This window comes from Chamaea fasciata, unplaced genomic scaffold (assembly GCF_029207755.1).
Source record: "Chamaea fasciata isolate MVZ Bird 193981 ecotype frontalis unplaced genomic scaffold, bChaFas1.0.hap1 SCAF_2, whole genome shotgun sequence".
In the NCBI taxonomy this organism is placed as follows: domain Eukaryota; kingdom Metazoa; phylum Chordata; class Aves; order Passeriformes; family Sylviidae; genus Chamaea; species Chamaea fasciata.
In genome coordinates, this window is record NW_027094087.1 from 95,316,340 (window position 1) to 95,604,697 (window position 288,358).

The 288,358-nt window shown below is 37.9% G+C and overlaps 1 protein-coding gene across 1 annotated transcript; it reads right to left on the reverse strand.

The window, feature by feature from the left end:
* Nucleotides 1–51,558: 51,558 nt before the first annotated feature.
* ANOS1 (anosmin 1) lies at nucleotides 51,559–187,904 on the reverse strand. Its single transcript, XM_066176795.1, has 14 exons — nucleotides 187,505–187,904; nucleotides 162,751–162,798; nucleotides 114,732–114,794; nucleotides 111,329–111,551; nucleotides 106,562–106,746; nucleotides 99,501–99,630; nucleotides 89,968–90,170; nucleotides 87,286–87,433; nucleotides 82,372–82,521; nucleotides 63,898–63,992; nucleotides 61,650–61,821; nucleotides 60,246–60,466; nucleotides 58,095–58,236; nucleotides 51,559–57,062 (listed from the first exon to the last, which is right to left on the reverse strand). The coding sequence occupies exons 1-14, from the start codon at nucleotides 187,694–187,696 to the stop codon at nucleotides 57,004–57,006; spliced, it is 2,031 nt and encodes a 676-aa protein (XP_066032892.1). The 5' UTR covers nucleotides 187,697–187,904; the 3' UTR covers nucleotides 51,559–57,003.
* Between the last annotated feature and the right edge of the window lie 100,454 nt (nucleotides 187,905–288,358).

A 288,358-nucleotide genomic window follows, 5' to 3' on the forward strand; every position in this document is an offset into this window, starting at 1 on the left:
AGAGAAGTGATTATTAGATAGGACAAGACATGAGCTGAATTACTGAAATGTGTGATAAAGAAATCTAAGCCTCTACAATTTGCCTGTCAAAAATGAAGCTTTTAATCAATTTAATCAGTGTAACAATATATTAGCTCAGCAGCCTGCCATCTCAGCATGCAATTTTAACTATAAAGAACATTCTACAAACACTATAAAGCTCCAAAGTGCTCTTTAAAAAGTCTCTAAAACATAAACAAGATTTTTAATAGCCTGTGTCAGCAGGACTAGAACAAATCACAGGAATGTAATGAAAAAGATTTTTCTATTTCCCTTAAAAAAGGATTCTACAGCCCTTGTTAGATAATTTGACTACACCCTCATTCTTCTGAGGCGGCAAAATATAACCTTGATTTGTCATCTTCTCTCTAAAATCTCACTATTTTCATGCCTCATGGAAGTACTTATACTAATCTTCATTAGTTCTTTCAGGGTACTGAAATCATTCATTCCTAATTTCAACAGTATCCTGGCATATGTACTAAAACACAAAGGAATGTTATAAAACAGTATTAAGGGCAGTAAAAAAAATTCACCTTCCAACTGCGCTGAAGTGCAGAATAAAATTTCATAGGAAAGAATTACTGTGTATTATCCATAAGCTGAAAGAACATGAAATCATCATTTATATTATTTTGTTGTTTTAAAACATTTCAGTGATGTAATTACTGTAATTAACTTTCCTTCATGTTTTCAGTTTGCCAGTGTCTCACTTGAAAAATGCCTCCCCAAGCCTCCCACATGCACACTAGTCACCATGTATTTGAAAGTGAAGAAAGCTAAAGGATCAGACACGTATACAAGATGGCTTGAGACAATAAATGGCATATATAAACACATTTTTCTGTGTGACAGAAGAAAGCTTGCAGTAGTATTTTAATGCCCTATGGTCTGCAAAATGACCTTTGGGTTCATTTGCGTATCATAAATACACAGTTTTCTGTGTCCAGGAGACTGTACAAACTATTTTCTGTTCTTCCACCTTCCAATACAATTTTCTTACCCACAATTATGGGAAAGGATGTCTTTGGCTTTAAACTTGCGTGGTGACTTCTCTCTTTTGGAAGTTAAACAAGGGAGAAGTAACAGAACCTTCCACAGGAATGGAAAAGTGTTCTGAGAATTGCTCTTCTATCAAGTTGAGTGTGAGAAGAGCCTGATGAAAACCAGGCCCCAAAGAAAAGTATTTGTATCTTTGTTCTGTAAAAGGAGAAAATTAATTCTCAGTTCCCAAAGAAGGAGACAGCATGTGCAAAAGGGCAGCAGCTGCACCATCACATTTAAACCTTAGAATTTCATCCAACAGGAAAAACAGATGTGAATTTGGAGTAAATGTAAGGACACTTCCTCCTCAGTGCACTAGTAATAGGGACAAAAGGAAGCAGTGGATTAAATCCCAGGACTGCCACTTGTGCTTAGGCAGAGCATATATGTGAACTACCACATTAAAAAAGAAGCACTGCACACCCCTGTGAATCAGTGCAAGCAGCAACAGATTTCCTCCCAAATCAGTAGTTTTCAAGTCTAATAGAAATGTTCCCAAAATAAAAATGAGTTCATGTAGATAAAGCACACAGGACTGTATATCATGGTCAGTGCACACATTATTTTGAAAAAGTACTCTGCTATCAAGATGTAGCAACTTCTCTGCCTGCAAAGTGCAGTGGGATCCTGGCATGTTTACTGCTTCATATTTATTGTGCAAGTCAGTAAGTTGCTTTGCAAAACCTCTGATCTTGTCATTGATTTTATAAAATGGGTTTTTCTGGGGTTCCATGAATCCCTGAAGTTTGCTGCTCACTTGCAAGCAGCTACTAAGAAGTATGGGTTTCATTCTGTTCATTGTTTAATATTTAGCTCTTATCACATGAGTACAAGTAAGAACATCTGTCAACATCAGTGAAAACAGCCAGAGTGCATTTGCTTCCATTATATATATAACCCTTTTAGAGCAACTCACATGTGGATATTTCATAAATTTTAACAAGGTTGTTTAACCTTGAGCATAATTCACTTCAAGGAGTTTTCATGGTCTACTCTTGTTTCAGAGCTTTGCATTGTAAAGCAATAAACACACGAGTAAAATTCTGATAATAGCCCTTATTACACAACTGAAATGGGTAATCAAACCCAACAAAATATTTCCTATTTACATGTTGTATTGATTTGATTGACCATAAACAACGTGTCAAAATAGATCCCACAGCATCAAAAACCACATCTGGTGGGGAATTCTAACATTCTAGGCACTATATCTCTTATAAAATAATCCTTCAATATATCTATCAACAGCTGATTGTTTTAGACAGCTAATCAATTCAATTATTAGCCAAATATTTCAAATCCTTGGCTTAGTAAATCTTCATTTTCTCTAACATGGAGTGCAGTTACACAATGTGTTCTTTCTGGAAGATGAGTTAGTTAAAGAAGTCCATTTCCACCTCCCTATTTTGGCATTCATTCTCACATTAAAGCTACATTCATCATCCTTAATACAATCACTTATGAGGCCACAATATAAAGCAGGTCGCTTCGATTATTTTGAGTTCAAAAGGAAACAGCAAAAAACATTATTGCATTTCTGCTTATAGTGCAGAACAAGTGAAAATAAAAAAGATTTTGGTGGAGGGCAAGAAAGCATTCAGAAAAAAAAGCCCTTCTAGATCCTGGACTGCAAACAGTCTAAGAATTTTGAAATATACGTGGCTCATTTCCCAGGAGAATGTTTTTATTACCTGCATACAAAACATCTGGAAGGAGCTAGAAGTCAACCTGGTAAACCATTAGACAAGAGCAGAGTGCCAACCTGTTTGGCAGTGGCAGTTTAGTTCTCTGATAGGTACTCTGTCCTAAACTGACACAGATTTTTTCCACTTTTTCATTCCAGTCACAAAATATAAACAAAGCCAAACTTGGCAACACAGGACTTAAAACACAAATCTTTTTGTTTAACTCAGTGTCTAGTCATGAAAGAGTGGGCTTGCATTTATCTTATCCTTTAGAGTTCTTTTCTTTCTTCTGGTGCCTCATGGATGTCCAGAACAACAAACACACATTTGGGTTTGATGTTCCCTATCAATAGTAATGGCTTCCTACTCATGATCGAATTTTTGAGAAACTTCCTATCTGGGGAAAAAAATATCTCTATATCTGATCAGGCCTTAGACTAAGTTTCCACTGGACACTTTTCTAGGGCCAGGTGAGTAACTTTCAGATATTTTCTGTTCAAACATCTGAGTTGCCTCCCTGGTTTTTGCTCAAATCCTGTGATCTTTGAACAGCTAAAGTGGAATGAGGTCTAGAAAGAAAGGCCTGAGAGATCTGTTGTCCCGTGAATCGTCCTTCTGGCCATTCTTGTAGGTGGGAATCACATTTACTAACCTCAGACAACTGGAACCTTACCAGTTTGCCAAGACTGATGATAAATGATGGAAAGCAGCTCTGTGAGAACTTCCACCAACTCCCTCAGTATACTTGGGTGAATCACATCTGGCCTCATAGACTTGTGTGAATCTAAATATATTATTTGACCCTTTTTTTACTGACTGTGGAGACGTTCTAGAAAACAAGCTCAGATGTGCAGGTAAATGAGACTTTTACCTGGTCAAATGAAACCTGTCATGATTTAGCGTCTATGCCATGTACATTCTTTGTTTGCTTGGTTATGCCTTCTATTTTAAAGCAACTATTGAGGAGCTACATGACAATTAACCTTGTAAAATTTGTTTGACAGGAACAAATGAAAGAAAACAAACCTATTTTTCACTTTATACTTGACTAGATTCTTCATTCTGAACTCATAAAGAGTTCAACATTCTATGCCAACTCTTAACACATATGTATTTGAAGAACTATATGTCTTTATATGGAGAGGGCTAGACAGATTAGATATGTTTTGATATTATATGCCCTTAAAATACTACATTTTTAAATGCACAAAATCCTATGTATAACCTATTGAGGTCTGTAAGACATTTCAAATTGCACTACACTGTAGCAAAAAAATAAACCTGTATTAGGCTGATTTGTTTCCTTTTTTTTTAAAGAAGGACCTAAATTCTAATAGACTGAAGGAAAGATTGTCAATCAATATTCTTTAGCCATTCAGCATTTCAACCTTTACACATTCTAAACATCTTTATAGCTTTTTTCCTGCTGGTATTCATGGGAATACTAATACAAAAGATACTATAAGCTAAATAGGAGCGTGGTGATTATTGTGCAGATGCTATAATCACTGAACTTTAATTCTTTAGAAATTACAGCTACAGACAAATATGATATGACTAACATGTCAGGGGCATCATATATAAACAAAAACATGAAACTAAGAATCAGAACAATAGTATTCTAAAAGCTGGTAGCTTTTCATAGGTTCTTATTATCCATTCGTATCTGTTTAAAATATGGCTTTGGTTTCAGTCCATCATATGCAAAGCAAACAGGCAGATTCTTAGTTTTATGCATGAAAAGGCAGAAGTAAGAGAAAAACTATTACTTTGTCTTAAAAGCTGCTATTTATCACAGCTTCTGCAGCCCTGCCATTTAATGCTGTTCCTACAACTTCTCACTATTTTATGATATGATTTTATTCTGTCTTCCATTCTATTGAGGCCTTTGAGCAGAGATCCCTTCTCCTCACTGGAATGTGGAGACATCTGTTTTCTAGGGTCCTGCAAAACATTACACAGAACTCTCCATGGATCTCTGACTCTATCAAAGTAGCCTGACATTCACTCTCTGACCACAAGTCTTCAGATCATTTATAACTGTTCTTTCAGTTCAAGACTTCCTTCTCATGTCAAATCTTTCCTTAGTATAATCTGTCAAAGATGATTCTTGATTAACAGTTTTGATGAATGTACCAATTATGTATACTTTAATGTAATAACAAAAATTGAAGGCTTTCTGTTATGGGGTAAGAAAAACCTAAATGCAGAAAACCCACCATGTCTAGACATTCTTGTTTATTTTTCTTGTAGAAACTACAAATAGTGATGGCTGAACAGCATCTCAGTTAGGGTCCTGCTTCAGAATCAGCAATGCACTGAAAATGCCATTCTCATTTTATAATAGAAATTAAATTTAGCTTCATGTTCATTCATACAGTAACAGATCGAAAGCATGTTCAAACATACTCTGATAATTAATGAAGTCCTATTTCTACTGATATAGTCACTAATGTTTTCATTGACTGATTTAGGAGAAAAGGAAGGAAAGCTTCACAAAAAAAGAAACAAAATAATGCAACATATGGAACATTCCAGCCCCTGGCCTCCCTCCTCCTGGCTGGGCTGGGATGAGACCTGGCTGACAGGCCCTGCCCTGGTGCCCTCCATGGAGGGTCCCATGAGCCCTGAGGTGTCCTGGAAAATTAAATTAACATGCAAAGAAATGTATCATACTTCTTGGACTTAAAGTTTTCTGGTAAATCTTGTTAATATAAGTGATTAAATCTCAATATATTTCTTCTTGGGTTTGGGGGGGTGTTGTTTCATTTGTTTCTTTGTTGTTGTTTGTTTGTGGGGTTTGTTGTCATTTTGGGGATTTTTGGGTTGTTTTGTTTTGTTTTGGAGTTTTGTGGGGGGTTTTTTGTTTGTTTTAATTTTTGTTTTATATAGCAATAAAGCAGAGGAGGTTGTATTGAGGGTTGTTTTTTTCCCAGTCTGGAAATATTTGAGTCCTTTCCTAACAAACTACTTTTACACATTGCTTTATATACTCATGGACATAATGGACTATATAATGTATCCATAAATTGAAAAAGATACATTTAAAATAATCAAATAATGTTTGTTACAGATTTCCATTAAACTGTAAAGTGCATTAAAAAAAATTGTTTAAGGATTTTAACTAGAATGAAACCATGAAAATTTCAGAACAAATGAAATATTCTTGCCAGAATAATAATCATAGAAAGTAAAAGAGCGTTTACCATCACATATAAATTGAGCTAAGGATAATGAAAAAGCCTGTAATAGACAGAACTATAATTAAAGCAGCCAAAATGATAAATAAAATTATGCTAATATGAATTTTCAATAGACTAATCAAAAGACAACGAAGATATACAATCCAATCTGCAACTTGGTGTTTCAGTACAGAGAAAAAAAATATTATTCAAGCTGGTGTTCATGTGGTGATTCCCAGCCAGCATTATAAAAAATGTAGTTAGTTAAATATGGATATAAATATACTCAAAGATGAGTATAATTCACTATTTTAGACTTTGTCTTAATGTTTGTTAAATAGAATATCATTATATTTGAGAAAGGATAAGCTCAGTCAAAAAATCATAAGCTCATTCAAAATCCAGAGTGAGGTTTCTCTTCTGGGTTTCCTTTTTAACAGCAACCTAAACATGTCATGTTAAGTAGAAGCATATACAACTCAAATTTATCTTTAATTAATATCAAAAATTATTCTCAAGCCACCATTCATCACCATCATAAACCACAGACATACATTCTCATCTTAGTTATACATGTGGTCCAAATGTTTTGAGAGGACTCAGAATAAGGACTCCTGTGGCTCTAGGAGAAACTGGCATGACTGTTCAAAAGTGAGCGTCTTCTAAAACAACGATGGGCACAGGTATTACCCAGGACACCCCTGCAGAGCAGTAACAGCTCTAAACATGTTACACACAGAGAAAAAATGTAAAAAGTGGTCCTTCCTTTTTGGCCCCAGCACACCAATAAAGAAGCAATAAACCATGTAAAACTTCCACACCCTCTGTCTTTTCTGACTTATTTTGCTCAGACAGACCCATCTCCTCTGTGAAGCCATCCACAGTTCTAATGCAAAGCCTAGGGTGGTATTCGTATTCAATCCAGTTTACAGAACTTATTTCCAAGGGAAAAACAAAAAACATTTGCTTACTTTTTTGTTGTAACATATACAGATTTACTTTCCGTATTGGATTATCCAAATCCATATGAGAAAGCAGTTAATATGGTTCATAATATGCTAACAGGAGTTTAGTCAATACACCATGTAATAACAGAGGCATTTACTTTCCTCATGTCTCAGTTATTGTAAACTGATTCTGCTGGAAAATAGATTTAAGAGAATTCTGTTATATTTTTTTCAGTATAAATCAAAAGAAACCTGATGAGATGAAATTATTTTTGCTGATGTGAAATGGGTGTGAGTGGACATACAGAAATGAAAACCAAAGGTCTACCGTAAGCAAAAAACCTTTCTTCAGTGCACGTGTATATATGTGTCTCCAAACATGTATGTATATTATTCGGAGATAAATAGATAGATAGTTAGCTAGTTGGTTAGATAGACAGATAGACAAAGAGATATAAAGATATGAATATGTATGAGATTTTTTACATATACGTATGCACATGCACATGTACTGATAGATGAAATTTTGGTCCAGACTTCTTGCTGGCCAGCTGCTTCAGGTTCCATTTGAAGAAGCTGAACAACTGAGGATCAAAGATGCTTTTAAGAAAATAAAACCTCCAGGTCAAATGGGCCCACTTGGAGAACAAAGAATGTTAACAAAAAGAGAACATATGAAGAACTGCTTGTTTTCAGTCTAATGCCTGACAAAGCCAAAAGCTCACCAACCAATCCAAACAATGGTTATTGGGAGTAATATTTATATATATATTTATTGTTTCATCTTTCCATATGTATACAGAGCATGTAAAGATATAAAGTTCATTGTGGGTTAAAATTACTACCAATTGGCACATGCAATTATATTTGCCAGACTTCAAAGAAGAGAGAATACTCTAGAAGTAGAACTATAATTTTAGGCATACTTAATGTACATATTGCAGCAATTATTATTAATACACCAGTACAATATTAAAATGAATTCCATCAGGCTCTAATAGAGAAATCCCATTGTAACAAAATGGCCATTAAGTTTCAAGGGTTTACACACACTCTGAGTGTACAGCCCTCACACTTGAGGCCAATCATTGAGCAGAAAGGCAGTAGTCAGTCTCTGCAACAGATAGATCTGGAAAAGTCTGATACATGTTCAAATGCTATAGACTTTTCCTTGGAGAAATGCATGGATAACATGTGGAACAATGTAATTAAAAAATAAAACTTAAGTGCTATGGATAACGAAACACAACATGTTCTGAACTATTCAGATAAATGTACTCTGTAGGTTGTTGTAGTCATCTACTAATGGAACCTAAAGGGAAAATTATGGAGAGAGGCAACCTGAAAATAAATCTTTCAGGTAGACAGAATTGAGATGAGTTCTATTCTGAGACAGGAGCTCTGCATCAAGTATGTGTCACATAAAACTGCTAAAGAAAGCACTAGCTGGTATGTTTCTCATTAACATAAACTTAATAGGAAACAGATAGTTACTGTTAGTTCATTTCAGTAACAGTCATTGAAAAGCTACAGATTGTAATTACTTTGAACAACCTATTCTTTCAGTTGAGACCTGTAAAACTGACTAGACCTCTATGGATTTAAAATTGCAATGAACATCTAAGTCACTCGTTTTTCGTGATGATTCCTCTGTCTTTAGAACCCACTGAGGGAAAAAATGTTGCAACATTTAGGCTGATTTCTGAAAAAGAACAATTCATATCTAGTTGATTGGCCCACTCTTAGTTACTAATGTTTGGCAATACTCAAAGAGTTACATTAAAATAAACATTTTGATAAGTGCTAAGAGGCAGTCATGAAACTTCTTCCAAACTTCGTATCTGGTGCACACATCTGGCTATGAAAAGAGCATTATGTAGGGATGGTTTTGTAAACATTTTACATCTACATGTAACAGTGTCTGACAGATGATATAGGTAAAGCTGTTCAAACACTTTAAACATGGCCCAGCTGCAGCTGCTGTCTCTGTGAAACCTGAAAAAGGCCTGATCAAAATACAGGGGCAAGTCAGCAGCAGCTGAGAAGAAAGAGTTTAAAAGACAGCGGAGATATACTTGCAGCCCACAAAGCCAATCATGTCCCAGGCTGCATCAAAAAAACCATAAACAGCAAGTTGAGGGTGGTGTTGTTCTCCCTCCACTAAATTCCCATGAGACCCCACCTGGAGTCCTGCATCCTGTTCAGGAGCTCCCAACACAGGAAAATCATGGAGTGAGTTCAGAGGAGGAACACAAAAATGATCAAAGGACGGGAGACCCTCTGCTATAAGGACAGGCTGAACTGAGATTGTTCAGACTGAGGAAGAGAAGGCTCTGAGGAGACCTTATTGCAGCTTTTCAGTACTTTCTCACAACTTATGAGAATGATGGGGACAAAATTTTTAGCAAGGTCTATTGCAATAGGACAAGGAATGATGGATTTTAACCAAAGAGTTGATTTAGACAAGAAATATGAAATTTTTTTTTACAATAAGGGAACTAAAGGTTGCCCAGGAAAATAGTAGATACTCCATCCCTGGAAACAGTCAGGGTCAAGTTGGATGAGGCTTTGTGATCTAGGGGAAAACGTCTACGCTCATTGCAGAACGCTTCAACTATAGATGACCTTTAAAGGTTTATCCCAGCTCAAATTGTTCTATGATTCTATGATGAAAATTATTTAGTTTACCCCATGGATCAAGAGTTTCCTCGGGGAAAAGCCAGTTTCCAAGTCTTGCAACCTCCAATATGTTCCACCAAGAGGTACTTACAATGTGACACAGAAAATGAAGAGAGTATCAAGGGAAAAGCTATTTAATTTCAGCAGTTCCAGGCTCTGGAATTTGATCTGTACTGTCAAATAAGCAGAATCTCTGGTATGTCCTGTGTATATTTTAGGCCTTCACATTTTACTCCCAAACCATTCCGAGGGCTAGACAAGAGTTGACATGGGCTAGGAGCCATCAACAACAAAGTTTGGGTGTAACCTCCTACTTTTGCAGGACAAGGTTGAATGTAACAAAGATGGTCTATTCCACATTAGCTGTACACTCCTCAGCCCACAAGTACCACCTCCAACACATTTAGTGTGCAAGAGAAAAAGACTATATGCAACAGACACATCTTGCTGCAGGGAGATTTTGATTAGATAAAGGGAAATTTTTTATGGTGACAATGGTAAAACACTGGCCCAGGTTGCTTAGAGAAGCTATGGGATCTACGTCCTTGGAAGTTTTCAAGATTTGAAAAAGCCCTCATCAACTGGATCTGCTTCAAGAGGGGAGTCAAATTAAATGGTATCAGGAGGTCTCTTACAACATAAATTATTCTTTGGTTTTGTGATTCATGTTCTGTTTCAAAATCCACATTAGTCTGTGCACACAGGTAAGAATAATTTCATCCAAAAAACCCATGCTGGCATGATACATCAGATGGATGAATTTTAAATTCTTTTTATGAGAGTAACTCACATACTTTGAGTGCTAAACAAGACCACTATCGAAAGATGAAATGACCATTATTATGTTGCATAAGGTAAACAATAAAAGTTTGTGTATTAACTTTACAGACATATCCAAACACCAAATGAATTGCATCTGGCAAAAATGTGTGAAGAAATACGAAAAAACATCAAGTTCAAAGTGCAGCTGAAAGGGATCTGAATAGCCCTCCATAACGGCCAACTAACAACATCTCTAACACTAGAAAAGAGACTTGCACAGACAGGATCTTGGTCATGCGTGCAATTTGGTATGTACAGTTTTATTCTTTTAAAATAGTGATTTCAATTAGATTGATATCTTGGAGTCCTCATTTTACTCAGCAGAGTTTTCAAAAGTCCTGAAACACCTCAGCAAAATATGACCAATTTTCAAATGTAACTAACCTAAGAAGTATTGCCCACTAGCATCAAAATGATCATTAATTTATACATTTTATGCAACACAATTATATGTGTGTGTCTGTGTATTTTCCTACTATCAACTTCTTCACCATGAAGCTGTACAAAAAGATTATGTATGTACTACTTTTGATGGTAAAAACATTGATTTGGATTGTAAAGATATAAAACCAAACAGTCATTGCCAAATTCTTTCAAGACTTAAACAAGTATTATGAAAAAGACAGATAATGTCTTGCAAGCGTGTCTCGAAAAAAATATTCATGTAGATTTTACTGTTATTTTTCCATGACATCACATGATTAAAAAACAGAGAAACATTCAAGTGAAAGTTGTATTTCTTATATTAAATGTATTGCCTAGACTTGAACCAAATCAAAATACAAGATAAATTGTCCTTACCCATGAATCATTTACAAAGATTACAAAAGTTTTAAATGTTTTTATCACTTCATGCTTACAGAGACCTTACATGGATCACTGGGAAAATAAACTACAACAGGAATTGTGTCAATCCATATATGACATCCTCTGCAAATGAACCAAGTCCACATACTGGTTACAAGAATGTTTTTCAACACTGACATGGTGATTATTATTAAAAAAAAAAAAAAAAGTTAATTAACATTAAGGAGTATTAACCTCAATGATTTCTCTTCTAATATAAAGACCATAGTAAATAAGATTTCACACAGAGGAGATTTTTAAGCTGAATAGTTAAAGAAATTTTTCTTTCCCACTTTAATCTAGGAGAAGGAGCATGCAATCAGCTAAAACAGACCGAAAGGCTGGGGTCTGGTAGGAACCACTTTGCTCTCTCCTGAAGCAATTCAATCCCGTTACCCCTGATCTCTCCTCTCAGAGCACCTTTGGTTTGACTTCACTCCAGCAGTCCCTTTCTGACCAATTTTTCCCCTACAATTTCTTCATTAATTTGCATACCTTTTTTCTCCTTTTTCTTTATCTAAGCACTTAGAGAATCACATCCTATAGTTTCCCTACCTGAAATTATTCTAGAATGGTGTTGTCTGCCTTAACACTAACTTTTTATTGTGTTTTACTTCTGGCTTTTTGCTCTTTCTTTCAGTATTTATTTGGACTGCAATAAGGTTAGGAGGGGCATTATAATGCCTAATGTAATGTGTCCCCATTCCTGAGAGTTTACAAGTCACCAGGAGTTAATAATAAAAACAGTGACCACTAATAAAAATGTATCAAATGTATTACTTTCAAGACAAGGAAGTAAAATCCTGGCTTTGAAAGGGCTGGCTTTGCCATACACGCCTACAGTCAGCTTGACACTGTTAGTCCTATAAAGCACAGCTTTTCAGGGGAAATATTGGAAAAGTTGTTTCACCAGAAGAAGAACGCTGGTAAAAAAAAAAAAAAATTCTTTGGGGAGAAATAAAAAAAATATAGAGGAAGAAAGAAAAATTACTGAATCACCAAATCTCAAAGAAATAGTGTATTTTTTTAATATATAAGAATATGAATAAGAAAAATGCATCTGCTAAATTATGTATGAAACATGTAGGTTTCATACAGAGGTCCAAATTCTAGTCTGTCTGTTAAAACTGATCATTTTCTTCCCCACCCTTTGATTGTGTGGCTTTAGAAATGTATTATGCTGCCAAAGAGGATTAAACTGGATTTGAGATCCACGATGGTCCTATTATTTCAAACATTTAGAAGCAGCCTTTTGTTTTCATTCAGCATTAAGCAAACTGACAACCTTCAACTTACCCTTCCTGCTGCGGTACACTGTGTAATGTCTGCAGTCTGCTTAGCTGGGACTGATTTTCATTTTCAACATTACAGAGAAAGACTATGAACATTCAGTTAAATCTTATGTAAAATATAGCTTAGTCTATCTAGCAATGTTAATCTTGGCCCCAATCCAGCAAAGCTCCTAATATTTCTTAATATTCTCATTACATTCAGCAGAAGAATTCAAAATCAAATCTATAACCAAGCATGGAGCCAGTTCAAGGTTTTCAATAAATTGTTTGTGGTAACATTGCAAACAGTAAAAAAACAAAATAAAATGAAACATTGTAAATCAGGAAGGACATGAGAAACATTTCTGATAATAGGTTAAAAAAAAAAAAAAAGAATACATGAGTTTCGCTTTTATTGTAATTGATATGAATTGGATATGGACTCTTAAGCTAGAACTAGTCATACACTGCTGATCCTGATCTCTGTTTGAAATGTCCTTCTCTCACCTGGAGAATCAGATGGCTTCCAGTGGATAATGCCAGGCTAAACTTTTCTCTGGATACCTCTGTACTGTATTAAAAAAAGGGCCAAACACTGAGGTCAGCACTGGACCGTATGACCCTTAATGCATAATTGCTAACAGCACTTCCTGGCTCCTTTTCCTTTTTGGAATACTCCAGCTTGCTCTCTCCAAGACAAATTTCTTGCAGAGGTGACTAGCCCTAAGCACAGTGGACCACAGCCAGCTGGCAGCAGTCAGTCTTTCAGCAAAAGATCAATCCCTGGACTTTTATTTAGCAATATAGATCGAACTTCAGCTTCCATGGTTGGGAAATAGCTCAGTAAATTAAGCTCCCTGTGCAAGGTGCCTTGCTAAAAGTCATTCCTTCCCCTCCTTTTTGTCTTCATGATCTTCCTTCTGTTGTAACGGTTATGAAATCTTTCTAGCTCAATACATGGATTTCTCAGCCTCTGTCTTTCTGCAGCAAAAATAGGCTGTCATTCCTCTGCCTCAGGTTTGATAGAACTCCTGAAAACATTGAAGAAAAAATTACTTTGAAAAGGACCAGTTTAGGTTTTAAGTAGCTCTTTCTCTAATTTAAAGGGATAGATAACCAAAGCACAAAATTAGAATCTTTATCGTGTCACCAAGTTCACAAGTTGTTTTCGTTCTTCCTGTCTTTTTCTTGACTGACTGCCAAAAGCAGAAATCAGATCATGAAACCAGACAAATGTTTCAGTCTGTTGAATATTTTGTTGCATTCTACACTCCCAGTTAAGTCTTATCTAATGGCTAATGACCAACAAAATTACAGTAAATTTTCACATTCTTGATTTGAAACACTTAAAACATGGCTAAACAATAAGAAGGAAGAAAAAATCCAAAACAAGAAGATAAACTTCCTTGGATGTCGTGATGAGGTGCAACATAATTTCCTTAAAGGTATTTCCAAAAATCATTTATTAGCTACCTCCACCTGTTAGGAATTTCCATATACACTTAGTTTGTGTCTTGCATAGAAAATAAAGCCACTCTCCACATCCAATTGTGCTCTAAGGTGTGTAGCTATGAAATTTGTGAATAAGTTTTGCTGTAGTTTTGGATACAAATTATTTTTGACTGCATGCAGGGAGCAAATATCCTCTTTGACTTATTATAATTTGCAAAATAGTTTTAAGGGCAGTGAGTCTACTGAGGAACAGCTGACAGGTGTCCAAAAAAAAAAAATAAATTAAAAAAAAAGCAATAAACCAAAAAACCCCAAACAAACAAAAAAAACCCCATAACCCAAATAAGTTATTGTTCTTGCAGAAGAAAATAAAAAGAAAACAAGGCCTTACTAAATAGGACTTGAACTGCAAGATATTAAATAAATAGAAAATATCTCAGTAAAAGGAGAACTCAGCTATTACTTCATTTTTCTGATTGTTTTCTGGGCAGAATAACATGCTTATCTTTCACTCACATCAAAGTGAGTAAAAAAAGGCAAATATAAATTCTTGCCATTCAAAATGACATAATGGTAACAGTGAAAATGTTACTGAAACATACAACTGGTAACTGAAAAATCATAAGAGATTATTCTTAAGCAATTGCTGGAAAGTGATGCATGTAATTATGGTAGGTTAAATAAAACATTAACACAAGAGGAGTTATTGGGTATCATATGTGGGTGATGGCATTAATTTTCCTTAATTTATTGAGGTTTATAAGATAACTTTTATTTCAGAAAAAGTATACCAGTCATGACTGATATAATATTGACTTTTTATATATCTATCAACAATTTTCAAGAAAACTATTATGTAGTACAACTAATGTACTTGGTAGACAAATATTATTGAAAAATTACAGCTAGAGAAATCAAAAGCTAAATATTCTCATTGCTATGAATTTTGCATGCCAGGAATCTAGCAAAAATAGCATTGTGCATATATACTTCAGGAATTCTTCATGAAGTATCCAAATGAAAGTTTATAGGAAAGGACATAGAATGTGAAATGTCAGTATGCCAGTCACATCACTGGGTATGTGTTTTTCCTTGCTTAACTGAGTGGACAAGCAGAAGCACTGCTTTCAGTTTCTGGTATTAGGCACAATTTGGTATGCTGCTAAGGAGCTTGGAATATGATATGCAATGTTCTGGACAGTAACTTCCACAGAAATATTTTATTTTTCCAAGGCACTAAGTCAAAAGGACATAAACACAGCTTATCTAACCTAGTGTCTCAAACTGAAAAGGCAAAGCAATTTAATTCAGTCCAGCTGATCAGATAGGAACTACAGTTCCTTCTGGAAGGAAGATCATCAGAGAAGTTTAAGGTCAGATACAGTGAGAAAGCCAAATTTCCCAAAAAAACCCAGAAGTTTCTAGGCAATGTAAGTGGATACTGATTAATCAAGCCACATAAACTCATGACTCAAAAAGTAATCGTACATATACTACCTCAAAGTAATAGATCACGAAATGTCTGGTATTCAGTCAGGAACAAACCATATACTTATCACTAGTCTTGGAACTCTACCAAAGCAGAAAATATATGACATAAGGAAGTTCAAAATGTTCCTTTAAAATGTTTCTACTCTCAATCAAGATGAAATGAAATGAAGACTCTATTTCAGCTCTGTAAGACAAATGTCATCTTGCAGAAAGAATACTGAATTTTTTCAGGAGTGCCTCTGTTGAGCCAAATGCAGTATCTTTTTTTTTTTTTTTTCAAAGCAATCAAGATGACAAAGAAAGATTCTGATGACAGCAAGAAAGCATGGATATTGCTGTGGTTGGTTTAACTCCTTCTGTGATATTCTGTAACAGACAGAATAACACCTACGCACATGGTGGGGGGCCAATACCATGCAGCTTCTATGTGTCAGAAAAAAATGCCCAGAAATCCAGATCTCAGATTATTGAAATAAAATATTTGCAGGTTTGTAAATTGCTCTTTTTACATATGAATTTTTAAGAGGTATTTTTCACCCATAGTGTACGCAACCGCTATAATAAAGGTGAACTGAACAAATTTCTCAAATCCTCTTATATATTACTATATTACTATTACTCCTGCTGGGGAGGGGGGAAAGTCAAAGTTTCCTTATCCATCCCACTCTAGCTGTATTTACCTTCCTGATCTAGTTGTCAGGCCACCACAAAACAAGAATAAACAGAGGGTGAGGATAGAATGAGAATGGAGCAGATGAAGATGTTTTACTTTATGAAGAAAAACCTAGGAAAGATAACCTAGGAAAGCAGATTATGACTTCCCAAGCTCATTTTAGCAAAGCAGATACATAATATAAATGTAGCAATGCATTTAAATTTAAATGCATTTGCCACATGTACAGATTCTCAGAGTTACTGCAGTTTCACATTTCAGAGTTACTGAAGTCACGTATTTCTCTTGTGAACAGAAATACCAAAATGGCTCTGCGCAGTTTGTACAGACAGGGGCTTTCTGTGACCCAAAGCATACAAACAAAACTTTTTACCCCCTTGAAGAGCTCTTTTTTCCTTTGGTTAGCTTTTTGGACATTTGACCTCTAACCCAAAGCTTGCTGCAGAAAAATGCCATGAAACCCATCCGGAGTTATGAAACAAAGATGCAAAAAAATTCTTTATTTAGATTCTGTTATACTTCATTCATCTTATCATTGTTTTCACTCTGCAAAGATATGTTAAGCTTTTGCCAAGGCCCCTAGGCAGCGCAACAGTATTACAATAACATTTGCTGAAAGGTCTCAGAAAGACCTCCTACACTGCAATTCCTAGTTGGCTGGCACATCCAGGAGTAAGTTCTTTTAAATCATGTGTCTCAGCAAGTTCTACACACACATTCATTCATAACAAGTGAGCTTGTTGGGTTTGGGGCTCGCTTTCTTTTATTACAGGTTGACATGTTGTTGAAATTAATCACAAGCTGTTTTCCCTAATGGCTTCTGCAGGGAAGCTGGGTATGTTGGAAATCCTATCGTGATTTGGTATAAAATATTAATGTCAATAGCAGCTGCTTTGTCTTATAATGATATGTAGAGTTAAATAGTACGGCAGTTAGTTACATTAGGAGGTTATCTGGCAGATTACCATATGATTTGTTATATTGTGATACACTCTATGGATGAGCCTTTATTATGATTTTATTTATCCTTAAAATGCAGTGTTTATTTCCATATACTTACTTGTTTTTCAGAACTAGCAACTATCTATGGCTCAAGGTTTCTTAAAGGTTCCTGTATCCATCCTCATGACCTCTATGTAACCTCATACCAGTAAATCAAACGCTGGCTGTTCTGAGCTGCATTCAGAGCAAGAACATTTACACTTCATGACAGATCACTGGACTACTCTGTGAACCAAACTAATAGTTTCTAATGTAAGAAACCTGAATTCTGTCCTTCAGCTGCAGATACACAGCAGCATAGAACTTCAAGCAGAAATCATCTGATGCTGTTTGTGTTCATTTACTTTGGTCCAGATGACTTGCTCATACTTGCTGAAAGCTATCTAATGTGGAGAGAGTCTAAGGGGAGTGTTAAGAGAGAAACCTAAAATTGTTGCATCTTTAGAATGTTGTCCTCATCAATGGCTTCCCTAAGCTACCAATGGTTTAAATGGAAAATAGATCATGCTCCAAGTGAATTAGGGATTCATTTGTTTCCTGGAAACTTGGCCAGGAATAATGGTCAGACAATGAATATCATAACTGATGAATATTTAAGATCTGGCTGGGACCAAGCTAAAGAGAAGAAAATAAGAATTATTACATAGACAAGGAGATGGAAGGTGAGCTGCTAACTTAGAAGGTGAAATTCATGTAAATAGGGCTTTGCACACATCAGAATTAATCTGCAGAACAGGGTGCTCTACAGACATGTTGCTGCTATTTGCAACACAGTAAGCACAGTCTATTATGGATCTCAAGCAATTAATAAAGCAGTTCTACCCTGAGAAAAAAACTGAAAAAAATCAATCACACTCTCATTTTCATAACAGTCAAGGACCAGATTCACCTGACAATATGTAAGAAGTCACCTATGCTGTATAAATTGGTTATACTTAAAATATTTTCCTCATTAAAAATTTCCTTTTTTTATGGTTTGGTTTGGGGGAGGGGGGCCTTTCTTTGTTTGGTTTTGGTTTGTTTGGGGTTTTTTGTGATTTGGTTTTTTGTGGTTTTTTTTTGGTGGGGGTTTTTTTATTTGTTTCTCTGTTTGCTTGTTTTGCTTGGTTGGGTTTTTGGGGAGGTTGCATTTATTTAGCAGGAAAAAAGCCTTATTTTAACATCCTATCTCAGCTGGGAAATCCTTTATCCTGTTTAGAAGTGAAGATTACAGAAATCCACCTGCAGAATTAGTAAAATAAAGTGGCACTGGGAATATTTTTTATTGTTGCATTGTATGACTGCATTTTCTTTTAAACAGGAAGAAGCACAATAGTGTTAAGGTAATGTACTAAAATCCCCAAATGATACTTCTATACATTGGGAAATTAGAAAAGCAGAAAGGTTCCTGATGCTTGAAATGCTGCATATTCTGGTTCAAATTAAAACAGCTGAGACAATAAAAAAAAAAATCTTTAAAACATTCAGATTCATAGTGCAAGTGATGAGAGACTTATATGTGGGCTTCTATATGTATGTCCTATTGTGAGACTCAAATCATTGAGCAATCTGATCAAAGTACACAGGATGGACAACGTGTAAAGATGTTCCCTAAAACAGACGTTATATGATCCACAGTAAAACATTAGCATCATAGTAACTATTATGAGCAGAGCCTAGCATGTTAACTGAAGAATTAGTGCTTTCAAATGTGTCCCACATGTCTAATTTTGGAATTGTGAACAAAATTTTCCTGCTTTACCTTTTAACATGATGAGTTAATACCTTGTTCTTTAATGCAAGGGATGGAAATGTGGTCTGTGTGTTAGCTCTCTCACCTTAGTGACAGTATGGTAGTGAGGTTTTTCAGTTGGAAAAGGAACTAAAATTGAGTTTCCCAAATCCCAGATGAATGCTACAAATAGAAATACAGTAAAAACAAAACAAAACAAAACCAAAAACAAACCACTAAACTCCTGTTCTCTATTCTTTTCTGAAAGCTTAAAAAAATGCCATCTATAAAATCCCCCAACACTTCTTAACTTTTAAAAGCGATCCCAGTTGGACAAGGTTCATTGTTATTAACTCAAAAGAGAGGTTATGAAAAGAAATAGGGTTAAAAAACATCTATTTTCAATGTTTGCTGCTGCTTCAGTTTAGATGGCCACTCATTCACCATGCTGCCAGCTCTGAATCCAGCTCTGCACCACATTGCCCTCGTACTCTACTTAGAGATAATAGGATTTTTTTCCTCCATCAGAGACTTTGCAGATAATGTTGAGCCTCATAGGGAGCCTTGTTGTCCTTTGGCAAATATGACTGTAGAAGTCTTGATAACCTTCAGCAGTACACTGTCTGATGGGCACAAAAATACTTCATACAGAACTGAATGAAACGCTGCTCAGTGTTGTTTTTCCATCAGGGCTTTGTGGTTGGCAGTAAGTCATAATTTATGAGAACAGAATACAGCTGCAGCAAATATTAAGTGTTCTAAAAAACATCATTGCAACTATAGAAACTCGGTTGTTTTCTTGCCAAATTTGCCAGCCAGCATCATTGGCGCTATTAAATGCCAGTTGAAAAAAGTTATCTCATTACTAGTACTCAAAATGGATTTCTGGATATGACCGTGTAGGCTCACTGGAAGACCTGTAATGTCCTTTCAAAAACCCATCATTCCATGATTCTAATGTTTATACCTGACTAATGTAACATGAACTGACCAAAACTTGTTTGCTGGAGGCTATTTCTAGCAAGAACAAAACACTTTTTTACCCGGGAAACCTACAGTGGTCTTCTAAAGCAGAAGGTTCTCTAATATGGGTGGTCCATTTTACGGGATTTCCAGCATACAGAAGAATCCATCTTTGCTCTTTCCATTTGGAAAGTTACAAAGCCAACATACAGGTGGTCAGGAAAGACTGGACTAACCTTTTCTAATTATGAACTAGCTGGGTCATTGGGAATGCCTGCTGACATACATTATATTATGCAAGACAACTGCTGGATGGTAATACAACACTGGCCATAGTCAATTTTTAAACACATGTGGATTTACATGAATCCCTAAGTATACGATAAAAACATACACTTTGTACCAGAACTGTGGACTATTGGAATCATGAATCATTCAGGTATCTCTGGTCTAATACTGATCATTTGGAGTTCCTGCATATTCTCAACAGGAACTACAGAGTAGCATTTTATATTTCTTCCAACAGCCACCATGTGTTTCCAATAAGAGAAGCAGTCTGCAGGTGCAGTTATCTTTTGCAGTACATAAATTTTAAGGAGACTGAATTCTTTTTCTCCCTGAACAAACACCTCTGAGACTTGCCATGCAGTTGAGACCTTGCCATTGAGGTGTCACCTCTGACCCGCAGTGCAACATGCCACAGAAGAAAGCAAACTCCCTGGTCTGCACAGAACACCTGCCTGAAACATCTGCAAGCAGCCAAGTCAGCAATTTAATGAACTGGACTCCTCACAGCCCTGTGATTGCAATCACTCTGCAAGGTTTCTTAAGAAAGCCAAAACTAAAAGTGCTCCGAACAGTATGATTTATAACACCAAAATGTTGACCTTTTGCATACTCAGTATGATCAAGCTTTATATTTCAGTTTGATGTAGCCTGTTAAAAACACCAGTACCTTTGCATGCTACATGCTAATGCTTTATGTGTTTAGTGGCTTAATTCTCCCATTTTCTTTATGGAATTGCACCATTCAAAATACCCAGTGGAGGAAAAGACCACTTTAAAATCTTGGATAGAAAACCTCAGATTTCCTATTTCTCCACTTGTGACAGTAATACCTCTATTTGCTTATATAGTGATTTGAGATCCCAGGATATAAGTGGGGTTTTTTTCTTAGTTTGCACAAACCAGGCCACTGTAAAGATGTTGTATGTAAGGCCCCATAATCCCACAGATCTCTGTTGTCTATCAAGCTTCCTAGGAACTCCACTGTGAATATTATCTTCAGGGGCTTTTTGGAAGGGGAAGAGTGTTGGTTTCCTGGGGAGGGGGATGGTTCCTGAAAGGTAAACAGTATGCAGTGACACACATTTTGACATTTCAGAAGCATAATTTTCTTGGGAAATTGTTCTGCTGTGGGAGCACACAAAGCTGCTTTGATATGCTTGTGGGTCACCTTTTCCTATGTACCAGGGCCTGTCAGTGTGCAGGATGAAGGAAATGGCACCTGTTCCACAGCCCTTTACGTCCCATCTGTGCTTTGTGACAATCTCGGCACAGATGAGCTCAGTAAGTATAGCAGTCATGCCACATTCTGAGCAGTCCATCTCCTTCTGAAGTTATTAGTTCTCACTTGCTAAGGACCTGAAGCCACACCTAAATCAAGGAACAATTCTGGTAAGCAAAAAAGACTACCCAGGATGAGGTCCAACACGCCTTTGCTGTAAACACAGCGTAATTATTCTTCCACTCATAAAACTCATAAAACAATTTTCTGCTGGGCCTTTGTCAAATTATAAATCTTCCTCAGTTATCTAAAGCATCCTAATTGAATCATTAGCTCTCCCCATTTATCTGATGGTTGAGAGGCTTATCTTTCCTATTTAAGCACAACTTTTTCTTTGCTTCTTTCTACTGCAAAAAGTGCATGACAGAGTCCATCCCTTTCAACATATCAAGACTGATAAACCTCTAAGGTTCCTAGGATTTTAAATGTGGCAAACTTGCCCTTTGTAAGCCTTAGTGTTCAGAGGTCAGCTTTTTTATATACTGCAAACTGCAATGTTACAGAGCATAAATTGAATGCCCAGCCTTATTTTTTTCAGATAAACAATTTTATCTGAATCTCTTAAATACTGGGATTTATTCAGTCATCCTCTATGGTAACACCTGCCATGTGGATAACCTGACTGTTCCAGACAAGCCAATCTGCTGAAGAAACTGATGTTCCTCTCTGTTAACTCTTGAAACTCAATCCAAGGAATTGAAGGCACAGGGGTGGCATAGCGCAGGTAGGAGGCTCAAGAGACAAGTTAATTTTAACACATTGCAATGTCATGGTAACACAGAAGATCACCATTTGTGATCTTTTGTCATACCATGACATTGGTTGGTTGCAGGTTCTCAAGATATCCCACTAAATATAATTTGAAAACAAAATTAGTTTTCATATTGAAAAACTCTTTAATATCATGGAAGGAGAAAAATTCATTTTAAAAAATCTTTCATTTACATTATCTGCAAAAGCTGCTTTCCAGCTCAGTTTTTAATGTACCAAACAGTCATAATTTCTTGTAAGTGCCCCTATATTTTTATTCCTATTGTTCTGTTGTAAGAATGATTCTAACTTAAGCAGAATCACTTACAGAATCACAGAGTTCTGTGTTGGAGCTTGCACAAACAGGACAGGACTTCTGGGATACATTCCTTGAGCCTTTATTGCAACATCAGCCTCATAAAAAGGTTTGACACAATTGAAAGATGGCAACAGCTCACGTCTTGTCAACAGCAGCCAAAGATCTCTTTGTTACAGGGCATTTTAAAAACTTTCCAGCCAATAGCATATTGCTAAAGCTTACAGGCAATTGTTTTAGCCATCACTAAAAGCACATGCACACCTGTTTCAAACAATGCTTGCTTGCGTGCTTTCTACTAACAACACACAATACTCCATTATTAAGCTTAAAACCTTCTACTATCTTGCTAAGCATATTTTTTCTGCAATCTTAAGGTCTATCTTAGCCAAACCTAAAAACTCAAACAATTGTTTCATGTCCTTGCTTGCTGTATCAATGTATCTTCTCTAATTTCAGGCTTTGCAGCTGCGGCTAGCTCTAAGTTCTCTGTTCCTTCTGTTTCTGCGGCCTGCTTTCACAGCTGCTGAGCGTCTTCTTACCTTTACTATTTCCCACAGAACTCCTTTACTCTGATGGAAAAGATGCGAGCATCTAGGTACAGAAATGTCTGAGAATGAACAGATTTACAGGTGCCCAGTTAACTCCATTTCAGGACAGTTCTCTGTTAATGCCTCTCTTTCCCACCCCAGTGTTGTGTCTGGTGAAAATTTTATCTGATAAGAATCCCTAAGAAAAATAACAGCAAGACTCTCTTTCTTAAGTGAATCTCTAGACTCACAGTCATTTACAAGAGTAAATAATTTTGACAGACTGCAGGACATGTATGCACTACAGATTAAATAAACATCAAGTACTTCAAAAGACTATGGAGTGTGGATAGAGTGTGGATAGAGTATGGACAAAGAGACTTTATCCATATCCATGTCAGATCCCATAAAGGATTTTTTTTTTCTTCCTTTGAATAGAAGAGTTGTCCATTTTCTAGGACTGAAAAATCCTAATCGTGTCATTAGGACTCTACCTCAGGGACCACTTCTGGCTCCCATAGCATCTCCATTAATGATCTGAATGATGGGACAGTGTGTCCCCACAGACAGCTTGCAGATGATACAAAGCTGGGAGGAGTGCTTCATACACAGATGGCTGTGCCATCATTTGGAGGAACCTCAAAAGGATGGAGAAAGGAACAGAGAAGAATGCACGAAGTTCAGCAAAGGGAACAGCAAAATCCTCCACCTGAGGAGGAATAAGCCCTCTACTTGTAAAGGCTGGTTGCAAAATGGCTTGAAAGATCTCTGACAAAGGAAGACCTTTGAATCCAGGTGGACAACATGTTGACCATGAATCTATAGTGTGTTCTTGTGGCAATGAAAGCCACTAAGAGCCCAGACTGCATTAAGCAAAACATTGCCAGCAGGTCCAAGAAAAGTGATCTCTGCTCAACACAGATGAGATTTATCTGGAGTGCCGGAATCATTTCTGGGCTTTTCATTAAAAAAAAAAAAATAATATATGTAGACATAGTGGGGTGAGTGCAGCAAAAGACCACAAGGGGGATTAAATGAATGGAATATCTTATACAGGAGGAGAGGCTGAAAGAGCTGGAGCTATTCAACCTGGAGAAGAAAAGCTTCAGGAAAGGTGCTATCCATGACTGTAAATATCCAATGGGGAAAATAAAGAGGAGTGAGACAGACATTTCTCAGTAGAATCCACTAAGAGGACAAGGGCATGAATAGGAATCTATGAACATCAGAAAATGTTTTACTGTAAGGGGGTTTCAGCACTGAAAAAGGCTGCCCAGGGAGCTGGTGGAGTCCCTGTCTTTGGAGATACTCAAAGCCTGACTGGACACAGCACAGAGCAACCTGCTGTAATGGACTCTGCTTGAGCAGGAAAACTGGACTAGACAATCCCAAGACAAACGCATCTATTCAGGGAAATTTTGAGTAATCCAACCTTTTTGTGTTAAAATTATATGTTAGTTCTGGGATGCATTTTCAGATTTCATGGGACAAATGGCCAAGATGGCTGAACTCATTATACTCTGACCTCAGTATTGAAACCACTGACTCAGAAGTGTTAATAGCAGTGTAATTTCTCTCTCTGTGTAATAAATTATCTGACTGCATGAAGCATAGCAGGTCAGATGGAGAAAACCTCTGTCAGGTTGCCACCTATCCATTCTGCTTCAAGTTGTACTGTAGGGAAATAGAGGAATCAGAATTGATTCTTTGGTTAGTCAAGTCTCATATAGAACCAAGGAGAAGTTTTTAATGGGGCTTTAATCTAAGAATTAAAAACTGAGCGAAAGTAGTTTAGTTTCTAGGACTCATATGACCAGAAACATGAGACCTTTTGAACAAGCACTGACATGATAAAGTAGTAAAGCTCTTCTTCCACTCCAGGCAGCCAGGAGACTAATTGTCTCCTTGAACATAAACTAAGGTGGAATAACTATGTCGGCTGTCCAAGGCAGTTCTGGATATACATGCAAGTTGCATATAAGCTTCCCAATCCTCAATTATCAAAAAAGAAACCCTTCTGCCCCTGCCACACCAATAAGTGAAGTGATGCTTCCTTTTGGTTTTATTTTAAAAATATATACTTGTTTATAAAAGTTCATCACATTTAGATTCTCCTTTTATCCCTTTAGAAAATTTACAGGTTTAAAGAGACATTTACTGATGGCAAAGGCTGTGTTTCATTAACCATTATTGTCATGATAAAATGAAACAAAACCCTTTCATAGGCTTCATTTCAACCACTTTACATTTCTCAGCTTGCAAGTCCTTCAGTTCTTTTAAAATTATACTACATAAAGCAGAAAGAAATAGCAATTTCAGACTAAAATGATAGGATTTCACTGTAAAAAAGTACAGAAATGAAAGACCATATTGTGAAACATGTTTGAAGTAATTAGCACATTGAGCTGTTCTGAAAGCTGCTGGCACTGTTTAAAGATTAAGTCAGTCTCTGGCACTGCTGATCATTATTATTTCAGAGTTGCACTTTTAAAGGAGGGTTTTAATGAAAGGCTATGGGATTAGTAGCTGGGGAAGAAAAAGTTTGTATTATGAAGCAGGTTTATAATGAAAGTCCGTGTTGTTTGCAGTGGCAACAAAAGCAACATAGCTCTGGTAATGCAAAATGTTACCTTTGCTTTATGCTGAGCTTTAACCTGAATGTACAGCCTTGAACAACAGCCAGTTCACTTGTGAATTGGAAAAATGAATCTTTTTCTTTGCAAAAGAACAGTACAAAATAATCCCAAAGCAGGTTCAAGATATAGCTCTGAGAAATTTGGCAATCTTCTCTTGAAAAGGAGTTTCGAAAGAATGTGTTGATTCCTGGAGATGTGTCTCAATATCTCAGTAAAACCCTGATTCTCCTGTATTTTTTTTTTCTCTTTGGATTTGAATGAATTGTTGACTTTCTTCTCACTGAAAATGGAATTTTTAATTTTTTCACTTTTTAGTTTAGACATATATGAATTATTTGGCAATCAGCAAGCCTGTTAAAGGTTGAGTTCTGAGTTTCCAGGTACAGACTTTTTCAGAACAATAGCCATTAATATTTGTGAAGCAATTCATGAGAACAATGTAAGCAAATCACAGTCAGAATCAACAAATTTTTCCTTCTGTTTTCTATGATTTTTTACGTTAACATTTTATGCAGCTGTCTAGACACAACACATACTAAAAAAAATAGATATTAAAAATAAATTAAACTTGTATAAACCTATTTATTAATTTAGATGGGATGCACTAATTCACAAGAGATGTATTGCTGTATATTCTCTGTATATCTAGGAAATACTAGGGAATCCCTAACTTAAGGATAATAAGAAAATCCAGCTCATCAGAAACTCGGGAATAAACACTAGAAAAAGATGTTTGTCATTGCCTCATTTCATCTGGTCATCCTAAAGCAAAAAAAGTTAGCTTTTGGAGCATTCCTATTTTCTTTTATAGGAAAGCATACAGATCCCTATCAACACAAAAAATCTCTTTCTATGTGAACAGAGTTAAATGTTGCTCAATTCTTGCTCTTTAAAGAATTCTCTCTTTGGTTTACTCTTCAGATTCCAATAGAGACCATTATAATATTTTGAAATAATGACGGATCTCAGTGTCACCTAATCAAATATTGCAAATGCAATGCAAATCAGCTTCCTTTGGGACAAGAAACATTCATTCTGGAGGTGTCTTGCAAAGAAATTATTTTCAGGATGCAAAATTAAAGATGAAAACAAAGCCTGTTTTTTCTCTATTTGATACGTTGCCCTAGGCAATCCTGTGAACCTTGATAATTTTGTAATATTTCTATCACTTCATTCTTATTCCTTTTATAAACTGGTGGGGAGTAAAGTAATTTGGAGTAATCAAATGTTTTCTGTTAGTTTCTTTATGACATCAGCACATAAAACCCCCAACCTTTTATTAGAGAACTTTATTTCCTATTCAGATGAAGTTAAGTCTGAGGTTTACAATTTTACGAAAGCATATCCTGTATTCTCTGCCAGAATGAAGCAACAATTTTATCTCTGAACATAAGGTGAGCAGTTCTTTAAAATGCAAATATATGTAAAGAAACACTTCATACAGATTTAAGCCATAAACAAAATTATTCCATTCATGACTTTATATTAAATCCTTATTAATATGGTAATGTCTTATTAGGTACAAATGCAGTGCTTAGAATCAAAGTAAAGATTAAATAAAAGTAAATTACTCTGTCACAGCCTCAATCTTTTATAGATACTTTCCAGGTGACTAGTATGCCTGAATGTTAAACAGGGCAAATTTGCACCATTTGGAACTACTTGGAAATCCTTTCATCATTTTCTCAAAAGAAATGTCCCCCAAATAGTTCAGCACATTATTCTCTGGAAACCATTTAGCTAATTTATAGAAACAAGACCACTGTTGAGAGTGTGGCCTGCATCTACCAGACATAATGATGCTGCCTTATGTTTTGTTCCTTCTGGAAACAATCAGTAACACACGTGCCAGAAAGAATATTTACTACATGTTCTAAAAGTACCCAAACACCAGAGACACATGCATCTCATTGACTAGGTGGGGAGTATATATATAAATCTACAACAAGAGAGAATCACATCCTGATATACATAAGATATTTTATTTCAGTGGCTGGCAGTTTCAGATAATTTTTATGTCTAATGCATCATGGTTCAAAAATACCATGGAGATAAAACATGTGAGAAAGAGAGGGCTGAGGTGAACTGAAAAGAAAAAGCTACAGAGAAAAATAAAAGACAAATGAAGAGTTTTCTGTGACAAATTTTCAGAGCTGCTAGAGATATCAAGCAGATATCAGTAAAAAATATGCCATTGCTACAAATTCAACATAATATGCAGCCAAATTATACCTGTTAGAAGGTAAAACCAGGCTATCTGATAAGCACAAATTACTTTCCTAGGACTACTCATTGGATTAAGTGTTGTACAATTTTGGGAAATTCAACAAAATCAATTCCATAACTTTTTTTTTCATAAATATTATTGACAAGACCTTGCTTCCCTCAAATCTCCAATAGGCATGTTAGAGAACCAGCCACTTTTTCTACCTACTTCTAAAGCTTTTTCATCTCAGTTAACAGAGGAAACTGGGGAACATTATTGTATACAAAAGAGAAAGAATACTGAAGGCTATATCAGCTGTCCCTGACTAGAAATATTTTGTTAGTGCCTTGTCAGTAGTTGTATGTTCCTGTGGAATACAAAATGTCCTTTGCTCTTTAATTTATTCTGCCTGTGAAGAATCTCAGCTCTTGTTGGAACCGGAAGATACTTTCCCTTTGCTGGTGATGGACAGGCACAACACACTATGTTATCGACAGCAGTCTCTTGTTCTCCTGTCTGGTTCACAAAGTGTTTATGGGAATACATCCTGCAGTGACAGGATTGGCAGCACAGTCTGCTTTTTAGCCCTCTGATGTAAGAAAGTACATCCCTTTAGTAACGTGATTTACTTCAGTACACATTCAGAATAACTTCACATAGGCCAATAGGTTGAAACAGATGCAAATCAGCATGTTTGAGTCAGATTTAGTAGGTGAATTAACCAGTAAAATGTACTTTTACATTGAGGAAATAGAAACCACAACTGACCAACTACAGGCAGGGAACAGAAGTTGCTGTCTGAGGGGCCCGTGGGTTGTCTTAGCATTAAAATCAATGAGGGTCCAGATTTGATCTCACCAGACGAAAGGATTAGTGCATCTGAGAAATGTCACAGGAAACAAGATTACAGTGCATGTGATACATAAAGAACTGAGGGTTAAGTATGCAGAGGGCCTCTGCCAGGTCAGTTTGCTGGATCTGCTCTTTGTCTCTGAAGGCAGAGTAACCTACTAGCAAATCTTCACTGAAAATGCACTAATAACTGCATGCATTATGATTCATCTTAGAAATATTATAAATGTTACATTGACAGCTGCATCTTTAAAGCGTGATTAATACAGAATTAGATGCAGGTAAGCTAACAGAGGACTGAATGGCTGTGATAAGACAAGCCCCACATGGACTAGGAGTGGTTGATCATCAGGATGACTGTACCTGGCTTCTCCTGGGACTGGAGGATACCACCAGCTCACCTGGGCTCCCCCACCTTTCCCAGGCCCCAGGCCCCCAGAGCAGACACAGGGAGGCTGACTCAGCCCTGCTGCTGAGACTCCATCACAGCACTTGTTCCCCCTGCTTCCTGCATTACTATTAACATTGTGTAATTTTTGTCCTAAACTCTGTGGAATAATGAGAGGGTTGTGCTGTAACCTGCTAGAGTGGTTTTACTGTAAAATGACTGGGGGAGAAGCGACGCTGCCTGAGCTGCCATGTGGAGGGGTGCTAGGGTAAGCCAGCAGGGGGACCTAAACGGTGTGGTTTAACAGAACACCCTCATTCCTTCCTGTCTCCACTGCCTCTGGAGAGCACTGTCAAGGGAAACTTATCCAAACTCTGGACTTTGTCACAGGCCTTGTTAGCTGGAGTGATCCTACCTAGGGTAAGAAATAAACCAACAATTAAGCAAGGTGGCTGGTCAACCATCTGGTACTGGAGCTTCCTGCATGGATGTCTTTCATACCCACGGAGGCAGCAAATGCATCTTAATTACAAAGCAACTGAGCCTATCCTGCCATAGAACTTCAGATGGTTTTCTTAACTCCATTTTACCACTTAACTCCACTTTACCACAGGATCACAGAATGGTTGGGGTTGGAAGGGTCCTCTGGAGATCATCTGGTCCAAGCCCCCTGCTCAAGTAGGACCATCAAGAGCTGTTCATGCAGACTGTGTGCAGAAAGCTTTTAAATATCTCCAAGGATGAAGATTGTGAAATCTCCCCAGCCAACCTGAGCAGTGCTTGGTCACTCTCACTGTAAAAAAGTGTTTTCTGATATTCAGGGGGAAATCTAGTTTAATAAGTTTGGGAGATGTAATGAAATACATATTTCCCTCCATTTACAACACAACATAAAATTCAAGAAGTATCTTAATCTTGCACCCTTCTAACAGGTGCATCAGTCACCAAGAACTGTTTGACATTTAAGAGGACTTAGTTTAATATATATTAACACTTGAATACTTTATGTCAGACAAATTCTTTTCTCAGAAACATTTGCAATACCATAAGAAACAATAAATTTTCTCTCACTTCATCTGGAAAATCTGCTTTGGTACCATATTTTAGCTACATACAAAAGTAAGACCATCTCCACCTTTCAATTTACATTCCTGTATTACTTTAAAAGAAAAATAATATTTAAAAATCAATTGCACAAATATTTAATATTTATATTTAGCTATTATTTTGCATATATATACACACCCCTATGGTATATGTGTGTACACACACACATAGATATAGATTAGATATAGATATAGATAGATACAGATATATGCACCTGCTGTTTCTAGACAAAGTAAGGCTTTATTAAGCAGAAGTTTTCAGAGAGAATCTCTGACCTGGGTCAAGCTGATGAGGCAAAACTGACAGGTCAAGAATGTCAAGACCTCTTTCAATTAACCCCACACCACATGAATGGTATTAGGTAATTACTGGTTTAGATGTGTCAGGGGGATTAATCGTCTCTCTATTAGCATTTAGACAACAAAGCAGTTATAAGTGAAACTTACAGTATACTACTACTGTCTATTACCTGTAACATGGTAAATACTAGTACTTGAAATATTTTTAACTACATAAATTTCAGCTTTCAGGTAATAAATTAGCATGATGGCAGAAATACTGTTATCAGTCATATGACGACGAAACCTTCAAGGCTTCAGAGTTAGGAGTAAGCACATTACCACTTAATTAAGAGACTAGCTACAGACCCTTCTCCAAAGAGAATGGAATGGATTGACAAGAATGTTAACTGATGAAAAAAAACATGTGTAGCCTTTAAAATTATTTACAGAAAATAAACTTTAAAGAAATGCATATTAATCACATACAAATTATAAATTTATTTTATCTAACACCGTGACTATTTTTTTAATGGCAAATTTGTCTACCTTTTCAAAATCCATCAGCATCCTGATTTCACTTGAGGCAACACTTAGTATTACCATTATTATCTGCTTTTATTTTGTTTCAACTATTAACCTGTTTTTATTTTCACCCACAAGTTCTATTTTCTTTTCTTCCATGATTCTCCTCCTTATCTCTTCAGTGTTGGGGATGGGGAAATGAGTTCACTTTAATGTGGCACGTAGCTGCCAGCTGGGGTTAAGCCACTAAATTGCTATAAGCAGATTCCTTTTGTATGACAGCTTTCTCCCAGTTATGATCTCTGAAAAGTAGACTTCAGCCTCTTCAGCTGCCCCTGCCTCTGCTCAGGATAAAGAAATCTGAAGCTCATCTCTCCCAGTGAGAAGGTTCCTGATCCAGAAGAAAGACCAGTTGTGGTATGACACAGCAGTCAGAAATATGCTGGGTTCTTTCACAGAAGATACATAAAGGAGAGCCCTGGTTACAAGGGGTAGCAAAAGTAACCTACTGATGGTTGTGTGCTTTGTTAACAGCAAAGGATTTATAGACTAAGACCTGGAAAACGAAAGGTGGGAAGAGAAAATTCAGAGCAGGTGAAAAGATGGTACCACTTGAAGAGAAGAGTAGTGGTTGTGTGTAGGTGCCCAGAAGAAATCTGAAGTTCAAAGCTCCATTAAGTTTTGGAGCATGTCTGCCCCTCTGAGCAGCATAGGGCAGTGGCCACAGTAAGGGCTCACATGTAAACTCCCATTTCTTTGAAAAAGAGAATGTAGTTTTTCATCAGTTTTACTGAAGTCACTGAAGTTACATCCATGACATTAGCATCCCTCAATAGATGTGTCCACAAGAAAGAGTATAGCAATGTTTGTAAGAGAAAAAGAGTGTACTTCAACTCGAGCAGACTTTATGCTTTGAATTTTCATAACACAGTAAATTATATGGAAAGGCTCGATTTTTCAGAGCACAAACACAAAGCTTCTGCTTGGATTAGCTCCCATTCAGTTTCTCATCTATATGCAAACACCTAGAGCAGAAAAAAATCTAAAGCAGAACCATGAAAAAGCCTCACAAAACACCTCCATATCCATCCCATTTTGTTTTTCTGGGTTTTTTTCTCCTGTACATCAGGGGGTCACTCTCAATGGGAATTCAGGGAATATATTTTGCCTAGAAAGAGCCCTCCACCTAACATTTCTGAACCTGAAAATATCAGTTAATGTGAACTATTTTTTTTCCCTCAGTTTGAATTTCTATGTATCTATCTATAATAAAAGTGTTTCTCAAAACCAGAATAGAATTGCCAGTAAGAGGAACAAGGATTTCATCAGAGAGCAGACTTACAGCTGGGTCTCCATCACTGCAAGGAGGTATTTGAACAATAGAATTTTACTTTTTATGGTCTGGATGCCTGCTTTTCTATGGCCAGATTTGTTTCCATGTAGAATAAAGTATGGAAGTTTTCCAAATAATCCTTACTTTTTCTGGGTAGAGGATTTGATAGAGTGAGAGAGAAATTGTGCTCCCAGTTTGAGCTGTGCTTTACCAGCTACAAGTAAAAAATAATCCCTTTCCCAAAACATATGAAGAGAAACAAAGTGGCTTATAACAATCCTTGCCAATGTTTTATTGCAAACACTAATGTGCAGGATTATTGACCTCTTTTGACCTTCTGACCTTGGTTAACTACATCTTTTAAAAATACCATTTGCTCCATGCATTTTTCTCCATTAATGCCAGTAATTTTTAACCTTGTGGTATTTGTTCAGCCTAGTTCAATCAGGAGTAAGAAGAAAATAAATGTAAGCATAGCTGGTGGGATTATGAATACTGAATTTTATCATTGAAAGAGATGTTTACAGATAGTATTTTCTTTCTTTTTTGAAACTTTGTATTATAGAAAAAATATTATTTTATCAGTTTGAAAATAAAGATTGTAATTTCTATTTTGAAATCATCACAATTTTCACACAAAATCGTAATCAGAAGTATCATTAAAGTATATGAACAATTAGCCTATGTTTTTTGTTAATCACCTAAAATAAAAACAGTACGTATGTCATTATGTATGTGACCTTTAGAAACACAATCTCTTCTTTCACCTAATGTACCAGTTTCTTGCTTAGGTGTTGGCTTTAGTGACACAAAACACTAATTTGATGACAGAATGAAAGGCTGAAAGCACCTAATTAATTAGAGCCATAAAAAGGTACCTATTTGTATTTGCACACTGTGCATATACTTATATATTAACTGAGACAGAATCAACACTTCCATTTATTTTTAGACACCAGAACTATTTTAGGAAGCAAATTTCCATTTCAAAGCTTTTCCTTTTTTCTTCTAAGAGTGTGTCACAAGGATATATTTTTCCCCGTCCTGTTCTTTACACTAACACTGACTTTCTCAACCTTTAATCACACAGGGGTCTGCCCCTTTATTCAAAGCCAGAGAAACAGTACTCCACTGCTTTGTACTGCTCCTCATGGAAATCCTTCTTTCACAGTAAAATATTCCATTCATCTTGGTCTTGATTTTTGCATGTAAATATGTTGTCTTTACAGTCTCAGAGTTAGAATATCCTGAAATCCAGAAGTGATAGAATATAGGCAGTGCTATAGGAACATCTCCATTCCAGCCCCTCGACTCACTGAGCTTAAAGGGGTGCTAAGTCCTCCAGGTACAAGATTAGTTACAGAAGATATTAAGGATAGAAGACACCAGTGTTTTATTCTAAGAGCAGTACCAACACAAGGTTCAGCTGCATTTGTGTAGACAGAAACCACAAATTTTCTGCTTTCATTACAGTACTGATAACGTCAGAGCTACTAGGGCCTATGAAGAGTAACATAGTTAATAGTTAAAGATTTTTTATCTGTAGCAAATTATGTACATGGCCCTAATAAAATGTACTGTTTTACAAATCGGAAATAAAAATCCATCAAACATTTCAGTGTGCAAAAAAGTCTCAGGTGATTTGAGATTTTGAGTCAATCTAATGGCACTCATGAGCTAAACAGCTATTTAACTGGGGGAAGGAGTTGAAGAAAGGATAACACCACTGGATTTGCAGGGGTTTTCAGTCAAAAAAAAAGTGAAAAAAATGTCTTCCAGTTGTAAAGCAAGATAGAAGATCCTGTATACTCTGCTACTGTAACAACTGATGGACCAAAACATTATTCAAACAATATCTACCTGATAAGACTGAGGCAGTTTTGGAAAAGTATTCAACTCTTCTGTAGATTAAAGTGCTTACTTTATCATGAATTAATATTAATTAAATTGTTTAGTGTCTCCAAAATCTCGGTTGCCTTTTCAAAACAGAAGGAAAAAAACACCAACACTCTTTTGCATTAATTATAATGTAATATGATTCAGCTGATGTTAATGAATTGTATTGAGCTGCAATGTGATCAATCCATTTCTTCCAGAAGTATTCCAAAACTCCACATTTCTATTCCTTGGATTAATAAATAATTTTGTAGGAAAAACAAGGGCAAAAAGGTAGACATTTGAGAAACTAAATTAATCAAAGTGGTTTCTTTTAAAATTAACTTGACTGTTCTATATCAGATCTTAAAAGACTTAACTCTACAGATGTACACCAGATGCTGTTTAGCTTTTTTACTGAAATACCAACAAGCAATACATGCAACCTTAGTAATTATAAAGTACAGTTCAGCAATTTCTTGTGCTGATTAATCTTGATTTATTGATGTGTCGCTCTTTCAATCCAGAGGTCATGCCTTGAAGTGAAATTCGGGTGGATTTCTTAACTTGTTTTCTGAAATACTGCAATGCAGAAATACTGAGATTTTGTAAAAAAATCTTAAGCTCTTTCAATGCCATTCAAATCATTAAATCCTAACCTCTTTATGGCCCTACTTTACCAGTTTGTGAAGTGGAACTAGACACCTTCATTAGCCTCTCAGCTAAGTATGCAAAACCTGAGTGTCAGCCAGTCCTCCCAGTACAGAGCACTCTTTATGAATAGCCTGGGAAATTTGAGAGAGAAAATGTGCCTTGCTCTCAAATCACTCCAAAAATCTTCTCCTGCATTATAAAACCCCTGGATTCCACCTCTGGCTGATGCAATTTAAAGGCTGTTCCAAGGATTCAGGGGAGAACACTAATTGATTACTGCTTTCTTCTTTTGTTTTATTTTCCTTTTGCCCCTCCCTTGGGTTATGCAAAGCAACAATTTGTAACAGAATCTGGATTAAACTGCTCTGGAAAATATCCAGTTCACAAAGTGCAATAGCTACGGAATAACATCATTTCATTAATGGCCAGAAATAGCTATGTTATATATTTCTTTTGAAATAGCAGCAGCAAGTTACATAAATGTTTCCTTACATCATTAATACACTAATCTATTATGTAATGAATGTCCATGCTCACACTCCAATAGTAAATGTCTTTACAGTAACCTGTAAAAGGCTATAACGTACAGTAATATAATTTAAGCATGCTTAACTGGTTATGTTACGGAAATATCCTGAAATGCTACTACACTCAATACTATGTAATTCTAGAATGATTTTTTGTGGTGAAAATACTGGTTTTTATTTGATCAGTATCATGAACAGGGGTTGTGATACTGCTCAAAGATAGCATCTGATGTTCTGCAAACATCTGTGTGGCATTTTGCAACCACCAGAATACCATTTTTATCATAGCAAAATTGACTTCCAGCCTCACTAGTTTGACTTGACCAGTGAGCACACCTTTAGCATTTAGCACGCATCTAATCTTTTGCTTAGATTTTGCTTAATAAACACTTGACAACAACTTTAACAGTAAGGGGATGTTTCTCACTTCTACAGTTAATTTGCCTACTGAAGGCAATTTTCTTATTATTTGTGAACAACACTGATTTAATATTCAGTGATGTGTATTTTTAAGCAAATTCAGTCAGTCTCTAGTCCACCAAAATCTTACAGAATACACACTTAGAAATCTTTAAGGGGGGTATTTTCACATGCCCGAAAGCTTACTTTAGATATCAGTAGTTCAAAGCATTTACATCAAAACCTGAAATTTTGCCATTTAACATTGTGGAGGTGAGTTTTGCAGACACAACATCTTCAATTCAAAGTCAAGGGCAAATGTATATATCTCTAGGCTTGTTCCATTCATGTTTTCATAAATTCCAAAAAAAAATTATTGCCTTAGGCCTACTTTATACTATAGATAATAGAAACACTTAAGCAGAAGTAAGAATTCTTTCAATGATCCACAGAATTATCTTAGAAAAGACAGAAAAATTTTGTGGCCCCCATTTTTCTATTAAAAAGCCCTTCAGCTTTCTCTTTCTCTTTTACAGGGAGAGCCATGCTGTCACTGGTAGAAGATAGCTTACTATTATGCTCAGGGGAGTTGATTGTACTAATTCTTCAAATTGTTCTGAGACAGGTGAAGGAGTTATGGAAATGAAAGGAGAAAACTGAGTGGGGATCAGGTGATTTAAAAAAGAAAGATATTTTTAGCATTTCCATGGCTCTAGACTACAGTGATTTTGTCAATAATTATAAAACTTTGATTTTTGAACCAGACACACCTACAGTGACTCATATGGCCCCCACTAACAGCAGTGGACTGTCAGCATCTCTGTTGGCTCCTCAGCTATATACGAGAAAGATAAAAAAAGAGACGGGCATATTTGTCGATGGGGTAATGCGGGAGTTGCAGTGCCAAATATAAATGAATTTAGAAAATAAGAAAAAAGAGCAGTGAAAAATAAGCTATATATAAACAGCTATTAGAATATTTGGGGTGACAATCTTAACTTCTTCAGGAGGAAAGGAAAATCATAGATTTAGACAGCCTTTTTTCATGTTTCTTATACACCATTTCTAGTCACAGCTAGAATACATCCTAACCATACCAAACTATGGTTCTGGTAGGGAGGTGACTCTAAAGGACCAAGAAGTAAGGAAAAAGGAAAGGAAAGTAAGAAAGGAAAAACCCTTTCCTGGGCTACCTTTAGGCTGAAAACCTTTACATTTGGGGTCCCAGATGATGTGGGTGCCAGCTATGGAGAATCATGCAGCATGAAACCAACTTTTCAGTAAAAATCCTCTTCCAAAACCCTAGCAGAGTTGGGAAATCTCCTTACCCAAAATATAAACAGAGTTGCTGTGAAATATTTTTAAAGGCAGCAGTCCCTCCAGCTGGAATGGGATCAACATGCAGTCACTTCAAAATGCCTGGAACACCGATGTGGTAATTACTATTAATGCTAATGCTACCATTTGCATGTGAACTCTGACTTACCTGGAGTCATCTGTGGTTGCAGAAGTTTTGTTAACTGGGTTTTCCCAAAGCTTGGCGTGTGCATGTATAATGTATCAATAAGTTTAACCAACTCGATTATTTATATCCCTACAAAACGTAGACAATCAGACAGATACTTTTCCTGCAACTTGAATGGAAAGATCACAGGGGAGCCAAATATTTCGGTTGTTCCATAAGCATTAAATTATCATTGGGGTTTCTCAAATTCCAAGGCCCTGTTTGCCTTTACTTAAGACTGCTCTATTTTGCACATACATGAATTCTCAAGGATAAAATCTCTGTGTATGCTCAGGGCAAAAAAGAAAATCTTGTTCATTTGTGGTGATATAGAAGCTTAGGCTGGAGTTTTTAAGCACACAGGACAATACTCTCAGTAGTATTGTTAACTACAGAAGTTACAACAGCAAAGAAGCAGCAACTCAGTGGGGTAATGTAAACACATGGTGGGGAAGTAAGGCACACTTTTAAGAAATGAAGGAAGTTAATATTTTTTGGTTAATGATAGTTTTCTGGAAATCCTTGGGAGGTCTAACTATATTCTGAGAGATCTTTGTTTTCTCATGACTGCAAAGCTTCTGAATCCTGCCTTCCACCCCCACCCCCACTCACCCAAACAAACAAACAAACAAACAAACAAAAAAGCTGGTGCTATTCACTATATAGTTGTGTGAAGAAGTGAAGCTCTCTGTAGGAATAGCTCACAATTTTCTCTGCATTCCAGTAAAACCAATGTAGGAATGACACTGAGGTCCTGGCATCTGTGTATTTGGTAGGTGGTTGGATGGAAAAAAAAGTCTTTTGGGAGGTTCTACCCAGAAGGCAGCTGTAGCCACAAAGGGATTATCACTGTCAGAGTTGTGCATTTGCCTCACCCCGCCCATGCATGTGTGTTAGTTTACAAATGGAATAAACTGATTATTTTTTAAAAGGTGTACTCATTCCTTGTTGTTTAAATAATCAAGGATCTGGAAAGCAGACTTTTTTATATGGTAGGATTTAGATTATCTGCCTTTATGCTCATGTTTCTTTTAATGCTCTCCCTTCTCAATATCCTATTAATCCACTGCTGTTTGAATCCCTCGCCTCCCCTGCCCTGCTTTTGGTGCTGTTCTGCCCCCATCTTTCACTACCCTTTGTTTGTTACAAATAAAACGTGATCATAGTTACACACCTGCTGTTCTCATTTCATGATAACATCAGAATACTACTTTCCCAGCAATGTGAAACCGACAGCAGGCAGAGCTTTTTGTTGCATTTTTCTTCTTCTTTTTTTGCACATCTTTTTGAATATTTGACAGTGAGCTAAAAGCAGTCTTTTAGTTTTACATTACTGCTGTTTTGAACGAGCAAGGTTTTCTATTTCTTTGTAGATAAGAACAAAAATTCTATTCTTTGGGCACATCTTTGCTATTTTGCTCTATAATGACAATATTGACTCTTCTCATGCCATTATACCATCTACCTTGAAGCCAGGGCAATAAAAATGCTTAATTTGCCTCTCACCTAACCTTGACATTTATTTTAAAATATGTGATGTGTTATGGGAGAAGCACATATACCACCATCACCTCCCTTCATTTCAGATTATCTAAAATGCACATTCCTGCTCACGCTACCTTCACCCCTCTTTTCAGTAAGTTATTTCAGAGTGGCTTCCTCTATTTAATTCCTGACTACTGGAAGTTAGTACTTTCTTTGCTTTTCGGTTTTGTTTTCTCAGCTCTATTCTAACTAATTCCTTGAGTATGGCCCATGACCATCCCCTTCACCTTGTTTGCACTGTTAACAGGGCCATCTCTCTATTTATTGCCCTTTCTTCAACCCATTTTTCCAATTGTTGCCATGTGTTTACTGTTGCCATCTGCTTGCTACAATTGCACCTCACTTAAAATACTCTGTGCGCAGGTGAGTTGCAGGTGGAGAGTTCTTATTGCTGGTTTGTTCATAAGTTTATTTACTGTCAATGAAAAAGGAAAAATTACCTGAAGTGATTACTTCCTCTTGGTCTGCATTTTGCAAGGTGGGAAAGGTAAATTAGTCTTGTGTAGAAAAATAGAATCAAGTAGGTTGTTGGTGCTAAACAACTTCCGCATGTGTATTTATTAACTTACACAGAGATATATATTTAAGTGCAACAACCATAAAAGATTTTCAGAGTTCCTTACTTTGCTTTGAATTAGGCTTTCGTGTTATCAGCTGCAGCATCTGAGTCAGAAGTTAATCTGTTGCAGCTTTTGGGAAACTGTATAATGCTAAGATGACAGGGAATGTTATTACCATTTGCATGCCCTTCAAATCAATTAAATAAATGAAGCCAATGAAACTACAAGCTAAGTAAAATATTATCATCACAGCAGATTTTAGTCATGATTACGTACATAAAAATCTGAAATACCACTGCTTGGACATTGATATCTTCTTAATTGCCTTTGAATTTGTATTGGTAAAACTCAAGTTGGAAATTAATTAATTCTCCTTGAAAGGAGAATTATATAATATCTGGGCAAACATGAGTGCTGTTTATAATAATTTTATGATTGAAAATTAATTCTATTGTGCATTCAGCAGATGTATTAGAAGATAAGACGGTTGAATATGTGATAACTTCAACACCACGTACTAGAATTATTGGATTATAAAATAGTTTTGAATATGGAGTCTTCAATACTGAGAGTATTTTCTACTATTTATATTGTAATGCTAAGTATGTACAAATTAATTTGAAAAATTAAAACTCTATATGATCACACTTTTACTACATATATATATATATATATATATATATATAATAATAAATATACATATCTTCAAGTCCAATATTGCACATTTTCTATAATTTCACCTTTCCTGAAAAGTTTAACCTTTTTTTTTTTAGATGAAAATTCTGGTGTAACTTACTTTGGTCCTAACCAGAGAGGAGTTTATGCCAAGAATCTGTAATGTGGAAATAATTCAGACCTGTATAAAGATAGATAAGAAGTTAAGTCTTTTCCATCATGTATCTATTGACTATAAAGAAAAAAATGGGAAATTCTGAATTATTATTTTTTGTCCTAACCATCTGTCAGCAAATTTCAATCTTTTTTTGTCCTGTGACCTAAGTTAGCTGTTTGCTCTGATGAAGCTGAGCTATTCTGGGACACTGAGAGGACTGAAATGAAAGAACATGAGGTAGTCAAAGGTTCTTGTTTAATAAACCTTCATTAACCTCCTTCACGTTCTTTCTCATTATGTTGATTTCAGTCTTAGGAAAAATTTAAAAATATATTCAGAGAAAGTGCCTGCTGTGGAAAAGTTTGGTTTGTCAGGAATGTGGTGGTATGCCAACTCTTTCAGCATGGAAAGAGAAAAACTAAGAATACTTACCAATTAAGGTAATGTAATTCAGCAAGTCAGAGCCAACTGCAAAATAGTCCTGCTAAGAGTGAAATAACATAACAGCAACATAGGAGTGCAATCGTAGCAAGGATTTGTGAGAATCAGTTCCTATTAAAAAACTTTACAATGAAATTAATTTGTGGCTGAAGACTTTCACCAAGGAAAGTAATACCTGGGAGGAAAAGAACTGCCTCACTCTTTATGGTGCGACCAGATAGCATAACCCAGTAGAGACTAAATAAAATATTATTAAAGTCACTATTGAGCAAGAGGATAATGGAGTCTTGCAAAAATACACTTTAATTGATAGCACCTTAGAGTCAAAATAGCTGTGTTGATTTACTGTAGCTGAGAACGTAGTCTTTTATCTTCAAAGAACTCCAGTTCAAGGAGCTTTGAATTATATAGGACTGAAGTAATATTATTTCCCTCAAGACGGTTTCTTAGTATAGGGACGTTGCTACAGGGTGAATTTATTGATTGCATCTTTGACGCTACTGGCTAAAAGGAAATGGCACTGTATTTTCTCATTGTAAGTTCAATTTTAAGGATTTTAACATCAGTGCTCTTGCCTTCTGGAATGAAAGATGAACTTGTTAACTTGCTCTTGACCTTGAGGGATAATTGTCATAAAAACATTGTTCCCCATATGTGGATTAATATTTCTCTTGTCTTTCTGATTTCTAATGAGAACACAAACTGTTTCCTCATCAGGTAATGGCAGGAAGGATGTTTCCTTTTCTACCTTTAGCATTCAGTTCAGCTATAGTTTTAGATGTTTAACCCAGGTATGCTTCCATTCCTCTTTGGCTGGACAGAAGCAACCCAGTCTGTGAGAAACTCTGATACAAAATACAGTTCTATCTCAATAACATCACTGTAGGTGACAGTGAATATTCTGAGCATGATTAATGGAAAGAATGTGTCTACAGAGACTCTGAGAAGCTGTAGTAGCTGTGAAGAGATTCATAAAACCCCTGGCATCCCAAACACTGAACTTCCACATCAAGCAGCAGAACTGAAAGAGTTGAAATATCTGTGACATGATGCAAAAGTTAAATGAGGACTCAGAGCAAAATTTGCAACTGGCCACATGTCTATTAAATTTCTGAATAAACAATGCTCCTCTTGTTTTTACTTTCTTGTTTCAAACACAGCTCTACCACATAAAAAGCTAATCAATCCAAGATCCTCAAACATGCTATGTTCTCTCTGTATTGATTTTCTAACTGTTTCCTGTTCAGAGAAAACAGCTTGGGACTGTACATTTGCTTCACATATGTATAATTTTGTGAGGACATCTACTTCTTTCTCCTCCTGAAGGTAGGCAACTGGGGAGGACACCAGCTGTACTATATCCATAATAGTAGGATTGGTAAAAAAACTTGGAAGAGGAATCAGTAAGCAGAAGAGAGAAAAGATGACCAAAAGGGAATAATTTATCATGTAGTATAGATTGCTTGTCCTAGCAGCAGACTTAAATTACCTTATTAAACTAATTAAATTTGGATTTTTAAAAATATCCAATAAAGACAAAAATTCTAGAGTACAGAATGAATATTTTTATTTTGAAATTCCCTGTCTTTACTTGTTTCCTACCGAAGAAACACCTAGGAGCTTGAGAACATATTTATTGATGCATTATAGGATTTTATTCATTTCTAGTCAGACAAATTTATTACCTAAATAATAACAAGAAACTGCTGTTATCTATATTTCAGTACGGCAAAAAATCAGGAAACAGCAAAATTCAGTGATTTATTTGCCAAAGTTAATACAGCAACTTTGATGCTTTGAATGAAGCCCAACTTCCTCTGCATCCAGCCCTCAGAAAGAGGTTATCTTTACCTGCTGACAGGGCTGGTGTCTGGCAGCACTTCTGTTCAATTCTCTGCAGTAGGACTGTACTGGACTCCAGCCCTTTGACTACACCCATTTCTGTGGTGCCCCCTAAAAGACACGGCACTGTGCAGCCAGGTGGTCGCTGCTTTTTCCATACAATAAGGAGCATTAAGGCAAATGTCATATACAGACCTGACAGAAATGGATTGCACAAAAGGGGTGAAGCATGGAGAATTATTTAGTAATAGTGGAAACTCCTAGTCAATACTGACCTTTCCTCAAGTGACAATATTTCTGGGTGATGAATAACTGCAAACATACAGTGCATATACATGTTACCGAATCTTTGACCTTCTATATGGATTTTGTCTATTTAACCAATACTTTTTCCTCTTCCACTGTATTTTTCTATTAAAAGGTACAAAATGAAAGCAGTCTAACTTTTTTCCCAAAGTTTTACTTAATTTACAAGAAATTTTATAACATTTATTTACATAAAGCAAATAATAATGTATGACCTCCTGCAACATCAGCTTTACATTCTGAGGTGATAAACAATTTCTAAAATACATCTGGTATTTTTCATCTCTCAGTCATAACTTTGCTTCAAAACCAGTGAAAATATACCATGACCAGCTTAGATAACATTCCTGCAAAAGTATGGTAAAAATCAGAGTTGACTAAGGCTAGGATTTACTAATTTATTAATAGGATTACTCATGGACATAAGAAACATGCCTAGATATTTGTATATTTAATATTATCTTTCGATGTAATGAAAAACACCAAAGAAGCTTTTAAGTCTTGTACTCCTGCACATCTGTTACACCAGTGCAATAATGATGCAGACAAAATTCAGTTTAAAAAAAGCTACCATACATAGGACAAGTATTTCTTGAGAACTCCATTTTGTACTATGAAGCATTTTTACATAAGTACTCTATATTCATTGAAGTCAAAGGAACTACTCTTAAAAGTAATGTGATCCTATGACCCTTTTCAATATTAACAGGCATCCTCTTAAAAAATAAGACCCTTTCTAAAGGCAATCAAAAGCAATCTTGCACCAGTAACAGTATTGTTAGAATTATATACCTATTTCCTGAGAAGTATAATACTGTATCCAGAGCTAGGAATTCAAGTCCAAAAAGAACAAAAATATAAGCAACTCATGTTGGAAGTCAGTAATTTTTGATTTAGCAGTAAGAGCTTCTTTGTTTCAAATAGTAATAAATATTGGAAAATTGAAGAGAATTATTGATTTTAATCTTTAAAGAAGGGTTAATTCTGCAGTTACCTTCATCTACTTTAAAAATATATGAGCTCTACTTTATCTCTCTGCATTTGATATTCATCCAAAAAATTTCAATTTTCAGAGTTTTTTTTATGTTTCATTCCGGCCCTACCCATGCTAATTTCAATATAAATTATCTATCACCATTTTGCATTAAATAATTGTCATCACTTCAAATTTGGCAAATTGTTCTTTCCAGCCTGCCATTTCTACTTCAAGTCGTTTGGGAACCAATGAGAATAACTTTGCAGTTTCTTGAAGGATGCACTAAAATGTTGCAGAAAAGATATGCAGGCATTTATGAGAAGAAGTGGGACAGCTTCTTTCAGGCAAGGGTATTAACCTGCTTTCACTTTTTTCTAAGTGAAGTAAACACAGAAATTTTCTTGAATAGTGGACTGACAAATGGTGCTCCACTGCCTGGAAACACCAGGTGCAATAGTTAATGGCAACACTCAGGCTTTAACTGGGAACTGGAACAGGTCTAGGATTGCCCAAGGAAAGTGAATTTGAACAGTGCGACAGATTCCTAAACTTTGAAACATGCAGCACAATGACTGAATGAAGAACAATGGACACACAAAGTGCATGTGAAACAATCACATAAAGTGTGTGCAACGGATAGCTTTGCTGCTTTACACTGAAAACCAAAATTGAATGTAAAATGAAAGTCACTGCTATAAGGTTAAACAAAAAATAGCGATGATTATTGTAATAAAAGAGCATTTTCATATTTTTGGAATGTCAACACATAGCAACCACTATGTGATTGTTAGGGAAACAGTAACAGACTGGCAAATTAAATGAGCTTGAAGGATCTGGAGGCACTTCTTGGGGACTTCCTCACTGTCCATTTCCTTTGCGCTGCATCTACCCAGATATCCACCTCTCCTGAAAACAAGTCTTTCAGGAATGAAGTAGGAGGCTAGTCCTCATATATTTAATGCTGGATGAGACTTTCTAACATTCCTTTTAACATTCACATTCCTGAGAAACAACTGGATAATGCTTAGGACTGCAATTTATTTCAGTGCCTCTTAAGCCCTGGAAACCACACAGAATCTCTTCAGGCCAGGTTCCCTAGTGCTTTTTTTTTCTCCACTAATATAAAATACTAATATTAAATACTTTAATTTGAATTCATTAGATATTCATCACCCTGCTTCTGCATTAGTCTTCTGCTTGCCTTTTTCTGAGCAAACTATTAATGCTGTGGCACGTCGATCATCCAAGAAGTTTTTAATCAACCAAATGTCACCTACAGCAAAATACTGCCCATGTAATAAAGCCTCTGCTTCCTCCTAGTTAAACCCTACACTGTAGAATATATTTGTTAACCAACCCACTGTTCTCTTTTTTGTCCCTTCTCTGATCTTATGGCAAATAGTTAGTTTTGTGCCAATATTTAGAATTTTTAAGGGAGGAATAGTTCACACCAAACTGGTGAGTTTTGTGAACCTGTCTCAATAAATCAGTAAATTAGTGTGAGAGAGGTGCAGTTCTTCTTTGTGTCATAGGGTTTATGGAACATTATTCCATGGTCAAGGCAGCTGACATTCTGCTGGCAGCACCATCTGTTCACAGACATATTTATCTCCATGTCACATCTGTCCCTAAGACTTGACCTTTGATCAGCAGAATTAACAAAAAAGCCACCTGAGCTCTTGACCCCTTCACCTCCCCATTCCAGATCTTACAGTAGCATCTAATCTGTGTAAATCCATTCCCAGTAGTGTTATAAACGCCCACATGGAACAGAAACATGGAGGAGTGTCCAGAGGGTTGGAGGAGCCTTGGCAATATTTCAGCATCACCAAGGATTTGGGTTCCTCAGGGCGAGCATGTGTCCTACAATGTCTAGCCATGTCAACAGATGGGTCCCATTGTCAGGCTCATCACCACTGCCATTGACAAATCTCATAATCTCAAAAGTGGTATTATTTGGTGTTCCTCATTCACCCTAGTCCTTTAAATTCTTAGCTGCGTGAGAATTTCAGTTTTCTCTTCCAACCTCTCTCCCTCCATTTCTCTCACTCTCTTAAAATTATAACTTTACTTTACAGGGAAATAAAGCCATAATGTTGATTATTATATTAAAATATAATATATTTTAAACCCATAAATATTGATTGTCAATAAACCAGAAGGTAAACGTAACTGAAGAAAAAAACTCAAGAAAAATGAAACTTCCTATTTTCTCTCTTTAGAAAAGTCTTGTACTTTTTAGATCATATATGAGTTTGGCAATTCCAGTCATTATTTTACCAATGACAATTAAAAGTACTGTAGCATAAAAGGATGCAAACTCATCTGTCCTTAGGGGTAAGAGGTTGAAAAGATAAACGTCTTTAGTTATAATCTTTTGCTTTAGCAAAACCTCTGGTTGAATTCCTGAAATACTTCCTGAAATAGATTCTTGTAAAAAGTCCAAGTTTACAGTGAAATGAACCCATAGACATGGAGTGCAGTGCCATAAACAGTATCATGCTTTGGAAACATTTTAAGGGAAACCTAGTAAATTATCAAATCAATCTTTTTGTGACATACTGATTAGCTGCTGTGAAAATGTTTATTTCTATAATTCCAGCATTAAAAAAATTGCTGAGTTGATGTATAAACAAGAAATTGAAAATTTTGAGACTAAAGTTTTGTAATTGGAATTTTAAAAAACATCTTGTAGTTGCCAATTGTATTTTGTCTTAAACGAGTAATGGAGAAGCATCACTGTCCAATTCAGGCAAAATTCAAGATATCCAATGAAAAAATAGGGGAAAGGCAGTCAACGAAAAGCAAAAGCAAGCTCCCTAAAGAAACAAGGAATCCATAAAAATGCTTTTTAGAAGTATGGACTTCCCATGGCAGAATTATGGCTCTTAGGGGCAAGGCAGAACACAGAAGAGAGGACAGAGGTTCAGACAACAGCAGCTGTCAACATCCAGGATGTGTAAATGAAAAGTCAGGATTGTCTCTCAGAAAGAAAGAATTAGAAAAATCACCAAATAAAGGGTAAGGGATTCATAGAACCAAGGATCTCTTTTCAAAGTCAACAATGGTAAGTAGGTTTGGTTTGTTGGTTTCAAATCTGGCAATGCTACTATTAAATTTAAAATGGATTTAAGGGCAGAGGTGACAGTGATTTGTAAAGAGACTTTGCAAGAGATGATCCCTGGAACCAGATGGAGTGGTTACAGATAGTGCTCAGTAGCCCTGGGGACATAGGAGTTTTCTTTCTTAGTGTAAAGTCTACCTCAGTGACACAGGGAAGGCCTGTGCCTTCAACAAACTTAGCACTAATAGGATTCCAGAAACTGAAACCCTTAACTAAATCACAGTCTTTGAGAAGGAGATTAAAAGCAATTGGAAGAAGCTTGGCCTAAATCTCGCAATAATGGCCTAAAATCATGAAACAAGGGATCTCTTTTCATGCCTTTTGCTTATGCATTCTATCATTCTTTCTGATCATCTGGCTAAAGAACAGGGAAACACCAAAGCAGCAGTCATTACTAAACTGACACTGTAATGGGCCTTTCAGAGCTGATGTTAGTCATCATTTAGCTAAGCCATACGCACATTTCTTAACAACGTTAAAATGTGCTAACAGTAATACAATGTTAATAAATGATTGCAGTATTCCAAAATGTCCAGCCTCACTGAAATGTTGCAACTAGATGCTTCCAAACATTGTACAAGGTTTTTTTTTTTGATCTCATGACACATTAGAAACATATTTCACAGACTGACAGTATAGAATTTGCAGAAATGTTCTCTCCAAGTTTCTGAAGATTGTGTCACTTCATTATGTATTTCTGTAATTTCATGATGTCTAAGTAATACGGAAAAGAAAAATAAGATACTTTGAATCATACTTTTTTCACTCTTTACCTCATTAAAATATTTCTTGTTCCCCTTTAAGTCATTTTAGTACAGGTTTCCCACAGGGACTTAAATGAACAGATTCATAGCTTGAGTAAAGATAATTTCTTAAGAGAAAGCTAAGTATTCCATGGGAGTATATACTTATTCCATATGTATACCATTGGAAAGTTTACTAGAATAATGATAGCAGCTTGACAGAGATCAGAAGCAGCTTTCTTTGTTCTTTACAGAGTGCTGTCCCATGTCAGTGGCACAGTTACTGTATTTGTGGGCAACCTGACTATACCTTGAGCAGTCCAAACGCACAGCGAAGAGATGTGCAAGGAGACCAAAATTCACACTCGTCTTCCTTTTACTTTAGTCCCATTTAGTGCCCCAGCCATGGTGATACTCTGCACCGAGGTCCCAGAATTGGAGGTCTGCATCTGCAGATATCTGGGCTAGTGACAAACAGGTATTTCAATGAATCTTCTGCAAACCAAAGTTTCATGGCAGAAGGTCTGCATGATTCCAATGTGATGGGATTTGTGCCAGTCTTCTTTGCACGGTGTCCACGCTCCCTCTCACCAAGTCTCCTCAGGAGGACAGTGTACTGGGTGTGAGTGGCTCCTCTCTGCCCCCGCTGTGGACATACTCTGCTTCAACAGCAGGGCCATCTCCCTGTGACCAGGATGGTTTCTACCACCTCTTTGCTCCTTTTGTCAAGGCTGTGCTCATGTAGTCATTACATCTCTCCCAGCTTGGGTCAGTGGGCACCTCTGTGCTGAAGCTTTCTTCTCACTCTATAGTTCTGCAGTGGGACAAGTGGCCTTTCCACAGCATTTTCACTGAAGGCACTCCTATCTCTCTGCTCTCAGTTACCCCCTGACTCCCTGACATCCCCAAGCTTTGGGGACACCTGTTGCACAAGCAGAGCCAACTGGGTACTCAGCACATTCTGTCACAGCCACAGCAACCTGACCCACTCACCTCAGCTCAGCTGAGCTGAGCCCTTGGTGGTCTCCTCAGAAGCTCATACCCTGCTAAGAGGAATGTGCTACCTGACCAAGGAGTACAGAAAATTTTGGTAGCTGCAGTTCCTCAACAACAACCACCAATAACGTGAGGCATATAAAAGAGGCAACACCAATGGGCCAATATCATCAATTTAACATTGGAAAACTCATTAAATGTTAAATTATGGTCAAATTCACGCAGTTTTGCACATTAAGCAACCAGTAAATTCTTTAGAAACATGGCTAATCAAGTTCTCATTTCTCAAGACTTGAGGGATAACTAATGTCCAACAAAATAAAAACATATTGAGAAGTCGCAGGTTTCATTTTGTTTTAGCTTTGCATTCCCAGGGGCAGTGTATGATGGGTTTAATCACAAAGCTACTGAGAATGAAAGAATAAGCTTTCACTTTAAAAGAATATTTTTCAATGTCTTTGACAGGCCCATAACACAACTGAAGTTGTTTATGCCATGTGGTTTTTTTTCCCCATACAATTTCCTTGATATTTAAGATGTCACTGCTTGCCTTACTGTTGTTTCACAAGTAATTAATAAGAGAGGATGCAGAATCCCCATTCTTCATTATCTCCAAAACATGAAAGGACAAGGCTCTGAGCAACTCATCATCTCTTGACAGAGATTTCTAGTGATTTTGAGGTTAGCTGAGATAAAAGAACAAGTCTCCTAGATAAAGTGTGGAGCTAATGAAAACACTGATTATGTTGTTTGACTCATAGTTTCCCAAAAACTGTATATAAAATTCTGAAATAAAAATTGCTGTTTGTTCCACGTATTTTTAAAAAGTTACTAACAAATGTTACAAAATTACCTACAAAACAAATATGGAATCACCTTAGGATTTTATCAAAGTTTTTCAGATGAACTGGGATCCATTTTACTCAGTGTGACATATTTAGTTAACCTGAACATTAATTATTCTTAATGGCATTTATCAATGCAAATATGAGTTATGTCTACTTATTTAATATTTAATTTTGTGTGCTCACCACAATTTCTTGTGGTTGATGTGTAGAAAGACAGGTTTTCTATTCTACAAAACTATACTGTGTACATAATAATTTAAATGAAATGCACCTGCAAAAATTCTTTATATCAAAAAACAAATATTGCATTCCTGACAAGGAAACTTTTACTGAAATCTGCTCTAAATACATTAATATATATTATCTTAATGGATTTCTTTTCTATTGGAAAGGTATCATAAACCTAAATCTTCATAGCATTAAGCAGTGAAGAGAAACATGCTTCCAGTGTCCACAACTAAGAACAGCAACAGACACAAGTCTTTCACAACAAAAGTAACGCACACAGATCCACTATAAAGCAAAACTAAAACTCCCTTCAAGTTTGGGTTAAAAGACAAGAGAAATGAATACTATCTTCAGACAAATAAAAAATTGCAGGGTTCATTCATGAGTGTAAATCTGCTGTAAGCCTCTGGTGACTCAGCCATTCATGAAGCACTTTCACCAATTAAATGCTATCCTTTGTGACAAGAGGTATTTCCCTCAAAGCACAGGAAAAATGTGTATGGATCTTCTTTTTCTACAGTATGATTCAATAAACCCAATTACTGTGTGTAAAATAAAAGCAAAAATAACAGTTGTCCATAACTGCTCTGAGGACAACTAGCATTCACTAGATTTTTTTTTTTTTTGTAAATTCCTGTTTTATGGTTACAGTCTAACAGATCTTGGCTTGCAGGCACATTCACTGAAAGTCTGAAATATTTATATTTCAAGCAAGTATTGCAGCATGTCTCAGAAAAAAAATTCATATTATTAATTTGACTGTTTGCAGATGATTACAAATACTTGAATTAAAACTAGCAATTGGATTTTGGCAAAGAAATTAATACATCAGGTGAGCAGATTCTTTCTGTGCTTTATGCTCCTCTGTTCCCAGTGCCTCCTCTGCCTTTCACTTACATAAAATAACAGCATGGAAATTCCAGCTTATGACTGTGCATCTACGAACAACTGTGCAGTCTGAACCATTTAAATCAGGCAACATTTTCCAAATAAAATATAAAAAACATGATTAAAATGTTAACCCATCATTACTAGTCAGCAAAACCAGAGTTACTTTCAAAGACTGAAAATTTTGGACCTATTGCCCACATACCAATACTGAACAGCTTGTGCAAAAGACAAGCAAGCTCTATTTGCTGTACAAATACTTTTGCACACAAATAGAAAGGGATATTTGTGTGCATGTATTTGCCTAACTCTCCTGAAAAATGACAATCCACTGTTTCCAAAGTTGATTTTCCATTGAGAAGAAAAAAGACCTGCTCAATACAGCCCATTATTAGGTAACATGAATAAATCACCAGTGCATGTAAGGAACTGGGTACAGAAAGCATTCATAAATTCTTTAGTTTCTGTGCCGCACAGCACTCTCAGTAAATGCCTACAGCAAGGCATCTATTAAATATTCATCTGTGCTCCTGCCAGCACCTTGGGCAGAAGCGAGAAGGAAATTAAGCACAATGCAAAGGGGACACAGCAATCCACTCCTTGCACATTGGCTCTGTTTCAAAGCTCACATTCTCACTATTCTCCCTGGTGCTTGTTTTACCCTCCCAGGTGCTGCACGGCCACCGAGGGGCTGACAGCCACTGTTTTGGCCCAAGGCTTTCCTCAAGGAGGCTGGCAGAGATTCAGACAATGACAATACAACACCTGTAATCAGAAAACAGAAATATGGAGGGTGGGTTCGTTTGGTTGGTTGATTTTGTACTGGAACAAGCTTTCATTGATTCATTTTTTTATGAATCTTTTGAGTGTATTCTGGTTTTAGGTGCACATAAGCCAGGTTGTACAGAAGCACAAGTGGCAAAACCCACTCCCAAAATGATGAAAACTATTCAATATATAGCAGATTTGCTTTATTTCATATGCTTTATTTAATCCAGTCACTATGTCCTTTAATCCAATGGAGAATAAAACACCTCTTTGAAGATATGGAAAGAAAAAATGAATGGCTATTCTGAATTACAGTGTATAGAACACTTCAGCCATTTATTCTGACAATTTACCCATTCACCTGTTCAGGTGATATATCATTCCTATCTGGGATTACTGAACCACAACAGCAAATATTATAGAAATAGTCCAACATGCAGAGAAATTTAACACTAGGAGTGTTACTAAAATATTATTTATTTATGTAAAAAGAAAACTGAAACCAGAAATGTAAGCACTTACTCTAATGAAAATACCAGGAAATTCTGGAGTTTGTGATCAAGTTAACCAAAAATAAACGCTTATTAGGTAAGTCAAGAGTTACCCAAAGGTGCATCTCCAAACTAAGGATATTGCACCTGAGAACAATAGTGCATCAATGAGAATTTGAAACAGTTAAATATTTGTACTCAGATATTTATATTTGTTAAAAATGCAGAATTTAAACCATGGGATACTGCACTTTAGAACAGAAAATACACCACATTTAGTGCATATACAGACTCACCATGAGTTTCAGTCATGAAAATCTCGGCTTGCAGAATCAGGCCACTGGCAAAGATGCAGCAACTTAATTAATTTAAGTTAGCATAACAAAAGGATCAACAAATCTTCACTGTGAACTATCCAGCTAGCATAGAGAAAGGGCAAGCTCTTATGCCTGACTTTTTACTTCCAGTATTGGTTTACTATGTAAATTACTCAAATTATATTTAAATTTATTTTCAGATTATTTTGATGACTATCTAAAGAAAAAAAATTATGTAGTAAAGAGAGGATAAAATGGTATGACTTCATACACAATGAAATTTAGATGAAGCAGAGGTACTTGGTGTGACACTGATTTTTCTTAGGTGTCTATCTCTTCAACTCAAGAAAAGCAAAATTCTAAATTCTGTATGGAGGAGATAATGGACCAGTATTTCGATGTAGGATAGTTTATTACATAAACAGTATGTACAAATTCTAAACATGAAAATAGTGAGTAAAAGAAATCAGACTCTATTTACATTTATATTTTTTTACAAAATGTTTTTACAAGAAGTGTATATTTTTTTCTCTAAATAACAGGACAAACACATAAGACCAATCTTTTTGTATTACATACATAAATAAATATTGACTTTAAATGACTGTTATAGGAACATAATTTCTACAGCCAATTTGGGTAACAGAGAAGCATTTGTTACCTCTACTACAATATAATTAAGTAAAAAGGAAAAATTTTACATATAGAGCTCTGTTAATTACTTTGTAAATTGTACCTTACTAATATATCAGTAGAGGTAATACAGTCGATACATTTCATGCCCACAACTGAACAATGAGTTTTGGCATGCAAACCCACATGTAATCATCAACATCTGCAGGTATCCACTTACATTTTTTTAAATAAAGGGTTTTCTTAATCATTGAAAACTACATGCAACAGCTTATTAGTAGCATATTCCTGGTTAAAATGCACAAGTTTTGCATAACATTATTTTTAGTAGTTGATGTTCACAGGTACTGATCAAAAGGGTAGGAGCATACTTGGCACATAGTATAAGAAAATGGATTAATAAATAAGTCAATATCACTATGACATTTACATATACACAAAAATAAAAAAAAATTATGGCATTTTACACAGAATTTAGAACTGTCTGGTTCCCCCACTTTGTTTTACAAGGCCCTGATTTACGACATTATTCAAAAAACCTCTGACATCCATGCTTGATTTGAAGCATCACTTAAGCTCATTCTTAACTGCACAGGTTTGCTTCCATCCCAGTGACTTCCTTTGTGCCAACCTTCCTGAATCAGGACCTGCTTATTGGAAACTCTCCCTGACTCCAGCTGGGAGCATGAAGATGAAAGTATTGTGAAATAAATTGATTCAGTATTAAGGTTTCTATACAGTTCTGCTAATATCAATCAGCAGAATTGCCGAATTCCCACTCACATTAGCAATGACTTTGTGTGTGACCACACCAAGTATCAATGGCAGTGTCAGCATTGCCACGCCATGCCCTCAGCTCCTTCTGAAGCCACTAAGTTGAGGATGTTCAGAATTCTTATTTATTGTCCGTGAGCTATATTCTTAATGAATATTCAAGTTGGTACACATGGATGATACAGCACAAGTTCTCTCTTATTTTCTCCTGCTCTCTAAACAACTCAAAAATGGTCAAAAAAAGATATAACGAGAACAAACCAGTTTCTTCTTATACAAAAATCACCAATGAACAAAAAAATCCACTTCACAAAGCAGTTACCAAAAATAGCATAATCTTATAATTCTCCTTTAAGAAATAAAGATAAACAAAATGAATCCCGAATTCAACTGACAAATTCATCAGAATCGTACACAGTAAATAATACATTAGTGTAAAGGTGCAGAGTATCTTAAAACATCCCAATATCTCTAAGACCACCCCAATATTAACTCTGAATTACACAACATCATTAGAGAAAATAGATCTTTAACTAGGGAATTAAGTAGCAAATTGCAATTCTATTCCAGAATTAAATGTTTAATGTGACTTAGTCTAGTGAATTACGACAACGCCCTGTGTGATTCAGCAAAAAAAGCTTTAGAATTAGGCACTAAACACTTCAAATCTGTACTGCTAAATTAAAAAAAAAAATGAGGAAATCACTCACAGCTGGGAATTTAACATCCATACATGAGCTTTGTTGACTTGGTATTTTTTATTTTTGATTTGGAGGGTGACTTGAAAGGTGAGTTGATAAGATCATTTGTAGAAGGAAAAGAATAATTTACATCTTAGTGGACTTTATATAATGCACTTGATCAATAGATTTCTACTTTATCATCTTTTGGTTTTGATCAATCTAGTTCAGAAGGGAAAACCTCTCAGTGTTCTTCAAAAGTACCTTGTTACTTTGAACAGAAGAATGCTTCAGAGAGAATGGCACCAGCAAACAGTAACCGTTTTTATTCTTCTCAGAAGGATGATTATATGAGGTTCCTGCTTGTCTCAATGAACTGGCACCACTGTAACAAAGACCAACATCTATGCTTACAGTTCTACTATAGTTCCATGCGTTACAGTGCCACTAGGATTTAAATGTAATTTTATTAACATTAATGAAGTCACTGCAGATTTGATCCAGCACAACTAGAACAGACTGTGATTGAAAGGTTTGGACAGAATTCTTCAGAGAAGCCTGAGGTAATTACTTTCCCTGATCCTGCTGATCCAGGAAACACCACAAAGATCACTTCTGGACTCATCCATGCTCCGTGCAATCCAAATGTGAAAGCAGACCAGTCCAATGCAAATTTTGTTTTCATTGTAAAAACATACAAATAAAACATTTCCATCCTAACAAAAATATCTCAGACTTTGGCATTCTGAAAAAACTGAAAATAGATCTGTTTACTACAGACTTTTGGAAGAAGAATTTGTCTGCTAATTTGCTAATGTATTTTGGAAAATAGAGGAAGGAATTAAAAGCACCATAGCCTTTATTATATTTTAAGCTATTGCTAAAGGCCCAAACCATGTAGCAATAGAAAGTGTCTGGGAAAATTCTTGGTCACTAAGTGAAGATCAAAAAAGACAACAAGCAAAACAGAAAAAGAATGGAAAAGAGCCCTTTAAAACTGAAAGTAAAATTGTAGAAAAATTATAATGAGCAAGTGATCAGAAATTTATGTGGTTTCCTTCTTCCCCCGTGGTATAAATGCTGCAAACTTCAGTATAGACAAGCTGAGTATTTCGTGAATATTTTACTGTGATAAACATAGCTCTGATCCTCAGTTTCAGACAGGTATTTCTTTGTATTTGCTTTTCCACAAAACAGTTTGTCATCAAGACAAGGGAAATACATGTATCACTAATGTCCTCTTACTGAATATCTGAGAGACATATGAAGCACAGATGAGTCTGTAGCATCTGCTGGTAGAAAAAGTGACCACTTTGTCCAGTTGGAGTCAAGTTTTGAGGTACATGAGTCTGATGTGATGATTCAAGAAGTAACAGAAACGGTGCCAAAGAATTCAGGAGCACTTCAAACACATCTGAGCATTAAGAGCTGATTATGGGTATTTGTATGGATGTTTATTGGCAGATACTTTCCACCCTCTCAATAATAAATCCAAGCAGTTTCTGTTTACTATTGAGACATGTGTCTCTGTGAGACAAATTACTCTAGACAGTTTATACTGCACAATAAGGCAATATGAATTCCCTTATGGTGAAAAAGGGCACCCTTCTGTCTAAATTTGAAAAATGAATTCAAATAAACTATAAGCCAATGTTTTCCAGATGCCAGAAAATTGTCACATAATTCTTTCTGTAAGCAGAACAGCAAAATAGAGCCAATACATCCATCCTTCTGTTCTAAAGATCCACAGGGAAAAGAAATATGTGCATCAAAATTCAAAGCCAAAAAGTAGCTACAGAGCTACTTGAATAGTAAACGTGCCTCAGAATTTCAGTTTCTAAAATTATAATGTTAACTATTCAGATTTATAACCAGAAAATCGGTGTTTCTATTCAAGATAATATTATACCTTGAAATAGTATGTATTAAAAATTGTAAGTAAGATTTAAAAAGTTATTCTTCTAGGACCTATCAATTAATTGCATTCATTGCCATCAATTTTAAACAATTCTATTAATTGCCATTTGTTTCTCTACAATGGTATTTCTACCCTGTATATCCTTTAACTATTGACTATATTAATAGAAGATCTACATGATAGAACATTACCACTTTAGACCAGATGGGTAATACATATGCATCATCATCCTCCCCCATGGTGACACTGCAATTATTAAAAAACTGGGTATTTCGGGGTTTCAGCTACTGGTATTTATTTTATTTATGTCCTTTTTTCAGACAAATGGAGATTTTCTTTAACAGCAAAATACACTAGGGCTTAAATTGGTGACAGGAGGGGCTTTAAGCAAAATAGATAATTTAAATCCACTGATGAGAACATGGCCTCTTTCAAAAGTATGCATACATCACAGGGCCCTACAAATAGTAACACTGAATTCAATAAGAGAACAAGCTGCATACACTGCACTATTTCAACCTACTTTAAAGACAGAATATGAAAAAATTGTAACGAACAATATAATGAACATTTTCTCACAGGTGTTGAGTTGGATGTGACCTTCAGCTTGTTGAATAGCGCTGGTACTGAAACGATACTTGGTGTATGATTCATCCCGGTCATGGTGCAAACATAATTCTTCATGGCTAAACTACAGAGAAGTAGATACAGATCATACAGGATGGTAACATCCATTGGAAAACTGGATTCGCTGCTCCAACAGATGTGCTGTTACCCAGCCCTCATTTGGGAGCTCAGTTTTTTTTCCCTCAGTTATTTGTATAATCTTCTGAAACAGTCTAATATTTCTCTGGGGATGGCTTGTAGTGATGTGGATGATGTTGCTTCAGATGAGGTCCTAAACAAAAGAAAAGGAAATTATGCACATATTAAATCCTGATGTGCAATGCCAACATTTATCCATACTGAAAAGGCTTTGTGAAACCTTCAGCTTGTAAGTGCTGAGTCTGTGTTGACAACAGTGTGTATGTCCAGTCCAGGCAACTTCAGTGGGCCTGTGAAAGGATAAAAATATTCAAGCAGATAAATTTTGAACTAATTGTTATGGGAACTGACAGTGGCCAGAAAACAGATTTTAAGCTCCAGGCAATGGCTTAAAGCCTGTGAGAAAGCTGGGCACCTAACATTCTCATTCTGGCCTGGGAAATCATGAGGAGGAACCCAAAACAACCCCTGTACATAGCCTCCTCCTGACACCTGGTGTTTTTCCAACTTGTTTACTGGTAAAGATGTTTACAAGAAAGTGGTGCTCTAAAGGACCAATCCTGTTCATTGTACCGAAACACTGTATAAAAAGAATCTGTCTTTCAGTAAACTTTGCTATAATGACCTCCGAAGAACTTGGAGTTCTATGTGTTGTTACATGAGCCATCCTGAATCGTAAGGATGAACTGTATTTTTTACTTGGCTTTGCAACATTGAGCTGTATTATTCAGAAACACATGAAATGCTGGAAATGGCCATTAAGAAGTTTGCATTGCTTTAGAAATATGTTTAAGTACTAGCCATGCTGGACTGAGTGAACCCAGAAAAATCTAATCTTGAAAGGTACGTAATCCTCAAGGTTGCACCTGGAGGACAGACCAACTTTGAAACCCATGTGCTATAGGCATAAGCCAAAGAGCTGTGGCTGCAAGGAATGGCAAATGTTAGACCACAGCAACTGAGTGACAGACTGGATTTGCTTCCACTGTTGCTGATTGACAATTATAGGGGAAAAAGACCAGTATTTTCACACATCTCAGGTTTGTGGAATGCCACTGGAATCAGTAAAAACTCTATGGCTTGAGAAAGCTTCCACTCCTTACATGTGGAAGACTGAAATTTTGTAACACATCACCAGCACAAGTCAGAACAGTATAGCGCTTACTGTGGGGCGCAAACGGAGGAAGGTCAGGTGTTCGGAAGGATTTGATTGTGGCTGGCCCTTCCCCACCAGTCGTCAGCACCTGAACTTCCAGGCGGTACAGCATCGAGGGCCTCAGGTTGGGCACGGTGAGTACGTAGTGATCCTAAAAATAAATACATCAATTTATCCGTTAAAAGGATTTAACGTATGCATCACTTTGCCGAGTGAGCATTGTAGTAAAGCATCCCCCACCCCTGAGTGAGCATCTCTCTATAAGGAAAGAGTTTCAGTTTACCTTTAGACATTTTAGGCAGTTTAACTAGAAAGTTCTGTGCCCTTCTCATCGTAATTGCCTCAGTGCCAAGAGAGAAGCAGCTGTTGGATCTTTCCGCTGTTCTTCAAATCCTGTGCCTCTCCCTGTTGGCAGCAAGCCAAACTGTCCCTCCTAAAACATTCAGTATTTAGGAAGCAGCACAAAGGAGCTAAGGAGATTTTTGGATTGTTTCTAGCAGGGTGTCAGAGATTTTCTCGGATACCTGTGCGCGACTTTTCTTTTGTTTTCTGTAACGTTTGTTATTTTTCATTGATTAAACCTTTTACTTCACAAAACACCTCTGAAGAGCAGTCTGGCCAAGATTATTTAAAAAAAACTGCACGGGCTGGACCCTGAGAGATTGACACATTTACACCTGGCTCATAACACTCCGGTCAGATGTTAAATTGTATCAGAGCATGTCTTGAATTTTTTGTTTCCCATTCCCTTTGAACAGACACATTTTCAATCATAATACTATGGTTTCACGTGTACGAGGACCAAGTTCTTACAGACTTTTATGGAAAGTGTGCTGATCACTTTAGTGATGTTCTCATCAATAAAAAGTGTACTAAAATGTATTTTCCTAACCATTCTTTTAAATGAACATAAATAAACATTCATTACATAAACTTATTTTTATTTTGGATTTGTAAGTGAATTCTACTAATTGGTAATTAAAGTAGTGGGTGGCCTGGGGCCACTTCTGCAGCGAGTGAAAAAAAAGGGTGACCACACTAATTTCAGATTTATCCCAGTTACATCATAAGAATTTGTCTTCTGCTCTTAAGGTCATTCATGGTGTGATGGACTCACTTTTCACTGCTCCATACCTTTTGTGGTCACTTAGACATGTGCTAAATAATTTCAAAGTAATTTTATAAAAACTTCCAGGTGGGAATACATCTGGCTAAAGACTGACAGATATTAAGGAACCAGATTCATCTAAATCAAAATCAAAACTATAAATCAAAGCATCATCTGCATTAAGTTGGAACAAATCACTCATTCCAAGCTGCAAAGGCCCAGTCCCAGGAAGGGGACAGCTGGAGCAGTGATGCTGGACAGCGTGGGCAACAGAGTGTTCCTGCCTCCAGCCAGGTTGGTCTGGCCAGGAATCCACAGGACAAGTTATTCTGGTTGGCACTGTATCCGCCCCATATGGGGAAAAAAAAGCATGCTGTGGGAGTAACTGCTTATTCCTGTGGGATACTTTGCTGGTACTGCCAGACCAGACAGTAAAAGTGAAAGGAGAGAGAAAAAGTGGGGGAAACATGTTTTCCTGGCAAATTAGGACATATTTTGAGATGGGACTGCCTTTAACAGACCTGGCTGAAGCTGTTCCATCTCATATAAAATCCTTCATGGGTAGGGCAGAGAGAGGAGTGCGTGCAATGCACTTGTACACTCACTCTGCTCATTCAGGTGCTCCTCCAGCAGTTGGGCCCTGTGCATTTCAGTCCTGGTTGTGTGAGTATTACATTTTTAGTGAGAGTGAATGGTCCTTGGCATAAAATACCCTAAATTCTGATGGTTTCTGAGAGACAGAAGATACTGTTTTGACTCAAATCAGAGCCTTCTGCAATTTAACCAGGTGCTATACATAGACAGATACATATAGTGATAGATAATTTCAGGCACCTCCAGGCTCTACAGTTTAAAATGTTTGCTGTATCATCAAGAAAAGTATTCAAAGCTATGCTTTGCATCTCGATCAAGGAGGAAAACTTAAGCACTCCTTGCTCCAACTTACCTGCAGAACCAGTGTTTGACATCTGCATACCACTAAACATTACAAATGAGCCACAGACACACAAACTGAGGGAGCCACTGGCAAAAGAAAGTAACAAACAACTTACTGCTGGCAGTATCTGTGACTGGGAAATGATGCTGTTGGGTAAACTGTTCTGCCGGCTCTCTGTGGTCACTTCTGCCCAAGTGACTTGGAACCCTGTCATGGGCTGGTGAAGGTCTGCCTTGGATATCTTCCAGGAAAAATGACCAGTGATGTTACCTTCCTGAACAATGAAAGACGCAGACAGATTCTCGGGTTTGGCCAACACTTTGGGTAGAACTGGCACTATAAATTTGGAAAGCAAAAAAAAAAAAAAGATAAGCTAAACTTTTAGAGAAAATCTTCAATAATACTCATTTAATTTCACTAATCAAGGTCAGGCAGGGCGGTATTTCTGGTGTTACACAAGATCCAGTCAGCTTTCCAACACCACATTTTCAGTGTTAACCAAAAACCTATGTTTGATATATTCCACTAACATTTTGGGCCAAACTCAAACTTCAGATAAAATGCTCTCAGCTGCAGGGACAGAAAAGAAAGCTATGGCATGTAAAGATCTAAGTGCCTCATTCACAGGGAGCCATTCTCCTCCTCCTCATATTTCAGAATACGTGAACTCAGACTGGAAGTTTTGGGACCACAGGAAAATGCACAGGGTAGTACAGAACTCCATAATTCAGCCAAAAAGTAAAATTCATGCACTAAAACTGTAGTACAAGTTAATAGGGGCACTCTGATTAGGGAAAAGTTATACCTGAGTTACAGTTGCCCAGGAAGGCTGTAATGCTGGAAACCGTCAGGACAGACATTAAGGGAAGTCCAGCAGAGTTCTGGGTAACTTACGGAGCATGGGGGCACCCTTGGGAACAGGAGGGACTCAACATGAGAGGGCTTCCCTCTTACCAGAGAGAGGTATCCACACTTGGCAGTGCAAAGCCATGGCTGACCTGACCCAGGACCAGCTGACCACAGAGGTCCTCTCTAACCAATACCTCCATAATTCTGCAACTTCCATAACCCTCTAGTTACACATTTTGACAATCCTGTAATGATATGAGGGCCATATCTCTTATTTGAGAGCAGAATTAACCCAAACAAAATCAAACTGGAATAGCAGCTTGCATCTGCAGCAAAACATTGAAAAGATGGGTCATGCCACCATAATCGTTTATAGTTATCAACCATCATAATAAATACAATGGGAAACCGTCCCTACTTACAAAAATACCCCAACCATGTCATTACAAATATGACTGTATGTCCACTACAATTACACTTAATTGACAAAACAGTAATAATATACTAGCCAAAATCGATGCTATTTCTGAAAATGTTCACATAAGCCTAAGTGATATTTTTATTTGTTTTGAATCTCTCATTTCCTGTTCTAGAACTGCTTTTAAAGACTCTCCTTTGGTGATTATAAATGCTTTTGGAACTATTTGGTAGTTCCCAGATCATGCCTTACCTCCTTCAGCAGGACAATTAATATGCTTGTGTTTCTTTTCTTTAAATGCAGAGCAAGGTGGGGTAACGAAGAAAGTACTCTCAGCCTTAAAACGTCCTTTAGATTTTGCGGGCAGAACAGTTACTTTGTATTTGCATGAAAATGACAAGTCCTTCAGAATAATGTAGTTTTCCTACAATAGGAAAAACAAAAAGATCACATGCTGCAAACAGAGCCCAAGGGAAAAAAAAAAGGGGAAAAAATGAACAAATTGAAAAATAAGCTCAGCAAAAGATGAATAGTTTTCTCAAAAAATTTCTTTTCCTGGATGCTTAACACATGTCAATGTGGTTTTAACTCAGAGAAGAAAGAGAAGAAACTCTAATATCACCAATGTTATGATTATTTTCAGTAGTAAAATATATTAGCATGGTATTTAAATATGTCCTTCAATTCTGCACAGTTCCTTCGACACACTGCATCAAAGCAACTGACTTCTAATATTTAAAACAGTCTCAATGAATTATGGCAGTGGGGATAGCAGTGTGAGGATATAAATGCTAATCAAATTAAATAACTGTAAGAAAGCTGAGTTAAGCTGCTGTAAATGACAGGCTTCATCTATGTTTAACTTTTTAGAAGCACATTTAAAGTTCAGCATAGCATTATGGATGAATATTTTTCCACTTGAGTACATAAAGTACTTCTACACTCTTATCAGGAAGAACTCCACAACTAATACAAAGCACAAGTCTCTATTTAAGGACAATGTGTGAAGAAGAAAACTTTACACAAAGTGTAAGTGTCCTGCTAAATTCTTACTGTTGTTTGAAGCACTTTTGAAAATTACAGTCTGAAAGCTTTAGCATAAATCATATATGGAAAAAAATGTTTGGTTGGCTGGTTTTTAGCCTGGAAAAATCTCTAATAATATATTACTGCCTGAGGTCAAAAGTCTTTCACTACCTTTTAGATCTTTAATGCCCTTCAGAATCACTAATTTCCCATGTTCTTTTGCATAACACTCTCTTTTTTCTAACTGCAAATTAGTCCAATCTTCACCTGGAAGGTCATTTTTGACGGGACATACAGATTGGGCTGAGAGTGGACTCCCTGCCTTCAACCTGCCGGGCGAGTGGTCCAACAGGTTTGATGTCTCCCTAAAATTGTGACAGGACTATTTTTATTTATCATGACAGATTGGATGAATTACCATAAAATGACTGGAAATAAGGAAAAAAGGAAATAAATTCATAATCCCACAATGCATTTGGGCAGATGTCCAAACAGTCTTTCCTGACCTCTAGTGGAAATGAACTTCTTCAGTGTTAAATTTCTCCTATTTCCAATGCGATATCTTGAAATAGTGCAAATGATCATAGCATTATGTCAAAATCATTTTTTAAACCTGCCTCTAATATGTGCTTTGCTGACCCTAAGAAGCACTAAATCCTACAAGCTAACACCATCCTGTGTGAGAAATCATGTCTTTTGACTTACTCTTTTACATGCCATTAACTCCCCTGAATTGATGGGGTAGTACAGATCAGGGTAAAAAAGGAAAAGAGAGTTGTGATTTTGTCCATTCTGAATAACATGCTAAATCAATTCTGATACACCAATCACATTACTTTGTTGTTCAAAAAATGTGTTACAGAGACAGAGATACTAGATTGCCAACAATTTGAGTACAAAGTACTGCCACTGCAGTATATATTTGGGCTGACACGTACTTACGTGGAGCTTTACTCCCCATCTGATATCTGCCCGACTTTCAGATTAAATATCTAGTATTTGTCACCTACAGTTCTTCTTTTCTTATCTATTATTCTCCTCAGCAAGAATAATCATCTGAAACTCACCTGCATGTCTAAAAGAAAACCTGGTTTATTAATTACTATTATTACTGTTCAGTATTTGAACTGTGCTAAAGTTCTACAGTATTAATTGCAGATAAAGCTGCGTGTTCTGTTTGCTGTAGAGATATGTAAGTACTTAGTTAAGAAATTTGTGCAGTCCCATTTTCTGAATAACAGCAAAAACAAATAGAAGATTTTAGTCTAGTGTAGATTTAGGAAATCCAAGCAACCCAAAAGCTGTTGAGATACCTGATTTTTATCTTTTGCCAGAGAGGAACATAAAAAAGAAAGCATCCTTACTGATCTATGAAACAGGGTATGACACATACTGTGTTATGTTACAGAACCATCCTTTCTCTTGCTGCCTAGGAACTACTCAGAGTCAAGCAGAGGGCTAAATGCAAACTTACATAAGTCAGCTCTGTTACTTTCCTAAGTCCTTTGGTGTCATTGTGTGCACAGGACTCCAGTAACCAGTGGACTTGGAATTGATTCATGCTGATATCTAAATGATATAAAAAGAGAGGAAAAGACATATGTTATAAATATGTTTTCACCAAAAGACGTATCTTTTCACCATTCCAATTCTTCTGGCTCCTCTGGATAAAAACAGAAGGACTTTTAAGTATTGTAGAGTTGGTAATTCCCCACTTTAAAATCTTTTAAAAAGTGAGCAATCTTTAAAAAAATGGAGAAAATACTATACACCAATGTAATTTAAACCTTGTATCAGCTAAAGGAAATAAAATAGTGAAATTTCATTTTCAGATATGTCACCATATACTGCTTACATTAAAAAAACAATTAAATTGAGCATTAAAAAAAATCTCAATGCTGCTACTTCTGATCATCCTGCAAATAACGGGACTAACTTGATGTCAATTGCCTGACTGTTTATATTGTTAGAGCATTGCAATACTGCTGCCTGGAACTGCTTGAGAAATCTGTGCCTGAAGATATGTGAAAATGCCTGTAAATCCCCAAGCTTTCTTCTTTCAGGATACACCATAAAACCTGTTCAATATCTGTCCAAATAAAATTCTAGTCTTGACTCTTATGACTAATACTGAAGGCTTAAGTTTACTCTCATTTAAATCAATGACAAAACTTGCTGCAGTATCAACACTATAAGCTTTCAACTTATTTCCAGGTCTTCTAGCTTTTTGTCTAATAATGCTTGAATAAAGAAACAAAACAAAGAGCAAAAAAGAACTGAGAAAAGAAGGAAAACTGATTAGGTAGTGCGAGTAGTTCCTGACATTTTTCTGAATTTCATTTTCTATACAGGGGATGCAAAATTACGTCTGTTATTATTAATTAGCTTGGTATGACAGAGCCACTAATGTGCCTGACTGCGGGTTTTGGGAGGGAAAACAATTATCTCTGACGCCTTAAGGGCTGATCTGGTACTAGACTGCTATGAGAACTTTGGATGCAGAAGAAAAGGATTGTAAACTAAAGGAAAAATGACTAGTGTAGGAAACTAGCTGAAATGGCCCCTTGAAATAAATTTTTGCAGTAGCTGGACTTTATAACAACATGTATGCTAATTATTTTTGCAATTTCTTTGGAAACAGTATTTCTTTGAAAGAGAAATGTATTAAAAATACATTTCCTGCTTTGTGATTGTTCCCTCTCATTTAAAATAAATTAAAAAATGGATGTGTTTTTGCTTGTCTCTTCAAGTTTTCCCACTTGATGTGCCTATTGGATGAACGCAAAAACTCACAGTGCTTTTTTAAGTAGGTTTCATCAGATTTCATCCCTCTCAGTTCACTGGAGAGTATCGAGTATCACCTGCTGGATGATCCTTAAGGGCTTTTCTGACTCAAACCATTCTATCATTCTCTGATTATTTAAAACTATCTTCATGGGTGGACTGCTCTTTGAAAATCTACAAAATGTGTATTTTCCCCTGTAATACTTTTCACTTGAAAACTACAAATAAATCATTCTACTTTGGATAAACGCTTATCCAAGCCAACTAAACCTTGTAATTATCCAGCAGTCAGGGATTGGATAAAACACATCCTTAAGGTAGGTCACAAAATACCACTACATGGGCAACTGGGAAAAGACAAATCCAAGAATCAAGACCTTACAACAGCTCAGCATTCATTAGTGTAGAGGTTTACTAGGCCTCTCTTCAGAAATGTATTCCAAGGTAGAACCATAGAACCATCAAAGGGTTTGGGTTGGAAGGGACTTTAGGGATCATTCAGCTCCAACCACCCTGGCATGGGCAGGGACACCTCCTGCTAGACCAGGTTGCTCAATGCCCCATACAACCCAGCCTTGTACACTGCCAGGGATGGGGGAAAAAAAAAAAAATTCCAGCTGTTGGAACACTGGAATCTTCTTTGTATTTTCAAGCAGGTCCACCTCCATTCACTATGTGAGCTACTACTCCCAGACTGTTCTTTTCTTCCTACTTCTTTTCTGCATTAGCAAACTCTTAGTAACCCATTTGTAAACACCTGCAGTTTCTGATAACCCTTCTATTTGAAGAAAATAGAAATAAGTTAAAGAAGAATGTAGAAAACTGGAAATACATTTAAAAAATCTATCAGCTTGTACTGTAAACATAGGGTGAAGGTTTTAATAAACATAACTTCCTAATTTTATCTGAGCTAATGAATCTTAAATTTGATAGTATTCTGATAACAACCTATAATGAAAATAGACCATTTTTTTCTTTTCAGTCAGTGTGTAATTATAGGTTATCTGAAAAGGGTTTTTGTATCACATCTACAAATACATCAACTGCTATAAACTGTTATAAACTGAAAATCATGACAGCTAGCAAGACTAAAACTTCTTCAATTCTCACCTTCATATTTATGATTGCTGCTATCTAAAAAAATCGAAGATACACAGGTTAAATGTCATGTGTTAAAAAAGAGAAATGTAAAAACAATTCATAACAAAACCACCCCAATTTTCTCCTTTTAAAAAATCTATCCTGTCAGTGTCTAAAGTCTGACTAATACCATGCAACAGAATAAAGTATGAAATACAATAAGGATGTAGCTCCTACTTGAGACAGGAACTTTTTTAAAAATAGGGAAAGGTGGGACCTTTTGTGATTAAATAAAGCTAGAAGCCTGAAAAACTCAAAATGTATATGCACGCATAAAGTATGCATACGGAAAGACAAGATTGTTTTAGAAATTACCTTTAATATTTTTAAAAGCAAAAGGATACAAAATTCCTAAAATCATCTAAAAAGCCCAATAAGAAACTGAGAAAAATTATAAAAATATGCCTTTGTCTTATAAAGTTGCTCATAAAGATCATTTCTCTAGAGTTTTATGAAACATTATACAGCTGATTTTGTGTTTACAATACATGCAAAACAAAAGCTTCTCCCAGCCCTCCTTTCAGCAATGCACACTATCTTAATGAGATCACTACCATAAATTTTACTAAAACTTTTGGATTTAGCTGTCCAATGCAAACTGAGGGATAGGTGAAAATCTGAGCAAACTGGATGAGCTTCTCAAGCTGCATCCAGCTGAATGTCAGCCACTGCCACCAGAGCCAAGGGTTCTGGACCAAGCTCACCTAAGGTTAATACACTGAGCCCACAGCCACAGCTTTTTCCAAAAAGTCATTTGAGTACTTAAGTATGAACAGATATTCATTACTTAATGGGGCTGATTTTGGACAGTTTTATCAGAAAACTCACCTATTCCTTCTAAAATAAGTGCAAAACACTGTCAAGAAATTGCCAGACTGCTTCAGTCTACTTCCATGGTATTTCAGATGTCACAGTCTCAATTTCCTTCTGAGTATCTAGAGTTTTCTTCATCCTAAATGTTCAATTATGAGTTTTTATAAAGCTTTTTAACTCCATTGTTCTCCTGGTTAGAACGTCCATCATTTGATACTAGAAAGAGTGATGCTTGCACAAACAGCAAGCATTCATATTTCCCAGAACTCAAAATATTTTTATGGAAACACTGAACTTGAAGGACATAATAAGTACTAGCACTCATCTGGGCAACTCAAAGCTCATGAAATTAGTCAACAAAATAGTCATGTAAGTATGAACACAGACAGCTTATTCAAATAATTACTTTTATTTTAAATTTACATAAAGAGGAAAAAAAAAAAAGGCAATCCAGGGCAATTACTTTAAAAATCTCTTAATGATACTGACATGGAAATTATCTCTAGATGCTTAAGCTAAAGACTTTTAGGTCTGTAAGACAAATGCACGTAACTAATCTTTTCAAATAAATTAATAGTTGATGTTAATTACTATGACTGGGATTTTTAAAGTAGGTTTTCTGAAGTATAAATTGAGTTTCTAGACTTAAGAAAAAATGTCAATATAGATACCACATGATCATGTTCTTAAAATCCCATGTACGCTTCGCTCTTTTGCTCAACAAAGGTATGCAGCCAACTCTGTTGGATAGAAATCTTACATCTCTAATTAGAAATGTATGGATCAGGGAGTGCTGTAAAGCATGGGTTTTTTCATTTACCCCAAACTGCCTTTATTTTCACGAGTATCTCCACAAAACTCTCTATCAATAGTGTCTAGAAAGATGTTCTTCACCAGATTTTTGTGATTTCTCCCCCTCCCCACCTTCAACTCTTTAGTTCCATTTTAATAAAAACAAATAAATATATTTCTGATTTTTCTGGATGGAAAATGTGCATTTATTCTATATCTTTGAGCTGTAAAAACAGCGCAAAATTCTACTAATGCCAATGCCATCTCCATGTGTTCGCCACTTGGAAAACTTCAGGTTCATATGCACAATTTAAGCACCTTAAATTGATAGACCTCAACATAGCCTAAGCTATGGCTCCCCAATGATTACTAGGAATACCCTGGGCTAAATCAACTCCCCGCAAAATTTCAAGCTCTGAGTATCATTCCAAAAAATAATCCAACAAAATGTCAGGTAATTCTGCAAGTTCTCCTAGATGGAACTTCTGGTTTAAATGGTTCTACAGCTTATTTAAAATAAACTAAATTTTTAAAGTTTTTTCTTTTGCTTTTCTCATCTTTTTCAACCTCTTCCACACTACTATTTTGTTCACATACATTACTGCCAACCCTATGAATAATTTGAATAATTGCATCTAATGTGATTTCTTTTTTTTTTTTACCATGCTACTGCAGACAGCTACTTTCTCTGCCTCAAATACTTTTTTCTCCTTTATATTACAGCTACTATTCCAGGAGGGTGCCAAATTGACTGTCATAAGGAACTGAAGTTTTGTAGCTGAGAAACTGGCATGGCATGGACATAACAGCAGTGAAATTTGCTCATGCAGCCCAACAGCATCAATATGGAGCTGCCCCAGGAAACCGGGTAAACACAGGTATTTATTTCTTTGTATCCTGTGGTCCACAGTAAGAAAATTGCAGCGGGCTGTTTTGAGAACTGGGGCGAATTCTGCCATTGGTTTGCTTGAGGTCTTTAGGTAAAGAACTTCATGGATCCTTATCTCTCGTCCACCCCTGTCAAATGGTGAAAATGATAAAGGAGAGTGCTGTAAAAGTATTTCAGCTCTTGCATGTTATTCTGATGTTGGTCTCTACTATTTGGTACAAAAATGCCAATTAGTACCAGCTGTGGCAGCACTATTATGCAGGCAACCAAATTACAAAAACTTATTAGAAAGAAAATCAAATGGGATTTGCTGGAAAACAAGGTTTCACAGCAGACACGTTCAACAACAGCAGCTCAAATTAAGGTTTAATTACAATAAAAATGTCTGGCATCAATAAACACGGTAACATCAAGTTGATTTCTTCGTCGTGACAGGATTAAAAGTAATTAACATGTAGTGTTTGATAGATTTTCCCATTAGAATAAAATACAGTACAAAAGTAAATATTATAAAAAAGACATATGAAAACCTTTACCTGCTAGCATAAAACTAGTAATTTAATACAAATTACTAGCAGCTATGAAACGAGTATTTCAGCAAAAACAGAAACAGTGTTCTGCATTTGTCAAGATACCTCAACAAATTGACTCCCTCCAAAATATATACCTATAATTAATATGCCAACTGTATGTCAAAAAGAGTTGTTATCAAAGCTTGGAAGATAATGAGCCATATGTAAACCTGCTGTCTTCATTCAAAGCTAACCTTTCCTCAAACAAAATGCTATAAGGAGGACGACATATCTCTGAAATTATTCAGTAAGAAAATTACTGAAATAATTTGTTCTGTGTGGCAGCTAAACCTTTAAATTTATTATATTTTGTTAGATCTGACATTTCATATAGCAAGCCACAATGGTTTTCTGCTTTTCTTTGCATACTGGGCGAGATTGTTCTTCCAAGCTTCTGAACACATGGGCCATTATTCAGCAACACACTTAGTCATATGAACAGTTCTGTTAACTTTAATAGTTAAGGGCAGCTAAAGGATCAAGCCAGAAAGTTTAGAACCTAGCAAGATCAAGACAATAATGACCATCAAAACTATAGCAAAGATGGTCTTGAACATGTGTTTGATGGTCTTAGACTAGTAGGAAGAAGAAAATATAAAAAAAGTTAGGTAATTTCCCTTCTGGATCATGTGTCTTGCAGCATTAATGCTCTAAAAATAGACTGGAGCAAGTGGAAAATATTTTGTATTTAATATCACAACACAGGGCAGAATCTGCTCAGGGCACATGAAGTACATGTCTCAGGATCTTACAAGCTTGATTAATTGATTCTACTGTAAAGTCATAGTATGATTTTTCAGAGCTCTGTATAAATCCTGTGTCAACGTACCGTCTGGGAAAAAAAATATTTACCTCCTTGTACTGAATGGCAAAGCTGTAGCACGGGTAAATGGTGAAATTAATGATGCCTTGCATAAAGTAAAAGATATTATCAGCTCTAAAGTGTTCTAAGATTTGTGCAAGTCAAAGGCCTCCTGGAGAAATTTTCCTGCTCTTTCCCCTCCCAGTATGTAACCCCCTTTACAGCTGGGCATCTACTACAACCCAGCACTGATTCAAACCCACCACCCCAGCAGAAAGATGAGTAGCAGTGTCTGCTCTGCAGCAGCACCTGCCTGCATTTCCACACCACAAACTAGAAAGCAAATATTTGAGACAGAATGCGATGAAGTGCTTGCTGCTCTCCCAGGCTCATGTTCATCTGTTTATTGGACATTGTTTGTCCATGTCTACACAGACATCTAATATATGCAGTTTTCCATCAGTGCTTTTTCTGATGAAATTCAGTTGCTGGAGAGGTCCTGAAAAATGTGCAGGGAAGGCTGAAATATGGGCAAAATCCAAGTGAAAAAATGAAGCAGTGTTATTTACTACTAGTTCCTTCAGTTTGGAAGACATGTGTAGTGTGATTCTTATGGCATTTATTGCATTTAAATAACAGCATGACAGAAGACCAGAAGACCATTTAAATAACAGCAAGACAGAAGTTCCCCCTTCAGAAGGGATACTTCACTGTACTGCAGAGAAGCAAATTATGATCTCAGTCAGTACTAGATCATAACACTTATTTATTTCTTAAGATACTGGTTCATGAGCCATTGTCTTACTCTGATTCATGGTGTCCAACATTTGCAGTCTGAAGCTAATGATAGGACAAGAAGTAATAATATAATAACAAGTGCTATTTTACTCATGGTAGTTTAGCAAATTCAAAATGAGGCAAACAATTTACCTTCTACTAATGTTAAAATGCTGCATTGGTGTGCTAATGCATTGCAAGTCTCTCTGCACCCCCCTTTTCCATGTAAAACACTACTTATTTTGTCACAGGCATTTTAGGTAAGTTTTCTTGAAAAAAAAAAAAATTGTAACAGCTCTGTCTCTTTTACTTCCTCTGCATTGATTCACCTGATGGTGTAAAAAAAAAATATCCAAAGTTTTGTTTGGTTATGAAATTCACGGTATTCATGACACCTCTTGAGAAAAAAAGCTTTTTAATAATCAACTATTCAGCCAGTATGTTTAACACTAAAACCTTCAGTTGACATTTAAACTTCACTCAACAAACAACTCTTAGCAAGACAAACTATACTGTTTCCTGCTCTTACATTGAATGTAAGCAGTTTTGATTAAATCACAGAGATATCATTTCTCCCATTATGCCATTTAAAACAAACTTTCTTTCTATAGACCACATTCTTTATATAATAGAACAGTAAGCCTTTCCAAAAATGATATTAACAATTACTGTGTAATTTCAAGAGAGGCCTGAGACACAGTATTTTTGTCCATATCTAGACCTAGGAAGCCTCAAGGTTTGAAGATGTTTATATTGAAGGATTTAAGCCTGGGATCATCTCTAAGCCGGATTACCTCTACCCTTCCTTATTTTCCCACACACAACATCCTATACAAAGTGAGTTCAACAGTATCTCATTCTGGTTTTCCATTACAAGGAAACTTGCCTCTTGTAAGCTCCAAGTCTCACAATAGCTGCTTGTAGCCTGAATAGAGGCTTTCTACATTACCCTCTCATAGCCAGATTTTCAAAGCTAGCTAAGCATCCCAGACCTGAATTTAATGAAAAAGAAAAAACCCAAACCAAAAAGTCCAAGGCTCACTAAGGTTATTCATACACTGAAAATGTCACCAGCTACTCTACCATTACCTTTACCCTTCTGTGTAACTTTGGAAAATGTCGACAATAATTTAGACAAGCAGACTATATTGAGGGTAACTTCACTATATTGAGGGTAAGTAATCTTGGAATCCCTCCCAGTTCCAGAGTCAAAGTACAGACTCATCTTGCCCCTAATTCCACAGTGGGAAGAGATGCAGGGATGCACCAGCTATCCCCTTCTCTCTCAGACCTCATGCAAAAGCCGTGTATTGCGTGGGTTTGTATACATGTACAGTGATCCATGGAATTCCAGAACTGGACCTTCCTGACATGCATTATGGAACACCATACTAGGACCTTGCTTTGCTGAACTGGTATTCAAAAAGTTTACAGCATTAATATGTAGCTTCTAAATCTGCAGTTAAAGATTGACGTGCCTACAAGAAATACAACAGAGCAAAACCAGGTTAAATATCTATAAAACCATGTGCATACAGACAAGGTAAACAGAGCAAGAATTAGGATTCATATAAATGTAGAAGAATTGGCTTCAAAACAAAACAAAACAAAACAAAACAAAACAAAACAAAACAAGCGGTTCTACATAGAACAAGCACTTAAAACTCCGAAATTCCATCGCTCAGCATGTTTGAGATGCCCTGAAACTTGGTGACCCTCATGGGACACTGGATATTATTGTGAAGATAAATATATCAGAAGTGAATAAATACAGTGCAATTACACTGGGCTCAGGAGTTTTGACTACCTAGAAGTTGTCTGAAGCTGGGACAATAATATGCAGAAACATTTTACACTCTTTCCCAATTCTTACGTTTGTTGGGATTTGCTTTTGGCCACTGCCAAGAGAACACCTACTGGGTAAGATCTTTGGTCTAGACTACTGTGGATATTTTTTTGCATCCAGTTTATGGTCACAGGAGCAAAAGAAACTGATACTAACAACACATTATACATCAGCTGCATATATGGATCATCTTAAAAATGAGATTATAATTTCAATTTCAGATACCTTTCTTTTTGTTTCCTTCCCTCCAGCTCTAGCTATTCCTTCACATAGTCCAGTTTCCTTCCCTTATTTGTAGTGTTTATGCAACTGGTTTTATGGCCACCTTATGAACCAGCTAATTGAAAATACAGATTAAAAAGAGGCACACGGAGGAAAATTGACCCAGTTTACAACAGGACACTCATTAGTTCAAACCACCTTCACCATAAGCATGATGACTCCCTGCTGACAGGTTAACCTCCCCTGGATCATAAGATTAATGCTTTATCCAGAACTTAGGCAGGCTAAGAGAGCACTCATGAGCAGTTATTAGCCCATAGTTCATGAGAAGCCTCTTGTAAACTGCTGAACCTCAGCACCTTTTACTCAGGGCAGGGATGGTAGGATTGCTCCAGGTATGATAGTGTAAGCCTGTGAGACAGAGCTTTGACTTAATATGACCTAGTGACACAGTCTGGGGAAAGGAGAGGAAGAGCTCAGCTGGTCAGAGCATGGTGCTACAGTGGCAAGGTTGTGGGTTTGATCCCCAAAAGAGCCATTCATTTAAGAGTTGGACTCCATGATTCTTCTGTATTCCTTCCAACTCAGAATATTCTGTGATTCCATACTGGGATGGTAAAAAGCTTGCCATTTTACCCTGCTGTTATTGAGACTGCCTCACATCAGACATTGCCATTGCCAAGTTTAGTGATACTACATACGCATGCATATAAATAAATAAATAAATAAATAAATAAATAAATAAATAAATAGTACTGTGTTTGTTGTTAAACTAATTAACTTTATACATTGTGGCAATACTCAGGGAATAATTAGAAATCCAGAAAATTGTACTAGTCAGACATAGACATATTGAAGGTACAAAAAGATGCTAGTTTTGAAAATGTATTTTTTCCTAAAGAAGTAAAAATCAGGCAAGAGTTTATTTATTAGTTGGCCAGTAAATTTTTTCAGTACCTTCAAGTAGATTAAGTCTTGATAAATCATTTTGCAATGGAATATTGAATGTGTATCTTACATGATGGTCTATCTGTGGATTGAACTCATAGACCAGGTAATTTATTACATTTCTATTTAAATTTTTAATGTAAGTTCAAAAGAAATCAAGCTTAAATTTCTATCACTTATGAAATTTAAAAATAAAAAGAAGACTTCTTTTAAATGCATAAATTAAGTCAAATTAAAAACACTTTCACAATGACTAAAGGTGTTCTGGAGTATGATTCAGGTCATATTGAGGACTTGCGCACAGCCCACACTACATAAATTTTAAAATTAAGCAATAAATGGTTTAAACGTACAAAGTATACAAATGTAGAAACCAGCCCAGTACAGCCTTCAGCAAACATCAGTGGGTGGCTGTTAAGTAAAATCAGTGTTCTGTGCTGTCTGTGCTCTGGGAACACAGTGGGTAGTTCTGATTTGACCTGTGATTATTTGATTTCCTGGCAGACTTTGAATCAATTCCAATTACATTCCTGAGACTAGCAGTTGAACAAACTTGCCTCTAAATCTCTCATACCAAAAGCTTTAACCACCTACCCCGAAAGGTATGGAGGTTTGGAAGCAAGTGCAAGGAAACAAGTAATGGTTTTCTGTTCTGCCTGTGAAATCATAAAGAAATGCAGTAAACTGTGCCTTTGAAAAGACTTTCCAATAGTCCCATTTGCAGGGAAGATGCCACTGAGGTTGCCACCATTGTAAATGTAATTTTAAAACTTTATAACTGACCCCACTAATCAACTGCAGACTGTTTGAGAATTTGAAAACCATCTGCTCTACCAAATTCTATTATTTGCGGTTGATGTTTTTCATGACTTCCACCAGTAACACTTTAAGTATTGCAAGCATTTCACATTTGGACAGAAACCAGAGTCTTATAGACACTTCATAAAGTAAAGCAAGCAAGATGGTCAGATGCTCCCCTCTACATCCTTTTAAAAAAGGCAAAGAGATTTTTTCCTGAAACAGCATTAAGACAAACTATAGGAGAAAGACAAAGTTAGGGAGGTTTAGGGACCACACAGATACTTCTGACAGGATATTCCTTTAACTCCAGAATAATTTTCCAGGATAATTAGTTTATAGCACTACCTATCTCCCCAGGCAGGATGCTGTGGAAGGCCATTATATACAGGCTTCTGAGTCAGGGGTAGCACATGTGGAAAAGCAAATTCTGTAATATCTGCCAGTGCATTTATAAAGAGGTGATCTAGTTGAAGACTCCTGTGCTTACAGCCAACGTTACTAATTAAATCCCTAAGTACTAATGCACACTATGCATACCCACACAATCAACCACTGCTGAGACAAAGTCTCTGTATTCCCATGGAAGTCTGAGGGCAATATATTAGTGTATACTTCACTATAATTAAAGTCACATCATTTTGTTGAAAGAACCATCTGGACCACAGTGATATCTTGAAGTATATCTTGAAGTATAAGTATTTTACTGCTTACATATATATATATCTCAATAACTAGAATATGGCCAGCTGCTCAAACACTAATCTGCCCAGTGCAACAGCTAGGAGCAAACTAAATAATGCTTTAGCGTTAAGCACGTAGTGTGGAATTCTTTAGAGTAAGAGCTGGAAACTCCAACTGCCAATGAAGGATTTCTTTACCATCAATGGCTCTACTTCCATGAGAAAGGACCATTTGATACGTGTTATCAATGGGAAAGCTTTCATTTCAAAACCTGCCATATGAAACACCTTATTACAAACAAAGAGTCAGCACACACAGTCACTTCATTTATGTCCCTGAACTAAGTGAAAGTTAATTTTGTTTTCCTAAGATCTGGGTTTAAAAGCATTTGTGTTAGCTCTCTATTTGCTTTGCCATGCCTTGCATTTTATTCTTCTCTGTAATTTAATTCATTATTCTTGTTTGGCTGATTTATCAGACTATGGAGGAATCTCTGCCTCTCCCTGCCTTAAGTATTCTTTTTTTCTTCTGCTTACAACTTACAGAAGCACAAAGAAAGAAGCTTGAAGCCAAGTCTTAATGCATTATAAATATTTGTCTTTTTAAGCAAAATCAAGAGGCAAATATATTGATTTTAAATATCTAGAAGTACTTAAAATGTTTAATTTGAACAGAGGGAAGTAAATGCACACTGACTTAATTCAAATAAAAGGAAACCAAAGCTTTCCTGAGCAAGGAGAGTTGTATTATACTCAAATAGCAGGCACCTAGAAAATGGTAGTGAAGGCAAAGTAATGCCTTAGAAATTTTGTTGTGACAAGTGCTTTGGAAAGAAATTACATTCTGATATTTTAGTGCATTATAATTATTGAAGTAAGTGATGAAAATTGATGCAGAGAGTTCATAAAAGGTGGAATTTTTTTCCTTCTGTTTGTGGGCAAAATTTTATTTTCATACACAGATTTGCAGCAACTTGGAAGCTTTGGAGAGCAACATTCAGCTCTCCAGTAGCCGAACCACAGAAAAACAGAGAAAACTTATGCATCTTTTTATTTTCACACTTTCGGTCTTGATTACTGCATAATAATATACTGAGGTTCTTAATCATCCTAAGTATCTATTCCCTTTAAACAGGGGTTTCAGAGTGCATCCATTTTTGGTAATGGATGGTACTCTGTGACCTCATCACCAAGGAGTTAAAAGTGATTTGTTTAATTTGATCCCACTACTTGACAATTTCTAATTTCACACATCAAGATGGCCAAAATATCTGGCCATGGAACACATTCTACTTTTCATTTACAAAAGGGGGATTCATGCTGTTTAAGGAATGTACTGTTTCTCTAATCCCAGGCCTAAATGAAAGGCAGCAAGGAAAAGACTTTTTTTTTTTTTTCCTTCAGAAAGAAGCTATTGTATTCATATGCAACATGCTTTTGGATGACTCTGTCTAGCACATCATGTGCATTTGCTAAGTACCTTGTACTGCTTGAAGTGTGGAGGTATTTTCACTAGCATACATCCTGAAGTGATTATTGTCATCATACCACAGTATGCAAACTGAGAGATTATTTCAGAAAGAGCTTTACTTCAATGTAAAGTCCAGATTCTAAATTCCAGTCATGCCTTATGCTTACTAAAGTTAACGGGACTTAAGAAAGGACACTTGAAGAAAAGGCCCAAAGAAGTCTTTCCTGCTTACCAAATTGTGGCACAATATGATGCATATATATGGAAATCCACCCTCTTACTCAGACTATTATTCAAACACTGTGCTCAGTTTCTGAGTACTGATATGCAGTCACTCCTTTGCTGTATAACAAAGTCATTTTGGTAATAGTTTGCAACACCCCCTCTAGCGCAGTTGTTGCACAGGACAGAGGTCTGATAAATTCTATTCAGAAGGATGATATAAAACCAAGAGCTTTGGCCCTGATGACATCACTGTGTTCTTTTCACTGCCTTCCTAGAGGCTCATCTGCAAAGTTCACTGAGGAATACATCTTCAGTCATGGAAGAACTATCTTTGAATAGTCAAAAGACATCACCATACCTTCAGTAAATCCTAAGGCACATTGCAATAAACTTAAATGGCCTCTGGAGGCTGGTATTGATGGAGGAAAAATTCCCTGTCATTGAAAAAACAGTGAAAATATCTGTAACAGGGCCTTACAGACAGAATGAAATAACTTGATTTAACTTCACAGTTAGTTTGACTTTGAGCAGATGGTTGGACCAGCTGACCTCCAGAAGTCCCTTCCTGCCCATTTAAATTCTTCTATGATTCTGACCTATATTTAGCTCTTTAGACTGAGTAAAATGATTTGAATTCAAAACCAAAATAGTTTCTCAGCTAAATTGGGACCAATGAAAATAAAGAAATAATCTAAAACAACTTTAGAAGCATGTTTGTGTTTCTTTACATGACATAAGCAATCCACCCAGGTCTTTCCTTCTGTTTCTGTAATCTGCAGTATGCTGTGAGGCTACAGTGTCGGGACACAGTAAAAAACTCTCCTAGGGAGCCATCTTAGTTTAGGAAGAAATTTAAAAAAAAAAAAAAAATTCTGGTCTGTATAGAACGATATGACCAATGAATTATGAATAACAAATTCTGAGCAGTTATTAATATAGAGAAGTAATAACTCTGTTCTTACTAAGAGAAAGACCGATGTTATTGCATGTTGCATGTTATTAACATTTTCATTACAGCTAAATAAACTGTTTCAACATAACAAGGGCAACTGTAGGGTCTAACAAAGTTCAGTAAATTTCTGCAAAGAAAGGCAGGGTCCTACACCTGGGGAAGAAAAACTCTCTGCACCAGTACAGGGCAGGGCCCAACCTGTAAAGGAGCTCTGTGGGGAAGGACCTGTGGGTCCTGGTGAACAACCATCTGTCCATGAGCCAGCAGTGTGCCCTGATGGCCAGGAAGGCCAGTGGGATCCTGGGGACCATTAGGAGGAGCATTGCCAGCAGGGAGGTGATCCTGCCCCTCTGCTCAACCCTGGTGAGGCCACATCTGGAGTGTTACATCTGGAGTGTCCTGTCCAGTTTTGGGCTCCTCAGGACAGGAGAGAAATGGAGCTCCTGGAGCGGGTCCAATGGAGGGCAACAAACATGACTGGAGCATTTCTCCCATGGGGAAAGGCTGAGGTAGCTGGGATTGTTCAGCCTTGAGAAGAGAGACTGAGAGAGGATGTTATCAATGCTTACAAATATCTTAAGGATGGGTATCAAGAAGATTGGGCCACAGTCTTCAGTTGAGCCCAGTGACAGGACGAGGGACAATGTACAGAAACTGAAACAGAGAAATTTCATCTAAATGAGGAAAAAGTCCTTTACTTAGAGGGTGAAAGAACACTATAACAGGATGCCCGGAAGGGTTGTGGAGTCTCTCTCTCTGGAGGTATTTGGAACCTGCCTGGATGTGATCCTGTTCAATCTACTCTAAGTGAACCTGCTTTACACCAGGGAGGCTGGACTAGATCATCTCCAGAGGCCCCTTCCAAACCCAGCCATTCTGTGATGACATCTGGTTTAAATCTTCATCTAACAAAAGCCCATCTAAAATCTAAATAACAGTCTTATTTCATCATCCCTGCAACCATCTCTTGTTCGTGTCATGAAGTCCATCACAGAAAGTTCAAAAAATACTTGAAAACCATTCTAGACAAAGCAAAGACTACTACAACCAACTGAAATTTGATCAATTTACAAATGTCCAACATGTTTAAGCTTGAGATGTTTATTTCTTGAATTATTTTTTTATCATGGTAACTGTTATGCTTATCAACCTACTTATTTCACATGGTTTCATGCTGGCCTCTTAATTTTTTTTCTGGTTTAAAGTTATACATTCTAATTTAGGACTTTAGAATGGCTGTGTTTCTCCACCAAAAAAAGGCATTGATTTTTAATAGCAAACTACACAGAAAATGAGAACATTAGTGCAATCAACAGGGACTTCTGTGCTCACCCACCATGTACGAGACAAACAGGTCATTTTTTTTTCAGGAACTATTTGAACTCTGATTGCCTACCTCCAATAAAAATAGATGCCGTGCCACTGAGCAGGCTCAGGTAAGGTCTCTCTCAGTATTTCCTATTATAGTTGCTGCACACTACTACCTCCTACAACTCCCTAAACATGATCTAGTGCAGTTCATAAAGGTGAAAGATGTGTGGGTACAGTTCCCAGCACAGCTGTCTCAGTAACTGCTGTTTTTCATGAAGACAATGTGATTTTCCTGCTGTGTTCCTTGCACAGACCTGTTCTGCAGTAAATTGTTACTAGTAAATTTACAGTACCTCATCCATGCACTACATAATCTCCAAACTCTTGCAAGAGCTTATAGAAGCTGCTGGCTTCTCAGAAGCAGGTAATTTGGCTATATTTTAGTTCCACACAAGGCAATGGTTCCTGCTGAGTTATTACATGTGCTGTCACTCAGAATACTGACATTTTCTTTTTAAAAAGGAAAAAAAAGGAGGCAAGCGTGATGAACTGCCATATTCTGCAGCTCTTCACACACCTTTGCTATCACTGCTTGTTCTGCAAGAAAAAGGAAAGCATCTTCCACTGCATGGCTGGGGCATTTACCTAAATACCCCAGTGTGCCTCACAGAACTTGCCCCCAGCCCAGGGCCAAAATGCGTTTCTGGGTGTCCCCTTACGTAACTGCATGCACAGAACTCAAAACAAGATGAGTCAGCTGTACAGTCAGAAACTCAGCAACTGAGCTAGCACACTCCTGGCACAAAGTGACAGCATGTAAATCCATGTCATTTTTGACAGGTCTGTGACATAGCTGTCTTTGACATTCTCCAGTTCTGGAAAATATACCACTTTGAAATCCTCTTATTTCCAAACTACGAGTTGCTATAAGGATTCTGACTACCTTATTTCTTTTTATAAACATTTATAGCCTTTAATACAAAGATTACCTCCAGGTATGTAGCAAACAGTGAGATTCAGCTCCAGTTTTAGGTGGAAACATTTAGATTTCTATGGTGCAATGCTTCTAAGTTATAATATCGCTATAAATAGTGGACACCTAGTTCAAGATACCTGTGTTCGAACAAGAATAATGCTGTTCTGCTAAGGGCTTTCCCTCCATTAAGTATAATGAACTTTGGCAAACTATTCACAAGGTGAATGTCAGTAGGGGTGCTGGCATTTTGGTCACAGGACACATGATTGTTCTTCTGGCAGCAGGCTGGGAGGAAAACAGCTGCAGCAGGATTGATTGTTCCACTGGGCTGAATCTTGCCTGCAGACTGTGAGTTGCACAACCCTGTCTGACGCCTGTGGGAGACATCATTGTCTCCTCATCTCTGAATCCTGTCCCTCATTTTTTTCAACACAGACTGCCAAGAATAGAACCTCAGCTCACAGAGACTTGTTAGGCATCTCCAAGCTTTCTACAAATGAGCTTTCTAGGCTCCCCTCTGTTCTCAGTAAAGAGGAGAGGCATCTCCAGAGAGCAATTCTGCTGCTGTGGGGGATGAATTGCTTCAGAAGTCACCCGCTTTTCTTTTCCAACAATAAAAGGAGCTTGGACAATGAGTTGACATCTCACTTGCAGAGGTTAAAGTTTAAGGTGATCAGTACTGACAAAGCTCAGAATATATAAATCTCACTTTAGATAACAAAACCCACATTTTTTGGTAAACTGAATATTCCCAATTAAAATCACTTCAACTTTTATTCAAACTTTGAATTGCTCTAGCTTTCCATGACGCAATCCAAAAATGAAATATAATGGAGAAAGCAAGAAAAAAAGAAAACTAGTATAGCCAAGACAGTGACAAATATTCAAGATGTGCATGTACTCAGCTGAACCAAAGCTTGCAGGTTTTAGGAGGAATAAAGATGGATTTGAAAGTAATTGGCATAGCAGGGCCTGGAAAGTAACCATTCAAAAAGGCAGGCAAAGGGTAAGAAGCAAAGAATACCTCTCACAATTCACAATATCCGGTGTGACATATTCGTGTGTTACATAGCATAATTAAACATTTATACGACCTGTCCTCATTCAGGTGTTGCCACATCCATCTAAACCCAAAAGCATTTAAATATTTCTGAAATTCTTGGAAAAATCAAGAAGAAAACATGACCATCCACTTTGTAGACCTTTATTTCAAGCACAAAAATGGAATGGATTTAATTTAGTGGTATTGATACACATGTAGATTGTGCCAAGCTAAAAAATGAACAGTGTGAGCACATTTTCAATAACAACATATGAACCTGTTAGAGCTAAACTGGAGCAACCTATTTGCTCTTAGATGACAAGAAAGGAAAATCCCTTTATTAATTTCTGAATATGAATAGACACTTTAAATTCATGTCATTATCCTTTTGACTGGCAGACTAAACCATAAAATAGTTGTTAAGATTTTTCTGAAAACCAGAAGGATGCAGCCTAGAAGAAAACTAACCAAGATGTGTTCTGGTTGTGACCAACTATCCATTCTGTTCTAAATCAAGGTGACTGATAAAGTTTAGCATAAAGCCAAACATTCTTATGTTCCTCAAAAATTTTGGGGGTAATGCCAAATTCTGCAATTTAAAACTTTACAGAGGTAATTCCTACCAAAATAAAAATTGTCTCAGTTCTGTGAAGATGCAGTGTCCCAATAGGACTGACTCTAATTTTTGGATAACTGACTCTCGTCATTTCCTTCTGTAAGACATATACACAGACATAACACAAAGAGGAGAGGCATTGTTTCCCTCTAAGGTGAAGATGAACGGATGAAAGGATGGGAGTAGGATGAAACTCTTAATTACTTATTAGATTGTGTTAATGTTCTGCAACTCTGAGATGGATGATGAGTCCTCCTTAGAGAAAACAGTAAAGAAAAATTTGACAAACCTGTCTTCTTCCAGTAGACTTTAACCTGAAGTTGATTTTCCTGATAGAAGGGAGTTCCAATTTTAAGAAAACGAGTGGTTTTCCTTCTCTGAAAGGTTGGGTAAGGATCTACCACTCCTTTGTGTGGTTTCCCAGCAGATGTCCGTTCCTCTGCAATACACAGAACAATCAGGAAACTATTTAGTTAACTACAGTGCTGCATAATGACTATGCTAGAGTTGCTGATATTCAGAAAATAATAGTATCTTTATTCCAAATGATCTTATTTTCGTTTCTTACCTAAATTAAATAAAGAATTAACTGTCCATAGTGCCTGAAAAATCACTCGTTTGAAATTTAGTTGAATTTAAAAAGTGACCAAAAAAGATAAATATATTTTTACAGGGAAATGCTCTGGAATTTTTCTTAAAAGTAATAAGGAAATGGATTGTATTTATACCCCCAAGAACAAGAAATGTTAACACAATGGTTGTTTAAACAGGCACAGTATCTACCAGTAGTTTTCTGTAATACTTCACAGTCTTTGTATTCATGCAGTGTTTGAATATGCACAAAATCCAAGGAGAGCATTGAATGTAACACAGAGACTGCCACATTTGGTTAACACATCACAGTAAATATGGTATGCTATATAAGAACACTGTGGTCAGAATAAAGATCTCTCTTGCCCACTTTCCCGTTCCAAATAGTGAATGGTGAATGCTCAGGAAGACTGCAAGAGTGGAATTTTCTTTCAGCAATTCCCTTGGTGCTGTATGCCTTGCTTCCAACAAGCAATTGCAATTGAAATTCATCAAGTCCTTCATCGAGCATTTCGTTTGATAAAAATGTATTAACATTTTGCAGGGCTGACAGTACTTATAGATACTTTCAGTTGAAAAGAAAGAAATGTTCATTCAAACTGCACTTTTCATGGCACACTTGCAAATGTATCTGATCCAATTAGGAGGATCAGATTATAAACAAACAAACAAAAAAGCTGTATCTAATTCAATATTACAACTAAATTAAAACTGAATAGTCAAATAATGAGGAAGTGGCAAATTATTAACTACATACTTGAGAGAAAGAGGGAAAGATTCAGGTTTCATTAACTGTCACAAGCAACATATGAAATTGAACATTTTGCCTTATGTGCAGCTTTGATTGAAACTCACTTGCTTTATGGCCAAATTTTACTTTCTCAGACCTTTGCTGAATCTGATACGATTTTTCATTTTGTTTTTTTTTTTTTTTTTAAATTAAACTACCAAACAAAATGAAATTCTTTCTTGAGATAACCATAATGTTACTACTACCTAAATGGAAATGAAAAAGTTACAGAGAGAATTACAAAGTAAAATCTATTAGGTATTCCTCAATTAAAGTTACTTTAATTTTATTAAATCTCTGCTTTGCTATTCTCTGTCTGCTCCACTTCCATGAAAACCAGGACACTAATTTAGAATATTTCTATATAAAGATCATCAAGGATCTTGCTACATTTCCCAGAAGTGAAGCACACAAATATAGTGAGGCAATGCATTTCTGAGTGTGGGGAAATGTAATGCCAGAGGGCTGAGGTATCAAAGGTCATAGAGGTGTGTAGGACTAAATTACTTCAGAGGGGTATGGGCTATCTCTGTTCTGACAATAGGACCAGACACCTAAAAACCAGAGCCTAATTCCACACAGAGCAGAGTATCTGACAGTGGGACTTCAGCAAAATTGGCATCTTGCTTCTGGAATTACTTCCCAAAGGTCATGGAAGTCCTAAAATAAAGACAAGCCATGAATGTCATGTCCTAGAAAATATTTCAGGCAATTTTTTTGCTTCTTTTTCATATTTCTCCATCTGCTTCTGAGTATTCTCAAAAGTGCAGTCCTCTCAAGCAGGACCAGCTCTTTATCTGAGTGAGATATAGATGAATTTGCATCTCCACCAGGAGTAGTTTTTACTTGTTTTTCTATGTAAGATTTAATCTAGCCAGTAAAAAAAAAGTCCAAAAAGGCCTAAATACACCTCTCAGCAGAGTGCTCTATCAATTAAAATGTATGGTATCAATGGTTTTGTTTCAAAGAATCTTGAATCCTTTACCTCTTGGCTTTAAGAGAAAGAAGGCTCAGATTTTTCTATAAACTTACTACTGAAATACTCTAAAACAAATATGTGGTTTATTTGGTACAGGAACTGATTTGCAGTTAAAAAGAAAATACTGCTCATTATATAAATGGATGCTCGTAATTTGAACAGTCAAAATACTTGGAGCAAATGAGATTACAAAAATATTGTTCTCAGTACAGTTTTACTCTGCTTCAAAACAAATACAACAATTAATGAACCTTTAAGTACCAAAAGGTCACCCCAGTAAAGCAAAATAGACCACAAGGCATTAGAAAGTCCGTACTAATTAGACACAAGTAGATAGTAGACTTTCACTTAAACTATGGAATGTCTGATTTTTGAAGCAAAACAACCAAGGAGAGGACAGGGTGGAAGGAATTTAAATCTAGCTGTGACAATGATAGGAAAGAAGTATCACTATAGAGTGGACAGAAAATGATAAACAGCCAAGTCACATGTGAGGTATAGCATGAATGAACTCCATTTGGAAGAGTAACTCAGATGTGACCTGCATTACATTCTGAAAACCCAGTGTTTTAAAGAGGGAAAACTGAAACAAAGATCTTCTCCCGGCATAAACCCAGGGGTGATATAGACCAAGAGAGTCAGAACAGTAGTGAGGCTACAGAGAACTAATACAGCCCTACCAGGGAGAAGACTCTCACAGTAAGTGTGCAACGGTACAATAGATGACATGGTCATATCTCAATTACTCAGCTTCAATTTAGAAGGCTTTTGTTATATGGAAAGTCTTTATTTACTATGATGTTTAAAGATTATGATGGTCTGACCTAATTTCAGGAGTACCAATAAAGCACGACGAAGATCAGTTGATTAATTATCCCTGCTCCCAAGATGGAAACATTAATAAAGCTACACTAACAATAAAATGAGACTAAAAAATTAAACAGTTTGCCCATTTTCTCTTTGGCAAGTTGCATATAATGGCATCTAGAATTTTCTCTCACGTAGTGGACACAGACCAACCTCAGACAACTAAAACCGCAGTACCACGATTATTTTATTTAATGTGAATTCAGCCGTGAGTTGAGCTCTTCCTTAAAGCTGTGATGTCATGCGGTGACATGACAGTCAAGATGACTGGACTGAAAACTAAATACCTTAAAATTTAGCACCGAGAGCCAGAACTTCACAGAAACTTTATCAAAAGGAGCAGGAAATTGGGTAGGGGGAGGGTGCAGAAAAAGATTTTTTGCTTGTTTATCTGGTGAACTTTGCGTGGGGGGATGAAAGAGAAGAAAAAAAGTAGCAAACCACACAAAAAATTCTTAGGAAAAGAATCAGCAGAATTTGAAATGAATGATAAACACCAATGATATGCTGCTAGTGGAACTCAATGGCTCAGTGTATGGAATTAAACGCCCAGTTCCCACAGTTATTTTTTCCTCTACTACATCTCCTGTGTACATATAGAAAAAGAAGGAGAACTTAATGTGGTAACTGTAAGATGATTTTGATAACATGTAGAGTCCTGCAAACTAGGCTACTTTCCTAGGGATGAAAAAAAAGCACAGGTACAATCTAGGAGGGCCAATAAGGAAAACGCAGAACTCCTATATTCATTTACATCGGGCTTCACTGAGGATTTAACTCAAACCTGCCTAATATACAGACTGTGGAGATTCAAGCTGATGTTCTGGTATAGATTTGAAGCAAAGACTCAGTGTATGGAAGAGACAAAAACTTAAACTTCTGCTTTCTCTCAAGATGGCCCCAAAAGATTAGCTTAATACGGGAAAAAGAAGGATACTTCAGCTTATTTTTTCTTCTGGGTACATTAATATGTGAAGCAACCAGAGACAAGAAGGTCTATTATAGCTAACAACCACATTACAATATTTTATGTATACCCAAACAGAATACAGCAACAATAGCAGTTGATTAGTGAGGCTAAAAGTAATTACAGTTCTCTTACGAAAATGGCTACAAGTTTAAACTCTGAGTGTACTTTAAAGAAAGAACGTAAATTAATAGAAAATTAAATGTAGTCAGGGCAGAATAATTAAAATCATATTCTTTAACATCTTATTATCAGAACTCTGCTGTATTAGTTAATCAGAGACCCATCAGCAACTGGGAAAGTAACTCAGTACTGTAATTGTATAAATAGCATTTAAGCAAGGCTAAGAATTGTGGTTTTCTGCCAGATTCAGATACAGTTTGCAATTATATTACTTAGCACATGAGGTTCTAAAGACTTTAACAATATGTAACCCAACATCTAAACATCTTGAGATTTTTAATTCGAATGTGGGTCCTATGTATGCAATATTTTGAGAATGCATGGCTGTCAGACAGGGAATGTTTTAGATTCCCTAAAAAAAGAGTCAATGTTTTATATATCAATTCATAGTAGACACAAGCTTTTGTGTTCCAAGAATCTGAATTAATGGGCCACTAAAAACAGTCAGGATTTTGAAAAACATTGCAGATTAATACTGTCTGGTTAAGACACACAAAAATGGTTTTATTCCATCCTTTTAGAAACACAGTCAGTATTTATACCTGTATTAAATCTAAAAAATATTAACTCTATAGTTATGCAAAGGCTTCCATTTTCTTTTAGGTGAGTAGTGTCTAAGTCAAAGAATTAGGCAAAAACTGTCATCAATTTTTAAATAAGAAATTTAACATGAAAAGGTTACTCGACCAAGAGATGATCATTGTGCTATGGAACAGTCTGCTTTAAGAAAATGATTTTTTGAAATTTCAGAAATCATTATATAAAACACTCAAATTCCAGATATAGGAGAGAGAAAGCATTCAGGTATTTGAATATGATTACTCACTATTAGTCCTGATGTCCTGAGTTGTGCTAAAATGAAGAGAAACCTTAGGACTTTTGAGGCGTATCTGACCCCAACGTGTTACTGCCTGCAGCTCTACATTGTAGTTGCTGTTGGGTTGGAGCCCCTCCAGGACCACATAATTTTGGGCCTATAATAGAATAAATATACAAAGCGGTAATAATATTGCTGAAACACAGGCCTTTATTAAAAGCAGGCTTGTTATCTTAGGCACACTACTTTTTTAAAGTTAGAAAACACATATATAAATTTCAGAGCAAAATTTCCTTTCTGTAAAAGATTCTTTAACTGGACTCCTTTTTTCTGTGTCATTTAAAAACTACTAACCTACATGATGCTTGCATAATTTTGGCAGTTTCTTGGCAATTGCAAATCTATTGTTTAGGCTAAACCTAAAGGGTTTTCTTCTATGCAACAAGGTCCTTCTCTTATGCCAAAATCATTTTAGCAAAAGGAATTTAAGCACTTTATTCCCCAGTTTCTGAGTAAGTAAAGCAATTGAAAACTTTTTTCTAGAGACAGCCAGTCTGAAGATAGTCAAAGTCCAACATTTCATACATTTTTCAATCCATTCTATTGGTTGCAACTCTTGAAAATAAAAAATTAAAAAACAAGCACCAACCAAAAATATCTTCTCATTGGAAGGAACACTTTTCCTGCGTAGAATGGAAAATAGAATAGAAAAAATACAGTTTCCAATGTCATGGAAGTGTATAAAATGGGGAAGCATCAGATAAGGTTTATCATTCTCCAGTCAAAAACCCATACATTATGGCAAGGTACTTGATATTGTAAGGAAGAGTCCAGCCTTCACAGTCTAAAATTTTATTTTGCTAGATTTAATTATAAAAAATATACTTCTAGTCCATATGCCATGTGGAAGATATTACTCCATGTTTTCATTAGAATTCCTTGTGCCTTTAAAGTTTGAGAGTCCAGAGAGAGTAAAAAAGATTATCATGTATCAAGGTAACCGTCCCACATTTAACACTTGGGATGTTAAAAAAAGGATTGCCAAAAATTATTTAGTATTAATATTTACTTGTTTAGTGCTGACATATTGACTACAACTTTTGATTAACAGTGTCAATATTGTAGTCAAACTAGTTCAATGTCTACCTGGAATGAATTCATATGAAAATCAGAATGAAATTGAGTTGGGCTACATCTAAAGGTAAAAACTGGACAAAAATAATCTTCAGGATTACATTAAGACTAACAATTAAGACTTTTCTACCTTTCCTTTTTTTTTGCTTTTTAAATGTTCATGCATTTGCCATTCTTTAGCCTAAGAGTTGCTACAATTTTCAAATGACCATTGGTTAGAAATAGCATCTGGAGTGTTCTGAATCTCCTAGCATTGCTGTGCAGTTTCAAGACATGCAGCAGAAGAAAAAGTACAAGTCAGGAGTAATATGATAGATACTGTAAGAGCCTGCCTTTTCTATAAAACACACCTTGTATTTCTCTATATTCAAGGTGAGAACTTGGTCTCAATTACTGTAATGTTCTAATGGACCTGTTTCAATATTATTTGTATGTAGGAAGACCCTATGGAAAGGTATTAAAGCTCTATTTAAAAGTTCTCTGGTGGTTTCTGATGTACAGACCTGCTTGTAGAGAGAAAGCTCCCTGTTATCTTTAGGCTGAAGCCTCTTTCCTGAAGGTTTTTCCAAATGTCAGGTTTCTTGAGGAACACAAACTTTTCTTTGTAGCACAGTCCAGCCCTACTTCTTTTTTGCGACAATTCTCGTTTTAAAGGACAATAAAGAACTAACCTCCTATTCTGTGCAAACTGACTTGCATGATTTCATCACCCAGCCTTCACTGCCTTTATTTCTGTCAGGGTTTGCTGACTGAGGGACAGAGGGGGAATTGTGACCCTCTGACTGTCACTCATCACAGTGCAATGGGCAGGCTGGAGCCAAAACACAGTGTTAACACAGACATGGGACCAAAATTCTCACTGTCAAAATCACTGAGAATCAAGTTATGCCAAACTGATTTCTGTTATTTCTATCTAATTATTTCTATTAATTGCTTTCAAACAATATGCAATATGCTTAAGGATATCATAACAAAAAGCTTTCCAATAAAGCAGTATTTAATACATTACTCAAGAAACTCACAGAGACTTGCTGCTAAGGAAATATTGCCAGATCTTTGACACAGTTTATATAAAGAGCATTGGGAGTGTTTTTCCCTCAGACCTATACTGACTATTTAACGATTGTTAACTGTTTGCTAATCGTTAACGATGTTAACAATTGTTGTGACTGTGTCACAAGTTTTACTTGTGTAATGAAAGAACAGTGTGACAAACAATGTCAGGCTTTTTAAACAAAATAAACACTTAAAGAAACGCTAATTGAATAAGCCTAAATTTAGAGGATTAACAGCATTTAACTTTTCATTCATCTTTCCTAAAAAATCTTATCATATTTACCTGTATTCTAGACCAGAAGTTTACTTCTCCCCTTGAGTTCAGTGTAAGAAAAGGATTGAGGTCAAAATTGTCTATGGGCTTTGTGATATTAAATATTAAGACCTCTACTTTACCAGGGGCTGAAATCATAGGAACTTATCACTCATTTTATGCTTACACTCTATTTTTTTGTCAAAGATAAACCATATTTCTGTCCCAGTTACTCATTTCTTTCTTACCCCATCGGTAATCTTCCTTCTCTTTTTTTTCGCTGGAATTACGTATTTGCTGTATGTCCAGCTCCAGAAGACTTTGTAGTGGTGCACTGGGATATCAGGCTCTTCTGGAAGATCCCAAGTAATCATTGCATTTACACTTCCATCATTATTTGCACTGATATTGGCAATCCTGATATTAGATGGAGCTGGTGGAGCGGATGGATCTAGAATTTAGAAAAAAATGAAAATATTCTCAGACAAAAATTACCTTCAGTAAGGTAAAGATTATCTTCACCTCAAGTATTTATGAGGCATTCACGAGCTGGATTAAACACTCTAAATATTGAGGAAAAATCAGGCAAAGACATCCCCTAACTGGTATGGCTTCTTAAAAATTCCAGAAATTCAAACTCTACTGAAATAAAAACTACAGATTACCACCTAGTTTGTCATTATTCTGCATTGTAGATAGCTGAGAAACATTACTGAAGCTTTATCAAAATCTACCAGACTATCAGTTTCTCTTCTGTCACTCACTACTTTAAATACACAGTGAGTGTAAAACACTCAGGTTCACTCTACAGTGAGTGTAAAACACTCAGGTCCTACAAGTGGCCTTGTAGAGTCACCACACAACTGGATGGCTGAAACATTAAATTTTTTTTGTTGCCAGATAATTCTCAGATGATGAAATTATGTTTTGACACATTGAATCCTTCTTCAAAATTCTAATATTGATATCCACCACCATGGGACATAAACATTTCCTTACAATAAATGTAATTAAAGCATAATGATATATTATGCCATGGTAGAAATCGATAGGGGGTTTTTTTAGAATGTCAAAAAGCAATTAGCTACCCCTTTGATTTATTTCACTATTCTGGTTCAATTCCTGAGCAATACCAACTGAGACAGTATTCCTTCAGTTGTCTTTGTGCTGACTCTAGAGTCAAGGACACATGACAGTCAGAGTTTGAATAAGATTCAACATTTAATCTTTTCCAATATTGAATTCAAGGTCCTCCTTGTGGACTCACTATATAATATCCTGGTCTCAAGTAATGTGAATCAATGAAGATTTTGCAACAAAGCTTCTGAAAGTCCAGTTTGCTGTTTACCAACTCCTACTTTTTAATCCCATTTTTTAATTTCTACCCTTTTTTAAATGTCTGTGGCAGCCAAAAATTGATGACAAAATACAAGGAAACTGCGAAACCAAAATTTACATAGAAATAAGTAGTGAGACTCAAAAAAAAAAAAAATTTAAAAGTACATCAGAAGAGTAAAGGAAATGCACAGTAATTAAGACACGTTACAAACTTACAGCCATATGAGATATCACTTATTTGCCAGAAATAAAACTGGAGGTGCGAGGAGGGGACATCAGACATTCATTTACTGTATGGTTCACCTGCATTATTTTATAATGGTAAATGAGCTGTTAAATAAACATTCCAGGCATACTTAATTCATCCGACAATCCCTATGACAAATGATCTTACTGAAAAAATCCATCATTTAGTTCATAAAAAAGACACATTCAGAATTAATAAAGACAGCATTCCCCTTTTAAAGATCAACAGATGTGAAATAATGACTTATTCCCGCTACTGAACAGGACTTTTGCTGAAATAACAATGGACACTCCTGTTTCCTCACACATTCCTTTTTAGTAAAATAGTAATGGATGTCCCTGTTTCCTCACACATATAATTCAACCTAACTTTTGGCCATAAAAGTTACAAAGCAGACTTAAGAATTCTGGAAATTTAACATAATTTTGAAATAGTAAGAATGTCTCACTTCTCTCTTGTGTTTTTTAATCCACCAGCAAGTCCGTTGTTTTCATTTTTTCTGGCTTTGGAGAAGCACTTCTGTTATGCTTATTTCCTTACCCGTGAGGTTGCCAACAACTCATCTTAAAGTATGCTAAACTATTTATTCCAGAATTTAAAAAAAAAAAAAAAAAAAAAAGCTAAATGGTTTGTACTATTTTCTCATACAATTTTTCATTTACTTCTATTATTTAATAAGTAGATATAAAATGTAATTTAGATAAATTAAATATAAACAGATTCATGATTCACACATCTAAGACATTTATTAAGCATTCATCTTCACTGATTTAAGATGTTAGGGGCTTTTTTATGTTATATGACATTATATTAGGGATATAAAACATTTATAACCTGAAGTGCAACATGATCATATTACTGTAGGTGAATTATTCAGGTTATCTCCCAGAAGTGCTATGCATCATGTATTATGTATGCAAAACATATGGGATAAAACTGAAGTGTTTCAGAGAATATATCTTCCCAAATGGTCAGACAAAAGCCAAAATGATTCAACCTATAAAACATGTTTGTCTTCATTCTGCGTCTACAAGAGATAGAGAGTCATTTAAAAAAAGATATAGAAGTTAAATTAAATAGCTCTTTTGAACAACGTGTATTACATGATTAAAATATTTCAAAGTTCTCTTCACCAATTTTTGTAGGTCTAAAAGAAAATGACCAAATTCGGATTCTTTCTTTTCAAATGTCTGTATTTCCATTCCAGCAAAAGAAAGCAGTAAGAAAGAACTATGTGTGTACTGAAACCAATAGATCAGTTCTTCTAAATTCTACAGCACCAGTGTATCACCCTGTACTTTTTATAATTGCAGTTTATTGAAAACATTACTTTATCAGTAGCATTTCTTCTATGCTTACTAGACACAGTCAGCAGACAAAACGCTGATCCATATTTGAAAGAAAATCTATTAGTGTTCATACTTTTCTGTCTGAAAATGCAAACATTGCATTAAAAATCATTGGGTAATTACAGCTAAAGATAGAAAGAATGTCTTCTTAGAGGGAATATACATGTGAAATAATACAGCAATAGCAGATTTTTTCCTGAGTGCCCTCTTTCTTCAAAGACTCTTTTGCAAGCCTCTCAAATGTCATCCACAAAAATGCCTTTGAACAAGAACAGGGGTGGTGGTAGAAGACAGAAAGGAGGAGATCTGCAGCTAACAGACATGAAAAGGTGAGACATTGCAATTAACACATTTTCATGAGAAAATCATACATCAGAGCTTTAGTAAAACTAGTAGAGAGATTAAGAAAATAATAAACTATAAAATATCACAGATAAACAAAACTTATCACAGTTTTGAATTTAATCAACTGAAAAAAGAATCCTGCCTGTTTGTATGGATACACCAGTAGAATATTTCGTGGATTTGGGATGTATTGCCTGAAATGTTAAAACACTCAGTGAGCATTTCATATCAGATTAGGATCCATTCCATATTAAGTATTTCAATATCATTATGAAATACTATAATTTATTCAACTATTTTGATATATTTCTGTGACACTCATCACTGTAACAAGTGACAGAATGATCATTTGGTAAGTTAAGAACCCAAGAATATTAATTGTTTCTTCATTTGAAATGATTTAGTTTCACCAGCAAAGCAGACAAGTGAGAAGGAATAGCAGGGTAAGATAACGTGATCTCTGTTAACAGGAAGAAAAACCAAACAAGCCAAACCCCACCTTCAAAGAAAGCACTCAAAAAAACTCCCTAGGCATCCCCCAAAAAAAAGGACCCAAAACAACAAAAAAACCTGTGACATGTTTACGAGCATGCTCCTCTACAATGTGTCCCAGTCAGTTACCACATAATAGACTGGTTGCCTTTTTTCTGCATTATTGAATGGAAAAGTCATGCTGCTACAAGGCGGTCTGTCATGCTTATGTCCATGTCGATATTAAAAGCACTCTACAACTTATGCTAAAATACTTCAAGGTCTAATAACTGGTACCAAATCATAAAGCTGACTACATAAGGTGTTTGTTAACCTAACTGTAAAGCTAAAGTGACGTTCTGCTGACTATAAAGCTAATAGCTATTCTACTGTTAGATTTCATATACCTGTGATCCCTTTGACTGACTGCCCACATGTATAATTCAGATACACAGATGTAAAATTATTGCAATGGAAACTGCTGCCAGCTTTTCAAATGCAAAGTACTGAAACTTTATAACAAGAATTTATCTGAGTGTTAAATCAAATTCTGCGGTGTGCAGAAAGAACAATGTAAGTTGCAGCTTTTCCTTTGCAGTTTATATGACAATGCAAATAAAATACAAGTCATTCTATATGTCCTAGAATTCGGCACTGACAGCTGTCCTCAACTCCAAAAAATTCTGGTCTCAGCAGCCTGACACGTAAATCGCATGTCACTGCTAGAAATGATAGCTTCATTAGGTCAAGGCTGAAGCTGCCGTTCCAGCACATGGGGTAAGTACTCCATTTGTCTGGATTGTGTTTGGCTTGAGTATACCCAAAGGACTTAAATTCCTGTCTTGCTGGCTACTCAGCCATCACAAGCAAAATTCTGACTCCAGTCCCCAAAAGGGAGGACTTCTTGCTGCAAATAAAGGAAAGAAAGAACGAAAACCCTCACATGATCACCATTTCAAAATTAACATCTTCCCACACTCATATTTGTGAACATAGTAATACTTCACATTTTTCAAAATTCTTTAAATCAATAGTATCTGGAAACACTTTTGCAAAACCTTAAAAAAACAGTATGTGCTAGCTATACAATAAATCACATCTTACACTGGTGCAGTGTATCCACTTTGTCTTTAAATGTGGCAACTGTAGTGAAAACAGTAAATGATTTGGAATAGGTGTCAGAGAGGGGAATAATGGCATTGGAATGAGAATTCTCATTCTGAGCAGTAAAAGTGAGAGCAAGTGTGATAATAATTTAAACTGCTTTATGGAGCGTTTTTCCTGACTTAAAATAGGTGTCCCATTGCTATCTTTCAAACACGAGACCTTCCAACTCTAAAAATCTGCTGAAGCTGCTCTACAGACAAGTTTCCAACCATTAAACAGTTCCACGGTGTAAGCAGGAGAACTGGCTCTGCCCGATGGAAATGGCACACATAAACCAGCTGTGCAACAGCATAAAAAAATCATTGGTCTCAAAGGAGCAACAGAAAGAATTTTATTGCCCTGAGTGGGTGTCTGTTCTGGTTTTTCTAACACTCAGTAATGTATGCATGAAATCACATCCAGCATGGTACTTATGTGCTGTGAAAACAATGTTGTCTGCTTCCTTTTGCTGGACAATCTATTCAGTGTATGCTGGCAACTGCCCTCATGGTGAAGATAAAAACCTCTAGCAGAGGTGGAAGGGTCAGATGGCTTGGGTTCATTGTGTTGATCGTCTTGTGTCTGGAAATGGCACAGTACCTACCTACAGACCAGTGAGATACTATATGATACAGAAATGCCTAACACTGAGTCCTAGAGTTAACTGAAGTCTCTGTCACTGAGAGTTAATTCTCATCACAAATTATAAAAAGCTAGGAAAAAAAATGAAGCAAATGCAACAAATTGAAAATTGTATTACTAGTGCCAAGCAGCTTCTGACCAGTTAGGTTAAGCTATCCAGTGCCTTCTTACTGGAAGAAAAACACAGGTAGTTTTCATCCAAGGAGACTAATTTATGGATTGTAGGAACAGTTCTCTCCTGCTTCCAGAAGAAAGGAAACAACTTGGAGAGAGCCAGTCTAAATATGAATAGAAGGATATTTGTATCTTCATGGATCAAAAATGTTGTGTCAGGTATTTAGTTACCTATATTTATTGCTGTTGTTGCAAATTGTTGCCACTCAATTAAAGATAAAAGGAAAGTACACAAAATTTAAAAACCCCGAAAAGAGAAGTGGAAACCGCTGCCAAAATAGCAGAAAATTTTGATCAATTTTAGCTGTATCAAAGTAAAAGTCCATGTGTACAGTCCCACTTATATGAAAGAATCCACTTTCTAGGTGTAGTATTCACTTAATTTTTCAGCCACTCCACCACAGACAAATAATCCAACCTGCGTTTCTTTTAATTTTGGAATCACATTTTGGCAAAACAAAGCATCATGTCATTCCCTGTGAAGGGTCATGTCAACCAAGTACATGCAAACCCTTAGTTTCCTTCATAAAAAAATAAATAAACAGCATTAAAAAAGGAGCTCTGCCTAAGCTTTGAATATTTCAAAAATTCTCAGCCATGTCATTTATTTGCTATTTACAAATTAATGCCAACAAACTAATGTTCATCCTAGATGAACACATGAGGCAGTGTAGAACAGCTAATAAACCTAATAAACCTCAAATGTTCATGGTATAGGAACATTCAAAGCTGCAGTAGATCAGACCTCAAAACACAACTAGATGAAGAATGGTGAGTTGAAATGCTTGATGAAATACTCTTGTTTTCCTGGTTTTGTCTTTTTCATGACTGAGAAATTAAATTAATTTGGAAAATGAGGATTTTTATTTAGTGATAAAAAAGTTAATGGAAATTACCTCAGAAGACTTAGCATCATTTTGAATAAAACAAAACCTTATTTTGATGTGTCTGCTTAGGGAGCATGTTTTATGCATTTTCAAAAACACAAAACAGTATAAAACAGTATTGTGGTAACCAGACAAAAATTCTCTCTCTGAGTAATTACAGCACGTTTTTGAATACTCCTCTCAACATCTTAAAATATTTAGTGACAGAGACTTTGTGGTGCCATACTTCTTCCTAGATTCAGATTAAATATCATATTTGTCCTCCTTTAAAGGGAAAAACAAACCCAAATAATTTTCTATTCATTATTACTTATGAGCAATTGGTAAAAGTTCAGTATCTTGCGTGAGAAACTGTCTTAGGAATTACTGTCATGTTTCCTGATCAAAGGGTTTATTTTTGAAGAAACCATCTGCTAAGTCTGACCAAGATAATAATCTTCTCTTGGTCTTGGCACAACAGGGTGAAGTGAAATACTGATGTGAATTTCTGTCCGCACTTCACACAAACGGAGCACAGAGAGGCAGCAAACTTCCAAAGGTGATGTGCCAAAATCCACTTTCCTTTTCCAAACTGGAGGTTAAATGTGCCTGTAGGAACACAGCAGGGGCCAGTAGATGCTGACACTCAAAAAAACAGGCACATCAGAGCAGCAGTTTCTTGCCTCTCTACCAGGCAGGGGCTGTCATTTCCCACTGAGCTCCAAAGTAGTAATTAAATGTTAGTGTTACACTATAACTTACTGCCTACCTGGGGACATCGAAGCTCAAAGACACCAACTGAGGCACCCCAGTATCATTCCCAGCAGTCTGCACCTAGCAGCCATCTTCATGTGAGTCACCTAGAGTGACTAAACATTTCATCTGGCAGCTTGACATCTTTATAACAACCACTGACAGTTCCACAGCCCCTAGAATGGCCAAATGAGCTGCCAGCATAGGCTGATTTGAGCTATGAAGCTGATAGCTAACTGAATTCCCTGCTGCTTGCCTGTCAATTCACAATCCTCTGCCAAGGGCTGGAGTTCAGATTTGGAAACAGTTATTTTGAGAGTTACAGAAGCCTTTTGAAGAATGCTGACTACATACTTGCTGCCATTATCAAAATTTTAGTTTATTAGGTAAGAGCATGAAGAGGTACTACTGACTCCCACTGCCCTTGTCACAAAGTGCTCTCCACCTCCACTAGACAACTGTGAGCAGTTCTCAAGGAGAGCAAGTGCTTCAGGGGTAGCTGCAGAGACCATAAAAGGACTCTGGTATTCATGTAATGATTTCAAAACCACAAGTTCCTGAAACCCAAATTACTGCCAGCTGGGAGACTATTCTGAAGAAATACCCCTGTGTGCTTATCCTGCTCTTACACTTTTATCCAGAAACCCACCTCTGGCTGGGGTCAGATTCTGGGCTAAAGAGACCTTCAGGATGACTTAACATGGGCATTCTTATATTCATTACCCAGGATGGTCTTTTGAGCATGGCTAGCAACTCAGTAGGGGACCAATTTGTTTGAAAGTTATACAAATCCTGCCTGAAAATGTCATGTTCAAGCCAAAACCTCAGTTCTACCATGATATACCTTTCTGTAATTGTAGTAATAGTTATTTCAAGCAGGATAGTTGGAAAATATTTACAAACTCAGTAGAGCAACTGTCAGTGATCTCAATTTAAAAGAAACTTAGTGCCAGATTCAGCAACAAACTGTTGCATCTGCTGATGCGCTGTTCAAGAAGAGTTTACTCTTCTCTACTTCTTAAACAGACTCTTCTGCTGAAGAGTTCTTACAGTAAACTCAACACAGCTTGAAGGAACTGTATTAGTTTATGTTTCTGAAATGGTACGCTACTGAAGTATCGTAAGTTCTTAAAATAATACTTCTATACATGAAAAGGTTTGTGGTCACACAAGTAATGGGACAGCCATGACAGCCAACCTTCCTACCACAAATATGGCTAGAGCACCAAAAAAGTTATTAAAGCTAACATAGTTATTCAGTAAGTGATCAAACCTTCCATACCAGCAGAAGTATTTATATGCCTCTATAAATGCAGCTCCAAAGAAGTTTTTTTTTTTTCTAGGACTGACTATGGCCAAACAGTAAGCTAAAAGCCAGCGCAGGAACCCAAAGATGGCACCTGCTTGTACTGCAAGATAATTCTGTCTGCAGAAAGGAGGAAATACATCCCTCAAAGTATCAGTGTAAAGGTTCTGTCACTACTAAAATAACAAGAAGTCTTTCTCTTAGAAACTGCTACTATTAGTAGAGCGAAGAGTACTGGATCTCATTCTTTGGCACTAAAGTCGACCAGCGTGGTCTGGATATGCCCAAATTATTGACTGCCTTTAAGAAAGGGTGACCACATCCAGATCATCTGTCTAATGGGAATAGTTTCTGGCCTGTGCTAACCCTTATGCTATGCCTAAGAGTCATTGGGGAAAATTCTTCTCCATGTTCGTCTAAAGCACACCAGGGAGAATGCCAGGAACCTCAGAGGATGGGAGAACGGCTTCTATCTCCTCCATCCCCCATGTACTATTTACTGGTACAGAAATAATTTTCAAAGTTATTTTATTACCCGAACATTTGCAAAACCAGAAATATCAACAAAAATTCCTACAATACTTTGTGGATCATCAGGCATGCCTTTCTAATGAACAGAAAAGCAGCATGTGCTACTTTTCATTTATGCTCTTTTTTATTCTTAAGCACTTACAATCAGTGCAAGCAAGGGGAAAGTTATATTAAGAGGGTCCAAAGTTCCATCAAAACAACGATACAATTATTTAGATACAGGCAACAAAATATTCCAATACTCTACTAAATATATGACAACAACATATTTCTCATAACTAAAAAGAAAAAAAAAATAAACCTCTCAGATTAACACACTGAAACCCAAGTTCTTTCATATTTCATGGTCAGGCCCATGTAGTTTGATATCAATCATATGAAAAATGTTTCAAAGGAGTTTTATTCATGGAGACCCTTACTGATAAAAGAATAATGACACTTCAACTTTTGTTTGCTGACTTCAAACAAACCTCACACCATTTCTAAAGTCAGTGGCAAAACTACTCAAAACCCACCTGTTACCAACCCTCTGCCACAAAAGCGGGCAGATCAGGCTGCGCTGCACGTGTGAGGAGAGGAGGGTGAGTGCCAGAGAACAGGAGGGAAAGCTCACCTCTGGAGGAGCGGAAGTGCTTGCTGGGTGCGGTGAAGCCCCTGGTCCCGTGCACATTCACGGCGGCCACGCGGAACTGGTACCACCGGCTGGCCCGGGTGTCTGGCAGCCGCACGCGCTCCTCTGTGGTCTGGTGGGGAAAACGGCACACTTAACCTGCTTGTTCTGACATGGTCATCTGTGCAACACCAGCCAGCCTGGCTGAGCACACACCAGCACCACAGGCTGTATGTAACCACCTCACCTGACTCCAGCCACCTCTCTGCGCTGCAAAGCATTTACAGCTGTGAACAAAATGACAGAACCATCCAATTTTACAGTGTATTGCAGGTCTCTTCAGGAAGAAAGTAGCCTTTAGAAAACAGGTGAAGTGTTAAATTCACAGAATTAGTTTTGCAGTTATCACAACCTTCACCAGTGTTTAGGGTCTCACTGTTCAGGTGTTGATGTTTCAGGGAACTCATTGCCCCAGGTGACAGGACTGATTTCTCCAATTTTCAATTTTCAGCGAATTAGCGGTCCAAAATAGCTCAGTGAAAACCAGTGCTGTGAGAACACACTTTTTCTAGCTCATAGGAAACACAAAACTCTCAGATAATGAATGTAAGCCTTCTTCACATCTTTGGCACTTATGTCAAAAAGACACTTACAGCCTTAACTCTTCCCTGAAGACCTTCCTCAGGTCATAGGAGCTGACCTCTTCTCCAACAACACCTACTGAGATTGCCAGTGTCATGAGTTCAATTTCCAAATCCTGTGGGGAGAACCACTGAAATATGACATAAGCATAGATACACTCTGAACCCTTTCAGTAAGAAGTGCTTTACATATTCTTATACTGAGCTCTGTTTTCTTCCATTTTTACCCCATTAAACTTTTGAAAAGCTATCTTTTACATTCTTTCTTTTTTTTTCCCTAAGGTACAAACACAGAACTGAACACAGCCTCCTGGTAACCACTGAATCACTCCCAACTACAGAAGATGTAGTAGTTTTGTAGAACTCATCAAAAACACATCCAATTGGAAACTTTACTTTTACATCCCCTCAATTACCCAGTTTTCAATTTATTTTAGTATGTCATGTTTACTACATTTTGATTCTTTAATCAAAGTAACCCGCAAACCTGAACCAGTTGTCATGTATATATGTCTAAATATATCATACAATCATTCCCGATTACCGTTACTGAACAAACATGCAAGCTCATTAAAAATGTGGTTACATTAATTTATTTTTACAAGCTCTGTTTTATGGAACTTCAAGAAGTCACCTTCCCTATATAGGATTCAACATCACTTGTAATGATACCAAGCAGCTGCCAAAAAAAGGCACAACGTAATTTTTGCTTTTTGCCCCCTTTCAAACCTGTGTAAGAAATCAGCAGCTGCTGGTGTAACTCAGATAACCAGAAACTGAGAACTTTGCTTGAGCTCCTCAGCACTGGCCTTTTCAGAGCCCTGACAAATAAAATTTGTGGTTATCCTGCACTTAGTCTCTTCGTTTGGTGACAAAAAAATTCAGGGAGACAGATATCTCATTTGTGTATGCACATAAGGAAAAGAGACCCTTTCTAAACCATATTATTGACTGCTCTCAGACTGTTAAGTGTTGCAGACTCTGAGTCCATCACATATTGCTGCAACTCAGAGACCCTCTCTATTCAGACCACTGTCTTCTCAGCTTAAGCAGGGGTAACAGTTCTGACACTGTCTGCCTCATCCCCTCTCCTTTTTTAATTTTTATGTTACCTGTAGAGTGAATTATCCAACGTTTGCCCCAGGGAAGAAAGAGCCTACCTGAATCAACTTTTGCAATTATTTTTATTTTATGGAGCACTCAAATGTCTAATTTTTTTTCCGACAGCGAGGTCCTCTACTGCTGCAACTGAAAACAGGTTCAGGACAAATATTTAATCGTAAATAACTAGTTACAGTCCTGTGGGCTTTTAAAAACATATTTGCTTAACTTTCTTACAAGGCAAGCATAATCTGAATAGACTTTAACCCAAATTCTTCAAAAGAATCTTGTTTGTCACTGGTATGAGCTCAAGCTATTCTGTTAATTAAAAGAAAGTATTTCAGTTGTGTCAGTTTCCCATGGCAACCAAGAAATACTGTAAAATCAAATAAACTGTCAATCCATAATGCCAAAATTATTTTAATTTATGAACATGCCTTGGACCTATTACTTTCATCATTCATTTTGTTGGCCAAGCTCCTGTTAAGCTCAATGGCATGAAGGAGACATACCTCCAACTATCATGATATAAACTACCTCGGCACCTCTAAGTATCCTTTACATAGAATTAATAAATTTCTAGAAAGAACTGAGTACTATTGAGATATCTTACAATACCTTAATGCTATATCTATTTTTTGTTGTTTAACTGCTTTAGTTTAGTTAGTTTTCACTACTTCAGTATGTTTGGAGCTGTAATCATAATATTCAGTCCCTTCAGTATCTTTCACATTAATTTAAACCCACTAAAAGCTATGCTGAGTGGTACTAAATGACTAATGGTTAAATTTCATTCTGTCTAAATATGAAAGAAAAAAACAAAAATTTTATAGAACTTTTGAGAATCATAAATAAAAGACAAAAAAAAAATCACCACTCAAGTCATTACAGAATCATAATTAGTATTAATTTGGCTGTGCATCATCTGTTTTCTTATTAGGTGAATGTTTGGAAGGTAGCTTCCAAATCTTAATAGGCATTTTATTTTGAATAAAATAATAAATTAGTCCTTAGACAAAATAACTGCCTGACATGACCACATGTATCATGCGATGTATCATCCGCACGTATCATGCGAAGTTCAATTAAGACAAGGAAAATCTCCATTAATTACCTTAGGATACAATGTCATATAAGGGCAGCACGTAATCTTAATGACATAAACTGGACAATACACGTAATAGCTTGAAATTCCTTCTCAAGAGTTTATTTAAGGTCTAAGGGACAACAGGCCACCTCCAGTGGCCAGAAAGCAGAAGGAGATTGGGCTTTTGTGTGAGAATTTGGCTGAGACTTACTTGCCCAGAGCTGCTCCCCTTAGGAAGCACTAACAATTCTACTCCTCTTCCAGCAGCTCTTAACTGTTTAAATACTCAGACTTTCCTGTTTGTCCCCTCATCCTGTCCCTCAGAAGGGGATTATCTGTTATTGTCTTCAACATGCCTACAGAAATCTCCCTCTGCTGCTCCTTCAACTGATTAATGATTAAGAGATTCCCAGAGCATGGACTATTTTCAATTACATCCTTTGTATGAGAGGCAAGGGGAAGATATTCCCTAGCACCTTGGATGTTGCAAGCTATTTAGAACTGTAACGTGTTATATGTTTACAAGCAAAACTGTTCCTTGGAGAAACAAAGGCTGAAAGTTAGAATTTCTTGTTTGTAAGGGAAAGATGGGATTTACTACAACTGGGAGGGAGAAGAAAGAGAATGTATAACCCAGCAGCATAGCAGTTTGACCACTCAGCTGGGATTCCCGGTGCAAAAAAGTCTTCACAGCAGACTTGTACAGAGGACTCTCCTCTATCCAAGGATTACAGTAATCAATGGACCATTTCACTGTGCTCATTCCCTGTTTTTCCCCACTATGAAACCTGGACTCCTCTCTAGCACAAACGTTTAATAGAGATAGGAGAGTACAGCCTTACAGCCTTATTTTTGAAAATAACACAGTGATAAAAGAATTGGCATTTCAGAGGGTGAAGGGATACCATCCAGAGTATCAGAAAAGATGAGTTTATGTCTCCTCTGACAGAAAAGAAATTCTGAGTGTTGTATCTACTACTCTACCAAAGGACAGTAGACCTGCCCTATTTCATGTGAATGCAATCCCACACAAGGGGGACACTCTCTAAGACTGCTACCAAAGCAAGCCCCTCCTGGGAGATGGAGAAAGAAACCTTTAGTGTACAGGACTGGTGGTTAGCTCCAGCAGGTATTTCTCACTGTCATGGGCTGAGAACTTTCTTGTGATCCTCAGAACCAGAACTCGAGTTGTTTCAGAAGCTTTATTTTTGAAACAGATTAGCTGTTGAGGCAATTGCAAGGTGAAGCACCAAGGTTTGTCACTATCAAGCTATCAGTAAATATTGTGCTTTATTTGTTTTAGTAAAGGACTAGACTAATAAATGTACTTCATTACTGCCTGCCCATAGGTATGTGTATATATATATATATATATATGTATATATATATATATATATATATATATATATATATATATATATACGTGTGTGTGTGTGTGTGTCTACACATGACATCCATTCACACAACACAGATGTGTTCTGAAAATAACTCTGTCTGAAAATAACTGATGTGGCATATTTTAATTAATTTTATTATATTATAGTAATATGAGTAAATACCTGAATTTCCAACGTAAAGAGTAATATTAGTGTTTTTAGAGAGAATTAGTACCAAATGGAATGGTAGGTTTGTTCACAAGACATACAGCATTTCTGTAGGATAATGCAGCAGTTCCTGCTCAGCTGGGTAAATCTTAAGTTACAGTACTGTAGGAAACTTCACATAACACATAGGACATTCTACACCATAGCAAACTAGTACCTTACCTACCATAGTTTTTATATTAACCAATGGAAATTAGTCAAATGGTTAATTATATCAAGTTTTCCCCAAAATATGCAGTAAAAATACTGTATTAAAAATCTCTTCCCCAGAAGTGAAAAATAACTAAAATTGTTTTCAATGTGTTTGTTTTCCTTATATAATTGGAGAGCAAAATAGTATGCTAATAGATTGACCCTTCTTCCTTAAAAAGAAAACATGAAGATGACACAACAAACATGGCACAATACAATAAGCAAACTTTTTCAAAATTATTGTTTCAATACAAAGTGAAAATTTCTGAGAAACATGAAAAATGTTTCAAATTAGTTCCTCTAAGGGCAAAAGAAAACAGCAAGCTTATTTTAGAAATTTAAACACCTTAAAGTTATTGAAAATTATAACCCCACTTGTTCTTGGACAGAAAACAAAAAAAAAATATTGTATGAGAAACTCTGATGAAATACTATGAAATTTCTAAGAAGAAGATGCAAACAATAACTTTGCATAATTATGCTGCATATGGGGATAAGCCTAGAGAAATTCAGATCCTCACCCACAGCTTTTTTGATCTTTAATTGCTCTTCACACAGTCTCTACCTAAAGTTGCAGAGTAAAGCAAGAGCCAGAATCATCTCCCCTGGACTGAGATGCTCTAGGACTTCTCAGCTAAATGGCTGAGGTCTTCTCAGCCTCTGCCTATAATTAAGGGCTCATACTTCAATGTTTTGGAATCATACAAGAAAAAAAATCTCAGTTATACAGACAAGAAAAGCCTGGAGGCTGCGCACACTATCACTTTAGTCAAACTGGATATCCATCCTTGCTGCTGATATTGCAAAATAAATTCTATCGCATTTGATTGCCTGGTGGGATGTCGAAAACTACAAACACCATGGAGGTACGCTACCATATAAAGACAGAAATTCTGATTACTGGCACCCCTCAAGGGTGCCCAGCCTGCACATCCCATAAGGTATACACAGTTCACAAAGCCAGTCAGGCATCCTGAAGCATGCTCTGAACTGACATTCCCAGTGGGGTCCCTCACACAATCAAATTCATATCTCCTGTGATGCAGAAGGGACAGTGAAGTTGTCAGAAAGATGTCAGTTGGAGGAGGCTTCTCCTGCCACAGTGATTAACTCAGCCCTTTCTGCCTGCACTCACCAGACCCCAGGAAAGGCAGCTGTCAGGCATCTTATTGCTCTTGCACAGGAACATATTTCTGAAACACTCTCCTGCAGATCCACTGCAAGGCAGGGGCTCATATATGTTCAGCTGCTGTGGAGCATATGTAGTGCATGTTTCCAGAAATGTGCATGAGGTCTGTTCCTGGGACGAGAAACAGCACAGCACTGTGCTCCCTTTGCAGCCTGGATTTACCAGCCACAACAGCTGAGCTTCTACAGTCTAGCACATACAGTGAGCTCAGTAACAGTGAGGAATAATTCAGATCTGGCACATTTTTGCTACTTGGTTTTTCCCTTGCAAAAAGGCAGGAGGTTGTTTCCTGGAATGGAGAATGCAGGTTCAAGACCTGCACCTCAACTGAGATACCATAAGTCATTGTGACTTGATCAGTTTTGGACAAGCTTCCTCGGGCTTGCACAAGCAAGGTTTCCTGCCAGGGTTTGCTGCAGGGGGCTTTTCTGAGCAAGACCACAACATAGTGACAGCTCCTTCTAGCACCACGCTGAAGCTAAGAAATGCACTTCTGAGTGTTCAGTCTCATAAGCTTGATGTTATTGTAAGATAGCATTTTCCTACACAATCTGAATTGAGAATGAACAAAAATCGTCACAGAATTTAAATCCCTTACTCTATTTTGTGGATGGTTCTACGTATTCTCTCTTTCCCTTTTTTGTCCTAGCCATAATGATATTTTGCAGATCTTTTCCAAAATCGGCATTTTACTTTTCATGTCAGCAGAGATGTGGGTGAAGCAGTAAGATAAACTACTGGAACTCTGCCATCCAGGTGGACTGTCAGCATGGTAAAAAACAGATTGAAACTGGGAAGGAACTAAGTGAAAATTTATGCTCTGTTGGCTGCTTCTCATTAAGAAACATTTGCTCATGCATCTTACATTTTCAGTCCGGATTGCACTGAGCGATAAGAGCATGACATCATAGACTTTTCTGAATTGCGAGGGTCACACCTGAAGAGAAGAACTTTACAAAGAATAAAGGTTTTAGTCCTTTTTTTCACTTTTTTTTTTTTTTTTTTTTTTTTTTTTTTTTTTTTTTTTTTTTTTTTTTTTTTAAGATAAATAGGCTTTTCACCAGCTGGATTTTTAAACTTTTGACAAGACTCAAGCCATGCCTTGGTAACTGTGCAATGAGTCCCACCAAACTCAGAAGGACTATGCCTCCAATGCACTTCTTTGAATGGATTTTGGTCTCTAATCCTACATTTTTCAAGAGATTTGTGATATTCTGAGACTGGAACCATATTGCTTACAAAGAACTGACCTGTGCCACAGTTTGCCAGTTTGTAGCATCATCTTCACTTGGATGGATTCCTTGATTCCATCTCCTCTGAACAACATAGATCACAGGCTCAATGGAAATATTGAATTTTGAAGACCATTTCACCTCCAGGTCTCCAGACTGATGTTCTATGAATTTTAATTCTTTCCGGGGTTTCAGTGGAACACCTGTAAGTAGGAACACACAGATAAAAATATATGAGTAATTTACAAGATATAATTAAGCCATTTGTAGATAAAGTTGTATAAAAAAACAATTTAAAAAAAGATTGATTGTCAGAGAAAAGGCCAAAAGGGGAGGAATGATAAGCATTGAAGATTCAGAAGTGTTCCTAGCTAATCCCTCTCTGCTAACAATAAAATTTGCTTTTAAAAAAAAACTTCAAAATTATTTATTTATTTCGTTAAAAACTGAAGGATGTGAAAGTAGTAAGCTAAAACTGACTTTACAGAAAACATTTGCCCAATACTACTGGAAGTAAGATCCGTTTGATCCCAAGCAGAATCAGCTATACCTGTCATTCAATTTTTCACCCAATTTATCTTTAAATACACCTAATAACAAAATTTCCATAGCATCACATAGTAGTCTGTTTCACTACTCTATCCTTTTTACAAGAAAGTTTTCTCACTGCCTTGTTTAGTCTCCTCAGTTGTATCATAAACTCGACTCTGGTCCAAGATATTCATGAAGCATGGGGAACAGATTTTTTCTTTTATCTATGGAGAAGCTTTTCATGTACCACAAGATGGTTATCATGCTCCTGAATCGTTTTTTCTCCAGTCTAATAGTCACAGTGCACTCCATTTCCCTTTAAAATCAGCATTCCCAGACTGCTGTTCACTCTTGCAGTTGCCTCTGGAGACTCTCCAGTTGCCCAACAGCCTTTCTCCAGAGTCAAGCCAAAAACTGGACACAGACTGTGTCGAAGCTCTTAGTAGTGCAGACCAGTGAAGTGTGATTATTTCATACATCTTACATTAGTCTGATGTACTTAAGAAAGCTGTTTGCTTCTCCATGGCTGCATGATCTTATTGACTCACAGGCTGCAGCTGTACTGCAGGATGTGTCACTCTCCACTCTTCCCCAAAGAACTAGGAAAGGTAATTCAAGATGTCTTTGAATAGATATGTTATATCTAATGTATATTGTCATATTGTTGCATATCAGAGAAAAACATACATTTCTAAAATATTACCGTAATTTCTCATTACACAGTGACACCAAAGGATGGTTATTTCTGTTATACTGCCAGTAATATTACCTTTTTGAAAACATCTGCAGTAGCTTGAAGGAAAAAACAACTCTTCAAATTTCACATCTTTTGATTAAATCAACAAATCAAGTATTAGATACATTTCTCTAGACAGACGTTAGGAACACTTATATTTGAGTGTGCAGCATTTTGTCACCTCAGGATATGTCACCAATAAGATCTCTGTGTTGACATATAAACATTCTTAGCAAGTTATTGTATGTACTGTATGTACTTGAGTTACTTTGTTGTTTCCGTGACTGTCCACATAAGGCCAGCTGTAGGTATTGGTTATTGTTTTCTACTCAGTCTGCCACAGATTACTTAGTACCAAAATTTCCTCATGTGAACAAACCCTTTTTATATTTTAAGAGGTGTTCTTATAAATCTGAGCATACAAGTAGCTACAAGTAAATGAACATGAACTTGAAGATCTTCAAGAAACCTAAAATTCACCTGAAAAAAAAATACAGTACCTAAATTTGGTTATCACAGCAGTTTAGACCCTGGATATCCTTCAACAGCCTAAAGTCTTAGTCTGACATAACAAACATGACTTGGGATTTCCACATTTGCAAATCTTTCTTCAGTTATGATACACAACAATCCTACAATTTACATGTTAAGAAAACTTCCATCTGCTTTGCATTAGGGGCAGTTGGATTCACTTGATTGCAAGTATCTCAGCCTCTCTGGTGTTACGTAATCGCGTGCAGATGGAGCAGAGCACAAGTGCACTTTAAAATACTTTTGTAGAACCAGCACCACCACTCTAATATCCAGATGTGAAGATCCAATTACTCTTCAATGTGCCTTTTATTATGTAAATGGTCAGCCCCTTTTTTCATGCTGGAACAAATCAGTCCTCAGTCTGCAGTGCTCCAAAGTCTGCATTAGTCCAAAGTCTGCAGTGCTTAACCAAAGAATTCAAATCACTGTTCATTGTATGCGTGCAATAGCAGAGTCCAAGAAAAATATTTCTAAAGGTGTCGTTCAAACATGCATCTCTGTGCCATGAAAAGTAAGTGCACATTGTTCTGTCATGAAAACCTGTATCTTAAAGATTGGTTCCACCAGAATTCAAAATGATCCCACAGAGGGCTTTATAAAGGGTACACCCATGGCATCAATAAAATTGTAAGGACAGTTCCGCAAGGACTCAGACAGAGACACCTTTAAAACTGTGCATTATATTTATAATACAAAACTATTTTTCTTTCAGCATGAAGAGTCATTAAATTCTGGGTGACCATCTGACCCCAGTTATCCTACTATGATCTCGCCACACCATCAGACCCTTTGAACGTCCTAATTTCCCTTCACAATTTACCTTTTTTTTTACACAGATCTGAAGAGACACTTTCTCAAGTCCTTCACTAGTTGAGACAGTGTAAAGAAGGGTGATGAAGCCAATGATAGAAGAGTAGAAGAGAACATTTGATATCTCCACTAAAGGGACATAAATGTGTGAAGACTACATAACCAATCAGTAACAACCCCAAAAGAGATGAAAAAATACTTGTTACATTAATCCAAAAACATTTGTAATGTATGTCTTTGGGGGCAGTGTAATTACATTAATATTTTTTAGGTTTAGGCTTCAGCACTCAGTACTAGAGGGCAAATTCAGTTTGATAATCCAGCAAATGAGATGTAGATTTTACGTCTACCGTTGTAACTAATCTCCAGCGCTTGATCAACAGTAAAACTACAGAAACTTCTGCAGACTCCTAGATTCAATCTGAGTTCATTTTCAAGCTGTGAGTGCTGTCAGAATGATAAGAATAAGTACTGAACTTATTCACTAGATCTTAGTCATGCTTGCAGAGTTTGCTCTTCCTTAGTGACAGGAAGGTCATTTACCCCTGGAGGAAATGAATAGCAAGCCTGCTCCACTTCTATTTGTCTTTTGTTGCAAAAAGACAGGTTGAAGAGGCTAATTAGCTGGATTCATCAGCTGAGCAGGCAGTAGGGTATTGAGCTTGCCCTTCCTCTGCAAGACATATATGCTCTTACAAGCCAGCACCTCCTGCAGATCGGTGATAAGATGTAAGGGAAGGTTAGTTCTGCTCCCATTTAATCAGGCCAAACAGAGGAGACCTTCAGTGTGTGGTTACAGAATGTATCATATCCTGTCGTATGCTGTGTCAGGTCCACAAGCATTTAATCTTGTTTTATTTATTTGTTTGTCTTTATCTTTTCCAGTTATTATATTTCCTGGAATGCTTTGCAGTTGTGGCATGGAGCTTGATTATGTAAATCATTACATATACAACATGAATGCCTGTTTACCACTCTGGTCATTTATCTCAAGACGACAAAAGAAATAAGTAAGTGATCCATTTTAATAACTTTCATTTTGAAAGGTGCTATGTATAGGTGTGTACTACTTCCTAATAGTTTCAAAGAGGCTCTAAAGAATCCTGCAAACAAGAGAGTTTCCCTTCTGCACACATCTAAAAAGATTTATTAACATTTTAGTTAAAATAATGAACTTAAAAATAAATTCACCATCTTCTTAACCTGTTTAATCATGTTTCCATCCACAGATGGAAATAAGCATGGATTCAGGCTTAGATTTCATGGAAATCCAAGCCTGGAGCCTAGATCAGAGTTCTGCTGATTAGGCTCCTACAGAGAACCCACATTATCTGATTGATAGGTGAATAACTGAATAATATTTATTTTTTAGCACTGACATGAGAAGAACTGATTCTTGTACAAAAACACCAACCGTGTGGAAAAAGAATATTCCTTTCTCAAATGCTTATTTCTTCTGTACTAGGAGAACATTTTTTAAATATTTCCATGTTTAAAGCTTTTTTACATTCTGGTAAATTAAAATCTGTTATTTGTCTATGCAAAAAAAATCTTAGCTTATGTGTTCTTTTCAAAGGATGTCAAAGAAAAGGTTTATTCACAGAATCTCAGGACTGAAATCTATTCTAAATTTTTGAGTAAGATGACCTTAGATTTATATAATTAATTAATATATATCTATATGCTGATATTATCATCTTTCATTATGTTGTTCTGTGTTGATTTTTTCTTTTATCAGATTATTTCACAGTTCCTACTTGGTAGTCTCATCTGCTTGGTTTGTAGACATAAATGTTATTTCTGATTAATAGGACCTGAACTGTTTATCGTGAAATATTTTCTGCTGCATTCTCTCTCATCCGCATCAAATTAAGTGAGATTTCACCTAAACTGAAAATGTTTCTTCTGCTTAAGATGACTCATAATAGCCACACATTTATATTCCACAGATTTCCAGACATGGGCTTCACAAGGGGGAAAAAAATTGGAAATTTAAGCAACATTTCTCCCTGGTTTTCCCTCCTTTCACTGTGCAGCCACAGCTCCACAAGGTACCCCTCATTTTTCTTCCTGTCCATACAAAGTCCCAGCAAATGGAAGTCGTGGTTTACTAGGAGACTCCACTATGGCCTGAAGTTATTAGCCCAGTATGAGTACATATTAATAATCTCTACCTTTGTACAGATTTTTTGGAATTTGGCACGTGTGACCACATCCATTGGAACAACATTTCTTCACTCCAGAACACTCAATATCAGCTTCACAGCTTTCAACACAGGCAGCTGCAAAACCACTGGCCTTCTCAGGTGCTGGGCAGTCCCCTTGCTTCACAGACAGGATGTACTTAAGGAATTCACAGCTAGTTAGGCATTCATAATTCTTCTTGGGAAAAAGAGGCTAAAAGGAAAACAGAAGAAGCTTATGTTTTCAACAGGAACAACGAAAAAAAAAAAACCAACCAAACCTCACCAAAGAAAAAATGTTATAAATTTTCCACGACCTCCTAAAGGATTATTCAGATTTTCAGCTTTTGCAAGACTATCCCTGAATATTTATATATTCAAGCCACTTCTAAAAAAGCATTCCAATACAGAATGATGAATTCCCTCAAGTAAGACCACCATATTTTCTGGAACAATGTTGTTTATATCTGCCAGCTTTCCCTTGTTTTCCTCACATTGACTGGCTATAAAGTTGCTCAATGACAGATTAAAAACATTCCAAAACAAAGGGGATGCAATGGTCAGACAGTCTGCTTTTTTTGGACTACCCCACATTCTTTCCTCTGTACTTTACAACACTTTCCCCACAATATCTGATGTAATGCCACTCTAGATAAATAAGGGAAATCTTGTTTCATTACACTGTTTGAACTAAGTTGGCTAGGAGAAGATTTTGCAGCATCTTTATGTTCTTGCCAGCATATTAGCAATTGTATAATTCTTCACAGAACTGAAACTGCGTTTGTGATAAAATGGTCAGCAGACCATACAAATTAAAATAAACTTTAAATATATTGATTAAAGATCAAAGTGAATGCTACTTACTTGAGAAAGCTAGTCCTAGATATTTAAAAAGATGTCTCAATGCATAGATATTTTACAGCATATGTAATACTCAGAGGTTTGCAAGGTCCACTTAAAACAGTATAGCTTCTACAACCCTGGGAGAACATTGTGTGTGACATGGAAATTACATCTCCTCTTAGTTTAGTTTGGTGCAGAACCAGCTAAAGTGATTCCCCCAGAATGACTGTGGAATGTAACTGGCATTGTCTGTAGCTGGCCTTTCCATACTAGTGCAACCAAAAACCTTCCACCCTGACAGATCTGATTTACAGGTTCCAAAGCCTACCCAGGAGTTATAACCCACTCTCTATATCCAACTAGCCATGTAATTTCTGAAACTTCTTCCATATTCACATGTTTTACCTTCTTGTTTTTACTGTTCTCATATCTCTGCCAAACTGAGGAAGACTTGGCTATTACAGAGGCCCAGGCGTTTCACAGACTATTTATTCTCTAAACCCACTGTGGCCCAAGAATGTACCTCTATATTACCCCTCCCATCTTTTCATACAAAACAGTCCAGAATTTTTAACCAAGCTTTCAGGCACGGATTTGGGAGTTACAGGCTTTAACCAGCCTAAATGCTGCAAAAAGGAGCAGTCTCTATGTCTCCTACTGATCCTGGTGACTCTTGGAAATGCACTCCTGCTGTTCTCCTGACTGGAATGCACCTGATGCCATGGTTAACCAGTTAACAAGCTAAACGAGCAGGAAACTAAAGTTAGAGGGGGAAGAAAAAAAAAACAAACAAAAAGAAAAAAAAAACAACAACAACAAAACAAAACAAAAAAATAACCAAGGAATCAGATTAACTGTCCCTCACACATAAGGCTACCTTTAACATTCAGTAGTACACTCATTTGGTAGACAAGAAGTAACACATGAAGCAGGGTCTTTGAGAAACACAAAGTTAAATTGTTGCTTCCAGATTTTTTACAAAATGCACAAAGATTGAAAACAGTCTCCCAGGAAAACAGCCTCCTTTAACTTGATCAATGTCTAAGCAGTACACATGAGTCTGAGAGAAAGGAAAGTCCCAGCTCTTGTGTTTGAAGCTAATTTCAAATCCTAAAACATCACAAATTTGCAGCTACTTAATTAAAAATGTTATAGTTCCCTGAGGCATAATACGTCCTCAAGGCTTCTCCTCCTCACCCTATTTCACAGCTCATTTTTCAGTTAGCTGCTAAATGTGCTGCTCCTCATTATGGGCCTTTGAAGTTCTAAATTTAGCTTTAACCACAAAACACTAATCAAAGAAGGATGCTCACTGTTTTTAACTACAATAGAACTGTGTTCTACAAATGTTTTCCTTTTAAACCAATTTTATACATATTTTCACCCATATCTGGAAACATACAGTCTGAGTGAAGAGCGATATACATTAACACAAATTAGATCCACTAAAACTGCTTTTTTACAGTACTCTAGAATTTTGTATATGAGAAAGTAGCAAACAATCTGGGTTAAAAAACTTACAAGGCCCGGTTTTCATGAGAAACCTTTATTTTGTCTTCTGCTGTAACGATATATATCAGTAATCCCTATTAACATGGTTGCATCTAAAATTTTTTTAGTTGAAATTACAGCTTTTCCTAATTATCTTCATGATGCTTGAAACATAGGGCATTCTCTTATACTAAAAAAAACCATGTCCACAGTAAAGAGGGAGGAGTTAAATCAGTGTACCAGTAAGATCAGTATATCAAGTAAGGTTACTCTATTTTTTTATAGCGACAGATTAAAATCTTCCTAAGAACTCACTTTCATAGACTTGAATATATTTGAGCCTTTTTTATAATAAGGCAACATTCTATTGAGACAATACCTCCATTTTGAAGTAAAGAACACTTAAGAACTGCCAACAGATCACTTCCACCACCTCAGAGCCGTTTCAAACCCTATAAAAAACAACTTCTTTGTTCTAGTTTGACTGATTCAGGTTTGATTCTTCACAGATTATTCTGATTGATGGTTCAAAAATAGTTTTCAAAATATTTGTTCTTGAATAATTACATATTTTGATATTAGTCTTCTGAACTTCAATCCAATTACTTCTGGGGAACTACTCTTTCATAAATCAGACTGACTTTCCCATAGAGAAAAGTCATCTGTTCTAGCTATCCTCCAGAAGGATTTTTCACACAATAACATTTTATCTTTTAAACAAAGATTGTCTTTTTCACACATGGCCAGAAAAGATAGAAGGGCAAGTGGTAGAAATATCATCTTAGAGGAGGGATGTAACAGCACCTTCTGACAGATGCCATGCAAGTGTGACTGGATCAGGTTTTTATAGTACAAGTCGAAATAAATCATCTGGTCAGAAAAAAAAAAAACCTTTTTAAACTCAGAATTAATATGGATACATTGTTAAATGTGTATACTTTCAAATGAAGGCAAATGCTGCAAAAATACCATGGCTTTCAGCTGTCTCATTGAAACTAATAATTTAAATTAAAGAGACTGCTAGAACAAAGTGAGAAAGGGTGCCCTTGGGCTGACCTACCTCACAGAAGCTTTGGCAATGGTTTTTCTTTAGGTCCCAGGACTCTTTGCAGGGCTCCAGGCACTAGAAAGAATCAGGAGGCAGAGAAGTGTCAGAAAGAGAAGGAAATAAACAACCACAAATAACCTTATTTCTTCTCCAGTTTTTCGGTCCACAGGAAGTTAATAATTCACTTCTCCTGGGGATAGAATTGTGTCATTGAGTCACGGTGTCAGAACAAGGTCATGATAAGTCATGGTTAGATTACAAGAAATATTTTCAATTTTTCTTACAGTACAAGGCAATTGATTCACTTGTTCCATTAAGATTATACCATCCTACTTTCCGACTTACTGGATGTAGGTCTTAATACCATTTAACACCATGTTCCTGGATCACAGAGACAATATCAAAAGCACTACTCTAAGCTACGGAAAGTGAAATCTTCTCCTCGCTGACCGGCCTAAAGATTAAACAGGCACATTACCTTCCCAAGCAAGAAACTATTTCATCAAGCTATGGAGTGAACTCAGCAGAGGTAAAAACACTGTTTCTGTATAAACAGATAATGTTCACTGGTCTGTTAGCAAAACCACTTTATTTCAAGTACCATATTACCATTACTTCACCTTCAACCTCTGCTGCAATGGTTATACGGAGAGCTGAGATATAGAGCTAAGCTTCACACAGCATAAAGAAAATCACACTGTTAAGAGCATTTACAACAGCTGAAACATAAATTCAGATTCACATCCAGAGACCTTTTATCTTCCTTTGCTAAAATGTTGGAAAATACCAACATTGTTGGGAGCTACTAATACCTACTTCTGCTGGTAATAGTGGAAAGATACTTATTGCAGCAAAAAGAAAGGCCTTTGACACGCAATGCATTATTTATGTAATTTCCTCTTATGCACAGTATTAGATTGGATCAACATACATTCATGCTATTCAAAATCAAACATGAATACATATAGGCTGCACCTCAGTGATCTGTATCATCAATGTAGTAAAAATAATAGTGTTTTAAAAATTAGGCATTTTTCTGACTAGCAACAAAGCCTAAAACTGTAATAAAACCTTTAATCACAGAGGTTGCATATTTCATGAAAAAAAATACCACTTAAGCCTTTTCATTATATATATTTCAGTTTCTAGCTCTTCAAAATTCACGTGTTCTACACAGATTAATTAGAAGGATACATTAAAAAATGTCACTGAAGGCGGTAAATTCAATTAATCCCAGTGTTGTTTCACCTGTGGTATAGATACTGCCCATTTGAGCTCGATTCCACTGTCATGTCATTTTACAACTCTCCCTTCAATGAATTTAATCCAGAAATCACTGAGGTATAAGTGGTTTAAAGACAAAATGAACAACATTTTGACCAATCTGCGACTTTTCCAGTGATGCCCAAGACTACCACGTTTCTTCAAGGTGTTTTTTCTCTCCAATGGAGGTAAGGCTCTAGCACCTGATGCCTCATCCAGCTGTCTCTGTTCCAAAAGTCACCCAGCACAGCCCAGGCTTTCACTGGGCCCCAGCACCTCCTGCCTCAGGGCAGGCAGAGACAGTGGGCATCTTCAAAGGGAAGACGGACAAAATGAACCAGGGCTGAGCAGAACCCTGCAGTCCAACTGCCCTCAGAATGTGTCAAGGGAAAGACATGATGGAGCCTGTCATAAGGTCTGCACAGGCTCTTACAGACTCTGATTAGGGTACACACCTAAACACTTAAACAACAACAAAAAAAAATCTCCCCACTCCCGCTGTATGAGGAGTCCTCAGAGCACTGGGCTGGCCTGGCACCACAGGCAGCTGCAAAGCTGACCTCCTGCCTTTAGTGGAGCTGTACCACTGTACCATGCTGCGTGAAGAGTAACTGCTAGCAGACAAAAATGCTGCCAGTAGAAGATCTGGAACTGTCTTGCTAAATTAATGGTTATTAACCTTGCACTAGCAAAGATGAGAACACCTCATAAACACAGGTCTGTGCATTTATTCTCTTGGGTAACCTGCTATGAGGTTTCCCTAAAGTGGTAAGCTGGAAACATTGAAAGCTTCGATCCAGGTCTCATCTTTGAGCCCTTGATTTAAAACGTAAATGAGCTGAGATCTCAGATCCCTCTCACTGTCTGGTGATCTGACGCAGGATAAGGAGGAACCTGGGCAAAGCAGCAGCTGCTTTGGGCTCTACTTTATCGAACAGAAAATACCTTGCAGACATAGCCACCTGTCCACAGGAGCTAAGCTGAGGCATGTAGATGGCAGATCTCCAGCAGGCAGCAGGGCACTGACACAGGGAGCATCCCAGCAGTCCACTTGGCAGGTGCCACTGGCCCCTTGGAGCCATCACTCACCCTGCCCTGGCACCATTTGGGCTCTGCACTGCTGAGACAGGATGAGATGTGAAACACAGCACTGAACATTATGGGACAGTGGCACCCATCAGAAAATGATGGGCGTCAATCACACTAGCCTTGATAACTCAAATTCTCCTTGAAAGCTTGTTTCATCAACCCCAGTGCTTAAATCTGGAAATTGGAGCCTTTTTTTCTTCGTCCAGACTCTTGCAGATTTATTATTCAGTACTAAGCAATTGTATCAAAAGCCAAAACAACTGTTAATAGAAAGCACCCCAGTTATTTGTCATCCCTCAAAATTTGGGAGATGGGAGGGTGTGTGTACATATGCACACTCTCATAGGTACAAATCTATGTATAATGTAATGCTACAGACCTGCTGATATTTAGATTGCATAAAATTAGAAACAAGAGCAAAACACAGTTTCACTCAAGGAAAAAGTGTTGCGATTGCTTTAAAATATTTTGGGTCGTGTTCTTTATTTCATCTATTTTAAAAAGTGCATTTAAGGGCCATGTTAGAGAATTCTTTTCTGTTCTAATTTTTAATCTATAAATAACGCACCCAGGAGATTAGCATATGATGCATGCCATTTACATTAGTTAGTAAAGGGGTTTTCAAAATAAGCCTAACACTTTTGCTTAGGAAATGATGCCTTTGACCTGAACAGAAGAGAATTACACCAACACAGCATTTTTCAGAATCTAATGAATTGCAAAACATCATTTAAGTACTGAAATACATATTTATTAAATTACTGTATATTTATTAAAATCTATTTAAATTTAATGGCTGCAAATGACATATTTTTAACTATTTAAACAGAAAAAAAAATTATTTCTGTCAGAGTAGAAGAGATTACCCACAATTTTTTTTGTCTAAAAAGGCTTTTTACTTCATCAGAGTGGAAACCAAGTCAAATGCAATGTCCTGGGTTTTGTAACCGAAAGAATGTTATTCTATTCCACCTGTTGAGGCCGAGTGGGTCAGTGTTACTTATCAGATGGTGGAGTGTTGCTTATCTCCCTTCATTGTTCCACTACCCCTAAGGGGATATCTTCTGCTAACAGACCATTAAAGCTCACCAATGACATGACACATTACATCTTACTACTGTAAGATGCTCCACACAGGAGGAGGAGGCAAACCATCTTCACATAGATAAAAAGGAGCCACAAGTGTCACCAGGTATCCAGTTTTCCACTGCATCTCTGGAGGAAGACCGGACCCATCTCACCATTACTGGATTCTCTTCTTCCACGGGACCATCTCTACTCCAACAGAACCACATCTGCCACTCCAGGAGGGCTTACTTTGGACAGCTTCCAACACCCTGACCAACAGGGCATCAGATTGTATTTCTGACTCTGCCAGGGTTTTCTAGGATTTCTTAGTTGTCTGCTTGCTTATTCTTCTGTACTATAACATTTGTATTTTTATATCCCTAGTAAAGAACTTCTATACCTATTTCCAAAATCTTTTCCTGACAGTCTTCAGTTGCAAATTAAAAAAATTTGGAAAAGGGGGGGGGGGGGGGGCGCTTACATTCCAAGGGAGACTCCAACCTTCCCTGGCAGATACCTGTCTATCTAAACAGAGACATGCAAACTGTTGTAAAAACAATGGTATCTAAGTGCTACAGCTGGAATATAATTACTCTTTCCATTATCATTCACCATTCCCAGTGCTCCCAACAGCAAGGTCAGAAATTAATGGCTTATGTTTACAATATATAGACAATACAAGTGCTTTGTTGTCCTATGAAACTAATAAAATGGAACTTAGAGGGTTGGGAGGAAAAAATAAAAGAAACAAAACACTTTTCATTGTACAATCTCCTACTAACTGGCCATGCATGAGAACGAGTAACTGAAAAATGCATTTCCTCACTATCAGACACTAAGTAGAGAACAGGGTCAGGAATTTACCCAGAATAAAAGAAGAATATCGTATTCATCAGTCCTAGAGTAAATGATTTTGTGATGGGTATGTTTATGATTGTGGCCAATAGAACCACGAGAAAAGTGATTTTGAATCTGGAAATCTCAGCACACTGACAGTAAACACAATGTAAAACAGAAACAGGCAGCAAGAGAGAAATACTATTTTGTTACTTTGGTTTTTTACACATCTTTAATGTTTTAAAGATGTTTTTTAAACATATTTCTGTTTCTCAAAAATCAGACTGTGAGATGTCTGAAGAACAGTAAATGCATGGCTGCACATTTACCTAGTTTAAACCAATGAATAGCATCCTAGCTTGGTGAAAAATATTAGGTCTCTGGCTGCCCCTTTGGGGAATGTACATATTTTTTGTCAATTCATTTTATAAAAGTCTATTTATACATTCATCTCTCCTGTGATTAATCATGTCCTCCTAAACTTTTAGATGGGTATAAGATTAACAGCAAATTACGTGCATTCTGTGTATCAAAATGAAAGAAGTGTTTGGTTCTGAAACTGAAGTTAGACACACTTTATTAAAGATCCCTGTTCTATTTTTTTTTAATCTCCAGTTTAAATCTCTTCCCCAAAACACACAGGTGTGGCTGAATTTTATAAAATTAAAAGCTCAGGTAAACAGGACTACATGCAATGAGAATTTTAAGAGTGAAGAATCCTACATGGGCAGGGAGGTGAATCTCATTTCCCCAGTGGATCATTCGCAATGCTCTCCAAAACCCACGCTGGATAGCTCAACTGATTCAAAGGCTTCACAAGAGCACTGCTCCATGTGAGTGGCTCATGGTTTCACATGGCATTGCACTCACCTTGTGGGCGAGCTTTCCTTGTGACTAAGTGCCAAAGATGAGACATTGCAGCACTGCAGGTATAAGCAATTTCAGGTATTCATACACCCTATCAGGTCAGCCATTCACTGAACACATCTGTCTTGTTTAAAATAAACTATTAGAAGTAAAGCTGACCTAAAAAATCAGTCAATTGCTCAGGCTGAAAAAAATCCATGAACCCAAAGAGAAGGGTTCAACTGCAGAATCAGTAGGTGTCATATTAGCTTGCAGGTTGATATATGCTGTTGAAGAAGCCTCTCAGCATTTTGTGAGATCTATTTCACACCAAGTCAGTCTCTTGCTTCTCCCATTTCCCTCTCCTCCCTCATTAGCAGAATGAATCATCAGAGCACTCATCATCAGCTTTCTAGAACTCAGTGTGACATTTTAGCTCTGTGCTGGTTTAAGCTGGGATAGAGCTAATTTTCTTCACAGTAGCTCATATGGGATATGCTTTGGATTTGTGCTGGAAGCAGTGTTGATAACAGGGGGATGTTTTTGTTACTGCTGAGAAGTGCTTACATGTGCTCACATACAGCATCAAGGCTTTTTCTGCTCCTCACCCCATCCCACCAGTGAGGGCTGGGGGTGCACAAGGAGTTGGGAGGGGACACAGCTGTGACAGATGATCCCAACTGACCCAAGGGATATCTATCCTATGCCATACGGCATGGTGCTGAGCACATAATGATGGGGGAAGAAGGAAGGGCAGGGCATTCAGAGTGATTCAGAGCCTTTGTCCTCCCAAGCCACTGTCATGTGTGATGGAGCCTGGCTTTCCTGAAGATGGCTGAACACCTGCCTGTTCACAGGACGCAGAGAATGAATTCATGGTTTTGCTTTGCCCAGATGCACAACTTTTACTTTACCTATAAAACTCTCTATCTCAAACCACAAGTACTATCACTTTTACTCTTCTGAATCTCTGCCTCCATCTCATCATGGGGGGAAGGAACTGACTGAGAAGCTGTGTGGGGCTTGTGGGGCTGAGTTGTCAGCTCGGTTCAAACCACAACCAACTCCTAAAATTCAGTTATAAAATGTAGACTGGGAGAGGTTTACGTATCTTCAAAACTTTGAAAGTCTAATAGAAACAACTGTGAAACATAATCTTTTTGTGTAAAATAGTAGTTTCATGAGGCTACCTGGAGCTACTCCTCTGTTTACGTTAAAGAGGTTCTCATGAGAATTACACTAGTAATATATTTCCTTTGTAACTGAATAAACAAAAGGGTTAAATGACAGAGAATGGTTCCCTGTCTGTGTTGCCTGTTTTCTCTCCCGTAGGTCAGTGAGCATCACGATTTGGTGAAAAGGAGTGATTTTGTATTCGAGGATGAAGTCTTAATTAAATTAGTTACAGTTGGGGTTATTCAGTGACATTATCATGTACACTGGGAACCCAGCTGATACTGTCTGAAAGTATTGCTAATTGTAGAGCTGGTTTTGAATGAAAGCCAAGTCTCAGGTTTTAAACAGTTAGGGGGTTTTAGATTTCTTGAAATGTGTTTTTTGGTGTTCTCTATCAAGGACATCCTGACATGGATTGTGGTAGGATAGATGATAAGGAACAGGCTGTTAATGTGGAATTTATCATCTGCATCTACTGCTTTAGTCTAACCAATAAATGTTATATATATAAATACATATATATATATATATATATATATATATATATAAAGAAAAAGAAAAATCATTTGTAGCCAACATTTAGACAGTGTAATCTCACGTTTTAGGGCTAATAATGATTGCTTTGTATTTTTTAGAAGTCTACTGCTCAGAACACGGAAACAACAAAATGGCTGGCACAGAAATGAATGGAATGGTGTCTCTGTTGAAGGTGCAGTTATAGCTACCTTTACAATTCTGAATCCTCAGCAATTATAAGGTAAAACAATGATGCACAAACCTCCAGGGTCCTACAGTAGCAATTAGGAACTGATAGGGACAAGGAACAGCAGCAACATGGCCACCATCACATGATATTGTAACACACCACACAGGGGTGCCCCTGCAGGTAGGGATTAATCTGAGATTAACACCCTAAGAGACTTTATTGGTTAATTCACATGGGACCTCATGCAAAGTAGCTTGACATTAAAAGTGCCAAGGGTTAGACTGTAGGACTACAGCATTTTGTCTTGAGTTCTAACATCAAAACATAAGAGGGAGCATAAGCTATTCAGCAGTAACCTTAGTCAAGAGGAATGAGAATTGTATTTCCTGGCAGATTTTGGTATATCCCTCAGGAAAAGAATAATGAAACTGTGTAACAGAGACACAAAACATATCATATATGCAACTGAGATTAATTTTTAATAATTCTTATCTAAGGAGAATGACATATATAACCTGCAGGTGAAATATGGAACTGAAGATATATCACTTACTTTAGATAAGAAATACTTTTTAAAATTAAACTTCTAAACCAGCATTAAAAGGTTTAACTTCTGGTTTCACATCCAAGAAATGTGCTTTAAATAAAGAGGAAATGTTTCTGCAGATGGGACAGTCAGTGTCTCAGCAGTCCACTACAACCTTCACTTCACCAAGCCATGCAGAACATACCTATAGTGTTTTCCAATTACAAAATTCTGAAGGACACAGGAAAAAAAAGTTCAAAATAATACTATCCAAACAAGTAAGAGAAGGAAAATGCACTGACACACTTCTTTGAAGCTCTATTTTGCTACTTTAGCAGAGATATGGTCAAAACCTTGAATATAGCTCTGCTCACTCAGCCTCATACAAAGCTTAGAAACATATCAGGTGAAGTGAACTACAGCAGTTTTAGGTGCAACTGTCTCCTATCTGTTACCAGCACTTTGGGGAGTGGTCTGGTCATTCAAATGGTTATTTCAGACAGAATGGAACACTTCTGAGAAATTCACCTGGGTGCAAAGTTGAGCAGTGTAGTTTTAACTGCTACAGCAAATAGCTGCATTTGGTGTGTGTTTATTTTACTTGGGTGTGGAGGGACTGAAAGCACACACACAGACAGGCATTACCACTCTCCACAGTTATGCAAATTCACTAGTATCAAATTAGGACTCAGAGTGAAGGAAATATTCCGAAGAGCCAATTGTTGGTTATCTAACAAAAACATGAGCTTGAAACATTTATTTTTCTTAACTGCCCAGCTCATTTCAGTACACAACATCAGGGTGCCAGTGGCACAATATTAACTGTTAGCAATTTCAGTTACTGAATACCTTCAATACCCTAAGCAAATAAAAGGAGCCTTATGACCTATAGGATCTGACTAGGCACAGTACCAGTATTTCCTGGAACAGAGATAGGGAAAGGGCTAGTCACAGTGTATCAGTTAAGTCTGTCAGACCTTTAAATATACAAAGTAGCATTACAGGCTCTGTTCCTAAAATTATGGCACCAGAAAGACCAAGATCATTGCCAAGAACTTCAGGTCAAATATTCTGGAAGTCCATGCAGCCTTTGTTGTTAATTCCCAAAATTAAACAGAAAGTAAAAGCTGCCAGAAAAATTGTACATGTATTGAAGGCAAGAATCACTGAAAGTGTTGAAAACGGAACTGTTTTGACATAAAATATTTGGGAAGTAAGTTACTTTAAAAAAAAAAAAAAAAAAAGAGGGGAAGTCATATCATCACACTTCAGCTCAAAGGTAGCAGTTTCAACCATAATCCTTTTAGAATGAAAACAACTTTCAACTCTTGACAGCTTGGTATCTAATCTGTATAGCTCAGTTGTCTGACATGTCAAATTTTGCCAGCAGAAGTGTTTGTTTGAAAGCACAGAATAAACCTAAAACCCTTTTCATGTTTCTATTCTTTGTTACCAAGTCAAAATCATGGCCATCGATGTCAACAGAAAATTGGCTCCCAAACATTAGTTCATTCCTGACCAGTTCTTGTCAAAATTTGTTTATAGGGTTTTGTACCAGCATATGAAACTGGGACACATACTTTCTTCTCTTTTTCTGCCTCATAGCCTAAAGTTTAACAGTCACCAAAGAACAAGTTGAGCTCATGTTTTGCCTGATTTTGAAACATGGAATTGAACTCAAATCTCCTACATTGAGGATGTATCTCCTAAACAAAGAATATGTGCTGGAGTCCTCTCTCCTATTGAAGTTGTTTCCTCTTGTATAAGCAATGAGTTCTTCACTAGAAAAAGCCTTAAATGTCAACCTTTCACCATGAAGGGGTATGCCCTAGAAGCACTTCTGATCCTCCTGGAGTTCTTTTGAAATGCTTATAATAGGTACAAATATATAGGCTCTTTCTCAGTGCCATAGCTGTTCCACCACCAGATCTTTGCTACAGAGATAATACTCTTTTACACTCTCTTCTTTTTTCACACTTTTAATTGATCTACCAACCACTACGGACTTAAAACTGTTCTTCTAATTATCCCCGTTCAAACTTGCCTAAAAGATCATTTCCCTATCCTCGTTACCTTGCTTCTATGTGTTGCACCAAAAGCCAATGAATTTGGGTTTTTTTCAAACCTCTTCCTAGCCCTTATTCTAAATTTCCATATTCTGAGTTTTCACCTGTCAAGATAAAAGGCACAGCATTGGCAAAATGCTATAAAGCAGCAAGTCAAGCCTGAAGCACAAGTGCACACACAAAATATATACTGCGACAAAGTGCATAAATTATTTTAAATCCAACTAAGAGTGATACACTTTAAAAACATTAAGAAGCTCTCTGTAATAGACTCTTTCTGATAGTGGTAATAGCTTTAATTTCTTAGTGCCTTCCTGCTTCTTTCTGCGCTATTTCTTACATACAGACTTCTTTGGCAGTGTAGCTACTGTATTAATGAAAAATGAAATAAGCTCCCTGAATTAAACAATATTAGCACTTTCGCTTCTGTGTTCAAACTTTCTTCAGGCTGGAGTCCTGCAGTGCAAATTACCAAAAAAACTGATTTTTCATGTTTGCATCTGTTCCACCAATCTGTCACAAATTACTCAACCTTTTCCTTTCTGCTTTTAAAGGTTTTTTAACTAATCTCCAAGATTGCATCTGGAACTTAGACAGTAAGCAATATAGTAAGAAAATTCCCACCCACATGTCCCTACTGTTTCCAGGCCACTGTTCCCTGCCACCACTTCCATGCAGATGGAACAAAAATAACAGTAATACTTACTGCTAACAACACAAGGCTGCAAAATGTAACAGCTTTTCCCTTCCAAATATTAGAATTGTGGATGGACTTCCACCAGTTTTTTCCAGCAGCAGTGATAGTGCTCAGCTCACTACTGTTGTGTAGGATAACTGTGGTTCCAGTTGATGACCTTACAGGTCTATTCCAACATAAATGATTCTGTAATTCTATAAAAAAGAAGCCCATCTTATGTACTAAAATGTTTCTCTAATAAACCGCCTTTTCATTTTCTAATAGTTGACCATTTGCTTTACTGATTACATAATACTTTTAAAGTAAAAGTGAGCATAAATATTTTGACATTTTATATATGTAAAGAATTTCCATTGAGAAAACATCATTCTTTTAATTTTAAACAGACAAGGGAAAGCCTCTTCAAGCTGGCACTTTCCCCTTCCAATCTGTTACAAGGCAGCTTCAGGAAACCACACACAGTCTTGTTATAAACACCATCTTGCTGTGCAACTTAAAGTGTCTGTCAAAGCAGCGCTGTTCCCTCCAAGCAAAGTCAAATTTTTTGTTGCTGTTTTATAAATGAGTTAAACTAGTGAACTCTTCTGATAACAGATGACTCGCCTTATACATCACCCTGCAAATTCACACATACATTTCTGAATGAGAGAGCCGCAACTAAATGTTCTTTTTGCTTGTATCCACCACAGTTCTATGGTTTTATAGACCACCGAACAATCAGAGACGACAAAAAGAAAAAACGGAGGCCCTCTTTGTCTAAATCGTTACTTTGTTTCTCTCCCCTGGCTTTCCATTTCCCTCCCAGCACTACCACCACCATCAGAAACGACATATTCCGCATTACTAAACAGCAAGAGCCATAGGGCTTTTCACTTCTAATTTCACGCCACAATAAAATGCAGTGGTTGTTTCACTGGGGGACCTGAAAAGCCTTCCTTTGTGAGGCTGCTCTGACAGTCAGGTTAAGCATCACACGCTGGCAGCGGGCATCTGTGCGTGCCTCTTCACGCAATTATGGCAAAAGGGGGAGGAAAAGGAACAGAAAAATAAAATAGGAGGTTGTCTTGAGAAAAAAAAATATTAATCTCCTACTCTGAAGCGTGCGATTTACATTCTGTTGCCTGGCTTAAATAGTTCTAAATATAGAGCAATCATTCTAGTAATAGTAACTCTAGAAAGTTTTCGTTGTACTCAGAAGTTATGCTTGTTGCTTTAATGGAAAATCTATTAACCTAGAGTAGACTGATGATACAAATATCTGAAAGGAAGGAAAAAAAATCTAAGGACAATAAATTAGGATATTTTCCCAATTTCAGAGTAAACCAGTGAAGATGATCAGCCATAACAAATATGGTGCTCCTGCAAGTACTTTTAGAATTGCATTCTCTTTATGTAATAGAAATATTGGTTAATTCTATAAAAGTAGAAGCTATAATTCCATTAATACCAAGTAGAACAGGAAGAAAAAGGCAAAAAGTTACAGGAAATTCTGTAAAGTTTTCAACATTTATCTTGGCTTTTTCAGATATATTCCCACTATACACTGAATGTTTTTGCGTCCCATATTTAGAAACCCTATTGTATTCATTGAATCTTTTGTGAAGAGACAGTGTGAATCCTCTCACAATAATCTCTTCATGTATCTTAACACAGTCTAATGAAACGTTAAATTACTAAAATCCTTTTAGTTTACATGATAATTCATAAACACTGGTTGGAAACACTTTAAAGTTTAGATAGTTTCACATATTAGTGGAGGAAAAAAATTAAACAAAGTAACCTAAAATAGCTATTTGTTTCAAATTATTTTCAAGTAATTTAAAAAATGCCTTCCCTCCTCTTATTTTTCAATGCATGCTACACATGAGCAAGGAAGACTACTACTAAAGCATCCATACTAAATTTCTTTATCTCTAATTGTTATGGATTTTTAGGTTATGGTTATGTGATGAGCATAAGGAAATCTAAACCCATAATGCCAGCAAAACAGGGGTAGTCCTGAACTGGGACAAGCTCCTGCTAGCCTACTCCTTTCAATGGTGCTAGAAGAGGCATTCTAGATGAAAAATGGACCAGTTTTTAGGTAAGCAAACTTTTGCATTCAGCTCACACAGTAGTCTCATAAGAATCAGATGTCTAGGTTAGGGACTTGGGCAAAAAGGAAAGAGAGAGGAGTCTGTAAACACCTCATTAATTGAGAGCCTGAACTTACAACAGCTTAAGCCAGCCATAAAACCACAGTCTAAAAACCAACCAATATCTGATTTTTCCTCCAAGGCTGAGTAATGAAGGTTAAAATTATGGTGCTGAGAGGTAAGCAGGACAAACTGCCAGTTGAGTTAATAAATAAATAGTTCCGATTAAACTGTCATAGAACATAAACTGTTAAATCAAGCTTCAGCCTTGTACTGGAAGAATCAAGCTGGATACATTTTCCCTGTCAATAGTCTGGGACAGACTACTGGGCATTCCTACTTCCATTTCTACTTCCAAGGCAGAAGGGAAGACACTTTGGCTGTCCAGACTGTCACAGACTGCACCAGAGGAGCACACTCTGCTTTCAGTGCACGTGAATGTTATGGTCCACCTCTGCAGCTCCAACAGGCATCACTACACTTCATCATTCTACAAATGCACATTGATAATTGGGTAAGCAAAATTCTTCCAAAGCTTATCTTAAATTTTAAATTTAGCTGACACATATCACACATCATTCCTAGAAGTACCCTAGAATTGGGACTCAAAACACGTTTTATTTTTTTAACTTTAACTTGTAAACTGTGTGTTTTAATTAATTATTCACCAATCTCAAATGTTATTCAAACACACTGATATTTTCCTGTCATGAACTGCAATACCTAAAGGCAAAGACTGAGAGTAATACACTTCCAGACATCCTAAAGTGGACCACCATAGTGTACAGATGTAAAGATGATGAAATGATCTTTAACACTTGAATTTGATGATCTTTCCAAACTAAATGATTCTACGACTCTTTGAAATGGAATATAATTGTGATAAAGGTGGTGCTGTAGCACAGCAAAAAAATGTTAAGTGGGCATTTGGGATATGTAATGCTTCACCTAGTTTACCACCATTCATCTTAACAGGACTTTTGAGCAAGTTCTCAAAGGAATCACAGAGTAAGATTATGGAAGCAAGCTGGCATTAAGCTCCCAGACAACAACTGTCTTGAAGCCAGCACATTGCATAGCACTGATGACAGATGAAATGGATAGCTTGCCTTTTTATGCAAATATATGCAAGGAAAGGCACACTAGTTAATGAACTACAGCCAAAGGATCTGAACCAGAAGTCATAATTCCAGATTAAATCAGCACAGATTGCAGGTGGCCACCAATCTCAGGAACTGACTCCCTCTGATTGCTCAGAGGCATCCTAAATCTCAGGGTAAGGCATGTGGAGATAAGGGTACCAGAATGCTCAATGTTGTAAAGAAAGCATGTAGCTGTGAGCTGGTCTACAGTTACTGTCATTGCAAACTGCGAAACTTGACAGTACTGAAAAATCTTTACTTGAGAGCTCTGGAGTTGCAGCAGCTCTAACTGGACAATATTTTTTACCACACATCTCAATAAAAACAGGGTTAGGTTGGGCAGGAGTGATAAGATGGCAGGTTGGAGGACTGCCTGCAACTGGAAGAAGGAAAACAATGACAACAATGGATGAGGGAAATAGAAAAGGGGGTGGGAAGGCAAAAAAACTATTTCTGTGTGAAGTCATCTGTAAGGACTGCAGTACATCCTTGAGGGTAAATTAATGTGTAAGCAAATACTGCAGCTTTTCACTCAGTCAGGATACTACCATTTTTTTTTTAAATTTTCTAAATGCTTTATTATCTCTATAGCTCTTTTAATGAAATCTTCTAGGGATTTTCTTTTATTAGTTAAATTCTCCTTTTGAAATCAAATATCAGGAAAGAAAGTACCAAGGACCATTGCCCATTAACATATACCCATATCCAATATAATGGCAACTAGCTTCCAGCTGCTACTCCTGAAAGCCAAACACTTTTTATTAGGCATCTCACACCTACCAGCCCCACACGGATGCCTCCACAACGCTAAAGAAGCTGGAACCAGGTGTTCACATGTAAAAAACAATATGGCCCTTCAGCAAGATTCAGTCTGAGATATCTAAGCTGCATGAGACAGGGAGACAGAGACTGAACTTGTTATTAGCTGATGGACTTCTCATCAATACAGTCAATGGCACATGAAGAACCGGTGGATGACATCCAGGTGTTTCCTACAGGGCAGGGTAATTATCAATCTGGAGGTTACTAACTTGATCCCTCTTGACAACAGTCTGGATATCTCCATCACATAACAACTGTACAGAATTCAAAATTCAGGTGTCTGAATCTCAAATCCTACCAGTGGTCAAAGTACTGTTAATTTGATTGGCATGGTGGAATTATAGTGTTGAGTAACCACTTCTTACCTAGCAACTTTAATATTCCAGATTATTCCTGAAAACAGAATACTTCTGTAACAACTATTTCAGGCAGACATTAATAATTTTGTAGCTGTATTCTGTTTCTTAAATATAAGAACACAGAAAAGTAGATAAAAAACTTCTCAGGAAGAGACTTCTCTACAAGACATAAAATTCAATCTGTTTCACCACCAGTCACGTGATTTTACACGCTACATGATTTTACTCATATTTATACCCTCAACCCAATTTGAATTTATAGAATTTTATATTTCCATAACATTTCAAATATGCTTAGGTCTACATATGGAACCATCAAGACACTAGTTTTTGCTTATTCAAGCAATTGTCCTTGTCTTTTTATTTTTTCCACAGTACTTCTTTGGGCAAATTGCTAAAGGTTCATATATAAGCACTTTAGGGTAATCATCCTATATTTGCCTAAATAAATGCATCAATTTAATGTTTAAATTAAAAATCTCTATTTTCACCAACCTCCACAAGGCAGTTAGATAAAAGTTTCCTACCACCATGAAAAGTTGTTACTGCCTAGAGACAAAACTACTAGTACACTGAAAATGTTTATAGAATTACTTGTAACATAAAAAAGATATTGTCTTTATTGTAAATGCCAATTTTTACAATTAAAATCAGGAAAAAACTACCTTTTTTAGGGAACAGCTCAAAAAGTTTTCATTAGAGGTTTTAGATACATGAGAATGAAGAATATTTCAGGATTTGACAATTAAAACATCTGAATAATGCCTGACTGAAGAAATATAATCCCTCTGTTCTGCATTTTACAATTGCCTAATGGAACACTATAAAAGTTTGCATGCATCTGACAAATGTGCTCTTCAAGTGTCCTAAAATTGCCTATGCATTTATATTAAAACAACATCAGTATCAGAGACCTAATTTTGTGCTTCAATTAAAATATGCAATCTTCATTAAAATTAGTAGAAGCCACCTAGGCAATCAAGGAGACAGATTTTGGCTCAAAGTATCTTAACTAATGTATTTGGCACAAATTCTGAAAAAACATTTAGGCCAAGCCACTTACATAAACAATCTTTCTAGTCATATTCTTACAAAAGGCAAAAGCAGTAACAGCTGTCACAGCTCATTGTCCAAATACATCTGTCTCTTTTTAATTTTAACCTCTTAGACTAATCTATATCTGAATTTTTAAGACACTCACTTCAAATAATGTCTTTTTTTAGTTTTCTTCTATGAATATAATTTTCCTCCAGATATGAAAAAGTAGCTTAAAGATTCCATTCTTCTAAATTGTGACCATTACAGTAGATTTACTTACTTCTTTCATGCATTTTCTTGCTCAGTGTAACTACTGCAGTCCTTTCCAGGCCTGAAGATGACCAACAAAGACGAACAAACCGATCAAGACATTTTCAACATAAGAGCTTTTTCAGCAAGGGAGCATCACTGTAGGCAAAGATGTACTTCATCTGTGTTAGAAAATCTAAACTTCTTGAGTATATCTCATGCTTTATTTTGGTTACAAAGACACATGATACATACAAAGTCATTCAAATCTGAGTGAATCTTACAATACCATAAAATGTGCTCTTAAAGACAGAGCCTATTACAGTTAAGTTGAAGCAGTCTGTGCCAGTAAAAGCTCTTTTATGCCATTGTAATAACATCCCTGTAAGTATTTTGATAGAAGAGTATTCAAAAGCTCTGTACTGCCAAAGGAGCTGCTGATAAAATTTTGTATTTCTCTCCTCTCCTGGACCTGACAACAATATGACAAAGGTACGGTGTTAAGGCCATTAAAGTGTTTTTTTAAGTAAAAGAATACTTCTAGCCAAAAACCATTACAGCTCAGTTCTTAAAAAATGTCACCATATCCCTTCAGGCACAAATCCAATCGAAGAAGTTGAAGAGAAAAAACATACCAGCCTCATCTGTAATGCATTTTAAGCTAATTTATTAGCACTAACTGTTCTCAAGTAACTGATTTGCACTGCAAATACTATAAGCGAAGGGTTTCTTTTAAGAGCTTTACTTTATTTCCTTCATGGATAATTTTGGCACATTTTGCTCTTTCCCACTGTAATAGTAGAACTAAATTTCATTTACTCTGCAAACTTCCATGTAATATCTCAGAAGAAAAAAATACTCTAAAGTTTGTTATGTGCCATACTAATAACTCAAACTGCTCCAGTTATTCCCAAGAAGGACAATCAATCATTACATTTCCTATATGAGTGTCCAAAAGCTATTTCCCCCATGACAGAATTTTACTGTTTTTTTTCTAAATGCAACTACCTTACAGCGAGTTTTCTTTAAAAATAATAAGCAGAAATGTAGCTTTAAAAGGATCACTTTGACTAATAGAATACATGGAATAGAAGATAGGGACATTTCATGCTTGAAAGTGTCTTCAAAAACATAGGAAAGCAGAAGCAGACTAAACAGTGGCATTTACTTTCCAGGTCTGCACAAGGAACACATCATCAGTCCAGAATACTTACCATCCTCCCCTATATATAAATATGGTTGAGAATGTGTATATGCTAAAGCTTTTCAGTGTTTTCTGTTTAGTTCCACACACACCACCACCACAATCATCACCACCACCCCCTCCAAATTATGCTAATGCCTTACAAAAGCTTTATTCAGCTTTATGCAGATCGCGCACAGTACAAGACCAGCAGTGGGCTTTACCTTCCAGAGTCTTGTTTCTTGCACAGCCATTCCAACCAAGTGCAAATCATGTGATACGAAAACAGAACAATAGTGTTTTCCAACTCATTTAATCAAGTTTGGGAATGAGAGATGGTGTCTTTACAAAGCAACCAGCGAAGGTTAAGTGAGAGGCATACACAAAAGTATTAGTCAAGATGAAGTCCAGAAATGGCATTCTCACCCCCAGTTGTTAAGTACTGCAAGGGAGACTCCAGTCCCATTGTCCTTTATAAGGAGAGTGAGCAAGCAGTTGGCAGAGACGAGCAGGTGTGGCTCCAAGAACAGCATGAACCAAAACAGCAGTGGGCACCAGCTCTGCTTCTGTCCTCCCGCTCTGTCTGGGCTGCCCATTGTGTTTGCTCTTTAGTACTTCAGTTTAAAAGGTAAACACGCTTTCAGGCTGGCAGTGCTGACAAGCCTCCAAGGTGTGAGCTGACCACCTTGCCCACTGCCAACTCAACATAAAGCACTGGGATGGGTCCAGGAGCTGAGGAAAGGGAAGACTTTCCTTTCACACATCAACTGATACAGAAATCAGCCTTATGGACAGCCAACCCCGAAACAAATCGTGTCTTGAAAATTTGCTTTTTTTCTCATTATTTTACTAAAGTGAAAAATAATTTGGGATTTCAAAGTGACCACTAAATAAATAAAGTATTAAGCACTAGTGCTTTTTTCTTCTGTATTTAGAAGATGTAAACGGCTGCCATAACCCTGAAAGGAGTACTGCATTCTAAAATAATAAAGCATGATTTGCCATATTTTTGCTCAAGTTCTCAAATACAGACACATAAATTTGAGCAATCTGAGAGTTAGAAAATGTACTCAAAAAGAAGACTCTAATGTCACCATGCTGCGTATAACTGGTCCAATAAACAAATTTTCACACAGAAATTAACATCTGTTCATTAAATCATTTTTATACTGTTTAAGTTGCTACTATTTCAGGCAAAAAGCCTTTACACTTTAAGGTTGGACAATAGCGTTTGCAATAATATATAGCATATATCTCAGTTTCTTATTTTATTTTAAACCGACACACATATTAAGGAGCAAAGTCAAGCTTCTTATTACATGTCCCCTCTGAAAGCAAGAAGTTATGGGAATTGGAGAATTTACCAGGTTACACTTCTGGCCTCGATGGTCTGCAGCAAGAATTTCCAAATCCCAGTCAAGCTGTGAACTGTCCTTGCCTTTTACCACTCTACAATATCTCATCCTCCATGCCAACTACACACTCTTTGCTCTGCCTCTTTACCAAGAGTTTGTGGTATATGCAACAGTTTTCAGAAATTGTCTTTTAAAAAAGCTCAGGAGTTTCTCAAGTGCTCCTCAGCAACATGAAGAAGCCAGGCAAAAGGAGAGATAAAAGTATCTCTTTCCAAAAGCTGGTATTTCGGTAGATGGCAAAAATACAAATGAACAGATATTTATCAAACCCTGCAAAGCTTAAAATGGAAGAAATGAAGATATACTACTGTCCAAATGAAAAACAATCAGAGGAAGGGCAAGGAATCGTATTCTGAAAACTCTATCATGAGAAATAAGATTTTAAAACTGAAAAAAAATAATCTTAAGTAGCCAATTAGGCTTAGAATCAAAGTCAACTGACATCAATGATATCTGCATTTACTTCAGCAGGCTTTCAATACTGCTCTAATTGCTTTAATTGAGTCTTGAAAGATAACTCCTGACCATACCATAACACATTATGATAACAGATAGTTGAAAACTGAGACTCTTAATCACAAAAGCTCTTTTCTCCCCATTTTTTACCATCTCTGTTGTTTGAATGAATTTTTTGCAAATATTTATCCAAGTTTGCATTTTTTCATCAGCATCTTCTAAAGTTTTACATTGACTGTCTTTATGCATTTGTTTACTCGAGGTGTGAAACAGCTTGCCGTATAAAGAAAAGTTGCAATTCTGTCCTACCATTTCTTTCCACTGCAATTAGTTTTACATTTCTTAGTGAAGAATTAGTAGATCATTTTTTCCACAGAGCACATTTTCAGCATAATGTCAAAAAATGAAACTTTAAAACTTTTATGCTAAAGTTCAGCAATTTTATAGCAATAAAAATTGCATGCCAGTGTTTATATTTTTATTGTAAAAATGTTCATAAAGTGGTGAGTTATTAATCTCATATCCTCATAGTTATTGTATAGCTCCTTCAACCAGTACCTAAATTATTGCACTGGATTTAACAGCGAACTTTATCCGCTGAAGCTTCTTAACAATACAGAATACATAAACTTCTACAACAACTTTGCAACTGTACCTGTTTCTAGACCTTTTTACCAGTTTCAAAAATATTGTATTTAATTACTAACATTGTCTGTTAAACTTGATAGTAACTTCATTAGCATAACTTCTAGGTGTTACATTCATGCATTTATAATAAAGAACTGTTCACAGAAAATGGGTCTAGCTCAAACTACAGTTCTTAATTGCTTAAGTAGATCCAAATTAGCATTCACAGGCTGCATTTCCCTAACAACAGGCTTTCAAGCTGAAAATAATTTGTAATTCAAAAAGGATTTTAGTCAATAGATTCTGAGCATACAAAACATGTTTGGCACTTAAAAATTCCAAGACCTGTTGAAAACTTAACTTATGAGTTTAGATTTTCTTGTTTCCTGTTACTTTTCTCTGAAATACTATAAAATGGTTGTATGACTCGATAAAAGTTGGAATTATTCCCACACATTCAATTTAGACTGGTTTATTGACAATATGTGATGAAATCCTATTCTATATTTACAACAGTTCCTTACTTTGACTCCAAATGATGTAACGTTATTATAGATTAATAAACAGGAAAAGATGTTGAGAAAAATAATCTTATGTAAATTTGAAACACACCAGCCTCCAATTCAAAACGTTTGTCCGTTTGTCTGTACATATGTACAGATTATAAGTATAGCTTCTGCAATATGCTTATTCCAGCAACAGATGCAGAAAAAATTCAGGTTGATACACTGATTAATTACATAGTTAAGTTGTGTCTAGTACTGAATGGGCGTAAATTACATGCAATTACATTTTTATGAGGATTTATGGTACATAGCAAGCCATGAGATTTTTAAAAATTTAACAGGACTTTCCTATTACAAAAATAGAAAAGCACATACACAATAGTTTTTATTTTTCCATGCCTGGTTGTCTTTGAAAGCCGGAAATATGTAGAGATGATTTGATGGATGAAATATGTGGCATTAGTACTTCTGCACTGCACCACACTTCTATAAAAGTGCTGAAGAAGCTCCTGAAACAGGTGTCAAAAAATTTAAAACCCTATAAAGTCTGTTTATGATTTGGGCAGTAGATGAATTTTCTTGATTTGCACAGAAAAAGAAGAAGAAAGAAGAAAGAAGAAGAAGAAAGAAGAAGAAAGAAGAGTGAAACAATAGACCTGTCAAATGACCATGCCAGAAGAGATGCCCACCAGCTTGGCCTTCACCTTAAGTCCTCTCTCCCTCCCTCCCTCTTTCCCCTCAAGCTTGAGGCCCTCACCCAACATTCCTGCACACTCATCAGCTTCTCCAACTGTATCTGGCCGGTTGGAAGTGCTAGGTAACAAGATTTCTGGGATGAAGGGAATCTGATGTTACATGGCAATAGAACCATCCTGCAAGAAGGAAATGTATGCCTGGATACAGACCTGCCTCTGTGTGTCTACAGAGAAACCATGTATTCTCAGGGAAGAGAGCTGACTCCACATGGGGAACAATACTCCAGAAGACTCTGCTGTCATGTGCCAGCTCCAGATGAAATATTTTGCTCTGAAGGGTAGAAGTGCATCAAATAATTTCCCAATCACATTGAAACAGATTCAAGCATTATCTCACCCATGAAAACAAATTAATGCAATGTCCTAGTCTGGGACTTAGGACACAGCAAAAAATTTCTCCCTGAAAGCTCAAAAGTGTCACTTTGTCACAGCTACAGTGCTTTTTGTGCATCACAAGGCACAAAAGTTTCATCTGTAATTTTGTATTTGTGATATTGCATATTTTTGTTTGGCAGGCAAACTGCTGTTGCGTTAATTCCGCTGAGTGAAAAAACAAGGAAAATCATGTAAAGAAGTTAAGTCAATTTTAGTAAAAATACTCTGATACTGAAACAACAATATATTAGCTTGACTCCGTATTTTCTGAGTCATACAATATGTTTTGCATATTGTCAGAATTTTAGGAGACATGCCATCTAGGAAAAGGCAAGATCCACAGATCAAAGACTTGGCAGACAACTTTGCAGATTATTTCATTATGTAACCACCCTTCTATGCTAACTCCAAAAGCAAAAGAGTTGCTACAGATGGTTTCTGATGTCAATTCTTTCCTCATCATAATTGTAAGACACATTAGAACAATTAACAGCTTAAATAATATCCAACCAGGCCAGACCTGTTTTGATTTCAAAGACAATTAGAAGTAAGATCATTATGGGCTTATCCAAATGTTTCCTTCATCCCCTCACCTTGCATGTTCAAAAAAGTTAGCTATGATTGTTTCCCACACTCAGCTGAAATACAGGATGCTTCAGTATTAAATTATTCAATCTGTACTCTAAATTAGATTTGTCTCAGACTCACTCTGTAGCTCCTCAGTCTCTTACAGCTGATTTAAATATGAAAACGAAAACCAGTTTTTTACTGAAGCTAAAAAAATACACAAGAGAAACATAAAATAGAGTAGAAGTTTTAGTTTCACAAGGAAGAGAAGTAAAGCATTCGATTTCCTATGAACCAGATTACTGTATCTTTTACATTTTGGATCATAATATAGGAAATAAACACTGGACTTTCAAAACATTTTACATCTCCATCATCAGCTTCAACCACCGTAAATAAAAAGATTAAGGTGATTTACACAGCAGCATGTGAGTTCTTCAGTCAGGATAGCAAGAACTTACATAGAGGTGCAAGTAGGAAAAATACTATGTAGGCCAGCAATCTACTAGCCATTTTCTAGCTCCATTATGCAAACAGTTATCAAAAGACATTACATCTATAAACTGCAAGAAGTTCACTGTCTATTCTCAGCCATGCAGGAGTTTATTACAACCAACACAGTAAATGTTAATGACAGACTGGTATATATCCTAAATTGAAATTAACTTATCAAGTGTTATTAAGAGGACATAAATTTAAAACAATCTATTGGAGGAGTTGATGATATATAAAAAGAAACAAACTCTTTATTTATCTACCTGAGAGCTGGAAACAGAAAAACAAACTATGGCAGAATTTTTTCACTCCTATCAGTTTATCATGGTGTCAGTTATCACCCAAAAGAAGGGAAAAAACCCAGCATTAATCCAAAATGCAAATCTAGACAAATGGAACATATCTTACATTGTAACACATTGAATATTCCATAAATATGCTAATAAAGTTTCCACTTTGGGAAAGCCATTTACACTACTATAGTGTAATCCTTTTCCTACTTAGCACAATAAAATGTAAGCAGAGATATAATTAGAAGAAACTGTGAAAAAGGTTCATGATTTTCTTGGTAGAGAGCATAATGAGTCCTTTTCATTGTTGTGTTATTTGCTCCACTTTCTTTCTTACTTGTACTAGACCAGATGCCATGAAAAATGATTATAGAATTCAGTGGCATTATCCAAGAAGGCACTAGTGACCAGCACACCACATGCTTGCATGTGTAGCCTTTCCTATCTTATTACTTGGGAAAAACCAAAAAGCGATATAAAACTAGGACTAACATTTGACAAGAAATTAAGCGTCCCTTCCACCAGAGTTGCCCTTGGCTACTATTCTGTTAATGTGTTGTGTACTCATATTTCTTTCTTTCCAGTCTCTCACTGCTGAATTACATAAATTCATGCCAGACTTGAGCTGCTGCAGACTCCTAACAAAGACACTGGACAGTGTAAGCTTCCTATGTTCACTGAAATACTTCATTCTACAAAGACTACACAGCAGGATACCAGTATTAATTTAACTTCCAACATCATCACAGCTTTCTCCTCATGACAAATTTCAATTCTTAAAAAAACCCAAGTATGTGAGGTCAACTGTATGTAATAGAATTCTTTTTCAGTACAACAGAAGACCTAGTGATATCTATACATTTCCAGTAAAGTCCACGGGAGGTATATATTATTCCATTTTACAGATCCAAGTTATAGAATACAGAGAGCACAGAACTTGTCAAGACAACTTAATTAGCACTAAGAATGTGCGTCTCTCAACTGCAGGTAAATCAAAAGAACCTTACTCCTACCTGAGTTACAGTCACCTATAAGCAACCCACCATTTAAAATAATTTTCTGTATGCGGGTGACAGCACAGATATCGCCAAGCCTAAAGTACTACCTTCAGATTTTGCTGTGGTGATCCCCATACCCCACCTCTGTCTTCTGTTTTGCTCTCTGCAGAACAGAATACTGCACCCCGAGATTTTCTCAGGCAGGTGGGTCTTTTGACATTTTCCAGTCAAAATTAGGCTGCTTATCAAAAACTGTAAATTTGACCAGACTAACTTCTTTTGACTGAAACAGCTTTAGATGTGCTCACTGGAGCAGCAGAGTGGGGAAGCAGTAATCATGGGGACAGTGCAGAGGGGGAAGAAATGATAAACAGCTGGGGGACAATAATCTGTTCAGTGGTACTGTAATAATCCCAGAAAGCATAGTGCACAAACCAGAATCTGTAGCCCAGCTGAAGGAAAGGTATGTATTGTGCTAGGAGGAGAATTTACCTGGTTAGCACTGCACTAACCTGAACCCTGAACAATTGCTAAGTGAATCCTCACCATGAGAAAGCCCAGCCAACTGAACTAGAAGAGTGCTAAGAGCACAGGTTGAAGGTCAATTACAAGTTTCAAAGGAGAGAAGTGATTGATTTACTTCTCATCCACAGACTTAAGGCAGCCTCTCACAATCAGCAAGTGAACGTAAACAAAAAAACAAGGATGCCATTTAGCAGGGTATCTAGCATGCAAATTAACACTGGCATAACTCTATGTAATAACAATATGGTCATATCACAACTCAGTTTAGAGTAATTTATATATTTTTCTGTATTCCTCTTACGACTGAATTCCAAAACTGCAAGCAGTGTCCCCTTGCGAATAAAGTCACCTGCAATTACAAAGTGACCAAATAACTATCAGTCCTACCTGCAATACTCCTTAGTGATGTAGACTGCTAAATATTAAATGATACTTTCTCGCAGCTCAAAAAACAGCCTGTGCAAACCTAAAATTAGAACATCCCCATCTTCCAAGGTGTTTTAACCATTCCTTTAAAATATTCACATCAACCTGAATATGAATTAAATGTGGCTTCTTTTCTCTGTCCTCTTTTAAACAAAATCTGCATTTCAAAGGAAATAGATATTTTTATGTTGGATAATGAAGAGAGTATCTGCCTACTCTTCCATTTGTGTTTCACGTTTCATATCTCCCCTTTTCAATTTTTCATCTCAAATCCCTTAATTTGGCTGGTAAGAAAAGCATTGTCCAAATAGGCACATATTATAAACAATCAGAGGGTCTGATTGTATAGTACTTGAAGATGGTATCTATAGCTGTATCACGGAATAGTTAAAGCTGGAAGTGACCTCTGGAGAGCATCTAGTCCAACTCCCTCTGCTCAAAGCAGGGTCCACTAAAGCAAGTTGTTCAACATAGAAAGAAAAGTGTGTTGCTGTTGTATATACTTTTACACTACAGAGCAGGCTCATTCTTTGATTATATTAGGATCCTATACAGCTACAGGCACAAAAGTTCCATAAGAAGTAACTCCCTTGTTTCTCATGTAAAAAAAAAAAAAAAATATTCAACCAAAGACTACAGCACTGTACATAAAAAAGTAACTACAATTACAGATGTGCTCAGTCTTCACAGAGTGTCTGTTTCACCATAGAACAGATGCAGCAGAACAAAACTAACACTAGAGATAAATTAAATTATACTGTCATAAAAAGTCACCAAAGTGCTGTGTTTTAAGGGTTGGCCAAAGCCAAGATGCGGGAATGCTTCAGTGTGGTACACCTGTAACAGGCACTACTTGAGGATGCACTTTTAGAGTGAATGAATTAGCTACTGGACAAAAAGATAAATCAAGAAACATAAGGTATTTAGTAATTTTCATTTCTTGTAGTTCTGTCTAACTAGATATATCAGTCACCAACAGATACTTAACCCATTTTTTAAATAGCAACAAGAAGTCTAGTGTCATCCCAGTATTTCAGACAGACATAGTTCTTCAGTAAAGCAGAGTTTACACATGTATAGACATTTTATCTAGACATTCTTGCAAATAACACTCTACAGGTTCTAGGAGCTCAAGCTGTAACCCTCTGTAAGTATTTCTGCATCGACAAGGAAAAACAAATCCTGAAGTAGTAAGAACTACTCCAAGTAGAGAAGCGCTGTTTAGCTTCAGAATTACACTATCTGCAAAGATGGTACTGCAAGTTCAATGAACTTCAATGCTGTTAAAAGCATCACTGACGCTTTTACACTGGCTTCCCTTAGGACTGGATTTTTACCTGAAAAGACAAGGTAGAGAAAGCATGTCTAAACTGGGGCCCAAGTGGAGAAATCTACGATGGATGATTACAAATTTAACAGATTTCTAGCTGGTCACTGCAACTTCTCACTGCACAATCTCTTTTTAAAAAAGTTTTCTCTCAGAATAGCCTGATGGTTGCCATTATTTTGGTAGCCTGGTTACATTCAAGAGTTATTATGGCTATTTTGAACATGTGGTTGATTGGCCATGCTTTATAAAAACATTTACTCTAAACCAAAAATGAGAATCAGATTACTCGCCAACTGGATTGCAAGCAAAAAAAAAAAAAAAAAAAAAATATATATATATATATATATACAGAGAGAGAGAGAGAGAGAGAGAGAGGGAGAGTTTTAAAACATTGTGTTATGTTAAAGAAACAAGGGACAAAAACCCCACAGGAACTAATGTATTTACCAAGATGAGCATTTTGTTTTACTCATTTCAGAAGTTCAAAGAGAGAGAAGTCCCAAACAAATTTCAACAATTGCATAAAGCCACAATTTTCTCAGTGTTCTGTAGGCTATCCTCCCCCCTAGTATAAAAGCAACATTTTGTGAAGCAGTAAAAAAAAGAACAGATACAGAGAGAAAAGCTTAAATCTGCACTTAGAAACAACTAAAACTCACAGTTTTCAAACAAAAATTCTTCCCTTCTGGGGAGAAAAGGATGTCTCCACTTATCTGAATGAAATACCAGACTCAGGGAAAGGCAGTAAAATTTCTTCAGGGAAGTGATAGTACAGGATAGAAGCTGAGAGATAAGTTGAGATGATGTATAGGACATCTGCAAGTAGAAAATCCCAAATGTTTGTGCTTCTTTTCTTCCTTTTCACAGCAGCTCTAATGATCAAAGGCCCATGCTTGTAAATGCTAGCAAAGTCATGACAAAGGTTAAGACTAATCCACATACTTGAAGAATCAAAAGATTCTCCAAACATACAGCTCTTTAAAATTAGAACTTAAGCAAGTGGAAATTAGAAAGCAGGAGAGATTAGCATATTTGAGAATTGTGCATTTCTGCTTAGGCAGATGCTTGTTCACATGGGTAGCACAGCAGAAACAGAAGGGAAAATGTTCTATCTCTCCCAGACACCAGTTTCAAATTTATGTTATTTTTTTTAAAGCTCAGACATGGGACAAGATGACCAGACTTGAAATATGAATTCTGTATAAAACCTGATATTTGGTAAAAACATCCACCATAAACTAGTCACAAAGAATGAATATGTGTATATTATTCCAGCTGTAGCCTGCAACTTCCAAACAGAAAAATTTCAAGTTTGAAGCCCATTAGCAAAATCTTCAATTTGAAGGATTTAATTGCTGGAGGAAGACGTTGCATGACTGCAGTTTCTAAAGTTTCACCAAAATTTTACTTGGAGACAAAGTAAGGAAAGAAAATTGCTTTGCTGGATTTGTTTGCTGGGAGCGGTGACCAAGTAAAGGCCTCTGGATTCAGGTCTCAAGAAAAGCCTCGTGGGCCAGGTAATTGAATGTCACTGCCAATCATCAATCCACTTGCTTCAGTGAGAATAAAAATAGTATTTTCAAATAAATGTACAGATACATATATAGGGCACTGACAACATGCATCCTGCATTACAAATCTCAGGCACTAAATGAACAAGTTCAGAGCGTACAAACTTGTGAAAAAAGCTGGGAAAGTTTCACTTCTTTCAGTAAAAGTCAGGAACTATGGTACCAAAACAGATTTAGATAATTAGCATCTTGAAAACATGCCACATTATGATACGTTTACCTTATCATTACATTATCAGATCTAGGAATATCTGAAATTTCTGATATTCCACATAAAGGCTGACTAAGGGGGTCAGGCTGCTGTATCTACACTTGGACTGAAAATCTCATTTGTTCACAATTTTCTTTCAAACAGATTTCTGACATATTTTTATAATTTCTATCTCTATAAATGAAGTATCTTTAATGTATCTGCCACATATTCCTACATATTAGGAATATTAATTTTAAAAAACAATCTTTTTTTGGGAGATCCAATTGCCTGATGTTCTCTACTGAAGGGCCCAAGCAAGAAAAAAGAACCTTTAAAGATTCTCATCCTTTTAAAGAAATGAAAAGAATAAATCCACTGAAGGTTGCCTCTTAATGTGTTTTTCCTCAAATTAGTGTTAGGGAATGTTGGAGGGGAGCAGTCTTGTGTCCCCCTCACCCCTTGTTTTTCTTTGTGGGAGCATGCTATTGTACAATAAAAATGTCTTTTCAGTAATTTGTCATCTGCTTTGAAATCATTCCTTTCAATATAACCTTTTGTTAGGATCAGGCAATAGAACACATTTCCTTCTGCAGAAAGGCACAAATTAAATTTCTAGTACACACTGAGTGGATGATTTCTACTGAAAAATTGTATTTCATGAGCATTAACACAGTTGAAAGATGAAGATATTTAACACACTTATATCATACCATGTATAAAAGTTTGAGTTAGTACAAATTATCACATTTGTATTCCCAAGCTTAAATTTGGTACCACAAGCCTCTCCTAAAACTGGTATAATTTGACAAATGTTGAACTTCATACTTTCACAAAACTTTCTGCTTATTCACTTTGTATATACATATGTATTGAAGAGGAGAAAGCAAATAGAGTGTATTTTGACTTAGAACCTAAAGTCTTCTTTTCACCTACTCCAATGTTCCCTGTGAAGTGACAGCACTATCATAACCCTTATTTCCAAACAATTTCATATTTTTGGAAGCCCTTCATAAACAGAGACTGCAAGCTTGGACTTTTATGACTGCCCTACCACCCATATTTCACTAAGTCTGAAGGAAGTTTACAAACCTACTTCTATGCAGAAAAATGTCCCTCTGCTTTTAGTGGTCAGGTATTTCAACTACTTCTCATGTCCCAATGTGCAGAGACCATGCTGCTAATGCCTACACTTGTGCATATAAATCTCTAATCTGTCAATCCAGTTGCCTGTGAATAGTCTATTTAGGTTGGGTTTAAAGCAGTGGGAAGTCGACCTACACGAGAGAGTTCTCTTGTAAAATGACCGGAGGTCAGTGTTATTATCTCTGTAGGCTACCAATGGTGCATTTGTTCCACCCTGTGTATGAGTCATTCATTTATAATAAGCTCCACTGAGCTTTGAAAGTGTTGGGAGGGATGGGTACAGAAGCTTATCTTCTGTCAATTGGCTGAAGTGTAAGACGACTCCAAAAAGAGATGTCCTCAGTATTTAACTGCTCAACTAGAAGATGATTTAACTTTGTTATAAATAAATTAGAGACCTTACACCCAAATCCCAGTGGAAGTATGCTGTAATCCCACTTTCTATTCAGACTGCCACTTAGCCATGTATTTCCCCCACTTTTGAAGTTCTCATTGTTTATAAATACCTGCTGAAGATGCGTATTGTCAATAGCAACTTTCCATTAAAAGCAAAAATAGTTACAAAAGCCAGTTTAAGCAATTAAAGTACAACTACATTATCCAGACATAATTCTAGATCCAATAATTTAACTTTCAAACATAGAATTTAAATAATGCAAACAAAACAAGCTCAGTATTCAACTGAAAGTAAGTTACGTACAGATTTGGGTTCAAATTTTCCAGATGCAAAACCCCCATATGGTTTCAACACAGCAGAACATTTCTCTTTTATAGGTTTCTTGAGGGAGTGAGAGAGGAAGGTGAAAGGAAAACACAATAAAACAAAACCATTTCAGCGTTCCTGCAATCACTGACATTTTGTAAATGGCTGTGGGATTCATGCAAAAGACTACTCTCTACTCAACATACTTGTAAAACATATTTACACATAGCTATTTATAAATTTTAATACAGAAGTGTCATTTAAAATGTTTTATACACTCTTCTTTGAGGCACTCTTGTTAGTCTTGGAATTCCTTCCACAATTCAGCTGCTGCTGTTTTTTCCTAACTTATTCCATCTCTCTGAGGTCTCTTCTTAAAAGCCTATCTACCTGCTATCTTTATAAGATGTGTCATTTTTAGATGGTGGATTGTAGAACCAAGGAGAAGCTGGTTAAAGCTTTGTTAATACAAGAGGCAAAGGTGTCAAGACACATAAATTTCTGTGGCTTTGTCTTGAAAAGATACAGGGCAATACAACTTGTCAGCTTGACAATTCTTCCAGGCTTTGTTTACTGTCCTTGCAACATTCACACAAAACGAGATCACCAATCAGACAAGGTCAGAATATCATGCTATCCAAATGCTGGATAAAATATAGCACTGAGCATGCAAAGTGAATGTCATACATCACTACAGAGGAGCTCAGATTACTGTAGGCACACGGTATCATGCTCCAGTAGTAGTTGGATTTAATGCAACATCTACCACTTTGACAGACCACCCCAAAATAACTGCATATAAAATTCATTAATTTTTTTTTCCTTTAATAGTATTATGGAGTCATGAAAAAAATGCATAATCATTTTCCGAGCATCCACCTTTTCCATTCTGCAATACATTTCTGAAACTTATTCATGTCCTTTCCTTGTTATGTGATTTCCACTTTCAATTCAAGTACCAAATGCGGAGTCATTTGCAAAGCTGAAACAGTAGAACACAAACAAGGGGTGGAAAGGTCAAAATAGGCCTGACATCTTTACAGGCCTGTCTTCTCACTGACAGATTTCCCAAAACACACGGTGCTTCTTGTTAAGCAAGTGTCACCAGCTTCTTTATTGTCTTCTCCCAAGGTGTTAAACAGCTCTGCACTGTTTGATAACCTGTCATCACCCAACAAATGTTAGCAATAAAGAAAAAATGCACTAGCTTTCCATGACAGCATAATAAAACATACTTAAGAGATAAAACTAAAATAAAAAGTACAACTATATTGAGGTTTTTCAGCCTTTCCCAAGAAAAAACCCCCAAAACCAAACCGTAATGCACTTAAAATGTCACCCCAGTTTAACTGATCAATCAAGTGAGTTTCTGTGCAAACATAAAACACACTTGCCACACATGGAACTGTTTGAATTGCACTGACCTACCCAGGAAACTGACAACTGTGGGGGTAAGAAACTTTCAAATTATTACAAAATGGCACTCTCTTTCTTCCTTTAATTCCATGGTGAAGAACACTTTTTTTGTTTGCTTTAATAAGAGCTAGACAATTACAACCACAACTCATTTTTCTAAGAAGAGGAAGGTGTGGTGGGCAGATGGCAGAGGTGCAAAATGCCTCCACTAGGATCCTGCTGGCAGGGCAGGAATGATCCCTGACATTTGTTGGTAAAGATGCAAGTATGTGATCTGCCCACACTACTATGCTGCCTGTTCATTCCTCTTTCACCACCCTGTTGTGCCCTTACTTTTTTGTTGACAGAGTACCATGAATGTCTTTTAACATTTTTATTTAATCTGCTAAAAGTAGAGGTTTAAATAGCCATTAAGTGCACCATACAACTCATTAACCCTTTTAAGTCAGTATTACATCTGACAATCTTTCTACCACAGAACCAGTAAAAAGAGGAAGAAAAGCTGATTTTCTAATTAATTCAATCTTTCCCTATTCGTAATTAAAAACATTCATGTATATGAATAGTGTTTGTAAATCTATTTTGCTGTTGGTATTGTCAGGATAAAAATCTTTAAAGTACTGCCCACAGATACACCCACTTCCTTACAATCACTACTTTCAAGTGTATTATAAAGTAAATTTGCATAGTGTTGGAATAATGAGGACAAATAAGCCTTTCCCTGAAGATGATGATGACCTACTTACTTGCCATTTAAGGAATTAAAATCTTCAATCTGCAATACTTTCAAACACTTATTAAACCTAGAAAACATGAAAATCTGATGACTTTTCTAAAGATAGATGCTATTTTGAATGAAGTGCATGTTGTGATTTTTTGCACCACTATTGTTATTTAACAAAAAATGTATTTCCACAAAAAAAGCTACATCAAGTAGTTTAGTTTTCCTGGTTTCAGTTTATTTAATGGGAGGGGTAGAAATTAAAAGGAAAAAATAATGCAAGAAAGCTACCAACTAAATATCTTTTTTAAAAAAACACTCAACTTTTTATTCAAATGTGTCATTTAACTATAGATTAATTTTAAAACATTCAGTTATGAAACAGAAATATTTAATTCATCTTTTGAAGAAAATAAGCAATTAAAAGGGGCTTATTTTCTGTATCATGGCCCCACCAAAAACATAGGTTGCAATTATCATAGGAGTTGTATTTGACACAAAGTGAAACATGACTTCAGATAAGGAAATTGTAAAGCAGGAACAGCTGAACTCCACAGAAACACAATACTTCTGTCATGCAGATACCTTCAATAGAAAATTAAATAAATAGGAAAGGAAAATAGAACACTGAATAATATATGAGCAGAATAGATCACCAGCTGAATGATCTTGGAGAGTTTCTCTGAAAAAAAAAGTGTCTTTAAGAAATATTTGCTGAGGCAAATGATCTTCCAAGGTGGCAAAGACAGGTTTGGTGGTGACTTCATTGATTTAAATAGTTACTCATCACTCTATTGTCTCAGTGCTTCTTTACAGATATAAAACCTAACATTTTAAAAATCTCACCCAAAAAACTGCAATTCCTCCCTTGCTCCTGGCCTTTTAGGAGCTTTAGATCTGCCTCCTGGTGGGTGAATGGTGATATCCTCAGATATCACTCATCAATATGGTCCAGAAACAAACAAAAGTTAAAAAGGGTAGCCAGACTGAGCTCTGCCTGCTGGGTCTGACCATACCTCCAATGAGCATTCCTGCAAGCAAGCTTGGATAGTTCTCTTCCGAATAAACTACATGGACCAGGCCAGGGATGTGTGTGGTGCTCTGCATTGTGTTCTCAGGCCAAACTGAAAGAATTGCAGATTTAGGAAAAGCAACACATGAGAATCCATACAATGCTAAAGCTTGATTTAACTGGACAAAAGTTGAAAAAAAAAATGAAGTGGTAAGTACTATTAAACCAATATTTTGTTGTTTACTAGAGTGAACACAGTGGTCATATTTATGTAAAACAAAATTAAGTTATTTCCCACCTGAAGGTGTTCAAAGTTCAGTGAGTAATATTGCAGCTAAATGTTTCACATAAACCAAAAAAAAATGAAGCTGTTTCATACCTAATACGAAACTGCTTTAAAATTTGATTCTTCATTCCTAGCTCTGGAAAATTTCTATTATTTTTGGAGGGTGCAGTTCAAATCCCAAGTGCTGTAACTCAGTTTTATTTTCCTGTTCATATCCTGATTTATTGTAGATATTGAAATGTAATGGATTTTGGATATAACCATATCACATCTATGAGAAAAATAAACATAGTCAGCTGTATTCTTTATTCAAAGTCAGAAGCTGCAAACTCTGACATTCGTTGGAATCCATGGGTTTTACAACTTAAAGCAAACAAAACATTAGATATATTTGGGACAAGATCCTTGTTCATAACTTGGTCTTCTGGTTCACACTCCAAAGGAAAAAAAAATCCTTTACAGATTTAATTACAGAAATCTTTTAATTTCTAAATGCATAAGCTGAAAACACCTACCTGAAACAAGAAATCTATTTGTACACACATACACCAGCATCAAAACAGTACAAGGCTGAATAGTTATCCGTGTCATCTTTCGTTTCAGTGTAGTGGATCCTGCCGGCATTCCTGCATGGGCAGCTCCTTACGCTGAACATTAACCCAAAATACTGCTTTACATCTTCCATATGGATTAAATGCATATGTCAACATTCAATAAATATGACTATGAATTTCCCTTTCACTTTACACCCTAAGTAACTGTTCACTTGTTTAAAATGAGGATGCAAACCAATTGTAAATTAGACTGTAGGAAGCCTTTAGAACCATTGCGGACTTCAGAAAGTTTACGGTACCAGAAAAAATATGTTCTTCTCACTACCTCCATATTGGGACTTCTATCCGTACAGTTATGTGCTTCCACTGTGCACTTAAATTCCTCAGGCCATTGAAATAGCTAAAAATATTTGATATGACTGAGATCAGAATGTATGCCTGTAATCCATACAGTAGATGTGAATATTATGGAAGAACTGTCAGAACCAGTTACTGTTCTGACCTGTTAACCTGAGACTGTACCCCAAACTGACTTTAAGCAGAACTTTTCAAGGAAACTCAATCAGGAGATCTACTTAAAATTCATAGCACAAAACCCACTCTTTAACACTGCATCCTTTCAGAAGCATTTCTGTCTGTTGTGCTTAGAGAGTTATTTTAAAATACAGTTGCTGCTAAATGGCAATTAACTCTTCAGTGCCCGATTAAACATCACAGTTACTGTTACAAAATATAATCTGCAATTTCTGTTTAAGGACGGATGATGCTTCTGTGCTCAGACAGCTTTCCAATTCTTTGCAGGCACTCAAAAGTAGAAAACAGTCATAGCTCTCATTCCAGCTTAGTGCTTCCCTTACACTTCAATGAATGTGTAGAGAAAAGGGCACTTGCATCCCTGCCTGTCTGCCTCAAAGACAGTTGCCTCCCTCTCAGCACAGCAACTCCATCTACCTAAGCACACTTTCATATCTCCTTCAGTATTAGAGTAATGGAGAAACTCCAAGGGAGGTCACTTGAAAAAGCACAGTCTTAACTTACAGATGGGTATAAAGCTTGTTGAAAGTCGGTATTCTTTACTTCAGTGGATTCTGAATAACGCCCTGGGTCTAGTCAAGCAAAACTCTTATTAAAGTCACGGTTAAAATACAGACATATGTCCCTTTCCAGTGGCTTGAATGTATTTTATTACTACGTTAAAGGTCAATGCAAGTACATTTTGTCTTTGTCACTTAACTAGAGCTGTATTTGACCTAACTCTGCAATTGTCTCCCACAAGACAAGAAAAGGACCATACATTTAAGCAGACCATCACAGCCTGTTTTGCACTACAAATTAATTAGGTTAATGAAATGTAATGTAATAAGATAAAATTAAGATTCTCATTTCAACTGCACATTTATAAATTTCATACAGATTCTCTCATTTATTTGAGCTATTAAAATTTTTCCTAATAGTAATTCAGGCAGCTGAGCTTTGGAAACTGAGACTGTATTTGGGAAATCAAAATCTCAAATACACTTTCATGTCACATATTTCCCTCTGCATATAGCATGCAAAGTTATTGAAAGACAAGAAAAAAATATGTAAAAGCTTTGAGCAAACTGAGTGGTAAGAGACCTGCTAAAACTGAAGATTTAGAAAGATAAATCTGTTGCTCGTTTTCAAGAAGATTTACTGATAATTCTCCTTAGTATCAGTAGTAGCATCTGTCTTTACTGTCTGACCAGTGTTGCTCCAATGATAATCATCCTTCTGCTAGATGTTAATCAACTGCTTTTAAGATGACAAAAATTTACAGTTGATTAGACTGCATAGCTGCATTGGTTATTTCAAAAGTTTCTAGGAAGGGATTATTTTTGTGCTCAAATACCTCTAAATAAAGGATTCTGCAGTCTGAATATCCTTGGATTTTGAAAAGTGTTCACTGAAGCAGATAAAGCTAAGTTAAAGAAGCATTTAGTGCTTCAGCATGCCAGCTTCAATAATATCTGTTGTGTTTATATGTGAGCACCCTCATGCCCACATTTCTCCCTCTAGCTGCAGTGTACGTCTGTCTCTATATACCACAGTGTATGCAGATTTGAAGTCTAAAGCCAGCACTTGCTTTTCTGAGAGCTGAGACTGCTATGCTATTACCCTCAAAGCCAGTGTTGGCACAATTCAGTCATTAATGACAATTTTGTGTCCTTTCTTTGTGAAAGAGGGTTACTTAATCTTTAGCTGGTTATGCTCAGCACTGGCTCAGTTTGCTCAGTATTCAATTCACATTTCAAACAACACAGTGATCAGACTTGATTACCTCCTTAAAACAGATCCAACTGGCCAAAAGAGCAAGCTCCAAAAGAACCAAACTTTTCTGTAAACCTATGCTGAAGATCAATGAGAACCTCAGCAGAATTCTGTACTAACAAAAACCTGGGCGACAGGGACATAAAACAAATCTGATCCTTTCCTCCCTATCCCCCATAAGGGCTCTGGCAGTCATGATAGTCTTTTAACAAGGGAAAAAAGAAAGTAACCCAATTCTAACCATTTTTACTAGAGACAGAAAGTTATCAGCAGCATCATTCAGAGTGAAGGCCAAGCAAAACACCTTCCATAGACTCCTGAGGTCTGTTCTTCTAAGGCAAAAAAAAAATTAAGATGAACAAAACAGTACGCATCAAGAGCTGAGAAACCAAAACCAGCGTTCTGAAAAGGATATATCCTTTAGGTTGCACAGTATCACACAAAAATAAGTAATAGGGCTTAAGTAAGGGTTTTTATTCTAGCAGTAGCTTGTTCCAGACCTAGGTTTGGTTTACTTCTCTTTTGAGGATCTAGCTGGTAACACAAGCATTAGACTGGAAGGATGACTGATGTGATCCAATATAGCGACTGTAAAGAATATGAACTTACCTCATGCTCACTCATTTCATGTTCTAAAACAACTCTTTTTTCAATACCCCAATAAATAAAACTTGATACTTACAAATATAAAGCAATACATCAGAGTATTGCAGAGTACTGCAAATATTGTTTGGATTTCGATTCTGTTTATTTGCCAGTTCTCAAGGCCCTTAGTAACAAAGGGATTCCTGTAATCACAACACACTTATACTAATGCCTTCATATAAACATAAACACGGAATCGCAAAGCTCTTTCTTCTATTTCCCCAAACACAAATATCCAGAAACTTCAGTCACCCTATTTATTAGCTAGTACAGTTTTAATCATCTAACCACTATGGTTCTCTCAGCTTCCTCTACCTTTTTATAGATCAATATTAAAAAAAAAATGAAATAATCCATAAGAATGCAAACAATAAGTATCACATGTCTTACTTCTTATATGCTCATGAGTTTATCTATTTAGCAGAATAATAATCTGATCAAGTCTTATGAATTCCAAGTCTATTTAATGGTTTTACCTTGGCTTTTACTAAGAAAAAAACCCAATCTGTCTAGCAGGTCAAGAAAGAAATTTTTACTCATTCCATCTTTTTAGACAAAAAACCAAAACATTCATTATCTCACTCTTTTATGGGTGTACCACTATTCCTGCTAAACTTCACAAAGCCATCCCTATCCTGCTCTAGCTTTATTGTGTAAATAACAGTGGCTCAACACACTTTCCAGCAGAGATGTGAGTTTCCTGGTTAAGAAATCTGGAATGTTTCAGCTACATCAGGCTAATGATCTCTCAAATGCACACTAATATGTTTGATAGAAGTCTCTCAGCATGTGTGCACAGAATGCTTAACATAAGAATAAAACTACTGTGGGCAGGGCAAATCGCTGACACCATTTCAGACTGAGTTAGATGCTGGAGGCACAAATTAGAACTGAGAGCTTTCATTTCAGTGGGCTTTGACAGATGGAAGACTGCACCAAATCTCTAATTGTTTAAACCATTAACTCATCTTTCCACCTGCATTATCTCTGGAAAGAGCTCAGCTGGAAGCCTGAAACAATTGCTCGAATACGGAATTCAGGAGTGTATATTATTCTAAAAAGAAAGTAAACTGTCTTTTTCAGATAGTCAAACAGTCTGTTTATTTGGCTGCAGAATTTGTAAATTGTTTATTTTCACATTTGCCTCTCAGTTCTGAAAACTCAAAAAATAGCCTTTCAGTCTTCTCACAGAATCAATCAATCAGGGACCACTGCCTTGGCCACTGGGAAGAAGAAAGTTGTATTGCAATTCATAGTGTGTTATGATGATCCCCATTTATCTCCAGTCCTTGTAAATGCCATGGCACAAGCAGCTCTAAATTATGCCTGCTGGTCTCTTGACTTTCAGCTGCCTACAAAAAGAAAACCTTGTGTAAGGAGCTGTAAAAAAATAAATTATATCTACTTCACAAACTCTCTTGAAATGCCTTTCCCAGCCATTTCATCCCCCTTGCCCCCCACCTTAGGACTAAAACACATTTTTCACTAAGCCAGCATCAATGCAGGACTCTGCCCTTTCATGTTGCTCTCAGCAGCAATCAGCTCTAACTGTTGTTTTTGTAGAGAAGCACCTGTTATATGCTCAGCACTTCCAAGTACTTGAGAAGAACAGCCTTAGAACAGTGGAGCTCACACTGTAAAAACAAACCAGAAAAAATGGAACAGAAACAGCAAAAGCTGTGCATTTACATACAATGTAGCAAGAATGGCAGCTAGAAGGCAATGGGATTTTAAGGACAGCAGTTTTGCAAATGGCAGTAGGTGTAAGTAATTTGGGCTTAGAAAGCATAAGTAGAAAAGAAGAAGACGACATTGGGCCAAGAATTCCATTAAGGGGCTGGAGCATCTGCCATATACAGAGAAGTGCAGATATCTGGGACTGATAAGCCTAGAAAAAAAGTTCAGAGGGATCTTACTTAGGTTTATAAATACCCATTGGGATGCAATGAAAAAGAGACAGCCAGGCTCTCTCCCCTCAGTCATGCCTATGGACTAAACAAGAGGCAATAGGCACAGATCAAAAAACAAGAAGCGCAGAAACTCTTTTACTGTGCAGGTAGTGAAACACTGAAATAGGCTGCTGAGAGAGGTTGTGGTCTTTACGTATGGAGATACTCAAAATCCAACTGGATGTGTGGTTCTCAACAACCCACTCTATAGCTGACCCTTCATTAGAAGATCTAAGAGGGTTTTCTGTTCAACCTCAACAATTCACTGGTTCTTTGATAGATTTCTAAGAAACAGATAGATGGGCACACAGATTAGTGACACTAGTGGAGAGGAAGAGACAAAACACCACACAAAAATTTTCAAAGGATAAATTAAGGAGAGGTAAAAAATCCCAACTCAGGAATTATGTAAAGATGTGAAAGTTAAATCCAATAGCAAAGGTCAAGTCAGTGAAGGAATTCAAAACACAACATAAAACAATTCTTGCCATTTAAAAAAAGAGCAAACCTCCAGTACAAAGTTGTTACCTTTAAAGTACTTGAGTCAGCCTTGCAGATTATTTTCTTAAGCCAGGTTTTGATAGCATTTCACATACCAAGTAGTTCTTAAACCCACATATAGCAGTTAGGGAAAGATTGATCAGCAAATTTAATAGCTATTTCAATGCTTTAACCAAGTGAGGTAATCAGTGATATCAAGATTGGAGGCAGGCTGGGATGCAACGTTCATGCACAAGTGAAGTTTACAGTCCTGAAGGATATGGGTCACAAAGAATGAAGTCAGGACAGTAAATATTGAAAAGTAAACTTCCAGCTCATCAAGATGTCAACAGGACTCCCTGGGAAACTGCTCTAAAGGACAAGGGACCAGAAAAGAGCTGGCAGATCTTTAAGGACATGTTCCATAAAGCACAAGAACTCTCAATCCCCAAATGTAAAAATTCAAGAAAGGAAGGCAATAGACCTTCATAGATGAGCGGAGACCTTCTGGTAAAGCTAAAGGGCAAGAAGGAAATGCACAGCCAGTGGAAGCATGGACACCTATCCTGGCAAGAATATAAGCACATGGTCAAATAGGGTTAGGGAGAAGGCTGAGGTATTCAACATTTTTACTCCCAGACTTCAAAGGCAACCGTTTATTTCCCCACACCTCTTGAGTGGATGGGCTGTAAAGGAGGGACTGGAGGAGCAAAGTCACTCCACCTGTAACCAAAGATCAGGCCCAAAACCACCTGAGGAACTGGAACATGCATGGTCTGTGGGACCTGATGAGATGTATCCCAGAGACTTGAGGGAATTGGCTGATGTAGTTGCCATAATATTTGAAAAGTCATAGCAGAGAGATGAAGATCTGGGTGCAGGAAAAAGGGAAACATTGCACCCATTTTTGAAAAAGGTAGAAAGAAGGACGCTGGAAACTACTAACCTGTCAGCTTCATCTCTTTGCCTGGCAAATCATGGAACAGATCCTTCTGGAAGCTATGCTAAGGCACATGGAGGATAGGGAGGTGATTTGAGATACATGGCATGGCTTGGTTTAACCAGGCCTTTAACAGGGTCTATCACAGCATCCCTCTCTCTAAAGTAGAAAGATGGATTTCATAGCTGTACACTGTAGAAGAGAAACTGGTTGGCTGGTCTCCCTCTCACCAGAGGGTGGTATTCCCTAGAGGTCACCAGACCCCTGGGCATCAGTACAGCTTATTATCATCATCAGTGGCATAGCAGGACTGAGGTGGCCCTAAGCAAGACCCTCTGCAGATGACACCAAGCTGTGTGGTGTGACTGACATGCCTGAAGGACAGGATGCCATCCAGAGGGCATTGGACAAGCTAGAAAGTGGGCCCATGGGAATCAACAAGACAATGCAAAGTGCTAACTGACCTAGGTGAGACGGTACTTTGTACCAGTACAGGCTGGGGGATGAAGGGATTGAGAGCTTCCCTGAGGAGAAGGACTTAAGGGTACTGGTGGATGAAAAGCTGGATATGAGCCCACAGCATGCGCTTGCACTAACTGCATCCTGAGCTGCATCAAATGCAGTGCCATCAACAGATTGAGGGAGGTGATTCTGTCCCTCTGCTCTGCTCCAGTGAGACTGCACCTGGAGTGCTACTTCCAGTTCTGGGGTCCTCAGCACAGGAAACACATGCCCGTTAGAGATGGTCCAGAGGTAGGCCACAAAAATCATCAAATGAGAGAAGTACCTCTTCCAGGAAAAAGAGAGTTGAAGTTTTTCAGCTTTCAAGAGAAGAAAGGGCTTTGGGAAGACCTTATTGCAACCCTTCACTGCTTAAGAAGGGCTTATGAGAAAAAACGGGAACTGAATTTTTAGCAGTGCCTGTTGAATAGGACAAGGAGTAACAGTTTAAGAACCAAAGAGGTTAAATTTAGACTAGATGTAAGGAAGACATTTTTTATGATGAACATGGTGACACACTGGAACAGGTTGCCCAGGGGTTGGGAGATGCCCCATCCCTGCGAAAAATTCAAGGTCAGGTGGTCAGGATGGGACTCTGAGCAACCTGATCCAGTTGAAGAGGATCCCTGCTCATTGCAGGGGGACTGGACCAGATGACCTTTTAAGATCCCTTCCAACCCAAACTATTATAAGATTCTAAGTGGATTACATAGAGAGAAAGTTACCAGTCAAAGTAAACATGACACAAGAAACCAACCCTTCCACTCTGCAGTGAGATACGTAAGAAAAAACTTAGTCATGAAGGAGTGTGAATGTCCTCTGTATTTCTCCTGAACCCACAAAGTAAACTGCACTTCATTTTTAGAAGCAACATAATGAAACTGCCAGATAACAATATCTCTACATAGAATAAAAACCATAATAGCATTTTCTACCCTCATGAACATTGGGAATTGCAAGTAAAAATGTATAAGCTTAGCTCCAGAAAACATAAAAGTAATAACAACCACATCTGGGCAGAATTCTTCTCTCTCAACACTGAACATATAACTCTCAGAATTTCTCAGTAATTTCACTGAGAATTATGCTTGCAGAAAGAGCTAGAATCCACCCAGATTTTATTATGTGACTTTTAATTATAAAATCTCTCTTTAGAAAAAATATTCTGAGACCTGTCATTTTAACAGGTTATAAACAAGTCTCTATCAAAAAGTGTGAATGAATATTTTTCAACAGCAACTCCAGACATTCTGGTTTAGATACTGCATACTCAATCAACACTATTTTAGAAACTGACCTATTCTACTCTTCATTCCCTAGCAGCTGCCATTTCATCCAAAAATAGACTAATTTTTTTCTAAACGTTTCCATTCAGAGAGAACTAATCCAGTATTAATGAGTTACGTACATATAATCATGTAGCAAAGCTGACTGACTACCTGTGTTGGAAACAAGCTGAATTATGTTTTAGATGAAATATACACATTACAAACACTACTTCACCCTGCATATAACCTGTACCTCATAATGCTTTAAAATAATCACTTAGGTAACTCAGAGTTTGATACACCATAACAAATATGATTAGTTGGAGCAGAAAAGGAGGAAAAAGCCCAAAGTAGGTCATATTTGCCTACCTACTGGCATAACCCATGTCAAAATATTATTTAAAGACAGTCTGAAGATGGCAGGCATGAATATATTTTTTGCAATATTTTGCCAAACACTTGGCTGTGATGGAAGACTTTAGGCCAGATGCATAAGAAAACTAGATTCATCAGTTTCCAGCTTTAACTGTCTTTCCCCAACCAGATAATAACCTCTGCAGAGGTTCTGTTTTCAATTCCTCTGCTGAACCAGCTGTTGGCAACAGGACGCAGGGTTTTATGTAGTCATGTATGCAGAAAAAAAGAAGGGAGTGTTTGTTTGTCCAGTTCTCTCCCCAAATAAGATTTTTACCCCTGTGGTGTCTAGGAATGAGTAGAGCTGACTGAGATCCCGGTGCTGGTCCAACAACTGTGTTAAGAAATACTGAGCCTAGCACAATCCAGCCTGCTTTCTTTTTCAGTCTCTCCATGTTGCAGTTCTGCTTCCTCATGCTGTTGTTTATTAGTCCACCTTTGCATTACTCAGCAAGTCTGACAGGCTGCCAGCAATCTACTGTTAGAGTAAAAGAAAATAATGCTATATTTTAACTTTCATTACCTAGACCAAATCTGAATGGAACCTCAGTACACAAACAATTCTATACCATGTAGTATCAATCCTAACAAGGGTATCAATGCTAGTGGAAACATTTAAGTGGCTCCTGTGAACGTGGAGGGCTGAAGAAGATATGCGAACTGCTCCTACACAAACACAGTTTGAATCCATTCCCCTTGTCCTGAAATGGTAACAGGGTCATAGCTTTCTAGTAGCACAGTGGCTTCCAACTCCTCTCTGCTGCCTACACTGGATGCACTGGTGTAAAGGCACCTCACCTGGCCTGTCAGCCCTTAATTCCTTTGAGGTAATTCTCTGGTTGGTTTCTGTAAAATTAGGGATCCCTGGCTTGTCTCTTTAAGACTGCAAGTGCATTCCAGTGTGCCCAACATATTTCAGAGTCACTGGCAGAGGGTCCTCTTGCACGTTGTCCCTCTAACCTTCGCTTCCCATCCCACAGCTCACCAGGCACAAACCTGATATTGTCCCCCTCCCCCATCACAACTAGTTTAAAGCTCTCTAAATGGGCCCCTCTGGCTCCCAAGCAGCAACTCTTCTGCCAGAGAAAGGGGAGTCCTTTCTGGTACAAGCATGCCTGGTGCTGCATAGACCATTCCATTGTCAAAAAAAAACAAAATTTTGGTGGAGATACCAGCCACAGAGCCATGTAGTAATAGACTCAGCCCATCTGTTTCTTCCAGTGTTGCTGTCTTCAATTGGAAGCAAAGAGGAAATCATAACTTGTGCCTCAGATTTCCTTACCAAACATTCCAAGGGCCAGAAGTCCTTTTGGATGGTCTTTGCACTAGCCACTTCATCATCCCCTATGGGGAACATCAGTGATAAGAAGTAGTCTCAGGACCGCTCCAGATTACAAAGTTTCTGGATGACATCCCTACCCAGGCCCCAGGAAGGCAGCAGACCTTTCCATGGGTTGGGCCTGACTGGCATATTGGGCCCTCTATCCCCTTGGAAAGGAAACACTGCAACTCACTAAGCATAAGTTCAAACACAACAATGGATCTATGAATGAGTTAGACAATTAAATTTTGGTTTCAAATCTTTTTCCAAAGAAGTTCTCTAACTTCATCAATCACAATACCAATTTCATCTCAGCAGTGGAAGCAAACCAGTCAATTGACAAGAATCAAAAAAAGAAATCCCTCAGTCTGCTTCAATGCTGTGCCAGTAGACAAGGAGGAGCACATGATGGCAATGAATTAGAAACTATTGCAACCCAAAACGGCATTTTATGTTATAATCCTATAGTTGTCCTAATTACAATGAAGTATTCTAACATATTGAAATTATACATGTCAAAACAGGGCAAGCATTCAAGAGCTCTCTTGTGCTTTATCTTGAAAAACAGACTTCTGCAGGGATCTTACAAAATTAAATTTCATTTTAAACAACTGGTGAATTTTTTGCTGCTCACAGTCATCTCAGATATTTAACAGAATCACAGAATGGGTAAGGCTGAGACCACAGTAGTTCAGCCAGTCCAACCTCGCTGCTCCAGCAGGGCCATCCCAGAGCATATTGCATAGGATTGAGTCCAGAAGGTTATTAAATACCTTCAGTGAGGGAGACTCCACAATCTCTCTGGTCAACCTGTTCCAGTGCTCAGTCACTCGCACAGTAAAGAAGTTTTTCCCCATGTTCAGGTGGAAATTCCTGTGCATCAGTTTCTGCTCATTGCTTCCTGCTCTTGTCACCATTGAGAAGAGCCTGAAGAAGAGTCCATCCTCTTGACATCCTTCCTTCAGATAGACAACTGAGAGGGGACCTCATCTGCTTCTCAAGGCTGAACAATCCCAGCTACCTCAGCCTTTCCTCATAAGAGAAGTGCTCCAGTCCCCCAGTCATCTTTGTTGCCCTCCACTGGACCTGCCCAAGGAGCTCCATGTCTCTCTTGCCCTGAGGAGAGCCCAGAACTGCACACAGCACTCCAGGTGTAACACTCCAGGGTTGAGCAGAGGGGCAGGATCACCCCCCTGCTGGCAATGCTCCTCCTAATGTCTCCCAGGATCCCACTGGTCTTCTTGGCCACAAGGACACTCTGCTGGCTCATATACAGTTTGTTGTTCACCAGGACCCACAGGTCCTTCTCCACAGAGCTGCTTTACAGGTCAGCCCCCACCCTGCACTGGTGCAGAGGATTGTTCCTCCCCAGGTGTAGGACCCTGCCTTTCTGATGAATTTCAGGCAGTCCTTCCCTGTCCATCTCTCCACCCTGCCGAGGCCCTTCTGAAGGGCTGCACAGGATTCGGGGGTATTGGCCACTCCTCACAGCTTTGTGTTGTCGCTGAACTTGCTGAGGTATCTGCCCTCTCGTCCAAATCACTCACAAAAAAGAGAAACAATATTGGGCCCAGTATTGAACCCTGGGGGCACAATACCACAAGTGATAGGCCCCAGTCAGACCCTGTGCCACTGATTACGTCCCTCTGCAATTCGCCAGTCAGTCAGTTCTCAATCCATCCAGTCCTTCCTGAGTTTGTTTACAAGGATATTGAGAAAAAGTGTCAAAAGCCTGTCTGAAATTGAGGTAGACAATATCCACTGCATTTCCCCATCCACCCAGGTAAGTTGTTTCACTGTAGAAGGCAATCAGGCTGGTCAAGGACTACTCCTGATAATGTACTGGTCATCCACGTGGACAGAGACAGCCTTCAGAGTGAGGAGCTCCACCACCTTTGCGGGGATTGAGGTGAGGCTGACTAGTTGGTAAGTTCCCCAGGTCTTCCTTCTTGCCTCTTATGAAGGCTGGGGTGACAATTGCTTTCTTTCAGTCCTTCAGCACCTCCTCTGATTGCCACAACCTTTCAAAGATGATGGTTGGCCTACTTATGGTGTTCACTAGGTCTCTCAGCACTTGTGGGTGCACCCCATCAGAGCCCACAGACTTGTGGAGGTCAAAGGGCTCTCCAACCCAATCCTCCCCAACAAAGGGAAAGTCTTCCTTACAATACTCCTTTATCCTGTGTCAGAAATTCCTCAAGGCTGGTCTTGTCAGTGAACACTGATGCAAGGAAGGCATACAGCAACTCTCCCTTCCTTGTCCTCTGTTACCACAGACCCCATTCTACTAATTCCAGATGTGTCACGGCCATCCTTGCCTCATTTCTACTCACTCTGACAACCTCTCTATATTCATTCCAAGTGGCCTGACCCTGCTTCCATCTCCTGTGTACTTCCTGCTTACACTGGAGAAATGACACAAGTTCTTTATCCATCCACACAGGTCTCTTGCCCACTTTGCCCAATTTCTTGCTCACTGGGATGCATCATTCTTGAGCCTTTAAGAACTGATCCTTAAGATTAACTATGTCTCCTGGACCCCTCCTCCCCACAGGATCTGTTCCCATAGGATTCTTCCAAGAAGACCCCTAAAGAGGCTAAAGCTTGCTCTCCTGAAGGCCATGCTTACTATCTTACTTGTTGCCCTGCCTCCTTCTTGCCCAATATTGAATTCCACAATCTCATGGTCACGGAAGCCAAGGCTCCCCCTAACCTTTATATCTACAACAAAGCCTTCCATGTTAGCTGTAGAAAGGTTAAGCAGCACACCATTCCTTGTGGAATTCTCCACTACCTGTCACACTCATATAAACCTCCTCCACCGAGGTGCTGAGAAGCAGTGAAAGGAATTTGCATTTTAAAAGTTTGACTGAATTCCCCCCATCACTTTGAAAATTTCAATTAGCTAAAGCAATTGTATAATTTCACATTGCAAAACACAGAAAATCAAAGCCATCCTGAAAAGACGTTATGCTTAAATTCAGCTCCTCTAACAATTTGGCCAAGGTTATATTCATTTATTTTCTAAATGGCAAAGCTGCTTTCTTAAAGAAAATATATTACCTTCCTAAGAAAGAATGAAAAACATGGGGTAACATGACTGCAAAGCACACGTTAAGTAATTTAAAACTTAAACTATCATTGTTTTGTAATACAATAGAATATTAATTTGTAGCATTCTTACACTAGTTTCAAGATACTGATTCAATTTCAAGATAAAATTCATGTCAGCTTATATACACCTTATGTGGATTCAATAAACTTGTGAGTGACTCAGAGAGATATTCCTATAACTTCTGCCCTGCTTTAAAACGTGGACTTTTCTTGTATGATTCCTTCTTTGTTGGGCAGACACAAAACATTGGATCCGAACCTTTCAGATCACTTACCTCAGTAGCCTTCACAACTAAATTTTTAAAAAATTGTATCAGGATCACTATGGAACAAGGCCCACATGCTTTCCTGCAAAGGCCATTCCGTTGTCATGAAATATGCCCTTTGCACATCTGTTTGGGGTTTTCAAGAAGAATTTTAAGAATGGTAAGATTTCATTGCAGAAGTGAAATCCTTAGTAGTGTGGCACAGCTAATCAGAAATGTTCCATTCTTTTCTTAGATTGACACTGTCATACCCTGGGATTTTAATACTGATAAAAGCAATTAACTGTTTTATTTACCTGCAACAGAACTGTCAAAAAATCGGCCCATTTCCAATCCCTTTTATGTCAACAGAAGCTAGATCAGCGGATGTGTAATCTCATTCTTTAAAGGTATACAAGAAATCAACATGCTAAAATCAAGTGTTAGGATCAGCACTTAATATCAATTACATTATTGAAACAATAAAAAACAATTCTACTTAGATATAATTCCATTTTCAGTCCAACCTTCATGGATAATTATTTAAGTTAAAAGGCCTAAATAATTGTAGAAATACATTTTTAGTATATTTAGGCAATTTTCCAATGAATGCAGCTTCCATGAGGTTTATGAACAGTCAGCAACAAAGGTGCAATTCCACTTGAACCCTTAAAGCTCCCAAATCATTGTTGCTTCCATCCAGACACCATAGGAAGACCCTTGCAAAGAAGAACCAGTGGACAATTAGCTCACCTACTTTTTAAGTGCTAGAACGGGAATGGGGCATCAGCAGAGCCAATAGGATTTCAAAGAAATTCAGGTTCAACATAAAAATTAAATACTTAAACAGAATGAAATACTGAATGTTGAAATACCCTGGAGCCATTAGAGGAAGATTTTTAAGTCATTGACAGTCTTTGTTAGACTTCAAACAAAGCAGACTTTGTTTGAAGTCTAACAAAGACTGTCAATAAGTCTCTCTTTTACTCTCTTCTGACCAAAAACACTGAAACAACTGCAAATGAGACACCAGTTTCTAGCCAGTGTAAACTTTCTTAAAATGACAGAATTATATTGGTTTAACTATGCTTGATATGTATTCCCCAACATGGTTCCTTTGTCCTGAAATAGTAAATCACTTGTCTTTAATTTCTGATATTTTATTAAAGGTTGAGGTTTCCAAATAAAATATAAACAGACACTTCTGAAAACAGGCTAAGAAGAAAAGCACTTTATCTACAGACAAGAGACTGAAAGCAGATAGGTAACACAAATTAGAGAGGAAAAGAACAGATTTACCTTTGAACACTGTTTATGATTCTGGCACCAAGCAAGTGACCCATTGTTCTGAAAGACAAAGGAAATGTATATGAATATTAATATTTCTTTCAGGCTAGACATATTCACCCTAACATATTTAAATGGAATACACCATCCAGTTCTGCTTAGACAATGATGTTGTGCCACAACATAAGTACCAATCCTGACTCCAAGTTCCTTTTGTGGAGTTCAAGGCTCACACAAGTGTAAACTGAACCTAAAAAGGTTAGGAAAGCATTTCAAATGGCAAGTTTGATGGAAAACTGACCAAAGTCATCTTTTAGGCCATCTTTGTAAACACTTGTTGTCTAGAATTGCTAACTAGTAGACAAAAGGTAACACTTGCATTTTAAAAATTGATATAGATTACTAGTGATTTATGAAAAGTCCATTAGTTGCATTTCAATATTGCACATTTAAAATAAATTGTCAAGCAAAGATAATGAACAACTTTTAAGTAAATGGAAAATTCAACTAAATGCAACATGAGTTTTCCAAAAGTCGTATGTACCAGTCCTATTTTGTTTTTTTGATAATAAAGTGCATTTCCAAGATAAGAAAACAGTATAGCTCTGATTTTCCTGACTGCAGTTAAACAAGCGATACAGCATAACATGCAAAATAACAATTTAAGCTAAAAGAAAAGAAAACATTATGAGAAGAGAAAGAAATATGAAACTGGCACAGGGACAAACAGCAACTTGCTATTCTTCTAGAGGCATTTCTGAAAAGTCAGTTTTGGAAACAGTATTTCCTGGTTAAAAAAAACTTACAGCTCAGAAGTGTATGTTTTTGGTGTTAAAAGATGAAGCAAAATAATGATTTAGTTTCTGTATAATGGAAAATTGAAACAACATCAGGAAGACCTAAATGACTTAACATGAGAAATGGGGTACAAATTCTGCAACACATCCTAAGCCGACGTACTTAAGACATTATATGTATGTACTTCTTCCATCATTTAAAAGTTCACACTCTGGAAACAGAATGGATGAAGATTCTGGTATATTTATTGTTCAGAACTGGACTAAAATTGTCAGTCTATGAGGGAGTAATTCTTTTCATAGGAATTAGGCAAGGTATTCCCCCAAGGAATGTAACTGCAGTATACCATCACTGTTGGCATCAACTAAAGATCTGGAAAACAGTTTCCAAGGAGGAGGAATCCAGGTAGGCCAGAATGAAAAGTACCTATACAGCACCACTATACCTCTTTCTCTCTCCCCTTAATTTTTTTCTTTTTTTTTTTTTTATTAAAGAGTGCAAATAATGGAATAATATACGTATGTTACATAGGTTGGTTTCATCTGGCATGATTTTCTTCACAGTAGCTAGTATGGTCTATGTTTTGGATTTGTGCTGGAAGCAGTGTTGATAACAGGGGGATGTTTTTGTTACTGCTGAGAAGTGCTTACAAGTGCTTCCATACAGCATCAAGGCTTTTTCTGCTCCTCACCCCATCCCACCAGTGAGGGTTGGAGGTGCACAAGGAGTTGGGAGGGGACACAGCTATGACAGATGATCCCAAGATCCCAACTGACCAAAGGTATATTCCATACAGTATGGTATCATACTCAACATATAATGCCAAGGGGAGGAGGAGGAGGAGGAGATGAATATTTGGAGTGATGGCATTTGTCTTCCCAAATCACCACTATGCATGGCAAAGAGGATGGATGAACATCTGGGAAACAGTGAAATTACTCCTTGCTTTGTTTCTGTGCATGGCTTTTGCTTTACCTATTAAACTGTCTTTATCACAACCCATGATGTTTTTCTACCTTTACTGTTCTGATACTCTCCCCAGTCCCACCCACGGATCAACTGAGTGAGGAGCACATGTCAAGCTTAGCTGGCTCTTAACCACAACAATAGATAAATTTTTATGGATAAAACTGACACAGATAAAGTAAAAAATATTCTGTCAATGTACAATTCAGAAGGAGAAATAGATACATTAGAATCATTGTAATGGAGACAACCACAATAGTTTTTCAAAACTGCAGCACTGTGCTCTGATCTCAGCAAAGTTTGTAAGCTTGAACACAGTGATTTGCTACCACAGCTATGAAGCCTATGCTGGGTCTCTCTTTGTGAATGTTTAAAAAGATCATGTTTATACATGTCTTCATACAAGTGTGCAGTCACAAGTTCACAAAAGCTTTCAAGATAGGGCCAGCAGGTAAAGGGAAAGGATCATCCTCCTTTAATCTGCTCTCATGAGCCACACATGGAGAACTGCATGCAGTTCTGGGATCCTCAGGACAAGAAAGTCAAGGACCTGTTGAAGCGGGTCCAGAGAAGAGCCACGAAAATGATCTGAGGACCAGAGCACCTTTAAATAAAGGGTGAGACACTTGGGGTTGTTCAGCCTGGAGAAGAGAATGCTCCAAAGACACCTTATTGCAGCCTTTCATTATAAGAAGAGGGCTTCCAAGACAGACAGAGAGACCAAGGCCTGTAGCGACAGAACAAAGGGCAACAGATGAAAACTGAGAGAGCGTAGATTTAGACTGGATCTAAAGAAGAAACTTTTCATGTCAGGAGTAGTGAGATAGTGAAACAGGTAGGCCAGAGAAGTGGTGGATGCTCCATCACTGGAACTGTTCAATGACCAACACGATCTCATGGAAGATCCCGGGGCAGGAGGGATGGACTAGATGACCTTTAAAGATCCCTTCTAACATCCATCATTTTGTAAGTGACTTCAACCATCTCCACAGTCAGAATCACAGAATGGTTTGGCTTTCACCAACTCTTCATCTGAACTTCAGAAAATTTATATGTCTTTTTTTCATATGAGCTGAAATGCTAACAATTTCTACTCCTGTATTACCAAGGAAGCTATCAGGATAATAAATACAAAGACATATCCACTCTTTTTCACTCCTTTTCACTTATTTGTAGTTATGTAGGAGCATTTTAAAACCATCAGTTCATACCATTTAACTTCAATATTTTATGAATATTTATTTTATCTTCTAGCAGATTACAATGCAATACTATTTGATTTTATAACACTATCATTACATTTATAATAACGTCATTAATGTAAAATTTAGCTAAAACTGAGATTCACTAGCATAAGATTAGCTAACTATGAGCACCATCTCAGGTCTAACCTCTTTGAAAAGAGACATAAATAAAAGAAATAAAACTTTAGAACAGCTGTAAATAACATAAGCTAGTGGGAATTCTTTAGTATTACTCTCAATGCTGTATTAGAATTTATTATTTCCATTTACAAATCTAGCCAGCAGCAATGTTAAAACAATATTTTATGCGCTAGTTTCAATTTATCCCCCTTTCTTCTTCACATAAAATGTGACAGAAGTAGCTGATTGCAAAAACATCAGTAGCAGCTCACCACTTTGTTTCAGTTACGCTGCTACTTTCCACTGAACTAGAAAAAGCACTTCTGCTTTTAAATTTTTTCTGTTACTTGGGACAATAAAGCCATAAATGCCCAGATGTGTGGTTCCCTTACAAGACAATTTCAACATCTACAACTGTTTTCATTTCTCTACTGAAAACTACGAGTACTGGAGTTAAAAAGGAAGTCTATCAAAACGTAAAAATATTGTTTAGCAACTTCAACTTCATACAAACTAACATGATGTGAATAATCTTTCATTGTACAAGGAAAAACAAATCCTACAGGCTTCCTTTGAACAGCAAAGTGTCAGAGCAAGTACAAATACTAAAAGAAGGCTCTCCTCCACTCTGCATCTTAACAGACGGTTAATCGCAAACATTCAGCCGTGATTATTGCTCATGCCAGTGTACCTGGCTGAAACCATAATTTCAAATTATCAGAAATTTGTGTTTTATCTGTAGCAGTTTACATGCTCCCACATTACATTCTCAGTTTCCTCATATCTGTTTTTCTTCAAACCCAGTTCTGACTTGACTTAATGCTGGTGAGAGTTTTGACTTAGCCTTTAGTGGTGGCTTCAATCTGCAGTGCAGGAATAGCCTCAGGAAAGAGTTAAACACCACTGTTCCTACCCATTTATAAGCCTTGCACTGAGTATCTTCAGGGTAACCTTGAAGCATCTTAATCTGCATACTGAAGAGAGCAAACTGCACTCAACAGGGCAAACCCCAGGTATCCCATCTTCCCAGGCCTGACACATCATTTGAAAGATGGCAGGCCAAGGAAACTAAAGCAGTCTCCAACAGCATATAGGAGACAGATCAGAGGAACTCAGGTCACCACCTGAGCCCCACACACTTTCAATCTGCCAGGAAGGAAACGCTAAAAAAACTTCAAGAATCAGACCTTCAAAGACCAGGGCTGTTTCACATGCACCAGAAAAAGAGCTTACAAAAGGAAAACAGGAGGGGAGAAAAAACCTAAAACAAAACAATAGATAAATATTACAAGACTCACAGGATTACAAGATCATACTACAAGATTCATTTCAGCAATTATTTGTGTATACTTGCTTTCCTCTGGTAAACCACAAGTGTCCCTGGTCCTAAACAGTTAAGACAAATGTCTATATTCTGTGCCTTGAAAAAAGAAAAGCTGTGCTGCATCTCTTGGAAGGAAAAAATACATGTAGAGAAGTAGGAAAAATCAATCTCCTTCTATCTACAGTGGGCCTCATGGGAAAAAAAGTTAATAACATTCACAAGCAAGTACAAACTGGTCTTTAACTGAAGCAATGGCAAAACAACTCCAGTATAAAATTACTTAATTTGCATCTCTGTCCATAATTATGCTAGGAGATACAACCCTTCTTTTGAAATGCCAGAGATGGGCTATGAAAATTCACTAGCCACTTAATCTGCTATGACAGTAGCTGTATACCTATTATCAGTTTTGGAAATCTCTTCTTCCCTGCCCAATCTTCAATTCACATTTGTGTGAAACCACTGTCTCTCAGAAGGGGCCTCTCTTGACGACCTCACTGATTCTTTCAAATGACAAAAAAGCATAGAAATAAAACTTTCAAATAACAGTACCCACTGAAGTAAAACAGAACATTTGAGTAGACAAATCAATAACTGCTGCAATGATGAATTTAAAGAGAAGCTCCCTATATACATTTTCCTTATCCTTTCAAAAAATCTCAACACCATGAAATTAAAAGTAACAGTAAAGTATAACTTGTGTTTGACATGCATTTCCTGACTGCATGTTCACAATGACACAAATTAATACAGGGACTTCTCTATGTCAGTGCTGTGCGTCCCCAGGCCCAGCTCTGAAATGTGAACCTAAGGTGCAAAATGGAATCAACAAATTCAAACTAGGCTTCCCAGCTCCCAAATCAAAAGTATGTACTTAGGAATGAATTTCAGAAAAGTCTGTACACTTAGTGGGGAGAGAGATCAAAACAAAAAGATAGAAAATGCCAAAGAAAAATTTATTTCTCAAAGCCCTTCTGTCAAGATTAAACACAAACATAGTAAATGTATGGGCAGGTGAACCACAGTACCACCACTCCTGGGTTCTGGTATTTAGTTATCCTTTTGTACATAAATAACTGGAACATATTTTTCTTTGAAAATAAGGCAGGAAAAAGAAAAGAGGATACCCTGTTATGCAACACTATGAACACCTGCCTCCGAAGTCTCTCACCAAGTTACAGCAAATTTAAGCCCTTATGCACCTTGAGATAACTCAGCAACAGGCTAGAGTGAAGACTAAAACCTGGCCAGTGAAACCAATCCACTCTGTAGAAATGAACAGGAGAAACACGGAGCTGGAGGTGGTGAAAGTTATAAAGTTCAATAGCAAGGTCCACCTCAGAAACAAGACTGGCTCTTTCAGTGACAACTTATGCAAACATATTTTGAGCATTGTTTCTACTACATGCTTGTCCAGGCTATGTCAAGTTTGAAGACCATCTACTGGAGAAGCCATGGATAGAAGAACAGTAGGAAATGAAGACACCCATAAAATACAACAAAATAGCAGTAATATTCTGGTTCCTTGGCTTCCATTCAGGAAAGAAAGGAAGGAAATACAAACAACTGAAATTAGTACATTTTTCTCTTTATATAGTTTCTGATTTCATTGTACATTATATTTTACACAAATAATTCCTTATTAAGGGATTTCTGTTGCCGTATAATGGTTCTAATAAAGAATGAAACTGAAAAAAGTAAGCATCGACAAATAATAAATTCAATGTTACTGTGTAGCTTTGAGCCATTCCCATCTGTCCTGTCAGTAGATCCCAGGAGGAAGAGATCAGCACCTTCCTCTCCACTTCCCCTTTTCAGAAAGAAAGCAATGAGGTCACCCTTCAGCCTTGTCCTCTCCAAACTAGACAAGCCCAAAGTCCTCAGCCACAGCTCTCAGGACATGTCTTCCAACCCTGTCACTGGCTTTGTTGCCCTCCTCTGGACGCATTCACACCCTTATTAAATTGTGGGGCCCAGAACTGCCCACAGCCCTCGAGGAGAGGCCACCGCAACGCTGAATACAGTGGGATAATCACCATGTTGAGCATCTGGTGGTGCTGTGTTTGATGCACTTCAGGATGTGATTTGCCCTCTCGGCTGCTTTGGCACCCTGCTGATTCCTATTCAGCCTGATGCTGACCATCACCCCAGATCCTTTTCTGAAGGGCTGCTCTCCAGCTCCTCCTCTGCCAGTTTATACTTGTGCCCAGCATTATGCAGAATCCAACATTTTTTACTAGGTAAATGTCAAGCCATTAAACATTGCCCAATACTCTAACCTATCTAGGTCCCTATGCCAGGCCTCTCATCCCTCCCAAAGGAGTCACCAGCACCTCCCAGTTTGGTCTCATCAGCAAACTTGCACTAATGGTGCATTCACCTTCTGCATCCAGAGCACTGATAAATGTATTGAACAGAGCTGGCTCTAGAACTGAACCCTGAGGAACACCAGTGATGACCAGCATCAGCCAGATGTGGCCCCATTCACTAAAACCCTTTGAGCCCTGACCTTCCTCCACCAGCACACCATGAACCCACTCATCCCACAGCTGACCCTGGCTCATTTTTTTGCCATGCCTGAGGCTGTTGATGACCCTGTCACCAGCACCCAGCTCTGCCCACCCCACGCCAGCCCCTTTGGGGCTGCTTCCCTCGAAGAGGCCATAACCTGCAATGAGTTCAGCCCCTGGCTTTCCATGCCCTGAGAGCCAATCCACGCTGAGACTGACAACACAAGACTGTGCTTCAAAATCTATAATAACAACTTCATTTATTCCTGATGTGTAAATAATGTCCTTAGACTTTATTCCAGTTAGCAAAAGCACAAAGCAAAATTTCAACACTGAAACCAAATAAAGATCACCCAAACAAGATAAAACAAAAAAGCATATAAAACCTACTAGAACAAAACAAAAACAGCAACAAAAAAATACTGCACAGAACTCTAACATGAGAAAAAGTAGGGGATCAAACAGCACTTAGCACATATTAGTCACACTGTTTAATATATTATTACCAGATAACTTTATGACTGTGTTATATAAACACACGTAGAAATTCAGCATTAATCTTAACTATGTACATATATTTCCTCTGCCATCTTACAACAACATGCAACTCTTAAAAAATAAAAATAATAATAAAGAAAACCACCACACTGAGCAACAGTATCATGAAAAAAGAAGCTGAGGGCAAGAACAGATTTTGAAACAAACACCTGAAGTTACTCTGTTACTGTAACTAACCAGTGATTCCTCACAACTAAATCAAATGTACAACCCCCCTTAGAGGTAGCCGTTTTTATACCACATATGTTTAAACCATAGAAAAGTCAATGCTGGTTAATGGTTAACCCAAAGTAATTAAGTTAAAGAGATGACTGAATGTAAGAAATAATTATAAAACTGATCAGCCAAAAAAATCATTCTCTGACATAACTGCAGTTTGCAAATATAAACCAAAATTAAATTATCATGGGTCACAGTGTGACTCACACTGCCATCTAATTTTAAACATCTGGATTTAACACTAGAAAATGGATATCACAAATAATTTTTAGAACGTATTAGTCAGGTTTTCTTTTGGATTTACACTGACATATCCGTTATCTGTAATGTGCTAGTTCCTATCACAATGATATGGTGGGTCCTCCTGTAGATGAATGGCTACAAATAGAACCATGTTGACCTAAACTTTGCATTGATATTTCCTAAACAGTTCATACAAAGTCAACCTTTATTGCTGCTACACACAGCAATACACCAAAAACAGAATTTAAAAAAAAAAAAAATTAGACCAGAGTAATTAAAAAAGAAATTAAGTAAAATCAGCAACCATCACCTAAATCATGAGACACAACACTATTTGTTCTCTGGTTGTCATCATTAGCAGGTTCCTAGAAATACAATCATCAAAACTTAAAGACCACTACCAATGGAACAGCAAAAAGACCGGCAACTTTGAAAACAGACTAATTATTGCTTGGATTAAACTTGCATCTCTAAGTATGGGACACCTTTCCTCTTTTTAGAGCAGTCTTCTCAAATGTACAGAAAGACTACTAGATAAACACAAGCTGTAAAAACAAATGAGCCACAGGAATCCTTGTGTCTCCACACACTTGTGAGTTATGACTGCCTTCTTGTGGTTTCACAGACCTCACTCTTACCACTTCTAAGACTGATCTCAACTGAGGTCTTATTCTATTTAGCAGAAGTTTTTACCAATCTGTAAAAGAATCCAGATGAAATAAACTTCACTTCTCCATGCAACAGGAGGAATTAAATACACTGACTAATTAAATACACTAACTTGAAGATATTAAAGTTACATATTGAATCTTAACGTATATTTGGGCCAAATTTCAAACACATTTTTTAGGATTAAGAATCCAGTTGAAGTGAACAGAAACTAGTCAAATAGCATTAATACAGGAAGCAAAAGATAGTTTGCCAACTACTTGTTTGTAAGCTATGTTTCAAAATCCCCACCTTTCCAAAATGCTAATGCACCTTTTGTGTCATAAACTAGACTTGCTACACGTGAAATTATGAGATAATAAAAGTACATGCTCGCTCAAGGATGTGACAGAAGTGTAGCATTGGGAAACTAACACCCAAAAATAAGAACAAAAATGAATCCTAAAAACATAATGCTTACTTGTGTAAAATACAATATAAATGCAGACATATACAACCTACTTTGTATTTGAAAAAAATACAACTGGTTCACAATACACCATAGGATTCAATGTTTCAGAAATGTTTGCATGCCGCTTTGAATGCTGAGCTGATTTTATAACTGAAAATCATAGTCCATATTACTATTCTCTATAATTATAAGATTACTGGTTAGTTGGGTGACTCCCAACAGCATGTGATGTGGTATGTTGATCAGAGGCTGCATTTGTCTCCGCTGCCTACAACAGAGCATGCCAAAATCAGCTACCAACTCCCTAGGAAGCCAAGTGAACCATAGAAACACACCTATCGAGCAAAACAGCTGGTCTTGGTGGGCTTGATGTATGTGCTACACATATTACAACCCTCCCCTTTTCTTCAACTAATTCTAGTCTGGTCCCACGGACACCAGGCCCATTATTTGCTAAAGCACATTAGATGCCCCTGGATTATCTCCCCCAGTTGTGTTAATCCATGAGTCCATTGCATGAACTCTCAGACTGGCCCATGATGTGAAAGAAAAGGTGATCATGACACTTAAGATACACACTCCCAAAGCAAACTCTGATCCACATTAAAACACTTATGCGTAGATACACCTCAGACATTTCTAACATCTCCCAAACACACAGGAGTAGTAATTCAGTGCTTCCTATTCGACTAAATTCTCCTCAAAAGCCACACTGTTTCAGGGCCAGTCAGGGCAGCGTTTCTTTCCAGACTTGCAAAATGTTTAAGTTCTGTTGTCTCACATCCTTAATAAACCACACACACAGACATAGAATAACAACCATGCATTTTTATATCAACTAAAATGTCCATTATAAATAATCTAACCACAAACTACACAAACTTGTAGTCCACGCATGTTGTATTGTCGTGGAGTAATTTCTTTTCACAAAAACTGCCAAATGCATCGTACTGTACTACATACTGGCCATGTGATGCTTCATTGCATTTTCTCCTGGCATGTATGAGAGGGACATCATTATATAATACACTTGTAACTTTGGCAAGGGTATGGATACACAACCTGTCCTTCAAACTTTGTAGCTCTTCAGTAGCCATGTTACTATGACTCAGCCAGGTAGCATCAAACTATATGTTCACATTCTTGAGCTTAACACACTATTTATTTCTGTGGGAAATAGTAAAGGTAAAGAGACTTTCAGAAAGCTGTGAAAGCAGGCCTCAGAAAAAGAAAGGGCAGAGTTTAGAGTCAGCTGCAGATGCAAAGCCTAAAACTAGAAAAGATACAACAGGCATATCAAGTAAGGACACGAAACAACAGTTTGAGTCTTTAGGCCTGGCCAGGATAGACCTTAAGACTGCAGAAAAATATGCCCAGCAAGATAACAGAAGGTTTTATGCTTAATAATGCAGCACTGTGTATTGTTAATAGAAAGAATATAAGCATGCATTGTTTGAAGCAGGTGTGCGTGTGCTTTTAGTGATCGGCTAGAACAATTGCCTGTAAGCTTTAGCAATATGCTATTGGCTGGAAAGTTTTTAAAATGCCCTGTAACAGAGATCTTTGGCGGCTGCTGACAAGACGTGAGCTGTTGCCTTCTATCAATTGTCTCAAACCTTTTTATGAGGCTGATGTCGCAATAAAGCTCAAGGAATATCTTTCAGTAATCCCATCCCATTTGTGAAAAACCCTCCAATATATTTCCAACATAATTGCATGAAATTCACATGATAAACTCCAGGAAAGCATTTCATTTCTCTTTGGCATGCGTTACTAGTTTACAAGATACTAAATATTTCAAGCCACAGTAGCAGCATATCCCCACAAGTTGAAGGATACAAATATTTTCATTTCCCTTTTAAAGGAAAACAAACAAAAATATGAATTCCATGCACCATCTTTCTCAACATAAAATCTTTGTGACAAGTATCTACTTATTCCTATTGTCTTGATTTATCACTATAAAATTTTTCCTCTTTTAAGACAATAAGCTCAATAAACATAATTGCCAATATGAATACTTCATTTCATTATCTTTTATTATTTTTAAAGTACGTAGCAAAGTATAACCTCAGCAGTAAAACTCTGCACAAATAACAATCCTACAGATGAAATACGCAGTTTAAAATGTGACCGTAATTATTCATTGGTAGCTCCAGACATCTATTAATATTTATAGCATTTTTTATACAAAAATCATGTTTTGGAGTGTAGCAAAGCTCTCAAAAGTAAAAAGTGTAAAAATTAACAAAGTCCTTGGAGGTCTAACAGTTGTGTAAACAGTCTTTGGGGATTTTTTTTCCATTTTCCACAGAAGACCTGTCTCAGTGAGTGGTGTGCACCTCACCAGACCTGGGATTTCCTAGAAACATTTGCAGAAGGGCTGTGGCACTCAGGAATTAGAGATTTTTTCCAAATAAAAATGCCCCTTGGACTTAAACAGAATAGCCCATCTGCAATCTGAACCAAAACCAACACAATATTGTTAGAAACCACACAGAGACAAAAAAAGTCTTTCACCACAACAGTTAAAGCAGCATTTCAGAAAAAAAGTCTTATTTCCCTGATATATATTATTAATATTTCCATACATCTGCCTTCGCTGCAGATGTTGCAGAGAGACAGAAGAGATGCAATGGGCGCAGTTTAACAAGGCCACAATTTATTGTTTCATCTCTAAAGCACAACTCAACAAAAATCGTATCAGACAGGTTAACACTCTTCTCTCCATCGCTCACGGTTTTTTTTGTCCTTGGCCTATCCTTTCCCAACCCAGCTCTCATTTCTGGCCTGTATGAAGGCCAACACACAGGGCTGCCAAATTAAGCCTGTCATAAAGACTAGTAGATGCCAGCAGCATCTGCTCAGGTACCACACATCACATCACGTATTGAACGTCCTTCTCCCAACAGTGTCACACAAGCAGAGGAAGTCGACAGCCTTCTCCAGACCAGTCAGGGCTGCTGTCTTTCCCCAGCTCCCAGACCTGTAAACCCTGCTGGCGTTTGTGTGCAGACCACGTTCTTATTCCTATCCTATTTTAAGGAATGGTAATAGCTCCCATAACAGGAGAAGTTGCAATGACATTGTGTGGACAATGAATGGAAAACAGGCATCAATTGAAGGAGCACACTGAAGGGTGGGTGAGTCCCTTTCTGCTTGAAATTTAACACATCTGCTAACCTGATCCTAGCCTGGACGCTTTGGCCCTGCACACTGACAGTATATTCCTGAGAGAAACAGCCTTTTAATGCAAGTTACAATATATTCTTCCAGTTTCCTTAGCAGCTTTTTCCAGTTTAAGAATTGTATGCTACAAAAAAGGTATATTCCATGGGACAATGGCTGCAGTCCAGTGTTCTAGACCACCTTGCAAGCAGCCTAAGACTGTGAAAGGACAGATGAGAGAGAGAAAAAAATCAACATTAAATTCTATTGATAACAATATACTAAAACTACTCATATAATTCAAGGTACAGGGGTATTAACTTGATCTTTTTTCAGTGACAATCTTCAGAGGAAGATTTATGTTGCTTCATCACATTGCCATAAAATTTTCCACAAACATAAAAGCACTTCATATGCCAGGTTTTTAGAACACAGTCTTATAACTAACTAATGAAGACATACCATAAAAGGAAAATAAATCTCTCTTCAAGGCAGAACTGAAGCATTTGTCATTAACACATATGGTTACCAGAGACGTAGCTGTTTTGCAGAACAATCATTTGCTGACAGGTCCATCATGTTTCAGACCTTTCTGGCACCAGGTAAAAGAGGTAAAATTAAATCAGGTTAATTTGCATTGAAGTTACTGAAAGGCTTGTAACATGAGAGATGTCAAAGCACAGCCTAAGTCCCTACCACAAGCCACAGCATTTGAAAGCCTCCAGTTAATGCATACAATTGGATATGGAATTTCACAGAATTCCACTGCAAGGATCACACCAGTTGTAAAGTCTAGCATTTACTTTTATATCTTTAATCTAAATCAACAGCCACAATTACACATTGCAATATATATTCTTAAACTCATAAGATGTGGACAACTGCAGTTAATACCAGTTGTCAATAACTTGTACTATCAGTGGTATTTCATATTAAGAGTCTATTTCTCTTTCTTAAAGCACCTTTTTGTGCAAGCCTGAAAAATATTTCAGGTGTTCCCTTCTTGAAAAGTCTCTGATACTGGTGATATGCTCCAGCAATGCTGTCCCAAATATAAAGTTTCCTTCCATTTTACTAGCCTTCTTACCTGTGTAAAGCAATTCAGAAAGAAAGATAGTGTCGGAGGTTCTGGTACTACAAGTAGATCGATAATATTCAAGTTTCTTTTTCATTGGACTGAGGAGCTCTGCTCCATTTACTTTCTCAGTGGGAAGTTCACGGGTGAGAACAAGTTAACTGAGGCTCGATCTATACCAGATGCATCTACTGGGTATGACTAAGCATCTTAGAGGCATAAAAAATTGACATCTGCTCCTATTATTAAGAGAAAAAGCCATGCCTGTTGATGAAACTTACAGGGATACTATGGAATCCCTGAGGGCACCTGGATACATGGAGTAACAATCAGAAACTGGGGAGTATCTCATCTTTTTTAAAAATGTTTGTCTACTGTATTTAGTGGTACTTAGCTCTGGTGACATTAAATTGCTTCTACCTTCTCTTGTCATCTGAAAGAATCTCTTCTAAAAATATTTAAAGGTGCTTTACATCTAGCACACAACTGGTAATTCAGTTTTACTTTGTTCTAATGGCATTGTGCTATTTACTACCACTCTGAATTGAAAAGAAAGATCTCATGATACAATAAGATGGTATACTGAACTTCCTTGTTTTTATCTATAAACTCTAAACAGGTACTTCTAGTATATTTTCACTGGCCTAAGCTTATTTCCATTGAAACAGTTGGATACATTACTAGCAAGTGTAGGGATATCAAACTCAGGCCAGAAACAAAAGCTCCAGAAAAATCCTGCCTTAAGCTACTAATTATATAAACGGAAGAATCAATGAGTATCAGCCAGAAATCTGGAAGATCTCCAGTTAAAGAAAACAACATGAGCCTACCCTACATTAATTTGTAAAGTTCTTCAGTCTTTAACCAAGTCATGTTTTCTATTCCAAAACAAAGGCAAGCCAACACATTCATTAGGAAATGTTCGTAAATGTTCACATTTCTACAATCTGGAAAACTGCTGAGGTTAAGTTTAACTTTCAAGTCTAGTTCATACTGGTGCCCTCTTTTTCTGCATAAGGACAGTTTTGAAGACAGGGAGAAGACTTGAAATAATTGGTTGCCGTTACACATTAATTGCCACTGAAAATCTGGGCTTCAGTGATGCCCAGTGCTCAAACACATGGGTTTGAATCTATGAATAAACCAAATCTTTTACAAGATGAACTAATATGATGCATGTGTGCATTTCTACTCCACTTGGTCAGTGAGGATCCACTGGACAGAAAAACCATGAAACTTAACAAAAGCCTACTGTCTTTCACATTGTGTATTCAACTTTTTAACTCAAAGAAAGAAATCCTGCAATAAGATCCTAGCTGTAAAAATCTACATCTTCTCTCCTTATCTATCCTGACAAACATGTCCCATAGCTGCTACTAAGTTTGATGTGAAGTGACACACTCTTCATTAATTGGATTATTCTTACCTCTTTGTGTCAGTTTTTCTAATCCCAAACGTTTCTTCCACCTACTGCATATCCAGACTGACCAATGTTTGCCTAATTCTTGATCTCAGTTCACAGTTGCATAGAAGGAAATTTCAAAACAGAAGAAAGCCTCGAGCTCTTTTAGTTCCAGTTCCCTTCCCAAAATTGTTAGGTAAAAATTAAATGTCAACATATTATACAGTCTTTGCAACTAATTAAAATGGGGGTAGATAATAGTGTGATTCATTATTGTCTAGTTGCAGTTACACATTAACATGATTTTATTGTTGTCGAAGGAGCTACAACCATCACCTAAGCAAAAAAGAAAAAAAAGCCACACTGTTTAAATAGGTTATATATAGGGATAGAAATTCTGGGGAAGAGAATGACAAATAGTCACTGTATTACAACATCATCATCATCATCATAATACACTGTTATCACCCCTTCCTCACTATTTGCTGCTTCACGTATCTGTTCAGCCATGTGCTAAATTCAAAGGAAACCCAAACCTCTTATAGCACTGAGGTCAAAAAAATGAATTTTTAGTGTCTAGGTCCAAAAATGCCCTGAGGCCTGACTGGAATGTTCCAGTCATTAGCAGTTAAAAAGCATGATCAGTTAAATACAAATGATGTATTGCCCTATGCTCATGGCCTAAATCACTAGCTGAGAAATCACATTCATGTACATGAACTAAGACTGCTTTTCTTTTTCTTTTTTTTTCGATATAAATTACTGCAAAGATAACTTCCCTAAAGAGTAATCCATTAAAAAAAGAAAAACAGAACTATGCATCTAAATTCTCATAAGAATGGCAAGGAAGGTTGAACTACATTTGCACTAGACCAAATTAGTACATTATTCTCATCCAATCTTTACCATCAGCCTCAATTTCTGACTGTCTAGACAGAAGACATTTGCTCTAAAACAATCCTATTTCCCGCATATTATCTTATTACAGGATCCCTGACAGCTAGATTGCAGCCCTCACAGGCAGAAAAAACAGGCTTCACTACCTTGGCCAGGTTTGCAGTTACAGCTATGACCACTTGAGGAATTACAGTGGCAGCAGTTTGTCTAAGTTCTGACTTGAAAGAAGTGTCAGTTTCATTTTCCTGAAACTGACCTCTTCAATGAAGACAAAAAAAAAATGTTTCAAAACATTTTTACTATGTTGCAAAGATGAAAAAATAAAATTGTTAAACCAAGTAAAACCTCAAGCAGCTGAGAAAGAAAAGGAAAAAAAACATTCACAAAAAAACAGTTACAAACGACTCTTCCTACAGACCCATTACACATCTCCTCTGGTTCCATAATTCCTCAATTTTAATTAATTGTGTCACGAGAAATTCTACAGTGCCCTCTACTCTCACACAATTTCTCCTTCCATGATTGTAAGCCTGCTAGAGTTCACCCATCTCCACCTTCTCCATTCTGAGACTTCGTCTCTTTTCTTGCTTCTCCTACAAGTTCTGAAGACTTTTGCTCCTCAGCAATCTCAGCTGCTTTACCAGGGGAGTCACATCCTTCACAAGCTTGAGACAAGTCTCCGCTTTTTTAAAGGAATGTAATTATATACATATGTACATAACTTTGATGTCATATCTCTTTTACAGTTTAGAGAGACACATTGGTGCAAATGATATTCACAGAAGACAACAGAAATTCGATTAAAATTTTAGACTGGGGTTGTTCCCCAAATCTGGAAATATCTGATACTCTTTTCAGTGGATGGAAGGACTATGTGATTCATTTTAATCAGAGATGAAAGGAACAGTACTCTACTTTCAAGTTTAAAGGGTCCACTTACCTTTCAACACCTCCAGTTCTCCTTCTCTGTGTCGTGTGACCTCTTGGTCATTAAAAGACTGAAAAAAGGATACTACTGGAGTTGGGACACCAAGCTCACAGCACTCTGCTTTGTTGACTACATGGAACTAGTGTTCATACATGGACCTGATCCAGCTGAAATCAACAGAAGGCTTTTCATAGACTTCAAAGGTTTTTGAAGCATAAAGCCTTATAAGGCTCAGCTGTGGGAAAGATCAAAAAATGAAGATTCTTGGAGTAAATTCCTAGGCAAGTGCTTTTTGAGTGCAAGGTTTACATTTGCTAGGTACCAAGCTACTGAATATCAATACAGATCTCTGTCTTCTGTAGGATGCCCCTGATACTGGGTCATTATTCCTACTTTCAATCTTTAAAAATACGGATGCTAAATTACAGCACTTTCTTTTTCTGTTTACAAAAGTTGGCTATGTAGTCCAATTCAGCAAGTCAGAGAGAGCAAAAATTCACACAGAATGGCCAGTGGAGATGTAGGTCAGTAAACACAAATTCAGCACTCAATCTTAAGAAACCACCCTTTACAAAATGACAAATGATGAACATTTGGAAAATCAGTCTGCTTTTCAAGTTGCCTCAGAAATGTAATGTTTTGAGGGTTTTTTCCTTATACAACATTTACTAAATCAAATACATTTAAATTAAGTTCAGAGCACTAGTTAATCACAGAGACAACCCATATTGAGACAAAAAGTAATGCTTTAGTAATAGTTTTAATATGAACACTACCCATCTGAAAACCCTTTTGCTCTGTATTAAGTGGCTATATCTTTCAACAGAAAAAGACAGCGTTTTTCTTTCAGAAGTTTTCTAATGCTTTTCAAAAGCAGCATCTCCACCCCCTCACCAACACGATTGTGACATTTAAACTATTATTTGCCAATATTTTCTATACATAAAATGTCAGCTTTTAAACGTATTAGTAATTCCTGTTGGGTTTATTGCACCTGTTGGGTATCCAGCACATTTACCAAATTAACAGCAATTTTAATTTTATGAACACAAGCATAAAGAAATCTTTTTCTTAGTATGTAAGAACACACAAGTAAATGTGAGAAAAATATCTCGGCAACTCCTATTGTTCAGTACAGTTGTTCACCATTCACTTACATTTTCATACAGTTCAGCTGATTTGCATTTAAACTTACACTTGAGACACAGACAAGTATTTTAATTTAGGAAAGCAAGAGCAAGTCTGAGTCATCAAAACCACTAGAAAACAACTACCAGGCGGTGTAAACCCCTGCACTCATATCAACTATGCAAGCACTCACTGAGGCCAAAGAGATCTGGGCCTGCTTATGGGAAAGTTAATATAACTCCCACTGAAATCAGGGAGGTTCATACCAGACCAGGTTACAACAGCAAAGACTTACTATGGCTCAGTTACACAACATGGTGAACAACGCAGCTGTTTTCACTAGATGCAACCATTGTTATTCAAAACACAGGTTTTACCTAACATGGTTAGATCTGTGCACCTTTTGTTTATGACTACAGATCGTGATAATAACAGCACACCAAATGCCAGGATAATTATCCAGATCATGCACCATACAAACATTAGAAACGGGAGAATGATTGGGACTTTTAACGAGTTTGAGAAAAACAAAGTAATGACAAATGCTACAATTTGTCTATGGAAATAAATTAACAGCAGTGTGCTTTACAAGACATATGAAAGTCAGAATTATTTAACACAAGGGCTATTTTGGGAAAGGGGGTGAGCACTGAAATGGCAACAAAAGCAGATGGCACACATCTTCACATTTAGAAAAGGTTGTGAGCACATCCCAAGAGAACTAAGTAGACTCAGTGCCTGGGCAGCCTGTCCATTGGAACTGAAACATTCTGGGAATAACACAGTGCATATCTATCGTATCTCATTACAAAAGTACCACATAGCTTTCCAAAAGATTTAACGAAAAACAATTTATAGTTACAGAATCATTTGAGACAGTTACAACAAATGGTTTCTTCACAACTTCCAGCTTCTCTACAGCAGAGCACAGAGACACACATGCACCCTAGACTTTTGGCCTGGCCACCACTTTCCCAGCTGGGACCTATTGCAGGTGCAGTCACTTTGGAGTTACAGGCAATTTGAAGGCAGATGTGCTGGCATTTAGACAACTAGCTTCCTGACTTGTAGGTGAAATCTGGTATTGCTTATCTAGAGGTAATCACTTGCACATTATTTGCTTGCAGATATAAAATCTGAGAACTTTTTATTACTTACTTAAAAGAATTGCCTGTTTTTCTTCAAAAACTTCAGTTGTCCTGAAAGGCAACAGTCCTTCCACAACAGTAAAAACAACTTCCTACACCATGTAGTTATCAGTCATTCAATATAACAAACTTTTAAGGCTTTACTCTTCCCTTTTACAACTACTAAACATTATGCAACATATGGCTCTATTAGCTTAAAACAATATTTTTCCATACTTTCAAAAACAATTTTGAATGAGCCTTGGCTCATCTAGCTTAGTAGTAATTCCTAAGTACTAAATCATAGTATATTACTATTAGATTTACACTAAATCACATTTACAAGAGGAAATTTCTCTCTAATTTCCTTCCATATATCACAAAACTGGCTTACCACTCAAGGAATGTCTATGTTGTATCAAAAATTTTCAGTTACAATTCATCCACTTTGCAAATAAGTCAACAGGAACACAGAGCCCCAGTGTGACCAAGGTCATCCACAGAGTTGCCTGTATGTTTCTAGCCAGTTTAATGTGTCCAAACAATCTCTCATAAGCATGTTCAAACGGCAATCACAATTCTGGATCACACAACATGTATACATCTCCATGTATCTGGACTTTCCCCAAATAAAGAAATGGATTTGGTAAGATTCAATTTACTATTGAAGATTATCCCCTCAAAAAAATTTATAACTATAGTGAGATATACCAATATCTAAAAAGATAGAAAAAATTGATTAAGCATTAGCATTTTTGTTTTATTGCACTGACAATCATAAATGGTCATATATGAATTCATGTAAGAAAATCTAAATAATGAAAATTAATTTAGAAGCAAGTAACAGTATTTAGCAGGCATTACATCTTTGAAATAGCCAATACTGTTCTCTGTTCTAGTCACTCCTCCACACCTGGAGTGGTAGGTCCAGTACTGGGTTCTTCAGTACATGGAAAGAAGCGGACTTAAGGGAGGGAGCCCAGAAAAGGGATGGTAATTTCTCTCACATGAGAAGAGACCAGAAGAACTGGGAATGTTTAGTCTGGAACAGAAAAGCCTCGATGGTTTCCCATCAATGTTTTTTAAGTACCTGATGGGAGAAAGTAGAGAAAATGAAGCCAGACTCTTCTCAGTGAAACCCAGTAACAGGACAAGAGGTAATGGCCAAATCTGAAAGTCGGGAAACTTCATCTGAACATGAGAAAACACCTTTTTTATTACTGTGGGTGGTTAAACACTAGAACAAGTTGCCAGGAGGTGCTGTTTAGCCTCAGCTACTGTTACTCTGGGAGCATAGGCTGTAACCTCTCCAGTGACTCCACACCACAAAAACAGGCAATTTTACTGGCAACTACCCCAAATTCTTAGGGCATGTTCTACCACCCTCTCAGCTTTTGACCCAATAAACAAGACTGACAACTCCTCTGTCTTAAGTAAATTATCAAGTTGCACATATTGCGCAGGAAGACACTTGAGCTTGAGAGGTCTATAACAGATACCAGCTAAGACAAAGATCAGCAAGTCCACAGGTCAAGTAAACAGTTTGTCCTCCACAACATTTTTAACCTAAGTAGTTACCATGATGTTCATGCTCTTATTCACAAAGAAAATTTTAATCACATCATTTTAAAAACATGGCTCAGATGGCTGGCAGTAGAGATTAAAATCCAAATTGTTTTTTCACTCAACTTGAAAACAAAACACTAAAGGTCACTGCCATGCCTGCTCCCCCAAAACAAAACGAGTTCGTCCACAACTAATATCACAAATGGGAAAGGCAACACCCACAGGTAGCAATGCAAGGAGTTTAGTCTCACTCCAATAAAACAGGCAGGTTATGCAGAAAAGCCCTAGCAAAACTAATCTGAGCATTCAGGCCTCTTGTCCAGCTATGAAATCCTTGTTTATACCCATACCCTTTTCAAGAAAACAAAAACTTGTGTAGTAACTGACCTCATCTTCATAGGGCTTTACTATACTAAATTACCATAAAACTAGATTCACAAAAAATTTTGAATACATCAAATTAAAATTTGTACCTTTCTCCTGGAGATCAACTGAAACACTGAGACAGAAACTGCCTTAACAAGAAAATGCTGAGGGAAAGAATATATCCAATGACATCACTGTACAACTTCTGTCCGTAAAATAGTATGTCTTCTTCAACACTGGATTCACAGTCCTGGTGTTTCATATGGAGCCAGACACCTTGGTCTTTCCTCTCATGCCAAACTAGAGGAGGAATTGCCCTTCCCATTTTATAATGGCACCATACTAACTAAAGAGCATCCAGGCATGCTCTTTTAGATAACAGCCAAATGCACACAACACTGATTACAATATAGGACTGGAAGGTTCAAATCTACACCTTCTCCTCCTATACAGGCCATTTGATGGTCATGCTCTTGCTCACTGGAAGAACACTCTTGCCGCACTCCCCTGTTCAGGTGTTTTAGAGAGAATTTTGTCAGAAAAAGCACAGCACTAGGAATTCTGTTTTCTCAAGGCAGTGACCCAAGAGCATGGACAGGTTCAGTGAATGCTCCAATTCCTCCCTCACACAGGTTTTGCAACAGTCATAGTAAAACTTTAGTGTCAACACCCAAAATAGTTTAAAATAAGTACTTAAGGCTAGAGAGATGAGTACTCTTTGCCCTTACTCATTCTGATCAATGAATGCTCCATTTGGTGCTGTCCAGGGGCCGAAGTCACACAGCTGAGATAAAAATGCTTTCTCCCATCTGCAAATTTTCAGAGCAAGCTAAAGCCCACGATTGAACACTTTCCAGTAAGACAGAAGAGATATGTTGGAGTCCCTTCATTTAGACATTAAACATAATTCTCTACTGTGGATGAACACGCAATTATTAAGTTCTTATATAAAAGAAGAATCCATTATGACCCCTTCTGCTCAGTTTTTTTTTGGTTGATTGCTTAGGATGAAAGGACTTTGTGCTAGCATGGTCTCTGTGGAAGTTCATGGCCTGGAGATAGGCCATAGATATAAAACACACACATTTCATTGGGTGTAAGACCCATGTGGTACGTAACTCTTTTAATGATCGCACATATCCTTTGGTACAACCTCTACATGGAACTTCCCAACACCACCAAAACAGGAAAACTCCCCTGGCCACGGGGGTTTCATAGAAATAAACAGGTATCCATGCCCCTTCAACAAGCATTCTGAAAATCAAAGGGTTTTGATTTAGGTGACTGATTCTTCTTCTAGCCCACATCAATAGTCTACATGAAAAAAAAATATTATTTGACCTATTCTTCAGTTAAAATAATTTCGTACTGACAGTGTACATTAAAATAGGCTTAGCAATGCTTCTCAAGTGTAAATTAACAAATATCTCCCTTGAAACTTTTAAAAATAAGGACAGTAAAGAAAAATGGGTGAAAATTCCCTGTGAGGGGGGGAAATGAATTAAAATCCCTTGTGAACATTTGGAAGTTGGAACAATATTAGTTGCCATTCAAACAAGAGCCAAAAGGTGTAGAATTAACCCAGACTTCCTATTCATACTACCTCATTCTCTTCAAAAAGTTGTAAGCAATGTGATTTTAGTACCATAAACTATGTGAAATTAAGTCTCTGTGAAGTTTTGGAGACATGATCTCTTGCAAAGCATCCAGCTGCTGTCTCCCTGACCCCCACCACTGAGGCTGTATCTAAAGCAGGGCTGAGAAATGAGTGGGTCAGTCTACTTTCAATTCTTGCCTAACTGGGAGACACTAGAGTTCCTTCCTGCTCTGATTGGGAAGAGCTAGTTTGCTTCAAAGGTTGAATCAGATTACAAGATAAGTGGGTATCTGAAATGAAAAGAACTCCAGAAATTGCTACCAGTTGAGATGGGAGGGGAGGGGAATGGCTAGAAGGAGGGAGAAGAGAAAGGAATGGAAGGAACATCATACCCTTTAGCCTGCACAGAATAATCTGGCCCAAACCTGCACATTCTACAGTCCACTGTGTGTTATCAGTCTCCTGTGAGAACACTGGATGCTTGATGTACTTTAAAACTCTCCTCCTTTTCCTCATTATAAGACAATGGAGAGCTTAACTTTTATAAACGAGAGCAGTTTATTTTCTAAACATTACAGTCGTTTCATGCCTAACAGGAGTTTAATCCCTAGTAATTAAGATAAATTACCACGAGCTTTAGCAGGTTGGGGTTAAAACGCTGAGATTTTCAACTGATTACAAAAAAACCAGCCAGTTATCAAGTCCTCACTGAGCAATTCCCTACTATTTCACTCTAGCTAATTAAAATGTAATCACGATTGTTTGGCAGTGTGCATTCTGTCAGCAGTTTTACGTTGAAAAAGAAATCTTGCCAAGAAAACACACACACACACACACACAAAAAAAAAAAAAAAAAAAAAAAAAAAAAAAAAAAAAAAAAAAGCCTTTCACTCTGAATTGGTTTGATCTAAACTGCCTCTTTAGCCACTGAAACTGTAAAACAAGTGAGTTACAACTGCTTGACATGGCAATAAAAAATACTAACCGCTCTCCGGGATAATGAACTATATTAATGGGTATCCTCCTTTGAGGGCATCCCGTGATGCACAGACCACGCTGACAGCGAGCGCTCCGGCCGAGCCCCGCGGGACAGCGGCCAGAGCACGGCAGCCGCTCCTCCGCCCGTCCCGGGTCGGGTGCGAAGCCCGGTCCCTTCAACCCAAACCCGGCTGCAGGCACCCAACAACTTCCTGCTGCCCTTACAACGCACACACTCAGCTCCCCTTTAACACTTTTCTTTTTCTTTCTTTTTTTTTTTAAATCGGTTTATCCTTAAATACCTCTGACACCTGCCTTTGGTGCCAACACCTTTGCCCCAAACGCAACTCCACCCAAAGCATTTGGGCGGGCGCTCCCGGTTCCTCACCGAGCGGCAAGCCCGCGGTGAGCGAGCGGCGCGTTCCCGGCGCGCCGCTGAGATGCGGCACCCCGAAGGGCCGAGGTGAGTCCCTTCACAGCGAGCTGGCCAGCCCTGCCCCAAGGGGGCTGGGGCTCTGGGGAGGGAAAACGCCTTGCAGCTCGGAAGCGTTTCCATCATTTGGAGGAATTCGCCTTGGTTTAATATTTGCGCAGTGAGAACAGGTGGGGAAAGGAAAAGGGAAAGGTGCGTGTGTAACTAGAAGAGGGGAAAGGACGGGAAGACACCCCGCTGCTCTTGCACTAGCTCCACACTGCTTCCAGCTTTCATTTTAAGCTTCGCAGGTCCCCCACCACTTCAATTCCATCTCTCCACACTTTATCCCTATTTGTCCACTCCCGTTAAGCCAGAGATGTGCCTCTCTGCCCCAGAATAGAAAAGAAGACAAAAAAAAAAAAAAAAAAAAAAAAAAAAAAAAAAAAAAAAAAAAAAAAAGCGCGTTATTCCCCCATCCTCACCTTTCAGGAGGTCAAAACCAAGTATTACACGCTCATGATTATCGCTCTTCAAGAACAGGCTCAAACTTTCCCACCGGGCTGGGGAAGCGAACCACCAGCCTGCCTGGCGCAGGCAGGCGGAGCCCCGCGGGATCGCCGCCGCACCGCCCGTCGCTCAGCAGGACAAGCGCACCGCCGGCCCGGGAGCACCGTGTCGCGCCCGCCCCGCCGCCTCCGACACCACCGGAGGCAGCGGCCGGGAGCGCCGGGCACCTGCGAGGAGCCAGGGCACAGCGTGCCAGGAGCCCCACGACCCGCCAGGCAGGGAGCCCGGTCGGCTCCCGCAGGCACCGACGAGGCTCAGCGCTGCCGCGGGACAAGTGCCCACCTGTCCGGCGCCTCCACGTGCCGGCCATCCCCTGGGAGTGCGGGCCCCCAAGTTCGCCAAGAGGCGCCCCGGCCCCGGCCGTCCTTTCCGCCCCCACCCCGCGCACGGCGCGACACACGGTCTCCGGACGGCGGCAGAGGGGCTCCCCGCGCGGTGCCATGCCCCTACCTGGAAATGCTTGAAGAAGGCGGAGATGCGGGTGATCTGGAGGCTCAGGCACCTGGAGGTGCATCTGGCGGCGGCGAAAGCTTCCTCCTGCCTTCGGGCGGCGGCGGCGGCCCCCGGCCCGTCGGGGCTCCCGCAGGCGGCCGTCACCCAGAGGAGCAGGGCGAGGGACACGCCGGGCGCCCTCCGCACCATCGCTCTGCGGGAGAGGAGGGCAGAGGGGCGGCCGGGCGGCGCGGGGGGCTGCAGGCGCCGGGGCAAGCTCGCTCCCGCTCCGCGGGCTGGTGCCGGGCTGCGCCGGGGACGGACACCTCCGCGCCGCAGAAACTACACAAGAAAGTTCAATCATTCAACTCCCCTCACCCCCGTCCTCCTCCGTCCCGCCCGCCCGCCCCGGCCCACAGCCCTCCCCCGCCGGCAGCGGGCGGGCCGATGCTGGCAGCGGCCGCGCCATTGGCTGCGCCGAGCGCCGGCGGCGGCGGGCGGGCCCGTGCCCGCGGCAGGCCGGGGCGGGCGGCGGCCGGAGCCTGACCCGCACGCCGCCACCTGCGGGCACGGGCCGGCCGCCGAGCCCGACCCCCTGTACCTGTCCCCGTCCCCGTCCCTGTACCTGCGCGCAGGCCGGCTGCGTGGGGGTGGCTGGGCGCCAGTCTTAACACCCTGGTTAAGTCTCTTTGATTTCTTCTTTTAAAAACCAATTTTAAAAAGGGACGGGGAAGCAAGAACGCAGGGAAATCACTTTTTGAAACTCGGTGTTTCTTACAGAGTAACACTGCAGTGAGCGCTTGTCCCAAGGTGAAACACATACAGGCTCCTCTGAAGAGTTACTTTAAAATGAAAATGTACAAGTCATTAGGCCAAATATCTCTGTGTAATAAGCTGCAAAGATTAAAACAGCACGTTGAGCAGTAAAATGGCCCCCGTACAGTAAATACCGGCCTAACGTCCTCTTGCCGTCAGCTCCAACGCCGGAGCGTGTGCCGCAGTATGTAGCGCAGAGGTTACCTACCACATTCCTCTCCCCGTGCATGCTGCATGGACTCCTCCCGGCACAAGTATGTGCTGCTAGAAAGAGCAAGTGGATCATTTCCCACCGGAGCCTGTGGATTAAGCCTCTTGAACTCAAAAATCTCACGGCTGTTTGAGCTGAAATAAGTAACTTTTAGGCCATTTCGGAAGTTAATACTAGGTCAGTTACTACTATAAGTAGTAGTTTAGTGTGATTATCAAGCCGTCTTAAAGAGACTTCAGGAGTCTTTTTTACTGAAACAAATTCTAGTATAAGTTAAGTGTTCGCTCGGAAAGTCATCTAAAATCTCATAGAGGTCAGCAAGATCTTCAACCATTCTGGCAGGTACTAATTTAACATGGCTATAATTCTTCTATGAATGTTCTTATATATATAACTGTGAAATAAAAACATATTCCCCAATGTTATTATTCTCACCAGACTATATGCATACACCTTTCGTGCACTTACTTATCAGAAATTCAAAGTATAAAAAGGTCTGCTGCATCCCAACTAGGAAATCACTTGTTAAGTTCTACCATTAGATTCTAGCTATAGTTTTACTATCTTACCACAAAAATAAGGCAGAGATTAGGAAAAGAGTCCTTGACACAAGTATTGCTAACATACAAATAAAACAAAAAGCAAGTCACATTTTAGTTTGGATCTTACTTTGCAGCTTATGTATGGTCTCTCTTGTCAGCTGTCAAAAATCTTCACTTGAGAAAAGCCAGGAGGCCAGAGTCAGTCCTGCCAGTGTTACCAAATGGAGATGACAGTTTGTGCCCTTGGATGCTTGAGGGAGCACAGCTGCCAAAAGGTGAGGTCACCTGCCACATCCTGGCACAGAAGTTGCCCTGCTGTTTGCACTGCTTACTGTACTCCGCCAGCTATTTTGGAAATGCCCTGGTTAATCAAGGAAGACCATCTCAGCTACATCTCCCAAAGCCTTCCTCATTTTTGCAGCTGGAATGGTTACCTTTCCTCTTGTAGTGAGCAGAGATCATAAGGAGTTCGCAATTGCTTCTCTTAATTCTGACTGATATCTCACCACTAGAGAACTGGTTACTTTACCTGATCCAGCATCTCTATATTTACAAATTAAAAACAGCACTTGACAGAACAACGCAGAAATAAATCCACAGTCTTAGCAATGTTATGACAAATAACGTTTGTCACCACAAGAGGGGTGACCCCATTCGGGCCTCAGTATTAAGTTCAGGACTTCCCAATTTCTAGCCAAAAATCTTTTAAATAGTTTTTCTTAAGCCTTGACTAAAGCTTTTGTACTTTTTGCCTTGAGTCATGAAAAGAAAATTGCTTTGCTGATTCATAGTGTTTACAGGTACGCTGAATGCATTGAACTTTTACCATAGATAATAAGAACTGTGTGAAACAATATGTAACTTTCTGTAAATCAGATGCAAATCTAGAAAGGCCAGAAAATTCAGTTGATATATCCCCCCCATGTTTGTAGTAATGCCTTTTATGTCGTGTATCATAAAATCCAGCTTTAAGTAAAAGGGTATGAATCCTGTTTCTTTTGTTTTATAACGTCTAGTAGCAAAGGGCATAGAGCCCTTAATGATTAAAAAGTTAGTGAATACACAGTTTACTCAGTTCCTTTTGTTTGAAAGTTCATGGTTACAGAGATCATCAGTCTAGTCACTAAATTCCTTCTCAGTAAGGGCTGACTTGGTTAGCACACAAAAGACTGGCTGTTCACTTCCAGTAAAACTGTAGTCACACAGGTCCTTCCCCTGTGTGGAGATTATGAAACAGGCTCGGTAGCTCAAGAATTTAGTAGGTAATTAAAACCCACTATGGAGTAAGTATCTGCTAGACCAAAAGAGTAGATATGCAAGTTTGTAAATATACTCATTTTAAAGACGTTAAATATTTGGCTACAGAATAAAGAAAATTGGAAATAAAATATGTATATGTTTCAAGCAACCTGTAAATATAATTATGGTACCTAACCAGGTAAATAGACATACGGATACATTTGTATGTTTTGCTCACTCTTTTTTGTCAATAATTTACATTAAATAGTCTTTTTTGTATTCGAAGTAGTAGAATTAGTGCTAAAAAATTCTTGCGAGTACAGAGTATTATTTTTGTGCTAAAAATATCCGCCTTATTTTCCTGCTCGTGCTTCAGGACAGTCTGACAACGCGCAAATGAGGTTTTTTGCGAAGCAGGGGCTGTTTTTTCACAGGAGACAGCGCCACATGCTGGCATTGTGAGGCGAGAGCCACCAGGCATTGTGCCGGTTTCGTGCTGGTTAATGAGTTGGGTTTAATCGAATCTGAATTAAGATAGCTTCATCTTAAAGAGTTGCTTCTTACTCTAGAGGGAACTGTCAACATCAGGTTCTAATTTCAGGAAAAAAAAAGAGATATTGTTAATGTTAAAAATATTTGTTTTCATATAAACTACTGTATTCTAGCTCATGGATTTAGTTTATTGTATTAAATCATCCTAATCTGCCATTAATTACTCAATTATCTTTGGCTTTAACTACATTATATCAGAAATGATCATAAATCGGGGTACAACATAATCCCCCAAACCTTGTTCAGGCACTCAGCATGCAGGGGTGCCTCTCCAAAGTGCTGTGTACTGATGGAGGTAGTATGGGGAGTAAAGACAATGAGTCAGGGATCCATCTGCAGCTGCAGGGTCATGGAGACATGGTGGGATGGTGCCCATGACTGAAGTGTTGCAATGGAAGAATTTATGTCTCTTATGAAGGACAGGGTGAGTAGGGGGAGTTTCCCATTATGTGGGAGGGCAGTAGGAGTGTGTGGAGCTCAGTGTGGGGATGGATGAGAGGGGAAGATTAAAGGATTAAAGAGAGGACAGGTAAAGTTGATGTTATAGTAGGTGTCTGCCATAGGCCACCTCACTAGGAAAAGCAAGTGGATGAGACCCTGTACAAACAGATGGAAGCAGCCCCAAGTTCTCAGGCCCTGGTCCTCAAGAAGGATTTCAACCACCCCAGCATTGGCTGGAGGGACAGGACAGCAAGGCATAAGCAATCCAGGCACCTGGAGTGTGTTGTTGATAACTTTCTCCTCTGAGAGATAGAGGAGATAACAAGAAGAAGTGATCTGCTGGACTTCATACCAACATGGAGGGGCTTGCTGGGATGTAAAGGTCAAGGGCAGTCATGGTGGCAGACACTATGAGATAGTAGAGTTCAAAATCATGAGGGCCAGGAGGAGAGGAAGACTGAGTTCAAAACCCATTACTAAAGCAGAGCAGACTTTACCCTCTTCAAAGATCTGTTTCGAAGAATCCTATGAGGTAAGATCTTGGAGGGAAGAGGGACTCAAAAAAGTAATTTATTATTTAAGGATCACCTTTGCAAAGCTCAAAAGCAGTCCATCCCAATGATCAGAAAGGAAGGCAAAAATTCCAGGAGAACTCTGTGGATGAACAGTTCCTAGCAGTACTCAGACACAGAATGGAAGCATACAGAGGGTGGAAGCAAGGACCAGTACGTGGGAAGAGTACAGAAACATTGAGAATCCAAGAAATCTAGGTAAAGCTCAAATGGAATTGAATTTGCACAGAGATTTCAAGAACAAGAAAGGCTTCTATAAGTACATGGCAGACAAACATAGGACTAAGGAAAATATGAGACCATTGCCTAATGAGACAGGAGACTTGATTTAACTGAATGTTTTCTTTGCCCCAGACCTTATTGTCATGACCAGCCTTCACGAATTCCATTTCCAAAGAGGAGGAGGAAGGCTGAAGCAAGAAAAATGTAGCCCTGTCAGAAGAGGATCAGGTCAGTGAACATAAAAGTAAACTGGACATGAGTAAGTCCATGGACCCTGACAGGATGCACCCACAAGTGTTGAGAGAGCTGGTAGATGTCATTGTGAGGCCACTCCTGGTAATCCTTGATCACTCACTGGGAGAAATGCCCATAGACTGGAGAAAAGCAAATGTGACTCTTATTTTCAGAAAGGGGAAGGACAACCTAGGGAACTGTGGGCCAAGCAGTTTCACTTTGATCCCTGGGAAGGTGATGGAGCAGTTAATCCAGAAATACATTTTCAGGCACACTTCCTTAATTTTTAACATCTTCTTTAATTTCCTGGCTGGTGGAGCAGGATGTACCCTCAACGAGTTTGCTGATGACACAAAGAGGGAAGAGTGGCTGATACACCAGTGAATTGTGCTGCCATCCAGAGAGACTTCAAAAGGTTGGAAAAATGGGCTGTCAGGAACCTCGTGAAGTTCACTAAGGGGAAGTAGAAACTCCTGTACCTGGGGAGGAACAGCTCCATGCACAGATAGAAATGCTGAGGACCACCCATCAGGAGAGCAACTTGATAGGAAAGGTCTTGGTTGTCCTGGTGGAGTTGAATATGAGCCAGCAAAATGCCCTAGCAGAAAATAAAAAGGTGCAAGATATTCTTGTCTGCATAGGGTAAAGTATTGCAAGCAGGTCCAGAGTGGTTATCCTTTCCTTCTCCTAAGCACAAGAGAGACAAGGACATAATGGAGAGCCTGCAGTAAGGGCCCTGAAAATGCTGAAGAAACTGGAGCATCTCTCCTATAAGGGAAGGCAAAGACAGCTGAGACTGTTTGGGCTGTAGAAGAAAAGGCTGAGGGGGGATCTCCTTAGGGTTTATAAAATCCAAAGGGAGGCTGGCTCTTTTCAGTGGTGTCCAGTGCCAGGACCAGAGGCAATGGACACAAATGGAAACTGAGGAAGGTTCTCTGTGAACATCAGGAAACACTTTTTTTTTTTTTTCTTTTTCTGTGAGGGTAATCAAGCACTGATGTAGGTTGCCCAGAGAGGTTGTGATGTCTCCATCCTTGAAGATACTCCAAAAGTGTCTGGACCTGGTCCTGGTCAATGGGCTGTAGGTATCCCTGCTTGGGCAGGGGAGTTGGACCAGATGACTTCCAGATGACCTTTCAACCACAACCAGTCTGTGATTTGAACAGTGCAATAATTGGACAAATGAATGTATTTTCGATTGCACTTCCCAAATGGAAAATAAATTTAAATAAAAATGTTCACTTTAAATGTTTGCCTTAAAAACTAGTTGCTTGCCATGGTCTTCAGTGAAGCCTGCAGGTACTTTTTTTAGAAGTACTTATTTAATGCAGAAGTACAACTATGTTTGAACTATATGGGCTTTTTGAATATCAGTGGTCTGTTTTGTTAATGAATTAATGGCCAGAGATTAAAGAAATTTTGGCATGTCCCACTTACAGTGCATGTTTAGTTCACTAATTCAGGATATACACAAGGAAGAGGAGATATATAGATAGATATATATATATATATATAGATATAGATATAAAGATATACAATAATTTAGTTGTACTATTAGGTATATTTTTAACTGTATTAACTGCACTTATAGACTTAATAAAATGTTGAGAGATGGCCAGGTCACCTATGCTTTCTTGATTGTTTCTTGCTAGCAACAAAGAAATTGTAACAACTTGAACTCTGCTAGACACCAGTCCTATTCTTCTTTCTGAGCTTTGAAATCAGCCTATGTTTCCTATAGTTTTTTGCTGCTCAAGGGAAAATTGTAAATTACCACAGAAAAATAAGAAATTTTGAAAGATCCTTCTAAAAAAACATTTCTTTTTGCAAATAAAACAATGGAAGCCAGAGCAGACATTGAAAGAATTAATTTGTGCCAGAAATTAGGCCATCTGAGAACAAACGCTCATGCTTGTGAATGGGAGGATGAGAAATGCTTCCTTATGGCTTTGAACATTCCTTCAAAGTTTGAATGCAAGTCCATTCCTCTCGTAAGGACTGTATAGTAACTTTTTTTCCCCATGGGTTCTTATGAGTGGTCTATATCATTCCTTCCTCATGTGATCCCTGAAGTTAATGACCTTCTCCAACTCCTTTTGAGAAATACAATTTTGCATAGTTCTAGGTCAAGCCTGTGAGTAAATTCCAGAAATCCATCTCTCTGTCTCCTGGAGCTGATATTCTTCATTCAGAGACTGAGTCCTTATAATACTTATAATACTTTCTCCCAGCAGCAATTCAATAGGAATTTTCTGCATCACCGTTTCCTCTTGAACTAGGGAAGTCAGTAATAGGTAATAAGAATATTAGTAGTGCAGTTGTCAGTCACAGTGGAAGATAGGATGAAGTGATGATTCACTGTTCCAAAAATCTCATCATTTGATAAAGCAACTGAAAATAGATGTTTATCCAAAGATTTTTGATGAAACATGGAAAACCAATTAGGTAATTTTGAATAAGAGATAAGTCTCATATTGCATTTGAGAAACACAAGAGCTGTGAGGTCTGTTGAGGGGTTTGAAACAAAATGATGAGATAGTTTCAGTGAGATTTTTCCCAGGCATAAGAAACGTAACAGAAAGCATGTTTTAAAATTTAGGAAATGAAGAATTACTGCTGACATCAGCAGCAGCTATTCGTCTATAAGAAGGATTGAGTTTTTCACTGTTCAACTACAACTTAATGTTTTGTGTCTTCATGCAGAGCAGAAGAGAAGCAAATTCAGAAATACAAAGAGAGACAAGATGACTAAAACAGAAGGCTCAGAAAGCACCTTTTGCTCTGCTGTTGGCAAATAAATATTTGCTACTATAATAAGAGCAGAGAAAAGAAGACACAATGTTTAGAATGGAAAATGATAGGAGTTTATCTGCATGGAGGAATACAGGGCTGAATATTAGAGATATTATGCCAAAGAATTCAGATTTAGACAAACTTCAATTTTCAACATGTGAGGACCAACCCCTTAGACTCAAAGATGGTGTTCAAGTGATGATCCTGAATCATTACAGCTCCATGCATCATCCTGTGTGTTTCACCCACAACGCTAAAGGAAGAAGATTAAATGAGATGAATTAGGAAAATGTTGCACTTGAGACTCCCATAAAGGTCAGAGGCAAGTTATGCTATTAGTTGAATGAACATACTTACGTCCTCCCAGGGATTCTCATATTCTTCAGGGTCACACAGAATAGGGCAAGGCCAAGGCTTCACTCATTCCAAATCTGTGTCTTCAACTGTGTCTTGCAAAAATAAGTTTTCCAATAAAAATATATCTTACTGGCATGTTCTCAGCTCCTTCTTGTCACTTCAGTCATTTGATCTGATAACTGGTTTCAAACAGTCCACAATTCTTCATCTTGTGTTCTGTATATGCCTTACTTTCCTTCTGATTGCACTAGAGCGTATTTTTAAACAGGCACCCCTCTTTATATCAGGAGAGAAAACAATGAAAAAAGCAACACATTATTAGGGATTTTTTTTCCTGCAGTTGTTTTAAATTAAGAATGTATTAAATTAAGAATGTGTCCTTATTCCTAGTCTGACTGTGGTATTTAGTAATGTTTAGACATTGGACTTTTTTTCACCTTTGGGATAGATGAAGATTTCCTTTCACGTTGAAATCTACCTGAAGATAGGTCAAGATGTATCTGAAGCTAAATATGGGATATAAGGGATATTTCCCAGCAGACCACGATTAACTTCTCTTATAAATGAACCAAAGTGAAATTTCTTTGTGAAGTGTTACTGTATTTCAGATTCTGTAAATCTGTTATTTTTCAGAGGCTTTTCAACCTTGAGGTGTATACCTAAGGATTGGACATGTGATTCTAGTAATGAAGTCAGTAATACCATACAGATGAAATATGGTATCTATAATCTGTCTTATTTTTCTTCTACTTATATAGTTAAGCGCTACATTTATCTTAGTCACTGTATTTTACTGGGAGCTCATGATCAGTTGGTTACTCACCAAACCCCAAAGGCTTTCAGAGACAAAGGCTTTCCAAGAAACATTTGTGTCTGTAAGTGTGACCTACTTTCTGTGTTCCTAGATGCACAATCTTGCATATGGCAGCATTAAAATGCATGATGTTTAAAAATGAATTCAGATTACTGAGTGATTCAGAATTCTGTATATATTATTTATCGCTTGAGTCAATAATCATGTCACATGAAAACTTTTTAAAAATTGATTTTATTACATATTCCTAATCACCAGTACACAAACTAAATAACATTGAGTCCAGAACAGACAACATTAAACTCATTAATTTTTTAAAATTTTTAATTTACAATTAGTTTTGGTGAGACTAGAATTCTAAAGGTTTTTTTCCTAGTCTACATAACACAAATGTTTTACACTGATGTTGCTGAATTTTACACTGATGTCAAATTTTAGTTAGAAAGCAACATAATAAGACAAGTGACACGCTTTTGACATTGTCTTAGCCAATCAGGTTTGTAATCACCTAAAAAGATAATATCAGATTTACTTTTTATTTGTGTATGAAAATTGTTTCCATGCATTTATCAATTTAATTTGCTGCCATACTTTCCATTATTGCTTTTGCCAAGGACAGGCAGACCTACCAAGGTGAAAACCCTCTTGGGCTTGAATTCCATCAATGGATGTGTGTGGAGTCTGAACAATTGTAATGATCCCTTTTAATTAGCCTCAGTCCTAAGCAACCACCCAGCCTATTACACGATGTGTATCAGTTCTCAACTCACATCAATGTATAATTTAATATCATTCATACTTTAGGATTTATTTGCAATATATTTAAGAAAACATCATTCCAGATACCAGAACTGCAACATAATTAATTGATCCTTTTCATATATACCTAGCTAATAATTATGAAGTCTTAGTATTCCTATTCAATGTCTACAGTAATATTTTTGAACATAAATAGTTAAAAGTAAGGCATGATATATATAAAAAAAAATGTGTTCCCTTGAATTAAGAGGAAACCTTTTGATGTGCTTGTGAGGTGGTTGTTTGTTTACTCTGTCCTTCAACCTAAAATAACACCAAAAGTGAAAGAATGAAAAATGACAATAATTAAGAAGAAGCTGATCCTTCAGATTTTTTTTTATGGATTTTTCTGCTCTGTGTTGCAAATGCTTAGATTTTGAATACAGAATAATTCAGACTGTTGTTCACAGTCTTTTCTTCAAGGTTAATTAACTTTGAAATTAATAGAGGGAAAATCCATAGCAATTTATTTGCCTCTATACCAAATCTTTTATTAATTGTACTAAAAATGATTAAGTATGTAACTGTGCTTTTGTACGTGCAGACAGACACATATGTGAAAATCTCCTAAGTGTAGTGAAGGACTTCAGAAAAGTTGCTTTCTTTGTCTCTTTTCACTTGGTATTAAACTTCAGTGGTGCTGTTCCTTATGCCACTCAGAAGAACAGTCTGGTGAAAGTTGTATGACTCCCTGTCATACCAAAACTTAGGGGGATGTGAGCAAATACAGTAAAAACAGGGATATCAGTACTGATATGCACCCTCCAATGTCTTCAAATAGGATGTCATTATAAGAAAATAATTCAGTGATCTGTGCCAGTCTGTCAGTATTTAGCATGTGTTGGTGCCTGGGATACATCCTTTTCAGGTGCAATGCTTGTTTTATTTCTTGAGATTCCTGTTGGGCCCTTCCTCCATCCTGGCTGAATCCCATTGGGTGGTGGTGCTGCCCTTCATCACATTTACTGTTTTCCCAAATTTGAGGTTGAGGCCACTTGCAACCGTGATGAAAGTGCACTCCATTAGTACCTGCAGGTCATTGATAAAACTGTTAAACCTGAAAGGTTTAACAGTGCAGAGCCCCGTGGTATCCTCTTGTCACAGGCAGCCATTTAGAGCTTCCCACTGGCCACCTCTCCCTGAACCTGCCCATCCAACCAGATTTTTTGCCATCTTCTTATCCACCCATGGGCTGTGATGGTCCAATTTGGCTAAAAGAAATAATTAGTTATGGCGTAGCTAGACGTGTGAAATGAGCCTATCAAATGTCAAAAATACCTCCACTATTACTACTAAGCAGAATTCCTTCTGATTGCCTCCAAGGCTAATTTTGAACTGTGTGTCTCGAGCAACATGACTGATTTCTCTGATTTGTCTTTACAAATGTCACTGAGCAGATGGAGTTTGGCAGCTTGTCCAGTATCAGTGTACGTACTTAAGATATTGGGTACTCATCAGGCCTTCACTAGCAAGAACTATTGGTTAGAGGAACTTCTCATTTTCTCTTGGCTAAGAGAAAAAGACCCTTTTTTTTTTTCTACCCCCACAAAAACTCTGAAAATTTGGTACAGAGTTTGAAGTAGTCAGAGCTTAATAGCTAAAGAGTGATACAGTGTTGTGGCTCTCCCACAACATAATTTCCAATGTTTTTAACATTTTGTGCACAGTTGATGCCACTGCATACACAGATTAAATAGAGAAACAAATAGTTATTTATAGCCAGCTGAACTGATCAGAATTCTTTCAGGTAAATGTATGTAATTGAAAATACGCTTTTATATAGAATGGAAATGTTTTTAAAAGATCTAATTTTAACAAAAATTTTCTAGGTAAAGAGTGCTTTGAAAAGAAACATGAAGCAGTTTGATACTTACATTAAATAATCTCCTGTTTGGATTTGTAATGAAGTGTTTTACACAGGGGGAAGAAGAAGACCAGTGTTTGAAAAATGCCAAAATCAGTTTTGGGATTGTTTTGAAGAATAATAAAACATTTCCATATTTTTTCTTACTGTCACATGCCAGTAACAGTGCTGTAGGTGAATATGCAGCCATGAACTAATAACTATAAAAATAACACATAGGATAAATTTTGCAATCTACCAAGTTAACAAAAAAAGAAATTTTTTACTACAGCTTGTTTTTTCATTTTAGCTAAGCAAAAATCACCTGAAAATTATGTCTTCCCCATTTCTGTTTCTAAGAGGGTTTTTTAAGGTTTTGTTTTAGTTCCAAATCAGAATGAAACCCTTTTCTGAAGTATCACATTTTCAATTTAAAATGTGCTGCCAAGAATTTAAAAGGCCTGTCCTTAGTCTCATCAAAAGGTGTTTAATAGCATTAATGTCTAGGAAAAGATGTATTGGTATCTGACATTTTTGATGTCTTGGTGATCTGAAACAAGATGAGGATCCTCATAGAATGTTTGGGTTTTGTACTACTCTTTAAATTTCTCTAATTTAATTTGAGAAGTTGGACTGATATTGCACTGGGCTGGATGATGAGCTGTTCTTTGGACACATTTTCCCATCTGTATCAGGCCTATTCACCCTAGCTGAAAATATCCTTCCCTACCCACAGCTCACATAAAAAAGTAAGTCACAATTTTAATGTTTGTTACTGCAATGACAAATTCTGTTGTTGTTTTATATCATGGTCTTGACAGGAAATACCATTTTTCCTGACCTGCTCAGGTTATTTGTGTAGCTGTCACACTTGTGTAATGCTCAGCCTTGTTTAATAATGCCTGTCTGATCATCTATAGTGCTATGAAGATTTTAAAAAGATAAAGACAATGTGCTTGTCAAATGTTTTATCCTTACCAAAATTCTATGGTTGTCATGGTAACTATGGAAAGAAAGAAAAAAGGAAAAGCAGGTTGTGATTTTCTTAAAAGATAGTATTCCACGGTTGTTAGAAAAAAAATGTGAGAAAATAAAGCACTTTCTTCAGTGCTCTGTAAGGCAAAAAAGAATTGTTCTTAATTTTTACAAATAAGAAAAAAAAAAACAAATCATCTTTTATGTTCATTAGAATTGACATCAAATCTTCCTTTTCATTTCAATCCTCCTAGCCCAGGGCATTCCTGACAAAATAACAAAACTCAATTCAACCTGTGTATTTTAACAGCAGAAAATCCTTTGATGAATATTATAGTTTTTGAGAGGTCTTTCATTATGTTTTCCTACCTTCTTTATCACCTCATCATCACAAAGGTGATATTTTTCACCTCTTAAAATAAATATAATGACTTTGAGTAAGCTAGATCCCTTCATAGTGACAATTTACATTGTGTTAAAGGGCTGCATGAAAATTTAGGAGACTTAAACCATTTTAAAAGCCTGACAATTTGGGAGACTTAAACCATTTTAAAAGCCTATGGATTTTACTGAAGATTTTTTTTTTTCAGAATTGGGTAAATTGCCTCCCATTTCCTAATTTACCTTGTTCTTTCAAAATAATCCTAGTCAATGCGAAGGTGAGTTACAGGATCAGATTATAAAAGAAAAAGTTTGTTTCCCATTTTCAATCTAAGGAAAGCTTTTTATTTTAACATATTCAATTTGGAGTAGTCCATTTATCTTTGCATTCAGACATACAGTGTCTTTCTATGTTGCCTGAGTCTTTCCATCTCCAAAAAATTCTTGGAAATGGTTATATGAAAAACCTATTCAACTGCTAAAAAATACCATCTTGTCACTGTTGAAGAAAGGTTTCAAGAGTCACACTCAGAGTATTTGGAATATACTTTCATTTTGACATAAATGAAACTGTAGGGAAACTGTCCTAAAGATATAGAAAATTGAGCTATAATGGTCTGTATGGTTCTTAGTTTCCATGAGAAACATCTACCAGTGTAGCCCAAAACTCTTTGTGAGTTTTGAATGAGTCACATGTCTGCTTTTACTGCTGGAGTGGTGTTTTCATGCCAATTTGCTGCCTCACACTGAAGATACTTAATTAGTTCTTCTTTGCATGTTGCTCCCCACTGAACTCAGGAGGATTCAGTCCTTGTGTGACAATGACATACACTGCTGTGACTGAATCTGAGAAGTGAGCCAGTTTCCTGGAATACAGTATTTCTGCAGTTCCTGTGATATATTTGTGTAAAAATTTGAGTGAATGATTCATCTCTTTTAAAATTGAGGTATATATCTTTCCAATAGAAGATGACAGCTTCATCTTCATGTATTTTGTGCACCACCTAAGAGAGAAATCCTGTGGAAAACATGAGATTTTATTGCATAGCTAAATACGTTAGCATGATGATCATCAGAAATGGATACAAATTATTCAGGGTCATTTTGATTTTTGCAATTTTTATTTTTGTAATTCCTAGTTTAGAATGCTTAAACTTTTGATTTTAATACCATTGGGTTTAGATGGAGCTTTATGGCATATAATATATTAATATCTAAAATTCCCTTGCTCAGTAGTTGTCCCATGTCTTCAATAAATACTTTTAAATAGAAGTTATAAGACATATATGTAAAATGAAGGACACGACAACATAAGAGTCATGTTATAAAGAGGCCTTCTGCAGAAAACCTTGAATGTAATAATCCCCATCTGATCCGGTTTAAATGAAACAGTGGCATAAACAAAAGCATGTCTGTAAGTAAGGGTTTTGATTTTGAAAGGCCAAACTTTAAGTAATTGTGAGAACTGATGAGAGACAATGACTGGATTGAGAGTTTAAGGACTTTAATATAGAAAAGTCATGCACATTAACTTAAAAGGGCAAACTGTATCTGGAATTTGCAGGCCAAGCAAAGAAGAAAAGGTTGGACACAACATCCCAGGATTTGTAGAGTTAAATGACCTTCAGACTTGTAATGAATATAGAAAGGAGGAACAGGAAAAAGAAAAAAGGATTGTTTTTATTTGGTATAGAAAGAGTAAGGGTAAAGATAAAGGCTTGCAAAATATATTCAATAAATTAAACAAAAAATTTTACCAGAAGCATAAAAAGAAAAGACGAAGTAAACACCATGACAGAAAGCAGAGGTACTGATGAAATGTAAGATTTTGTTAGTGTAGCTCTAGACTAATGTGCCTGTTGTGCTTCAATTTTCAGTACCACTAATGAATCAGAGCAGCAGCCACTGAGTCCCAGCCTTCCTATGGGCCAGCCATGTGGCCATGAGTTACATGCTGCAGGGCCTCCTCTTGCCACTTAATCTGGCATGTATAAAACATAAAACAGGTAAGAATCCCTGTGCAGAAAACTCTTTGAAAAATGATAAACTGCAAATCTGTTTGAAATTTCTGTATTAAAGGAAGAATCTGCAGAAATGAAAGAAAAATGTGAATTTCCACTGTTTTATTTCCTGCAATTTTTACATTTGTTGATATCTATCTTTGAATCAGCATTGCATTTTTTGGTTTAGACATGTCGTAGTATTTATCAACAAGAAATGGATTTTAAGTAAAGCATAGATATTTTAGAATTCCATTTTGCCATACTTTGGAAAAAGCTTTCAAATTAAATTAGTTGGATTTTCAACCAGAAAAATTAAAACAGGCCTGTTCAAGAATGCCTAGTATTCTATACATTTATTCTTGAATTGTTATTTTGATGGAGGACAATATCCTGGTGCAAACTGGTTTTTCTCTACAGAGCAGAACAAGTTTCCTCCTCTGTGGAAGACTTCTGCATGGATTTTACCAGGCAAATGTAGTTTGCCTTAGCTCACTGAGAATACATAAATGGTTCACATATCTTGTGATAGAAGAAAAATTAGGGGTTGAAGTCATTGTGTAACGCATTTAAAGACCACTGCACAGAGATAAACCATCTACACTTCTCTAAGGGCTTGTTCCAGCTAGAGCCCAGATTTGTCCCCAGAAATATTAACATGAGAAAGCTTAATTCAGTTTTCCCTGGTCCTCTGTCTTTAGTTTTGCAGAAAAGACTAATTAGTATTTGCATATTGCCAGACACCTTTCTCACAAATATTATTGGGTAAGATCTTGTAGTCTGAATAAAATATTGCTTCTAATGGATGAATTTTTTTTCACATATAGCAATTAAAAATATATATCCCGTGTTTTGTAGCCACTTCTTGTCATTGCTAGCACTACCCCTGATCTGACAGTTCATGCACTGGGTAGTTTAAAACCATCTATACCAACTCTAAATTTTTAAGAACCATAGCAGAATCATTTTACAGATTATTCAGAAGCATTTAATAATATTTCTGATTTGTACTTCACGTGTTAAAGGAGTTTTCCACCTAGATCAAGGAACATAGTAAACATTAGATGATCAGAATTACCAGAGGACTTACATCTAATGCTCTTTGAAGTCTCTGTGTATTGAGTGCATTATCCCAGGTGAGATTTATCCCCAATATAAGATAATGAATTTAATATAAGAGCTGACTCTATGCAGAAATAGTTTTGGAGAATTTCATGGGAGTTGGAAAAGAAGCTAGGGCTTTATTGCATGTCACCAAGTATTTCTGAGTGTCCTAGACATTCTTTATTGCATGTTTTTTCTACATTCTAGAAAAACTATTTTCTCTACTATTAGTTCTTTTCTCCTTTCCCTGCCCAGCTCTCCACTTCCAGAACTAAATATGCATTCCAGACACTGGCCTTTAGAGCTCCAATCCTTGCATGAACCAAGAAGGAAATATTTCTTTTGTTCACACCAAGGGGTTGTTATTATTCTTTTCAAGTGGGACCAGGGTTGCACCTCAAATATTTATGACCAAACTGTGGACATCAAGGCCTAATGAATTTTGTGAAAAGTTAAAAACTAAAAAAAATTTTTAAAGTTTATTTGCCTAGGGTACCTTCTCTGGTAGGACTGGGATAATTTGTCACATAGATGAAGATAAACCATGATTTTCCCCATACAAATATGCTTGGCAATTCTTCTTGATCAAAAAAGGCTTAAAGCACTAGGCATTTATCAACTTTAGTATTCCATACTTCTGTTTCCTTTTTACTAGGCATTCTGAAGAAAGCAGTTGGATCCTTAAGAAAACACCTGGATCCATCCTTGGATTAAATTAACAAAAATAAAAAGACCTTTTTCTGTATATATATATATATATATATATATGTGTGTGTGTGTGCTTGCGTGTGTGTGTGTGTGTATCATATGAGTATGAATGCACATATAGTAATTGAATACAAATGTGTGTTTGTATATGCATTTTAGCCTGGAAGATAATTTATTCATTTCCAAATCAGAAAAAAATGCCTTTTTTACCACATGGATGTTTGTAAGATTATGCTCATTCTGAAGATACATATATTTTTGCAGATTTGCCGTCTTTGTACCACCAGACAATTTTCTATTTTCTTATCTTCAAATGTTTTGCAGCATCCTAATTGGAAAGTCCTCTCACTCCTCACGCACAGCAATTTTCTTTTTTCTGTTTTCTTTTTTTTTTTTTTTCCATTTAATAATCTAGCTAAGAAAGTTGGTGTCTGTTTGAAGGGATAAATCAAGAGTGGCAACTCTGACAAACTTGTGATGATGAAAATCTTAGAAGCACATGTTTTGTTAAAAAATTCAGGTTTGTTACCCAAAAAAAAAAAAAAAAATCTGTGGAACAGTCAGAGACTTTACAAATTTAGGCTTCTCTTCTGCTGAATTTTGTGGTGTGACCTTGAGCAATTCTTTTAATTGTCCTGTGCTTCATTTCCACATCTTCACAAAGAAGCCAACAGTTCTTTCTATTTCACAGAAGCTGTGTGAAGAGAAATGATGATATACAATATGAAAAATCTATCCAAGGAAGAGTGGTATTCATTCACTTACCTGTTTAATGCAGCAGTCTACTTTTCAGCTGCTCATTTCTGGTTTTCTTCGTTGTCATTGGAAATAAGGGAGCATGTCCAGGGCACAACTCATCTCATCCTAAAGGCAACATTGAAAATAAGTGAGCTGAACAATGCACCTGTTCCTCTCCACTAATTGCATAGGAAATCTCAGGTGTAGATGTGCCAATGTCTGTAACTGCAGGTCTTTGTTCAGATTACTCAGTGAAAGAACTCTAAGTTTCTTATAATAAGGAAGTTCTATGGAAGTCAAGAGAGTACTTGCAGGCTAAATCACTGCCTATCACAGAACGAGAGAAAAACAGTCTGAAAGAGACTTCAGGAGTTCATCAACTCTATGCTTTTACCCACAGGCAAAATCAACTGTACCTGCCAACTCTGATAGATGTTTACTTACCTAACCTGTCCTTAGAGATTTCCATGCAGATAAAGCCTGGGCAGTTACTCAGGCAAAGCTATACCATCTTCTGAGTGTAAGCTAAGTGCCCATCACTAAAGTGTTTATCTCTATGAAAGTCTTATGTTGTAGACATATAGAAGATTTAAATGTGTTTCAGTATTTTGCTCTGCTTACAATGGTGAGGGAGGCAGTGTGGCTTTCCATGCACACCTTGAAAATTCAAACCCAACTGTCACCTGTAGTCTTGAGAAAATCTATTTAAGATGTTATTCTTTTTATCAGAAAAAGAATTGTGGGCTACATTTTCAGCCAGGAGCTCTACTCCTTTTATGCATACCTATTTACTTTCAAAAAAACAGACATCTCTGCAAATATCTTTCTGAGAAGTACTTTCTTTTATAAATACCCCTATTGAAGTCATGAGTGTATTTGTAGACCAAACCATGGCCTATCACAAAGTGAGAGAAAAACAGTCTGAAAGAGATCTCAGGAGGTCATCTACTCTATGCTTTTGCCCACAGGCAAAATCAACAGTGCCTGTCAACTCTGATAGATGCTTACCTAACCTGTCCTTAGAGATTTCCAATGACTGAAACTCTAAAAGCTCTTCAGGCAATCTGTTTGAGTGTTGTCATGATCCATGTCATTAGAAAGTTTTACTTAATATCTGTCTTAAATCTTCCAAGCTGTAATTCAAACCCATTAATTCAGTTTCCATTCTCTCTAGGCAGGGAGAACTGATTGTTTTGTTCTTCATTCCAGAAGCATTTTACATTCTTGCAGATCATAACAATGTCATCCTCTTTTATCTGTCTTTTTTTTTTTTTTTTCCTGAAGCATTCATAGTAGTACACTTTTTCAGTTCCTCCTTCCTAGGATTTTGTTTTGGGTTTTTTTTTTGAAAGTGCATTTGTACTTGTTTTAAATAGAAAATATAAGGGCATCCTTCCAGCGTTAGTGTATATCAGGTGGGGGTCTCAAGGTTTTTGTATCAGGAAGGGAGCTACAGGGGTGGCCTCTGTGAGGAGATGGGGGGCTGGCCCGTGCTGGACACAGCTGTTTCCAGCTGGATCTGTAACAGGAACAGTGCTGGGTGGTGCCCTTGGCAAAGCATATTTAATGTAGAGCAAAACACCACTCAGCAGTGAGGAGTGAGGGGAAAAAAAAAAAAAGAAAAGCATAAGAACTAATCCTGAAAACACCAAGATGAGAGAGAAAGGAAGGGAAACAGGTACTGCAGGCACTGGAGTACATTCCCCTGTGACCTGTATAACCATGCTGGTCCATATATTCACACTGCAGCCCACAGAGGACCCAGTCTTGGAGCAAGTTTTATCCTGAAGGACTGCAGCCCATGGAGAGGAGCTGTTCTGGAACAAAAGAAAAGTATGAAGAGGAAGAAACAGCAGACAGAAACCATCATGTACTGATCATCATCTCCATCTCCATTCCCCACCTTCCTTGCAAAACCTGATGAGGGAGGAGGTCAAGGCATTGGAAATGAGGGAGCAAAGTTGAATCTGGGGGCAAAAGTGCCTGGGAGGAAGGTGTTTTACTTTTGTATCTCACCATCTGGTTAAACTTTTAAGTGTCAAGGAATTTAATTAATTTTTCCCAAATTGAGTTTGTTTTGCTTGTGACACTAATCGGTAAGTGATCTCCTTGTCTTTATCTCCACCCACGAGTGTTTTTAGCTTACTTCATTCCCTGTCCCATTAAGGAATGGGAGTGAGAGAGCAGCTGGATGGGTGTCTGGCAATTACCTAAAGTTAACTCACCACATTCGCACTACAGGATAGTCCTTTATTTTAAATATTTTTCCTGCTTTTGGAATACATTTTATATATTTAATTTTTAAAATGAAAGTCAAATAATAAGCCTTTTCCTATCCTATCTATCTCAACTCCATTTAAAAAGAAATACAAAATATAATTCAAACAACTGGACTTTCCTGTGCAGAACTCAAAAATTTAAACCAAACATCTAAAATCCTAAAACTTCAGATCATCAATGATTTCATCTGCAAGAAGCAAACCAAAATTGCTACTTATTTAACTTTAGAAAAACCAGTCATTACTAAAACTTAGATTAAAAATCCAGCCCACCCTCCTGATGGTTATATTTCTGATTAATTATGTTAATTCAGAAGTGTCAATTAACAAAGATGTCATTTCTGCCATCCATTTAGGAAGAAAATAAAAATGTTCAAAACAGTGGGAGTTTTATATTTTTACTTTATAGTGCTTTATTTATTTTAGAAAGAAATTACAACATTTTAAAGTCATAAAGAATTATGGTCATATTATATTTTTTTAAATAAGCAGTCAGTCACGTCTTACAATATAACTTCAGTCTAAAATGGTGCTTTAAATCTGAAGTTCATTTTAAGCATTTTATCTTAGAAGTATATTGAGATTCCATAAAACAAACAAGAAATTGGGCTACAAAGAGAGAAATTGCCTCATCACTCATCCTTCATAATTAGCATGATTGGGTTTTATGAATTAATATGTGCATTAATGGGTTCCTGGCTCTCCTTACTTCAGAATGATAGTGTTGAGAAAGGTGACAGATTTACAGTAGGAAAAAAAATTGTAACACAATTTCTTTCTTTTAGGTTATTTATGACAAGATAGTTAACATGAAGAGCTAGGAAGTGCAATTTATATGGGTTTATTGATTAAAGTTAAATTATAGCATGGGGGCAGTAGAGTAAGACATTTTCTTGAGAAACAGATGATGAACAAGATCTGTGACATGATTTCGGTTTCAGTCTCATCATCAATCTATTGAAATACATTCCAAAAACTCACAGAAGGCCCAGGCTTCTCCTCTACATTCCTAGTGGCGTTACAGTCAGCACTTCATAGAACCATGGAATGGTTTGTTTGGAAGGGGCTTTTAAAGGTTATCTAGACCAACCCCCCACCATGGGCAGGGGCACCATCCACTACACCAGTTTGCTCAAACCCCATTCACTCTGGCCTTGAGCTTTTCCAAGCATGGGGCACCCACAGGTCCCTGGAAAACTCATTCCAATTTCTTACCACCAACTTTTTTCCTTATATCCAATCTAAACCTACCCTGTTTCAGTCTAAAACTGTTGCCCCATGTCCTGTCTCCACAACTCTTCACTGACCTTGGTGCCTGCAGGGCTGTTTCTCCCACAGGTTCCCACTCTTATCTCCTGGCTGCTGTAGCACAGCAGGCTTAGTCAGCTATCCCAGATATGTTATCCCACACATTTCCACTGTCAGTGATGAACTTCCCCTTGGGCAGCAGCAGATCCATCTTGGAACTAGCTGACTTTGGGTCTCTCCAACATGGGCAAATCTTCTGGCATCTTCTCACGGAAGTCACCCCTGCTTCCCCATGCTACCAAACCTTGCCACGCAAAACCAATACAAAACTACTGGCCAATTTTTCATCCAACAGTATCCCCAGCTCCTCTGCAGGGATGCTCTCAATCCTATCATCACCCAGTCAATGCTGGTGATTGCCCTGACCCAGGTGCAGGACCTTGCACTTGGCCTTGTTGAATTTCATGAGGTTCATGCAGGCCTCTCCAGCCTGTCAATGTCCCTTTGGATGTTATTCATTCCCTCCTGCATGCCAACTACACAAATCAGCTTGGTGTCATCCACTATTTGGGGAAAAAATTTGTTACAGAATCACAGGATGGGTCACGTTGGAAGGGGCCATTGTGGGTCACGTGGTCCAATATCCCCGGTCCAGCAGGGCCCTCCCAGAGCACATTGCGCAGGATTGAGTCCAGGAGGTTATTTAATACCTTCAGTGAGAGAGACTCCACATCCTCTCTGGGCAGCCTGTTCCAGTGCTTGGTCACCAACACAGTAAAGAAGTTCTTCCTCATATTCATTTGGAACTTCCTGTGCATCAGTTTCTGTCCATTGCCTCTTGTCCTATTGTTTGGCATTACCAAGCAGAGCCTGGCTCTGTCCTCTTGACACCCTCCCTGCAGATACTTATGAACAGTGATGAGGTTCTCTCTCAGTTGTCTCTTCTTGAGGCTGAACAGGCCCAAATCTCTCAGCCTTTCTTGATAAAAGGCTCCTGTCTCTCAGTCACCCTTGCCCTTCACTGGACCTGCTCCAGGAGCTCCATATCTCTTGTCCTCAGGAGTCCAGAACTGCACACAGCACTCCAGATGTGCCTCACCAGGGCTGAGCAGAGGGGCAGGATCACCTCCCTTGACCTGCTGGAAATGCACCCCAGGATCCCATTGGCCTTCTTGGCTACCAGGGCATGCTGCTGGCTCATGTACAGATGGTTGCCCACCAGCACCTCCAGGTTCTTCTCCACAGAGCTGCTTTACAGGTCAGCCCCCAGCCTGTACTGGTGCGTGGGGTAGTTTTTCCCCAGGTGCAGGGAAAAACATTGCATTTGCCTTTGCTGAATTTCAGAGTGTTCTTTGCCCTGGCTGAACCTGCTATAGCCTGTTGTCTTGGGTTTTTTTTCCATTAGACTGCAGGTGCAGTCTGAGAAGGTCTGTACACTGAAGTGGGGGTTTAAGCTTGAAATGAGTGCATATAAGGTTTTGCTGTTCGTTTCAAGGCGTTTTTTGGTTTGCTGCATAACTGTTTAATTTTTGCCTGACAGAAGAGTATCAAAGAGCATGATATTAAAGTGCATTGAATGTTAAATTATATATCAAATAATAGTGAAATTCTTAATGAAAGCTTTATGGCCAGATTTTTGTTTTTATCACAGAATAAAAAGCTTTGCTTTTTTGGAATCATTCCAATCAATCCAAAATATTCTCTGAGAGAATTCATTCTGCGACAACTTATGCTTTCATCCTATATTACTTTAGAAAGCTATTTTTTACCTCAAGCATATATGTTATGATTCTCTGCTATGTTCTGATCTAACAGCACTTTCACAGGCTCCACTGGGAGTCCACTAACTTCACTATAAGTCCATAAAGAAGATTTAAACCAGATCCTATAAATTCAAGTGTTGTACAAATATAATGGTTGTCTGATGGCTACTATTCCAATCCTTTTCATACAGTGTAACTTAGTAATATGATCTCAGCCAAGGGTAATGTTTTTTTGTGGATGGAATCTGAGTCTGGGAGTTAGTAACCCCATGCTCTGTTCCCAGATATGTTTCAGATTTACTGTGCAGCCATAATTAGATGTGATGTTCTGTCTGTGCTTTGAATTGCTGTTTGCACAAGGACAATAATGCTTCTTTACCTTGGACAACCCTTCTGAGAAATATGTGTAAAACTATTAATCTGTTGATTACTTACCTTTACTTATTACCTAAGTGTCAAAGATAACATCACCATAGCAGCCATCTATTACATTAAGACTCCATGACTTTTTATCTGTCTTCTGTAGTATTTAGGAGTGCTCACGGATTTTGTTTTTGGAAGGACTTGGTGTCTTCCAATGCAAACAATATTGTACGTTACAGCTATCATAGCTGCAACATGAGATAGAAACACATATTGGGATTAAAGTTTCTGCTTTGTATGCTCCAGGTTTTCCATCCTAATTATTCATATCCATCAGTGCTTTCTTCATGTCAAGTGAAATTTCCTATCAAACTGGAAAGGTTTTGATGTGGCATGTTCCTTTATTCTCTTGTTATAGCCTACATCTAGCTTTCTAGCTTTATATACTTCAATATAAAATAATGCTGTAAGAATTGCCTAATATAGTTCTGCTCTTGTTCTGTAGATTTTGTTGTGGGTATGGTGATAATTGGTCTCTTCATGTTTCTTTCAGAGTACTTCACCACATGCTATTTCCAGCTATTTCATGCTGTGTTTTATATTCCTTTCCAGCCAGGTTAATAGATCTACTCATAATAATCTTTTAAACCTACACAAAGTGTCTATATTTGGAACTTATATTATTCCTTTTGTCAATCTTTCCTCAAACATCCATTGTGCAAAGAAGTTGCATATCACAGTTAAATACTCAAGCACTTTATTACCTACCTTTGCCTACATTTATGATGTTTTTCACTTCCTTCCTCTACCATTAGTATCCCTCTTGTTTTTCCTGTTGGGTACATAATTATCTGTTCTGTTATTGAAATGCACAGTAGAAGTGCATTTGCAGTGACATTTAAGATTTTGCAAAGTTTTCCTATTCTGCAAATACAGAATAATAACATTGTTTCTGCCACAATGCTTTGGAGTAAAGCCAGTCTTTTGGACAGTGATCACTGGCATTTTATTTTATAGTTCCAACAACTGCAATTCTTACAGTAGCACACCAGCGCCCAAAAGTAACTTATAAATATGGACTGATGCTACCCAGTATGTTTTTTCTTCATTACTTTTGATATTTAAGAATTATGATATACACTTAATAGTTTAATTAAATTAAATGGTTCACATTTTTGGGTCCCTTTTGTCCTTTGTTCCAACAAGAAAAACTATTTCGATTCTCTGACTTATTAAATGGATTTGTTCCTTCATGTACAGAGAAGGAGCACTTCTAATGCACACAGTGTGCCACAAATCCTGTCTCTCTTGCTGTTAGTGAGCTTTGGAAAGATGCCAGATTGGGAGCAGAAGTGCCCAGAGACAGACTTTCAGACAGTCTGTGTATACCACAGGTGCAAAAACTGCCCTCAGGCTCTCCTTTGAGGGATGCAGCTGGCCTTGGATACTCATAGAGCCTACGGGAAGGCCTAGAAGGTGTCTTAAATGGTGACTCTACCTGGACTTTTGGGACTGCTATGGATATGTACAACAAAGGCAGAAACTACAAAAGGGAGATGGATTACCGAGGTAGTTTCCCCTACAAAGATTTTACTCTCTTGCCTCTAACCCTCAAAAGTTAAATGCCTCCAGCTACAACATTTAGCCTTCAACTAATAATAAAGTCAGAGCCAGAAGATCATGAACACCAAAGGATGAGATATCTTTTTTAAAAGATGTTTTAATAAATAAGAAATTGGGTAAAGCGCAATTGTAATGCCTTTCATGGGATAAATGGGGTAAATGCTGCCATGGCATCTGCAATTCAGACTATTAGAAATTAAGTGTAGTTCCTACATTGCTGTACATTGTTCTTTAGAGTTCAAGTGGCAGAACACGGTGAGCAGCAAGAGCTGGAAGTTCTGCATTTAGTGGATCAGAGACATTCTGGACAAGGAAACAATTTCTATTAGTGGAGTGAATACATTTTATCTGAGCAAAAGTTTGGTCATCCCACTCCAGTTGTTCTGAGTGATGAAAATATAACATACACCTGAATTCTTAAAAGAAATGCTGAATCTGTTTGGTATCAAATGTTCTGTACGAAGGGCTTGGGACTGTATCTCATACAGTTACTATTAAAATATGGCCTCAAAACTACATGAAATAATGTTCAGCTTTGTGTCTGAAACTATTAGAAAAAGAAGACCGCAGCAATAATGGAGGAAAGAATAATCTATCACGTGTTTTTTGAAATGCATGTCATATATTCTCCTTTGCTATAAAGTGGCTTATGAGATGAAGCACTGTCTTCTGCATTTCATTAAGGTACTTTTACAGCAGTCTCTGAAATTCACCAATTGCTAGTCCTGACAGGGAGTTCTGACCTTTTGATGGATGTAGTTTTGCCTGTAAAGCAAGCTAATGGTTAAGCTTATTCCCAGTGGGCAGGTGTCCATAGTGCAAAGCCCAGCAGTGCTCAGCAAAATTGGGTCAAATCCTCAACTGGTGCAAATCACCATGGGTTCACCAAGTCACTCTGCATCAGCTGAAATTTAGCCTCAGTAAAGGCAATAATGAAATTCATATTGCTGCCAGTGAAACCAGGATTTTAAACTTCAGAGTCAGTAGTATCAACTCAAGATAATAATACTATTATAAAATAAATTTTGAATTTAAAGTGTGGTAATATGCCACTAAGAACAGACTAGATGTTTCATCTGGAATTGTCCTTTAGCTCTACTGTGTAATAACAGGGGTTTTGTGCAGAGATCTTTGCATTCTCCCATGCAGCAAATGCTGTGTATGTCTTGTGGTCAAACCTTATAAAAAAGGAGGTCTTGAACCCTTCTCCCCTTGTAACACTTCATGGTGGGGAGACATGACTTTTGGGTGTCTGGTTGAAATCACACAGAATACAGCTTCCAGTGACTGTCTGGCATCTCATCTCTCTGGTTCCTTGGCTGTGATGCGTCGTTTGAAGAATCAGAGAAAACCTTGGTGCTGCACTTGCTGCTGCACTAGCCAAGTGCTAATGTCCTGGCAAGGTGTGAGGCAAACTTTCTTCTCTCTCTTCTTCTCGCCTGTCACTCAAAGCATTGATTTTGGGGTTTAGGTCTTCTCATGCCATGAAAGTAAATGCAGTCTCTCCCCCAACACCTATTTTTAATTGCACCTTATCTCTTTGTTGAGCCACTTCTCCAAACTGTGTTAAGAATTTGTATGTAAATACTTTAATATAAAAAACATGAAAAGTGGCATGGTTTTGAAGTGCTTGACATTTAGTCCTTTCTTCTGCATTTCTGTTTATCACTTTTTGCTTTCCATAACAAATGGTTCCTTTTCCCTCCAAATGTCATTCTGCCAAACATCTTGAGTCGTGACCTTTATGAGTTAGAAAAACTGAGTAACCAGAAAAACAGATCCAATTATAATTAGTAACTTTTAGGCGTATGTATGTACAAAGAATTATGCAGCTGTAGAATACTTACAATAAATAACAAAATAAAGTTCTATTATTTCTATATATCACTATAGATCATATCAGATCATATGTTGAAGGCTCTCCAAAATTATATTCACTGCAGCCCACATATGTGCAGGTGATACATTAGTCTCCTTAAAAGTAAGGATGCCATAAAACACTGGACCATTTGGCACGAGTAGCTTAAAGTAGTAATGCATAGACTGAATTTTATCATTATAAATATGTTTGAAAATATGTAAGTTACACTGAAAATAAATTTGGCTTAATTAGTATTTCTTCTCTGATTTGAGTAGCTAAAGAGACTCAAGCCAGTTCCTCAATAATTGTGACCAGAGTTTTTCACTTAAAGACAAAACCTAGAATCTTTTGCAGGAAGTTTTTCAGAAAAAAATGAAACAAGGTAATAAAGAAATCAATTTTATAAAATATTTCCATTTTCCTCCATACAGTCTCTCTGAATAATTTGCAGTAAAACAGTTCCTAATTTTTTTCTAATCAGTAAGGAATCTTTTTTATCTTTATAGATTTTTTTTTTTTTTTTTTTTTTTTTGTTGCCACTGGATTTAATTTAAAATATTCTGTGGGAGTAGACATTTTTCTTGTTGAGAAATGGGTGAGGATAATTTACTCTTTATAAAAGTTCTAGTATTGAGGATATTTTGAAATATTATGGAGCGGGAAAAAGAAAGATGAAAGAGATGAGTAGTTAACATAGATTTCAATGAGCTGACAGCAATAAAATTAAGATTGATGGCATAAATATTCCAAGATTAGATTTCCTTGTGTGACTGAGAAACAAAACACAAATTTTAGATAAGCCCCCAAAAAACAAGATTTGTTTAAGAGACTGAAATGACAAATAAAAATAAAAATAGGAAAGAAAAGAAACAATCACTTCTCTTTGTAGGGTTTTTTCTTTCTAGCTATATCATGGGTCTGATAAAATCTGTTTTCCCTCTGTACAAATTTTGACTTCAGTGAGATTAATGATATCTTTCTGTGAGGAAAAACAGAACTAATAAACTTTTCAAGAAAAGCATATTTTTCTTGAAAAAAATATGAAAATATCATCTACATCAAAGTTATGAAGGGAAACAATCTCCTCCAATAAAATATAAAATCAACTCACAACTCATTACGATAAAGAATTAAAAATAATGTTCACAGGATTATTACACAGCACTGCAGATAAATTACATGTAAATACCTGGCATTCAAGCAACTGCTGATGTATGCATATCAGGAAGTCCTTAGCAATCAGTTTGTCAGATTTTCTTCTGAGGTACTGCTTTTGGAAAGTAAGGATTCCACTTTCAAAATAATTTCTGATCATCAGTGCTTCAGATGTCATCTGCTTGAATCCTTGAATCCTGCTGGGAATATTTCAAACTTTTAACACTACTCCAAACAGGATTTTTATGGTTTAAGGTATACTGCAGGTCTTTGTGCTCAAAAAAAAAAAAAAAAAAAAAATCACAGTTAAGATCTGATCACTGTCCCAAAATGTAATTAAATCCATATGCACAGAGCAGCTGGGCCTGCTGCACATAACCAATATCTATGACTTAGAAAGCTTGAATCACATATGCTTGAAATAAATGTCAGACAAGAGGAAAAGCACAACTTAATAATTTACTGATAAAACACAAAACTAAAAAATTTAGATGCAGCAGGTGCATTTAGCAATCTATCAGTAATTCATAGCCCCCACCCCTAAACTTGGTTGGTATAAAAGGTCAGGATCATTCCCTCATGGATTTGTAGGAATATGCTCATCCTTTCCAATGACTCAACAGAACATCGTTTTTTTAACATCATTGCCATTTAAAAGCAATATTGCATTTTAAACACATGCACTTAAAACTGTTATATTCTCTCCTTTTTAGCTTTAAGGTAAAAAGATAGGTACTTTGCAGTCATGTGTTTCTGCAGAAATGTATAGTTAGTGTGTCTGTTATATGCTGTACCATGTATATAATGTATCATCTAAGCCATATCAGAGGCTGTGTCGAGGGCCTCAACCTAATCTTCATCTGCATTGCTGAAATTTACATGCCCTTGCCATCCTCAGCAAAATGTAATAAAAGTGATGCTTGAGCCCGCAATTTCATTTCCTATAGCAGCTTTTACTTAGATCACGTTATACTTTTTAGATAGGAATTTTCCTAGAAGTATTTTTTCTGCTATATTTAAAACATGAGGCCAAGTTGAATTATTGTTATTTTTGTTGTTGTTGTGGTATTATTATCTCAAGGTTGCAATGTTTTTTTTATCGTGAAACACTCATTTCAAAGTGTTTCTACTTGTTATTTGTAGGTAGAATTAAAATAATTTTCATATAATGAAATCCATTTTTTCACAGACATTTTAGCTATTTTTTTCTCTTAATTTGTGCTATTTTCTTTTGTTTACTAATTGTTATTATCTGGATTGAGTGAAATGTAAGTAAAATATTCTTGCTTTAACATATCTCAGATCCTATATGGTGTTGTCTAGTTTGGCAAAAATAATAAGCGAACAAAACTGATAGCTGAAAAAAAGATTAGATAATAATTAAAATTGGAAAGCAAGATGACCTAAAGGAGTCTTGGGATTGATTCAGCAATGCTGAAGCCAAAATGTTCTCTCTCTATGACCTCTACTCCTAAAGACTTCCTGAGAGTTGAATTTGGAAAAAAATATCTCTGAAGACATGTAAATTTTTGAGGATTTTCTGTCTTCTGTAAAAAGTAGATTTGAAACATTCGAGTGAAATGCAAATGATAACAAAATTATGAGACACTGAATCTGTTTAAATGAGAAACATTGATGAACATCATGAAAAAATGCGAATCAAGATTTCTCTCTGTGGAAAAATAGACTTTAATAGTGATTATATAACAAAGGAATCCATACCCTTCCTTGAACATCAGTGTGAAATAATTTACTCTGAACTTGAACTTTAATTATAAATTGTAAATTTTATCCCTTGAATGGATGCTGCCACACTGATTTGAAGACTGAGGAATTCAACTATTATCAGAGGGGTTACATGTACAGACATATTTAGAATAATGAATGCTGTCAGCTTGTTGATAAACATAAACCTCCCAACAGCCTTGGGAATTCAAGCTGTGGAACAAAATCTCTCATTGACATTAGGGGAAACAATTGAGCCTGTGCATTGGTATTTTCAGAGAATTTTAATCCTTTTTTAAAATTCCAGGAGTTAACAAGCCTTCAGAAGAATCCAATACCTGTGGAAACTACACTAAGAAAATGTTCCTTACACTCCTTTATATAACCCCTTGCAAGTATACCTAATGATAGAAGCTGTTATTGATGAGAATATCAGAGAGATATTAACATAATGATGAAATATCTTCATATCTTTTATCTCCTTACTCGGTTTAACTGGTCATCATTTTTGTGAAAAGAAAGGATTCCCCTCAGTCAGAGGAAAAATGGAATTAACTAATACATAAACTGCAATTACATTTTCAGGACAAATCCTTCTCTCAGCTGAGAAAAATGGTATTAAGTACATGTGCACTCTATTGGTTTTTTTTAAGTTATTTTGTTCTGAAATCATTTCTGCGTTCCCAAAATGCCTAAAGTCATTAAATAAGTTTTTCCAGAACTGCATTAATATTCTCTCTAGTGAAAATGAGGAAGAACTAGTGTTGACAGATACATTACCAGAACATAAATACCTCTATTAAGGTAACAGAAATTAAAGAAGTAGTTGTAAAAGAAAAGGTGGCACTGGGTGAAATAATCTGTCAGGGCAAAATCTGCCATTCATAGTAGATGAAAAATGTGTACAAAGATGTTAAACTCTAGCTTAGTACTATGAGTAGGGAAAAAAAAGCAAATTCAGAATCCTGTAGATATTAGTGGCAATGGGAAATACATCTCTCTATGAAGGGTGCTGTTTTGTATGTGCAGCAAGGTCTGCAGTGGCACCTAATTCATACAGTTTTTCAGCCACTCAAATCAGCCTTGCAAACTTACCAATTCTATTATTATCTGTCCATATCTGGCAGAATTTAGGCACTTTAAATTAAATTGCAGAAGAGTCCATATCTGACATGTCTTCAGTTTCTAATCTTTTTTATTCTGTATGTAGCATTAGACATATCCAAGAATATATTTTGTGATTTTTTTGATACTGAATATGAGAAAAAAAAATTGAAGCAAATCTCCTAAAATATCTGCAGGATTTTAACATTAAAATCTAGTTAATAGGGAAGGCATGTCTATAATGCACTTGAGTTGATAAGGCAGATTTGAATTTAATTGAAATGGAAGTCCGTGTTAAGTAAAACTTCTTATGCTTTAATGAAATATTTAGCAGTTCCTGTCTGAATTTGATTGGAAAACAGTAATTCTCAATGTTTAATAATAATTGATATATACTGGGTAAATAATCTATAGCATTAGCTCCATGGTTCCTGGGGTTTTTCCTGTTTTGTTGGGTTTCTACTTTAATGCCTTAGCTCTCTGGACTGTGGGCTCTGACACTCCAGACAAGCTGCATAGAAGGAATGATTAGTTCAGTATACCCTCTGCTGTCACACCAGAGTATCTCAGATTCCTCTTTCTTAAGACACTATGCTTACTCTCCATTTTCTATTCCCTTTTTCTCCCTCTAAGTATTACTTACAAGAAGACAAAAGAACTTTGTTGTCATCATGTCCTTTAGAGCTAAGGTAAAACTAAGCAGTTTTCAGGGTTTTCCACAGAACTGAAACTGCCAGGACATCAAGATTAGGAAAGGCAGCTGTTGTGTTTCTTTTCTCTCATGAAATTCAAATAAGATGGGAGAAGGATGGTAGTAGAACAAAATACCTAAAATGGATTTCATTATACAGTTATTTTCCCTCTGGTTTTTTGATTGGTTGGTTTTTTTGTTGTTGTTGGGTTTTTTTTTGTTTTGGTTTGGTTTGGGGTTTTTTTCCATTATAGAGCAGATAAAGAGACATTCATATTATCCCTCAGAAACAGTTCATTATAACATGGTGAACGAATGAGTGAATGAAAAAGTCAATAGGAAACAGCAACCTTAGTGGAAGCATAATCCCAAAGGTGAAATTAACTTTTAAGTAGTTTTATGTTAGAAACTTCTATATTTATGAAGTTTTTTCTGACTTAATATTTAGACTCCAAGACATCTTGTCTCTAAAGCCCTCAGGTTTCAATTCACACAGATTGTGTTGGAAAGTATACAGAGAATTTTTATGGGAAACAACTTTAAATAGGCCTTTCTTATTTTATTAGAACCAGAATCTTTGTGGAGTCTTCTGGACACACTCATAGTCAGCTTTGGTAGCAAGTTGCAAACTACTGTCAATTATAGTTTAGTATTTTCTATATTTTCAAAAAAAATGTGCCAGAAGAATTCTTTTTTAGTTGAAATTTCTTCTTTGTTTCTGTAACTGTTTCTTTTCAACCTCACTGCTTTTCAACCTCACATCTAAACCTGCAAGACTGTACATTTCTTAACTGCTGTTTCCCTAGTGAATTCCTTTTCTCTTGTTTATTAGTCACCATCACATAAGCTATTTTAATAATGAAAACAAAATTATATGGGTTAAAAGAATGTTAATACCTTGTATTACATACTTAATATTTTAAAGCATTTTAATATATTTAAAATGTAGCCAAAGCTTATTCCAAGTAAATGTTTAGAAATTCAACACCAATGCCACTCCCATGCTTTCCTTAGTTTATCCATCAAGTGTTTTTTTCATTCTGTGAATTAAAAGGATATAGATGATTTGTCATTGCTATGAATTTCCTCACCCATCTCACCATTAAAAAATAATTACTCTTCACAACTCCCTAAAAAAGAAAAAAATTTTTCTCTTGTCCTCTATTTAAAAAATAGAAATCAGTGTTTTATTACTTCCATTTACAGCAGCAGGTGAGTAACTAAATTTTGTTATCACCCCTCAGCATGTTACTGGCATACTGACAACCTGGACAGGAACCCCTTATTCCATTTCAGTTTTTCTAACCCATGGCTTTCTAATAAGGAAGATTATTCTTATTGTACATGTTGGAAACAGAAACTATTTCAATTTAGACCCCTTGAAAATCCTCTGCTTTTTTATCTATTTTAAATAACTGAGAAATTTCAAAGGGAGGTGATAGGGAGCTTATAGAGTTGATCCTCAGCTCCACCATTTTACACAGCTAAAACTGAGCTAAACTGTGAGTCAACCTATAAAAGTCACTATGTCCTGTCATGCCAGAAACATCCACATAAACATCCACAGTGTCTTGTTCAGGGTCTTTCACTAGTTGAAGCATTCATTCTTTTTATTTCTCTATCATTATTTCTCTATCATGCAGCCAAAAGAAATACTGGGTTAGCCCTTCTATACACAGAGAAGCATGCAAATAAGAATCAGCATTTTACCTATTCAGTAAGGTACAAGGAGAAAAACAGTGCATACAAAGTTACAGAGAGGTTTCTTTGGAGTATTTTAAGTTCCATTTTCCCCTCTCTAAAAAATTTATCTATTTTACCAAGTGAGCCAATGACCATATTCATTTTGGATCAACTGCACTTTCTACTTTGTTAATTTTGCCCTGTTAACACAGTTACTGCTGAAAAGAAGTGCCTTAAAACAAAACAGAATAAAGGCCAAAAATGCCACCCCAAATGAAAAAAAGTTCTTTGAGATGTCAATCCAGTATATGTTTGAAGGCCAGGAGTCCAGAGACACTATTGTGTCAGAGAAATTAGAATATTGTTTCTGTAAGTGAAATATCTTGAGTTTTCTGATTTGAGGCAAATCACATTTACATGTTATTTTAGGTGTCACTCAGAACCACCTTCAAAAAACCTGAGGAGCAAACACAGCTGTCTTTGATATAAAATGATGTCAGCATTCCACTTTGGCACTAGTATATGATTTATGTGGGGGACTCTCATCAAAGCCAGGAAACAGACTCTAAAAGACCACCTAATTTTTCTCATTTTCTCCTCATTCTCCACTTTAGCTCTCAAAACTGTCCCATGAGGAAAGCACACACCTTGCAGCTTCCCTGTGGACAAGTAGCAGCACACAGCTGCATAATGAAACTCTGCTGAGATGGAGGTACAAGAACTGTTGTTTTCCTGGCTGGGTACTTCAAACACACTCTCTGGTATGACTATGTGCAGATGAACAGATAAACAAATAACTGATTTTTGTATCTACAATTAACATTATTGAATGTGTAAGTGTGAACACTGTTGTTTACCCAGGCATCTCTGAGGTTCACTGTGTGAGCTGAGGTGGGTTTTAACAATTTTGTTCATTTCAGTGGTCCAGATAATAGAGCTGGATATTTATGCTGAGAAATTTGGACTAAGACAGGTATAAATTACAACATTTCTATATACTGTGAAAAATACATCTTCTCAAATGGCCTGATTTTATTATTTTTGTAGGGGTTTGTGAATCTGATACAGAATTTTAATAAACCTCTGACTTAGTGCTGCATTAGAATTTGTGGTGCACAGTACCATTAAAGCAAGAGTAACCCTAAATATGGTTGTCAGTGAAGCTTCACTTTTTTGTAATATGGTTTTATGTGGTATTTTTTTGGATTTGGATCTATTTGTTCGGCTTCCAGTCACATTCTACATAAAATGTTTCATCATTAAAACTTCCAACAAATAGAGTGGTGTTAAGTATAGAAGTTCGATAGAATTTTTTTTCCTGCAAAATGTAGATGCTGTCAATTTCACATACAATATGTGGAGTGACTGAAATTGTATTTGCTAATATCTGAAAATCTTGATTGTGGTATGTGAAAGAAGTGCAGTGTGTAGTAGAGGTTATTCCTTTGTGTGTTTGAATCAAACATATGACATTTTTTGATGTGTCCCATATCCCACATAATGAAAGACTGAAAATGGAAGTAGACCAATAATGTGTGCATGAGTAATAGAAATTTCCTTAGCTCACAACAGGAGCATCAGAGGGCATGTCAACTTCTCGAGGGAGTTCACCTCTGCCTTCTTAGGCATCTCTCCAGGTACAGGACTCTGCTCCAGAAGAACAAGATTTGTACTTCACCTGAGAAAAGTGTCAGTGAATAAGCAAACAGGTTGCTGCTTGATTTGAGTGGGAGGGGAAGGTTTGCTTTGGGGATAAGTCAGTGTTGGGAACTGCTATGAGAGTCAACATTCAGAGAACAGGATAAAATATAGATGAAATCCCTCTTTATCCATGTCTATCGGGTTATATGTCATATGGCTTTTGCCATATGCAAATCTGGCAGAGGGGGGGTTGGGGTGGTGGTGTGTTTTTTCATTGATTTTAATGGAAGGAAAAAGAGCTTGTAAGTGAGATTGTGGCAGAGAACAGAGCAGTATTTTTTGTGGTTCTGTGCTAGGTAACAGCAATACTCAAGAAAAACAGAGTAGGAAGAGCTGGGATTTGCAAGTGCAGCTCATGTACAAATCAAAATCTTCTATAGCATAATGAACTACATATATATATGTGTATGTGTGTGTTATATAATAAAACTGAAAGGTGCCATTTTTTTGTGCCAGCAACAAAAAGAAACCCAACAACATAATTTTGCAATTAAAAAGGGAAAACTGACAGTTTGTTGTTGAAAGATCTTTGGTTGGATCTTAAATCAGAAGGAGGAAGGTGTTTCTGGTGGCATAAATCCAACTGAAAGAAGCTAAAAGTATTATTTTTTGGGGGTTATTTTTGGGTTCTGGTTTGTCTATTTATTGGTTTTGGGGGGGCAGATTATGTGAAGTTGTATTGCATTTCAACTCATCCAAAGATGCAAACTAACTGAAGTTGCTAAACTTCAAAAATTGTTTAGTGCTACTACACAGAAAGGATAGGAGTGGGGGCAGTGGGAAGGGCATTGGGTTGCTGTACTGGAAAAACAAATGCCAGAAAAAATTAGTCCTTGTAGCAGGAGAACAAAAATGAAGTCGTGTCAGAACTTCACACAGTCCCGTGTGGGTAATGAATTGCAGATCCCAGAAATGGGGAAAATACCTTTCCTTTCTAGGCACACAGCACTGTCCTCCATCAACAAACACATGATTGCTGTCACTAAAGCCAGCTTGGTTGTGACTCAGGGTCCCTTAGCTCATGTATGGGTGTTTTCCCTTGACTTAACAGTTAGCTCACTTCTTTGACCAGTCTATATTTCTTAAAACCACGGATATGCCTCATCATTCTTAACAGATAACATAACTCCAGAATTTTAAATTTCTGGATAAATGAGAAGTGCCATTAAACCTCATCTTCTCTTTGCTCTCTCAGGTTTATAGGAAATAATTCCCAAGCAATTGGATCCTGTAGTCGCTTGCCCTTTTGGGAACTGCCTTTGTTAAGCAGAAAAATTGACATTGCTGTAATTCTTAACCTGTGGAGAGAGATGACCTTACATAAACCTATAAATGTCAAATTCTGCCAAGAATAGAGGCAGCCCTGTGGGATAGTTTGAGTCAACTATATATGTTATTTTAGGGCTTCAGACTAAACCTACCATTGGAAAAAAATACAGTCAAAAAGAAGTAAATTTTATTACTGGATAGAGAAAATATGGTACTATGTTCCAATGTGACTGTGACATATAGAACCTAGCTTGGACTTAGTAAAAATAGGATAAAGACTTAACTGCCTGGGTTCAAGCACCAAATCAGCAGAGAAATTGTAGATCTCTACTGAATAAAGATGCAAGGTAAGACATTAGCTAATGTAGTGAAACAGTGGAATATCTTCCTTTATTTCTCATTTTCTTTTGATGATCAGCATTTGCCTCAGTTGTGACGACAAGCTTTTAAAGTGTGCAAGGGTAGACAAGAGAAAAGAGGAAAGCTTCTTCTGTCAGATGTTGAAGGGAAAGATGAAAAAGTATGTGAAGAATGAGCACATTCAAATTCTTATTGCAGACTATTCAGTGCTTTTCTATCAGTTTCTGAAATATTTCTGTTTATAACAAAAGTTATAATTTGGGTATTTAATGCAATTAACATAATCCCAGGCTTGCTTTAACTCATGTTAATCAGACCAAGTTGCCATAATTACTAGTTTTAAATGTATCTAATTAAAATAGATTTTCACACTGAGGGGGCATGAAATGTTAACTTGATATTTTATGCAATTTGACAATATAATACAACTTTGAAGCCCTTTTTAAATTTTTTATGGTGATGTTTAAGTTAGTTCTATTCATATAAGAATATGATCTATTGCTGCAGATAATTATAACTAAGGTTTGTAAACATTTTCTGTCTTAACTATCCAAATGCTGTTTTATATCCTGGAACACTGGCAATAGAAATCGTTAATTACTTAAGGGGAGACATAAAGTAAATAATTTATCTCTCATCTTTGCTGCTAATTGACTAAAGTGAAAATTCATTTGAAAGATTTTATGTATTTACTGATGACTTTCAGAGAATGCTTGTAATTGCCATTCATTGACATGAGAATGCCATCCATGTTACCAGCAGGTTTTCCCACGCTGTTTCTGACCTGCAGAATCCCTGCTGCTCCAGTGCTTGGCTTTTCTTAAGGAAAGACCACCAGTTGTGTAAAATCATTCTGTAGTATGTGCCTGAGGAGTTACGTTGATTTCTATGCCTGAAATATATCCCTCTCTGTTGACATGACTACGTAAAACTTCCATCTCATTTTTTACATGGAAGCTCTATTTTGAAAAGAAATCTTCTAAAATCTTGCTTCCAAGCAACTTGTTTAATAGAATGTGCTGCATTGCACTTGTTTAATAGAGCATGTTTGGTTATGAAATGTTTGATATATTTCTTCCACTATGTTTGCATAGGAAAAACAGTCACACAGTCTAATAAACTTTAGAACAAATATCTTCATTAATACTGTTTACAGACAGCAGGTTTTATCCAAATTGTTTTTAAAGCTTTGAGCCTTGACATGGCCAAACCCATGAAAGCCATGTTACATTTCCATGCTGCTTACAAGTCGACTTTAAGTGCTTAGAAAGGATCTGATCTCACATTTGAACTTATGACAGTGTAAGATAACAACATATACTACTGCTGCTTGTCATTTCTGTCTAACAAATAAATTTAACCAGAGGAAGTTTGAAGACACCAGTATCACCAAAAAATATAAAAAGTCATATTTCTCCATTTTAGAAAAACATGATTAGTAGAGAGAAATTAATTAAAATTTCTATGAGGTTATTTTGAGCTGTAAGATTCAATTTCCAAAATAACTGCTTTTCATTTTCTCATTCAGCATATACTTGTTTGTAATAAGTTGTCTAGGTTTTCACAGCTGTTCTATATTTATAGTCTAAAGGGAAATTCACTTGTCAGGGATGGTATGACAAATAAATGTTCCATATGTGCATTTTATTCTGAGGTGTATTTTTCTTATTAGCCAACAAAATGTCAAGAAATACAGTTTGAAGCCATTTAACAGCACACAAACAGAGCCTGTAGGGGTTTTTTTGTGGTACATCCCAACCAATTGAGAAATGATCCGCAGTTTTCTTAAAGAAGTGTAACATTTTACTGACCTTTCAGACCTTTTGGGACTCTACTACGGCTATTTCCATTTCTGGAACTCTTGGAGTGGGCAGATGGAAATCATCCACTTCAGTGTGGCAAGGGAGAACTGTAATAAATCTTCTGCTTGTCATCAAAATTTTCTGGGCAGCATCTTCAAGACAGTGAGTGAACTTCTGTTTGCTCTCTGTTCTTTCCTAGGATAAAATGTACACTGCATCATAAAGACTTTGTGAGGAAAATTTAATCTAATATTCCAAAGTTCCCAAAAGACTGAGGCTCTCCGGCCCTGTTTTCAGAAGGGAACCTGCAATGAGGAGTGTCTCTGACAGTCTCTGCTGGGATGGCCTCTGCACTCCAGTTTGCTTTAATGTCTGGGCCAGGCATGGACATAAGTGAAAGTCTTGATATCATTCTTGCTCTTTGTAGACACAGCAAATGAGCCAGCATATTACAGCAGAGATATGCCATTGACAGAGGTTCCTAGAGTAAATGGGACCTGGAAAGAATTATTCATGACCTTTGACATTTTTCATATACATTTTTGCCTATCTAGTCCATAATAGTAAGTTCCTATTACATTGCCAAAGGCAGTCATAATGAAAATGGCAGGATCATTTTAACTTACCTTAGGGCTCCCAGACAAGAACTAATTACTGAGACATATATTGGTGGGTGGTTTTGGTTGGGCTTTTATTATTTTTACTAGAGAGTAATGTAGCGGCGAAATGAATTAGACATGATTTGTGTAAGCTATAATACAACCATCTCTGACCTGGCATATGTCTTGCCAGTTATGAAAGATAAAAAGCCTGGCAATATCCACTAGAAATAGCAAACTTTCCTAATTTTCCTTTGGCAAAAGATGTGGAGTACATCATCTTTGATAACAGGGAAAGCAAGAAGTACAACCCCCAGGAAAGCTGCATTGACAAATAATTATTAGGAACATCAAGGCAAACCAGGTCCCAAATAGGAGACTTCAGTGTTAGGCAAAACTTCTCTATTATAGAACAACTAGGGTTGAATTGGTTTTTCTGCCCTGGTTTTCTCTAATGACTTTCTCTCTGGAGGTGTTTATCTTCCATTACAGTCAATAAATAAAACCTAGGTAAGCAAAAGAAAAAGGCTGAAATTAGGGAAGTTGAATTTCACTTCAGCTCTTAAGAACCTAAGTGTTCTCTACCAGCCTTTCTCCTGTGACTGGTACTGGACTATGGCATTAAAATATGATCCCTACAATAATGTTGAAGAAATGAATGTCATCAATGTGTAGTGGAGAATAAATACCTCTATTTACAATAATAGGTAATGTTTCTGCTACCTGGTAATGCAGTAAATACCTGGTAAAGCTATCCTCTTGTAGTAAATACCATAGGGCTAAACAAATGTTAGGGCTTAGCACTGAGAAAAGGTGTAAAGGTGTAAAGAAACGTCTGGATATTTTAGCCATTCTCTGCCTAGAATGAATGTAGTTTCCAAACTGCATTGTCAAAATAATCTCTACTTATATGAATTAAGCTGTGAAGAACTCAGTTCTTTTGAGCTGACTCCTTCCAATTATTTATTACTACCGCAATAAATTACATAATACATTTAAGCTTTTGCAGCTTATCTCTAACCATATCTGTGCTGTTAATAGGGTCCCCAATAAACCACCCCAGATATACCAGTTACAAGCACACCTCAGGATTTCCTATTAAAATGTATCTTCATTTTGCATCATGCACAATGCTGGTGGCAGCGTATCAGAGAAGAGTAATTTTCCAAAGAATTTAAGGACATGTCAAGGGAAATAGCTAGAAGTGTTTTGATAAAACATTTAAGTTAGAGCTTGCTTTAGTAAATGGTTAAGTATTTTATTGGACGACAGCACCTATGATGCAAAAAACCTCACAAGTTCCTTGCTTCCTAGAGAATTACTCTATAAACTCGTCATGTGAACAGCTTCTGCCCAGAAGCTGTCTCCTGTGAGCAGGCAGTACTTTTTGGCTCCTTAATGGTATGTCATTTCCACCACATTATGGCTGAATGTCGTGCCCTATGGATCTGATTATTCAGTGTGAATTCATATCAAAAGCCCAGCTCACCTCCATCCCATAGATGCCCTGACATCTATTCTGCTGATCCCTGAGTTTTCTTTTGGTGCAGGACAGCCAGAATCTTTCTGAAGGTCAGTGCCCAAGCCACAAATCTTATTCACTCTTCAGTAATTCAAGTTCTGCACCTTTGCTTAGAACAATTGAAGAGGGAAAGGAGTGGGTTTCTTGAGGGTTTAACTTGTGGAACAAGTTTCATAGAACAGTCAAACTCTAAGCATAGGTCCTTGTCAAGGTTGACCTAAAATGTGATTCCAGTGAAGATATGTCCTCACATATTTTTATAATGTTTTTATAATGTAAATCATCAGCAAATACTCCATCTCCCCTAACAATGTGATTAAACTGTTGCGAATGTGGTATATTTACAGCATGGCAAATACATTTATCTTCTCTTAACCACTTACCTGACTTGCTAAAGGTTTTTTAATAATGCCCAAAGTAATGGGATCTGAATAATTCATGACCAAATTAGATATGCATTAATGATCCTAGTGTAGTTAACTGGAAAACTAGGATCTGGCTTAGTGTATGCTTAGAGCAATAAAACACTTTGAAGGCTACTGTGACTGTAACTGCTAGGCTTGATAAAGCTGAGTCACTAAAAAGGAGTGATTTAATCTTTCCTGTTTACCCTCTCTGAAGTACACTGCTTGTGGAACTACTGCATTAAAGGAACATTTTAGTTTACATGGCCAAATAAGCGAATTTTTGCTAGCATTATTTGCAAAATGCAATCATTTATAATTATACCTTTTCCAGCAAAACTGATCATTTGCATTTTCCGTAAGAGATTTCTTACCATTTAAAAAGTTTGATTATTGACTTACATATCGAAAATTAATTTGACTGTAGCTTTCTGAGCATTATCTCAAATTTTTAGCACGTTTTCAGCTGAAAGTTAAACATATCCAGATAAGGCTCTCTATTGAATAAAAAGACAAGATTTATTACAAGCAAAGAAACTAAAAAAAAAAAAGGGGGGGGGGGAGGGAAAGGAAAAAAAAAGAAAAAAGAAGAAAAAAGGAAAAAGAGAAAAAAGAAAAAAGGGGGAAAAAGAAAAAGGAAAAAAAGAAATAGGAAAAAAATAAAAAAGAAAAAAAATGAAAAAAAGAAAAAAGAAAGATCTTAAAATAAAATAAAATAAAATAAAATAAAATAAAATAAAATAAAATAAAATAAAATAAAATAAAATACACCACCCCTTAAGGCTGCATTTGCCGCCGGTTCCCGGGGCGGTGCAGGGCGGTGTGCGCACAGAGGCGGAGAGCTGCTGCTGCTGCTGCGGTGGGGTCCCAGCCCCGCGGTGTCCCAGCCCCGCGGTGTCCCAGCCCCGCGGTGTCCCACCCCGCGGTGTCCCACCCCGCGGTGTCCCAGCCCCGCGGTGTCCCACCCCGCGGTGTCCCAGCCCCGCGGTGTCCCAGCCCCGCGGTGTCCCACCCCGCGGTGCCCCAGCCCCGCGGTGCCCCAGCCCCGCGGTGTCCCAGCCCCGCGGCGTCCCCGCCGTCTGTCCCCGGCGCCGGCAGTGCCCCGCGCGGCCTGCAGGTGGCGCTGCGCCCCCGGCTCTGCCCGCACCAGCGCCGCTCCCGCCCGAGCTCACAGCGGGCGCAGCTGCGCGAGGAATACACGCTCAACCTAAAAATTCCGGTCCCTTTAGTGGTCTGGCGTTATTATTTCCAGTCACAAAAACCTCTCTTTCCTTCAGCACTGTTGACGATTTCATACTATGCTTGGTAGCTATAAACTTGTATAGCAACAAACCTCTCTGACTCTGATGTCGTGGCTTTACCATCGCTATGGTGAACCTGTCTGCTGGTTTTGGCTGGAATAGAATTAATTTTCATTACCTCAGCTCTGTTTTGGGTCTGCGCTGAACACAGAGTTGATAATATAGAGATGGTTTTGTTATTGCTGAGCGGTGCTTACACAGAGCCAAGGCCTTTGCTGATTTTCCTACTGCCACACTGGCAAGGAAACTGGACGTGCTTGGGAAATTAGGAGGGGACACAGCTAGGACAGGTGACTCCAACTGACTGAAAGGATATTTTAGACCTTATGACATCATGCTCAGTATATAAAGTGGGGGGAGAAAGAAGGAAGGGGGCAACATTAGAAGTGATCGCCTTTTGCTTTCCCTATGAATCTGTCTTTTCTCAACCCACAAGTTTTCTAGTTTTTATGCTTTCAACTATCTCCCTATCCTTGTGGTGGGGGAGTGAGCAAGTGGCTGTGTGGGGCTTGGCTTCTGGCTGGGGTGAAACCACGACAAAATCTTAGCACATTTCTTTGTAACAATCCTGTATACTCTAAATAGGTTAATCTATCCCTTTATTATTTCTGTGCCGAAGTTTGTGAGAAATTAGGAGTCTGTGACAGTGGCAGACCAAAATCTATAGGTGATACATGTGTCCCACTTTGCATGCATGCAGCCATATTTATTCACCCTAAGGCAGCCCAAATGTTCTGTGCAGACCAGTATCTGAATGAAGGAACAGATGGCTTGTGTCAGCAGTGCATGGTCGAAGCAAGGGCACTAAGGAGTCAGAAGAAGCAGTCATCTTTGTCCCTGCACTCCTTGTCAATTCAGTTTGTTCTTCACTCCACAAATAAGATTCAAGATCATATTTGACATTGATTCTGAGTGCTGTCACCTAGATAAGAATATGGGAGGTAATAATAAGAAGGAGGAAAAAAAAATACAGTATCTTTCTTTTCTAATTTTTATGTCTATACAGTAGTGATGCTATAATGTTTCAATCTGAAATAGTCATAGATTGCAGACAATATAGTTACAATTTTAATATGCAAAACCCTAAAGTGGATGGCTTGTAAATTTTACCACAGTAACATGATGGCTAGAGAATAATGGAATAAAATAGTTTGGAAGGGAACTCTGAGGTTATCCACTCAACCCCCTGCTCAAAGCAGGCCTAGCTTACACCAGGTTGCTCAAGTTCTTGCACAGCTGGATTTTGACTACCTGCAAGAATTGAAATTTTACGCCTTCACTGTGCATCTCTTTCCAATCTGTGACCATGTTCATGCCCTTCTTTGCTTCAAGGGTGTAGGGCTGATTCATGACCAGCTTTGTGCTCCTTGGGCAGTTCCCAACCTGTGCTGGTCCAGGGGCTTGCTCTGTGCCAGCCAGGGCAGAACCTGCATTTGCCTGTGCTGAAATTTATGTGGTCCCTCTTGGTCTGCTGAGGTTCCCCATGGATGGTAGCCCTGCCTGCTGGTGTGTCCAACAGCACCTCTAATTTACACTCTCCTCAGAATTTATGAGGGTCTCATTATCCAGATCATGACAGTCTGGTTTCAGGGAACTTCTAAAAATACATTGAAAGAGTAATTAGGAAAGGTAAATGGAGTAGTATAGGAAGTAAGTTAAGGGTGCCCAAGAAGGCTGTTCAGAAAAGAATCATGCTCAATTGGCAGAGAGGTGGCTGATGGTCAGAGAGCAGAGTGCAGATTACTGATCATGAGGTTCAGGAGACAAGTGATGAAGATTCGTGTCATTAGAAGCACACAAATCCAAAATAGTTGGGCAATGGTTCGAGAGGATTTTGCAATACAGCTGGAAGTAGGAACTTCAGGGGAGCACTGTACAAAATGGGAAGAGGAGGCAAGTACTTTTATATTTTTGGCAAAGGAAATCACTTCATATTAAACCACTCAATATTTGATGATATTTTTGTTCAGGTAATGAACTAAAATTATTGTTACTTTCTTAATGCCTATGTAAAGTATTAGAGTGTGTTGGGATCACACAACCTCATAAGGGTTAAAAAAAAAAAGTCTCTAAAGCCCCAGATTGTTCACATTTCAATACTGTGACTGGGTATCCTGTAACAGATAAAAGAAAAACATTCCTCTGGAAAGGAATAACCCTCCTGCCTTGGTAAATGCTAAATCTGTGTTCTGTTTCTATTTAAAATGTAGCCAAGGTCTTCAATGAGATGGAATTTCAGTTCACTTGCAGTAAATGTGAAGCAATACTCTGCTTGGTTTTTCCTTCTAGAGTCAGTATTACCAATGAATTTTCTTCCATTGCAATATGCTTAAATCTGGGGTTTTTTTCTCCATTGGACAAAATTCTCACTGTAACTAGAGATATTGAGCTTCCCTTAAGTCTATGTGATTTCTAATTATCATCTTTCCTTCAAGGAGACATGAAAGTTAAAATACAGAAGAGCACTGTTCTATTCCCAACTTTTGATCTGACTGATAGAAGTTGCTGGGGAAGAAAATGAAAGCAATGATTTTAGCTTTATCAATATTGAGCAAAATTTGTATAGAAGTCCTCCTAAATAGGGGAAAAATATTCAAATCAAATGATGGTTATAAGTGGAAGCACACACAGACTAACAATGAGAAGGGAAGACAGCTTGTTTGCAAAGTCCTCAATTTTTTACTTTGAGAACGTTTTGGCTGTTGTTCTCAAATTTTTCAATTTCTGAACTTGATTCTTAATCAATTATTTAAATCAGAAATAATGTGTAGACAAAACTGTGTGTGCATAAAAGGAAAAAAGACACTGTTAAATTCAGTTGTATAAAATAGTAATACACTGCTTTAGGACCTAACATATTTTTTAACACATCTAGACAAAAGTCACTTTCTCTGACCAGTGGGAACTCAGGTCCCTAAAAGCCCTTTTTTGGTCTCATTCAACACTTTTCATTGAAACTGTTAGGGACTGAGTGAAGCAGCTAAGTTCAATTATGATTTTAAGTTTTAATGATCTGACATTTCAAGTAAAAACAGAAATCATGCAAATAAAGCCTGAATGGATTTCTCTCAAATCTGTTGCCATTCACCAGTGTGAGGCCTAAATCTGACCCTTAATTCACTTTACCATAAAATGGACAAGATTGTCTCAGAACACATTCTTGTAAGTATTACACTAAGCTCTCTGTCCTACATACCCTCTTAACCTATATTACATTCCTTAGTTAATTAATCAGAAGAAAACCGCTTTAAGATTTTTAAACATCATGTGTACTTTTACACCATCAAATTTTAAAAACCCAACACAGGAGGCAAATGAAATTTATCTGAAACCTTCATGACCTTTCAATTAGAATTTCTTCAATTAATATAATATAATATAATATAATATAATATAATATAATGTGTAAAAATATTGATTGAAGGTGTTTACCGAGTAGTCCCAAACTGCAGACTTGAATATCTGCAAATCTGTCATGTGAAAAATGAAGCATGTTTTTGTCTTAAGCTGAACTGAGCTACTCCCTCACTGACAAAGATTAATATTGAGTTGCAAAATGCTGTTTGTATTGCTAGGCCACTCATGGTGAGACCTTGATACCTTATCTTCAGGAATAAGCCTCCTGCTCTAATTGACCTTACTTTGATCAGAGGTGGGACTAGAGCTCCTTTCAAAACTCTTCAGTCCTGTGATGTGTTTCAGTCATGTCAGATGTATTTGTTACTGTTCCAGGTGCCTTCTTGATGCATGCACTGAGGATTACCATCCTACTTAATGACTTTGGTTGAATGGCATCCTTATCTTCTCCTCAGCCTTTTTGGCTTATGGCCTCACAAATTGATGTAAACGACAGCGCTGAGTCCTGCAGCTGCTCCAGCTTCTTCCAGCAATGATCAGAGCTCTTTCTCATTAATCCATAAGATTTCTGTTGGCCAAGGATGAAACAGGCAAAAGTCTCTTCAAGTTCACCTTACTAATATCTCCTCTCTTCCCCTCCTGTGTTCAGAACATGTGCTGTGGGAGTTCCTGGGTAACCAGTGACATGCTTTAATGTCATTGTTTATCTCTCGTTGCACAATCTCTATTTTGGCACTGTCTAGACAGTTGAGTAGATTTTCTGCTAAAAGATATTAAGAATTATAGAAAAACAGTCAATCCTTCTCAACAGCACTGCCCTGAGACAAATTATGTCATAATATTTTTGAATAGAATATGGGCCTTATTATGTATTAAAATCTATGTACTAATTGATACACTCAGACAAAATCAGTTTTGGGAAGTCAAAAATCTCAATAATACCAGTAAAATGATTCATCTAAACCACCACATTTAAAAATACAAACACTGGAGTGGATTTATTTTATTGTTCATAAGTCAACTTCTGTCAATGATATTGAATCACCATGGTTAGATAAAGCTCTCAGATTTAACAGCATGGACTCCCTTTCCTCACTTTATATTTCTTAGGTCTTCAACTTGCTCTTATTATACCTTCAAATATTATCTTCAAGCATAAAATAAATTAAACGCTCTTTTGCACCAAACGTACATTTTAATGGACACAGGCCTGTAAGCTCAGGTGTCCAGATACCTTTGGAAAAGCAATTGCTGGAATGACAGTTTGCATCCTATATTAAGTCATATGGCACAGATTATTTTATTAGATAATAGACCAGTGTTTACATTCTGTGGAGCAAATAGCAATCCTAGTGCTTGCAACCCTTCCTGTGTGGGGACCTGAAACCTCTAGCCCAGTGGGCTTCACTTTGAGACCATGCTATAGGAGAGAATTAAAACCTAAAAAATACTAATTTAGATGGTAATTAAATCAACCATCAACTGACTGGTGATATTGTAGTCTGTTGCTTGGCAACTGCTAAGAGCTGACAAATAAATTCTTTCTTTTAGACTGATATTAATTGCCTCATTTTATTAAGTTAGGGAAAAAAACAACATTACAATGAATATAACAGTTAAGGCAAGAGAAGATAATCTGAGGAGAGATACAAGATTAAATCACATAAAAAGGAAAACAGCTAGAACAGAAAAAGGGGGAGAAAGAAAAAGGGAGAAGAGAGGAGAGGAGAGGAGAGGAGAGGAGAGGAGAGGAGAGGAGAGGAGAGGAGAGGAGAGGAGAGGAGAGGAGAGGAGAGGAGAGGAGAGGAGAGGAGAGGAGAGGAGAGGAGAGGAGAGGAGAGGAGAGGAGAGGAGAGGAGAGGAGAGGAGAGGAGAGGAGAGGAGAGGAGAGGAGAGGAGAGGAGAGGAGAGGAGAGGAGAGGAGAGGAGAGGAGAGGAGAGGAGAGGAGAGGAGAGGAGAGGAGAGGAGAGGAGAGGAGAGGAGAGGAGAGGAGAGGAGAGGAGAGGAGAGGAGAGGAGAGGAGAGGAGAGGAGAGGAGAGGAGAGGAGAGGAGAGGAGAGGAGAGGAGAGGAGAGGAGAGGAGAGGAGAGGAGAGGAGAGGAGAGGAGAGGAGAGAATTTGAAACAGGATTTCTAAAATATGTTGGTCTTCAGTGTGGGAACATTGCCCTAGCAATTATACTGGTTGGTTGGTTGGTTTGGTTGGTTTGGTTTGGGGTTTGTGTTTTTTGTGGGTTTTTCTTTCAGTCTGGAAAAGCTACCTTTTGACAAAATAGAACTGTTTTGATGCAATGATTTCTTTTTTCTTAAATATAGGCTTCAATTTGTAAAAGAATTTTGTTGGCCCAGTATTGAAGACCTTTCAGAGTAATCTTAAATAACCTAAAACATCCCATTAAGAATATTTACTTAAACTATCTTTGAATGAATAAGGAAATGTAAATTCAGGTACTTGTTGTAACAAGAGTAGAACAAAAACTTAGAACTGGATCTTCCATAATGAAGGTGATTTTATTCCACATTGTGATAACATCCTCTCCTGGTGTCCAAGGCTTTAAAATGTTGCTCTATTTACAGAATTACTTTCTGCATCATTTTTCACGCTGCTTATTGGAGAATTCCACAGATCACCTTCTGCAGTGAACAGGACAAGTTGTAATTAGCTGAGATGATGAACAAAGTTAGACTTTGCCAAAAAGGAGCAGCTTTCATAAAGCTCAAATAATTCATTGTAATTAGTTCACCTGATTATTTGGGCTTAAGGAAAGAAAACAAAAGCACATTATAGTACAGGCACATTAACTACAATACAATTAGAGTAATTGTAATGTAATTATAATGCAGTTGCAATTTGTTAAAAATTATTCTTTCTAATGTATCTGAATTATGAAGTCTAATTGCAGTTTACTTGATAGTTTCATCTTCAGTATAACACAAGCGAAACTCCTTGTCTCATTTTTTTGTTTCTGTTTCTCTGAAGAAACTGGGCAAAAATCCCTGATATTCCACTTGCAGTAAGGATGACCAGTCAACTGCTTGATCAGAACATACCTTCGTATGGAACCAGTGGTTTTGTCATGAGAAGGGGATTTGGATTGACCTTCCCTTCTACTGCATAAAATGTGTTCAGACTTAGTGAGTCTAAGCTATGTTGATTCCTTAACACAACTTTAGGTGATTCCTGATATGACTGGCAAAAGAACAAGGATGTGCCAGTGCTGAGCACCACATTCCTGTTTGGTGCTCAGTTCCAGGGGCCAAAACTGCAGCCGAAGCTGATGTCCAGCCTGCTGAGGGAGTGAGGCAGGGAGGGAAGATGGCAGCTCTGCTACAAAGAAATGTTAGCTTAGTGTCTCTCATTTAACCCTAGAGCTGGGCCAAGGATGAAAGAAGGTGCTTAAGTAAAATCAGATTTCATGCCTAAAATGATGTCTGGGTATTAGATGCTATCCCTTTCCCCTTAGACAACTAGCTTACTCTTTTTCCTGGAGTCTTGCTAAGAGGAGTTACTGTCACTTACCTTTAAACAAAGTGTCTTAACTTGATTTGAGGTTAGCCAAGTGAGCTCATTACTCATGTCCCAAATGAACATCCTCAGTGCTGCAAAGAATTCCCATCCTCTCTCCACTGCCCTGCTGGGCAGGGCAAGGGAACACCAAAGGTGTCTGATCCAACTGCCCACTGGAAAAGGCATTCTGCTGGGAAGAGGGAGCAGTGAAGCCCTCTGAGAGGTTGCTGCACATTGTTTCCCATGACTTTTCAATGCAAAATGCCAAAACAGTTGTGGAAGCAGGAGCCAGGACTTCATGGATTACATCCATCTCCAGTGCAGCTTGCTAGAGAGTGGTATGCCTTTTCCTGGAGACAGCAAAAATTGGAGCACTGTCTTGAAAGTTTAAATACCAGAGGAGGACTTTGGAATAACCTGCACAAATGCGTGACCTCCCTAAGTTGCCGTGAGAAAGGTGCTGGAATGCATCTTGAAAGAGATGGGTTTCTATCCTTTCCTAAAGCCCCTGACCTCAATAGTATCTTGTGAAAAAGAGAATTGCAAAAATGCAGGAGAAGCTGTAGTCTGTCAGTTGTACTTAGTTCTCTGTATGTGGAATTAAGTTACTAATTAGGGTAGGGAGCCATAAGAGAAGTCACATGCTATTTTGCCCTGAAGATCTTAAAATTAAAAATACTTGAAAAGACATTCTTAACACAGAACTGGGAACTAATTGGTTGTGGCTGTACACAAGGAAGCATTCATTATTTTCAGTTTGACAAAATAACCTTTATCCCTAGTATTTCAAGATTCTTGCTAGTACTTAGATGGAAAAACATCATTAAAAGTAAGTAGGTTATAGTGAGGGAATTTTTTTAGCATGAGGTACTCAATCTCTTGCCAGAACTTAATGAAATTTATGATGTGAGAATGTCTACCAGCTGAAAAAAAAAAAAAACAACCCAAACCCTATTTTTTTTTTCAGCTGTAACAATTCTATAATAAAATAACCTTTGGAGAAGCCATGTCAGTGATTTTCACAGGCACCACACACACTATGCACAGAGAAAGGACTAGTTGTTTGTGGGAGACCTGAGATCATTTTGCTGCGTAAAAGTAGCTAGCCCAGCCTTTCTTTGACAGTTGTCCCCAGCTGTACACATTAAGTGGATCTCTAATACTTAGCTGAACATTCTTTGACTAGAATAGCTGTATGAGTAAAAGCCAACAGGTCTTTAATACTACTCTGCCACTCCACTCCAGAGGACAACAACTCCTGTTTGTGAAGAGCACTTTGTATGTAGGCACTTCAACTGACGTGATCCCCACAGAAATCCGCAGACCTTCCCAGGGACTTGGGTGCATCCAACCTGGAGCAATGCACTTCTAGAGTTCTGACGTGAGGTGGGCACCATCTGCCTTACTGGTTTCAGTTAAGCAGTAGCAGCTCTTGCTGCTCAAATGGGAAAGACACTCAGGAAAGGGCATTATCTAGATGAACAAGAAGAATGAATCAGAAATGTGGGCTTTGTCAGCTGCTGTGAAAAGCATATTCTTCTGCATGATGAAGAAAACTCAGTATGTGGGAAAATATTATTATTTAATGAACTCCTATTGTCATTCTCATTTGAAGTTGCTAATGAGGCTGAAGTCAATATCCTTCATCTGTTCAGTAAAGTGAGTTCTTCATCTTGACAGTCTGAGATTGCCAGTGGGTAGATGCAGATTTGTGAGAAGAGCTAAATGGTGTTTACTGTGGTGACTGATTATCTCCTGAAGAATCATGTGTTTTTCTCCAACAGTAGAGGATATAATTTAATTAGACTGTTATTTTAAATGTTCTGACTTTTTTTAATGCATTAACTTATGGCCTGTGGCTGATAGAAAAGAAATTAACGCTGACTCCTTTGAGTGTGGAATGAATTGCAGTTTGCAAGGGGAGAAAATTAATTATAAATGCCTGCTATTTAAGTTTTCCAGATTCAGATGATAAATGAAGCAATTATTACATGTCAAGTATATAAACAGTAATTCATCAACATTTCAGCTTATTAATTCTAACATTTGCCATTCCGTGTAACATATTTATCACATTTTATTGCTTGTTGATGAAAAATCTAGCTTAGTTCTCTCAATTATCTTTACACAGCTGCATAATGAAGCAACAAAGTAAGGATGTATATCACACTCCTGAATGCCATGAAAGGGTTCTTGTTTGTCTCGACCTCAGAATAAAGCACTGAGACCTGTGCCTGGCCCATCTACAGGTGTTCATCCTCATTTCAGCTTCCCAGCCTTGCCATGCCATGCTCCTGATTTCACTTCAAAATCTACTTCTGCCTATTAATATGTGCCCAAGCCCCACTGATTCAGTCTTCCTGGGTGCTCCTTCCTGCTCTTAATAATCCCATCTCTGTAGCTTTCCTCATCCTTTCTCTATGCCTGCAATTACGTAAGAGCTGGACTGGGAGACCCATCATTTTCAGCTCTGTCTCTGAAATCCTGGTGTTCTGCTGCACTCCCCACAAACTCTGCTTTGGCATGTGTGACCCATTTCCTTTCACCTTCTCATTTGCAGAGACATTTGTCTAATCCAGGATCCTCCAAATTTTACCTAATGGACTACAAACAAAGGCTTAAGCTCCCTCTTGACTAAGACAGGCAGCTATGTTTGTTAATGATCTATTTAAGGAGCTGTTCTGCACTACTGCTTTGGTCTGGAGGCTCTTCCAGTACAAGGTGCCAAAATGCAGAGCTATGGCCATGCAAGTGGATAGATCACAAGTTGGAGAGTCTGGGTTTCCTAACAGCTTTTTGCTGCTCTGTGATATGCGATTGTTTTCTATCCCAGGGTGAAAATCTGGCCCAAGTTACACTGGTGGAAAACTGTCATGACTTTAACCCCTGGTGTTTTGTTATTCCTTTACAAGGTTAGCCAAACCAGGTTTTGGGGTGAAAAAACCACAAGTAAACACATGCCACTTGAATTTAAAGGAAAAGTTAAAACCACATTTTACAAACCAATCACTTTGGAAAGGGCAGGTATGCTGGCTGCTGCTGAAATGACAACAACATTCTCATTTTAGGCTTATCTGTAATCAAATGCCTTTGCTAATAAACTCTAAGTCTTCTAGCCTTAAGGCTGCATCAGTCCCTTGGGACCATTTAGCCACAAACACATGGTGCATGTGCACTGTGGAATAAAACAAAAACCTGCACCGAAAAACACATTTGTGATAGGCATCTTTGTACCAAGAAACTTGATTTTATTCCCTTAATGACAAGACTGAGGCTGAAGCAGAGCATGGATGACCAGGATGAGGAATGCAGCCAGTCTGTGTTTTGTCCTGGAGTCGCATAAAACCCAGTTCTGCTGGGCCATCCACCCTCAGAGCCATGTGCAAGGCATCTCCCTCTAAACTTATCTTATGGGTCTTAAGTCCCATCTTAAGAACAGCTGAAGTCCTTCCCATCCTTGAAGGAATGCTTAATACTTTTTAGCTTTTTTGACTGTTTCAACATATAGCAGATTAGAAACTATGGCACATCAAGTAACTGATACTGTTCTGATGCATTCAGGAGCAAAGTCACTTAATTTGTTTGTGTGCAATATCTTCATATTTATTATGAAACAGTAGGTTTATAAGAGCTGGCACAATGTTGTCAGCACAGGATAAGTTGGCACCAGAGTCTAATTATATAATATAAAAGCAGCATTTGCATTCGTTATCGTATGCATCAGTCTCACTTGCCCTGATAAATTAGGCAGTCATGCAGAGGAACAGCTTTAAACGGAAACTTAGAAAGAAATACCCAGCTTTGAGGCATTTAATTTTATTTTTTTAAATAGTTAAAAATAATTGCCCATACTTATTAACAGTATTATACTTGAGCATAGATGGAACAAATGACAGACTGACAGTGTTTGTTCAGAAGGCTGCACAGGACAGTAGTAAAACTAGAGTGGAGGATGTCATAACATCTGTCATCAAAATAAATTATGGGCTCATGAATGTAGCTTTTTAGTTGACAATCTCAAGTTTGTTCCACATTTCCACCCATGTCTTGGAGTCAAAAAAATGCTACCTCTTAAACAGCAGTCTCTTTCCTGGTATTACTCTGGTTCAAAGAACCACCTGCAGATGCTAAAAGTTATTTTCCTGCAAGAGAGAGGGAAGTTATTACATTTCTCTTAAGAGAACAGACTCTTCTCCATATTTGCCTAATATATGTATCAGGCTGTGCTGCCTCTCTTATCTCACAGTGCAAAATAAAAGTCTTAGAAGCTATGTTTGTCTATGAGGAGTCGTGATATTCACTGTGTAATCAGGCATTGTGATATAACCCCAGCTGAGAGCTAACTACTGTGGAGCCACTTGCTCACACACCTGTAAATTAAGCGCCTGGGTAATGATAATTATATTAACAGTAATATTAGTAATAATAGTAATAATAGTGATAATAAATAAATAAATAAATAAAAAGGAGACAATAAAAAAAAAGAGAGAGGAATAAAAGCACATAAAAGCAAGTGATGCACAGTACAATTGCTCACCCTCTGCTGACCAATGTCCAGCCTACCCCTGAGCCATGAAAGGCAGCTCCCAGCCAGGTCCTCCCAGTTTATATACTGGGCATGATATTCTATGGTATGGAATAACCCTTGGGCCAATTTGTCAGCTGTCCTGGCCGTGCTTCTTCCTGGCTTCTTGTGGCTCCTATCCACTGGGAGAGCATAGGAAATGAAAAATTCTCTACTTAGGGTTAGCACTGCTCAGCAACAAGTAAAACATCAGTGTGTTATCAACATTGTACTGTAACAGCTGCTAGAAAAAAAGGAAAGAAAATCTCTATCCCACAAAACCAGGACACTAGGAATAAGAAATAGAAGAGTTTAATTTCTCTTTTACACTCCTATACACTCTAAGAACATCACATATAGGTATTTGTGAGATGATCACTTTGTTTTGAAGAAACAGAATTTTTAAAATTTCTTCTTGTCTGTAGGAGTACTTTCTTTCAGTTTGTATGTTTTTAATGAGAACTGAAAAAAATGCTGAATTTCATCTGGATAGTATCTGAAGCAGTGTTTTGCAGATGTACATGTCCCTACTTAATTTAACAAGCTTTAGCAATGTTTGAGGATGATTTAGATGTCCCCTGCTTACTCAGTTATGAAGCATGCTAGAAAAGCAGAGAATCGTGCTTACTGTGTACCCTCCTGTGGTACCACCAATGCTCTACTAGCTGCTGCTCTTTTTGATTGATATATCTGAATACCTCAGTCTGTTCAGGGGGATCTTTATCTACTCTACTTAGCTGGAGGATAGAGGTATCTCCTAGGAGATGTGATAGAAATATTTTAATGAGAATATTGTATTTAAAAAAAAAAATCCTTGCAGTAAATAAACCTAGTTTCGGTTTGGCTTGTTGTTTTGTTGGATTTTTTTTTCAATGGATAGACTGATGTTTACAGAGATAATTATCTTGTACAGAATTGGCACCTTTAGCTACAGTAAAGGCTCTCAGAATACTTTCCATGCAGCCTCAATAGAACCCTTCGTTCTACTCAAAAAGATAATCAAAATTTCATAGCAAAAATCTGAGGCTGATACTTATCCCAGCTGTTCTCATTTGGAGCTGGACAAGAAAATGGGAGAAAATATCTCAGAATCTGAAGGGTATTGAAGGGACACCACTTCAGATATTTTTGAGCATAAATCAACTCACTAGCTAAATTAAGGTGTACATGCTGTGCAACTTCAGCTCACGCAAAATGCAAAGCCTGGGTTTTTTTTGGTAGGCCTTCCAGCAAAAACAGTCTCAAAATAAAAATACATAAATCCATTCCAGTCTGGGATGCCTGCAGGGATGTGAGAGAAACAAGATGTATTTATGACATCTGGAGCAGGCTCAGTACAATGAGGTTTGGACCAAAGACTGAATCACCATTTGCTAAGCTATCCACAGTGACAGTGAGCAGAGAAGGAACATAGCAAACCATTTACCTAATAATTGAGCAAATAGTCTAGATCTTTTTTAACAAAACTATTTTGAAAAATATTTCAGTATGAGCTAAAAAATGTGACTAATAAAACCCCTTAATTTTGCCCAGGAGCACTTGCAGTCAGTCACAAGGAATGCAGATTCTCGCCTCTCTGTATATCATTTCCACCACAGAAATAAAGCAGGTAAGTTATGAGATGCCAAAAATTTGCTTGCAAGGACAGAACAACATTATTTATTTTTGTGCTTGGTTGAAGGTCTTTTGTTATTTTCATGAGGGGTGGGAACAAGAATAGCACTCTGTTGAATGTCAAAACATTTTGACAATTTTTTTTTAGCAGCATTACAAAGTCATGATCTACTTTCAGTGTTGACAAAATTAAAGATATTATGGAAAAGGTAAATATTCTATATTCCAACTATCATGGGTTGAGTGAATTTGACTTATGGAATTTCTTGTACACCACCAAAAGCAATGTCATGAATAATAATCCTGTCTCTAGGTTAAAGAAGGAGCAGAAATACTGCAAATTAGATCTATCAATATTAAATACAGAAATAATTTAAATTCTAAACATGTTTTAATCTTGACAATGTTTGATACAGAAGTCACATACCTGTCTCTTTACACAAAGAGAAAAAAAAGAGTGATTTTTTAATGCTTCCTCTAAAGTATCTAACATCATCTGGATTTAAAACAAAAACAAAACAAAAAAAAAACCCAAACAAATTCACAAATAATTTTGCTGTTACCCTTAGGCTGACAGCAGGAGGCATCAAGCTAAAGAATACCTGGGTTTTAATTGATGTATCTGATATAAATCCTTTCCTTTTAGTGTTTGGATTTGCTAAATTTTGTCCTTCACTGCATGAATCTTCTTTTCATGTCTAGTTTTAAAAGTTCTTTTTCTGTCAGAATCTTTACAATCAAAATTCCAATTAATAATTTTGTTTAAGCACAGAAACTGGATCAGGATAGTCTAGCAACCTCTCATTTAGAGAGAAAATCCATTGAGTGGAGAAGAGTAAAGACAGAATGGAAGTTTTCCAAGAATCAATAAACATTAAGGAGAGTACTGGAGATGAGAATGTGTAAAATTGTTATCAAGCTTCAATGTTGGTTCACTTATTCACTGTTCTTGGAAATGTAGAAGTGTCAGTGCAGTTCTGTCTCCACTGAAGTCAGAGGAGGAGTTGGTTTTCTGACGTGGATCCAGGTGGGTATACAGAGGTTTACTATATCACTAAGAAATGGTTTGTTTAAAAAGTACACAGAATATCCCACAGGAACCTTGCTTTGCAATATGACCAGGAAAAACACTGTACTTTTTTTTGTAACTTAGTCCCATGGAAACTGAGTTACTTGTAGGAAACCTGAGTTTAAGGTATGTAGTACCTTCATTAATGTACAATTAACTGTCCCTATGAAAGAGAGGAGAAAGCATGCTGGGCTTTGTCTTGAATTCAGTTCTTTGAAAAGTGGTTTTCAAAAAACCCAACACCAGCATTCCCACAGCCATAGATACAAATCCATGGAGCTCATGTCCTCCTTATTGACTTTTTCAAGTATATGACCAGTTTCTAATCTCCTCAGACGTAACTTTGCTGTGGCAATGTGTAAAAAGTCCTGAAGCTGCTCTGAAATTCTTTCTTCCAAGGAGTAAAAATGACAGATGAGAACCCAGAGGCCCACCTGCCTGGCCTCCATTCTGCAGGTAAAACCTCTCTGCAGGAGTAGACAACCAGCAGACAGTGCCAATAGTGGTCAGGAGCTTTGTGTGGACTTGTGGGATGTGTCCAGCCCTGGAAAGGTGTACCAGGAAACCTGGGTGCCTCAGAATTCCTGGTGGGGGATCAGTCTGCTTCTCAGACCAGAGGAACTGCTTGGCTGTGTAATTTCTGAGAGTCCCTGTTTTGGTTTTGCTTTAGCTGGCCGGAGGAGGGAGGCAACACTCAGTGGAGAGGCTCCAACTCCTACCTTGCCAGCCGCTGGCCCTGCAAAGTTCCCACTGAAGCATCAGGGCCCTTCTACACTGGCCCCATGGCTGTCCCATAAGCCCTGGGCATGATGTCAAGTGATGTTTCACAGCTGCAGGCTAAAGTGGAGACTTTAGCCTGCAGCTAGGAAAAGCTCACCCTCACAGTTAGGAAAGCAGCAGGTGAGCTCACAAGATAAGCAATTCTTGTATGTATCTGGAAAACTGCAAGCCATTAGGTTTGATTCAATACTGGCCATTAATCCAGGACTGCTGTTCTTTCCTCCTCAGATTGGTCCAAACATAAAGAAGAATGCAAAACCACTCGTGAGGAAAAGTTTTCAGGGGATTCTTGTCTCAGGCATTAAACAGAACTCATGAGTATTATTATACACATCAGGTCAAGAAGCACTTTAAAGGCTGCTCTTGTTCTCATGTAGGACTTCCTTCTCTATAGCTGCAGGCTGACAGACCTCTGCACTTGTGTTTCCCAATCTCCAGATAAATGTTTTTCTCAGTATTTGAATTTGCCTTTCAAAATTCATCTTTCCAAAATGTTGTAATGGATTTTCTCATCTAGACAGTACCAACCTAGTTGGCTCCAAAGAAGTAGTCATGGATACATACAGTCTTTTTAATAAAATTTTCACTGTAAAATAAAAAATTATTAAGCATTATCTCAGTCATATTTCTCTTTACATTTTAGCCCATTTTATGTATCCAGAGTTCAAGGTGGGAAGTTTCTGATAATCAAACACTAAATTAAAAATTCTGTTTCATAAAGTATAATCATAAGATGTTTTTGATTGGAAGGGACCTTAAAGACAACCTCATTCCAACCCCCCTGCCATGGGCAGGGACACCTCCCACTAGACCAGGTTGCTCAGAGCTCCATCCAACCTGGCCTTGAACACTTCCAGGGATGGGATATCCACAACTTCTCTGGACAACCCATTCCAGTGCCTCACCACCCTCACAGTAAAGAATTTCTTCCTAATATCTAATTTAAACCTTCTCTCTTTCAGTGTGAAGCCATTCCCCTTCTCCTGTCACTACATGTCCTTGTCAACGGTCTTTCTTCATCTCTCTTGTAGGCTCCCTTCAGGTACTGAAAGGACACAAGAAGATGACCCCAAAGCCTTCTCTTTCCCAGGCTGGACAAACACAATTCTCTGTCTTTCCTCACAGCAAAGGTGCTTCATCCCTTGGATCAACTTAGTGGCTTCCTTTGCACTTACATAGTGCTGTAACTAACAAAATCCCCTGGGAAAATGCAGAACAAGTCCTATTTTTCTCTCGTGTTGGTAACAGTTTAATGATGAGCTACTGGATCAGAGTCTGTCATGGTTTTAAGTCCAGCTGGAGATGAAACACTACACAGCCACTCGCCTGACCCACCCCCTTTATTCCCCCCCCCCCCCACTTCAGTGCAACGAGGAGGAGCATTGAAGTAAAACCTATATGTTGAGATAAGACCAATTAAATAATAGAAAATTATGTAAAACATAAAAATAATGGTAAACAGTAATAATGATAATAAAAAGGAAAAAAAAAACAACAAATGATGCACAATACAATTGCTCACCACCTGCTGACAGAGCCCCCTTCCCAAACCGGCCAACTTTTTGGGCAATTCCCCCAGTTCTCTGGTGTGGAATATCCCTATAGTTAGTCCTGGTCACCTGTCCCAGCTGTGCTTCCCCCCAGTTTGTTTTTTGCCTCCCTCCTTGCTTGCAGAGCGTGAGAGAAGAAAGAAAATAGTCCTTGCTTAGGATAAACACGATTTAGCGAAAAACCAAAACATCGGCGTGTTATCAACACCATTTACATTCTGAATCCAAAACAGAGCACCCTGACAGGTACTGAGAAGGCATTAAGTGTGCCCAAGCTGAAACCAGGACAGAGTTGCTCCGGGCAGGGACAATCCGCTCCAGCCGAGCTCTGCAGGGTCCGGATGTCGCTGCACATCCTGGATCCAGCTCCGACCATCCGCGTTCACCTCCCTGCCCTGCCCTGCCCTGCCCTGCCCGGCCCGGCCCTGTCCCGCTAGATGGAGCTGCGAGGCACAGCATGAGCCGAAAAGGCAGCCTCTGATGCGAGGGAAAAACACGCATTTCTGAAGAAAACGCAAAATGACAGTGGCAAAAAAAAATGCTTGCGAATGTTCTGGAGTTCTGGTAGATGCCTTGTGAAAAGCATGTCCCGTTTTCAGTGCATTAATTTTGTGGCATCTACACCTCACTGTAATTTTCTAAGGACTGTTTGGAAGGAAGGGCTAGATTCTTAATGGAGTGCAGAATTTTATTTCCATAGCTGTCAGTTTACTAAAAAATGAGAACGTGAACACGCTTGCAGGTATTCTGCAGGAAAAATTAATTACACAGCTTGAACTTCTGATACTTTTTTGCTGCTTCTTGAAAGAAGTAAATTTATTTACATCTGAGACTTTCCTTTTTTTTCCCCAACCAATTCTAATCTAACACTATGGTGTTTCAGGTCAGGAAGCTGAAAGCTTAAGCATAAGCTTTAAAACATTTGCATATATAAGAAATACTGTTTAATTTCCTTTTATTATGACCCTAGTTAATGTTACGCAACTTACTGGGTTGTTTTTTGAAATAGCTGTTTTCCCATCCACTCCATGAAAAAAGAGACTGCACAGCAGGGAATGCTAGCTGGTACACAGTTTTTTTCAATGTTATTGCAATGACAGCTTTGGGTTGGTGGTTGACATTAAAATGAAAGAAAAATATTTTCCAGCACAGCTAGTTAAAGAGACAAGGCCATGACAAAGTTGTTTAACAGTAAAAAAATTGACTTTTAGAGACTTTTTAAAAGAAGCCTGAAGCAACTTAGAGGCACAATGTCAAATCAGATAGTAGCACCACTTTTTTAACCAGAAAATAAAGCTATTCGAAGATGCCAGCTCAATAATTGTTTTGCAATAGCTAAATGTAATGATATCAGCATCTTCAGAATCTGTGAGACTGGTTTCCTTTATGTTGCTATGATACCATATTATTATTTGATGTGATATGCTTTATCAGAAACCAGCATAGGAATAATGGTCAAGAGTAAAAATGAATAATTCAAATCAAGAAAATTCTCCCTTTTCAAAAAACAGTTTATCACACAGTTTTCTTCTGAAAAGAGACCCTGTGAAACCGGTATCCGTAGGTTTCATGTTTACTATCTTTCAAGAGCTCCAGGATCACTGGTTACTCGGCTACTTTCCAAGCTGTTTGCTTTTCCTGACTGCTGTTTCTTCAAACTGATCTATGGTTAAGACTGACTTCCTGGGCCTCTGAAATAAAATACAATGGTGATTTTTGCAGAAGATACTGAAGATGATTTTAATAAGGGGTCCGGTTTGCACAGCCCATTGCCAAGCTGATGAGGGTTAGTAGGTACACAGGAGGCAGCTGAGTAAATCATTCTCATGGGAGTGGGTAAAACACAATAACCTCTGTCCATTTATCAAAACTGACATTAGAGGTTATTGCCATTTTTCACTAACATTTAGAGAATCAAGCTCAAGATCCTTTGTTTGGTGTACCTTTGGCTGAGCTACCTTCATCCCTGGAGATCAAGGGGTCTACAAAATCCACCAAGGATCCAGGAGCCCTGAGTCCACCTGGCTCTGAGGAGAGGCATAGCAGGATACAGGGCAGTCCACTCAGATAGAGTCATGCTCTTCTATGGGCCACAGCAGCCTGGGCTTTATCCCACAGACTCATGATGCATTCAGCTGTTCAGTGAAGTTTATCCACATTAAAGAAATTCAGTCATACTGCTAGAGGGCCGTAATGGTCAGGGGCACATGTGGTCAGTGAAGCAACATTTGATGCTGTTACAAAACTGAGCTTCTAACAAATTTGTACTTCTCAGGAAACTTTGAATAGTTTCACTTGATCAGATGATTTAGAGTGAAATCAAATTTTGAAATGTATTTTGTCATGAATTAGAAACCCTTCTTCTCTGCAGTGAAGACATCTTATGCCACTAACACAAGAAAGCAAGAATTTACATGCCAGGATATCATTAGGGTTAGAAGGTGTTGCTTTGAATTTACTTGACCCAGTAAAAGTGAACTCAAGTTCAAGTTCAGACTGTTTAAGACAAAAGCAAAGAAAGAGCTAAAGAATAGAAGAGAAAAAGGTTATAATTACCTGCTCTACATTTATATAATCTTATTTTATACCGTATTTTGTGTCCTTGTCTTTTCTCACTCTAGTAATTACCTCTTCAACCATTTGCCTTTGGAACAGACAATGTTCTATAGGCACATGGTACTGAGGGAAACAAATGGACACTGGTTTAGTCCTCTTGAAACACCACACCAGGTATGATGGCACAAAACAGCACTACAGAGTTTTAGCAAAACAGGGCAAGAACTCATATTCCTTTATATTCTGCACACATGGATTTCCTGTGGCATATATGCAAGAAATAAATAGCTGTTTTATTAACCAGCCCACCCATACAATATTATTCTTTGTTAGCTGAAGTGTCCAATGAGGAAATTTAAACATATATATGCCTAATATTTAGATATTTATGTGCCATAAATTATGTATTTTTACATACTTAACTCACCTACGGACGTGCTTTGCATGCTAATGCAAATTAAAGATAACTGTTGCTGGTTTATGATATGCAAAGTCCTTATTTGTTAAAAACAGTTGGATCAAAAGACCATGAAAATTATGTGGTTGCCTTTTCCTGGAAAGAAAGAGTCTTTCATGCAGTATCATGAGGGGATAAATGAATTTGCTGTAAATTAATCAATTTGGCCAAAATTGGTACAATCCCTAATGGAACATCAGCCCAGACTCACCAGTTTTATCTGGCTCATATTAGCATACAAAGTATGCCCGTAGGTGAATTTTACAAAAATTCATTCTTGCAGTGTAAGCTCTCTTTACCTAGATGCGGGGGTTCGGTGCTGCTTTCAGGGAACTCAAGTCCCATTTTCCGGCTAGCTCTTGCACCGAGCTCACATTAAAAGGTACAGTTTGGTATGCTGAGTTACCTTTCTGATCCTGTGAGTCTTTGCCTTGGGCAGAAGCGTGGCACTGGCAAGGAATGAAGAGGACTCTTGTGAGGTTCAACTGGGATTTATTTCACCCAGACAGGGAACCCACCGAAAGCGACTTCCCCCTCTGGCCCTCACCTTAAGTACCGGGGTGGGGGCAGGGGAGGGGTACAGGTCTGGAACCAATCCAGAAGCGGGGGGGAGTGACCCAGAACAAAAGGACAAGCAGCAGAACAATTCAATACATAAAAAGGGGATGGGAGAACCGAGACCCTGCCAAATCACTCGACAGTCTTCCTGGAATTTTCTAGACATCAGGGTGGGGCTGCAGAGCAATGGACAGGACTCAGGGGTTCCTAGACAGATGGATGAAACATAGCTATGACCCGGGGGAACCATGAAGGGTTAAACATGGGTGTACATGGAAAAAACCATTGTAAAACAAAGAACAGAAGCATACAGAAACTTGGTAAAACCCAAAATGCACCACAACAAGGGCCCATTGCCCTGCACAGCCTGTCCAAAGGGGTCTGCCAGACAGGCGGAGCGGTCCAGGACCCTTGGCCCCCTCTGTTTCCCGAGTCTGCTGCCATGCTCCCTCCCTGCCCCTCAGGGAACCAGGGCTCTGTCACCTGGGCCTCCACAGCTGCACAGAGCATGCTACTGTGACTGAGACGCCCCTGACACAGAGCACCAATCCCACAGAGCTGCTGCAAAGATGTGGAGAGCCATAGGCTCATGGCCTCTGACAATGGAGAAGGTGCTGCCAACACCGATCAGTGTGATGGAGGATTGGCCACTGCACAGAATGTTCACCACCAATGGGGACAACAAGGATGTTTTTGCCCTGGCAGTGAGTTTCTAGAACCGGCCTCTGCTCGCCCCTGGTCACCTCTCCATCAGCTCTCCATCCTCTCCCTGCCTCAGGTACTGGCTTAGGGCAGGCTCAGGGGGCACCAGGCCCACTGCTCCCCCTGCACCTCCCCTCGGGCCCTGCCTCACGGACATCTTAGCACTGACCTCTGTCTCAGGCTGCTTCTTTTGCAGGCAACTCTGGGGCTCTGGGTGATTGTCCAGGTGCCTGAGTGCCACGGGGCACTGCTCCTTTATTCAGCCCGCCTGTTTGTGGCTCTGCTCTTCCACATTGTCATCACCACACAACAGATGCCAAAGGAAGTTGCTAACTTCTGGACAGCATGCCAGGAGGAACACCGCCTTCCCAACAACCCCAACAGGTGCCAGTCCTCCTGTCTTTTCAATGTCCTTGTGGCCAGCACCAGTGCTCCCAGTGTGACCTGGGCTTTGCTCTGCGCACAGGTTTGCAGTGCAGGCCATGAAGGCTCTGTTCAGCCAAATGCGGTGTGACAAAGAGCTGATTGCTATGGAGAGCAAGCGTGGCTGGGACACGCTGCTCTCTGCTGACACCCAGCACTATGCCGTGGGTCTGCTGGCCAGGAGAGAACCCCTTCTCTCCCACATTTGTGCCCTGTGCCTGGCGTGCCCCACACAGTCCCTGTGGTCATGGGTCAGAGGGCCTCATCACTGAGGGACGGCCAAGCAGACTGGAAAAGGCTGGCAGAGGAGGGTGCCCAGAAGGGGCCGCCGACCAAAGAGCCCACATCCCCCTCCAGGGATGTTGGGTAAACACCGGACCTCTATGAGTCACACCCTGAGGACTGTCCCCCCACCTCAGGGTCTTGGTGCCTTTTTCCCCCCTGACAGGGAGATGCGCCATGACTTGGGCCACATGTGTTCCCACATCACATTAAACGTACTCCAGCTGCTAAGCAGGGAGGAGCCACGCTGGCATCTGACCTTCCTGGCATTCCTGGTGGAGGTGAGCCAGTGCTGCCTCGATGAGCTGCCTCCCAGCTCTCTGCCCTCTTGTAGCTTCAGCTGCCTGGGCCGGTGCCTGAGCCCTGTGCTGCTGCGTGGGCCCGGCCCTGTGCAGTTCTGGGCTCCTGCCTTTCGGGTCCCCTGTCACCCCCCCATGCCTTTCAGGTCCTCAAGTGCCTGGACTTGAGCGGATGCGCAGGCAGTGTCCTGGAGGTGATGTCAAGGCACCTGCGGCGCAGGTGCAGGCAGAGGTATCTCCTGGCACTCAGAGGCCTTGTGTTGCTCAGCAAGGATCCCTCGAGGGTGAGAAGGGGGCAGTGGCTGAAGCTGCGCTGGGGAAAGCAGCCCCTTGGGCTGCCTGGGCTTCAGGAGCTGAGGCAGCTGCTCCCAGCTCTCCTGCCTCCTGGTGCAGCTGCTCGAGTGCTTTGGGACAGGCCTTTGGCCTCTGGGCCCTGCAGCAGCAGGGTGGGGTTGCAGGGCCAGGGCGGCATTGGCAGTGCAGCTGTTGGTGGCTTCCCAGCACAGCCTAGTGTTCCATACAGGCCAGATGTATATGCAGCCTGGTTCCAAGCCTCCTGGAGTTGCTGGGTGATGCCGACGGAGAGGTGGTCAGCATGTCCCTCTCTGTGCTCACGAATGTGTTCCAGAAGAAAGACACCGTGATAGGCAGGACCACCGCCCTGAAGCTAGCCGAGGTACTCCTGTCACTCTTTGGAAATGTAAGGTTCTGCGCCACGGGCACTGGCTGCTGCCCAGAAACTTTGTGCCCAGTGGATTTTTAGGCTTTTGCCCAGCTGGGCTGGAGAACTTGGTGCTGAGGTCTCTTCCACTTCCTTTCCTTCAGGACAACAGCCATGTGCAGCTGCTCTCCATTCAGCTTTTTCAAAAGGGGATGGGCTTGGTAGTGGATAAGGGAACAGAGCCACTGCTCACAACTCTCCCACTCTTCTTGCACTGCCACGAGGTGAACCGGCACGTGGCGAAGGTGAGGTTTTGGGTGATGCCGGTGCATCCCTGACAGGGGACTCGGCTGCCTCCTGCCCGGGCACCTCTCCCGGGTTGCAGCCTCCTCCTGGCCTTGGCACAGGGACGCAGGGCCTGTGCCCTGGGCTGCGCTGCGCTGCCATCTCCCGTCTCTGCTGCTCTCCAGGCCTCTCGGGAAAAGCTGCATGGTGCGGCCGGCTCCCTGAAAAGGGGCGATCTCGAGCAGGTGCTGAAGACGTAGAAGCGGTTGAATTTCGCCGAGCGTCTGTTAAGGACGGCCTGGAGAAGCCCGAGCCTCAGCCTGGAGAAGCCCCCTGATGGCGGTGCTCCACACCTGTGCGGGGCTGGCAGCTGTGGCCCCGGCCCAGTGCTGCACGCCGGGGCGCCAGCGTGCGCCCCACACGCCGCCCCCTTCCCTGGGCCGGGCGGGCTCTTCCCCAGGCTTCTGTGGCCCCGAGCCGGGTGCCGACGGAGCCCCGGCGGCACCGCGGTTCCCCGGGCAGCACCCTGCCCTCTGCCCCCGACGGAGCGCGGCGCCAGCGCCGGCTGGCCGGGCCTCAGGGCTGTGTGGGCAGGGGAGGCCGGGGCTGGGCGCAGGGAGCGCCCGGCCGAGGGGCTGAGCCCGCGCCAACCCGCCCCTCTTGCCGTTCTCTCCAGCTGGTAGAGGACGAGCGCCGAGCGGCCGAACACTTGCGCTGGGCCCTGCCCTACGTGGAGAGCCCACAGAAGCCCCTGCGACAGGCGGCTATCAGGCTCATTAGTGAGCCACGAGCCCGGGGTCCCTCCCAGCCCCGGCAGCGGCATCCGCGCCCGGCGCCGTGCAGCCGCGCCTGCCCTCGGGGCTGCTGCCGCCCTCCGCGGCCGTGCCCTTGGGCGGCAGGATGCGGCAAGGGCCGGGGCTGAGCGCTGCCCTCGGGGCTCGAGGGCGTGTGGCCACAGGGCTGGCAGCGCCGCTGGAAGGGAGCTGTGCTGCTGGGGCCGTGACAGGCTCTGTGTTCCCAGGCATGGCCGGGGTGCTCCTGGTGGGACAGAGGGAAGAGGTCCAGACCCGCAGCGAGGGTGAGTGAGGGCAGCGGGCTGTCAGCGGGGCCTGCCGGGGGGATCCGCAATGCCTGGGCGGGGGGCTGCAATCCCTGTCCCGGCCGCGGAGGGCTTCGCATCCTCTGTGGACAAGGGCTGGCGTGGGCAGAACACAGAGAGCTTTCAGGGACGGCGGGGGAGCGATTCGTGGCCAGCACCTTGCTGCGAATCCCATCGGCCCCTCCTCTGTTGTGGGGGCCATGGCAAGAGCTGGCTTGGATGGCCCTTGGCAGGAGTGTCTCCTTGGATTCCCGCACATCCGGGCTCTGACGGTGGCTCTGTGCCTGTCTCTCCCAGCTCTTCAGGCCCTGCGAGAAGACGACAGCCCCTCTCTGGTAAGACTCTTTGTTCAACTGACATTCGAGAGGCGAGCTGCAGAACTGCGGTCATCTGCTAGTTCAGAAGAACCAGTGTCCTTAGAAGACCTTCAGGTACCACAGAAAATGACACCACCCGGAGACCAGAGGAGACGGAGACCAGCCGGAGCTCCAGGCACAGCAGATGATTGGCACAGCAGAGCCTGTGGGAAGCTCGCGTAGCTTCAGCCCTCTCCCTGCCTTGCCACACTGTCCATCCCTTTTCCCTCCGCTATTCCTCCCTTTTGACAGCTCCATCTCTTCAGCACTCAGACCGTGCCCCTCCCCTTTTTTCCCTCCCAGCTCATCCTTTTGCTTTGCCTTCCATTATTAAACAGTTTGGCTTATTCACTGTATTCCAGGTAAGCCTGTGGACAAGGCTCAGGTGGTGGCAGTGTTACCAATCTGTCCATACACATTTGGTACACGTGTTTTATTACTTGCTTGATGTTCTGCCCTTTTGCAGGGCTTCTGGGAGGACTAAGCATCACTAGAAACACAGTGTCATTTACACCAGGTCAGTGGCTTCTGAGTGTTCAGGATAATACTGGGTTGTTTGCTCCTCCACTTGTTTCAGAAAGTGTCACAGTGATCTGGCAGCAGCAGGGTTTGCCTTAGCCTCCCTAGTAAATGCAAAGGCAGAAAAGGCAGGTAACACCTCTTGCAGGAAAACTATTTATTTTTGTGACTTGTAGAACTCAACCGTATGAGCAGGGTTGACAACAGGGATGTCACAAACCATATAATTTGTAGAAAACAGGATTACTGAACTGCCAAAGATCTTAAGTTAAACTGTACCCTAACCTTGTCAAGGTCACAGAGGTGTGATGTTGTCTTCATCTCTATAGGAGATCTCATATTTATGATGGTTTTTCCTGGTTTTTTTTACAGAGAAGCTGCAAGAATTTCAGCCGTGAAAATAATACACAGCATAAACAGCTGGGGACAGCTGAAGCTCATGTTAACATCTTGTTAAACGGATACTGTTAAATACTATAAATACTTTCCAGGAAAAATCTTAAGGAAAAATTTTTCTCCGATATTGCTGTACTGCCACAAAAGGGAGCATATACCAAATAATTCCTTGCTTGGTCCACACTGTTAAACCTTCACTGCTGAAAGGAGACATAAATAATGTAAAAATTGATTCTCATGTGGGAACATTCCTTGACTCATTGAAGTATCTGTCATGCCTTCCTTCCTTTTTGTGTAACACCTTTGAATTAAAAGTCCACTGTTGAAAATATTTCTGCAAGTGTCTTGTGAAATCAGTTGCTGTTTGTAGAGAGAGATACTTAGTATGCATTGCCACATGCAAAGTATGAAGACAGACCTTGTGCAGTACCAAACTAAATAATCATAGTAAATGGAGTCATTTATTAAGTTAATCCTTTAAACTTAAAATGTAAATATCCCGGCTGAACCCTGTGTCATTTGTGTCACCACATACAGATGCTTTCTAAACTAGAGAGAGTGCTCTCACAAAGCCTAATTGGAGAGAAGAATTTGATAATGAAAAGCGGTGATTCTATTTTCAGAAAAGTAGCATTTGCTCTTTTTCCTGAAAAAAAGAATGCTTACCACAGTGAGCTCTCAGAAAAATGGCACAGGCTGAACAAAGCTGCCCTCAGCTCAACCAGCAACAGTATGATTCCTGTAACACATTCCAACGGCTTCTGCACTGGGCTTCTAACTGTGGTAAATTCCTCATGTTATAAATCCAGCTGAATTTTTAAAGGTACTATTTCAAAGGGTAGATGGAGAAGGAAAAGACTACTAAGTAAGATAACGCTAGTTTGTAGGTGGAAAGTACAAAATGGAGGAATGGTTATGAGACAGGTAAGAAAGTAGTAGAAAGGATCAGAACACTTTAAAGGCCGCCTCTAATGCAGCCTCTATTGTTTCTGTCTTTTCAAGTATTCATATTGGTAAATCATGTCTGGCTAGAATGAGAGCCCTGGTCAAGGGAGAATTGCTCTCAAGAAACACTCAGATGCCTCCCACAGCCAGTGGAACAGTTCACTTAATCTTTTATGCAGTTCTGCATTTGAGAATGTGTTCACTCCTTGCAGTAAGCAAGTTGCAGCACACAAATAATCTCTCTTACTGGAGTGTTTTGATTTTTTTTTCTCAAGTTTTAAAAAATTTCTCACATTCTGCAAAAATAACTTCGATATGGGAAACTAAACTGTGAGAGATCCCAGAATAACCTATCTCAAGGGCTCAGTGTATATCATGTATATGACATTCTCTATAGCCCTACACATGATGACTATGACAGTGTCATGTAAATTGGCAAGGAATGCTAATAATAATAATAATAATAATAATAATAATAATAATAATAATAATAAATGTCTTCTACAGATACATTGGCCAGAAAAATAAACTGATACATTTAGAAGTCCTCTAAAAAGCTCTAATTGCCGTAAACAAATGCTTTCTGACCTTTTATTTTTAATTTTGAAAAAAAAGATTAAAATCCCATCTGAGCTACTTGTCTCAGTATCAGCTACAGATAACACAGAAATGGGGGCACCTCTAGAGTACTGTTCATTAAACCTTGCTACAGTACTTAAAAATAGATCAGATAATTTGTACTTTCTCTCCACCACCTGCAAAGGGAAGACAGAATAGTCATTTAGAACATGTCTGTAAATAGATAAAGATGAAACCTACCCCCAATTTTTTATTAAGTCTGTCCTATCTAACTAAAACATTGTAATTTTCTGTGTCCTACAATTTCTCTGTGTTGGCTAGATAAATTATAGGGGTTTTTTAAGAATGGTTATGTTTATGCTTGCCATCTAGTAAAATTGGGTACAGCTCTCTCAGCAATTCTGTAATATAAATAATGCATGTGTTAGCCAAAAATCTTAAAAATTGCTAAGCATCAATTTCAGTATCTAAAACAGTAGCTTTATTAGGTAATAGGCAGTTGCATACAAAATCCTGCTTACAAAATCAAAAATTTAAATGTAGAGGAAAAGCAGCTGTCTCATTAAAACTTTTTGTATCTGTAACACAGTGTTTCCAAACTTTTACAGGGAGCATTTTTGGATAGATTACTAGCAAATAAGCATTTTAATAGATGTCTTCTTACTTATATTCCTGATGTACTGACCTGGAAATCTATTTTGATTTCTCCTGCTTCATGTTTCTTTCTTCTGGCACTTCTCTCTCTTCTGTGGAATCTTCATATTCCTTGTTACTCACTCTTTTTTGTCCTTTTTGCTTGAGCCTTCCCTTCTCTTATTGTTCCTGGAAATTTGGATTAATACGTTAGTGTCACAAAGTCACCAGCAAAACTTCCATGGTGACTTCATAGAAGTTTTTCCACTGATTTCCATACATGCTTCCTCTTTATAGCAACAAAAGAGCATGATAGTAAAACCAGCTTTTATACTGCAATTCAGGTCGGTTCTCCTGGCAAGAAGGTTCAGCCTTGAAGTGAAAACATGCCCAGTGTTTTTGGGAAATTGTCTGACAAAAGGCTCTCTAAACTTCCTCTCTAGAGATGAGGCAAAATTTACAATTAAATCTTCAAATTAAATCAAATTATGGGTACAAATATGCTGAAAATCTTCACATTTATAACATGTAAAACAAACCTTTATTCTATATATAGAGAAATATTAAGGAATGTATTATTTCCTACAGGCAAACACAAGGCTCTGATGGGACAAAGCCGTCTCTTTCTAAGCCATTGCTTTGCTTCTGGTGCAATTTTCATTTTGAAAAATCATTGTATAAGATACCCTTGCATGCAGTGAACTTGTTTGGATTCAGTAAGGTTAGTGCTTGAATTCCATTTGGAATAAGGAACACGTGTCAGCTCTGTTTGCCTTAAGGCCAGTGAAAAGGAATCTGTCCCTGGAAATTAGATAATTTCTTAGCAATATAATTTAAATTCCTCTCTTGTCCCCGTATTATGAAAGATAGTGTTAAGCACTGCAAGACAAAAATCAGAAGTAGCTCAGACATTCCTTTTGGCTTGCTGACTATGTATTATTTTCTGAATCCATGCAAATTACTAACAGACAAAACAGCATTCATGATGCTCTTGACTTATTCATAAGAGATAAGAGATCCCAGATATGTACAAGCTCCCTTAGTTTCTGAAGGAACTGGAGTTCCTCAGCAAATTATTTTCCCCCAAGGTTTTGAGTCTTTGTAATTCCTTATTGGACTGCTAGTGAAGGTCACATTTGAAGGTGACAGCTGATTTATCTAAGATTATAACGTTAACTACATTTTCTGGTTTTCTATCACGGTGCCCCAGCAAAAACATTACAAACACGAAACCTACCAGGTTCTGGATGAGTCTGAAATGACCTAGCTCTGATAAAACTCACGGAGCTTTGCCTGAGCAAATCAAGCCTCACACAACAAACAAACAAATGAACCAACAAAAAAAATAAGCCCAAATCACAAGCAATTAAATTGAATTAAAAGTTCTGTATCTTTCTGGTGTGATGCCTGAAATCAGCTTGGAATTGTATTTGGGAATGCTCACCTCCAAAACCTTTTCCATTGCAGGTCATGATCGTTAGAGGATGGGTGGCTACTAGTCATCATCAGCCCGTTCAAGGTGCTTCCAGGCTCAAGGGCTATTTATTCTGTTAGGAAAGTTTCAGGAATTTTGAGAAGCTGGTGTCTCAAACTCTGATTTATCTTATGCCTTATTATACTAATAGCAATCCAGAAATTATACAGGAAAATTTTAACAGCATGCCTTTGGAAGCCCTCACATCTCTTAGTAATACTGCTTTCCCAAGAGACAATCCCTTCCGGTATCTCCTGTGGAATAGGTAATCCCCTTTCCTCCATCCTGCCCCCACTCCAGGAAAATTTCTTGACTGGTTCCTTATATCGAGAAAAAGCCCAAATAATAATACTAGGGAATAATAATGATTCAATAGATATTTCTGATCCCTACAGGAGAATGTATTGTAACTCTTCAACTGATAACTTACATTGTCCATATAAAGCATGCAAGTCTTATAAAATTAATTACTAATGGTACTTTTTAAACCACACATTTTTCTTACTTATAATACATACATAAAGAGAGACAGACAGATATATGTATAGACCTTTGTGCATTAAAAATGGCCCCAAATAAAAATAGTAGTATAAGATAATGCCAAACTGTGATGGCTTTTGGAGTACAGTGCTTCATCCAATGCTCCAAATGCTTAATATATCTGTATATATTAAGAGGAAAGTTCAGAACTTTTCTTCCTCGGAATCTCTTTTACTTACGACAGATTTTCATATTTCATTTGATATTATCTACTGACCTGGTTTTCCATGCATGCCTTAACTATTTTAATTGATCTCCTCAGTGCCCAAAGCATAGCATTGCAATTCTACAATCTGCTTTTCACTTTGCATGAAAAAAAAAAATTCCTTAACTCCTCAGGAAGTTATTGAACAGCATATACAGCAGCCTAATCACAAAGTTCCTTTACATTTTTAATCCTTTTGTTGTAAAGCAGTGGTCTCCCTTACATCAGAAAAGAAATTTGATAATTCTGGAACCAGGACTTTATCACTGCTAACATTTTTTGGAAGCCCTAACATTCTTTTGGGAGCCCTATAAAAAACTTTGGCAAAAAATAGTGCCACATGGAAAATACAGAGAATACACTGAGTTCCCAGGGAGTTCTAAGGCTACAACTTAAAATCTCCATGCATTAAATCTCAGGACAACTTTCTATTATAACAGTCTTGCAGTGGACTGAAAAATGGAAATGATAATACATTGGGGTATCTGATTGTTACAGATTATTTGATTTCATTGTGTGTGGGTGTCTTTTGATGTTCTTTTGATCAGTTTTAGGTGCTCTGTGTGGGTTAAATGTTAACACAAGTTGTTGTCTTTGCTATAGCTATGTTGGTTTTGCTAAGTACAGTGATGTACTCAGAAATCTTCCAGTTGCAAACTACTGAGGTGAGGTGAAAGAGATTAACTGACTGAAATGGAAAACTACACAAGTGAAGAGTCTTCATTACTAATTACAGTCTTGATATGTTCAATATAGACACATTTCTTAATATTGATAAATCCTGAAGAAGATTAGCAGGCCAGGTCAAAACTGGCCATTTATCACAGCAGCACATGTTAAATTTTCACCACATCACTTGGTATTATCACAAAATATTATTCAAAGACAATATCGTTTTCTTATGACCTAGGACTGAAAAGACTTATTTTTCTTTTCTCACATTTTCTATTAAAAATATTAACCATTTCAAATGATTTCTGCTTTCTTTCTGGAACTGATATTTTACAGTTTCTGTGCTCATGTCTCTTTCTCAGAGGCTGGCAGTCATATAAATGTACATTTTAATAAGCCAGAAACCCTTAAAAAGGCAACACAGAATAAGTGAAATTTGTAAAATTTGTCAATAGTTCCTGTTTTCTTTCTGGGCTGAAAAAAACCTGCTGGAATAGCCAAACTACTGGGGCAGCTGAGACACAGGGATGCCACATATCCCATCTTCAGGTCTGTATGGAGCTCGAGGAGGAAAGTGTGATTGCTTGCTTGCTCCACTTGAGTCAATTTAGCCATTTCTATTCAAATTCCATGTTAATCTCTGATCTTTAACTACTGCCAGCGAGAAGCATGAAACCAGAGTGTAGGTCAAGTGTGGGAAAGTGCTCATTCCCCTGGATGCCTGAGGCTTTCAGTGATAATAGTTTAAAATTATGTTATTTTCCTTGTGACTGATTTAGGTCTGTTTTTAATGACAGCAGTTTAAGATAAATAATTTTTATTTTAGTCAGAGCTCAAGTCCAGGTTGAGCTTCAGAAGCAGAGTAATCCCTGTCAAGTGGCAAGAAACCATGAAATATAATTAGAATTACTGGTAGCCTGTACTCAAAAAAGCCTTAAACCAGAATTATGTAATTTTTTTTTTTTCAGAAGAGCTTGTCTGCTGGATTTATTTTCCTATTAAATCGAAGAATAGAGTAAGTCTTCTAACACATTCTGTCTAATGGCAGTACAGAATTTGGCTAAAGAATTTCATTGACCTTACATCTGCCTTGCACTGGGTGTCTTTGTGCCTAGGGAGACCAGAGGTCTTTTGCATTTCTTTCTCTCTATACAACCTGGTCTTCAAGATAGGAAGCTCCCTTAGATATTTTTTACACACTCATGGCAAAACCTCTAACTGTAATCTCTAATCACACATTAATCCTCAGATAATCTTTCCTCATGCCATTGTTCTGGCACTGTGCAATTGTTTTACTATTGTAGCTTGACTTAGAGCGGGAGGAAAGGCATTTTTTCTCATGAAACTGCTCATGCTCCTCATTGCTGAGAGGCACAAATGCTTCACAGACACCAACCAGCACAACACTTCAGTCAAGCACACCATCCTCATCTCAGTTTACCCATGGAGCAAACTTGGAGAGGGAAAGAGATTAAACACAGGACATCATTTGTGCAAGGGTGGGTAACCAGACCCCAAAAATTCTCACCCTTAGTTGCTCACTTATCTGGGTCCAAATGGATTAGAGAGGGTCCGTCAGTTAATACTTGAGTCTGTCCCAGTTGCAAATGTCAAACTCAGTTTTATGATGGGTCATTCCTAATGTATTTGAGCAGGTTTATCCCAAGATAGTATGGCTCATTTTCTGCTTTCCTTTTCTTTTTTCTTTTAAATCTCTCCGTTGCACTTTCTGTATTAGAGGTTTCTACCTTTCAAAGAAAAATAGCCTGTGGTGAGTTTTTGAACCTAGGAGGAATACTGATGCAGTATCTCAGTGTATTATTAAAAAATGCTGATTTCAGAGTCACAATGAGAATAATACATTCAGAACCTTCATCTTAATAGAAGGAGATAGGGTGTTACTAGTTTTGAAGACACAAAATAAATTTTCTATTACATGTACTAGGCAATTTACAACATGATAAAATACTCAACATGTCTTAGAATATTAAAGTCTATATTTTACTATTTTTCAGTAATCTCTGTACATACTGGATTTCTGATTTTTCTTTGTGTGTACTTATAAATAGAACCTCATATCTGAGCCTTCTTGGAGGTCCAGTTAGAATAAACGAATCAAGTAAAAATGAATGTTGTCAAATATTCCTCACAGGACTTGCACCATAGTAATTGTGATCCTACTTTTAATTATCCTAATGCAAACATGCTCAATTAGCCAAAAAATTTCTTTGTCTTCCCTGCCACCTTTGCTGTGAACCCACAAGCTAAAAATCTTGGGTTCATGTTGGATTTCTGCAACCCTCTATTTTCTTGCTTGCACTAAAGTCTGCAGCAAGCTTTCAGCTATTCAGATTGTGCCCTCATTTAAAAGCTGCACAAGTTCACCCAGACTGACTGAACTTCAAGTCATGACCAAGGTTAAGACCCAGCATGTGAATGTTGTGGCCAGTGGGTGACCTCATTTCCCCTCCCCATATCAGAAGGTGAACATCCATTACACGTCTGCTCTTCAGGACTCACAGAAAACCCTCAGTAGAAACCCTGCCATCAATAGGGAAATAAAATTAATATCCAATATGAACAGAAAAAAAAAAAAAAAAAAAAAAAAAAAAAGAAAAAAAAAAAAAGAAAAAAAAAGAATATAGTGAGAAAATATCTTTTTGTAGCATTTTTTGCTATAAAACTATATACAGAGAAGTAATATTCCTGAAGAACTTCTTCATCTGCTATGAGGCTGCAGAGAATTGCAATTCAAGGAGTGATAAAATAGACATTTCCTCACACTTACTCATTAATACACTTCAACTCAGTTTTGATATGGTTGAATTGATTCCTACTGCAGAATTCAAATAAATGTTCATCAGTTCTCTTGAGATATTGAACCACATCACTATGTTGCTGTCTTGGTTTAGATAGACAGGTATCTGCCCTCCACAAAACCCATGACAGTTGCATATAAAAGTGTAACCACAAGTGGCCTCAAAAGTGCATTTTGTCTCCAAGCAAATCTTTTTAGAACTATAGGCAACTAACATTTGTTTCCCTTTAAATTATATATAGTCAAACTGCTTATCAATATTTGCTCTTCCCATTTAGCTGCTTGAATATTAACTCTGCCTGTTGTTTTTATCAAAAAATAAAAACAAAATATACTCTTTTAAACATGAAGTTTCCCCCTTCAGTTCCTTCAACTGGAGCTAAGATTTGTTTCCCCATCTCTGCCCTTTTTTAAAAGTTTTATTCCCTTTTCTTAGATATTTAAAAAGAAATTTGTTTTAAAGGGATTTTTCCTCATTAAATGTCAACAAAAGAGGATGCTTTGACATGGTGAAATGAAATGTTATTTTAATTTTTATACCAGTTCTATCAGCTTTTCTGCCTAAATAGAATATAAATCCACTTTATAAACATGATTAGTGTGATTGTTCTAAATTTTTTTTCATGGGATGTACCATTTATTTTAAAAAATCTTCAGACATAAATAGATATTTCTGAAGAAATAATTTGGGGGAATTTAATTTATGAGGGCTTCAGAGAAAGGATTTTATTTTTATAATGTATCATTTGCCTCTATGATGCCATTGAAGCAATGAATAATAATTAAAAATCTGTAAGAAATAAGAAAAAATATTTTCTTATTTTCTGAATATCATAATATATTTAGCCTCCAGATATACCCAAGAAAATGACATCTTATCAAGGGCAACTAATGGTATTAATCAAAGTGACATTTGAATAAATGGCTTTGACTTTAGACACAAGGACAATATAGCTGATCTGCAGATATTAGTTGCTTATCACACTGCAGTATTTTGTTTAATGCCATTACCTTGCCACTGATTCACTGGATGCAAGCAGCTTATCGTTCCAAGGCTTATTCTAGTGGCAAAGTATGAAATGAGAACCTCATGAATATGCAGAGTCTTCCCCCATGGCACTAAATGAGGTCTATTTATGGCTGTGATTTATGAGGCTTATGAGCACAGCTAGAATTTTAGTTCAACATTAACATTCCTTCTATGCATGACATGACAGTTTATAGTTCACAGCATCTCTGCATTACATTTACTGGTAAATATAAATGACTTTTTTTTTTTTAATCCATTCATTTAAGATAAAAATCATCTCTCTAAACCTGTAAGCTTAGTTCTCATATACAATTGGGTAAGGGGGAGGGAGAAGAGATCATGGGGAGAGAACTCACTGAAACCTATCCCTGGAAGACATAGAAAACGTCCTGATTCCCAGCCAGTCAAAGAGTAGGTTGCTGTGTTCAGCTGAAATGTTCCCCACTAGGAGCAAGGAGTGAAAATACAATAACTGAATCAAGGTAAATTGTTATTTCTGTGCATTTTGCTTGGTGCATCTCTAGTGCTCTCCCAGGTGCAGCCTTAGCACACATAAGCAGGTTTGCATCTTGGCTGCAGTGACAACTGCTGTGAACATCTGTGTCACCCACAGCATGTGGCCCTCCTGTGACTGGATGACTACCACAGCCAACAGGAGAGTCAGCTAAGGGGGGAAAAAATGGGGACAGAGGGTGAGAACAAGGGCGGGGAACGCTGAGCTGCAGCTCTGGGAGTGCCTGCACCAGAAAAGCAGGGAACTTTGATGTCTAATTTGACAAGGAAGCAGAAGAAACAAGCACAGATTGGAGTAAGGAGTCTGTAATTAAAAAGCTTTTGGGTGTGCTGGGGTAATCAAGAGAAAGGGATTTTCTGAAAGGAAAAGTGTTAACAATAATCATAGGAGAAGGAGAATAAGGCAGGCTGTCACATATGTAAAGACTGCAGTTTGATACCTTAACAGGAGTGCATTAAGCACTCGGTTTGGCCTTTTGGGTTGGGGCTTTCAATTCTTTAAAGCAGACAAGTATTTTTTATAGTTAGGAAAATAATTTACGCAAAGAATAGAAAAGTTTCTGGGGGCATTCAGATCTCAAGTGGCAGGTTTGTTTATCCCACTCCTGCTCTGGTGTAAGTTTATTACAAAATATACCTTTAGGAGAAAAGATTATTATTTTTTTCCTAGATCACATTTGTAGGGCCATTGTTATTATTTTTTAATCTTAAATTTAATTTTACACTGATATTTTTTGGAGAATTTTCTCCTCTTCATTAATATTGTCCTTTCTCTGTCTGAGAAAGAGCTTTGGAGTTTGTCTTTCAGAATTGTTTCTTTTAAAAAATTTACTCCCAAGGACCTCAGGCACTAAACTGTCTGCTTTTCCTACTTTCCTCTAAAGGCATATTGTGTAGCTTTCAGGCTTTATTACAGGTTTTTATTTTACTAAGCATTAGTGGCAAATGGCTTTTTGACTGTAGCTTCTGAACCTTCCATGACCCTTTCTAAACTTGTCATCACTGCAAGGCTTTTTGCAAGACCCAATAACTCGGACTGGATACAGATAAATTTTCTGGGCCCCTGCCTTTGCTATTTCCCATCATCACAGCAGAGATCTACAGAACAACCCAACTGTGCAAGCTGGACAGAGAGTACTGTGCCTTGAGCAGAATGATCTTAGAAACCATATGCCCTGGAGGATATCCAGTATATCCCAGCCATAGACAGGTTTAAATGCAAGGTACCTGTGGCCTTGCAGAAGAGTTAGAGGCTGTATCTAATCCATGTAATTTGAGGGCTCACTGAACCTCACAAAAGCCAAAACAGAAGTCAAAATGTTCATGAACGTGACTCCTCACTTGGTTTTCTTAGGAGTGTTACAAGGGATTTAAAATGAAACAGGTGGCCAAGTGAGCTCCTCATAGACACATAGCATCACAGCTGTCTGTTTATAACCACAGTAAGCAGATATGTCTCAGAGAAATAAAATTGTGACTGTCCAGTTGAAATAGTCTGTCCTCTGTAAATAGATGTAGAGGTAGAATCTCCAGATTTTTTTATACTGTGACAGTCAATGACTTCAAGGACTTGGGACATCCAGACAGACTTCAGACACTTCACTAAGCCACAGGTATTTTTATAATGAACTCCCTACCTGCAATGGATTTTTTGGACTTTATTAATGCCACCCCAAAGATGTTTGAAATTTTGCATAATGCAACTTTTCAGGGTGGGTGAGGTTAAGAGGCATGAACTAAAGGAAACTTCAAAAACAGTTTAAATGGAATATTCATGCTTATCTCTGGCAGAATATAGTCATATTTCTACACTTATATTGATGTGCAGCTAATAATATTTTATTCTTAAGGAATCATTACTCACATTAGAAAATTAATAGGAAGTCTAGGCTGGAAGTGATTTTGAAAATAAAACTGTATTGAGGGGTTAAGAAATCATTGATCATTGATTTCATGCTTGTATAACTGTAAAAACAGAAGCAATTTTATTGAACATAATTTTATGAGTGTGCATAGCAGAAATAAGCCTCCTGCTTAGTCTTAATGGCTTCTGACTCATTACAAGTAAATAATAATTACAGAATGTTAAATGTTGGTTCAAAGAAGCAGAGATGAGGGCCTCTAACTGTGTCACTTTCCTGGCCTTTATCCTTAAAATACCAGGTTTTTCCTTACTTATAGCCATGATGTTAAGCTTTTTGTGGACTCATGCCACTGGAAGTCATGAATAGAGCCAGCAGATGACTTGCTCCTAACTCATATTTGTAATTGCACAGAAAATAATGTTTCATTCTTTCTAAAACACGTCACATTCATATGTTTTTTCTATGCTACTTTTCTTTAAATACGGTGTTTAAATACCAAGGTCCCTGTACAGAGACCTCTTGAAACAGAATTTTCTATTCTTAGAAGATTAAAACCCCACAATCATAAATTGCACCTTATGATTGCATAGCTCTGATCCCATCTGTTCTGTGAAAGGAAGAGGAATGTGACCTTCAATTCATTCTCTCTCCTTTTTTTTTTCTATTCCCCCTTCTTTTTTTTCCTTCTTCTTTGGTTTGCCTTGTGCCTATGGGAGTGCTTGTTGAGAGCAGTCATCTGGTGCTACCCCTGCTGACACTGAAATCTTCAAACATAATCAGCTAATGAGAGAAAGTGACACAAGGAGTGGAGAGAGATGTTAACTTACAAATTTCTTTACAGTGTTTGAGGAGATAAGAGAGTGTATATGGAGGACTATGAGAAAAGCCTAAGTATTGTGATGCCCTGGTGGTCCCTTCCTTGCTGCTTTGCTCCTAGAAGCATGGCCAAAGTGAGTCAGCTCCTGAAGGCATAGTCATAATACTCACAGGCACAGTCATAATACTCACAGGCACAACCAGGAAGCAATACTCATTAAAAATAGACATTCCTTAATTAACAGAGTTAAAAGTAAGTGATAATAATAGCTTCAGGTAAAAGAAAAAAGAAAACAAATGTAGCAAAGTAAGTTCATAATATGAATAGATGTTGCCACATACTCTATTATCAGCCAGACAAGTTAGTATCCAAACAGGAGGACCCAAGAGCAGAACTATTCCCGAAGCAATTTTTTTTCCTTAAGGAGACAATAAAAATTTACCTTTTCAACAACTGCCATTAAATAAGCAATCAGCTGGGATGCTCCTACATTGCAGAAGAGAGCAGCCCCATGCAACTATCAGTTCTTGAAAGATGCAGTAATTTGTGACTAACAACAGGGACCAAAGGGTCAGAAGGGCATCTGAAAATCTTTTTAGTTTTCATGCTAATAGCTAAATGCTTTGGAGAAGTGGAAAGTAAGACAAGGTGCCAAGTCAAGTCCTGAATGTGAATCACAGAAGTCTTCATCTGCTGTACCCCCCCCCCCAAAAAAAAAAACAAAGTAATTAATACACTAAACAAATACTGCAAAGAAACACAGAAGCATAAAAGTATATTAAAAGAGCAGATATGCAGATATGATGGTAAAATCTTGATGAAAGAACAAGGTTAGATACTGCTCTATCTCAGTGCACAACTAGTAGTGGTAAATATGTATTTGTATATTCTTCTGCATCATTTCTGCCTTGAAATAAGACATCCTGAACTGCTCACCATAACTGTGATAAGAGATATTAAACACAAATTAAAACAATCATATTGTCATTTATCAAAGAAACAAGCATGAACTGAAGAATGAGATTGTGCACGAAGGATATTAATGCAGCACAAAATGGCAAGAAATGAAATTATTTGGAAAGCTCAGAGAGGCACCAGATGCAGAGGCACAGCAGCACACAAATGGCATGCTAAACAGACAGCAGGACACTGTTGAATGCACCAGTTCTGACACTGTGGAGAAGGCAAAAACCCAACCCAAACCAAACCAAACCAATAAAAACTAAATCCCAGACAAATTTAAATTACGTAGACAAATGAAAATTGGGAAAATATGAATTGCAAGTACATAATCAAGCAAAAATACCTAGGCTTAAACTTCAGAAGTGCCATAGCCCTCAGTTAAACTAGTTTAAATACCATGTATTCACTGGTTCACGTGAACCTAATAACACTGGGAATGTGACAAGAAAATTTCTATTAATAGGCACAAGAGCTAAATTGCTTTTTTAAAAAAAAATCCAGATAATGACAGCATGTCTTCAACAGCACTGTGAGCCTGTTGAGTACTGCAGTCCCTGTCTCAGAGAGCAGCAGGTGTGTGTTGACTCTTAGGGCACAGACTGGCAGCTCCTTCAGGTCATAGTCTTGTTGCTTCTGATTGCAGGAGCCTTCACTTGGTGATTCAGAGTCTTGGTTCTTAATTGTGTTTGTATAAATTCAGAAAGAAAAGGAAAGAAAATAATCAAAGAAAGCAAGAGACATTGCTGAGGTCAGAGTTCCCAGAAGCTGTGTGAGTAGTGCAGCAATTATTCAGATGCATAGTTCCAAATCGTTTCAACAAAGCAGTGATTAAATGTTACTACACAGAAAGTACTAAGAAAGATGGTAAATTACACTTCAGCACTTCAGTGTAAAAAGACTGATTTTTGACAAGTTATAGTATGTGAGAAATCCAATTGCCTTGCTACAAGTTGATTACTGTTGCTCAGAGGAAAAGAATTGTGAGAAAAACTATTGGTAACACTACTAAATAAAGTCATATCTATACTACAATTCACTGAGAGTTCTGCTGGCTTTAGGAAATACTCGTGGAGAAACTTGACAAAACCATTGCATATGAGGACTACAGTGGGCCAAATCTTTCAGAAGAAATCAGGAAATTAAATCTAAATTAAAATTAAAGGTGGAATTGTATTTAGCTGAAATATCATACTCTGTACACTTGTTAATCTCCTGCTGTAACATGATTCTAAAAAAAACAAGCAACATTAGGACAATGTAGTGGACACGTGTCCAAAAATGTGAAAGAAATTCAGGAATAATACTTTTTCTCAGGTGCATGTAAATGTTTTGAGGCATGTAGCAGACAGAGGTGCAAGAGCTGTAGTTACCTCAGCCAAATTTTGTTAACTCTAACTGGGATGATTTTAAAAAATGTGAATTGAACAATATCTATCTTTCTTTGCATAAGTGTATATTCTCCATTCTGATCATACGTGTTTTTTCTCAATTTCTTTCCACAAGAAAATATCTGATGAAACCAACACAGTTTATAAATTCCCATAACTTCAGGGGAAATTTGCTGTCAAATGCATTCCTGTTGAAACAACTCTAGCAGACTTGAGAACATGAGTCCAAAGAGCTGACAATCATTGCACAGAACAGAAACAACTTCTTTAGTATAGTCTGCTATTGAGGTTTCTGAGAACCAGGAAAACTCCAATACAAAACCACAGTGAGCATTTTAGACCTAGAAAAGAAGCACTTCAGGCACAGAGTGCCCAACTGCATCGTTTCAGTCTGCAAGTTTTAATTGGGCCAGTCCTGTGCACACTGCTGGGAGTGAAACTCCAACAGCATTGCAACAAACAGCAGGCAGCCTCATGGCCACATTCAACAATATCAAACCTCAGCAGGGAGAGTTATGTTTAATAAATAAATAAATAAATAAATAAATATAAACCCCAGAGAAAGCACATGTTTCTCTCCCTGATGAAACAATGCTCTCAGCCATGCTCTTACCTCTGTACCATGTTGGATGCCAAAATTTTTGTCTGCCTTGCTGTTACGGAGTTTTGCCTTACTACAGCTGGGTGTAACAGAAAGATGCTGAATAGTCAAAATCAGTGTGTGCAAACCTGACAAAATTACAGGGCTTTTGGTGGGTTTTTTTAGGATAAAAAATATATGTGGAATTAGTGTATTAAACAAATAAAAGCTGCATAGTTATATCATGGCAGAGGACATTTATATGTCTTATAAAAATAAGTATTTACAAGTCCCTAACAGAAGACATAAATGCAGAGTAGGAAGTCTGAGACATTTGCCTGAGACTGAGATGCAGGATGGGCAGTAACACAGGCTTCCCCAGCAACCAGCAGAGACCAGCATGTCATCACCCAGATAACCTGTATAAACCAAGAGGTCTTTAATCCTTCCTGAATGACATATTGAGAATTATGCCTGAGTAATTATGCTTTGGACACAGAGGAACCTAGAGAAAAAGAAAACATAATTTACAACCTAATTATGATTTAATTACTGTTGAAAATAGAGAGAGATAGTGAGAGAGAGAAAGGGACATTTACTGCAGGTTTGTTTTTTCAGTGGTAAAACTTCTGAGCATATTCTAGGTTGCTACATACATTAGAAGGTTATTAAATACTTTGTGATGTTAGTTATGTTAAAATTGACTGCTTCAAGTCAGATGTAATTTTACTTCACTTCTAGAAAACATTTCAAAGTAAACTTCAGGAAATGGTGTGACCTTTTTAATATAACATTAACAAACTAATGGTAAAGACAGATGCAAAGAGGCTGTGAGGCTTGTTTGGAGAATGTTTTCTGTTGCACAAAGTGTATCAAGTCTTGCATTTCTGAATGAGGAAAATAGAGGGGATGAGAATTTTCTCTCATGAACACCTCACCTTCCACATCAGATTCAGTAGGAACATTGCAGGACTGAGATTACAGCAAGAGCTCTTCTCATGACAGCAAGCATCGGTGTTGAATTCTGTTCCTGACACTCATTAACAACACTTGGTAACTTACTGGAATGGACAAAGTATTTCTACAGAACACTTCAGGGACTCTGGTCCTACTTATCTGTAATAAATTCAGGGTCGGCAAAAGGCCTATATGAATGTAAATATTCATTCAGGCCCACGTGTCTCCTCTAGGATACAAGCTCCATTGACAGCATCACCCCAACATACCTCTGTCACTTCCAGCCAGTAGTGTGGATATATCTGCACAAATCTGCACGGACAAGTTCCAAAGAAAATAAACTAGGGAAAGAGGCGATGCATTTTTTCACAGAATTCAAATACCCTCTTTGCCTCTTGCTGTACAGTAGCATCGGTAATAAAACGAGAGCTTGTTACTAGACATTCATTTCTTTCTACAGGGCATTATGGACAGGCTGCTTCAGCCTCGTACAGTCTGTCTTGCATCTCTAAGCAATTCTAAAGACACAGGCTAGCCCTGGGGATCTGTCCTAGCTCATGGCAACTCTGAACACCAGCACAGCTCTCCTGCATAGTCTGCTACAAAATACAGTGTGGTGCTCAGTGTAAGAGCACACAGAAATAACATGTAGGCAAGTGGAAAAGGGAAGCAAGGACAAGCTATTTATGCTGTTGGATAGAAGTCTCATGTGCATTACCTGCCTAGTTCCTTTTTCTGCAAATGTGAAAGATTTAATCAGGAAGGTCTTGAATTGGAGAAGTTGAGAGAACAGGATTTGCATCTTTATTAATAGTCTTGTGTTGTGTCATTCCACCTACTCTGAAAAGCACACTGCAGCCAAAAAGTGATGCTACTCATCATTGTTTTGTCATGTTTATCCACAAGATAAACAGGCAAGAAATCAGGACAGATTTTGTTTTAATACAGAATGAAGTACAAATGGATGCAAATCAAAAAGAATACTTACTTTATCTCACAGAGTTAAAGTAAGTAATATTATTTTGTTCTGTGTTCTCACAGACTGAAAATTCAGTAATGTGCTTTGTAGCAATAGCAAAGAACTTTAAATATTGTTTCTGTATGTGCATGTATTTATAATAATTCTGTAATTGCTATGTAAAGTTCTGTAAACTTTTCAACATAACATCAACCTATTTCCTTCCCAGGCCCAGATAAAAAATATTACCCCACATATTTAAAAAAAAGGTAATACAGAAAAAGGGCTTTAACTAAACTAAACTACATTTAGTATGAAAGGAAGGAAAGACACAGTTAAAAGAGGAGAGTAGGAAAGAATATTTTCTCTGTGCTAACAACATCTTCCAAATACTAGCTACTGCTGCAGTCACATTCTTGAACTAGATACACTAATGATTTTCCCTGTCTCAAGACTTGCTGAAATTCAGCACTCATTTTGTAAAAGTTTTCCGTTTATTTGAAGTGTCAGGTTTTCATGTATCTTCTGGCAAGGATCAATAGCAACCATCGTCCTTTCCACATTAAAAATCTAAAGCAGGTAGGCTGTTCTTCACAGCTCAGGATGCAACATGGCACAGTAATAAAATCTGGCATATTGACACAAGTACAATAGAAATGAAAATATGATATAAAATAATGTACTGCAAATTTGGAACAATTCCTGTGGGTTTCTAAAAGCGTACATGGTACTTGCAGAAAAAGTGAGCAGCAGTGTGAAAAAACATGAAGAAACGAATGATGTTAAATCTGAGACACAGTTAAAGTTACTTTCTTTGTGTTTTACTTTTTCTTTGTAGAAGAAAAAAATTACAGATTATATCCTCCTATGTTCTTAAAAATAGAACAGAACATTCTTTTGCAAGGCATATATGGCAGTATTTTTCTCTGTTGGATGTCTAGATTTAAACTGAGTATCAGACATGCTTCTCAAACTGCTTATTATATAAATCTGTCCTTTGAAAGTGGGAAGAAAGTCAAAATAACAGTATCAATCCTCAACCTTAGGAAAAAGGATGTTCCAGGAAACTGTGCTGTATGGTAGGTAACCCATTTGTCTGGGGATGAGTGAAGTAGGCTGATGATCTTCAGGAAAATTAGTCCTCCAAAGGTCTGCCTTGGAGAATGTTCAACCACTGGCCTGAAGGCAGGATGAAGCAGCAAATGGACCTTGCACCCTGGGATGTGATCACGACCTTGGAATTTGGTCCCTATGCCTCAGCTTGATTAGCCACATTTCTCTGTTTTTTCTTCCTGCTGCACTTCATGCTTTGTCTTTAATACAGGTTAGGTAGGATGTGTCCTGCATACTACTGATGGTCATGACTAAAATGTAAAGATGTGCATGTGAGTGCAAGGATTGGGCTTGTGGAAAGAGATGTCCTTTATGTGTTTTCTCTCACTCTGTACTCCTCCTTCTGGGGATGAGATAGGTCTGACAGGTGCTTCGGAGCACATGAAGCACCACTGCTTATTAGCCATTAGATAATTACCCAACTGGACCTGAACTAATTCTGAATAGAGCCCAGGTGTGGTCTTTGCCTATGACACAACAGAGCTCCAACCAGGATCCACTAAAAGTGAGTTGATTGCAGTTACTTGAAGTGCTTCCTTGTACTCCACCTGGGTTTCTGCAGATCCCCTTACTGAAGGTGTGTGAGATGCCTGATCAGCTGGATCATACCCAGCTGAGGTGACGAGGGTCAAGGCCCTCTGAAGAAGAATAACTAAAGAAACAACACTATAGATTTCCCCAATGTGCTGAACAAGATTTCTATGACCTAAGATGAAGTCTCACAGATTCACTGGATTCTCACATGTTCAGTCAGTCACTTGTCTATGGACACTTGGGGTTTATGTGATAATGGATAAGAACAACCCCCTTATACTTGCTGGTATACTTGCCCACTAACTTCTAGATTGAGAGAGGCACCTCCATTGACAGCCGTGAAACTGGGGTCATTTGGTTTTCCTAGCCTGAACCACAATAAGACTACTGACAAGAAGCAACCAGCTCAGTTTTCTATTAAAAATAAGTAGAGATTACATTACTACTTTTTTTTTAATGTTCAGTGAGATGGATTTATTTCAAGTTCAGCATTGTAAAGGGTACCCAGATCAAAAATCCACTTTGTAGCTTGTGAGTTCATTAGCATCACTGATAACAGAAGAATTCTCTTCTTAAATTCACTGTGAATCTACTTAATTTTTTTCTGTCTTGCATTTATTCAAAGCACAGTTTTTTTGAAAGCAGGATCAGTAGCAATCAATCCAACTCTGTTTTTTAATGAATTTTTCCATGTGGTCCTTACACCTTTAGAAGACTGTCCTCACTAGCAGTGTTTTACTTTTCTAAAATGGTAAACAAATAGCTTTGACAGATTTTCTACAAGGAGGATCTTTTCGTCTTCCTTTGCATCAGCCACACTTCCAGGAAGGACTTAATTTGAGCTGTACACTAAATCAGAGTTAGTGCTGATGTGCTCTCTTCCCAGAAATGTTGTCAGACAGAGCGGTACTTCCAGGAATGCTCTAACCAGACCCTGCTCTAATCAAGGGAAAACTCTCACCGCAGTGGAGCCGTGCTGAGCATCCAGCACTCAGGAAACACACATCTGCCAGCTGCCAGTGCTCTAAGAGCTCCTGCTCCATCTCTAGCCTTGCCTGCACTCCGTTAGAAATCCCTATCCTCTCTCCCCAAACCCCAAACTTCTGCTTCCTCTAGGGCTTGGGGTATCTGGGATAGAAGGGAAAAGCTCTTTTTCTAGTCCCTGTTGAATCTACAGCAAAGCCAACCATGGATTTGGTATAAGCCAACATGTTCAGGGATTGGGAGAAGGCTGTGTGGCTCTGGGGCTGATCTACTTTATGCGAGAGCTAGTGGTAGTGGAAGACATGGTATGCTGATAGCATATCTGATTCTACTTGATAAACATTTCAGATATTTCTGTCATACATATTTGCCAGTTATGTCTCCATTGGTTTTTTACATCTCATGAGGAAAAAAGGACAATCCATGGAAAAACCTGTCACATCTGGACATCAGTGTCTAAGGAAAGATTTCACTCTGAAGCTTTCTTTAATGGAAAACTGTATAGGTTACTATTGCTCATCATTAAACATGCCTGTACTGCCTTAAAATATACAGTTGTGTATTCTAGTAGGTTATCATGCATCAAAATATTTGATTTGACAAACGATTTTGGCAGTCACCTGCATGCAGTTGCTCAGGCTGCAGAAAGTGCTGTAACAAGTCCCACGCACTTCCTTCTGTTTCACCTAAAAATATCCCTTCTACATTTCCACAGAAGGGAAGTAAATATTCAGGAACATGCTATATAAATGTGTATATGACGTCAAAATTCACTTACAGCCATATCCTAACTTGCACGCTTGTGGAAAAGAATGAAAATTAGTTTATTTAAATGGCAGATGAAATATTCATCAAAATAACATCAGTAATTTTCACACTTCAGTTATTAATACTAATGGAGAAAGTCACTCTGGAGTGACTGCCATGCAAGATAATCAGCTTGAAGCAGGCTGAACCAATTTGGAAAAAAACAAGATATTCCTCCACTCCTCTGATTGTGAATTTATCTGCTCTTTCCCTAGATGAAATAAATCAACAGCTAAAGTGTGTGCAGCTTATGTAGGTCACAGAGTTGATGTACTACCTGCTGCAGCCTCCTGCAAGGATTCATCTTTTGCTACTGAGCAGCTGTGACAATCCCTCTGCACTGGAGTCATGTCTCCAGAATGCAACATTGAAAGCACTGCTGGCTGCTGCTTTCCAACAGGAGCCAAAATCAGATGAACAGGTGTCTGCCACATCCCTGAGATGTAGCTGTGTTCTGAGATGCTGTTTCTGAGTCCAGCTGCAGCATTTGCTTCAGATATGCTGGGGAGCAACAAAACATGCTGTCATTCTCATTTCTCCAGCAGTGTGGGTGTAAATAATGTGCCCACATTAGTGAAGCTCAGAGAATCTCCATGGAAACATTAAATCGTTGACATTTAAGCTCCCTGTGCTGATAAAGGAAGCAACTGACTCCTGACTATTACTAAGCGTTTATCAAGATAGGAAGCAAGATTTTTTCCCTGATCTGGCTAGAAATGATACAGTAACAGCAAATGCAACAGTATCGTTCCTCTTTTCCCTCTTCCCTCTCCTAGGCATAATTTGCTGTTCTACAACTGGATTTTTCTTGACCTTTTCTTATTTGTCTCCCGTTGAGACAATGTGGGATAGCACTGTCTAAGGAAATGCCAACCTCCAACCCACCTGCAAAAGTAGCATGGGTAACTTGTTTCAGATTGTAAAAAAAATTAAATTCAGGAAATCTCTCAGATCATGCAAAAGAAAATAGAAGACCCCTCTAGAAAGTTACATTAAAGTCACATTGCATTTCCCACAGCATGTGAAGCATCCACACTGATCAATCCAAATATCAACCCAATTTCCAACTGTCCCATGCAAGACAGGAATTGGCTTTCTCTAGGCATTGCTGAATGTTCATTGTATGCTGGGTCTGAAGTATTGTTGCCTCATCCCAAGCACAACCCTTTTGTGCCAGAAACCATGATGTGCTAGTAGTTAAATCAGACTGAACTTTTCATCAATCAGCAGCTCAGCCAAACCCCTCACCCCCAGAGGCCGGAGCACTCTACATGTACAAACCACAGTTCCTTGTCAGCAGCTGCTCCCTATCAAGACTTCCCTCTCAGAGAAGCCCAGCCCACCATCATCCAGAGGTACTCTCTCTGGTTTTAAAGTGACAGCCAACTCTTAAAAAAATTATTTCAGCATGCTGGTGCTGGCTTCATTTTGAACAAACAAGCTTCTAAAGTAATGCCTTATAAGTCGGAGACCCAGTCTTCCCTTCCACCCAGTTTCCACTGAGACAGAGGAATTCTGATGGCAAACCTCTGTGATCAACCGTCCTCCATCCAACTGTTAATCAGTCACAGTTTCGTGACTGGGTTTTTTTTGCTGGCTCTGGATTTCAGGTGTGCTTCATTAGAAAACATGGTTTGGATTAAAGGAAAACTCTTGAGTATCTGGCTTGTCTTTTGGGGGAAACTCCCATAATTCTTTTATTGGTTTTATTCCAGATTTCCAGAATAATCTAGAGGATTTATTCTCATTGTGGCAACCACATATACATCCTGTTACACCAGGCATGAATGACTGGCTGCATCATACAAATCAAAAGCTGATAACTGCTTGACCCATCCTCTGTTTTCCTCATAAAACAAACCATTGCATTTAGATTACAAAGTGCACTTTCATTTACCAACTGTGTTATTTTTTTGGCATTAATTTATTCATGTGTTGGGGTAGACATTTGTCTGTTTTCAAACTTTTTTACTGCTAACTTGTAGGCTTAATGTTTCACCATCTTTTGTTTCTGTTGTAGGATAGATCTAATATAAAAAATAATTGGGGTCCTTATGTAGAAAATATTATTCATCATAGGGATTAATATTATATTATCACAAATTAATAGCTCTACTTCCTATTTCTGGACAGTGATAGTGAAAGCAGATATTGCAGTAACTCACACTGATGGTGCAATTGATACAAGGAAGATCTGATGGAAAGTGGAAGGTTTCTTCCAATTCTAGCTAACATCCATTAAAACATATTAATGCATACCAGCTATGGTTGGTATTCTTTTCAGTTCATGCTTTTGGAATTCATAACCCAAGCAAGCATTTATCATAACACTTCAATCATTAACATAACAGTGGGGGCTTTTAAATGCTTGGAATAGACTGCTTTACCTCATCAGAGGTGTATTAACACCATCAAAGTGTCCCTACTGGCTGTCAAAAGATGAATACATACCATCATGTTGATTAGCAGAATTTGACTACTTAGAGTTGGCTATACATACATTTCAGTGTTGAAGGTCCTGACTTCAAATGCAGCTTGAAATGCAATCAGCCAGTGTCGCTCACATGCCACTTCCCTCAGATTTTACACCTCATGGAGCTAAAGGGTTTGCTTTCTGATCTTATTGCAAGAAGATTCATTCAGAAGCACTAGCTTTTTATTTGAAAGCTACTTGTTTGTTTTGAGTTTCTGCTCTCTTACATTACTGAGATTGATTTTCAATTTTTATTTCATTAAGAGTGTGCCCTTGATGGTTGGTATTTTTTAACTGATTTATGCTTAATTGCTGTACTTTAGATATTCCTCGACTGTTTGGAGACATCATCTAGGGCATTAAAACAATGTTCCTTGGCTACACTAGAGGTAAGAAATTAATTTATTATTTAACAGTTGTGTACTCTCTTTATCACCAGCAATCACCATTATGTGGGAGGGCTGCTAGGACAGAATGAAAAAGCTTGATAAATCAACATCCTGGAACCTTAAATGCTGAATTCTGCATTAGGAATGGAGAGTCAGTTCTGGTCCTGCTTCCAGCTGTTATTAATCCTGACATTTCAGAGGTTTTTTGGCACACATTATTTTAACCTCCTGAAGTTTAAATACATTTAACATTCTCCCCTCCCCTGCTCCCCGTAATGGCTATAGTGTGATTTTGTTTTATCTCAGTAATCATATCCTTCTTTCTCTGAGAACAAACTCAGCCCAGCACCCTGGATACAGGCGTAGGAAGAGCAGGCTTATCTGTTTGTACAGAATGTGCCATTGCTTGTTACCATAGAGCTAATGCTTCTTAATATCATTTAAATAATAATTTATATTGCAAAATATAACTTACAGTGTTGTGACCTGATAAGACTAACTGCCGTTGATTATTTTCAATATGACCAACTGATGTTTAAAAAGAGATTCTGGAGAAAAAAAAAATAGAAAAGAAACATCATAGCATACATCAGTTGCTAGTCTTGACAGTAAGTACCTAAGCTTGTGAGGATTTTAAAAACATTCATTATGTCCCAGACTGTGTTTTTTACTGCCTACGTCCTTCCGCATGGAGGCCCAGCTGCCAAATTATTTTTGTACGTCAGTTAGGCAAACTGAATCCTAAATTTCTTTCCATGTTCTATTTCATTATGGGACTATACAAAATTTGTAGTAAGGATACGTGTCAGAGAAATGTTTCTAAAGGATATACCCACCTCAGAGGAATATACTTGAGGAAAGCCTTGAAATGCTGCTCCTACTGCTATAAAACATAAACTAGTGAGCTCAGTAAACCAGTAAACGTCACCTCTGTTAATTGCAGTGGGACAATGGCTGTGAACAGGATTTACATTACTTAGGCTGCCAGACCTGCAGCCTTGGGAAAAGCTCCACATAACAGCAATGACAGTCAGTGTGACATTTTGCTTCCTGTTGGCAGACTGTGGTTATATCACTATGGAACAATAATTTTGTTTGTGACAGAAGTTACCCAAAGGGACAATGAGGAATATCTGGATTACAAAATGAAGAAGAAAGAAAGAAAAAAACATCAAGTCACTCTATATTTGATGAAATTACTGTCATGAACTGAGGTGATTTCTTTCCTAGAAAATAAATAGAGGTTTGACATGTCCTAGAAAATTATGAGGTACAAAAGTGACAATAGTTCTGGGGAACAATCACAATTTCTAAAAGGAATTCACCCATATCAGACCATTTAAAATGTGTTTAACAAATTAGATAGTATGGCATAACCATAGCAAGATAACACACACACACTGCAGATAAACTCCAAAGGGACACAACAGGAATAGGGCACATGGCAACAGGGAGGAAAACACATAGGCATCAGTAGGAAAACTGAAATAAAGGTTTGTCTTTTAAATCCCACATTTTCAGATGTTTGGAGGCTGCAATATGAAGCAGTTCCATTCAGAAAGGTTTCAAAAGCCAGAAAAATCTTCCCAAGATAGCAGTCTATACCCCTGATTTTAGGAGTGTAGCAGGACATCCTCTGCTCTTCAGGAGGGAGGAGCTGCTCTCTTTCTCCTAGTCCATTTCTTGATACCTGTTAAAGATCATATTAGTGGTAGGAATTGGAGGCTTAAGATTAATTTCCCATTTAGGTAAATGAGATTTGGATTCCTTTTAGGTCCACAGGATAACTTCAACAGTGGCTGGACATTAAAATAGAAAATCAATCTCTAAATGTGTTAAAATAGTTGGTTTAAAAGAGGAGGGGCTCCCAAGGGTTGGAATTTGACCCTTAGCCCCCGTGGGCCTATACAGCCCCCTGCTTCAGCATATAGGGTTTCCCTGACGTAAACCTGGTGCAACACAGGGGTGCATTAGGCCTTTGGCATTTTGATATTTAGCAGGTGTGCCTGGATAATCGGCAGTTTAACCAACACTGCTGGTCTGATTTCACTTTTCTCAGCAGCAGTTGCTGGTCAGTCTATTTGTCCCGTATTATGATTGACCCTCCAAAGCCATACTTGAATTAACGTTCCATTGACTTCAACAGCATCAGTTGGAGTCAGCGAAAGGAAAGGGACTGGGTGGGTCTCTGCAGGGTCACACTTACTGAAACTGTAAAATCTCAATGTGAAGGGCATCACATCAAACTCACATCTGGTGCAATTCTGGTGGTGTTCTATATGGAGCAACACAGATATTTATAGAAGAAGGTAGGGGGACCCTTGATTATGCTATTAGCAGATGGCATTTAGTACAAAATTAGAGGGACAGGAAAGTATCATTAATCAAAAGTGAACTTTATTAAGCTTTTTATTACTTAAGATGGAGCTTTGCCAGTTGTTACTATAAGGACATTCCTATATCCAATATTTATAAAAAGGTTTTTTTCAGATGTCTTGAGGTAGAAAGATCCATTTTTATTAAATTACTTCCTGGGGATTAAAGTAATGCTTCCAAACCATGTGTACTCAAATATGTCAGTAATACTTTTTTCATGAGTTTTTTATAAAACAGAGAATTATCTGGGTTTTTTGAAAAATGAGAAACAAATGGAATCAATAACTTAAATATCTTAATTATGCTGGTGGTTTGAGAGCTACACTAGTAAGTTCAACTTATTACTATAGAAAACATCTGAAAGACAAAGCTCATTCTATATGGTTATTGACACAATGTGTGTGGTGTAATGCAATAAACTTTGTAATACAATCCATTCTAGACAGCAGCCAGCCAGAAATTTTACCAATTTGCAACATAATTCTTCCTCTATGTGAGACTAAATGCAAGCTAGGAAAAAAATGAGTTATTTTCTGAGCCATGCTTAACAGTGGTGTCAGTTATTTTTGTTGACAGAGTGCCCAGAATCTGCTATTAAAATCAAGTAACCATTTAACGTGTGCTATAAAAAGTTCATTTGAAGTAATTTCTGTTCAAAACACCTTATCGACTGAGACCTTACAGGCTAAGGGGAGGGCTGAGATGACACAAGTACTTATGGGGGAAAAGTCAAGGCTTAAGTAAAAAGGAATAAAGTGATGAGTCTGAAAAATAACCTCTGTGTCCTTTCTGTTCCATAAACACATTTTAAAATATTTTTGTTCATTTCACTTGTTAAAAGATTGCGCTTTTCTCGCTTCCATGAAGCCATTTCCATTTGTGGTAGCACTTGATATTGACGTTGCCCTCAGACAACATGGATGTGACCAACTGCAGAGGCAGAGTGTCTGTGCAGCTGCACGACAAAAGCATCCTTTTTGTTGAGGACAGACAAGCTACAGTCAGCATCTGAGTCACTTCATCTTTGCGTGCCTAGGCGCTTCAACCTGTCAAGTAATTTGTCATGTTCCTGGAGAAATATTGACTGTATTAAAAGTTAGCTCTCTGCAGAATCTGGAATCAGAGCCTGAGAAGAACTTTGGATGAAATTCAGTACACAACACCATGAGCGTTTTGTGCTGAGTTTTGTGCTTGTCTTTCTGGGCTAGGAACTTGTTCAGGTTCTATCTAGCATTTGTAACCTCTGTTACACTGCAGGCTTTTGTGTCCTCCAAAGCTTGAATGAGTTCAAGAAGCTTGGTTATGAATTAATAGGGGTTTTTTTTCATATTTGCATCTCAGGCAAGGAGTGTTATAATCACTTGTACATCTGTGCTGTGATTTCCCTTATTAGATCCTGTTTACATTTTTTGCGCATTTCAAGTTCCCAATGCAAATTCTTCTGCATGGCAGCTGTTAGCTGTGAAAGCTGTTTGCTGTGTGTCCTGAATCTTCCTGTCTCGTCCTACCAATTGCTTGAAATACCAGAAAAAATTGCATGGTAGTTCTCCTTTTTAAGACTATGATGATCTGAAAGCTCTGAGTCCCCACTCTCTACATAGTTGCTATGTATTTGCTATTTCATGCTACACATTTATTTAAATGCAAATCCAGTATTGTCACAATGACTTTCCTGTGTTTTGTTGGGGACAAATAGTCCAAAGTTAAGCCTAATGATCACATATTTACCTGCGCTAAGTAAATCCATGTAAATGAAATTTATCTTGGAGTACAAAATTTGCAGAGAGGAGCATGTGGAACTGTTGAGGAGAATGTATTTAAAATACAGAACAGACTGCTGGATCACTGCTGGGCCGAGTATATGCCGTCCAAGAATATGCCTAGTTATCCCAAATCAGCAACTGATCCCAGAGTTTTCAGAAGACTCTGAAATGTGCACAGTGCCTGTTCACAGATGCTCCTGTCTAGCATAGTAGCCAAAGGAAAAGCCACACAAACATCAGTCATGTTCTGATACACAGTGTTCTTGCAATTGTTAGATTAGTTCTTTATAAAAAGCTATAATTTTAGATATAACACTAATTTTTTCCTAAATAATGAAGGATAGGTTTTCTTAAACATTTTGAATATGTTGATTTATGCTCTTGTATCTAGATTGTCTGGGAAGGCTGGATATATGCGATAGCACTGAGACAAAAATTCCTCTACAAACATAATGAATTACCAGGCTCTTCATCCATAGAGCAATTTAAAATTATGTCTAGTACAATTTACAGCCTGTGAAAAAGAGGTAGAACCAGAAAAATGAATTGTTCTTGTGATCCTGCTTTGTTACTTTGGAATCAGAAAAACATTTGAATCAAAGAACATTTTTGGGTCTTGGAGTAAGACCAATCTAAAAAGCATACTTAGTTTTACATCAAATGAAATAATCTGTCAAAAGAACATCCTTACCTATTTGGTAAGTGGGGTTGTGAGAAAAAAAGTATACATTGCTCTTGTTGACATATATTTGTGAGTCACTAACCACTTTCATAATTTTCAGTTTCTTTTAAATTGAAATAGCTGCAGTCTGTCATGTCTGAGACCTTTTCTGAGGCACTCCTAACCATCATTGCATCTGCATTAATAGTTCAAAGATGTAATGGTAACGTTTATGAGACATGGCAGATAGTAATAAGAGACACAAAGCCAGTAGGAGGCACCACAACTCCACTTTTCTTTGTGTCCAAAATATTCCATGAATAGAACTTGGATTATTGGCCTACTGTTTTATCGGATTTGGGGTTTGCAGTCTTAAAATAATTTGAAGTCCACATGTTTTGAATATCTTTCTGGGTTTGGCAATTGCTTTGCAAGTGATTCTGGGAAAAAAACAGGGGAGGCAGAGAGAAAGTCTAAAGTTCAGTTTCTAATTTTCTTCTGGTCTCCCTCCTGACAGTCACACAGATAAAGAGAACAAATGTGTCTGACAAGGTTAGGACAGTTGCTTGCTTTAAATAACTCCTGATTCAGGACCTAGCTATGCATCTATTTTAAGCAGCATTTTGAAGAAAATTTTCTTCCTCATCTGAATTTGAAACTTAGACAAATATTGCTGCTAAAAAAACAGTTATTCCATAGTCAGAGTAATCTAGACATTTCTGTACTTCATATCCTTACTCCCTTTTAAAGTCTAAACAGCATGATTGAGATATGTTGACATTTTAACTCCCCAGAGGTGATGTTATAATAGTTGTCACAGTGTCGTGAATGGTAATGTTATAAATTCAGAGTTATAGCAATGCGTCCTTCCCAGGACAATGTTTGAATCCAACTGAAGCCTGACAAACTCCCATTGATTTCATCCTCATAATAGTATTCCTCATGAGGAGTCATGCAATTTAATTGTGGCTGCAGTGAGAATTGATCACTGGCAAATGGTAATTTTTGATTTGATGGAATCCTCATCATGTATATGCTTGCGATTATTTTATCCATAGTAATTTCCAGGATAACTCAGCATTTAACACATTTACCATCTTGAAAATATCTGTTGTCTTGCATACTGGAAAATCTGGCCTCAGGCTGAAACCTTATCACAAGTCTATCCTTGATAGATAGGATATCTATTCCGTTGCAGATCTCTCCATGGGAACTGGACACTTAGGGACTTCTTTTACAGATCTAAACTGCACTAAAATGTGGCAGCTCTTGAGGTAGTTTAGGAACTGGTTTGGTTGCTATCTGTTATACAACACTTTTAAAAATCAGTTCAATTTATTCTGAAGCCTCTGTAGATGTACATTTGAACACCAACTCACTCAGAACACCGATCACATTCAGAATATGAACAATAATTTGGGGTCTGCTCTGTAGGGAGATACAGAGGATATTGTCAAATATCTTGAAAACCCACTGTTCCACACTCTCCAGTTTCCACACCAGCTCTTTTTGAAATGTCTCGGCCTGTGCCAATGAGTAGGAATTCCCATCCTGCTTACTGCCTTTGTACCTCTTGATAAACTCCACCAGGTGTCTGTTGGCCCGGTTCTCAGATTTCACAGGGGCTCTCTAGGTTGGAACTCTGCAATTCATTGTGTTGGCCAGTGCCCCTAATCTGTGAATTCACTGAGAACAGTTTGTGTGTCACCACTCAGGCTGTTTCTGAGGACGATGAACTATGTGAACCCCAGTGTTGATGGACAGACTACAAGACTATGCTTGTCACCATCTGCCAGCCAGACATTAAGCCACTGATGACTACCTTCCATGCCAGCCAGTCCAGACAGGTTCCTAGCAGCCCATTTGCCCTACTCACACCTCCTGAGCTTACAAGTGAGAATACTCTGAGGTACAGTGTCAAAAGCCTCACTGAAATCAATGGTCATTAAAATCATGGCTCTCTCCTTAGCCACATTGCCAATAATTTTTCTAAAGAAGGCCACAGCCACGGGGCTGGTTAATCAAGAGTTTCCCTTGATAAATCTGTGTTGCCTGTTCCTAATTTCTTTCTTGTCCTTCACAAGCTTGGAAATGGATTTCAATGGAATGTGCTCCACAGTTTCCCCAGGGACTGAATGGAGGAGGGCTGGCCTATAGATCTTTGGGTCCTCCACCTTGCCATTTTTGGAAACAGGCACTGAGTTAGCCTTTTTCCACCTTAAGGACTTCCCCTGTCTGCCACTCCTTTTCGCAGATGATGATAATAATAGCACCATGGCATCCACAATCTCTGCCAGTGTCCCTATGTAAGTCCCATCATCTTCATAGATCAAGCGCTCAGCTTCTCTAAGGTGTTCCTAACATATTATTCTTCCACTAGTTTTTGCACTCCCCCTTCTGCTGGGAAATATGTAGGTCTAGAAGAAGATTTTGTTTACCAGCGTAAGTAGGTACTGAGTACTTAAATATTTTCCACATTGTTCATTATTGTCCCCTCTAGCCATCAGTGCATCCCTACTTTTTCCTGAGTTTTGTTTCACAAATAGCATGACTGGAAAGTCCCTTATTATAGTGCTAAGTAGGCCTTACACATCTGAGCTCTCAACAGGCTCTGTCGTTCCTGATTTTGTCCCTAAGCACCCAGGCAATATTCTACCTCATTTTTCCCCCATACCTACCTCTTGTATATTTCCTTTCTGTGTTTTAGTTCAATAAGATTCTGCCTTCTTAGCCAAGCGTACCTTCTGCCAAAATTCCCAGCCTTCCTGCACATGAATACAGTTAACTCATGAGATTTCAATAAGTCGTTGAAAAATCAGCCAGTATTTCTGCCTAGAAAATAAGTATGCACAACTTTAGCTGGAGATTACATGTATTGTGACTTGCCTTCTTTTCCCTCAAATATTAAAAAAAGCTTCTGTGAGTGGTAGAAACAATATTCTGTTTAATTACCCAATTAAACAGCTTTTCTTCTTAAAATAACAGCTGCACTATACTTCAAATAGGCATATGTTATAGTACCAGAAGGAGGTACTGTAATTATATATAGGAAGAGGAAGGGGGGGTAGAGTGTATGTGCATTCACTGACGATAGAAAAATCTTCCCATCCATATCAGATTTGGACAGAGGAGGGTTGTGCATTTAGACCTTGCCTTCCCTACTTCAGGGACCACATCACCCCAAGAGTTAGTCTGTTACTCAGCTGCCCCTTGAGCCTTGAGCTATCTGAACCCCAAGAAAATCTCCCATGCCCTTGAAGGAAGAAACACACTTTTTCTTCAGTCCAAGGGAAGACCTCCTGTTCTTGCACCTGCACAAAGCCTCTCTCCCTTTCTCCCCACAGCTGGTGCAGTGTTGCAGCCCAGGCTGTCTGCCTGTGTAACCCTTGGCATGCTGCAAGTGACTGCTGCTTCCCTGTCCCAGAGAGAAATTCACCTTAACAAGTCTTGTAGGGCCAGCTTGTTCCAGCTGCCACCTGCCTCCCATTTCTCACTGCAATGTTCCAAACCCCACAAACACCTCCATAGCTGTGCAAATGCACCTTAACCTTAGCTAAGGAGTAATGGCCATTGCTTCAGTATTAAGAGTAAAATCTTTATTCTGCTTTAGTTTAGGACTGGAAAATGAATTCCTGAACATTCCAAAGCAGTTGATATGGCTATTGTTTTCACCCTCTATAAAGTGCTCTTACAGACATTGAAAGCCAACATAACTAGCAGAAGATGTAAGATAAATGAGTATTTGTAAGAGGAAAGGACTACAGTTTCCTGCCAAAATAATAAAGCAATAATTTTGTGGTGATGGTATAACAGCAGGATTATTAAACATCCACTTCACATGCCTGATTTCTGCACTTCTGAGAGAGGGAGAACAGTCAGCTGATCCTTATTGTCACCTGGAACATGGTGGTGTAAGCAGTATACACGGCAAGGGAGAAAGTGTGATGCCGCTGAGAACCACTGAAGGTGAAATCACTTTGATTTAGAGAAGGAATTATTTGTGCTGCCTAAGAGATGTCCCTGATCTTCCATTCTGAATCACAAGGAACCATCCTGTTAACAAAAACTAGAGGATCAACTCTGTTATTTTGGCAAAGGCTAAGAGAGTAGATGGTGCTAATGTTTAATATTTTCTAAGCTGGGATAACATCTTCATACTGAGGAAATGTAGTACAGTATTTGAAGGGAAAGAGTTGTTAGCTGGTGTCAGCATGAAACTGGAAACATACCAGAAAGAAAAATGTGATCTTTATCTGATATGGTTAACAGGTTAACAGTGTGAGGTGAATTTGCATTTATATTAGCAGCACTTTTCCAAATATAGATCATAAGAAACTAGTAATAAAAGTCATGAGGGAGGTATGAAGACTGGTCAGGGAAAATAGATTAATAGTAGGTAGTATGTGGGCCCCTGAAGGATCATAATAAATGGTGAGGGATTCTCCAGGCAGAATATGATGGATGAGGTTGCCTGGAGCTATTTTCTATTTAACATTTATATTAGTGATTTAAAAATTGATTTGATATAGAGTACATCAAAAATTATAGATGACAAAAGCGGAAGGATTTTTAAAGTCAATACTTGGAGGACATGAAGGGTTTACAAAAGAATCTAATGCGGATGCAAAACCAAGCCGGTATATGGAATTTAATGTTGCTACATGGAAGAGGTATGCTCAGAGAGACTGATACATGCCTCTGGTGTTGTGCCTCGAAAGGTACTGTTTGTGAAGAACAGAATTCACAAGAGGATTCCTTAGACTTTTGTGACTTATTTTAGTCTGACTGAAGTTCCCTTAATGGTGATTAACACCCCTCTGCAGCACTTATTTAGGTGATTATTTTCGTACACATCTCAATCTTATGTTGCTGCTGGATGTCATACAAGATATATCATTTTTATATGAATCATGCTTTTTAAGCAGTCACACCTCCTATGCCCAAACATATATCAAGAAAATATTATAAAATACTTTTCTATTTTAAATGCTTTGGGTTTAGAGAGTGAGAATATAGAGAGGAATTCACAGAATTCACAGAATGAATTATGACAGATGCTGTAGAAAAAAATTGTCAAGTTTGTTCTCACTCCAATGAGGAAATGAGATCCTCTTTTTGACTACTTGATTTGGTAGGATATATATTTTTATGATGAAGTGTTGCTTTAGGGGGAAACTAGTCACCCCAGGACAGCAGCTTAGTATGCCACAAAACTGCAGGGCTTTCTTGCTTTAGAAGAATTATGTGTCCCAGTAAAAAATTCCTGATAACAGAGCTGAGTATGGTGGTTAATTTTGCCAATATAAAAATTTAACTAAAGGCACTTCAGAAAATTTAACTTCTTACAATACATTGCATCCAAACTGTAGGATTCTCAGAACACCTGGGCATTGTTACTGCAACCCTTAAGAAAACAAGCCCTGTTACAAAGCTTATTAGTTATCACATCCTGACCATGATAAAACCTTTGCCCGAACTGACCAAAAAAAAAAGTATCGAAATGAGTCTGAGTCAAATTCCAAAGTAAGATTGTAAGAAATGCTGTACAGGACTAGACAAGGACTAGACTAAGAATCCTAATTTAACTGGCAATGGCCCATAAGGGCATTTGAGAGCAAAGCAGATCTAAATTGCTTCAGATTCCATGGCAAATACTTCAGTTCAAATGTGTCCTCTCTCATAATTGATATTTTTTAACTGGTGCCTCTTCAGAGCTTATATTCCTTCTGGATTAATAGGTTAGAACAGAATATTTCAGTGGGAAAGGACCTACAACTCTCACTGGTCCAATTTCCTGAATTCAAGGCTGACCAGAAGTTAAAGGCGGTTATCAAGGGCATTGTTCAAATGCCTCCTGGACATTGTCAAGCTTGGGGCAATCAACCAGCTCCCTTGGATGCCTGTTGCAGTGTTTGACCATCCCCCTGGTAAAGAAATGCTTCCTAACGTCCAATCTAAACCTTCTCTGCTGTTGCTTTGGCACATCCCCATCTAGTGTCCTGTCACT

Excerpts from the sequence above, each read along its gene's own strand:
- ANOS1 (XM_066176795.1), bottom strand. The coding sequence starts at position 187,696 with ATGGTGCGGAGGGCGCCCGGCGTGTCCCTCGCCCTGCTCCTCTGGGTG. Across the intron at positions 87,434-89,967 it reads GAAGGAAGATTACCGATGGG|GCCCAAAATTATGTGGTCCT; the intron begins GTAAGAAAGAAA and ends ATTCTATTATAG. Across the intron at positions 60,467-61,649 it reads TAATTGTCCTGCTGAAGGAG|TGCCAGTTCTACCCAAAGTG; the intron begins GTAAGGCATGAT and ends CCAAATTTATAG.